Source organism: Caretta caretta, chromosome 8 (assembly GCF_965140235.1).
Source record: "Caretta caretta isolate rCarCar2 chromosome 8, rCarCar1.hap1, whole genome shotgun sequence".
Lineage (NCBI taxonomy): Eukaryota > Metazoa > Chordata > Testudines > Cheloniidae > Caretta > Caretta caretta.
Window position 1 is genome coordinate 20919748 of NC_134213.1, and position 251227 is coordinate 21170974.

At 45.2% G+C, this 251227-nt stretch overlaps 1 protein-coding gene and 1 long non-coding RNA gene across 7 annotated transcripts; both read left to right on the forward strand.

Moving 5' to 3' along the window:
- Nucleotides 1-22484: 22484 nt before the first annotated feature.
- NEURL1B (neuralized E3 ubiquitin protein ligase 1B) lies at nucleotides 22485-234635 on the forward strand. Of its 5 annotated transcripts, none has more exons than XM_048862625.2 (5): nucleotides 22485-22843; nucleotides 219486-220046; nucleotides 225456-226163; nucleotides 228443-228568; nucleotides 229526-234635. In XM_048862625.2, the coding sequence occupies exons 1-5, from the start codon at nucleotides 22768-22770 to the stop codon at nucleotides 229768-229770; spliced, it is 1716 nt and encodes a 571-aa protein (XP_048718582.1). In that variant the 5' UTR covers nucleotides 22485-22767; the 3' UTR covers nucleotides 229771-234635. The 5 variants fall into 5 exon arrangements, with proteins under 5 accessions (XP_048718582.1, XP_074987440.1, XP_048718583.1 ...); XM_075131339.1 differs by lacking the exon at nucleotides 22485-22843 and adding an exon at nucleotides 48548-48648; XM_048862626.2 differs by lacking the exon at nucleotides 22485-22843 and adding an exon at nucleotides 184677-184898.
- Nucleotides 37187-40335, forward strand: LOC142072963 (uncharacterized). Of its 2 annotated transcripts, XR_012669591.1 has the most exons (3): nucleotides 37187-37254; nucleotides 39048-39331; nucleotides 40018-40335. It is a non-coding gene; the product is annotated as an uncharacterized LOC142072963 (long non-coding RNA). The 2 variants fall into 2 exon arrangements; XR_012669590.1 differs by lacking the exon at nucleotides 37187-37254 and having other exon boundaries at nucleotides 38939-39331.
- Nucleotides 234636-251227: the final 16592 nt, after the last annotated feature.

Consider the following 251227-nt stretch of genomic DNA (forward strand, 5'->3'; position numbering starts at 1 on the left):
TGGTGGTTGCACTTTGCACTACCTATGCACGTGTAAAAATGCCTACAAAGGGGCAAGGCATGGGAGAATCAGGCCCACTGTATAAGTGCTTTACCTGTGTGCAGTTATTCTAGTCCTAGACCCTCCCCTTTTCCCCAGCTGCCAACGCACCCCAGTCCGTAGCATCCCCACTTATTCTAGTCCTGGACCATCACACACCTCTGCCAGTGTACCTCAGTCTGATCTGCACATCCCCCTATTATTCAAATCCTGTGCCTAGCTCTCATTTTTTGTCACTCCCCCGATCCTGGAGACCCCACTGGCTGATGAGTACTGCACAAGATCTCTTGCAAGCTGATCTAGATGCAGTGTTTCTCAAATGTGGCTGCCTTTGCTGCATGTGGCCACCAGGGCCTTTCCTTTCGGCCACAGCCCTCTGGGTTGTGATGGGAGGGTCAGGGCGGGGGGAGGGAGCAAAGCAGTGGCCCTTCTCCCAGGGCCACCAGCGGTGGCCTGCCCCCCTCCAGAGAGAAAAACTCTGGCAGTGCAGGCAGCTGGTGATTTCCCCACTTTCCCAGGGGTAGGAGTGGCAGGCTTCAGCCACAGGGCTTTGGGCTCTGTCCATGAAGTGGCAGGCTCAGGTTCCAGGCTCCGGCCCCAGGCTCACTGCCCCGGCATCGTCCCTGTGCCCCGCTGCCTGTCTGTCCACCTTCCCATTCAGGACTTAAACTTGTCCCAGGGCTTGCCGGAGCTGAGTAAGTCTGCTGTGAAAAGTGATATTAAGAAATATACAAATATCACTTTTCACAGAAGAAGACTTACCAGCTAGCAAGTCTTAGAAGAAGAAAAAGTGCAACCGAAAAAGCAAAATAAACAACAACAAAAAGACAAGAACATGCAAAGCGCCTTATTTGTGTTTCTATTCTGTTTAGGTCCAGTAAAGAATAGAGACAACTGTAAATTGTTTTTATTACTGAGTCTGAAAAAAAAACCCTACATAAATAAATTACAATGATTTGGACATGTATGTATGCATATTTATTTGTTTTTCCTAAACTTAGTTAAGTATTTTAGGAAAAATTGTCAGCGCAGCCACTGTCAAGAGTTGGTGGCCACATTCTGAGGCCACCAAAATTTTTGTTGTGAGAACCCCTGCTAGAGATACTTCCCTGATGACTCTTCTTGTAGGGATTTTCATGTGAAAAGCTTGGCTTTTTCTTTCAAGCCAGTAATGGGTGAAAAAACGTTTCCTGAGAGACAGTGGAGGGGATATGTAATGATTCTCCAGGAACAGTGACCTGGGATGGCTCAGTTTGATCTGCCTCCAGGGAGTGGCTATTGCCAACTCTACAGTCACTTGTCAGGAATGAAGGGGCCATGGTTGTGTTTATAGACACGCTCCACTGTTTGTCCAGTTGCCTGGTGGATGCTGTGGGTTGTTTATCCCCTTCCCAGGCCGTGTGAATTGCTGCTGCCTCTTGGTGTGGAGTTCAAATAGGGTCCAGGATACCGGAGGCCCGACAGTAATGTCCAGAGCTCATGCACTAAAAAAAGCTCTTGTCGCGCTACCCGCTCGATCTGCTGACCAGCCAGCAAAGGCCTTTCCTGCTGCATGAGGGAGTGGCCACAGGTTGGCGTGCCAACATGAGGAGCAGCAGCAATGGGGAAGTGACTCAGGCGGATGGGTGCCACCATGGAGGAGTGCTCAATGAATCTGCCTGCCCAGGTGTTTCTAACCTGCTTATTGCTGGGGTATCTGAGCAAGGGGTCTCACCCCCGTAGCACCATTTCATCTGCCCAGCGGAGCTGTCGGTGTGCGGTGACTTCTCGGCTACAGATACTTGCTTTTTGGGGCAGAGACTGTATCTTTTCACGTGTCTGTACAGGGCCCATCACAACAGGGGCCCAATCCCGACTGGGTGCTACTGTAATGTTTTACATAATGATGATAATATAGTGCCATTCACCAGGGCTCTGCCCTACATGGGCAAAATGGGGGCGCTCATTTGGGAAAATAAAGCATAGTGAGTAAAAGAGATATGGGAACAAATTGATGGGATGCAGCTATCAAATAGAGGAAGGGAAACTACTTCTCTAAGGCCTCGTTTGCATTTGAAAAGATTTGCAGTTATAGCTTATACCAGTAGATGTACACGGGAAACCCCCTAGCTCAGCTTATACCAGCAAGACGTTCTTTTACAAGGATAGCTTAAATCAGTTTTCTGAATGGAATAAATCTGAGTCACATCCTATGTGAAGTGGTACTGGAGCCTGTCCATGAGCACCCATGGTTCATTCATTTATGCTGGCTTTCCACCATGGGAAGTACTGGAGGCTTCTTCTTCAACCCCTGCTGCTTTCTTCTGCATAATTCCTTGCCAGCTCATGTGCAGTGGAGACATCTGGAGCCCTCCTTACTCTTCTGGGAATGCAACGCTCCTTCAGGTGACAGAGAGACTGATCTTTCAAGCCATGGATGTGTCTCTGCTTCTGGATGTTCAAGCCACAGGAGAAGATCCTTTGCTAACAACACCTGCTGGATTTACACCCCAATGCAATCACCACACATGGGAACCAACTGGTCCTTTCTGCCTCATGCACTGATGTAACACTGCAAGAGCTGTTTGGCTTGGGAGCTAATCGCTTTAGCCAGTAATCAGCCTATATTCGGTGACCCGCTGCCATTGTTCCATTCACTTTCCTCTCCTCCTGTTTCTGAAAGGAGGGATTGTTTACGTGAGGTCAAGAAAACAGGATCTAGCTTGAAGGAGGGTGGGAACCTGAAGGGCAGCTTGAGCCTTCCTGCCTGGGCTTCTTGCGGGGAGCTGATGACGTTAATATCTCAGGAAGGAACACAGTGTTCCCGAAGGGAGCCGGAGACATTCCATTCATAACTAAGCAAGGATCTGGCACGTCACCCCTCTCCACCTCGCCCCCCGTTCATCACATAAGCCAGTCTCCAGGAGAGTCCCACAGGGAGTTGAGGCTATTATTGAAACCCATTTCCATGGCAGATTTCCAGATTTATATTTCTTTTCAGATGAAACAGGGAAGCAAACGCCTCCCAAAAGTGTCCAGCTGGCAACCTTTGCACTTGCTGTACTTTTCCAGTGCATTCAGTGCCCATCAGCACAGGGTATGCTATGTCTATGGGGCAGAAGAGTGTTTTTCTGGTGTCAATGAGTGTGCCCTGTGGCCCCTCAAGTCTCAGGAAGCAGAAGCGGGGATCTCAGTGGGCTAGTGCTCACTGACATAAAATTCCCTTGGATTCCAGGCTCCCAACAGGCCAAAGGGAGAAGCACCAATCGCATTGTGCCCTCAAACCCCCTTATGTTTCATATTCTATCTTGAGGCCAAAAATGAGGCTAGGAATCAGGAGCTTGAGTTACTCAATCACCTTGGGCAAGTCTTTTTAACCTCTCAGTGCCTTGGTTTCCCCATGTCTAGAATGGAGAAAAAGATCCTTACCTACTTCACTGGGGCTGTATTAAATAGTGAGTGCTTGTGTGGCACTTGGGAAATATAACATGTTATATAGGATAGTTATCTGTCTGTTGCATTTTGCTCTGTCCCTCCTAGCAACAGCTGGCTCTGTAGCCTCAAGCCCTCTTAGGACACACCTCATGGAGATGCCAATAATTTTTTTGTTAATGGTATTTCTGCTATTATTTCAAAGCTTCAGCGAATGGTAACAGGCAGGTGAGTGCATACGCTCCTCTCCTCCTTCCAGACATGCTTTCTGATCCCTGACCTGTGACAGGTACAGAGCCAGCCTTGCCTAAACACTGCAGCCTAACAGTGTAGTGCAGTAAAGCACCAAAGAAGCTTAGATTGATCAATGTGTGTATGTGTAGATGATACTGCTTCAGATTGATGCATCTCTGAGCTGTCTGCAGGCTTCTGCCCAAGAAATGGATTCCAGGCCCTTGAGAAATACAGTGTTTGAGAGACAGAAACTGAAAGCTTGGAGCAAATTAGTCATCCCTGTACCCTAGTAACGCTGGCAAAAAACAGCCTCAAACACAACAGAGCTGAGTGTTTGTGCAATCCCAGCAAGGCTCTTGGGTAGTAGCCGCTGCAAACCCTGCACTTCTCCTTATAAAGAGGGAGCTAGCAAAAGGAGGAAGGGGAATAAAGCTCCTTATATATCAGCAGTGTGAAATGAGCCCTCAAAAAACCCTCCTGCCCCATTTCCCAGTGACATCACTCTCCGTCAAAATCCAAGGCTCATACATTTGGGGCTGGGATGGCAGATGGGCCTGCCAGGAGCTGGACAGTGCATGAGGATTTAATAATGATCCCTGGGCACCTTTCCCCCCACCAGATCAGGTCTTTCACTCCTGAGTGGGAGCCACATAGGTCAGAACAGCTGCAGTAGTCAGAGGACTATCAAGGACCACACACAAACTTGAGCGAGGTACTTGGCCTCTGACTCTGCTCCAGCCCAGCATTTCTAGGCCAAGGGAGAGCTCAGTTTCCAAGTTTTGTTCAGCCCTTGACCTTTCGGCTGAGACTTCCAACAAGGGATGTGGAAAATGGACTGAGAAGCCAAACTCCACTCACCAGGGCTAGTGAATGCTGTTGGATGTAGAGGACGCCCGTGGGCACAGTTCATGTGGTGACCCAAGGATGAAAGGTGCTGTATCCCCTGACACATCCAGCCTCCCTGGCATCAGATCTCTGAGACTAGTATTAAAATAGGGGTCAGTGCTCCTTGTTTATTACCAGCCTTTTTGGATGAAAGGCCAAATTCACTCAGAATGCTGCACACCTTCGATTTGAGGATCCCAAAGCACCATACATTCATTCTCAAAGCCACCTGTGACATAGGCCAGGATTACTATTGCCATTTTAGAGAGCGGTTTTAGGGAATTGTAGGTGACTTGCCCGCACCGTGATTCAGTCAGAGATGGGAATAGAACCATGAATAAGATATCCTGTGTTAGCTGCTAGAAAACACTTTTTCCTTTCAAGGGGCTTTTGTTATCCTGCTTTTCAGTTACAGCTGGGACCACATCAAAATTCAGGGTCCAAAGACTCAGACAACAGGAAAGGTCCACTGGGCCCCAATCGGTGGCCAGAACCTTCCCCACAAAATCAGAAACCTTTGCAGCCTGAATCCGTTGTTGTGCTTTCCTCTTTTGGTCTCCTCTCTGCCTTGCCAGCTGTAGGGGAGGGTGGGGGAATGCGAGAGTCTGGCTGGAGCACACACTCACTGGCCAAGAAGGAACTCGGCCGAGAAGCTCTCTGGAATGCCTGCAGCCCGATTTAACCAGTTCCAGATTTGCACAGTTTACGTCAGTGCCTGAAATGAGAAATGGGTCTCACTTAACCACAGCAAAACATAGCAACAGCAGGGCTGGTGGTGGCACAGGAACCTGTTTTTCAGGGCTGTTGTAAGTGAAGCAAGCGGCAAGGCTTCGGGGAACTGAAGGCTGGCTCAGGGTCATGCTACAGATGCTGTGGGGATGGTAACTCAGCATCCCAAAGGCTGCTGAACTGGTGCCATTCAGATATACAGGGAGCGCAGACCCCGATGCACAACAAAGCCCAGCTGCACAGTGGGGTTTGAAGTGAGAATGGCCAAGGATGGGGTCAGTGGATCCCCTGCTGCATGGATCCACTGGGCACTGCCCCATTGCAGAAATGTTGAGGCTATGCAGGGTCTCAAGAGCTGCTCCATGGTATGGAGACCCCCGTCTGCAGAATCTACCTACACTACACCACTCAGGCTCGGCTCAGGGACATAGTTTATGTCTCTGCATCCAGGACTCCTGGAGATTTGAGACATCTGCTGTGCCTTTTAGAATGTCAGAGGATTAGATGGGTTGGGAAGGGGCTAGTTCCCCCCACCCCCAGTGAAAGGTCCCACTTTGGCTGGAGGATTCTTAGATGATATTAACTGTTTCAGTGGGTCTGAAGCAAAGTCCTGGACCAAGCCCCTGTGAGTTATGGGGCCTCTCAAATCTAGATCCATACTTCACAGTTGGTCCCTAACTCCATAATAAGCCAAACCAACCCATGGATATGAACACTCTGAGTACAGAAAGTTCAGTTTTGGCTCATCCAGGCCCATTTCTCAAATTAATATGGACTGGGGTCCTTCCATCTCTGGGTGGCTTCTGCTCTCACCCTCTCAGACACTCCTGGGATAGCTATCCAGGGCCTGACTCCATGGGTCAGTACAAACTAGCCTGGGGATGCAGCTGCAGTTTGCTGAGTTCCTGTGCAGGAGAACCAGGGCTCAATCAGCCACACCATCAGGGGCTCGTTCATCTGCACATCTACCAATGTGATATATGCCATCATGTGCCAGCAACGCCCCTCTGCCATGTACCTTGGCCAAACCGGACAGTCTCTATGCAAAAGAATAAATGGACACAAATCTGACATCAGGAATCATAACATTCAAAAACCAGTAGGAGAACATCCAGACCTTGCTGAAGGAGATGTTCCAGAATGATCTCCAGCAGAAGTGGAACTAGCCCCCTGGGCAATGCAGACCTGTGAGGACATAGGCCCAGGTCCTCAAAGGTATTTAGGCTCCTCACTTCCATTGATTTCAGCATGTCAGGAAATCCAGGCCATTGTAACGGAACTGTTCAATTGCTTAGTCTGGCACTTTACCTCCACCAGAGATACTGATGGAAATCAACATTGTGCTCTGTCCTAGCTCACTGTGCAATGCTCTTCAGGGCAGGGAGAGGGGTTTAGGGATTCCTAACTCTACAGATGATCAGCTGATGCTCTGCAGTGAGAGTCAGATTATCACTATCATAGCTGCACAGCCACAACTGTTATTAATGGTTATAAAAAGAGTCATTCCTTTTAAAAATCCACAGTCACACCTTGGCTCTGTGGCCCCCTGTGGACATGATATCCCAGGTCGGTTACATGCTGCAGGATGCAGTGTTTCCATTTATTGCTTCTAAATTGACAGCCATTTATAACTTCCACAAGAATCATGTGATTCTTGTATTATGAAACAGCACAAAGAGTGGGATAGCTCAGCTTTCACTTTCTACCTCACCTCAAATACCTCAATCACACTCCACCTTTTTCCTCCCCTTTCCATGCTAAACAATCATAGTTTGTGTCATTTCTCATCATATGTAGCTTTTGGCCATACAGCTAACCAACCTGTGTGGCTTTTCTCTGGATGCAATTTCTAGAAGAGGTTTGTTTCAGTAGTGACCATTTTGTGTCACCAAAGACCCCCACCCTGCCAGCTGTTACATGTTCCTGTCCCTTGGATATCAGGAAATGGATAGTCAGACGATGCAGGGACTTATGATTCAGGAAAGTATTGGCTTTCAAACCAAAAACCTACAGGCAGGCACAGGGCCTGCGGAAATAGTTCCTGAGGACAGATCTGTTACTGCTCACCGTTGTGCAGTATGGACTTCTGTGCATGCCATTGCGTGGAATGGTAGAACAAAGATTTCCTACATCCTGATGGCCTGTGTTCATGGGAGACCGTGTGATCTAGTGGGCAGGGCACTGGACTGGGAGTCAGGAGATTTTAGTTCTTATCCTCACTTTGCATCCCACCCTTTGTCTGTCCTATCTATTTAGATTGTAAACACTTTGGGACAGGGACTCAGTGCTCTCACTATGAGTTTGGTTGGTGCCTGGCACAACAGACTCTGATCTCAGCCTCTGTGTGCTGCAATAATAATACTAATTAATAATAATAAATAATTAATAATTTAATTATAATCAATCATTAATAAAGCTGCTTTCCAGAAAGAAAGGAGATATCCAATATCTCCAGAAAACTTCAGCTGAAACTGAACCAAGTTCCCTTCTTTTGGTCTCCCAGGGAAGGGTGTGCTGTCCTGGTGGAAGATAAAAGATCCACAAAAAAAACCATTTTGAGTAGAGCCAGGGTAATTCAGGTGTCCTGGATAGTTAATATTATTATTTATATTATGCTAGCACCTGGGAGCCCAGTCTTGGACCATGGCCCCCTTGTGCACAGTACAAACACAAAATGTATTCTAATGTCCAAGGCTGCATGAGTGCTATGGCTGGTAGCTAAATTGCCACTCTTGTTTGCCTTCACACTCACTATGGTGCCCCTGGCTAACTCATGGCTTTGTAAAGCCCTCTGAGAGATCGGCAGTAGGTGCCATAATAACCCCAGGGATAAGAGAGATTCTAAATAGCAGAAAATTTTAATTGCTGGATCTTAACTGTGGTATAGGGGTGATGGAAGCAGGTGGGGGAGAGAAGTGAATCAATGGGTTTGTGGATAAAAGGCTTTGTTCCTGATATTCAGCTCCACTGATGGTGGTGGCCGTGGGAGCCCTACTGTAGACAAGGTGCAGACGGCTACTGATACTTTAATCATTTTGTCTTGTTGACCTGTTCTGCTTTATGTGGTGAAAATGCCAGCACCCTGCTGGAGCCTGTTAGTGAATAGAGAAAAAAACTAATGTCGATCCTGGCACTGCTCACCCACTAATCCTGCAAGCCAGAGACTGGGGCTTTTGTTTCAGCCACGTGAATGTTCTTTCTTCAAGGAGCCTATTCCTGACCCACTAACAATGCCTTGCTCTCTAGGGGGGAAGCTGACAGGCCGATGGACACATTTGATGCACTGGTATAATACCTAGCTGCTTTGTGAGGAGCTGGATAAATGCCATAGGAATTATAGCTAGTAACAATGATACCTAGCTCTGATATAGATAGCACTTTTCATCACATGTAGATCCCAATGTGCTTTACCAAGGACGTCAGGATCATCAACGCCATTTTACAGATGGGAGAAACTGAGGCACAGAGAGATTAAAGTGACTTGCCCAAAGTCATCAAGCAGGGCAGTGAAAGAGCCAACAATAGACCCCAGGTCTCAGTGCTCTAGATATTAACTGTCACTGCTTTTATCAGCTTCTAAGTGCTTTACAAACTTGCATTGTTCCCCACAACACCCGTGTGAGTTAGGTCAGCCTAATTATCTCCATTTTACAGGTGGGGAAACTGAGGCACAGATGTGAAGTGATTCATCCTAAACCACAGTGGGAGTTGGTGTCAGAGATGAGATGATACTTCAGGACCTCTTGGCTGCCAGTCCTGCATTCAGGCCACTAGATCTTATTTTCCCAGTGTTACGCTACATCCTGGATCAGGAGAGTGTGGACTACAGGGGTCCTTCTCAAACTGCGTGTTCAAGAAAATCAAATAAAATGGAATCTCAAGTGCGGAGGCAGAGAATGACCCCTGAAGAACTGAATTTTTGCCACACCCCTTGCTAATCAACAGACATTTCCTTATTCAATACCTCTGTCCGCAGAGAAGGGGTCCCCACACATTCTTGTTGGAGCCACTGTATGTTTCTCCCCTCCCTTTACACTTTGCAGCTGCCTCCATACTCCCCAACACTTATTCCTGTAGCAAGGCTCTGACACTGATTCAAGAACCAACCAGACAGAAGACTGCTTAGCTGATGAGATCTGACTGCATCACTGCCCAATCGGCTATGGCTAGAGGCTAAACTGCACTCTTCTCCTGGAAAGCGTGCCATCATTTTCATCTGCAGCTGTAACGTTGTTTTTGCAGCCTCTAGCTTATAGATATTGCAAAGGAAAACAGTTTCGTATCCTCCTCCACAAACAGCGGGAAAAGATCTTTCCTTTGGCTTAACTGGGTGTTTAGTAGAACCGGCTTAGCATCACAGACTGAACAGTTAATGAGAGTTAATGAGAGTATTGTACAAGTTTAGTGCATAGTTACAATGTTATTACAGCATTGTTAACACAGCCCATTTTCTTATCCTGTGGAATGAAGTGATGTTGAGGCCCAAGAACAAGTCTTAAAGGACAGATAATGTGAAAATGTAAAGCCCCCATATTCAATACAATAGAAGATATGATAGAATCCACACCACTGTGGTTTCACTTAGATGCAATATTCCTTTTTCTTGTCCTAGACAGTTGTGCACTGTTGCTGTGACGTGTTAAATGGCTGCTATGTTCCACCCCAGAAATGGCTGCATTTATGTAGAATGTGAGCCAAAGTATTCACAGAAAAAGATGCAATTCCTACCCCAAAGAGAGTACAATCTAAATAGTGTACAGCTTCATTAGTGGCTTTCTTAATGGTGTTCCTTTAGCTTGCTCCCTGCATGACAGCCTTTCAACTGGCTAACGCGAAACAGTAAAAATTGTAAAGTGCATAGGTATCTTTTGCAGTGAAGGGTGTTATTGAAATATAATACTGTAGTGCCCAACATGGTAGAGCCTGGCTCTTTGATTTTGCAGTACCCAATACAATACAGGTATCTGCTACCATAATACAACTACTGCTACTAATTAAATACATAAACTTCAGAAAATAGCTATATAATTGTCTCTTTCTACCACCTCCTGGGCATAATGGGAAACTGCAGGACCGTGCTGTTAGATACACTTTATTGCCCTCTGCAGACATCTCCTAGGAAAACAGCTCACTTATGGGTAAGGTTAAGATTTTGTCACAGTTATTTTTAGTAAAAGGAACCTGAAAAGTCACAAGCAATAAACAAAAATTAACAGAAGCCTGGGACCTGTCTGTTACTTTTACTAAAAATAATAGGGGTGGGCTGCTGACGGGGGGGCTAACTGAAGCCCAAGGGATGGGGGAAGAGAGCCCAAGCCCAGCTGTCGGGCTCCAGCACTCATCATCCCTGGGCTCTGGGACTCCCCGCTGCCCACAGTGGCTGAGAGCCCCGGGTCTCCTGCAGCCTGCGGTGGCTGAGGGCTCCAGGCCCCCTTCCTAGCTGTGGTGGCTGAGAGCTCAGGGCTCCTCTGCGTCCTGTGGCACCTCAGAGCTCCAGAGCCCCCCGCTGGCTGGCAGCTCTGGCCCCACTGGCCCAGGGCTGAAGCACAAAATATCACGAAGGTCTCTGAAAGTCATGGAACCTGTGAGTTCCGTGACCTCCGTGACATAATTTTATCCATGTCATTTATGAGTAACAAAGAGGTCTATTTTTGTTGGAGGCTGGAAGTTTTCCTATTGTTCGAGGTTCATTGACCCTCACTGTATGATTGAAAAAGGCTCTAGTGAAAATCAATTGCAAAGAGACACTCCTTGTAGGTAAAGAGATTACAGTTTCTGTTGTACCCAGGTCACATCCCAGATGATGGGGGAAGAAATCTCAGGATCTGTGGCTGCTTTCCACCTGGCCTAATACTGAAATCCTTCATTGTGTTTCTGGTCCCTATTAGCAGGGCATTGCAACAATGTGAGAGGGAGCCAGGTCCCTAGGATACCTGATCTGGAGTAGCTCATTGTAGGACATGCCCTTTTTTCTGCAGCTGCTGGCTGGCTTGTTAGTAGCTTTGGACTTCCAGTTTGCCGTTCTTCACTCAACAAAGGTGACCCCTGAAATAAGAATATGTGTGTGTGTCATAAATATAAAAGAAAGAGTAACATAAAATCCCTCTGTGGCAGCTGTACTGAATCGCTTTACCTGTAAGGGGTTAAGAAGCTCAAATAACCTGGTTGGCACCTGAACAGAAGGACCAATAAGGAAAGAAGATGCTTTCAGATCTGGGGCGGGGGAGATTTTGTTTGTGCTTTGTTTATTGGTTCCCTCTCCGGATAGAGAGAGAGACCAGACAGGTACAACATCTCCTAAAAACATACCTGAAATGATCCATCTAAGATTACAAAAATTGTAAGTAAGGCAAAGAAATGCGTTAGCTTATCTTTTGTTTTAGCTTGAGAATTTTCCCTATGCTAAGAGGTAGTTTTATTCATGTTTTTGTAACTGTGAAGCTGAGTCCAGAGAGGAGTCCTCTGTGTTTTAAACCTTTTTATTACCTTGTAAAGTTACCTTCCATCCTGATTTTTCAGGTGTGATTCTTTTACTTTTTTCTTTATAATAAAGAACCTAATTGATTTTAGTTCTTTTAAGAACCTAATTGATTTTAGTGTCCTAAAGATAAAGGGTTTGGTCTGTACTTACATTAAAGGCAATTGGTTGGTATATTATTCTCAAGCCTCCCCAGAAAAGGGGGTGAAAGGGCTTGGGGGATATTTTGTGGGAATAGGGATTCCAAGTGGCCCATCCTTGAATTTTTGTTTAAATCACTTAGTGGTGGCAGCAATGCTGTCCAAGGACAAGGAAAGGAGTTTGTGCCTTGGGGAAGTTTTTAACCTAAGCTGGTAGAATATAAGCTTAGGGGGTCTTTCATGCGGGTCCCCACATCTGTACCCCAGAGTTCGGAGTGGGGAGGGAACCCTGACAGCGTGTGTGCGGAGAAACAAAGTGGGTGAGGTAATATCTTTTATTGGACTAACTTCTGCTGATGAGAGACAAACTTTGAAGCTTACATAGAGGTAGGGTGACCATACATCCCGTTTTGGCCGGGACCGTCCCTTCTTTAAGCCCTCTCCTGGCCGTCCCAACTTTTTTGGCAAAAGTGGGCATTTGTCCTGTTTGCTCTTGCCAACTTGATCAGGAACATGTGTATGGGGCGAGCGGTGATGCCAGCCCCGTGTGGGGAGGGAGGATGACGACGGGGATAGGCAGGGCTCATGCCAGCAGCGACACCAGCCCCAGCCTTTGGGAAATATGGTCACCCTATTTAGTATCTGCATTGCTGCTTGCCCAAGCCCTGCCTAGCCCCTGTGACAGAAAAGCCTCATGTGGTGTGCTGTTTTTCCTTTGGAAATATCGTCCCCCTACATAGAGCTCTTCTTCAGGTTTGGGAAATGTGTCACAGCTAAATACAAGGTGCAACAGATTGTTTAGGGTAAGTAGTTAACACAAATTTCAAGGGACCATTCAAGGTGAAGTGGCCCAAATACACCTCTACAGTCATAGCGGGGAAAGGAGAAAAGAAAGCTGGGGGGTGGGGGCTAGTGGGTTAGAACATAAGAATGGCCATACTGTGTCAGACCAAAGGTCCATCTAGCCCAGTATCCTGTCTTCCAACAGTGGCCAATGCCAGGTACCCCAGAGAGAATGAACAGAACAGGTAATTGTCAAGTGATCCATCCCCTGTTGCCCATTCCCAGCTTCTGGCAAACAGAGGCTAGGGACACCATCCCTGCCCATCCTGATTAATAGCCATTGATGGACCTATCCTCCATGAATTTATATAGTTATTTTTTGAACCCTATTATAGTCTTGGCCTTCACAACAACCTCTGGCAATGAGTTCCACAGGTTGACTGTGTTGTGTGAAAAAATGTTTCCTTTTGTTTTAAATCTGCTGCTTATTAATTACATTTGGTGACCCCTAGTTCTTGTGTTATGAGAAGGAGTAAACAACACTTCCTTATCTACTTTCTCGACACTAGTCATGATTTTATAGACCTCTATCATACGACCCTTTAGCTGTCTCTTTTCCAAGCTGAAAAGTCCCAGTCTTATTAATCTCTCCTCATATGGCAGCCGTTCCATACCCCTAATAATTTTTGTTGCCCTTTTCTGAACCTTTTCCAAGTCCGATATATCTTTTTTGAGATGTGGTGACCACATCTGCATGCGTACCATGGATTTATATAGAGGCAATATGATATTTTCTGTCTTATTATCTATCCCTTTCTTAATGATTCCCAACATTCTGTTAACGTTTTTAACTGTTGCTGTACATTGAGTGGATGTTTTCAGAGAACTATCCACAACGACTCCAAATTCTCTTTTTTGAGTGGTAACAGCTAATTTAGACCCCATCATTTTATATGTCTAGTTGGGACTATGTTTCCCAGTGTGTATTACTTTGCATTGATCAACGTTGAATTTCATCTGCCATTTTGTTGCCCAGTCACGCAGTTTTGAGAGATCCTTTTGTAGCTCTTTGCAGTCTGCCTGGGATTTAATTATCGTGAGTAATTTTGTATCATGTGCAAATTTTTCCACCTCACTGTTTACGCCTTTTTCCAGATGATTTATGAATATGTTAAATAGGACTGGGCGCAGTACAGACCCCTGCGGGACACGACTATTTACTTCTCTCCATTTTGAAAACTCACCATTTATTCCTACCTTTTGTTTCCTATCTTTTAACCAGTTACCAATCCACGAGAGAACCTTCCCTCTTATTCCATGACTACTTACTTTGCTTAAGAGCCTTTGGTGAGGGACCTTGTCAAAGGCTTTCTGAAATTCTAAATACATTATATCCACTGGATCCCCCTTGTCCACAGGCTTGTTGAGTCCCTCAAAGAATTCTAGTAGATTGGTGAGGCATGATTTCCCTTTACAAAAACCATGTTGACTATTCCCCAACAAATTATGTTCATCTATGTGTCTGACAATTTTGTTTTTTACTATAGTTTCAATCAGTTTGCCCGGTACTGAAGTCAGGCTTACCGGCCTGTAATTACCGGGGTCTCCTCTGGAGCACTTTTAAAAAATTGGCATCACATTAGCTACCCTCCAGTCATTTGGTACAGAAGCTGATTTAAATGATAGGTTACAGATGACAGTTAGTAGTCCTATAATTTCATATTTGAGTTCCTTCAGAACTCTTGGGTGAATACCATCTGGTTTTGGTGACTTATTGCTATTTATTTTATCAATTTGTTCCAATCCTCCTCTAATGACACCTCAGTCTGGGACAGTTCCTCAGATTTGTCACCTAAAAAGAATGGCTCAGGTTTGGGAATCTCCCTCACATCCTCAACCATGAAGACCGATGCAAAGAATTCATTTAGTTTCTCCGCAATGGCCTTATCATCATTGAGTGCTCCTTTCGCATCTCAATCATCCAGTGGCCCCACTGATTGTTTAGCAGGCTTCCTGCTTCTGATGTACTTAATTTTTTTTTTGCTATTACTTTTTGAGTCTTTGGCTAGCTGTTCTTCAAATTCTTTTTTGGCCTTTCTGATTATATTTTTATATAATATTTTATATTATATTATTATTTTATATTATATATAATATTATGTATTATTTATAATATTTTATATTATATTAATCACTGAATAGTAATTAGAAAATATTGGTTTCTTAGCAAGACTGTAAGGGACTCAAGGCAAGGGCCATCTTTTCTTATGGGTTTGTACAGCACCAATCACAATGAGTTCAATATCTGATTGGGGTCTTTAGGTATACTACTGTAATACAGACAATCCATACTAATTTTTACACTTCATTTACCAGAGTTTATGCTCCTTTCTATTTTCCTCATTAGGATTTAACTTCCACTTTTTAAAGGATGCCTTTTTGCCTCTCATTGCTTCTTTTACTTTGTTGTTTAGCCACAGTGGCTCTTTTTTGGTTCTCTTACTATGTTTTTTAATTTGGGGTATACATTTAAGTTGAGCCTCTATTACGGTGTCTTTAAAAAGTTTCCATGCAGCCTGCAGGGATTTTACTTTAGGTGCTGTACCGTTTAATTTCTGTTTAACCAACCTCCTCATTTTTGTGTAGTTCCCGTTTCTGAAATTAAGTGCTACGGTGTTAATTTTAATTATATTATGGTCACTATCACCAAGCGGTCCAGCTATATTCACCTCTTGGACCTGATCCTGTGCTCACTTAGGACTAAATCAAGAATTGCCTTTCCTCTTGTGGGTTCCAGGACTAGCTGCTCCATGAAGCAGTCATTTAAGGTGTAAAGAAACTTTATCTCTGCATCCCTTCCTGAGGTGATATGTACCCAATCAATATGGGGATAGTTGAAATCCCCCATTATTACTGAGTTTTTTGTTTTAATAGCCTCTCTAATCTCCCTGAGCATTTCACAGTCACTATCACCATCCTGGTGAGAGGTGGTGTGTAATATATCTCTACTGCTAAAGTCTTATTATTCAAGCATGGAATTACTATCCAGAGAGATTCTATGGTACAGTTTGGTTCATTTAAGATTTTTACTTCATTTGATTCTATGCTTTCTTTTACATATAGTGCCACTCCCCCACCAGCACAACCTGTTCTGTCCTTCCGATATATTTTGTACCCTGATATTACTGTTCCATTGATTATCCTCATTCCACCAAGTTTCTGTGATGCCTATTATATCAATATCCTCATTTAATACAAGGCACTCTAGTTCACCTATCTTATTATTTAGGGTTATTCTGGGGATTACAGATTATTATAATAAATCATAAATCCAGTGTGTCTCTTTTCAGTCCAGGAATTTTAGTGTCTAACAAAGTTATGAATTTAAGTTAGTCCCAGGTTCATCTTTTAAAAGTGTGCAGGTTTCCTTTGAATCATAGAATCATAGAATATAAGGGTTGGAAGGGACCCCAGAAGGTCATCTAGTCCAACCCCCTGCTCGAAGCAGGACCAATTCCCAGTTAAATCATCCCAGCCAGGGCTTTGTCAAGCCTGACCTTAAAAACCTCTAAGGAAGGAGATTCTACCACCTCCCTAGGTAACGCAAGACAAGGACTGAGATGAACGAACTTCTGCAACAGCCTTCCAAGGGGAGCAGTGGAGGAAAAAAACCTAACTGGCTTCAAGACTGATCTTGATAAGTTTATGGAGGGGATGGGATGATGAGACTGCCTACACAATGGCATGTAGCTGATCTGTGACGGCTAGCAGCAAATATCTCCACTGGCTGGTGATGGGACACTAGATGGGGAGGGCTCTGAGTTACTACAGAGAATTATTTCTCAGGTGTCTATCTGGTGGGTCTTGCACACTTGCTCTAACTTATTGCCATATTTGGGGTTGGAATTTTCCTTGGGTCAGATTGGCAGAGAGACCTGGGGGTTATTCACTTTCCTCTGCAGCATGAGGCACAGGTCAGTTGCAGGTTTAAACTAATGGGAATGGTGGATTCTCTGTAACTTGAAGTCTTTATGATTTGAGGACTTCAGCAACTCAGGCAGAGGTTGGAGTCTGTTATAAGAACAGGGTTGAGGATCTGTGGCTCAGAATGTGCTGGAGGTCAGACTAGATGATCGTGGTGGTCCCTTCTGACCTTAAAGTCTGTGAGAAGTCAGATATGGCCTGATCACTTTGTGAAAAATGTTTGCCCCTGGGTTTTTGTCTTTTATCATTTTCCTGTGTGAGTTCATTCGAGAGCATAATGATTGTCTAGTTTCACCCATAGTTGTTTCTGAGGCATTTATTGCACTGGATGAGGTACACCACATATTGTGATAGGCATGTGTAGGACCCATGGATCTTGAAAAGGTGTGTGTGTGTGTGTGTGAGTAAGAATACACCTTAAACCCTTTCCTAAGAAACATAAACTACACCAAAAAAGGCCCTCTTATCCGAGAATAAGAATGTACACACAGGGGGTTGAACCTATATCTGTATCAGTTTAAATTCACTTAGTTTATCATGAAAAAAGCTTTCCTGTGTGGACAATGCCTAATATGCTAAAGCTAAATGATTTGTGAGGTAAAGCTTCCCCTCTAGTGGCTGTATGAATAACATTCTTACCATAGGTTTCAGAGTAACAGCCGTGTTAGTCTGTATTCGCAAAAAGAAAAGGAGTACTTGTGGCACCTTAGCGACTAACCAATTTATTTGAGCATGAGCTTACCGTCTTACCATACTTGCCAAATGGAATCACTGAATAGTAATTAGAAAATATTGGTTTCTTAGCAAGACTGTAAGGGACTCAAGGCAAGGGCCATCTTTTCATATGGGTTTGTACAGCACCAATCACAATGAGTTCAATATCTGATTGGGGTCTTTAGGTATACTACTGTAATACAGACAATCCATACTAATACAGGCTATTCAATTACAATAATTATTAGCACTTCCATAGCACTTTTCATTTTTAAATATATTTTTTTCTGAACATGCAATGATTAATTAATCCTCACTACACACTTGTGAGGTAGGTATGTAACAGGGCAATGGGATCAGAAAATGTGGAGCTTTTGCAGTGTTCTTTTGCTTGTGCGTGTGCACAGCTACTAGTGGCTGGAAATGCTTATGCAAGGGCAGGAGCTGAGCAGATCATGCAACAACACCCTCAGACACAGGCCCGGTCCCACTGACCTGCTAGTGTAAGATGCTATTGAGTGACATGATTCCTGCTGGCATGGAGTACATTACCCTGTTGGCTTCCAGAATTAGGGCTTAGGGCAAGTATAGAGGTGTGCAGCAGGCATGTTCCATCTAGGGTGAACAGATGTCCCGATTTTATATGGACAGTTCCAATTTTGGGGGCTTTTTCTTATATAGGCACCTATTACCCTCCACTCCCTGTCCCGATTTTTTACACTTGCTCTCTGGTCATCCTAGTTCCATCTCTCATTGAAGGCTGAAGGATCAACAGTGACCCACCTGGTTTTCCCCTGACCTGCACCCCCTTGCTTCATGATAAAGGTTGCCTGTTCTCAGACCGCTGCTCACTCTTTGAGACAGAGCCCATATCTTCTTCCTATGTGTGTTTGTGCAGCAGCTAGGACAACGGGATCCCAATCCTGATGAGCACTGCTGCAATAGAAACAATGATAAATAATAATCAAGCAGGGTCTGACTTCAAAGTTGTGCTGTCCCCACCTTCTAGCTGGCTCAGGTAGGAAAGTAGTGGGCTGCACAATACAGCCCTCATAGCCAGCTGCTTGAGTGCAGCAGATGTGGTGCCCCTTGAGCTGGGGTGTAATTGGTATGGGGATCGAGCAGCTTGTTATCTGAGGCTGCTGGTTCCTGTCCAATAAATATGTACTGAAGTTATTACTGTCTAACAGCTATTTGGGGTGTCACTAATAAACAGCACTTTGCATGTTAAAAAAATTAGCTAATGCATCCTCACAGTACCTGTGTGCAGTAGGTCAGCATTTTCTGCATATTACAGATGGAGAAACTGAGGCACAGAGGGGACAAAGGACCAGATCCTCAAAGGTACTGAGGCGTCTAACTTCCATTGATTTCAGTGGAAGTGAAGAGCCTCAATACCTTCAAGGACCTGGGCCAAAGTGACTTGATTAAGGTCACACAATGAATCACTGTCAAAACTGTAACTAGAACTTATGTCTCCGGAGACCTGGCCTCTGTTCTAATCACTGACCACACTGCACCTAAAATTATGCTGTCCCCAGAGAGACTAGCTGATGTTCAGCAAACATACTGACAGAGATCAGAGTGAGTGGAATGTGTTGCCTCCTGAGAAGCTCGTGCTGCTGGACAGATGATTGAATCACCCTTTCTGTCACATTGTCTTCATTTCTATCACCTGCCCCTCTGAGCAGACCTGTCATGCTCCTTTCACCAAAGCACAGTGACTACTGCTCCCAGTGTCAGCGAATAGCCTGCAGAAGGCACAGTGACACTGCTTGGCCTGGCTCTTGTTCTTTGTCCTCCTGGGGACAGGATGGCAGCTACTCAAGCAGAAACAAGAGAAGATTTAGACGGAGGGATGCTTCTCTTATCTGATTAGAGTTCCTTGGTTGTGCTCCAGAGGTCCTATCCCTGGCTCAGTCTCACACAATGAGAGGTTTAAGGAAAAGGAGGACTTGTGGCACCTTAGAGACTAACCAATTTATTTAAATAAGCTGTAGCTCACGAAAGCTTATGCTCAAATAAATTGGTTAGTCTCTAAGGTGCCACAAGTCCTCCTTTTCCTTTTGCAAATACAGACTAACACAGCTGTTACTCTGAAATGAGAGGTTTAAGTCATCACAAATACTGTGAATGCCAACCATGTGACTCTAGGGCCTATTTCCTTGGCTTTTGAGTTGATTTTTATAGCAATCAGGTTCTAACTTGCTGCCACTAAATACATGCAGTTATTCCACCTGCTTAGGTGGATCTGACTTGCCTGTTGTTAAAGGGAAGAGAAAACTTCTGTATTTATTACTCATCTGCCTCAAGACTGGCAAGAACATACTCCAAATATCTGCTGAGAACCAGCAGAGCATGCAAGCTCGCTCCTTTTAAGAAAGCTTGTGAAGTGGATGCCCTTTCAGAGAACAGCAACAGCCTGGTCTAGGCGGGCACTGAACACTCAGTTCAAATCCTGGCTCTAATAGTAACATGCTGCAGGGCCTTTTGTGAGTCACTCAATTTCCCTAGCTGTAAAATGGGACTAATGCTACTTACCTACCTTACGAGTGTTGTGAGGATTATTCAGTTAACGTTTGTATATTGCTTTGGAAATAAGTAGTATTGGTTAAAAAATACAAAAAATATTAAAAAAAAACCCGCTACAATAATGGCCCCAAATCCTGTGCTAAAATAAACTGCAGTGTCTGGGTCCAGTACGATCAAATAACTCAGGATGCTTTACAAGGCTGCTGGAGAAATGAGGCCTTGTAGTATTGCACTCACCTAAAGGAGGAGATAAAAAGTGCATTAGCAGATAGATAAAGAGTACCCAGCTGTCACAGTCACTCCTCCGCTCACACTCTCAGTTTAGCTGGACATCATCCTTCCTCAGTCGGGCTCTCTACATGATGATGTCCTTTGATACAAGGCACCGAGAGGGGGATGTGTGACTATCCCTGCAGTGGAACTTCTGTTACTGTCCCTGGGTACTTATTGATTTCCCTAGTTCTGAACAGCAACACTCTAGATCTGCACATTGTATAACTTTTGTTGTTGTTGTACACTCCATGGGGCAGGAAGTATGTTTTTCTCTGTATCTGTACAACCCCAGACTGACCCTTGGCACTCTATGAATAACACATATAATAATGCTAAAATAATAGAACAGAAGATCTGGTGTCAGCGTGCAGAGACTTTGAAGACAGCTCCCTAGCCGTTCTTCATTTATTCTCTCAGTTATGTACGGGTGGCTTAGACTGATGGGGTGTAGGTGGGTGCTGGTATGGTGGCATCTCTAGATTCTCAATACTAAATAGCCAGACCAGATCTTTGGCATAATTGACCTCCACAGAGCAGAAACTCACATAGTTGCTGTGCAAACCTTAGGGAGCTCAGATGAGTTCATAAGGGCTCACAGCAGCGTTTAGAGTTTATACACTCCCATGCTTCACAACATAAGGCAACAATAAATTGTGGGATTTGGAAGAAATTCCCCCCCAAGTTGTTCAATAATTTCCTGTTGCAAGTTTCTTGCACCTTCTTCTAAGCAGCTAGTTCTGGCCACTGTTCGAGACAGGATATCCCCTAGATGGCCTACTGGTCTGGACTAGTATGGCTGTTCCTAGGTTGAAGTCAATGGAATTACATACAGGAATGAATGACTTTACCAGAGGGTTTTTTAAAGCCAACAGACCTCTGAGAGGATCTCCCTGTTGCCCTCTATGCAGTGTTTGTTAATAGGTTCTCTAGGCCACAAACGGTGGCACTGCCCTGAGACTAAGCACATATGCTACTAATTGGAGGAATATTAACAAGGCAAAAGAATGTTTTTTTTTAAAATGGGACTGTGCCTTTTTAAAGCTTTATGATAAAGATGGAAGGTCTGAAAGGCTATTTAAAATATTTTTTATTTGATATTTAGATTAGAGATATCAGTCATGTCCATGCTGGCCTCACCTGATGACCCTTTGGAGGTCTCAAAGCACGTGTATTGTGAACACTCACATTTTAATCAAAGGGAGGGGGTGTTAAATCTTTAATAAATACTTTTTTCTCTAAATGTTTATTGGTCATTGATATTAAATAGGTGTTAATAAAAAATAAAAGCCCTGATTCTGGGCCAGCCCTGGCTCCCTATCGCAGCTCAGCAGCTATAAAAGGGCTAAAGCTGGCCTTGGGGAATATCCTGGGTTTAGGAAGCTTCCCTCTGTGGCAGAACAGCCCTATACTGCTCCTCTCTAGGGCTGTACAGGGTGAGTGGCCAGGCCCAGGATGGGGTATCCTAGTTTAGACTTCTAGGGGGTTTCTAAATCCAGGTACTTGCCCTCAATCCCAGACTGTGCTTCCCAAGCTGTTCCCTTTGAGAGTCTGATTGCAAATCCAGCCTCCTTTCAATTGCTCCCCTTTCACTCTCTTGGCTGAAGTGTTCCCACCATTTCTCTAGATCTCTAGGCACTGTGGGATCTGTCAGAGCCGGGAGGACCTGAATTTATAGTTCATACAGAGCAAACGAAAAGCAGACCCCCAACCCCCTTCTTCTTTTAAACTTCCAGGCCTCTTAGTCCATCAGAAAAAATGAAACAAACAGGAAGGGCAGGAGGTGGATATTGTTTCTCTTTGCAGGTCACCTTCAGCCCAGGGCCCTGGGAGAGCAGGGTCCCTCCCCACCAAGATGCATAGAAGCAGATGGACTTTTTGAGGAGGACAGGGGGTAGGGGTGAAGGTGGGGGAGTAGATACATGGCTGGGAATCCGGGAGCGCCCTTTCTGCCCAGGGAAATGCAGCTGGTGTGGGTGAGCTCCAGCAGCCTGGCGGTGGGTAGTACAGTATTACTGCCTCCATGCTAGCCAGAGACCCTCGCAGGGACAGCTGGATCCTAGGGCAGGCTGCACCCCTCCCCCTCAGGGCCCTGGGACATTTCAAAATCTGCAGGAGCTGCAGCCCGGCCCCCTCCCGGGGTGTCACGCGCGGCCAGCCCGCAGAGCCCCCGGATTGGGGGCGGAGGAATGCTCCTGCCCCGCAAGCTCCTGAGCCAGCCACGCTGCTCCCACCCCCATCCGTACCCGCGCAGCCTCGGCGGCCGGGCGTCACGCGTGGGCGGGCTGTGCGCCAACGGGGCTCTCCCTGCAGACCGCCCGCTTGGCAGGTGCGTTGCCCAGCCCGGCCTCGCCGATTGGTTTGTCCCGGAGCCAGGTGGGAGGCCGATCCCACGTGTCGGGCTGGCTGCGGGGTTTGAACGCGCGATCCGGCGGGAGAGCCCCAGGCTGCCGAGTGCCAGAGCCCCCGGAGCTCCGCGCCCTGCTTCGTCCAGCGTCTGCAGCCCCTGCGACCCCCGAGCGACCCGCCCCACGGAGGAGCCTGACAGAGAGGAGGGGAGCCGGAGCCATGGGGAACGCCGAGTCCGTCCCTGCAGGGTCCGCAAGCCGCCTTAGCGTCAGCCAGAGCCCGGGCATCCGCTTCGGTGAGTGCAACCGCAGCGTGGAGCGCGGTTCTCCTCCCGAGTGCCCAGTGCTGGCTATGCGGCCACCCCAGCTCCCACTGCAGGCGAGCCGTGCCGGGGTGTGGTGCTGGGCCCCGGGTGACCGTGGGGTTCGTGCCCTGGCTAGTGAGTGGGGGTCGTGGGTTTTGCAATGTACTGTGTATTGGAGAACGTGTGCATCCCACCCACCCTGGGTATCAGGGTGTCGCTGCTTTTGCCCAGCCTCTTTTATCAGTGGAATGGAACAAATACCTGTTGCATTTGAACGTGGAAATCTGGGGCATATATTTTAAATAAGGGGAGCCCATAGAAAGATATTTGGCCTACCCTCAGACAGAATGAAACGAAAGATCAACAAATGCAGATTGCTCTTCCCATGTATATTTCTTTGACTTTTTTTTTTTTTAAATGTTGTAGTGTTTTCCAAAGGATGTTTGTTGGTTGACACTCAGAAATCCACCACTGACAGGTCAGTTAGTGAGACCTGACATCTGCCTCATTGTTTGAAAAACTCCAGACTTTCCTGTTAGGTTTAAGTGGAGGTTTTCAAGGTATTGTAGTAAATATGGAAAGGGTAGGAATGCTTCTTATTTTATTTGGATTAATGTTTTATTTTTAAAATTAAATAAGCTATATAGGGAGTTCAAAACGCTTTTTAAAAGTCCGGTGTCCTAAAGTAGCTAGACTCTAAGGTGTGGTACACCTGTTAAACTTTATTTGGGCAGGCAGTGGGGGGTCATGTGGCTTGAGTCCCTGATCTATCTTAATGGTAACAGTATCAAAGTTGTATCTCCCTCCCTCCCCCCACTGCACCTTCCCTCTCCTAGGAATTGTGTATACTCTGCTCTGCAGTTATTGCCCAGGATCCTAGAGTTTTGCCAGATCCACCCTCTGAGATTCAAACAGCAGTTCACATCAAAGCTCTCTGCCAATCCAAGCTCACTCAGACTGGTAAAGCATGATCTAAGAAGACAAATCAGTTAACAGTGTCCTTGTCATTGGGTGCTAGGTTATCTCTTAGTGCTTTTATTATCCTGCCTGCTTCCTTTTTGCATCCCTCTTGTTTCCATGGTTCTGCTAAGGCCAATAGAGAGACATCTGATTGGCTGGATTTAAAGGATGCTGGTATCTGAGCTCAGCCAACCACTATAAAATACTAGTGCATCATAACATGAAAAATCCTGTGTGGTAATACAACCCATTTTTAGGTAATGCAAATTAAGACTTCAATTATTATTATTGTGTTAAGTTTCAACAAGGCAGTACTTGTCTTTTATTAACCCGTCCTGGGCCTCAGGCCTTGTGTATGCTCCTAATGCATTTAGAATAACAGAGTTCTGTGCAGTGTTGCTGTAGCCATGTTGGTCCCAGGATATTAGAGACACAAGGTGGGTGAGGTAATATCTTTTATTGACCAACTTCTCGCCAACAAAAGTTGGCCCAATAAAAGATATTACCTCACCCACCTTGTCACTTACTCAAGCATTGGGCAGATGTATAACATCTAGTTTAGGTGAATTTTTAAATAATGCTCAGTTACCAATTCCCCTCTCCTGATATTTAATATTAAATAGTCAGTTTTTTATGTCCTTGATGTTGTTTACTGACTTCCTTAAATAGATTTAATGAACTTGTTTGTCTTCCCCCTCTTTCTCAGAAAAAATTATAACCGTTCTTTTGCTATCAGAAATATGACAGCAATGTGATGTAAATAAAATGCATGAGATTCTCCTATGAATGTGTAATGGCAGTTGCTGATCTTGAACTGTAAGACTCCGTGATCCGACCTTCCATGCAGGATAGTGTACGAGGGGGAGAGAAGGGCATTTGGATCTTGTAATGAGGAACGTGGTATAAATCACTCAAGAGAAGCTGTACTGTTCACTTCCCAGATAAAAGACAGAAATGTTGCGCTGGTCTGCACTCCCTCCCCACGTTAGGCAGCACGCTGCTGGTACTGAGTGCCATCTACTGTAACAGGAAAAAGGGGCTTGATCTCAGGAGAAGAGGCAGCCTGATCATTTCTGCCCCCTCCCTCAAGAAGTGTGCAGTACAGCAGGTGATTGTCTGGTCAGCCTGAAGCTGCAGTAAGTTTGGAAGATGAGCGTGTAACACTCCCCCCCCCCCACCTTAAAAAAAAAAAAAAAGTCGGGGGAGGGAAGGTACAAATTGTTTGTGGCTTGGATCCCTTTTTCAGACTAGTTATTGCTATCCCAAACTGTGCTGAGCAAGGTTGAGCATGAGAGTGTATTTTATATATATCAAAGGAGGGGACCCACACAGGGTGTTGCTGGCAGTTTGAGGATTAAATGCTAATCAAGTTGCTAACCAGCTGACACTCTGGACAAATGCTGGCTTTGGTTTTTTTTTGTTTGTTTGTTTGTTTTTCAGTGGGCTCGTGTTTTTTCGTATGGGCTGCTGGCAGTGTACTTGCTTTGGGCTGATTAGTTACTATTAGGAGCATATGTGTAATGTAATTACATTGCTGTGTAACTGAAGGTTATTTTACAATTAATACATAACTGTGCTTCATAATCTGTTTTCAGTTAAAAATCCAAGTGTCTAGCCCTTCTGGTTGTGAAAATATCCTTCAAAACATTAACTGATGCTATTGAGTCTTTAGACCACCTAAAAGAAAAGCTCAGAGAGGTGTGACCTGCCCTATTCATATTTCTGGAATATTAACTCTGATGCCAAACTATGATAATTTAGATGTCAATGTTAACTACTTCATTCCTTATCATTTTAGCAGAAATAGGTTAATGTGCACATTTGTCATTGTTGGATGTGGTAGCCGGTATTGATGTAGGGTACAGAGGGATAATTAATTGCTGTGAAAAGTTGGGGAACAAAGAATTCAAATCCCCTTCTCCTCTCAAATGTAAAATCACCTCCCCCTTACCCAGTAAGGGGAGTGGAAAGACCAAATGAATCCCTTCCCCAAAAAGCCTCAGCTGCATCCTGAGTTTCACTAACCCAAACCAGCCGCCACACCTTCCTGAGTGCCAAAAATCCCACTTGTCCCCTACTCCCGTGCTCAAACCACCAATTTTTCTTTTAACAACTTCTGTGGGGCAGTTTTGCCTTGTCAGTACAATAATCTGCAACCTGCTGAAAATTTCAAGTCGGGACAGCGTGAAATAAATGGCCTTAAATAGAAAATAAGGAGCATTGTATGGCTCGGACTAGACTTGAGTGGCAGTGACGGTTTGTGGGATCCCCACCACGTAATTCCTGAGATGCTGCTGCATAACTTAGGTCTAATGTGCTGAATAGGACATGGGGTCTTGTTTACCAAAGCATTCATGTCTGGGTAGCTGTTTAGCCTTCTCATGCTCGGAGAGGTTGCTATACTGTATTCCTTTGTAGTAGATTCTATTTTAGTCTTGTCACACATGACTAGCTCCACATCTTCCTTGCTGTGCTTGGCGTGTTTGCTGAACACATCTCTGGGATGATCCTGGGCTCTCGTTCTGAGTGTGCACAGTTTGGGGCATGTGCTTTCTCCCCAGGAGTGTGCATGCTCCCAGGAGTTCCTGGCTTCCAGTGCTGTGCTCTGGCCAATAGATCATGCCGGTCTCAGCTGAAGTTCCTTTTTATAGTCAGTGTGTGTAAATTCTAAGACTGATGCAGAGAGTTTGTGGATTGTCCATACTTGGAACCAGATCTTATAAACACTCACAGGGGGTCATAGTGCTTGACCCCTATTGTTCCATTGACTTCAATGAGACTGGAAAGTGTTTGCAGGAGTGGGTTCTAAACTAGCCTCTGTGTTTTCTCAGACATGCTTCTGTGATTGTTATGATCTCTCTGGTTTGTTAAGCACTAAATATTTTTGGCTGAACTTTACTGAAGTTGAAAATAAGATTTTTCCTGATTTTTATGCTAAACACAGATATTCTAAACAAATCCATTTATTGTCCTCTGACACTTGACTGGCTTTGAAGATGTTTATACTTTTTGATTTATAACAACTTTTATTTCAAGTGAAGTTACAGGTGGTTTTTGTCATATGGTTTCTTTCTACTGGCCTGGCCAGGCAGCCTATGGCATCGGCTTGGCCAACCAGTTGTCAGGGGGATAATATTAGCTGTTGTTTTTATCTCTTTCCATTTAGAAAGCCTTACCTGGTGAAATTGCCTGCTGAGGTTTTTCTTTGTTTTGAAATGAAAAATGTCAATGGTTTGAAGGCTGAGGGTATTGACTTTCTCAGCTCTTCTATGTATGGTAATCCTCACTGTAAGGGCTAATTTCCTTCCAGGATATGAGAGAAAATATTTAATTTCTTTTATAATAGCAAGTGTGTTGTTGTTACAGCTGCCAGTCACTCTGAGCTGTAAGCTTAAGTAATATGGTTTGGGTAAAATGAGAACTGATGGGAACTTGTGGCCAAAGCTCAAACTGATCTCAAGCCACTTATGAAACTCAAAATAAGTTTGGGTAGCTTTTGCTGGGCTATTTATTTAATGTGCTCCTCTGCATTTTCTGGTTTCAGACAGAACTGGATATAATGACATCGAGAGGGAGATGGAGGGAGGGGGCGGCGCTATTTCTGGGTTTCTAGTTTGGTAGAAAGCAGGACATACTGGGAATCAATCTCCTGGAGGATCTGAGAGTGTGACGTTATAAAATCAGTGAGGTGGTGGGCACGACGACTTTGCTACATAACCGAGTTGAATTGTCACTGTCAATATAGAATGATAAATGACAAAATGCAGACAACGCACACAAGTTACTGTCCCATAAATCTCTCTAATGTAAACACACCCAGGAGCTGGGACTGGAACCCTAGTTCTTCCTTCCAACAACACAGGCTTCTACCACTTACTTGATAGGGTAATACAAATGGAACCCTTACACTCTCCTTGGGCCCGGCCACTGGTGGGACACATCACACTCATTGTTATGCACTGCACCCAGCTGGTATGTTACATTAGGCTATGTTCAGAAGAATTCCAAGGAGGATATTTGTGTAAAATGGGGATGGTCCCAGATTCAACCTACAGATCCAAAAACTCTCCGTCTAGGGAAGTTAGATCTGGATCCAGTCTGTGGAGCTTGGGCTGCTCTCTAGTGTTGTGTTTATTCACAGGCCCCTGTGTCAGGGCAGGACTGTTCTCCCAGTCATAGAATCTTACCAGGTAGAGTTTGCAGAAAGGCCTTAGCTGAGCTTTTCTCCAAGTCCTGGCTAAGAGAGGATTAGACCTCCAACAGCTCCAGTCACTTCCAAATGGCTTCAGGAGCTGAGGCTCCCAACGCTTCCCGTGAGTGACTCTTCCACAGTCTCATATGGTTGCGTGGTAGGAAACTTTCCTGTTGTTCAGCCTAATTTCTCTCACCTTCATCTCCTCCCATTATTCAGCATTAAAGGCACAACAGCAAACTGCCTGGATGTGAAGGAAAGATAGAAAGAATAGTGACAGGACAATTCGGCTCCATCAGGAGCTCTTTAATGACATGAAAATCAAAAAGGAATACTACGAAAAGTGGAAATGTTGATGAATTGCCAAGGAGGTGTGCAAAAGAATAGGGACAAAATCAGAGAGACTAAGATACACAATGAGTTACACCTAGCAAGGGACATAAAAGGCAATAAGAAGAGGTTCTATAAATATATGAGAAGCAAGAGAAAGATGAAGGAATGTGTTGGCCTTGTACTTAGCGGGCAAGGAGAGCCTATAACTGATGACATCAAGAAGGCTGAGGTATCTAATGCCTATTTTTCTCCAGCCTTTATTAAAAAAATTAATGGTGACTTGATACTCAACATAATTAACATGAACAGCAAGGGGAACACAAGCCAAAATAGGGAAAGAATCAGTTAAAGAATATTTAGATGTATTCAAGTCTGCGAGGCCTCCTGAAATTCACCTCACAGGGCAGGGGTTCTCACAACAAGTATTTTGGTGGCCTCAGTGCAACCAACAACTCTTGCTGGTGGCCGTGCTGACAGTTTTTCCTAAAATACTTAATTACCTTTTGGAAAAGCAAATAAATATGCACACATACATGTCCAAAACATTGTAATTTATTTATGTAGGGTTTGGGTTTTTTTCAGACTCAGTAATAAAAATAATATACAGTTGTCTCTATTATTTACTGGACCTAAACGGAATAGAAACACAAATAAGGCGCTTTGCATGTTCTTGTCTTTTTGTTGTTGTTTCTTTTGCTTTTTTGGTTGTGCTTTTTTCTTCTTGTAAGACTTGCTAGCTGGTAAGTCTTCGGCTGTGAAAAGTGATATTTGTATGTTTGTTCATATCACTTTTCACAGCAGACTTACTCAGCCTTGGCAAGCCCTAGGACAAATTTAAGTCCTGAATGGGGAGGTGGGCAGGGAGCGGGGTCTAGGGATGATGGCGGGGGTGGTGAGCCTGGGGCTGGAGCCTGGAACCAGAGCTTGCCACTGGATGGACAGAGCCCGAAGCCCCGTGGCTGAAGCCTGCCACCGCTATTCCTGGGAAAGTGGGGAATCACCAGCTGTCTGCACCTCCAGAGTTTTTCTCTCTGGAGGGGGGCAAGGCCCAACCACTGCTGGTGGTTCTGGGAGAGGGGCCACTGCTTTGCGGGGGCCCCTCCCCCATCACAGCCCAGATGGCTGTGGCCGCAAGGAAAGGCTCTGGTGGCCACATGCAGCGACAGTGGCCGCATTTGAGAAACCCTGGGGGGTACTTAAGGAACTAGCTGAAGCAATCACAGAACCATTAGCAATTATCTTCAAGGTCCCAGAGGACTGGAGAAGGACAGACCTAGGACCTATCTTTGAAAAGGGGAACAAAGAGCACTTGGGGAATTATGGGCCGGTCTGCCTAACATCAATACCTGAAAAGATACTGTATCAAATTATTAAGCAATCAGTTTGTAAGCACCCAAAGGATAATATGATAAGAAATAGCTAGCATGGATTTGTCAAGAACAAATCATGCCAAAGCAACCTAATTTTCTTCTCTGACAGGGTTACTGGCCTAGTGGAAAGGGGAAACAGTAGACATGATATATCTTGATTTTTAGTAACCGCTTTTGACACAGTCCCATATGACAGTCTTATAAGCAAACTAGGGAAATGCCATCTAGATGAAATGACTATAAGGTGTGTGCACATCTGATTGAAAGACTGTAGTCAGAGAGTGATTATCAATGGTTTGCTGGCAGACTGGAAGGGTGTATTTAGTGGGGTCCAGCAGGGACCAGTCTTAGGTCTGGTGCTAGTCATTTAATGAAAATATTGACTTGGATAATGGAGTGGAGAGTATGGTTATAAAATGTGAGGATGACCCCAAACTGGGAGGGTTGCAAGCATTTTGGAGGACAGGATTGGAATTCAAAATCTTGACAAATTGCAGCATTGGTATGAAATCAACAAGATTAAATTTAATAAAGACAAGTGCAAAGTACTATGCTTAGGAAAGAAAAGTCAAATGCACAACTACAAAATGGGGAATCACTGGTAATACTGCAGAAAAGGGTCTGGGTGTTATAATGGATTAATTAATGCCTCAGCTGGTGTACTGTGTTCAATTCTGGGCATCACACTTTAGGAAAGATGTGGGAAAATTGGAGAGAGTCCAGAGGAGAGCAACGAAAATGATAAAAGGTTTAGAAAAGCTGATTTATAAGGAAAAGTTAAGAAACAAAACTGGGCATATTAGTCTTGAGTAAAGAAGACTGAGGAGGGACCTGATAACAGTCTTCAAATATGTTAAGGGCTGTTATGAAGAGGACGGTGATCAATTGATCTCCCTTTCCACTGAAGGCAGGACAAGAAGTAATAGGCTTGATTTTCAGCAAGGGAGATTCAGGTTAGATATTAGGAGAATCTTTTTAACGATAAGAGTAGCTAACCTCTGGAATAGGCTTCTCAGGGAGGTTGTGGAATCCCCATGACTGGAGGCTTTTAAGAATAGGTTGGACAAACATTGTCAAGGATGGTTTACTTGGTCCTACCTCAATGCAGAAGGCTGGACTTTATCATCTCTCAAGGTCCCTCACGGCCCTACATTTCTATGATTCTAACCTATTACTCCTTAACCATTCTACAGAATTTCTCTCTCTCTCTCTCACTGCCTACATCCTTCAGCTTCAATCCCATAACTGTGACTTTGCCCCAGAGCCATAGGGCAATCATCACACTTCTACCTTCCAGAGCTTTTTATTGGGAGTGAACATGGAGGCCTGACTTACAGTGTAGAGACTTTTTTTTTTCCTAGCCTGCAGGAGGGCACATTCCCCACTAGAGAGCAGCCTGCAGTTAGAAATTCAATTCTGCTCCCTCGTAACTGTAAAGATACAGAGAACAGTGAAGGCCCGGAAAAAGATGCTGTAAACCCAGTGCTTGAGGAAATGAGCATAATCAAACCTAAGGCAAATAACTACCAAGAAGAAAATCCTCTAATATCAAATTGTGCCTTGTATCTGAGTGGGATATAGTAAAAAGCAGCCACTGAGGATGGATCATGGTCTAGCAGTAAAGCTGGATTCTCATCCCTTGTCCATTCACTGTGTGTGTGGGTGGGCTGGATCTAGTGAAGGTGAGAGGGAAGTTTTTCTCTTTGGGGATCAGGGGTTAGGCTTCAAAAGTTGATGGCCCAAGACTGTTTAGCTGTGCAACTAATACAAACCAACCATTTGATTACCTGTTTCTGGACAGCTCAGGCTGATGTTTAATTGCTCCTTCTTAGCCTGTCTGCTGCTGAGGTGCCGACTTGTGCCATTGGGAGTAGGAGTGAAGTTCTGGTGCAGGATGCTGACTGACGGGACAAACTCACTTCTGTGGCTGAATGCAGACGTTCAGAGTGAGAGCTGGGTGCTTGTCTGTTGTCTGTGGTGCCACCTGACTCTGATGGGAGTCCCAATGTCTGCTTTACCTTCCTGAGTGGAACTTGCAGGAGGTCTCCAAATCTTGAAGGGTTAATCTCCACTTTGACAGGAGAAGTCCTCTGAGGGAGAGTACAGGGTCAGTGAGATCTCTGACCTTCTGTGTAACATTGAGGGGTTTATCCTTTTAGTTCCAAATCTTTCCTTCAAAGCAACTGAACTAATCCAGCATCTCACCTGCTTTCTGAGGAGCAGTGGACAAAAATCCTGCTGAATGTCAAGAACACTTTTGTGTCAGGACATTTCTGAATTACTTCATATTCTGAGTCAGATTCTGTTCGTCTTATGCAGTGGGAGTGTTGCGTGAATAAGAGGAGCTGGATTTGACCCTCTGTGTCAGTGTAAGAATTACCCCACAGTTGGGCTTGATCTATGACTTCTCTTCAGAGGTGCATGTCCCAGTGGTGTTCCAGGTCAGGATTGAGGTTCATTGGCAGGGCTATGTGGGGAACCCAGGGCTATAGTACAGGGGGAGGGGCTGAGAAATAATTCAGCTTCTAATTTGACCTGCATGATGTTTGCTGCAAATCTATGGAAAACAGAATTTGCATTCTTATCCCAGTCACACTATTGTGAAGTCCTCTGAAATGTAAGGCATGTATCATCTAAACCTTCCTAACCCATCCCATTGTCTCTTCTCTTCTTAGCGCTTGTGTACAGTTCTTCTAAATCAGGGGTTCTCAAATTGTGAGTCATGACCCCGTTTTAATGGGGTCAACAGGGCAGGCGTTAGATTTGCTGGGGGCTGGAGCCAAAGCTGAAGCCTGAGCCACACTGCCTGAGGCTGACCGAAGCCCCAAAGGCTTCAGCCCTGCACAGCAGGGCTCAGGTTACATGCTCCCTGCATGAGGCTGAAGCCCTTGGGATTTGGCTCCCCCCCCACCCCCCCAACCCAGGGCGGCAAGCTCAGGCTTCGGTTCCCACTCCTGGGGTCGTGTAGTAATTTTTTTGTCAGAAGGGGGTTGCGGTACAATTAAGTTGGAGAACTGCTCTTCTAGATGGATCTATCTGACAATGGCTTGTCCGGGTGTTTGAGGCATGTTCCTGCATTGAATCCCTTATGAGCTCTGGGCAGGAGGAGTGAGGCTGCTTCTGTTTCACACACATCCTTTAAATCAATTTCTCCTTTCTGAGAACCTATGGCTTCTGTAGCCCTCTTTGTCTAGCTCACTGTTGCATTTTGACTGAACTGTGCAGCCTCTTTCTGACGCTGTCCTCCAACCCCTAGGTGATCTTCTCCGCAAACCCTGATGTCTCCCCCCCGTTCTTCCCCAGTTCCCTACCCCAATTTTGTCTCTTCCCTCCTTCCCTTTACTAACCCTACAAACCCCTAATAAATCCTCTTTCCCCAGTGTGTGTGGGGTCCTTATGTTGTGTGTACCTGTCGTTGAGGTACACATGCTGTCAGTGAAGAGCTGCAGAGTTATCACCTTCTTAAACAGCATTTCCTGGCTTGTCCTGCCTCTGATGTGACTAGTTTCTGAGCACCCAGATCAGCCCCTGTTTGGAAGCCAGTCCCCTACCCTGTCATTGGGTGCTGAGCAACTTTGGATTAGCCAGGTGCCCGGCTTTGTGCCCAGCTCTCGCTTGGACCCGGTGGCTATTTGTGAATGTCCAAGCTACTGAAAATTCAGACGCAAGTAATTTAGTTACACAGCAAGTCGGGGCAGAGGCAGGGCTAGCTCTTGAGGAGTTCCTGGCTCTTAGTCCCATGCATGTTCCACTAAACCAGACGGCCGCTCAGTAGGTGTAAAAAATTATTTAAAAGGCACTCCACAGTGTTTGCTAAATGATGCTGAAGTGATCTTGCAGCCCTAAGAATACCAACTCCAAAGACACTGGGCTGAGCTATGGGGCCACAAAGGTACTGCAGAAGGCGACCTGCATGCTGACTCTGCTCTGACACTGACTGGCCTGCTTCCTGCAGTTTCATCTTGAGCCTCTGGATTGGAACATGAGCAGACTGGCAAGTGCATGTCTGTTAGATCTTAGGTCCAGCAGTGAAAGCTGTGTAACTTTGAATTGTCTCAAACTGAATTCCACTGGGTGTTCGCTTTTCTGAACAGTTTGGGACACTGTGCTTTTCCAAGCTAGCCTGCAGAAAAGTCATGGAAAGCATCATAACAGCAGCCTCTTCTTTCTATCCTTTGTAGACAGTGTGGTGTGCTTAGCTCCCACTGTGTCTACATGCTCTGGGAACAATGTCTTGGCCCAGCCCCGTTTATTCTGGGTAGCAAAGGCGTGGGACAAAAGATATTTCTGTATGATTCTTATTTTCCCCATTCCCCCCCTTGAGTAATATATTAACCTTCCATTCACTCACATTACTGCTTCTGCAAGGGCTCAGCTTGAGCCGGAATGTAATGCTGGTTGTTGGGTCATTTAAATCAAGTTACCGTACTTACTAGGCCGCTGAAAATTCTGGCTGGTAAAATCACTGGGGACTTTGGAATATTTGCTGTTGCTGGTGCTGTCTCCCTTTATAGGACAGGAAATGAGCAATGGAGCCAGACTTGGGAAGCCATCAAGCCTGCAGCCAGGGGGGACACCTGATAGATGGAGGGAGGGGCAATCCTGTACTGAGAGGCCTGTGTAAACTGTTGCTGCCTTTTTTCCACTGAATGCATCCGATGAAGTGAGCTGTAGCTCACGAAAGCTTATGCTCAAATAAATTTGTTAGTCTCTAAGATGCCACAAGTACTCCTTTTCTCAGTGCCCTACTAGCTCTTTCTGGGAAGAAAGTGAGGGGGGAGATAGGAGTAGGTATTGGAACCTAAAGTCACTTTGGCAGTGGATAGGAAACCTGCCAGCGGTAATTTTGGGGGCCGTTGCTGCATGCTGTGGTCGCTGGGAATGCTGCCACACACAAGTCAGATCCTGCTGCTCTGAAAGCACTGGTGGCTGGGGGTCTCTGTTAACTGAGTCCTGTCCCCATTGTCAAAGTGTCTAACCACTGTGGAGTCCTATAAGGCCATGGGTTCTAACCAGTGTTGAGCTTTGTTTTTCTTATTGCAATGAGAGTCACCGCCAAATTCCTCAAAAGCCATCTCTCGTCCTGCCCCCAGGAATGGTTGGCCTGCTATGCGCACAGGGGCAGGTCTCAGACCTGAGCCACCTTCCTGTCACTGTAACCCACTGACCACCCAGCCTGGGGGTGCTTATTGCCCTGTGGCTCCAAGCCTTGTGTTGGGGCCTCTCATGGTGTGGTTGTCACTTAAAACAACTATGAGCAAGAGGGTGACACATTCCTCTGCCTTGTTATTGGGTTGGTGCCACAATCTTACTCCTGAGAGCCTGGCTAACCCCTGCCCAACCAAGACTGACAGCTGCTTGGAGCTCATCTAGCTGTGCGGATGAGGATGTGTTGGACTGTCCTGCCATGGAAGTGTGTTGGGAGAATGCCGAGGAGCCTAGCACGGTGGGAAGTTAGAGATGAAGCCCCTCTAATGTTTCTGGAATCACATGGCTGGCAGGGTTGCCTTGGGCCCAGCTCTAGTTTGCAGAGTTGGAATTCCATCAAATGTTTCCTTCCAGGCAGAATCACTCCCTCCCCTCTAGCCAGTTCTTGGAAGAATAAATCCATGAATGAACTAGCAGTGATTTTAGAGTCTCCTTCAGGGCCCTGGTGCTGTGGAAACAGGAGGATCACGCTACCAAAAGGCGAATGTTCCACTTGACTCTGTCCTGTGCAGCCCAAATCAAAGGTGGAAATGGATTCTGGGGCTCGGTGGCACCGAACCCCAGCAAAACAGCTGGCTGGGTTTTGCGTTGAGAATCGGATTCTGTCTGTGAAGCGGAAGCTTGGCTGTTAGGCTGATTTTTACTGCCTTATTACTTTGAATGTCTTTGCTGCCCAGAGAGAGGGGACAACGGGCTCAAATTCTGTCCTGTCCTTACCTAGCTGATCTGTCCAGATGGTGGCTGGTGCAATAATAACTGGATATTTCATGGTATTTAAAAACAATTTTGGCTGGTAACCTGCAACTCCTGATACATTCAGCCAGAGATGTTGAGTGGGGTTATTCGCCCACGTTGTGTCCTTAATGCCATACGTCTTGTTCCAAGCCAGTCAACCCTGATGCCAAAACATTCTGTACAACAATCAGTTCCCCCACACAGTGCGTGTCATGCTTTGTTGGTCTTGTGTGGATTAACACCAGCTCAGTTTGGAGCTAACCTGCCCACATTAGGCTCCAGGGGACAATGTCAATAGAGCTAAAAATAGATCAGCTCTATTCATGTTAAGCATGAAGAACTCAACCATGCTTTGAGTCCAATCACTCATTTTATGGGGTGTATGTGTGTGTATATACTATTTGTTTCTTCCAAGGCTTCTTTATGAATGGAAGTACAATAGATCAGTCTATAAACTTCCATTCTACTTAAAATATTGGGGGGACTATATTTTAAATGGTAACACTGGGCACATTTTTAGAGATGATTGAGCAGCATGTTTGAAGAATATTGGGTGGAGGGGAATACTGCATGCATTTAATGACATTGCTCAAATAAATTTGTTAGTCTCTAAGGTGCCACAAGTCCTCCTTTTCTTTTTGCCTACATTTTGTATCCTTTCAAAAACCTGCTGTCCCACATCTATTTGAAGTGTGTATGGACTAAGTTTTCTGAACCCCTAGATGCTCCATCTCCATTGTTTCCATATGGAACTTGCTGCATGTGCTTTGGAATATCCCATGCTAAAGAGTTACTCACAGCTGCGTGGTCACTACCATTACTTTGTCATTCCCTGACAGTGAGCCTCGGGATACTCTTGGAACAAACACTGTCCACCCGGTGAGCTGACACACTTTGTAATGGCTCTGCTGACAGCTGGGAATTGGGCTTGTGAGACAAAACTCATAATATGCTAACATTTCCTACCATCACTAGTTCCAGCTTTCCCCCAGAGGCCTCCCCATTACCAATGTTTCTCATCCCTGGAGAGGCCACCTCTGTGGGTGTGAGAGCAGCTTGGTTTGATGCTGCCAGCATGGGGGCTTAGTGTGGTGGCTTCTTGGATGTGGACTTGGGGGCCTAGTCCAATTCCTAGTCACCAAGTTAACCCATTTTATGTAGGCAAGAAGACGACAAATTCCACTCGCTGTTGACGTGGTCTGGGTTTGAAGTGGTCATTTAAGAGTGAAAGGGTGTCTCCAGTTACTGACTCTGAGCCAGCTGGTCCCCAAATATTTCTAAACAAGAGATATTTTCAAACTCTTAAAAGCGTGTAGGGTGGTGGGGGAAAGGGGCGGTGCTTTACAGTGAAGCGATACTGAAATTCATCCCCCCCATTGTCTCTATTTCTGGGTCTCTGATCAAATTGAAACTTGATGCTAAATATGTACAACAGTTCAGCAAGGCAAAGCAAGACAAAGAGGCTATTTAAAGTTGCCGTCTTTTCCAGGGCTTGGCTCAGAGGCTCTGCTGCTGTTATGCCATTGTGACTCTGGAAAGCACATACGAGAAGCTAATGAAGTGTAATGTGCACTTAAAAGTACAAATTTAGGACCCATGCAAAGGTCAGATGGGAGTTTGGGTTTGTGTAAAACATGTATTTCTATAATGTAAGTAGGATTACTATAATTAGATAATAGGGGAATGTAATATGCAGTTATGCCTAGACAGCTGGTTCCAGGGCACTGTATGTGAATCTGAAAGTTGGGAGACCTAGGTTCTGTTCTTGACTCTGCCACTGACCTGCTGTGTGAACTTGGGTAAGTCCCTTATGGCCTCTGTGCCTCAGTTTTCCCCATCCATAAAACTTGGCTATTCATTCAATGGGGGACTCTGTCCTGGGAAGCAGTGACTCTGAAAAAGATTTGGGGGTCATGGTGGATGATCAGCTGAACATGAGCTCCCATGATGATACTGTAGCCAAAAGAGCTAATGCGGTTCTGGGATGTATGCACGTGGGAGTCTTGAGTACAACTAGAGAGGTTATTTTGTCTTTGTAGTTGGCATTGATGCAACCGCTGCTGGAATATTGTGTCCAGTTCAGGTGCCCACAATTCAAGAAGGATGTTGATAAATTGTAGAGGGTTCAGAGAGGAACCATGAGAATGATTAAAGGATTAGAAAACTTGCCTTATAGTGACAGACACAAGAACCTCAATCTATTTAACTTAACAAAGAAAAGATTAAAGGTGACTTGATTAGTCTACAAGTACTCACATGGGGAAACAAAAATTTCATAGTAGGCTCTTCAGTCTAGAAGAGAAAGGTATAACATGATCCAATGTCTGGAAGTTGAAGCTAGACAAATTCAGACTGGAAATAAGATGTACATTTTTAATGGCGAGAGTAACTAGCCATTGGAACAATTTACCAGGGGTTGGGGAGAGTGTTCCATCACAGACAATTTTAAAATCAAGATTGGATGCTTTTCTAAAAGGCACATGCTCTGGGAATTATTTGGGGGAAGTTAAATGGCCTATTATACAGGAGGTCAGACTAGATGATCACAATGGTCCCTTATGCTTAACTAGCTATGTAAAGTGCTTTGAGATTGCGTTTATAGAATGCTTTTATTCCTCACAGTGCATCTCTAGCTAATCTATCTCATTCAAACAAGCCAAAATATAGCAAAGACACATGTGACAGTTTAGGGAACAGGTCTAAGTACAGCGTATGAGTTCTGACAGATTTTATGAATTCTGTATATAACTTGAACTCTCAGTGTGCATTAAAATCAGCCATGTGCTGACAGGGTTTATGTCACACACAGGACTGGCTAGAAAACAAGAATTCTGTTCTGTGAAAATTTGAGATTTTGTCACTTGTTTTCATTCAGTGTGGAACGAAAACAAGCCCTTTCGAAAAATTTGTGAAAAAGAGGGGAGATAGAGACCCTCTCACTCCAGCCAGTAGCCTGGTGGCCAGGTTTCTCCCCTGGGATGTAGGAGACATCTGCCAGAGGTGAAGCAGGGACTTGAACCTTGTCTGTCACACCTCAGGTGAGAATCCTAAGCGTCCGTCCGTGTCTCTCTCTCCCCTCCCCACCCCCCCCCCCCAAAAAAAAAACAAACAAAACCAACTATCCTGGACCTTAAAAATCTTCCCCACAACATTTTAATAGAAAGTGATAGCTTTCTGTGAAAAGGTCCAGTTTTGACAAACTGACATTTTCCAACCAAGTGTCATGGAAAAATTCCTGACTAGCCCTAGTCATACACATTACGTTCCTGGTTTGGAAGAAGCTAGAGAACAATTAAAGTAGTTGTTAATGTGGAAGGTCTTTTGCCCTGGCAATACCATGGATATGCTAAAGAAATTGGCCAAGCTGAAGGAACTGGTTATTCTTTGTTGTCTTCAGGGAGGGTGGTTGGAGCAGTGGAAATTCAGCACCAGCAGAAAAGGAAAAGTCAGAGAGAGGTGTTAGAAGCAGCTGGTAAAAAGACACATACTCTCTGAGGTAAGGGGGAACTACTGGATTGCTGGACTTGAACAAGCAAGAGAGAGATTGTCTCTGTCTACCCCACAACAATCTGAAGGCTGTGCAGGAGAAGAGGAGTGTCCTGGGACCCTGAAAGGATTGACCAAAACCCAAAGGCTTCTTGGATCAGTGAGGACACCAGAGGGAGAGATTTTTGCATGCAGGTTTTGTTGGTTTTGCATAGATCTTTAAGTCTCTAGGAATTATGTGTGTGTGTTTAAGTTGTTACTTTGCAAAGCCTCAGAGTGCCTTGCTTTTAACTGTTGCATGTCCCTGAAGGACCAAAGAGTAAATTAGAGAGAGAATGCATGAGGGTGGAGGTCTGTGAAGGGATGTGCTTAAGCTATTGAGAGATTTGGAGGGTGGGGGTATTGTATTCAGTGCTGGTCTTGGGGACTAGGTCACCTAGACACTGGGGGCCCATTTCTATGAAGGATCATCAGCTAGGAATTGTGCACCCTTGGAGGCCAGAGTCAGACCCTGGATGCTGCTCACTCAAAAGGCTTAGAGTGCAGGATCCAGAGTTGGCTTGGCTTGGGATCCAAATACAGCAGTCTGGGGAGTGTCCAGGTCTGTGACAATACAATGCAATATTCCCCTCCTATCTCATTTTCAGCTTTATAGTAAAGGAATTTTCAGCATCTCCCCACAACTGCCCTCACACCTCCAAAAAATTTGCTAAGGAAGTGTGTGTATGTGTTTCGGGGGGGCGGAGGGAGGGCTTCATGTGCCCAACATACAAGTGTTGGGGCTGAGTGGTTTTATCTTCATAACATTCACTACACACTTCTACACAAATAACCAATCCGCACCTTATGTTTGTGTCTTCCTCCTGCCCTTGATGAAGTAGATGATGGCACATGATGCATCTCCTGCCCATGCTGGCATATCTCCTCTGATCAGAAGCAGTTGATACTGTATGGCTGCAGGGAGCTCCTCAGTGGCTTGTGCAGCCTTCAGCAGCGTGGCAAATCTTGACTTTGATCCTTCTGCACTGTGGAGCAATGCACCCTCGCTACACCCCTGGGAACTAGACTCCGTGCATGGGATCTCTGCTGATGTTCTTACTGCTGTGTAACTCTGTCCTTGCTGTACAACCCAAAGTATCCATTGTTGTATTAAAGGCTGCTCTCTCTAGGTATTCCTAAAGTAGGATGTACCAGCATGAGGTTGGTGTGAAGTCTTCATCATTTTTTATTTATATATATATAATATATAAAATAGAGAGAGAGAGATCTCAAAGCACTTTACAAAGGTGGGTTTATATTACCTCCATTCTACAATGGGGGCACTGTAGCAGGGGTGTGGGGGGGAGGGAGAGGGGCTGAAGTGCCTTACCCAAGGTAGAACATGGAATCTGTGACAGGGTAAGGTCCAGCTCTGTGTCATTCTCTGATTGGTAGCATTGGTCCCACCCAAAACTTGGAACAGAATACAGGAGTCCTGACCCAGGTCTCTCCTGAAACCTCTGATGTTTGGAGATTTAAAAGTATCAGATATATTGAAAGCTGTATTTGAAGTCAGCTGGGGACCTGGTGGATTTGGGCCCTTTGAGCGTCACCAATATTGCCAATCCCAAATGTTCAAAAATCATGAGACAGGCTCACCAAAAATCATGAGATTGAGATTCTGTAAAAATAATAGATTTAGTGTTCTTTTTATTTGCCTTCTGCTTTTTGAGCTTTAGGTGCACTGGGGTCACATTATGAAGCTTTCTTCATAGCCACGAAGGCTAGGAACTTACTTTTTCTTTAAGAACAAAGACTGAAATCATCACACATCCACTTGACTCCAAGATCTGTGGCTTTAAGGAAAACAATAAGTATCATGAGACTCATGACAAAATCATGAGTTGGCCACACTGCATCTCTTATGCAGGGATTTGTCTAGGGGAATTTTGTCATGTCTAAGAATTGGACATAACTCTTGCTAAGCCTGTCTGTCTGTTTGTCTGCACCCTGTGGGCATGTGAATTTGATTCCAAACAATCCGCATGTGTTTCTCTTCTCCTGTGCGAGTCATGCATGTGCAGTTGTAAACTGCCAAGCCCTCTGCCGAGAACACTTATCTTCCAACTCTCAACACTAAAATTCAGGGGTGGCTCTTGAGAGAACTGATCAATCTGAATGTAGCAGCTCCTAGGGAGATAATGGGGGTCTCAGGTAGCAAAAGCTCAGATATTTATTACAAACACAAAGTAATACAGGATCATGGAAGTGAGAGATGAGACCTGCCCTATTGTGTCCATTCTCCCTTTGATTTAGGGTAGGATAGAGGACTAGTAGGTAGTAATCTACTGCTATGCACCTCTCCCTCCTTCCAACCCCCCAGTCTATTCCATAATACCTTGCAAAGTGGAGCCAAAAGCCAAAGGAGGCTGCAGTTTCAAAAATATTTCCTACCTCAGGTCTTCAGATGGAGATATTATATCTGCCTCTTTCTAAGGCAGGGGTGGGCAAACTTTTTGGCTCAAGGGCCATGTCTGGATATGGAAATTGTATGGCGGACCATGAATGCTTATGAAATTGGGGTGTGTGGGTGGGGTGAGGGCTCCGACTCGGGGGTGGGAGTGGGCTCTGGGGTAGGGCCAGAAATGAGGAGTTCAGTCTGGGGTGTGTGTGTGAGGGCTCCGACTGGGGGTGCTGGCTCTTGGGTGGGGCTGGGTATGAGGGGTTGGGGATGCAGGAGGGTGCTCTGGGCTGGGACCGGGGTTCGGAGGGTGGGAAGGGGATCAGGGCTGAGGTTGGGGCATGGGAAGGGGTCAGAGGTGCAGGCTCCAGGCGGCACTTAGCTCAAGCAGCTCCCGGAAGCAGCGGCACGTCTCCTCTGCGGCTCCTATGCGGAGGTGTGACCAGGTGGCTCTGCATGCTGCCTCTTCCGCAGGAGCTGTCCCTGAAGCTCCCATTGGCCTCAGTTCCCAGCCAATGGGAGCTGCGGGGGTGGCATTTGGGGTAGGGGCAGTGTGCGGAACCCCCTGGCTGCACCTACGTGTAGGAGCCAGATGGTGGACATGGTGCTGTTTCTGGGAGCCTTAAAGAGCCATGGTACGTGCAGAGCAGGACAAGCCCCCGACCCCACCCCCTGGCTGGAGCACCGGAGCGGGGCAAGCACCAGACCCCACTCCCCAGCGGGAGCTCAAGGGCAGGATTAAAATGTCTGAAGGACCAGATGTGGCCCCCGGGCTGTAGTTTGCCCACCCCTGTTCTAAGGGAAAATGAACTGAGTAGTGTCAATTGGTGGAGCTGATTGCCTGGAATCTGCAAGCTGCCCCTTTATACACATCTTGGTAGTGTTTAGTAGACCAATAGCGTTTCATAGAAGTTTTATTTGTAAGACAAGAACAACAACCAAAGCATTTCCTGCCCTGGCATTTCCTGTTGTTCAGCCTCCTGGGAATGATTTTTGTTGTGTTGCAGATGCTACTGGCCTTGTCAATTCTCTGGATTCACTTATCTCTCTTTTGGTGGCATGTCGGATGTACCCCACCTTGGGTGACTAGATGTCCTGATTTTGTAGGGACAGTCCTGATTTTTGGGTCTTTTTCTTATATAGGCTCCTATTACACCCCGCGCCCCCCCCAACCTCTGTCCCGATTTTTCACATTTGCTGTCTGGTCACCCTGGACCAGATCCAGATGAAATGGACCTTTAATTCAGACACTGACTGTTTGTGCGTAGCATGTAGATCATCTTCTATGAAAAAACCTAGATGTTACAGATAGAACAGCAAAATGGTGCTTTTAAGATGCCGTATATAGGGCTTGATTCTTCTTACACTTCATTGGTATAACTAGGGAATTATTCCACTGAAATTGACATTCATACTGGTGTTAGGCTTGCCAACTTTCTAACCCCACAAAACTGAACACCCCTGCCCCGCCCGTCTCCCAAGGCCCCACCCTCCGCTTGCTCTCCCCACCTTCACTCACTTTCACTGGGCTGGGGCAGGGAGTTGGGGTGCGGGAGGCGGTTTGGGGTGCGGGCTCCAGGAGGGGGTTCTGACCTGGGGTTGGGGTGTGGGCTCCAGGCAGCGCTTATCTCAGGTAGCTCCCAGAAGTGGCCAGATGTTCAGCTCCTAGGTGGAGAGGCCCAGGGGCTCTGCGCACTGCCTACGCCTGCAGGCACTGGAATCATTGTCTGCGGTTCCTGGCCAGTGGGAGCTGCGGAGTCAACGCTTGGGGCGGAGGCAGCGCGTGGAGCCCCCAACCCTTCCACTTGGGAGCCAGACATGCTGGCTGCTTCCAAGAGCTGCACAGAGCCAGGGCAGGCAGGGAGCTAGCCTTAGCACCACCGACCGGACTTTTAGCGGCTGGTCAGCAGTGCTGACTGGAGCTGTCAAGGACCCTTTTTGACTGGGCATTCTGGTCGAAAACTGGATGCCTGGCAACCCTAACTGGTGTAAATACTGCACAAGAGAGAGAAGAATAGGGCCCTCAGACCCTAGTCAAGGGCTGGGCCCAAGGCTGCCGGCATTCCCTAAAGCCAGTGGCATCTGTGGAAGGAATGAGGGGTTGGGAGCAGCTCCTCTGATAGAGATGCCAGTTTGCATAGGTTTCTCTAGACGTCTCAGGTGGGCTAGGGTGTGAGAGCCTCTTTAAGGACTTTGAGTGGTGTGTGCTTGCAGATAGTGCGTGTTGAGTGGAAATCACTCCTGGGAAAAGAGGCTGGTAATAGTTCTCTGCTCCATCCTGCTCTTTGCGCTGCAGAGTTTTTCAGGACCCTGTTGCTCCCCTCTATTGTTGTCATGCTACAGATATCTTTCAATTGCAAAAGTGCCAGAGAGCTGGTAAGATGGAGAAGGCGCAGAGTGCATTTGGCAGGGGAGGAGAAAACAGGGCAGGAAGTTGGGAGGATCGAGGGGAGAGGCAATAGATGGGGGAAGCAGGGATATAATTCAGGAGACAAGGAGTAGTGGTCTTATAAAATGTGTCATTATTTTGATATGTCTGGGACTAACCTTTTCTTTTCATGATGGTAAAAACATTTAAATGGCCCAGATTTGGTCACTCTGTGTAAATCACTGGCCTGTGCATAGATACAGCGGTTAAAGATGGATTAGCTGCCTTTGCTAATACTCTGTGTCTCCCCTCCCCATTACGATTTTACTGCGTGTGTAAATATAGAATCAAGGTTGAGAAAGTCTGGGAGAAACTGGTTCCAAAAGCTCCCGCTCCCCACCTCTTCTCTCTGAGTGACCCCATAGCATTCCTTTTAGGTCGGAGCATCTCTGAGGGAGGGGGCTGCTCAGGCCCTGAGCCAACTTGTCGCTGCATGCCTGTGTCTTAATGGTCATCGAATCCAGCCATGGGAAAATCAAATCAACTCTGAAAAATCCCAGACTGAGCTATGAGCTGGCCAAGGATCTGAGGGGCAGAGGGGAAAAATCCCCTTGGGTTGCATCTTCAGGGAAAGTACGTTCTCAGGCCTAAAAATATGCAGCTAGACATGGTGGTGTTGGCTCTCTTCTGCCTGGGTCCCATGAGGAGGCTCGCAGCAGCAGCAGCAGCAGACATATTCAAATAACCAGTTACTGTCTCCCCCTCCTCCCCAATCTCTATGCAGAGTCTACAGGCTAAAATCCTGCATCTGCCTGAGATAAAGGGGCTCTCCCTGTTACCTCCCACAGGCCACTGCCATGGCTTCCGGGACATTTTTCAGATAAATGAACAAACGTTCCTTGTCCTGTGACGACTTTGATAAGGCTGAGGCTCCAGACACTGCACAATAACAGGCCTTTGTTTGTTCTATAAAATAACTCCTAATCTTTATTGGGCGGGGGGGGGGGGAATTCAGTTAAGGTGCCAGAGCTGTAACTGGTGCCAGCGGAGACGCGGAGTGACCTTTTCCTTCCTCTCCACCCCCAACTTTTTCACAAATCCCTTAGAGCTCTTAGGAGCATAGGAACTGCCAGACTGGATCAGAGCCATGGTCCATCTAATCCAGTGACACCACCAGATGCTTCAGTGGAAGGTGCAGGAAACCTGGTAGTGGACACACATGAGGTAATCTGCCATCGCCTCCTCCGAAGATCTCTGTCTAATCTCCAATACCCAGGGATTGTCTTAAATCCTGAATCATGATATTTTATATCCCTTGATACAATTTTGTTACCCAGTAATCATAGTTAATGCTATTCCTGTTATCCATATAAACGTCTAATCCATTCTCTTTGAATCTTGAAAAATTCTTGGTCTCAGTGACCTCATTGCCACAGGAATTCCACCATCCAATTATACATTCTGTTGAAAAAGTATTTCGTAGTATCACTTTTGAATTTGCCACCTTTCAATTTAATTGACTGTCTTGTGCTATGAGATAGGAAGCAACTGTTCTCCCTATTGACTTTTCTCTCTGCTGCGTTTTTATAGAGGGGGAGCTGGTTTTGCTGAGGTAAAAACAGTTGAAAATCGCTATTTCCTGTCTCTCACATACATTGCTCAGGAAAACTTTCGTAGCCTGCCAAGATAACTGAATATGAACATTTTAGCTCAGGGTTAGGCTCACACTATTGCCGCCACAAACACTGTACAGGGAAGGCCTGGAGCTGCCAGAGCAGCTGCAACAGTGGGTGGGGGTTTGGGAGCCAGCTGTGTTTCCCTGCTCACCTTCCAGACCTAGCCCATGGCTCTAGTGGCCTGTCCCCATCCTCTGGGGACATCACAAGGGTCAGAGATCCCTGATTCCTGAAACTGGGGAGGAGAGAGTACTCTGCCTCCTTCCCACCTCCACTACCAGTACCTGGCTTCTTCAGCTCATCCTCCCCCTCTGGGATAACAGCTTTCTCCTGCTACCAGCTAAAGTAGTTACTCCAGTAGGTCAAGCAGTAGAAGTCTGAAGGTTTAGGATTCGAACCCTGATAAAGATGATTGAGGGAGGAAGGAAGGTTGTGATAATTGCATATGATAGAATTAACTTTTTCCTGTTTAAAACAAAAAACAGACCAAAAAAAAACCCCTTTCTTTTCTTTTTGTGTTGAAAAAATACCCCCATGTTAAAAAAACATAATTAAAATTGTAGAGTGAAGCACTCAAAATTAGGAAGTAAGAATTAATGTTGCTTGTGAAACCTCACACAGAGGGGCTGAACTATGTGTTATGATAATCTTTATTTATGTGATCACATGCTATTTTTTTTTCCGCCGGACCTCTACCTCATTCAGAGCACAGGATGAGTGCCTCCAGGGGCCAAATTAAGGTTGTACAGGCAATTTAAACTCTGGCATTTCCTGGCTTTCAAGTGCTTGATGTTGCAACCTAAATGTTCTTTTAACCTGGTTTCTTTGGGGTTTTTTAATACAGTTATCATGTCCCTTCTGATTCATCTCCTTCTTAAGGTGAAGAATCCAAATCTTTTCAATCTTTCTTCATATGAGATTTTTTCTCCATGCCCCGAGTCATTCTCAACACCATTCTCTGAACCCCTTCTAATTCTGTAATATCCTTGTAGAGATGGGGTGACCAGTACTGCAAACAGTATTCCAGATGAGACCACATTACTAATTGTATATAGTGGCATAATAGTTTCCATTTTCTCCATCCCATTCCTTATGCATTTTTAACATCTTGTTGGCTTTTTGGACCACAGCTGCATATTGCGGAGAGGTCTGAATTGAGCTGTCAACAGTGACATCCAGATCCCTTTCCTGGTTTGATGCTGTTAATTTAGAATCTTGTAAAATATATGAGTAGGTCAATATTTTTCTCTGTGTGTGTATTACTTTGTATTTATCCACAGTGAACTTCATCTGTCCTCGTGTTTCCTGTTCACATACCTTGGTTAGATACCTCTTAAGTTCCTCACAGTCCTCTCTGTGTAATAACAATATCATCTACAAATTGTACCACCTCATTGCTCAACCCATTTTTCAAATTGTTAATAAATATATTGAACAACACAAGACCTAGTATGGAACCTGGAAGGCCACCCCACTGTCAACCTTTGCCCATGATGAAAGTTTTCCATTTATCCCTGTTTCCTTTCTCTTAGCTAGTCTTTTTTTAATCCATGACAATACTTTGCCTCTCAACACATGACTATTTAGTTACCTTAGCAGCCTTCTCTGAGGGTGTCTTGTGAAAGGCTGTTTGAAAGTCTGAATAAATAAGTGAACGTAGGAGAGTTGATCAACATGCTCTATTTACACATCAAAGAATTCTAATAGATTAGTGGGATACAATTTTCCTTTGCAGATTCTGTGCTGGTTAGAACTTTTCCTATCCTAATCCTTTTATTATTCTATTAATTATCACTGTGATGGGCTGGGTCACAAAAACCCCCTTAAGACTGTCACTAGATGTGCTGGGAAACTATTGAGAACAAACCCCCCTGCCAGAAGAGGCTTCCCTCTACTCCTGTCTTGCTGAGTTAGACACTACAGTCAGCTTCAGCACAGGGGTTGGGCCACACCTCTCTGCAGTTCACAGAAACTGAGATCCACTCAGCTTCGGGGCTTCTTAGTTAACAGGGACTTTCCCAGCACCCAGTAATCAGTCTTTCTGGGAGCCTAAACCCTGAATAAATCCGTATTACTCTGTATAAAGCTTATACAGGGTAAACTCATAAATTGTACGCCCTCTGTAACCCTGATAGAGAGAGATGCACAACTGTTTGCTCCCCCACGTATTACTTACTCTGGGTTAATTAATGAGCAAAAAGTGATTTTATTAAGTATAAAAAGTAGGATTTAAGTGGTTCCAAGTAATAACAGACAGAACAAAGTAAGTTACCAAGCAAAATGAAACAGAACACTCAAGTCTAAGCCTAATACGTTAAGACACTGATTGCAGATAAAAGCTCACCCCGAGAGATGTTCCAATAAGCTTCTTTCACAGACTGGACTCTTTCCTAGTCTGGGTCCAACAGTCACTCACATCCCTGTAGTTACTGTCCTTTGTTCCAGTTTCTTTCAGGCATCTCTTTGGGGTGGAGAGGCCATCTCCTGAGCCAGCTGAAGACAAAATGGAGGGGTTTCCAGGTCCTTTTATATTCTTGTGGGCGAAAACCCCTTTGTTCTCCTGTGCAAAATCACAGCAACAAGATGGAGTTTGTAGCCACCTGGGTAAGTCACATGTCCATGAACGATTCAGCTTTTTGCAGGCCGATGCCATTGTTTACATGTTAGTTTGAACATTCCCAGGAAAGGCTCAGACGTGGATTGGCATCTCTCAAGTCCATTGTCAGTTAAGTGCTTCTTGATTGGGCACGTCTGAGAACAGTCCTTTCTCAAGAAGCTGACCAAACGCTTCACTGAGGCTACTTAGAATCAAACACATTGAGATACAATATTCATAACCAAATACAAAAATGATACACACATACAGATGGCATAATCATAACCAGCAAACTACAACCTTTCCATAGACGCCCCACTGGACCTCCTCTGTACAAGACCTGATGGAACCATAGGACCCTGGATGCAACAATGATCTATACGGTCACAGTTCATGTCAATAACATCACAATCACTTCAACCAGTTTACCAGGTATGGACGTATGGCTTATGGATCTGGAATTCTCTGGATCACCCCTAGAGAATTTTTAAAATATAGTCACAACATTTGTCTCCCTCCAGTGCTCTGGCACTGAGAGAGTGCATATTTTCACCAGCAGCTCAGCCACTTCATACTTTAGCTCCTTCAGAACTCTTAGATGTCCTGTCTGGGCCTGGTGACATTGTTATTAAATGATAAATTTACTCTATCACCCCTTCTTCTGACACCTCAGTGTTTGATAGCACCTGATTTTTATTACCAGAAATGAGCTGGGCTGGGGTAAATATTTCCCCAACATCCTCTGCAGCCGATGCTGATGCAGATAAATCATTTAGCTTTTCAGCAATGGTCTTATCTTCCTTAATTGCTCATTCTGACCTCTAGTGATCCAGCAGACCCACAAAGACTTTAGTAGGCTTCCTGCTGCTTATATAATTAAAGAAATTCTTGTTAGTTATGCTTTCAGCTCTTTGAAATCCACCAGAGCTCTCCTAATTTCCCTCCTATGTATTGCCGACTGTAATTTATGGTCCTGTCTGTTGCCTTCACTAGGATCAAATTTCCCTATTCTTATAGCATTTCCCACTAGATTAAACTAAGGAAAATCAGAAAAGGGAGAAATGCCCGAGACTTCGTGAAGTCCTCTAGAGACATCACTATTACTATTGATTTTTACCTGAAAGATGCTGAGATACTATGGAGAAGGGCAGCAGCATAAAACCCTAAAATAGATAGGATGTACGTGTGTCACATTAGCTTTGTGGTATGGATGGAGTGACAAGTTACAGCAGCTGTAACAAGATCTAAAACTCCCCATGGTGAAGCACATCTCTTCGGGGTATTTTAGTTTTTGAATATGTGCTGAATTATCAGGTACATGGACTCAATGGGAAAGTAGCCCCAGAAGCCCTGGGGCAACTGCTCAGATCCAGCACCACCTTGTGTGATGCAGCACTATGTTCTCTCTCACCCTGAATTCCACGGAGTGCCTGCTTAGATCCATTACCCCATTCCCTATCCGACCAGTAACTTTGACAAAGAAATGAGATGGGCCGATGAGGGTTGTGTGTTGGCATCTGGATTAGGGTATAGGCTAGTTTTCAAGATCTGACTTCATGATCAGGATTCAGGGTTGTCTCTGAAATGAAATCTCTCAAATTGCGAGAAATCTCTCTGTTGTGAGAGTTCCTGAGAACTCGGGAGACTTCAGCCCCATTCAAATGGGGAAATATGCCCCTTCCAGATTTGGAACCAAAACTCATGAGGACAGATTTGGACCCAGAGAATCACAGCTGACGCTCTCCTCCCTTCAAAGTGGGTTGGATCTGAGCCTCTGACAGGTGCTAACTGTCTAGGTGATGATCATACAGTCAAGCAGCACAGATCAGCATGGCTGTTGCAGTTGAATCCTTTTAACAGTGGTTTGTATTAATCTGATGGAAGCAGGACTTGTGTGCTGCATGTTGGGAGCTGGAGAAAGAACTCCTTGGCTGTTTAGGAAATCAGCTGACATGGGGATGGATCACTTGATGATTACCTCTTCTGACAGGATACTGGGCTAGATGGACCTTGGTCTGACCCAGTATGGCTGTTCTTATTTTGGCTGCTGCCCAGTTCTTATAAATTACCCTGGTAAGATGCAGATCTTTATTTTAAACATAAGGGAGGTTATTCTGTATTTCAGTGGAGCCAGTTACTTCTGCCAACAAGGGGACACTCCAGAAAAACAGGATCCTGCCCCACCATGAAGCCAGTTTCCTGTGCAGAACTGCTTCCTTGGGATAGAAAGAAGGGGAAGAGTGTGTGCGTGGGGGGAGGAGTGGGTTTTTTTTCTGTAGTTTGAAGTGAGACTTTTTAATTTAATTTTTTATTGTGTTGCTTGTTTTTTTATTTTATTTTTTAAAATAACAGTAACCTTTTAACTGGGAACTTTGCACATCGAAAGCTGATAATAAATGAGGTCACTTCACTCGGTGTCAGCAGGGGCTGATATCTCTTACTCCCTGTTGGATGTTCTCTGCTGTCCCCTTCCCAGCTTTGGGCCTGGTACGGCTCCTATTGAAGTCCGTTACGGAGATCTCTTTAAATTAAGGCACAGTAGCTCAATATTGAAGGTGACTATAAGAGCATGAGTGTGGCTGATCAGCCTGCACTGAGAAAGTATCCACCTAGCTCTGGCTAAACTTGCAAAGTCCTGTCCCAACATGCACTGGGATCAGTGTAAAATTTGGCAGGTTTCTCTGGGGCAAATATTCTTGGTGGGTAGGGCAGGGGACTGAAATTATGGGTTTGAAGTTTTATTTACAGCTACATTGTTGACTTACTGTGAGATCTTGAGCATCTCTGTGCCTCAGTTATATTGTGACATTTCCCAAAGTACAATCTGGACTGTTGAACAACTGTGTCCCCTCAGTTTTCCAGCCTGGGGTGCCTTTTACACTGCTTCGCTATGAGAGAAACCACTGCTGGTCTGCTCACACACAGCCTCTAGCATGTAAATTACTCCCAGCTGTATTATGAGTGCTCTAGCCAGCCACTCCTGAATTGTATTAGAGTGACCAGCAAATTCCCACTACCAGACTTGTCCCCAGAAATGTGCATCTTGTACTGCCCAGCTCTCTCCTGGACTATATACAATCTCACAGAAAATCCATCATTTTATTAATAGAAAATGTTATACACAAATCTGATCTTAGTTAAGTTTCCCAAACACTTCAATCCAAACACACACTGGTTTAGATTAAAAAAATAAAAAGATAGATTTTAAGTGATCACAAGTAATGAGGTCTCAGGGTCAGAACTGGTTACAAAGAAATAAAAGTAAAACGCAATCTAATACTTCACTTAACAAGCTAAGTGAATTCAAAGTGAACGTCTCTTTCACCGTGTGTTCTAGCAGTCTTACGGGCTGAATCCTCCCGCCAGAATCTCTTCCCCCAGTCCCAAGCTGTTTCCTTTGTTCCTCCGGTGTTGTGGCTTCTGTGAGGAGAGATAAAGGGAGTGATGATTTGTGTCCTCTGGTCTCACTTCTTATAGTTATTTTCCTCTTTGAAAATCATCTTTAGCTGATGTTGAAGAGACAGAAAGTCTGTTTGCATGGGAATCTGCAGCTGTTTCATTGCCAAGATGTAAATTTCTTGCTTACACCCTTCTTCCTGACAAAGAATGGCTGCTTAACCAGGTGATAATTTATCAGTCTTGTAAAAAGGGTGAACATAAGTGTACAGACTATCCCATATACCATCTGTAAAATGGGGATAATAATACTGACTTCATTGGCATGTTCAGAGGCATAATCAATAGTTTGAAAAGAGTTTTTTGAGAGCCTCTTGAAAAAAAGCATATTCATAGATTTAAAAAAAATTTTTTTAAAAGCTAGAAGAGATCAGTTTGATCATCCAGCCTGACCTCCTGTATAAAACAAACTACAGAACCTTACTCAGTAATACCTGCATTAAATCCATATTATGAAACAGAAAGTTGTGTGTCAGTAAAAATGATCTTGGGGCCTGATTCTGCAAGGAGCAGATTTTTAAAGGCATTTAGGCGCCTAAAAAATTCAGATAGATGTTGAGAGGGGTTTTCAAAAGCACCTAGGCACCTAATTCCTGTCCCTGACTTCAGTGGAAGTTGGACACCTAAGTGCTTTGAAAATCCCAGTAGGCATCTTTCTGCACCTTTAGGTGCCTAAATGCCTTTAAAAATCTGGCCTTGAATGTCCTATATTCCTGTTCAAGTCAGCAGGACAATTGGGTTGCAGGATTGGGCTCACCCTGAATGAATTATCATTCCTGCTGCATGTTTTTTATAATCACCTTTGTTCATTCTCAGACATATTTGCATCTGCTTACTGCTCATCATCCACACTCCATGAGCCAGCAAGCAGTAATGATGAATTGTCGACCTCGTGCTCATTTCCCTGGGAATGCTCTATGGAGTCATAAATGCAAGGGGCAGATCCTTGGCTGGTGAAAATTGTCACAGCCCTATGGTAATCAATAGACCTATGACAGTTTATATATCAGCTGATGAGCTGCCCCAAGGGCTATGCCATCTCTGCTGCCTGAAACCAGCTACTTTCTCCTGTGAGGGGAATGGCCTCGTTCAAACACACATCTCTGCTTCAGACATGGGTTCTAACCACTGTGCTGGAGCTGTTAGTAATATCTGCCCTTTGTTGTGTTGTTCTCCAAAAACAAACTTTTGGGCAGCCCCTCATCATTCTTGTGTAGAAATCCATTTATAAACACTATTCTCCTAGTTGTCTGAGCATCAGTCAGTGACGAAAGTAAAAAAAAATGTCTTTAGCAGGAAATGATGCTGTAAAAGGGGTGGTGGGGGCAGGAAAGTTTACCAAATGGAAAAGGATGAGATTGAACAGGAAGAAGAATGCTCCTTTCCAGGTTCTCGGAAGGAATTGCAAACAATGGAGGAGAACTTGAAGTCCAAGATGGTAAATTCTCTTCCAATTAATTATCAGGCTGAGGCTCTAAACTCCCATATCATCCTGCCGGTTAGCAGCATACTCATCATTTCCCCTTTGTCCTGTGTGGCTGCGTGTTTGTGTGTTTCTTTCACTCAGGACAGGAGAAATGTTGCCAGCAGGCAAACACTAATCCATCCTGACAGCCCTGCCCATCTCCCTCCTTTATGTTGGCGTCTGCTGAACAGCTTGATTAGGGTCCCTTGGGCTTTATTCGTGCCACTTATTGCTTGCAAATTAATCTACAAGTTGGATGCATTTAACTCTTTGCTGGGGCTGGCTGGGGAATGTTCTGTTTGTTATGTTTCAGAGTAGCAGTCGTGTTAGTCTGTATTCGCAAAAAGAAAAGGAGGACTTGTGGCACCTTAGAGACTAACCAATTTATTGGAGCATACGCTTTTGTGAGCTACAGCTCACTTCATCGGATGCATTCTTTGGTGGATCTCCTTGTGTGTTAAATATCATGTCATGGAGTGGAGATGGTAACACCATCTCTGATCTGTTTCATGGGGAATGGTGTCCTCTGTGCGCCTGACTTTCAGACATGCTGAGCATCCACAGTGCCAGCGAAGTCAGTGGGATCTGTGGGTGCTCAGCCCTTGGCCCTGTCTCTAATGAAGTCTGTTATTGCTGACCACCCGCCCCCAACCCCAACCCAGCCACCTTTATTGGCAAAGGAGAATTGGATGGGACCTAAACTGCACCAATACTGCTCCTTAATTATCAATAGGCGGTCACTACTGAACAATTGGAGACATCAGGTATCCAAGGGATGTGTTCAGTAGAAATGGGCCTGTGTTGTGTGTGTATAGATATGATTCTGTTCAGTGTATGGTACTTTTAAATGGAGTCTGTGTATGTATGTGCCGAAGGGGAAGGGCTGTGAGGGAACGGAGAGTTGTACAGAGTGAGATGCACCTCGCTATTGTGTGTGCTCATGCTTTCTGACTCTGTATTCGTTCTTTCATTATTGTTTTGGCTTGATCTGAAATAAAAAGCCATCTGGGCTGAGAGTGCATATGCGTGAGTGATGGATGGGGTCAGTTGTAAAATCTCTTATTGGAGCACCCCTGACCTGTTGGGCATGTGAAGATAAAATGGTACCCATGCAACCAGGCCCATTGTTGATGCTGTGGTTCCATTTCAATGGCTGTGGCTGAGAATTCAGGGGAGGGAGCCAGTGAATATGCAGAAAGCATTGAAATGCCACAGAGGAGGTGGCCCAACTGTTGCCTTTCACATGCTCTTATTGTTTTAAATGTCACGTGAATTCTGGGCACTTGCATACATAAATGTTAACACTCTGGGCTTCTTATCTCCGTTTTCCATTTCAGTGCATGATCTGGCATCTCCCAGTTGATACAATGTACTGATCCGGCCATCAGCAATGTGTACGTTCATGTCCATTAGCGCTATGTGTCTCAGATAGGAAGCCCAGATACCAAACTGCTGCCCTGGCAGATAAAGCACAGTGGAGTTGTGTGCAAGGAATTCCACTTGATCTGATCTGGATTTCACTGTACAATGAACAATTGTGAGAACGGCTCAGGTCTTCAAAGCTTTTATTGATTTTTAGAAACAATTGCAGGTAAAATAAAAAAAGTGATGAAGTGAGCTGTAGCTCACGAAAGCTCATGCTCAAATAAATTGGTTAGTCTCTAAGGTGCCACAAGTACTCCTTTTCTTTTTGCGAATACAGACTAACACGGCTGTTCCTCTGAAACCAGGTAAAATAAAGTAATTCTCTCCTGTCTCTAGAGTGATTGAGAGCAGCCAGCAGAGGGAGCATTGGTCAGTCCTAATGTACAATGCATGTGCCCCAGAGCAGGATGTATGATACCTTCTGTATTTCTGTTCTTTGCTAGTCTCCAGTCGGAGAACAGCAGGCGTGGGGTGCGAACATTGCCAAGCCTCATGCCTTTAGCAGCTGTACCACATCTTAACAACACAGTCCAAACCAAAATCCAGAATTGTCAAGGTGGGAGAGGGAATGTCTTTTGTGGGACCAACTTCTGATGTGAGAGAGAGAAGATTTCGAGCTTACATGGAGCTCTTCTTCAGGTCTGGGAAAAATTAATCCCGGCCACAGCTGAACAGGTTGTAGGACCTGTTTTGGTTCAATAACAGTGATGGTCACTTCTGTTTCATCGCAGGGTTATAGTCTTACCTGGCATTAATTTAGCCACACTGCAGGCATGTGAGATCATTTCATTCTCTCCAATGTACATCCCCATCTCCCCCATTTGAGTCTGCAGGGCTGAGAGCTGCTCTATGCCATGTTCTCCTGAAACCCTCTTAGGGGCTCTGCGGCTGCTGCCAGAGAAATGAGCAGGTGGAGGAGGAGGCTGCCCTGGTCCAAGGACTGGGCTGTGCGGAATTACACAAGGCCAGTGTTAGTTGAAGTTCAGGGCCCTCCTTGGCTGCAGTGTGGGGGCTCTAGCAAATCTTGTGCATGTAGCAGGAGGTAAGGGCAGGGCTGAGGGAGGGTGGCACTGTCTGGGTTATGTGCAGGGAGCCCTTATGAGGGGCATTAGCAGAGTAGTATGCTAATCTCTCTAAGGTGTGTTTACACAGCAGCTGGGGTGTGTGATGCCCAGCTCAGGTAGACAGACACATGCTAGCTCTGCTTGAGCTAGTGCCTAAAAATAGTAGGGTAGCCATGATGGCATGGGCTTAGCCGCCTGAGTACAGCTCTGCCCTACCCCCTGGATACATACTTGGGCAGCCAGCCTGAGCTGCCACTTGTGCTGCCTAGCTATGCTGCTATTTTTAACATGCAAGCTCAAGCAGAGCTACCGTGTCTGTCTCCCCAAATTTGGAATCGCGCCCCTCTTCCCCCCCCCCCCATCCCCGCAGCCGCTGCATAGACATACCCATAGAGAAATGTAACCCACCTTTGTTCCGATGGGTCCTGAAGAACTTACAAGGATCACTTTGTCCGCCACTGAAATGAAGTCTCTTCTGGGGTGGGATGTGGCAACTTTCAACAGGGCAAATCAATCCTAAATGATGGTTTAAGACAGGAAGTTAAGATGAACACTGGAAATGCTGGGAGAAGCTTGGGGAAGCGAAATGGCTCAGTTGGATTTTTCAGAAAGTGCCACAGAATCCTTAATGCACGCAAGTAGGACCTGAATTTTATGTTTGATCTGAAAGACCTCACCCTTTCCAGCAGTACAGGGTCTGCCACCACCATACTGAGGCCCTCGGGGAGTACAGACTCAGAGGGAAGAGCACCATGATCTGCACCCCTTTCTATAGGGGTAGAGGTTATATTACGTGGTAACACCTAGTGAGGTGGCTGGGGGTCTCGCAGTGTGGAGAATGCCCATGAGGACGAGGTGCCTTGGAGAAGGGAGTGGCTGGGTGTCTCGTAGAGTGCACTGAAGGATGGCGTAGTTTTCCTGGAGGCTGTATGCATTGGGATGATTCACACAGGCACAAGCATTTTGGAGCAGTGTGTCTGGGGAGCAGAATGGGCAAATGAGCACACATGGCAAGCGGGGTGTGTGTGTGTCAGTCTCTCTCTGTCACAGGGAAAGGCTATTGGAATGCTGTTGCTATTGGAAGGGACCACAAGAGGGAATTGGGTCTTGGGGGCAAAGCAGCCCACCACAATCTGAGAGCTTCTTGGTGGAGAGATCAGGAGGAGCCGGGCATCAGCAGGGCAGAGCTGGTGGATCTTGCTTTGTGAAGAGGCCTAGCAGGGTTCATACAATCTCATCATTGCTGAGTTTGGTCAGAGACAAAGAAGCTGACCCAAACTCTTCTCCCCCCCCCCCCGCCCCCCCACGCTCCAGTCACTGGTTACTCTTTGCCTTTAAGACAGAGCTGAAATTTCAGCCATTTATGTTTTTAGCCCTCAAGTATCCACACAATTCAGCCTTCATCAAAGACCCACTCTTATCCCTCCTCTCCCTCCTTCCGAAGAGGAATAACAAGGAGTGTTACAGATCTTGGAGAACAGCAGTGGGATGGAGCGGAGGGCGGGAGGGATGCACACCCGTGGTTGAGTTAACCCAAGAACATCAAAGCCCACAGTGATACATTAAGTGAGTCTGAGATCTGTCACATTCATAGCCAGTCATGCTCTGGTAACCCTTGGCTCTCTCACAACAACATGACAGCCGCACTACAGCTGTAACGCATCGATCAGCCATGCCTGCTGCAGTGGCATTTGTTCTGGTTGCCAGGCAAAGAACAGCCAAATCTTTAGAAGAGACAGGGCTGATCAGGGAGGATGTGTAGATGGGATTCATTGGGATCCTAAGCGGTGCCCAGCACTGATGTTTTCCTGTGGTAGACTGGCTGAATTCGGGGATTCCTATGACACAAAGGAGATCGCGGCAGTGGCCCACAGCTTAAATTCCAAAGTGCAGCCCATGCAGATTATGGGTCCCTGCATGCAACACAGCCAGCCTGCTTGGATCACAGTGAAGCATTGCATGATGGGACCTGTCATCTCCCTGAGCTGCAACCTCCAAATTAATCTTTGAGGGATATTATTAATGCCATGCAATTTAGGGGCTGCTCTTGGTTTTCTGATAATATTGCCCTTGGGGCTGTCAGACTTGCCCTGCCCTGTTCAGGATCCCATCACCCAGCCAATGGCTTTGAGTAGCAATGAATGGCATGTCCCAAGTGACCTCCTTAAATCAAGATGCTGTGAGTCTCATACAATGAGAGTTGCTGATCACATCCATGCCACATGGACATTCACACAGCACAGACTAACTCCCAAAGTCCTGTCCTATCCTAGCATGCAGGGAGCTCAGGATAAAACCTGGGATGGATTCTCTTGAAGGGAGTCTCTTTAAAGCTGTTAAGAGGTCAATATGGACAATCAGTAGTTATGAATTTGTGAGGCTGGATTGGACCTAGTGACCTAAAAGTGAAAGGAATCCACTGAGCCAGATTGCTTTTGTAGAGGCCGGAGGTGGGGGAAGAGTACCAGGTGTGACCTCAAATAACTTCTCCAACTGTAGTTTTGAGTGTTTTTTTTTAATTTGAATTTCCTCTGAGCCTTCATAGACTTCATCACCCAATGTGGAGCCAAGATCCATGTGAGTGCATGTGTTAAGATTGTTTTTAAATTTTAGTTTAAATACAAATGTCTGGAATAATGGTGTTGTGTGGTGTGTCCCCCCCCCCCCCCCACATTTGCTGTAGGAGTGTAAAGGTTCCTAAGCAACCTTGTTTCATGCTGTTTGCATTAGGGAATGTAAAATAGGGTGCCTTTCTGAAAACTCTCTGCAGTATAGGAATAATTATAGGATTCCATTATTCAGCATTACATCGACAGTGAAGCCTGGTTTAATGGAATATTCTGCTTGGTGCTAAAGTTTTACCTGCATTTTACTGACTCTTAAGGACTTTTCAGACTCTTTAAGGACTTAATTAATGTCATTGTGGAATGCCACCCTCTTCCTCAGCCCTGTGCATTAAGGCATAATGATCTGTCCAAGCTTGTGAGTTTGCTTCCCATGGTTAACAGCATCATGTGGAGGGAACGTTTCAAAGTTAATCGCTGCTGGTGTCGTGAGATGAACATGGGGAAATAAAAACGGTTTGGAAGCCTCTCCCAGCAGCAATAAATATGTGCTGTGTTTGCTTGGCCTGATCTTAGATGTAATCCAAATAAGTTGTGATGGTATTTGTAGCTGGGAGGCCCCATGCACTCTTGTAAGGCTGAAAACTTGCTGAGCTAGACAAGATGGTTATTTGTATTATAGTATTGCTTATTATTTATATTGCGGTAGCAGTCAGAGGCCCCAAATAGGGGTTGGGCACCATTGTGCCATGCCCTGTACAAATGTGTAATGAGATTACAGTCCCTGCCCCCAAAAAGGTAAATATGCTAGGTGCCATATAGATGCATTGGAAAGTGCAGATTCTGCTCAGAAGGGTTCTGTCTTCCCAGCCATTTGTCATCTCTCTGATCTCCCACGGCTGTAGTATGAGAGTATGTACAACATACAAGCTACTTTTTGTTTTGTTGATTATGCATATAGCAGATTCCCAACTATCCTTCTCACCAGCCGTTAACATTTGGCTCATTACTTGTAGGTGTCACAGTGACAGTGGACCTTAATGAAGGATTTGAATGACAAACGGGTAGTAGCCTTGAAGACCAGTGAAAGACTGCGTACAGGCCATCATGGAATTAGGAGGCTGCAGGCTATATGGAGATATTGTTGGAAAGGGCAAAGGTCTGATGTGAACTGAAGTGTGCTTCCTCAGTTAGCCATGTACCGTGACAGACGGAGCTTTTGGCCACATTGGAAATGCAGCATGGCAGCAGGATACAACCGCAGACTGCACTGCTCAAAGGGTGTTTTACAAACCATTTTTCCCCTGGTGTGGTGGTGGTGGTGTTTTTTCAAATGAGACTAGGATTAATGGCTTTTGCACCTGAAATGAGAAGAGATGAGGAGAGTTGGGGCAGGGGGAGAGAATGAATGAATGTGACACTCTAATCCAGTGGTTGGAGCACTCACCTGGGAGGTGGGAGACTCCAGGCCCAGGCCCCTCCTCCAATCACTCTTTTATTACTAATCTACCACTGAACAGTCTCACTGGCAGAGACCAAGGGAGTCCCAGAGACTGAGGGAGTCAATATAGCCCATAGGTCTGTGGTTAGAGCGCTTTCCTGAAAAGTGGGAGACCCCTGCTCAGATCCTATGTCCTGCTCTGGGAGATGGGGGGAATTAAACCTGGGTGTCCCACATTCCAAGTAAGTGCTCTAACTGCTGGGCTAGCAGTTACAAGGTGGGAATCTTCTCCTCCTCCTCCATCCGTGCTGTGCGGAGCGAGGCAGGTATCTAACTCATTCTCTCAAGAGATGCCTAAGCTGTCTGACTCCAGGTGGCACGTGCCCATTGGTGGACTGCTAGTAGAGAGGCACCTCCCATTGCCCAGACTTCGGTGTCTGTCTCCAAGCAAGGGGCAGGGCTTGGCACACGCTCCTGGTCAGCATCTCCCATTGGCTAGCTTAGGTGGCTCCATGCCTAGCATGCTGGCTTTTGTGAGTCACATTCTCAGGCACAGCTCCGCCCAGCACCTCACTTGGTTTTTTGGATCATAGTGTTGTTGCTTTGATTTTCTAGGTGCCTAAAAGTTAGGTGCTGTGACACTCAGCATTGCAATGTCTACGTCCTTGTGTGAATCCCACCTTGAGCTTCTCTTTCTGTAGGGTTGTGTTACAGCTGCTAGTTAGCATGCCCCCTCTTGCACCCCAGAAGTGGCTGGACCTCAGCAGCGGCTAAGTTGGTACTTAGAGTGTGGAGAGGACAATGCATCCATCACATGCAAAAGTGATGGTTTGACTAGTTTGACTAAATAATCATGTCTTCTTTTCTGTGCCTTTGCGATGCTCCGCTTCAGCTGGAAGTTGAAGCATCGGTATAGTGATGAGGGAAGCTGATCTCGTGGGATTTCTGCCCCGGAAGTTGCTGGGACTCGCTCTGACTTGATCCAAAGCTCTGACCGCCCTGTTGCTCAGCAGCAGACAGCTGGGCTCCCAAAGGCCTGCACTGCTGTGTGCACCGTCCATCGTGAAACCACCAGCAAGAAGCAGGAAGCCACCATGGAGCCAACATTGGAGTCCTGAGCATCTCTTGTTCTCCTTCTCCACTTCTTCCATCCTTCAGCTGATGCGGGGGCTGCATGGGAGCTCTCTTTGGAGCTTGTCAGTGCTGTTCTTTAGCCAGGTGTCAATACAAGTAGAGACATCCAGGGATGGAGAAACCCTCTTCGGTCAGCTCGTCTGTTGCACGCCTGTTCTGCTAGGGCAGGATGGCTCTCTATACTACATTGTCCAGTCTTAATGTTAGAGGACTAAAGTACTGGAGCGCCTGTTGTTTTCCTAGGGAGCAACCAAGCTTCCTCCTCACCCCCTCCACTCTCTGCCATTAGGGGCTGGGTATGATGCCTCCACAGCCCTTACCTGCCCACGTAGCAAGACACTAGGAGAGGAAACCTATCCAGGTCTCCCACATGACAGCACAGGGATTTAGATGAGACAACAGAATCCAGAGTGTTCTTACCCGTGGAATGAGAACCTGTCTGGAACCCTGGCAATATGGCGTACTAGTATAGTCTTGGGCCACTAGGGTAAAAGCCTTGGGGAGCTTTTAAAATCCTTCCCCAGGGGAGGGCAACTTTCTGTGCTTCTCATTGAGGCGGCCAGAGGTTCTGGGCAACATATCTCTTTCTGTCTGCCGTTGTCCTGCTTCACAAACATTTGCTGCAAGTGACGTTGCATGGATTTTTATAGGATCACATCATCTGCCTTATACTCTGGGTAATTTAAACAAACCTCTGAAAGGGCCTGGGTTGAATCCATGTTTGTTCTTGAGGGAGCGATACAGCCTGCAGTCTTCATCCATCCAGCTTTCCATATGGAGATCAAGTTTTGGCTGAACACTGCTGAACGTGCTGTCATCTGTCATGGCTGAGGCAGGATTTTGTCAAGGGGGGGAAAAAAAAATCCAGCATCATCAGGCATACACCCTCGCCAACTCCCAGTGAAACTCATTGCTTTTAAAAATGAGTTCACTCTCTACTGAGTGATTATTTGGTTTTTTAAACTTGTTTCACTTAATCTTTACAATAATGATATGTAGCTCTTATATAGTGCTTTTCATCAGTAGATCTCAAAGAATTTTCAAAGGTGGTTGCTGGGGTTATCCCCATTTTACAGATGGGGAAACTAAGGCAGACTTGCCTAAGATTACACAGGAGACCAATGACTGAGACAGGAACAGTACCCAGGTCTCCTGAGCCCCAGCCCAGTGCTTTATCCACTGTGCCACATTGACTCTTATCCCTTTAGAATGAACTCTGGACATGTCCCCCTTCCCCACGATATGACACAGGGTTTATGGTGTGAGGATGATATTCTGAGTGCGGCCGATCCTGCTTCTTCTGGCAGGAATGGCAAAGCTTCCTTTGACTATGCCAGGAGCGGGCCCATGATCATCAGTTTCTAAAGCAAACATCTTCAAGTGCTAGTGAAAATTGCACCCACGACTGCGTGTGTATGTATGAACCTCTCTGCTGAATCATGGAGTGCATGATCAGACCTGCCCACTAGGTGGGTAGTTTTTCAAAAGAACTCCACATGCTGGGTGTTGAACTCTTTGGAGAATGCCGCAGAAAGTATTCCAGTGGGAGCTGCTGGGTGGGTGCTGAGCACTCCTGAAAATCTGGCACCAACTGTGAGTGCTGAGCAGTTGAAAATCTGGCCCAGTTTCCTGTCCAGGATGAGTAAGTGAAGCTGTTCTCTTCGCTCCCTGGGCAGAGCTCCAGAGTTTGGAGCCCCAGATTGTGAGTTCTATCCTTTCGGTTGCCTGGATGCATTGGGATGGTGACCATGTGACTGTGCATGTCTGATGATGATGAGATTATTGCAGCCTTTAATGAGAGCATCCCATTCAGATGAAAAGGGCACATGCAGTAGGGGGGCTGGTAGAGAGAGTGCTTCTCATGTAAGTAGCAAGGCAGGGATGCAGTACAGGCTCAGTGTGAAGCGAATCCAGATGCAGCTTGAACAAGGCATCACTGGCATCTTATATGGCAGGCCCTAGACTCCCTTGGACTGGCTTAGTCACATGCACTAAAGGGTTAAAGTGACAAGAAAAATAGTAGTGGCGTTTATTTGTGTCTAATCTAGCCTAATTGCTGTGAATCTGAGAGCTAGACTCCTACTCTTACGCCTTAACTACAAGGTGATCCTTCCTTCCTATCCAGAAGCTCTGTATGAGCAGCTGGAGGGAGAGCATTTGAGGCCCGCTGCACGGCTGGGAAACCTTTCTTTCAAATTTGTTCCTTTTCAGTCAGAGGGCTGCTTCCCTCTCCAATGCTGTTCCCAACTGTTGTGCTTTTCACTCTTCTTATGCCTGTCCTGTCGAATGAGGCTTCCAGGGAAGCCCTGTATTTTATGCAGAGAGCAGGCAGCCCACAAGACAACAGGAGGAGGAGGTAAATGAACAGAGAAATCCTCCTAAACGCTGATCTTGCGGGAGGCAGACTAGACCTACAAAGAGCAGGGCACATGGCTTAGATCTGTTCTGCTCTGTCAACAGCTGCACTGTGCAGAAGTAGTAATGTGACGCACTGAGCAGCGGCTTGGCGTAAAGGAGCCCCGTGGAGATGCCCATGCTCTAAGCCAAGGGCTGACAAAGCCCAGTGCACAGAGTTCTACAAAATATTTACCCTCCACTTTAGCATGGGCTAGTAGTCTATGGAGACTACACATCCCACCATGTAGTGGTTCATCTTGAGCTATGTAGCCTGGCCACATAGTGTGCTGGGACATGCAGTCTCCATGGGCTGTCCCTGTGAATTGAGGGAACCCGCAGACAGCTCAGGGCTTGACAAGAATTCTAAGTCCTGAAGTGAAAATATTAATGATGGGTGAGATGGAAGCAGTAATAGTACTGTTAGTACGTGTATAGGAACATCTCAACTGTAGACCCTGAAATGCTTTGGAAGAGTGAGCAGGAGCCGTATTCCCATTCTTCATAGAACAGACACCAAAATGTAGAGAAGTTCAGGGCTTGCTTAAAGTGACATAGTGAGTCAATGGTAGTCGAGAGTAGAACTCCAGGTCTCTTGATTTCCAGCCTCCTTCTAGACACGGAATTTACCCCCACCCCATGTGGCCCCATTGACCTGACTGGAGTTGCTCCCCCAAATATAGATGTCAGACGATGCCTGTGAATGTAGGTGAGGCTGCCATCTTCAGAACTCTAGCACTGGGAGCAGAATCCTCCTGTTGCAGCTTCGCTGTGTGATGATGGAGCCTTTTGAGATGATAAGGCAGCAGCCTCATAGGGGTCCTCACTCAATCTGGTATCCGAATTAAGGGTGTCCTCCTTCTCTGCGGTTTTCACTGCAGCTCTGACTGCTAGCCTTTGTCTTTAGGCATGTTCTGGACTTGTTCCACATACCTTCTGCCTTGTGATGTGGGTTTTTAAATCCTCCTAAACGTTGATCTTGCAGGAGGCAGACTAGACCTACAAAGAGCAGGGCACATGGCTTAGATCTGTTCTGCTCTGTCAACACCTGCACTGTGCAGGAGGAGGAGGCAGGTAGTTTTTCAGCCCTCACTTCTTTCAGAACACCTTCCCCTATAACATTGCTGCATAAATGAACATGAGGACTGCCTTGAGCTTTGCAACTACCACATAGCTGCTAATGGATCTTGACTCTGGAAAGCATGTGGGTGAGACTGGGGAAATTAAGCCCTTCTCTCACTTCCTTGTTCCCTGGCTGACACCTACATGCTAATGCAAAGGGAAACTTCTTTGGACAGTGTTTGCTGTGCTAATGGATTTCCCCAGGCTAGCAGGGACATGGAACAAATCCTATTAGCAAACTGATAACAGGATAATGGAGGGAAACAAAAACCACAGCGTCTTACAGAAGATGTTGTCCAGGTGAAAATTAAAACTGAAACTGAGCTGTTTCTTGCTCTTTTATGAGGTAGGTGTTGATGGGGTATTTGTGAGAGACCTAGATGCTGGCCTAAACCCTTGAACTGCCTCTTATGTTCTGACTGGTCAGTTTCAGGCAGTGGAATCATTACTGCTCTGTTGGTATTCCCAGGTCACCAGCGCTATAAACCAGCATCCTACTGCAATGATTCTGCAGTGGAGTTGCTTTCTCTTTCAAGATCAGGATGGTAATTTTTCTTTCATAGGACTCGTGTTGATAAGCCGGCTTTGGTGTTTTGACAGCTGTTGTTATAGCACCTTGCGGGCCCATGGAGCTAGATGCTGTACGTACACTGTCGTCCTCTTCCTGAAAAATTTCCAATCTAAATAGAAAAGACAGGGTGGGAGGGGAAGCAGACGCATGGAGGGGAAGCAGACGCATAGAGGAGGGACGTAACTTACCTAAAGTGGCAAAGTTGGTAATAGAACGCAGGTCACCTAAGTCCCATTCTGGTTCTGTACTCACTATGCCCGGCTGCTTCCCTTATAAAAGCTAGAATAGACTCAGTGGCAGGGATTACATACAAGCCTATTGCCCTATGCTAAAATTATGGGGAAACAAATAGAGGGGGGGCCCCCCATCCAGGGGGGCCAAATGCTTCCACCACAGGGGGCCACTTGTGCAATGCAGCCACCATGCTGCCACGGCTGAGCTGTGTCCATGGGAAGAGTCTGGGCTAGGAGGGGAAGTTGAGGGGGTGCTCTGCATGAGGAGCAGGAGACAGGGTGTCAGGGATAGGAGGGAGAGTGGGGTGGGTGCTTTGCCTGGAGCATGAGGGGAGCTACTGTGGCTCGGGTGGGAGGGGCAGATGACTCCAGGCTGGGAATGGGGGGTCCTGGTCGTTTGGGTCTCCCTGGCTGGGGATAACTGCTCCCCCAGCTCAATCTCACATTCCACAGTGGCCACTCTATAGAATCATAGAATATAAGGGTTGGAAGGGACCCCAGAAGGTCATCTAGTCCAACCCCCTGCTCGAAGCAGGACCAATTCCCAGTTAAATCATCCCAGCCAGGGCTTTGTCAAGCCTGACCTTAAAAACCTCTAAGGAAGGAGATTCTACCACCTCCCTAGGTAACGCATTCCAGTGTTTCACCACCCTCTTAGTGAAAAAGTTTTTCCTAATATCCAATCTAAACCTCCCCCACTGCAGCTTGAGACCATTACTCCTCGTTCTGTCATCTGCTACCATTGAGAACAGTCTAGAGCCATCCTCTTTGGAACCCCCTTTCAGGTAGTTGAAAGCAGCTATCAAATCCCCCCTCATTCTTCTCTTCTGCAGGCTAAACAATCCCAGCTCCCTCAGCCTCTCCTCATAACTCATGTGTTTCAGACCCCTAATCATTTTTGTTGCCCTTCGCTGGACTCTCTCCAATTTATCCACATCCTTCTTGAAGTGTGGGGCCCAAAACTGGACACAGTACTCCAGATGAGGCCTCACCAATGTCGAATAGAGGGGAACGATCACGTCCCTCGATCTGCTCGGTATGCCCCTACTTATACATCCCAAAATGCCATTGGCCTTCTTGGCAACAAGGGCACACTGCTGACTCATATCCAGCTTCTCGTCCACTGTCACCCCTAGGTCCTTTTCCGCAGAACTGCTGCCTAGCCATTCGGTCCCTAGTCTGTAGCTGTGCATTGGGTTCTTCCGTCCTAAGTGCAGGACCCTGCACTTATCCTTATCCAGCCCCTGTGGCTCCTGCTCTAATTTTGGTTGTTGAGTTTAATGTGTGGACGCTAGGTGGTAGTGGCCTGTGCTGTATGAGTGATCAGACTAGATGATCGGGTGGTCCCTTTAGCTCTGTGACAAGGCCTGCTGTACCATTTTGCTCAGGCGGGTTTTGGGGATGCTTCCCAGTCGGATAGTGGGGTCACTCAGGAGACCCTATCGAACAGGATGTGGTGACTTGAATGGAGGCTGTATCTTTACAAGGAAGAGCAATGAGCTCATTTGAGGGCTCTGAAAAATTCTTAACGAGGGTTGAGGATGTTTTGGTTTTCTTTCAATAGGAAAAAAAGCATCAAAAGGCCCCTGGAGGCAGCAGGCGGATGGAGTGCAAGTTTCCTGTGGGAAAGTGAAGACTTGTTCCATTTTTAACCCTTGCTAATTGAGTCCAGAATGCATAATGTGACCTGAGGTTACATGGTTCTAATGCTTTCCGTGGGCGTTGGGCTGGGGTGGAAGGGAGCACACACAGCCGAGGGGGAAGGAACAGTAGTTTGATGTTTTTGGCTGCGGTCCGAGGAGAAGCAAGTTTTTTAGCAACTATGGTTGGGGGAAATCAAGAGGCAGGAAATCGAGGTCACAATAACATACACCAGAGCTGTGAGCCCATGGATGGGTTCTGGAGCTGCTGGCTCACCAGAGGGGATTAAGGCAAAGGGGCACCTGGAGGGCAGGATTCCCAACACTGCTGTTCTTGTAAAGCAAGCGGCCGCTGTGCAGGAATGAGAGCATGCCTGCTATATGGGAGCCTTCGTCCTGGGAAATAGCTGACTGGGCCTCAGGAGACTCGGGGCAGGAAAGAAGACACCCCAAATAGGCAGTCAGTTTTGGCAGGGATCTCCCCTCTCGGTTCAAAATATGTACAATAATAATCTACTTTCCGCGCATGGATCTCCAAGCCCTTTGCAGATGTTAATGAGTGAAGCCTTCCAGTAACAACCTGGAGTAAGGGAAGCAGCATTAACTGCATGTTACCACTGGAGACAATGACACATAGATCATGGCAGAGGCTTGGTAAAGATCACATGAATGCAGTTGGCATCACTTAGGAGCCTCTAATTGGTCATCTCCCCTTCTGGACATCTCTACCCCAACGGTCCCTGCCCCAGACTGGCACCCCAGCTTGGCACCATTACTAGTTGTCATCACCAACACATGCACTCTTCCCTGCCTCGCCCCAGCCCCCCAAGTTTATCAAAGCATAGCCATGAAAAAGAAATCCGTTTTAAAGATGACCAGCAGGAAATGGGTTTATGCCTTTTTTATGATGAAAGCTTGAAGTTTATTATTATGTTAAGATATTTTTCTTTTGTTCTCATTGTGGGGGTTTCTTTGGTCTTTTTACTGTACAAATGTCAAAAATGCCAAGTCAGGCCCTTGCTGGTTGACTCGGATATGAACTAGGCGTTTTTTCTGCCCTTTGGATTGAATAAAAGACATTTTCTTCTAAATGACTGATGGGCATTCGAGTTAAACTGGTGTTTAAAAAAGCAGAGCGTTTTCAGTTGTCAGCCGTTGTTCTGGTTTCACTGCCTTGGTACCTAGGATATTGTGATTATTGTTGCTGCCCAGTACCCCAAGTTCCTCGGGTGCCAGGAGCCTGCCAGCTGTGCTGTGACGTGAAGACAAGCAGTGCAGGTGGTTCAGCAGCTAGGCGTTGTAGGCGATAGCGCTGGTGGATCCAAAGTAACCACACGGACTTGGCGACGGGAAGGGTTATCTTAGTAGTGCTGTCTGGAGAGGGGAAGGGTGCGGATACCCTAAGCACAGAGGGTTAAACAGTTCCGGTTCACACTGAGTGATAGTGGTTCTTATTTGGGCCCCTCGGGGCAGTACAATCGAGAGTCAGGACTCCAGACCTACAGTCCAGGCCAGTCTTTGTCTCCTCAAATGGGCATTTGCAGAGTTCCAGGCCAGGCTCAGTTAGTGTCTCCCATTGGGGCTCCTCTGCAATGGATCCCTGCACATTCACTGCTGCTCCCCCCATAAGTCCCACACAGACGAGCATCTGACTGTATTGCTGGCAGTTACAGTCTGTTCCACATGCAGCTCTGCCCACAGTTCCTGGGGCATCTCTCCAGCTCCCTGCTGCCATGCAGCTCCCACAGCCAGAGCCTGGCCACTTTCTGGTTTAGGACCTTCCCCTTTTCCCTGGCCAGGAGGAAGGGGCGTGCAGTGGGGAGGGGCTAATGGGAGTTGTAGTCTCCTGCTTTGGAGGTCCATCATGATAGCCTAGTTGTGCTAGTTTTCCAGATGTCCTCCAAATCTTCTGGGAGACCAGGGTACACAGGACCTGACTTTCTAATGTTAAAAGTCCTTCCAGACCTTTTCTGTACATTACAGAGGGGCAGGCTAGTTTCTTACTTGCCTCCAGACTCTGCTTCGCCTTTGTACATGTGGATTCCCAAGGAAACAGGCAAGTTGTGAGGTGCTTTTGTGGTTCCCCTTTGTGTGGTGATGGCTGCTTGTCCACTCATCACTGACGTCTCCCCAAAATTGCACTAGGAGCATGTTTCAGTTGCAGCAGCCTGCGGACGGGGTGAGCGTTAAAATGGTAGAGGGGCAGAGAATTCCTCTTTCCCACCAGTCTGATTTACCCCACATGGCGTGAGTGCCTAGCTCAGGGTGGGGAGAGGCTTGTGCCCTGGTGAGGGAATGTGCAGGCTCAGCTGCCTGCCCTGATATTTCCTGCGCAGCTGAATAGGATCCTATTATTTTTACCTCCCTTCAGAAAGGTACCATGGTTTGCAGAGCCGAGAACAGACAGGTTTAGGAGTTGGATTGACTTTCTCCTGGCAGCTCTTAATAGACTTCAGAATAGCACGGGCTGCGTGGGAGCATTGGCTGCCTCTCAAGCTGTCAGGGCTGCTCTGAGGCACAGTGGTGTCAAGCTTCTGATTATAATGGTGTGGGCTTTGTTTACCTGGAGTTAGACAGAGGGCTTGTGAAATGACCGGCAGTGTGTATGGAAGGGGAGAGAGTGCATTGCAGGGGGGCCAGTGGTGCATCATAGAGAGGACACAGGGCGTGACCGATCAGGGTATCTTGCCAGGGCATGTCACAAAGGGAGGCCAGAGGCGAGGACGTGCACTGAAAAGAGGGCACAGATGGTGCGTAGGGTAGGCTGTGTGGAGGGAAGCATTGCTCAGAGTGGGGAGAGAGATGGGGTCCCTTGTATCTGGGGGTGTGGTGCCTGGGCAATTTCATGGCACTAAATGGTGGTGCTGTTTGCACGAATAACACTATAGGGTGTGGCATGTCCCAAAAAGAGAGCAGTCCCTTGTGTTCTTCAGGACAAAGGACACATTTCTGGACACATTCCAGAATGTGCTGCCTTTGGGTTGGAACCAGAAGGGTTTTGTTAACCCTACCCTATCCCCTTCTTTGCTCCTAACAAAGCATTAAACAGGAGGCCATGAGCGACCTACTCCGTCTCCTCTTCCGCTTCTCGGAAATCCTGGGAAACAAACATTTGCTGTTAATCAAAACAATTAGAAATGCGGATAATGACTTCTTGCTGTATGTGCATTTTCCTCTCCCTGATTAATCTTGGATGCTTGTGCTAGTCATTAGCTTTGTGACTCAGGATTTGCCGCTGCATGCCACCAGGGATTCAACCTGTGCTCCTTGTAGCAACAAAAGCAGCTGAAACATCTGGAAAGAAAAAAAAAAAAAGGCCCACGGCTTCCTGCCAGGCTATGTGGGAAGAAGGGGTGGTGGCAAACAAGGCTGTGTGCAGAGTGGGGAAAAATGTAAGCTGGAGTCGCCATAACTAGGGCCCTGCAAATTCATGGCCATGAAAAACGCATCACAGACTGTGAAATCTGATCTTTTGTGTACTTTTACCCTATACTATAAAAATGCCCTATACTATAGGATAAAAGTATACAAAAGTGCACAGTGTTTCTCAAACTGGGGGTCCTGACCCAAAAGAGGGGGGTCTCAAGGCTATTGTGGCAATACTGTGGCCCCCCTACCCTTACTTCTGTGCAGCTACTGGCGGCAGTTCTGCTTTCAGAGCTAGGCACCTGGCCAGCAGCTGCTGCTCTCCAACCCCTAGCTCTGAAGGCAGCATAGAAGTAAGGGTGGCAATACCATGACCCTCCCCCCCCCCCACAATAGCCTTGCAACACCCCTTTTAGAGCAAGACCCCAGTTTGAGAAACACTGAGTCTTAAGGGCTTTACATATTTATATTTTGCCATTTTTAAATACAAATTCATGTTTTGTTACCACACTGTGAAATTTGAAATTTAAATATCTGAAATTCAAGATTTTTAAAATGCTAGGTCAGGAAGTTTACAAAAATGGACCATGAATTTGACAGGGCACTAACCAGTTCTCCTCATCCGTTCACCTAGAGGTTTCAAGGCTATAGTGAATGGGAGTTTTGCAGAAGCTGGCATGTCTCAGCCCTCTTCTGTAATGATGGTGATCCACAAGCTGTGTTCAGGGCAGAGGTGACTGGGAACATACTTTCCGACTTCTCCAGAGGAGCTTTTCGACATTGTCAAGGTTGGAGGAAAATTTTCTGTTGGAAACTGATTTTATTTTTTTAACCGGATATTGGGTGTTTGCCTGAAGTGATCACCATGGAAGATGTAGTCAGACAAGGGAGCTCAGCCTATTGAAGAGAATGTGAGCATGAGACACCTGGCCTCCAAGGAAGCACCAAGAGAGCATTTCCAAATTGATTCCCCTCCTCCCCCAACAAAAGTCAAAATTTTCTGCAGGAAAAAGCCTGTTTTCTGACCAGCTATTGCTCAAACACTGGAGAATAGCACAGGATGCCAGCCCTACATCATTGCAGCTGATGGGTCAAATACTGATCTGGGTTATGCTGCTGTCAATTTGGAAGAACTCCACTGACTTTCTAATGGAATTACTCTGTCCTGACAGCGTCTTAATGAGATCAGAATCTATCCTGATGTGTTTCAGAGGAACAGCCGTGTTAGTCTGTATTCGCAAAAAGAAAAGGAGTACTTGTGGCACCTTAGAGACTAACCAATTTATTTGAGCATGAGCTTTCGTGAGCTAGCTGTAGCTCACGAAAGCTCATGCTCAAATAAATTGGTTAGTCTCTAAGGTGCCACAAGTACTCCTTTTCTTTTTATCCTGATGTGGTCAGACATTGGAGCAGATTTGATGTGGTTGGGACAGTGTCCTCTGTTCAGTGATGTGGCTTGCAAGTCTAGCATGTAAATGCAGCCAATATTCAAACTGGAATGCTCATATTCATGCAGATGAGGGATGACATGGGCCTCTTAGCCAGCAGCTGTACCACGTGAGCTGAAAGGGGAGCTCCTCATATCCACTCCTCAAATAAGAGGCTGAAGTGATCTCACCCTGGAGAGTGGGACATGTTTAGGATAGAGCAGTGGTTCTCAAACTGTGGGTGGGGACCCCAAAGTGGGTCGTGACCCCTCTTCAATGGGGTTGCCAGAGCTGGCTTAGGCTTGCAGGGGCCCAAGCCTGAGCTCCACTGTCTGTGGCCGAAGCCTGAGGGCTTCAGCCTTGGGCAGTGGGGCTGAGATTATAGGCCCCCTGCCTGGGGCTGAAGCCCTTGGGCTTTGGCTTTGCCCTCCTCCTCCAGAGGCAGTGGGGATTGGGCTTTGGCCCCCTCACCTGGGGTGGCAGGGATCAAGAGGCTTCAAGTTCCCCTATCCTGTGGTTGTGTAGTAATTTTTGTTGTCAGAAGGGGGCCCTGGTGCAATGAACTTTGAGAGCCCCTGTAATAGAGGTCGGCAAATAAAAACACATTGGTGATATTACAGGGTTCTTCAATAGCCCAGGGAGCTAACTACAGATTAAACACTGCTGCAAAAGGAGAGTAAGCCCAGGTCTAGGCTGAAAAATTAATGACCTAGCTGTGTCGCGAAGAGGAGGTGAACTGTTTACACCGCTGAGTGCCATAGTAAAATCTAATCCCTGGTGTGGGTGCTGCTAAGTCGACTGAAGAATTCTTCCATTGACCTAGCTACTGCCTCTCAGAGGGGTGGATTAATGACAGCAATGGAAGTGCCCTTCTGTCGTCGTAGGAAGCATCTACAGTACGGCACTGCGGTGCAGTAGCTGTGCTGCTATAGAGTCTGTAGTTAGATAAGTCTTTACTCATGACAAAAACAAAAAACAAGGAAAAGTCTTCAGTCCTGAGTGACGGGGCCTCATCAGAATGCCATTAGCCTTCGCTGTACAAGGCGGCTGGGGTGGGAGCCCAGTGCAGAAATGTGGGGATATCTGTTGAGTCGCTCGCCAGGCTCTACTGCTAAAATCCTGCAGTGGGAAGCAGAGTAATTGCTGCTGAGCCAGGTGAGTCCAGTTAGCTCCGGTTGGGCTATAAAGGGGGTGGGAATCCCTTTCCTGGGCCAGAGAAGGGAAACCCTAGGAAGAGCCAGCCGCCCAGGAGTAGCTTAGGCTGGTATTATGTTGCTCTTTCTTAGATACAAAGACACCCAGGAACGGGGTGAGCTTGGATACTGATTCAGGGTGTGTGTCCTGGGCACAAGGTGGGGGTGTGCATTGCACGCTATATGATTTTATAAAAAATATGTTAGAGTGTGAATATAATGTAATTGGAATATGCTTCATGCAAAAGGTCTCTTGTAAGGTATCATTACAAATCTTATCTACTGAGTGTGGTCATCCTAATTGTATAAATGTATCACTCTAGTATCTGAAACTAGAAATATAAAATATAACTCTGAGGTCCCATTGTAGTTATGCAAAGGGTGAGCCGTTAATGGTGGTTTGGAATCATAATGGCTCCCATTAACCAGGACAATTACCTGTAGATGGCTCTGTTTTACTTGTAAGTCTTTTTGTAGACCTGTGGGTTAGCAAGTGGGTAATGAAGTCTTACAGTGACATGTGATCATGTCACCTGAACTGGAATCCATCTTTAACCTGGTGTTTTTCCATTGAGACGGAGGGGTGGGAACCCAGAGGGACAAAGGATTCCCGCCTTATGCAGAAGATATGTAAGTGGGTGGAACAGAACAAAAGGGGTGGTCATCATGAGAAATCCCCTAGCTACCACCTGAGCTGGAACAAGGGCTGTACTGGGGAAAGGATTGTGCCCAGACTAGGAAGGCGTCCAGTCTGTGAAAGAAATTTATTGAAACATCTTTGAGGGTGAGATTTTTATCTGTATTCAGTTTTATTACTGTACTAGATTTAGACTTGCATGTTTTATTTTATTTTGCTTGGTAATTCACTTTGTTCTGTCTGTTACTATTTGGAACCTCTTAAATCCTACTTTCTGAATTTAATAAAATCACTTTTTACTTATTAATTAACCCAGAGTATGTATTAATACCTGGGGGGGGGGGAGGGGCAGGCAAACAGATGTGTATATCTCTCTATCAGTGTTATAGAGGGTGAACAATTTGTAAGTTTACCCTGTATAAGCTTTATACAGGGTAAAACGGATTTATTTGGGGTTTGGACCCCATTGGGAGTTGAACATCGGAGTGTTAAGGCAGGAACACTTCCTAAGTTGCTTTCAGTTAAGTCTGCAGCTCTGGGGCACATGGTTCAGACTCTGGGTCTGTGCTGGAGCAGACTGGCGTGTCTGGCTCAGCAAGACAGGGTGCTGGAGTCCCAAACTGGTGGGGAAAGCAGGGGCAGAAGTAGTCTTGGCACATCAGGTGGCAGCCCCTAGGGGGTTTCTGTGATCCAACCCGTCACAGGGGGCTCTGCCTGTTAAAAGGAAGGCTCATGCTTGTTTTTGTGGTATACTCCCTGCATGAACAAATGCAGGACTTCAACCTCCAAGGATGTCTGCCTGGTGCCTTCTCAGCAGTGCTGAAAAATTACTTTACAAATATTTTAACTCGGGAGTATTCCAGCCTCGGTTGGTGCTTGAGCCCTGTAAGATCTCTGCTTGCAAATCAAGCTCTTTGACAGTAGCTGGGAAGTGTCGCGAGCTGGCTGATTCTCATTGCTCGTCCTCTGAAGGAGCTGCTTCTGTGCTACAGCAGTCCTGGAGGAGCCCTGTGGAAGATGGGTAAGAAGTTGGAGTAGCAGAGCCAGGGAGCAGGTGGTGTTTTTCCTGCCTGTCTTTTGGAACATGGAGTGAGTTGCCTGAGAGTGGAGAGGTGCCCAATGACCCCAAATTCAACACTTCTCACACATGATCTAACCCACGTCCACTCGAGCAGAAAAGCTACATAAAGGAGGTGCGTTATCCCAGAGAAAGTGGGCCAGTTCTCAAGTTAGGAAGGTTCCGTTTGAGTGAAACGTGTCTGTCTGTCTCTCTCTCTCTCTCTTCCCAATGCTGGTGGCAGTTGTGTTGGGGGAAGCATGAATGTTCATGTCATCGTATGTCTCAGAGGGGAAAATATTTGGTATTTGTGTTGCTGTACTGCCTAGGAGCCCTAATCATAGACCAGCCCCCGTTGTGCTAGCTGCTGTACAAACAGAACAAAAACAGCACTTTGTTGAAACTGCAAATACAGAGAAGGGGGTCCAAAATAACTGCAAAAACCTGCCCATTTAAAATAGTCTCTTTCAGATCTCTGGGTGGGCATATTCCATGTGACCAATGTTCTATAGGGAGAGGAACACGTAGAGGCCATGGGTGGACTTGGGCTTTTGCTCAGGCCCCATTGATATGTCTGTCAACTTCAGTGGGCTTTGGGGTCCGCTTATGTGTTTAAATGGGCTAGAAACAATTTTCCTAGCAAAACCCACTTTTCAGTCATTTCTCTTTTTAAGTGTGCTGGGGACAGTTTGTTTCTGCTTCACTTGAACGTTTTCCTTATCTCAGAGGAAGGATCAGTTACTGAAGAAGTCAATAACAGTCCAATTGATTAATTGGGTGCACAGGATAATTGATGCAGTGATGATGCAGCAGTTTGACTGGGAAAGCTTCTTTCTTGCCACCCTTGAGTCCGAGAGATCCCTGATGCCTCTATCTAGAGGGGACATCCTGTCTCTACTGCACATTCCCTTCCCAGAACAGCTCAACTCTTAAAATATTGCACTTGTCAGCAATTTTCCCTCCTCCTTCTGACATCTGAGACTGTGACTAGTAAATCCTCCTGAGTGAATGGCCCAGGAGTAGCATGCTGTCACATGAGCTTATCTAAAGATACCAAAAAGAAAAGGTTCCTATGCAGGTTTCTGCATCAGCTATTCAAAGCAGGTGTTACACCTTCCAACCTGGTTAGGTTGATGGGAATGCGGTTTACAAGAGCGGGAGGGGAGGAGAAGTGCTGCCTGTACCTTGAGGTTTATGCACCAGGTTAGCATTTTAGAGGCATGAGCTCCTGTCTCTTTATTAAAACTTCTGCAGTGTTGTGATGTGCTTTGAATAGATACTCTTTCTTTCACTTACAGAGCTGGAATGTGGGAGGGATTGAGGTCCATCAGTGCCTGCTTCCTGCATCTAGGGCACACTGGCTGCATGGGATACATCCCTGTGATCCTGTAATTGTATAGGGTCCAATCCTGCCCACCTTGCTTGTGCTGCATAGTTCCCCACTCTGAAATCAATGAGATCACTTTCAGATGAAATTCTGTTCATCATGAGCAGGGGTGGTAGAATCGAGCCCATATTTAATTTATTATCTGTAAATCTCAAAGGTAAGTAATCGTCCCTTTTTTTTTACTGAGGGGTAAACTGAGGCACGGAAGAGTTAAGTAACTTGCCAGCAGACTGAGAGCAAGTCAGTGGTGGATCCAGAAATAGAGCATGAGTTTCCTTCCTGGCATTTCCGTGCTCTGGTCACTGGATCTCACTGCCTCCTTAATGGATGAACTACTCAGTGCTCCAGAGGATGCTGGAGGAACGACACAGTTTCCTGCCCATGCATCCTGGTGAAAAATTCTTCTTGAATTCTTGCATACGTGGCAATCACTTAAGACACTGCTGTGTGTGTCAGACTCCCTAGGCTACACAGCTAATCGCACTGACTATGACCATCTCCTGGTAACTGATAAGAGTGTTATCTAGATTGAGCAAATTAACAGCAAATAGTCACAAGAAACATAATTGTTTGCTAATTACTTTTAATTTTTACTAATAATTATTACCTTCATTAGTTTGGCTGATCCACTGGAGTTCTCGTTTAATGAGGATACCACTTTACACCTATATATACTGCCTTTCCCCAGAGAATTTCAAAGCATTTCCAAATCATGTTCTATTATGAATTTATAATAAGCTAATATTTTATTTAAAGTCACTTATTTTGGGCTGTAAGTTTCCATGGTGCTCTGTAAACACAGAGTAAGATAAATTTCCTACCCTTTTTATTGACAATCTGTTAGACAAAGAAATGGAAGGCAAGACACAAGATGATCATCTGATGAAGGGGTAGGAGCTGAAGTTATTGCTGATGAGCAAAAAGTAGGTGGGTGAATGAATTAGAGCCCCATAACCCACTCTCTGGGGCAGGTAAGTATCATTACCCCATTTTACAGATGGGGAAACTGAGGCATAGACCGACATTAAGTGACTTGCCCAATGTCCCACAGTGCATCAGTTACATTGCTGGGAATATTACTTAAGAGTTCTGAGTGTGAACTTCCTGTTTTAATTTCTAGAGTTGCTGTCCCCCTCGTTAGAGCCATTTCTTACGACTCCTGCAATTTTGCACAAGAAAGCTTGCATGGATCTGGAGCAACTTAGGGTACGTCTACACTGGAATAAAAAGCCCACAGCACGGATGTGGCTGGCCCAATTCAGATGGCCAAGATCAGCTGACTCAGGGACTGACCTTTTGTGGGACTAAAAAACTTCCTGTATAGATGCTTGGGCTGGAGCCTGGGCTGTAGGACCCTCCCACCTCATGGCATCCCAGCGTTCAGGCTTCAACCTGAGCCCAAACGTCTTCACCACAGTTTTACCGCCCTGCAGCGTGAGTCCTGTAAGCCGGAGTCAGCTGACCCGGACCGGCCACGGGTGTTTAATTGCTCTGTAGATATACCCTTAGGGGCTGGATGTGGGAGGGAATCCTTCAGTTCAGGGCTTTTTATATTTCCTCTGTTTTTCACTAATGCCTGCATGAGGGAGATGGTAGAGATCCTGTTGCAACGTGGTGTGCGTAAATATCAACAGCAGAGTGCAATGAGAAATGGCTGCTGTGGAGTCCCAAGCCACTGGTGCAGCGCACAGCTGTGCAAGTGGGAGCTGTTTTCTGAGCAATTGAACTGTATTGTTCTGTAGTTGTAGGAGGTGCCCCTTGCAACAATCGTCACGGCTGATCAGACTTGTATGAGCACCGCTCACAGTTTAAAAATGGATTGCTGACGTCAGGCAATCTGTGTAATTTCAACATGTGTTCAGCCAGCCTATGTGCATGATTCACCATGTTTACCTGTGTTAACAAAACATTCTGCCCATATATAGAATGTTTATTGTGATGTGGCATTGTAATTTAGGTACATCTGTAGGATTTTTTTTTTAAATGTGCAATTTTCACATGTAAAATCAACAGCAAGCAGTCTGTGGTTTGAACATAGGACTGGGAGCCAGGATCTTTGCTCCTGGCTTTGCACTGGCTCCCAATGGGACCTTGGCCAGTAATTAACCTCTCTGCCTCAGTTTCCACTTCTTTTCAATGGGGATAACAATACTTAGCTTTTTCGCGCAGGTCTATGCCTGGGGCTCCTCGGCACTATGATAATATAAATAAAAAATGAGTCCCACGTGGGAGTTTAGCTTGTGTAGGGACTGCTTAAAAAGGCCCAGAGTTTTTTAAAGTGCCTTGAAGGTGTGAAATGGTTTATGGGTAATGATTGTTTTACGTATTTTCAGCAAAACAGTATAGCTGGGTGGGGTTAATAAATATATTAATACTAATAAGCACAACAATAGTAATAATATGTAGCAGTTACACAGTGCTTTTCATCAGTAGATCTCAAAACCCTTTTTTACAGATAGGAAAACTGAGGCAACTGAGTGATGTGAGTTGCCCAGAGTCACCAATGGGCCAGTAGCAGAACTGTGAATAGAACCCAGGTCTCCTGAGTTCAGTCCAGTGCTCTATCCACTAGGACACACTGCCTATAGTAAATAGAACAAATAAAGCAAATGTAAAGGTTGTTATTCTGTAGTCTCCAAACGACCCCCTGTCATCCTGAACTTTCCATCTTGCTGTGAGAGAAGAACAGCTTAAAGGGATGTCTCTGTAGAGCCCAATCTCACAAGTGATGACTATCCCTACTACCATGAGTGGTCCTTTCGGCCTCAGAAGTACTCTGGGTAATAAGCACAGCACTCAGTAGTAAATGTTTGAAGGGTTCAGCTTTCAGACAGTAAACTCTGTGAGGCAGATGACTTGTGTTTGTGTGCGTTGTAAAGTTGATACAAGTAATAATATTTGTATTGACAAAAATATGGCCTGGCATGTCTTTAATTGGACAGTAAGAAGAGTGTGTGTGTGTTCACTACTTTCTGCACTAGCATCTCTCTTGTTTTAAGAGTTGTATATGACTCTGGGGGGACTGCAAACTAAATGCATCAATTCTATGTCGTGTTTATCTTTTAAGTGCCTACAGTGTGCTTTTCCCTGTTCAAGAAATGGGCAAGGAGAGGAAGGATGGCTCAGCAGTTAGGGTGCTAGCCTAGGACTTTGGAGACCTGGATTCTAGTCCCTGCTCTGCCACCAGCTTCCTGTGTGACCCTGGGCAAGTCACTTAGCTTCTCTGTGTCTCAGTCCCCTGTTTGTATAATGGGGATAATAGTGCTGCCCTACCTCACAGGGGAGTTGGGAGGATTAATACATTAAGAACTGAGAGGTGCTCAGATACTACAGTGATGGATGCTGTAAAAGATAAATAGATAAAAGCAAGAGGTAGGTTAAAAAGCATTGTCTGCTCTATCTTACCCCAGGGCAGAACTAGTCCCTCCTAGAGCCCCAAATTGAACAGCCTAAATATGGTGTGGCTTGGCCAGATCAGAGAATCAAAGCCAAGCTGTTTGAATTGAGGGGGATTGTGGGGTAGAACTAAGTTTGGGTGAGTGTTGCGTAATTAGTAGGAACCAATTATATTTTGAAATGGGAAAGTCCTCCAGCATTCCAGCCCCATACCACACTATACTCCTGCCACCCCAGTCCATGTCCTGGTTATCCTGACTGGGACCATGGGCTATGGAGGGTTTGGTGTGTTGAGTTGGGAGTACAAGGTGCAAGACAGCAGCACTTGTAGACTCCAGTTGGGAGTTCTCCCAACACAAATGCTAATGTTTGTGTAGAAGAGGCCAAATGCTGGTTTGGGGTGCTCACTGAAGCCAGTGAGACTTTGCTCACAGGTCTGAGGGCAGAGTTTGGCCTTTACAGCGTAATGTGTGTGAGCAGGGTCAGATTCGGATCTCGCTGCTCTACAGTGAATCCAGAGCAATAAGGCCTCATCCTACACCAGTGCTTCACATATCACATTGAGCCCTAACCCTACAAAAGATGCTGGCAGCAATCTGGATTTCTGACTGATTACTCTGTCCCATGGTCCCTGTGGGCTTGCCTACATTAGGGTTGGTCTTCAAATGCAGCCGACATAATGCTGGCTGTTTACATGTAATATTTTTAGGAAGCTTAGCAAAACATCAGTTAAGGAAATGAAGACAAACTAATGAGATCTCTGTAAGTGGAAAATCAGAGCGAGGCAAGGTTATCACTCACAGCTGATTAAAGCTCTTGTCAGTTTTATTATAGATAGTGCCATCTCAGCGGGACAGCTGTGCTAAAACGGCTGGACAGAGAATCTGAGCTGGAATACAGCCCCATTCACCATATCTCTTTGCTACCACCCAACTTTCCAGTCAGCTCTCGCGTTGTCTGTGAAACTTGTGTTTTAAAAAGGAAGAAATTTTCAAGAAGGAGGTGGACTTGAGGGAGTTTTCCCTTTGTTTGTAACTAGCACTTTGGACAGATGCTGCTAATTAATTCTTGTGAGTCAACATTTCCTTGCTAAAGCATGGCTTATTTGAGGGTGTTATCCCATGCCAGGTGTTGTAGTTATTTGTTTTCTCTGCCTTGGGGCATGATCACTTCCAGTGCTGAGCACCTGTGGAAGGAGACCCTGAAGTCCTGTAAAATAAATGGGAGCTGAGGATGCTCAGGGTCAGTTTCTGAGATTGTAAAACTGACTTGAGGGGTATTGTGGGGTAGAGCTAAGTTTGGGTGGGGGTTAATAGGGACTAATTATATTTTTGAAGAGTGATCCAGTGGATATAGTGTACTTCAGCTTTCAGAAAGCTTTTGACAAGATCCCTCACAAAAGGCTCTTAACCAAAGTAAAGAGTCATGAGATAAGAGGGAAGGTCCTCTCATGGAAGAGTAACTGGTTAAAAGACAGGAAAGAAAGGATCGGAATAAATGGTCAGTTTTCACATTGGAGTGAGGTAGATGATGGGGTCCTCCACGGATCTATACTGGGACTAGAACTGTTCAGCACGTTCATAAATAATCTGAAAAAAGGGGTAAACAGTGTGGTGGCAGAGTTTGCAAATGATACAAAATTACTCAAGATAGTTATGTCCAAAGCTGACTGCGAAGAGTTACAAAGGGATCTCATGAAACTGGGTGATTGGGCAAGCAAATGGCAAATGAAATGCAGTATTGATAATTGCAAAGTAATGCACGTTGAAAAACGGTAATCCAAACTATACACACAAAATGATGGGGTCCAAATTAGCTGTTACCATTCAAGAAAGAGATCTTGGAGTCGTCATGTGTGGTTCTCTGGAAACACCTGTTCCGTGTTCAGCGGCTGTTGAAAAAGTTTATGTTGTTAGCTTCTGGCACTGGCCGTGTAAGAAGACAGGATACTGGGCTAGAGTGGACCATTGGTCTGACCCAGTCTGGCTGTTCTTAAGATCTTTGGGGCAGGGAATGAGTCTTCCTCCCTGTTTTTAGCATTGGCATAGCCCTTTATAGAAATAGCTTTTGTATAATCGCTATTTGTGCAGGGGGGGTTATGTTTTTTTTTTTGTTTTTACTAACAGTGCCAGTGAGAGATTTTTTTGATGCCATCTTCCCAAATGGAGTCCCATGGCCATCTGCTTTTGGGACCAGTGATGTAGATCAGTCCTGACTAAAGGCTTCTTTGACAGTAGAGTGTTGTCTTGTGTTTAGCATTGCCCCCTCCTAGACTCTCCCCGCTTGCCCTCTTTCCAAACAGGTTTGTATTTACAGCACTGTGCTCCTGCAGAAGCTGAGCAACCCTATAAAACCTGGTCTGTCAGATTCCATGGCACCCTGCCTGGGGCTGAAAACTGAGAGGGCAGGAGGAGGCCAAGTGTTGAACTGCGAGAATTTAGAATTTTAATGGCACCATTAAAAAACCCGAAAACATGACTTCAAGTAACATGGGCAACAGAACATGGGAGCTGTGAGGGACCGAGGCTTTGTGTGAGGAAACAAAGAAAGGAAAACAGCAACTGGGAAAGTATTGGTTCATTGCTGTTGTCCTCTGGCCCGGCTATGTGTTTCAGCTGGAGCAGAAGTCAAGATGACTGGCTCTGCTTTATTTGCTTCCTTACTTGTCTAACAGGCTCATTGAAGATGTCTATTCTGGGATTGGCGCCCCTTACTAGTCAGATGTATGCTTCTGTAGCATCGGGGCACAGAAGCACTTTGGTTCCTAAATTACCAGGGTGACTGCCTCGTGACCATTTTTGAAACTGGCATTTAAATATCGCCATAGCTAAAACCCATACAAAGCGAGTGCTGGCAACATGGCCAGTGGGAGATGGTCAGCAGGATGCTCATGTACAGTCAGCATATCCATCTTGCCTCAATATTAGCCGAGGCAAAAATATACACAGGTCTGGCTCCAGGTGTTCTTCTGTCCATTCCTCCTGCCCTCCCCATTACTGTGATGTCTAGGCAAACCACACAATGTTCATAAGCTTGAGGTCATCTCCTCAAACAGGGGCTGAAGATCCATCCTGCACAGAAGAACCAGCCCTGAAAGTATACAGAGAGATCTCACTGTCCCCTTGGGGAGTAAGGGGAACCATGTGATGGGCAAGCAGAAGTGGGGAGGGGCTTCAGAGCTTGGTCTCCCTCTGTTTTATTTTCTGTCCTGATCGTCTGTGTCGAAAGTTTATCCCTTATTCCCAAGCAGTACCCCGGAGTAGCCATGCAGATTGTAATGGGTTCCTTTAAAGCAGCAACTAGCTAGAAGGGAGGGTTTTTTAAAGTCACTTTGGGTATGTCTACACTGCAGTTAGACACTCATGGTTAGCCTGTGCCAGCTGACTTGGGCTTGGGGGAGCTGTTTAATTGTGGTGCAGACATTTGGGCTCAGGCTGCAGCCCAGACTCTGGGACCTTCCTACCTTGCAGGTTCCTAGAGCCCAGGCTCCAGCCTGAGCCTGAACGTCTACACCACAGTTAAACAGCCCCTCAGCCCGAGCCGCGTGAGCCAGAGTCAGCTGGCACAGGCCAGCTGTGGGTGTCTAACATACCCTTTGTGAAACATTAGCAGGCACAGCTAGCACTGTGTCCTTGTGAGCTGGAGAGGGGCAAGAAATGCGCTTCCTGCTGACCTGTCCTCTTTCTGCCTTCTTATTTTCTGTCCTAGCATCTCCTCTCACAGGCTCCCTCTTTTATTTTCGCCTTCGGCTGCCTTGATCTGTGCAAATCAAACACCATATTTCCCTCCTTGCAAGTCGGTGAGTCACAAGAACCATAATGGTTGTGTCTTAAAAATAAACTCTAAGCCCTGCTGTAGTTGCTCTGAAGGCTTGGCTGTATTCTCCATTCTCTGGGGTAAGTCAGAGGCAGACTGAGAAATAGACCCAGGGAGAGACATAGTCACTGTTCCAAATAGGCTTTGATAGCTTCTGATATCTGTTTTTTGTCCTCTTTGCAGCTCTGACTTCTGCACTGATGTGAGTTATAGAAAATGTGTTTTTCCTCTCAACACTACCCATTTCCTTTCCCTCCAGTCTTTGACTTGCGTCTCCCTCTCCCCTACGCTCCTGGGCTTAGAAAGTTCTCATCTGTTAAAAGAAATGTGACCATTCCAGTTATTCTGGCTTTTCCTAACCCTTGGTGTAAAATGTTTAAAGATCCAAATAACAGCAACCCATTTATCTTTTGGTGCAGATTCCCCCTTGATGAAACTTTATTGCCATTAACTGACATGCACCAGGTTTGAATTTGGCCTATTGATGTTGCGTATGCAACGTTCTAACTCAGTCTTTGGGGGAAATGGAGCCTTTCACTTCAAACTTTTTTGTGTCTTCTGGCCCACAGCAGGGAAAATATTCATGCTCTGCATTTGGGAGCTCTGAGTGAGATGGGCAGTATATGAAGTGGATGAAACTTTGGTCCCTATTGCTGCTACAGGACTACTGAAATTCAAGTAGGCACCAGAGTGTAATGGAATCTAGCAACTGCCTGGGTTCTGAGCCCATCTCTGTGGCTCTGGGTGAATCACTTACCCTCCCTGGATCTCAGGTTCCCTACTTGTACAATAGGAAATAGTGATACTGCTCTTTTGAGTGAATCACTCAATGTTTCCTTTTTCTGAACGCACCGAAAAATTGTTCAGAGGTCTCTTCTGTTCACATGGAGTACATTATCCGGAGTGACAGTTTCTCATCTATTGCAATAGGGCAGCTACGCTACATTTCTGTTCATCTTCAATCTACTGGGAAGGAGTGCAATATAGAGATTCAGGGCAGGGAGATAGCACTCATCCCAAAGTTAATGAGGTCTGGTGTTTAGTGGGGATCAAGGCTTCTGAGGTCAGCATCCCCATCACTGTTACTGACTTGGTGCATGACCCTGACCCATTCACTGAGGGCCTGTTGAAGTGAATGGGGGTTTTGGCATTGACTTGCGTGAGAGAGCATCAGACTGCTAAGCACTTTGTGCCTCATCTTTTCCACCTGTAAAATGGCTGCACTATGACTTCCCCCAACTCACAGGGGGTGGGTTTTATGCATAAAATTTAGAACTATTTAATGGTTTGAAGGCTTGCCAGGTGCTAAGAAGGGCAAAAGATGATTATTCTGGGCCAGCATCTGATAGGATGGCAGTGACCCCATTAGGGCCAGGGCTATTTGAGGCTAAGTGTGCATACCATCACCTGGTAATCTCTGGTTATCTCCAGGGAAGTGATGCTATTAAGCTTCTCTGCATTATCAGTTTAAGTTCATTTCTGTCTCTGTCTCACCAGAGAAGTGTGGCGTTGGGGTAACCCAGGGCTAGTTACTTGCCAACTGTATATTTACTTCACATTTACCAATGTCACAGTAACTGCTTCAACTGGAATGAGGCTAATTTAAAGAGCCACACATTGTACTGACTTTACTCCACAAGGGTTGCTGGACATTTCCAAGTGCAAGAATAGAAAATGAGATATCTGCCATCATTTTGGTATATCTGCCATCATTTTGGTATATAACTTTTAGTATATAAAAGGTTGGTGAAGTGATTCTGCATGCTCAGCATTTGATGATTGTTTCACCTGCCTTGAAGTAGGAGCTGCAGTCACTTCAGGAGTAGATGGAAAGACTGTCTGGTTTCATGTTAGCTTCTGTAAGAGGCTCTGTATCTTCCGCTGTACTTACTGCAGAGCTCTTTAGTGGCTCGCCACAAATCTCCTGCAACAACAGTACTGCTAGTGGGTTATTTTTCTTTCTCTGTTTAGTTTGTCACAACGCTGGGCTGCATCAGGGCACAGGACTTCTTTAAGTTGGGAGGTGGATAGCTACAGAAAGGTATTTGTAACTGAGAGAAGGAAGATTTTCAGATCCTTGGACCTGAATTTCCTCAAAATATAAGGAAATTTAGACCCATTTCCAGAATTCATGGCTTGGGTTTTTTACGTACACAGAGAACCACGGTACGCTTTCAGCCCCAAATGGGTTTTGTTTTAGGTTAGGAACAGAAGTAAAATCTCTGTGAAAGAACACTGTGTGTACGCGTGCGCCCATCTTCTTCCAAAGGCAGTAGTCATTCTGAGACTGGTCTGGAAGTAAGCATAGCATGGACAGATGCAACACAAGCTTTCTGCATGCAGCCCTGCCAGTGTTCCTTGATTCTGACCTCGGTATCTCTTGGTATATTCTGTTCCTGATTGCCACTTAGCTTTGCCCACGTATTTCTTCCTAAACCTGCTACTCCAGTTGTGGGTCCCCCACCTTCACCTCTTCCAGGGCATCTCAGCCCTGACCTGCAGTCTGTCTCTTACCCCAGGTCTGGGCCTCCACCCAACAGAAACTATAAATTGTTATTAAATTGTGCCAAACTATAAAAGCTGCTTTTAGGAAGGTTGAGGGTATCAAACTCACTTCACCTAAGACCTGAGCAGATGTAAACCAAAATATCCAGCTATGCAGCCAAACGGCCAACCTGCTCCACTCTGCACTTGCCTCAATATCTTTTTTTGAAGGTGGCGAGCTAAATTTTTCTCTTGCAATGACAGAAACAGAATAACTGTAGATAGTTGTGGCGTGAGTCACCAGTTGATGCTGTACAATGCAGTGGACTCCCTATTCTCGAGTGGAGCTTCTTATCGGCCCGCTCACTTCAGCCCAAGGAGCTGGCTGATACTGAGCTGGTGCCTGGAATGTGGGGTCGGAAGCTGCTAATTGTTTAATGCACAATATTATCACCACTCTAGTGATAACATTGGTGCAAAAAAAAAAAAAATTAAAAAAATAAAACACCCACTCTCTTTGCTATCGCTTTCCCAGGAACTCCTAACCCCACACTGTTCCTTAGGGCTGGATTCTCCTGCCACTTATTCTGCTTTTACACCAATTACTTCATAGATGTTACTCCTGATTACACCAACAGATGTGAGATCAGAATATGGCCCTTGCTAAACTGTGGCTTGTCAGAACAGGTTGTGAGGCTTACAACAAGGGCAAACTGCCTGTGCAAATCATGCCCTTGAAACTGATAAAGAAAATTAACCACCATTGAGAAATCGTTGTTGTGTCCTGTATGGTTCTTTCAGTGCATCTCCGTAACTCAATTTTCTGTTCTGCAGAGTTATAAGCCAGTCAGGCCTCAATCCATCACTGCTCCTCCAAATGAATCTTTCTAGAGAACTAGCAATTGGACATTTTTCTTGATTTCTTAGCTGATGGCATGTGTTAGCCAAATGGTGTCTCTTACAGTTAATTTCCCTGGATGGTCATCTCTACTGTCTTAGTATGGACCGGGGCTAGTTAACCGCATGGTTTTATTGGTAAGAGTGTGCAACAAACATACTGGAATTAAAAATATTTATTTCTGTTCTTCTGTCCATGGCAATCCTTTATGGGTTTTGTTCCCAGCTCTGCTATATATATGATATATATTTAGTGTGTGAGGTTGGGTGAGTCACTGAACCTCTGTGACTTTATCTCGTTATCTATAAAATACCCATGATTATAGTTATCACCTTTTGTAAACCGCTTTGACTGGCCTTGGCATAATTCCATAAACAATTTACCTACTGATGCGGTTAATGGCTACAGTTAAGAGCATCAACTTGGTTAATTATAATATGGGAATTAGGTGCTAAGCCAAAAGTGTGGAGACACAGAAGACTTTTCCAGGAAATATAGCTGTGGAGGTGCTCATTGAATTTACAGTTCCATATATTGTTGGACTGAATTTCTGTGCTGCTTTTGTTGTTGTTTGAAGAAGCTTATAAGATAAGATTTTTTCAAAAGTGCTTCCATGAGTTAGGAACCTAAATTCTATATTCAAAAGTGGTTTAGGCTTCTAAATTCATTTTGAAAATGAGATTTAGGCTCCTAAGTTGCTTAGATGCTTTTGAAAATTTTCCCCTTACTGTTTTAATTAAAGCATTATTTCAAGCAATTGCCTGGAAATACACTGTAATGTCTTCAGTGTGCTTGTTGATAGATCCGTTTGGAGCTGAAAGAGTCAAAGTCACACCCTTTGTTGCACCTCCACACTCTGTATGTGTTATGATCATGTCTTTGTTAGTAGCTTGCTGGCATCAAGGATCAGGCATCAAGACATCGAGGGCCTGCTCCTGAGGCAATGCTGCTTATTCTTCTAGCTTGCGTGTTTCTCTCTAGATCAAAGTTGACCTGACCCACATTTTCATTTGAATTTTAGAGATTGTAGAAGGGGAAAGAAAGAGAGAGACTTGAACAGGTTTAGCTGGTTTTAAATGAGTTTATAACTAACAGAATAATGCACAATTAAACTGGTTTTAAAAAAAAACCCACAAACCTGTGCAGGATGCCCAGAAACTGCATTGTGAAAAAGTTCATTTCTTTCTTGTCTACAGTGATTTGTGGAGGAACTTAATGCTCATGAACATGAGTGGCTTTGGCTTGACCCTGGCATAATACAGTCTGTTAGCTTCTCCCACGCAACCCTGCCCAAACACCTTAGTCCTGATCCACAGCACCACCTGCGTTGCCAGTCTCTGGCTCACCATGTAACTTGGTCAAATCTCCTCATCTGATTGATCACAGCTTTTCATGGGGCTGTACCAAGCTCCTTTGCCTCCTCAGGATCACACTGCTGATTGCAATTATCCTTAGCTTTTGCCTTGGCTCTACACCTGGGGGAGCTGAGGGGATTAGCCAGAGTTTTCAGAGATGCAAGAATATTTTCATTGTATATTTTTAGGCACACATTCCTTTTAATAGAACAAATGCTTTTAGGGTATTGTAAAACCTGTGACAGCTCCAAGAGTCTCATCACGGACTGAATAAGGTACAGTTTGAGCCTCCTGGAGAGAGGAATGGAAAAGGTTTCCCCTTCCTTATGTTTTTGCTCCAGCAGATACTTGACAGAGACGCCTGTGTGCCACATGGGAAGCTTAAAGCAGGGCAATCTCCCTGACCTCAAGGGACTACATCTAATGGGGAGAGAGTCGAGGCATGCTCAGTCTTTGGCTACTCTGATGAGACTATCATCAAGATAACAGTATAGCTGCTAATTATGGTGTTGACTTTTGTGATATGGACACCTGCCCACTTGGAATTTAACTGAGACCTACCAAATTTATTTCACGTAGAGCCCTCCCCCCGGCTCCCGTCCCAAACAGCTATCAGATGGAAACAACTTTTATTCACTACTGACCTCGACCAGATTTGCAGCAGTGATCTAGAAATGATGGAGTCTGTTATGTCCTGAGTCAGCCAGTTCTTCGCCTGTCCCAAGTTTCAAAAATAATCATTTGCCCGGTATGTTGAATAACTCCCTCTCCTTATATGCCTCTTACAGTTTTTTGGGAACTCCATGTCATAAGGAAAAGGTACATTAGCACAAGCATTTTATCTGCGATTAGTGTAAATAACCCTGGCCTCGAATGTTATTGAGATTTTCAGCTTGGTTTTGTTAAGACCCGTTGCTGAGGCCCAGCTATCTTGGCTCAGGTATAAACAGCTTATCTGGGATGTGGGGTACCTCATTTTGACAAAAGTTCATGAGGCCTCACTTGCATTGTAGCAATGGGCTTCAAATATGCTCCTTTGTTTGTTAAGGAACTGCCAGTCTGTAGGCCTGATCTTGACCCACTGAAGTCAACGGCAATATTCCCATTTGCTTCCTGAGTACAGGATTGAACCCTAAAAGAACAACAGCATGACTCTTCCTCTTGGAGTGGATCTTGGACATAAACCACAGACAGTTACTTTCTGTCTCTGGAATGTTGTAGCAATTTCTGGATAGGTTTTCTTGACATCTTGTATTATTTACCATATACCTTTTCCTCTTTCTTCCAAGTTCCTGAGACAGCATTGCTTTTCTGGCTTATGTACATAGCTATATGAATTAGAGAGATACTGGCTGTACTTTTAATTGAGTGAGAGTCTCAAGTAAGATTTCTTTTTTTTTTAATTATTGAAACAAACATTTTCAAAGAACACTGTATTATCTTATGGTGCAATTGTTACACCCTAGTAAATTTGCTCTTAATAGTTTAACTGGCATTTAGATAGTCTAGTGATGATACTAATATTTGGCACTTAAATAGTGCTTTTAATCCCCCAACATTTACTAACCTTGACTAATTAATCCTCCAACACTCTTAGGAGATATGAAGATCTTGCTGAGTCACAGAAATGTTAGATGAATTGTCCAAGGGCGCAGAGAATTAGTCAAGACCATGGATTAGAATTTAGAATCCTAGTCCTGTCTGGCTGTCTCCTTAACAGTTAAGGAATTTCTGTAAATATGTCAGGAAAGCTCATTTGTATCTAAGTAATGCACAATAATTGGAGCAATTAAAATTGTTTAGAGTTAAGATTAAGAAGTCACTTCATGAGTTGATTGGAGCCCTCCAGGGGATTCTGTTTACTATAATATAAATATTTCTAGTTCTTATGCCACATCCATCCTGGTAGTTTGAGTGTTTGTATTGGAAAACTGGACCAGAAGCGGAATATGCCGTGCCTCTAGATAGATCTAACTCATACATGGGCAGTAGTGACTGAATCTCCTCACCAACTGGTATTTGTTCACTGACCTGTATGAAATGAGCTGGTGGTCTCAGGGCTGTCCCCAGCAGATGGATGTCTGTCACAAAAGCAACCCAAACTTATCTAACGGACATCCTTGTTGGTAAGCATAACGGAGAGACCAAGGATCGAATGGAACCCAGAAAGGGAAATCGGGCTTGTCTCGTTTATGTGACAGTGGTTGTGGTAATTCTGTGTTGCAGCCTGTGCTGGAACTATTCTGTTGGGTAAATAGATGATTCCGGTCTTGAGGGTCATCTCAGACCTTTTGGCACTGAAGTCAGATTTCAGGAGGAAAAAATACATCATCTGGCCTTTATTAATTGAACACTAAACAGATAAGAATATGTATATGCCGAAATAAAAACTGTTCAATGAATGCAGTGTTGAGCTGGATTTGGCTCAGTTGCACCAGTGTAAATATAGTAAACTCCATAAACTTCAATAGAGCTGTTCCAATTTACACCTGCTGAGAACTTGGCTCTCTAGCTCTAATTACAAAGGTGTTCAGAGCTAGCCTTATCCACTGGCTAGGGCACTGTGGTGGAGAGTTAAGACTGGGGTTCTAATCTTGGCTCTGGCACTGATCTATTTTGTGAGCTTGGGCAAGTTGCAGAACTTCTGGGCCTCAGTTTCCCCATCTCTAAAATAGAGATGATAGGTCTCGTATAGCAATTTTCAGTTGTACATCTAAAAGCACATTACAAAGGAGTTAAAGGTTTTTGAAGGGGTAATAATACTTAGCCATCAGGAACCTCCTTCTTAAAAGTTAATGAAATGGAGAGTTACAGGTATTTGAGGCAGTTAGTGATACTAAACAATGCATGTTTGCAGTATTGATGATCACCCAGTGCAGTAATTTTTTCGCCATTGTTCTCTTTGTTGGAGGTGGGTAATGAATACACAGTCACCTGGTGCAATTGTAATTGATCCCTCTGTGCCCATATGGTAGACAAGTCCCATTTCTGTCCTTTGGGAATTTGAAACCACTCTTGTTCTCGGGTTGGGTTTCCCTGAGGAGAGCTCAGATACCCAGCACAGGAACCTCTCCAGGAAAACTGCCTCCTTAGCAACCAGGAAAGTGGCAGGCGTCCTTCTAGTGCTTGGAACTCAGACTATTCCAGGGCCAGCTGCTGCTGCTGTGTCCTTCTCCCCAGTTTAGGGCTTGAGCGACTGATCCTTCCCTGGCTGCCATGATGGAAAGAGGCTTTGTGGAGATAAGTGGCTCAGGAAAGCGTATGGGCACTTACGGCACAATGTCTCTGAGAAACGAAGCAAAGACTGGGAGGGGCAGCCATTTCCAAGGTAAGAAATGGATCCTCAAAGCATGCCTTTAATGCTCTGTACCTAAGACTGCAAGACTTGATTTACCAAACACAGGTTTGTGGGAGTCTGGTCATCTACTAGTCGTTGTTTCTGAAGCATTAATAATTCATCTAGAAGAAAATGCATGAACCCCAGGTCCTGATCGCAAGTGGGCATTAAAGATCCACAGCAACTTTGATATTGTTTAGCCCCAGTGTCCTGGACAAATTCTAATGCTTATGTTCTGCCTCTTAACAGAGGCTCAGTTGTACTGGGTTATGTGCTATTAAATGGCTGTTCCCTTCCACTGGAGGGATGACTCTGCATTTTTCTGTAAATCGGTATACCTCCATTGACTTAAGTGGAACCAAGCTGATTTACATCCGCTGAGAATCTAGCTCCCCATTTGGAGTGTATTTGGGCTATTTCTAGAATTTTCCTTTTAAAATAGCAAAATGTCTACCCATCTTCTATGGGGCAGAAACCTACCTTCCTACCCAGTTACTGGCAAAGGAAGAATGTGTGCTATAGAGTTCTGTGGAGCATGCTCAACAAGCACGAGAGCACTGAGCAATTCAGTTTGACCCCATCTGCTTTCTCCCATCTGCACTTATTACCTGGTGTGTGAGGGAGGTACCATTGTACCATTCAGGACTCTGTTCGTGCTGCAAAGCGAGGGGAGGTATAGCTTCGATCTGACTCTTCTGACCGGAGCCATCTGTAATGAGCTGAATTTGTTTCCTATCAAATTGCATGACATTTTGTTACACTGTGTTGTCTGGTGCCAGAGCTCATAGGAAAAGGTGGATCGTACGGAGAATTGCACATGCTTGGATTTTGCCTCTCTGGTATAGGCTAGGGAGATAACCTTCCCAGGCCTCAATTTCCCTTTGCAGTGTGTCAAGTACCCAGTGTTCTTTAGGACCCAGATGATGTTAACGTGCAAATGATTGGATCTGTTCTCCAGTCTCCCATAAGTTGATTTTAACAATACCTGTAAGCCCCTCTCACCCAAATGTCTGTTGGCTCACAGATATTGCCAGCCTAAAGAGAATAGAAGCGTAATTTTTTGTGCTATAGCTTATGGACTACATGGGCTCTTAATATTCATAGGCTAAAGTGAGTTTTCTGTGCTTTGAGACACATTCTGCTCTGCAGATGGCAGATGGACGCTGATCTTGTTGTACACAAGATGAAATGGTTTAACCAGGGGATTGATATGTGCAAGTCTGATCACCTCTGCCTCACTAGGCTGTTAAAATGTGGCCCAGGAGCTTGTTAAGAAACAGTCCTTCCAGTGCTCCCAGACTGAGGTAGAACACATTTGCCGTTGTGACATTGAAAGAATCCTTTTTGGTGCTATTTTGCAGGCTCCTATCTGTAGAGCTTAAGTAAAATAAATACACTATCAAATCCAGCAACACTGTGCTCTGCTAATGGAACTCCAGCTCCGATAAGGCGCACAGCTGTCCTCAGCCCTTCTTTAAGAATTTAAGAGCGGCCATACTGGTTCAGACCGAAGATCCATCCAGCCCAGTATCCTCTCTTCCAGCCATGGCCAGTGCCAGGTGCCCCAGAGGGAATGAACAGAACAGGTCATCATCAAGTGATTGATCCCCATTCCCAGCTTCTGGCAAACAGAGGCTAGGAACACAGTCCCTGCCCATCCTGGCTAATAGCCATTGATGGACCTATCCTCCATGATTTATCTAGTTCTTTTTTGAACCCTGTTATAGTCTTGGCCTTCATAATATCCTCTGGCAACGAGTTCCACAGGTTGACTGTACGTTGTATGAAGAAATACTTCCTTTTGTTTGTTTTTAAACCTGCTGCATGTTTATTTCATTTGGTGACCCCCTAGTTCTTGTGTTGTGAGAAGGAGTAAACAACACTTCCTTATTTACTTTCTCCACACCAGTCATGATTTTGTGGACCTCTATCATGTCCCCCCTTAGCTGTCTCTTTTCCAAGCTGAAAAGTCCCAATTTTATTAATCTCTCCTCATACGGAAGCTGTTCCATACCTCTAATCTTTTTTGTCACCCTTCTTTGAACTTTCTCCACTTCCAATATATATATTTTTCAGATGGGGCAACCACATTTGCGTGCAGTATTCAAGATGTGGACATACCATGGATTTATATAGGGGCAATATGATATTTTCTGTCTTATTATCTATCCCTTTCTTAATGATTCCCAACATTCTGTTAGCCTTTTTGAATGCCGCTGCACATGGAATGGATGTTTTCAGAGAACTATCCACAATGACTCCAAGATTTCTTTCTTGAGTAGTAACAGCTAATTTAGACCACATCATTTTATGTGTATAGTTGGGATGATGTTTTCCAGTGTGCATTACTTTGCATTTATCAACATTGAATTTCATCTGCCATTTTGTTGCCCAGTCACCCAGTTTTGTGAGATCCCTTTGTAACTCTTTGCAGTCTGCTTGGGGACTTAACTATCTTGAGTAGTTTTGTATTGTGTGCAAATGTTGCCACCTCTCTGTTTACCCCTTTTACCAGATGATTTATGAATATGTTAAATAGTACTGGTCCCAGTACAGACCCATGGGGGACACCACTGTTTACCTCTCTCCATTCTGAAAACTGACAATTTATTCCGACCCTTTGTTTCCTATCTTTTAACCAGTTATCATTTCATGAGAGGACTTTCCCTCTTATCCAATGGCAGCTTACTTTGCTTAAGAGCCTTTGGTGAGGGACCTGGTCAAAGGCTCTCTGAAAATCTAAGTACACTATATACACTCGATTCCCCTTGTTCACATGCTTGTTGACCCCCTCAGAGAAATCTAGTAGACTGGTGAGGCATGATTTCCATTTACAAAACCCATGTTGACTCTTTCCCAACATATTATCTTCATCTATGTGCCTGATATTCTGTTCTTTACTATAGTTTCTACCTGCAGCAGATCGATCTCCCCAAAATTGAGGTTAGCTAACCATCACACCAATCTCCTTGGATGCCACTGTGATTTTGAGGCTTCTTCTTTATGTTAACAAGACTTGTGTCCTCTTCTGTAAGCTCTTTTGTGTTGCTGACGAATGGAAAGCTTGTACCGGTGGTGGCTTTGACACACTGAGTGACCTTTTCTTTTTCAAAAAGGGCCTTCAGAAGTCATATTTTGGAATTTTGACCTTTTTTAATAGCACCCATCTGAGAACTCTAAATGCTTGCAAAGGTTGATTCTCACAGTACTTCCCTAAACCACATTGTCTCCATTTTACAGATAGGGAAACAGAGGCATGGACAAAACTTAAGCAAGTCATTAGAGGTCAAGCAGTGGGACGGTGGCTGAGCTGGGAATAGGACCCAGGAGTCCTGTCCCTGTTCACTTTCTTTACCACTAAACCAAACTCCCATCTGACAAAGGTTGAGGACATGAGGATCTGCAGGACAAGCACATAGGTTTGGGACTGAATGGTTTTGAGAGAGATCTATATTTTATAGAAGGAACTAGTAGCTGAACGCCCATGCTGTCACACGGGCATGGCAGTTGGGCCAGGTAATCCACCCTCTGTGTAGTCTGCCTCACAGAACCAATGAAATTGTAAGGGTGATGACTGGTTGAGTTACATCTGATATCACAGTGGTCTAGGACGCTTGGCATGGCATAGATGCACGGGCATAATTTGCAAAGTCAAAATGGCTGAAAACTTAAGAATTGGATGGAAACAGATCATGTATCTCAATGATTGAACCTAGTGACATTCTGAACAAAAAGAGCTCAGCCATGCTTATAGCTGTTTCCATCACTTCACTGACATTCTAGGCTTCAGTGTGACAATTCTGGAACCTTATATATTAATACCTGCCTTTTCTCAGAGAGGTTCAAGGCACTTGGCTTTCACTGTGTACCTCCCACAAGATGCCCATGGCTTGCAGGCATCTGCTCTAGCCATACACCCTCTTGTGGGTGTTTTGGTTAGGTGACAGTGCAGCTTCACTTCATACCAAGAAGAAAAGGGGAGCTGAATATAGGAGGTCGGGTGTGTATAACGTATTCATTCTGTCATCTTCCTGGGCTGTCTTCATTGCCTTTTTGTTTTCTTGAGACATTTTGGAGCAAATCGGTACCGGCACATTCTGTTCTGTGGCTCAGTGATTAGCCTGGTTGTAGGATACACAGAATAGCTGCACTTTAAGTTTAATCTCTCTTCATCAGATTAGTTATCAGGTTGCAGCCTGTGGAGGACGAGGTTAGCAAAATGTAATATGCCAGATATATGGGCTATGCTGTTTATCTAAAACCTGAAATCCTAAACCCGGCCACCCAGGCATCAACTATAGGATTGCAGCGAAAGAACTTGTTACGGATTGTTCTCTAAGGAATCATGTTAGCGAAGGGGCTGCTATCATTGGCAAAGAGCCTAAAACCGGCTCCAATTTAAAATAAAAAAAAATCACAGATGCCTGAAGTCTTTACTCTGTTTTTGCTTAGTCCTTCTGCAGGGAAAAAAATGGTATTGGCATCAGTCTCTGGGGTTGTCATTTGGGCACCTGTGCTCGCAGCATTGCATCCTGCTTAAAAAGGAGGAAGACAAGAGTCAGGAGCTTTGCAGAATACTATCCAATTTGGCCTCTGATCACACATTTACTTGCATCACTTCATATTTCCTTTGTCTGACCTTTCCCCTTGAATGCTAGGCAGTCCAAAGGACCTCTGTGTCCATATGAGATGCACGCTATGCACTTGGATTATTTCTTCACAAACCAGACTTACTGCTTATATGCACCCCAGCCCTGAACTGAAGGGAGCCTTTCTGTGAAAAAGCAGCAGGATTTGTCTCAACCTTTCACATTTGTCTCCTGGGAGTAGAAATGATTTTGCACAGGTCTGTGGGGGGCGGGGGAGCGGATGGGGTTTCCCCTAGCTAGAATCTGCTTTTCTTACCCTCAGCCTCTGACAGTTCTGAAAACAGTCCGTGTTAGCACTATGAAACCAACCAAAATAAAACAGCAAAAAAGGGGAGACGCTGTATACATAATAAAATCTCAAAGAAGCAGCAAGTGGTGGTGGTGGTGGGGGTTGTTTTTTTCATTTAAATTGCTAAATCCTGAAGTATAGGTGCTGGAACTAGGGGTGCGTGGGGTGCTGCAGCGCCCCCTGGATTGAAGTGGTTTCCATCATATACAGAGTTTACAATTTGGTTTAATGGCTCTCGGCACCCCCACTATACAAATTGTTCCAGCACCCCGTCCTGAAGCAATGAACAGGCAAACTTGATCTTCCCCATTGTCATTTCTTGATTAGAAACCTCTTGACCGAATGAGCCTGAGAATGTGGCTTTGTGGGTCTCTGTTTAATGATAAGATTCTGAGGGTGCAGGAGGTGCTGGGGTTAGAGGAGCAAGTTTCTTTGTGTTCCAGATGGTCAAAGCTGCACACAATGAATCTCGTATGTGGCAGAATTCCATCCCAAGGCCCTGATCCTGCAGATGCTTACAGCTGAGCGAATATAGTGTTTATTGCCATAGGTAGTCCCAAATGAATTTTTTGGGGTTACTCGTGGGAAGTAGTGCTGTTTTGTAGGGAGAATTTACAGACTTGGGTCCTAAGTATCTTTTGTAGCCTTAAGGGTCCAATCTCACAAGGTTCTGAGCATCCTCCGCTCACACTGATATCTGTGGAAAATAAGGGCAGTCAGGACCTACCTCTCAGGAGATGCTTACTACCTTACAGGTGGAGGAACATGTGCAGGAACCTGTTTCTAGCCTAGCTATTCCTGTGAAGGGCAGGCTAGAAATGTCTATAATCTATATATCTACGCAGGCTAGTCTCTGTCCAGTAGCCCACTCATCTCTCTGTTGAGTTTTACATTCCAGAAATTCGGCTGGATCACTTTCCACCCCCTCCCCACTCTTTGTTTTAAAAATGTGAAATCTCTGCTAACGCGCCAACCACAACAAACAATGGAGCATCCTGTCTCCTGCTAATCTTCCCCTGTCAGCTCTCCCTTGGGCAGGGTTTAACTTTGGGGATGGATCCTAGCCTGGGTTTTGGATATTTGTGCACTTACACTTCGGAGAACAGTGATAAACAAACAACCAATTCCTCTCCTCTTCTCCCTGCTTCCCCCATGGAGCAGTGCCTAATTCTTGCTGTGTATGGGCCTGGAGGCTGTTTATAGACCATACTGCATGTTTGTGCATGGAGTTCATCTCCCCTAGTGAAGACAGATTAAACAGCAGGGTGAATAGACCTCTTATGTGAACTGTGGGATTTCTAACATAGATATGTTGCCAAGACCAAGTCAGACAAATTGGTAGCACAGCAGTGTTTCTCATTAGATGTACATGGAAATTCCTGCCTCACTGATAATGCAGTTTCCTTTGCAATGGAAACCATTTGGGAGTAGCCATCAGGTCTGCATTCAACAGGCTGTGCTTTGTCCCTCTCCCTTTCTTTTGGACGTCACTCCTCATATACCCCTGAGAGCCTTTGAAATAAAGGTACAAGTCTTTTGTATTAGCATCCGAAAGCCACCTTGGGTATTAGCATGTTGATGTATTTTGCTCAGTGGAAACCAGATTACTTTGGCCTCTCTTCTCTGGCTCAATATGTTACAATTTTGAATGGCAGTGGAGTATATTTGCTGGGCCAATGGTTGTGGTTCCCATCTCCTGACCTGTGGCAAATTATTTCAAAGCATGCACATACAATTACCTGCCTTCCTGCACACAATGGCTTTCTCTGCTACAGGTATTGGCCATTAAGATATAGCTGTCCGTATCCCAGTTTAAATTGGTACCATTGGATGTGTCTCTGTGTTTCCTTGCTTGATTATTCCACAGATTATTCTCTTAATCCAGAGATCTCTCCTTTTGCCCTAACCTTGGGGTATGTCTGCACTGCCTCTGAGTGAGCCTCCTAGCCCGGGTCTGCAGTCCATGCTAGCGGGGTATGCACTCAAAGACTAAAAAGCCATGTGGACATAATTTTGGTGGTGTGACTCGGGCTGTAGCTTGGACTCTCAAGCCTTGGGAGGGAGGGGCCTAGAGAGACTGAGCTCCAGCCTGAATTGCAGTGTCTACACAGCTATTTTTAGGCCACTAGCATGAGCCCTGCTAGCACAAGTCTGTCAACCTAGGTTGGCTCCCTGATGAAGTATAGACACATCTGAAGTATCTGCCCTTTCCATATTTCTCAGTAGTACCAGAGCGGAAGGATGGACTTGTGACTTAAGGCACTGAACAGGGAATCATTTCCTGACTCTGCCACGGACTTTCTGAGAGACCTTGGCTAAGGCACGTAACTGCTCTGTGCCTCAGTTTCCCCTGCAAAATGAAAGTAACAAGTATGTATATAAAATGCCTGTCACAGTTGGGTCCCAATCTTGGTTGGGGTGCTACTGTAACATAAATAGTGTCCAGTATTAATTCTCGAGACAAGCACCATTCAATCTCATTGTTTGAGCCAGTGTCTATGTGGTAAATTTTCAAGGAAAATCCCAGCAATAAATTCAGCGAAGGGGTGCGGAGCAAACTGGGTGGGTCCTTTGGTTCCTGCCTGCAGAATGAAGCAGACATTTAGCATTCAGATCCATGTCTCCTTTCTCCTGCTGTCCATGACGCGCACATACAGCTCATACAAAGAGGTTAATGTTTGTTTAGTTACTAAAAATACTATTGCTGTATTTGGTGGGGGGCGGGGGGGAGTAACAATCTGATAAGCCACACAATCCCACTGCAGCAAAGGGACTTTGTGTGTGTGGCCGTCTAGACGGTGCGACTGGCTTCAATGGCATTTGCTCTTGGGACTTCTCGACTTTCTTTGTGTTAGGAGGAAGTCGCCAAGCAGCTAGTATTGTTCTGGATGGGGGGAAACCTTTTTTTCCCTCTTGTTTGGATGGGGAGCTTGTCAGGGATATCTTTATTCCATCATGCTGGACTTAACAGAAACTAAACAAATCTTTCCCCTGATCTGTACTGTGGCTATGAGTTATGGGTTAGATACGTTGGCATCACGTGAAAATGACCCTTCTTAGTTGACTGCAGATGGTTCTCTGAAACTTGCAATAGTGACGCAATGGCAGTTTGTGCTTTGGCAATATGAGAAGATCACTGTGTTTTGAGTGATCTTGCATCTTGTTACATCTCCCTCACGCCACTTTAGTTTCAGGGCTGGTTTATTGGGCGATTTGCCCGTAGAGCTGGCCTAGGTGAGCATCTCCCAATTTTCTTGTGGAAGCAAGAAATGCTAGCACTGTTCTCCTCCCCATTGACTCCTTCCCCTGTAGTGCAGCCTGTAGGGATGTTGCATTGTTCCAGCAGTTGAACCATATGGGCCAGCCACAAATCAGTCTGTGAACTCCTTCTAGTGAGGATCACATCTATAGATAACCTGGGCAGCAATGACTGGCTGTCAAGATGTGTGGGTTTTTTTCCCATGGCTCATAGATAGAGTCACCCTAAGATGAGGTCATATGAGACTGGGGAGGCCCTGGCAAGGTTAGTTTATGTGAATTTCCTGGCTGGTGCTCTAGAGCAGAGGTTCTCAAACGTGGTCCGCAGAAAACCGTGTTCTGTGAGCTCCATTCAGGTGGTCTGCGGATAGTTCCCTCTAAGGTGTGCGCATGAAGGGCCACCCACCTAATTAGTGGAGCTGCACAGGCATGGCTCCACTAATTAGGTGCCTGGACCCTGGAGAAGACACACATGTAAGGTGAGGTGGTGGCCTTGGGGGGAATAGGGGAGTAGGTGGGAGGGGGCAGCGGGGTGAGAAAAGAGGGTGGTGGTGGGGAATTTGAGATGTGCAGGGCTGCAGCAGCCAGAGAAAGAGGCGACTTTCCCCAGCTCCAGGGCTGTGGCTGCTGGGAAGTGACGGCCCTCCTTCCAAGCTTCAGCTCTGTGGCTGCTGTGGCGGGGGAGAGAGGGAGAGACCCCTCCCCCTTCCCAGCCCCGGCTCAGGGGGCTGCCGCGGCAGGGGACAGAGGGCACATCCATTGCATTAGAAAGGTAAGACTACTGATATTGAAATATGAGTTGTGTGCTTTTATTTGTAGAACAAAAGAGTTTATTATTACATTTTTTCTTATATATAGCGCTGTTATCCAAAGCGCTTTACAATAGTTGGAAAGATCATTAAGTGGTCTGCTGAGACCCTCAGCAATTTTCAAGTGGTCCGTGGGAAAAGAAAGTTTGAGAACCACTGCTCTAGAACGTATAATGAGAATGACTTGCCTCTTATGTAGCACCTCTCTGTTGCTACAGTAACATATTCATAGGAAAGCTGTCAGGATCAGGACATAGATATTTAAGCCAAAGTTTACTTCAGTCAGTGCAAGGTGTTATGGGATACTTAGCCAAACTGACCTATACCTTTACTATAATCTTGGTCACTTACGCTATTTGTGCTTAATGCGTATGAATATACATGGTGTGGAGAATACATATTATTCTGATATATATGCTAGCCAGCATGTATTGGTCAACAATCAGTGAATGGATACAGAGCCTCTCCTTACACATGCTCATACTCAAACAGCCTTTTGTCTTTATTCGTAGCCAGGGTGGGACCTAAAGGCTCTTAATGCCCACTGGCATTGGTACATTTTCTCTTATCAGATCCAACCAACTTACTAAACCCAATGCTCTGCTGTCATGGTATTTATCCAAAAGGTATTGTCTGGGGTTTCATAAGAAAGCTAAGAACATGTTGGTTATTAATATCATTGTACAATGCATGTGTTAATGTTATGTTTGAGATTATGAATTCCTTCTGTATGATTTGCTAGAACATGTTGAAGACTAGACAGGCTAGCTTAGGTAATGGTGATAAAACCAGTCTGTGCTAGACAAATGAATGTGAGTTTACCCCAGTTCAAGTTTTAGCAGTAAACAAAGCCATCAAGCTAAACCAGCGCATGGTTATCCTGATCCTGAAATCAAGAGACAGATGGTTCCTGCCTACGGTTGCCAATTCTGGTTGGACGTATTCCTGGGGGTTTCATCACATGACATAATATTTAATTCAATATTAATCTTTAATTCCTGGAGACTCCAGGAGAATCCTAGAGGGTTGGCAACCCTATTCCTGTCCCACTTAAGACACTGAATTCCTAGGAGGCCTTCGTGACTTGGAAGACCAAGACTATCCCATTTGGGGATGTAAGGAACAGAGAGACTCTAATTTTATTCTTAATCTTTGGAGACAAAGGAACCAAGTGATTGGATCTCTGTGATGGATTACTCTCTGGGCAGTAAAAGCTGGAAAGAAGACTATTGGTGAGAGAAACCATCTTGAACTAAGATGGTATCTTGCTAGATTAAGTCTGTCTTTTGGGGGGTGTGTGTGTGTTCACTTTTATTTGCTTGTAACCATTTCTACCTTTATCTCTTTTATTTGGTATCCCTTAATCCCTGTTCTTTTATTAATAAACATGTTTTGCTTTCATTATAAATCATCAGTGCTGTGTAAGTTCAGTGAAGTGTGTGCATCTGGAAAGCTGACAGGTTGGAGTGTTTTACTGTCTCTGTAGAGGCAGCGAACCCTAACTTTTTATCTGTGAGGGTCTAATGAGGGGGACTAGTCTCTGCAATAGGATGGCTTTAGGGCCAGCTCAGGGCTGGAAAGGTACTAAGGTCAGCCTACAAGGTGGGCAAAGCCAGGTTGGGCAAAGCCAGGATGAGGGTTGTGAGCTGCTGGCCGGCTGTGTGGGTCAGAATTCTGGACCAAACCTGCGCAGGATTACAAAGCAGATGGTGATCAAATCCCTTACTGGTCTGGGTGAACCTCAAAATGTCTCACAAGGTGGTCTCCTGCCTGCTATAATGTTTCTTTTCACTCTATGTGGATTTGATCATTTGCAATTGTCTTTGATGGTTTTCCATTGATTGTTCTGGGATGTGACAAGCGCAGACAATAGAACCTTGCCAGCTGACTAGGAAGGGGTTGCAACTCCCTCTTTCTTGAATTGGCCATCACTGAGACATGTTACCGCAGTGAGTAATTTTTATTCCAAGTCTATAAATTTTTACTCTAAGTCTGTATTTCAATATAAATACATTAGTCTTGAAATATTATCCATCCATACATCTCACAATGATTGAGAGTTTTGACAAGTTATGAGCTTTCTGTTGATACCTTACATGTTAGTCTCTATGGATAAATGTCCTGTAAGATGTGTTTGGTGTAGTGAGTTTGTCAGGTCTGAGGGGAGAGGAGTTTGCAAAGAACAGGAGACCCTTTGCCAAGGGGTGTCTGCGTCAGTCTTTTAATGACTACGTGGTGTTGAGAACTTGTTTTTACCTCTCATCTGATCCCTGGGGGCACCGTATTTACTTGTGGGGTGTTGGGAGCAGTAGCCAGTTCCTTTACACACACCAACCTAGGAAGAATGTCTTCTTGACCAATGGTATGTTTTTCCTATAAAGTGGCATTTGTTTTTATCTTGTGAAAATACAGATGTGTCTCTGTAAAGATAGCATTTCCCTAGTTAAACATCCTGTACTGTCTGCTGCAAGAAGCACTCACTTCGCTATATGGATTTATTTGCCAGATTTACATGACTATTAAAAGGAAAATGAAACTGAAAATGAGATTTTTATAGGCCTCACTTAAATCCACAGAAAGTTTGGTCAATTCAGCTTCTGCCTCCCTGACTCAACCATTGTTCTGTTGGGAGTTATGTAGCAGATTATGTAGCTGCATCAGGTTGCTCCTCGATGTGAATGCTTCTCATTGGACAAGATGAATTTAAAAGTACATGGAGGCAGTAGGAATGACTGAGGAGAAAGAGACGTCGTTGACCCTGAATTTCCTGGCTCTTGTTGGTTCATTTGACACAAAGTGTTATATTGCAAAACCTTTCTTTTGAAATTCATTGTCCCCACATAGTGGAGGAGGAACAGCATGGGCCAGAGATAGGGATGACTAGCGCATCATAAATTTACATAATTGCCCCTAAATGTTTAGGGAACATGGTCATGTTCTGGGGTGCAATCCAGACCAGTGAGGGGTTGTCATTACCTGCCTTGTAACCCTGGGTATCTTAAAGTGCTCTGCTGCCGGAGCTCCCTTGTCTGGATGCTCCCAGCCAACATACAAGCATCCACGGAGTGTCTGTGTGATTAGCAGCCCTGTACCAGCAGCTCTGACTCCAGCAGCCTGCCTGTTACACTATAGCCACACTCTGGCCTCCACCAGCCTTGGTCACACCTGGAAAGATGACCCCAATGCTCCCCCTTCCCCCCATCCCCCCACCTCCCCTGAATTTTCCCAAAACCCTGTGCTCTGCAATATGCAGCTCTTTCTGGGATCATTCAGAGGAATAAGAAGATTCGTTTGCTGATCTAAAGAGACAGACTGCACAGCTTATCACTTTAATGGGGTTAACTATCACTTTAATTCAAACACCCCCCTGGGTTGGTTTAGATTTAAATGTAAAACAAGCTTAACAAAAGGAGAGAGAATTGTATTTGCTCGTAACCATTTCTATTTCTGATACCTGAACTCACTTAAAATCCTAAGTGAAACATGTTTTCTAGAGATTAAGACTTAACAAAACCACAGTCTTGGTTCAAGATCACATTCTTACCATACTACTTTGCAGCAAGATGGCTGACCGCCCCTCTGGTCAGGAACTCCACCAAGTCCAAAGTGCTCGGTTCCTTTATCGTCTTAGATGACAGAAAACTTGGTGGGTTTTTCCCCTCTCTTTCATACTTCAGTGAACCTTTGAAATGGATTCTTCTGAAGGCTGCTCCCCAAAATAAAGTTCCTTTACCAGGAAACTCCATGTCACTTTTCTCCTAGCTGGAAGGAAGTTTCATGCTGATTTCTTCCCTTGCTGGTGTTTGCTAAAATGTAGATTGATCTGCTCTTGCCCTCTGGAACACAAATGAATTGCCACTTGCCATGTGATAGCCAATCGACTGATGACACCTGCCTGGAGGCATCTGCTTGTCCTTTGTCTGGAAGAAACCTGTTTAACCACTCACCAGACTTGTCTGGTAAACACACTTCAGTTCCACATTTCCTTCATATTTATATGGTTTCTTGGGCGTGCTACACAAGAGTTTTAATCATCAGTCTGTTATTGCCTTTCTAATGATCCCTTACACAACATCTGTTAGATACAGATTGTGACATAAGTGAACTGGGGTACACTGAGCTGGTCAGGTCAGCAGAAACTCAGTACCAAATCCCAGTGAGTTTCTTGCATTTGGATGCTGTTCGGGTCACATACAGGAGGGAAGGAAAGAGTTAGAAAAGCATAATATGAATTTTCAGAGTAACAGCCGTGTTAGTCTGTATTCGCAAAAAGAAAAGGAGTACTTGTGGCACCTTAGAGACTAACCAATTTTTTTGAGCATGAGCTTTCGTGAGCTACAGCTCACTTCATCGGACGCATACTGTTTTTCCACAGTATGCATTCGATGAAGTGAGCTGTAGCTCACGAAAGCTCATGCTCAAATAAATTGGCTAGTCTCTAAGGTGCCACAAGTACTCCTTTTCTTTTTGCATAATATGAATTGTTTGGCTAAATAACGACTAATGGAGGAGATGAAAATTGTCCACTCAATTATCAATGGCCAGGGCTAAGATTTGACGTCCGTTACACTGGTATAAATATGGAGTCATTGCATTGACTTTAGTGGGGTTATTTTGGATCTGTATTGGCATAACCCAGGGCAGAATCTAGCCCAAAGAGGAATTGTTTGGGGGGGCTCCAGGTGGAAAATAACTAGGGGAACTTAGATGAAATGGCTTAATAATAAGAGGAAAATATTTCTGCCCGTGAGAGCTCTAAGAATGTGTTTGTCTCTAAATAAAGTGGTGGCAGTCCCCGTGCTTTGAGCGTTTACAGCTAGGCTGGACAAAGTGCTAAACAAGTAAGAAGTAGGGAAGAATCCATCATTGGTTGGGAGATGAACTAATAGGCCTTTTCTGTTTCTAGTTTCTCTGGACCCACCACGATACAGACTATTGCTGTTATCACCTAACTGTTCTATTGTCCTCACCATGCAGTATCTCTTTGCACCCATTTATTATCCTTGCTCTGCAAAGTGCCATTGAAAACCTGAGGGGGTGGTTTATTTCAGTGGGGTTTTACTAGACGCGTGTGAGATGGAGTGAAGCAGCTATCCAAACGGCTGTCAGGGTGGTACTGTTTTATTGCACAAGACTGCTGTGAGGATTCTCTGAGTACACTCATCACTAAGAGTCTCTCTCGTTTTGAGTCCATTTATGTTTTTATACTCTGGTGTGTGGTTTTTTTCATGTCTCCTTTTCTGTCTGTGTTTTATGCTGCACAGATAATCTTGAAGCCGAGTGAGACTTTCTTGTTCTATTAGACCTTTTACCAGATCACAGGGGCTTGTGAAATATGTATTCTCTAGTGGTTATGAAGACAAATAAAAATCCCAAATATCCCTGAGGGGGAGAATTAAAGGCAGCAGCATGGATTTGTTAATGTTGGGCTGAAGCAGCCAAGATGCTGACATTGTCCAGATGGAAAGGCCCATTTCCTGGCTGTAAAGATAACTTGCTAAAGGAAATATTAGATGTGGCTTCACTGGAGATGCAAGTGTAATGCAAGCCAAAGAATCATCCTAAACCCAGAAGGAGTTTTTTTCTCTCTCCCCCTCGTCTTGAGGGTTCAAGTTTGCTTACTACAGAAATATGAATGGTATTTCCTGGAGAGGAAGGATGGTCTAGTGATAAGAGAGTAGCCTGGGACTTCAGAGACCAGGACCCAGTTCCCTGCTTCACCAAAAACTTTGTATGTGACCTTGGGCAAGTTAGTTAGTCTCTCTGTGCCTCGTTCACTCCCCATCTGGGGAACTGGTGGGTAAAACAGGGGTAATAGAACTACCTTGCAGCAGTGTTGTGAGCTTCTCAGATGCTATGTGGGGTCTGGATATCAAAACAGATAGATGGAGTGGTGGGACTGCTAATCCTGTGCCTCGCTCTGGAGTCTGTAGTTTGGTGGCAAACAACGGATCCAACATGGATAAGCCTAGATATCGGATCTAACCACTTCATCTCTTTGTTGCAAGTATTGAGTAAACTAATAAATCAGGCTGCTCTTAAAGGAAGGAAACTTGAGGCAGAAATGGAAAGGGTAGAAGGGGGCTATGCACTGTTAACCCCTTTTGTACCTGCTTGACTGTTGTTACCTGGGTCCATGGGCAAATGACTGCACTGGCATAATGGTAGTAGGCAGCATGCAGAGGATCTGATAAGATTGCATGTGTCTGGCAAATGCTTTCTATTCCCCAACATACCTGGTGGCTTATTAAACTCAATAATTAATTGAACATAAAGCCATGGTTCAAGCACTATTGGCTCTTAAATTAATACAAAGGTGAAATCAAAGTGTGCTGCTGTGTATGCTCCTCCTCCCAGTTACATACATGATACATTTATTCAATTATCAGAGCCATCAAAATGATGATGCTTAGTGAAGGGGGCCCGTTACCCTACACAGAAATTTTGTGTTTCAGTTTTGTCGCTTTTTTTCCTTGTTGCCATGTCCGTGGTTATAAAACTCTGCTGCTGTTTTCTTGGTCGTCTTAAATGCCGTGAAAAGCACATTTTAGTAAAGGCATGCAGTATGGCAGAGGGGAGACAAAATTAAGCCACTGATATAAGTTGCAGGATGAGACAGTGATGGATTTTAAGATCCAATAGCTTGTAAACCATTAGGATTTGAAACAGTTACTCTGTTCCATTGGAGAGACCTGGGAATCTCCCTTTGCCGTTGGGATATAGCACGTTTTTCGGACCCAATGTTAGAGTTTACAAGTGAGATATTCTGCATATGCAGGAACCATTTTAGGAGATTTTAGGCTTTTCTGAAATGTTAGTTTTTAATGTATTTGCCTCTCCATCTGAACTGGACTCGTGATTCTAGCTCCTCCTTGTTCAGGCAAAGCAATGTGAGAAAATAGGATTAATCAGATGTTTAGATTTTCTTAAATAGCTCTCTTGGGAGAACGGAGAGTTCAAATCAAACTCCGTGCTGGGGTGTGGATGGATAAATATTTAATTGGCATGCGCTTGGGACAGCTTTGCCTACTTCTGAGTATTACGGCCCTTCCAAAAATAATAGAGACCCGTGGCAGCATACCATTATGTAGCTACAGACTCCCATCCATCCTTCCATTGGAGAGGGGACTCTAGATGCCTTTCCCCTTAGGCACTGGAGGCAGATGCTTTCTGCTCTGGTCTGGCTTTTTCAACCTTAGCTGAGGCTTGTAATGGAATTAGAGCAGAGGAAACCAGGGCCTTGTTTTCTGAGGATCTCCGCTTCCCTTTGCTGTGGGTTCCTTCGGGCCAGGTCACTTTCATGCTCCTGTTGCATTCTAGCGAGCTAAATGTAGACCAGCAAATATGTGTGCTGGAAAATAGTTTTATTTGCATTCTCCTGTCAAAGCTGTTTAGAAGGGGATCCAATATGTCACCAGGTCATGGCTTCCTTATGCCCTCCCATAAAGGGGGTAATGTGTCATGCTGAGCAGAGTAGCAGTTCCATGATGCATCTTCCTAAGTGCTCTGTAACCCTTTGTGACATATAATGCAAATCCATCTGGGCTTGGCTCATTGAATACCCTTGAGAGTGACAGCTTTGCATTCTCATTTAGATCAGAACTGAGATGCAGTAGCAGTCTGTGGTATGGTCTGGGATGAAATAACGGAGTGCTTAAGGTAACCTAGGTTCATTTTCAGAGCCATGTAGGTTGTGGATTGGAATAGCTGGCAGTGTTGAGGGCAGGGTGGTGGTGCATTGGCAGAGCTGGGTGGTGGCCAAGGACTGGAATAATACTGAGTACTGCAGCTGGCTATGGGGCGTGTTCAGAACTGGGTAGGAAGCTTGCACAGCATCTGCCTGCACAAACCGTGCTATCAGCTTTTTGCATTCATGGGCCCAAAACTCTCCCAAAGGCGTAGTGAGCAGACAGCGCACTGCGAAGTACAAGCCAATGCTCAGCAACGATTAACAGCTAAAGACCCTGATTTCTAGCATGCTGCTGTACATAACTCACTTAACTCATTAGAATGGTAAAGCCCAGGAATCAACATGGGTCATAGCTCTAAGCTTCTCAATCATCTCACTCACAGCAGGTCTCCAGGCTTCCTTGTTTCATGGTCTCTAAAGATGATTCATTTTTATCCACTCACCTGTTTAACACCTGTGGGATTGCTCTTTTCTCCAGAGCTACTGATTTACTCTGATTGCTGGACGCAGAGTAGTAACTCTGTGGTGTTCGAGGCAATGAGATATCCACCTGGTAAGCTTAAGAAGGGCCATACTGAGTCAAATCAATGGTCCACCTAGCCCAGTATCTGGTCTTCCGACAATGGCTAGTGTCAGAGAACCATACAGTTGCTTCCAGTACCGTCATTCCTCCTCTGATCTGTGTGGCCAGTTAAATGAGACTGGACCATTAGAACATTTATAGTTAGGGCCCTACCAAATTCATGGTCCATTTTGGTCAATTTCACAGGTATAGGATTTAAAAGATCATAAATTTCATGATTTCAGCTATTTAAATCTGAAATTTCCGGGTGTTGTAATTGTAGGGGTCCTGACCCAAAAAGGAGTGGGGGGGGGGGGTGTCGCAAGGTTATTGTGTGGGGGGGGGGCAGGGGAGGTTGCAGTACAGCTACCCTTACTTCTGCACTGCTGATGGTGGCGGCTCTGCCTTCAGAGCTGGGCAGCTGGAGAGCAGCGGCTGCTGGCTGGGATCCCAGTGCTGAAGGCAGAGCCACCGCCAGCACCCGCACAGAAGTAAGGGTGGCATGGTATGGTGTTGTCACCCTTATTTCTGCACTTCTGCTGGCGAGGAGCTGCCTTTAGCGCTGGGTGCCTGGCCAACAGTCGCCATTCTCCAGCCACCCAGCTCTGAAGGCAGCTCAGAAGTAAGGGTGGCAATTCCGTGGCTTGGGGTGTCAGGGAACTGACCCTAGCAAGCACAAACAAGGCTCCCCAACACCAGGGGCAGGTGCTAGCAAGGAGCTTCACAACTCTAGGTACCCCTAGGGAACGTTCCACTCAGGTCACACAGGCAAGAACATCTCAGCCTGAACCATGCACAAACGGCTGGCTAAGCCAGGCAGTCACAGCTGTGATGGGATGACTCTTTGTACCTCTTGACTTAGCCGGCTAAGAATAAATGCTTTGGTGACTTGGTTCTAATCCTGCAAGACTTTGCAGAGATCAGAGAGGGGTCCCCGAGTTAGAGCCCAGACCCAAATGGTCCCCTAAAAGAACACAGGAGTGCAGTTCCTGGGTTGCAGAGATATGAGCAGATGAAAGCTAGAAGGTGGTTGTCCTGGGATTCCCTGGAGGGAGAGTGTCCAATGTTGTTAATTTACTGATTAAAGCAGGAATGGTAAAAGCTACCTAAAATCATGCTGTGCACGAAACCTGAGCTGCTCCTGGGGGACTTTCCAGGGAGCTGCAACCCTGGCGAGAGCTCTAACCTAAATAAGGCCTTCTTGGCATGGATTCTCCAGAGCTGCTCTCCCTTAGGAAAGAAGAAGGCAGAAGGATGCTGGCACAGGCAAGAACTATTGCTGTGACTTAGCTTTGCTCACTTGGGTCCAGCAGACATACATGTTGGTAAGGGGCAAGACTGGATCTGCTACACAGGCACGTTGCTGATGATGGCAAAATGTGTAATGACCTTCTAGCTCCTTTAATGCACTGTATTGCATAATGGACCTTCCACAGTATCTGTTGCATCTGTTGTTGCATAATTGCCCTTCCACAGCTAAGGCCTGGTCATTAAGCGTCCCAGTGAGGAGCCCAGCAAGAACATATGGGTGCATGTAGAGTGGCTTATGCCCAGCTGCAGCACAGAAGGCCCTGTGCACTAGTTTGCTCAGTATTAGATTCCATACTGGGCTAGCTCTGGACTTTTGGTGTCGGAAACGGTCCCTCCCTTTCCAGGGCAAAGCACTCTGGTGTTGCCACCTCAGTGACAGTGAACAGCCTGTGGCTGCTGGTATGTGTGGGAACCATGTCCAGAGCGTTGGGGAGTAGTGGGGGGGAGCTTCCAGATGTCAGAGCTCAAGTCTTACAGTAACTCACAAGTCCCACAAAGGAGGAAATGTTTGTGTTTAGGATGAGCCAACTGTGCATGTGTTGTGTTTGGCTGTTGTGCTGGGGGAAAGGAGCAGAGCTGTGGAAGGGCTGTGTGTGTGTACGTGTATGTACATTGTATGCAGATGTACTCCATGTGTGTTTATTCATTAGGCATTTTTATGGGCACGCTATCTGTAGGTGTGTGTGTGAGCACACAGCAGCACAAATGCCCAGGGAGGAAGGGAGAGGAGAATTCAGCCGGATGAAAAGGAAAGGGAAGACAGAGAGAGGGAAAGCATGGAAGTCAGCAAGTGGCTTTGGGGGAGTGAGGAGAGGGCTGTGGGCCCAGAGCCAGATTTTACAAACCTGTCTCCAAACTGACCCACTGACCTCCAGGGCAGGTTACCTGCTGTCCTTGTAGGCACCTTGACTGGCTGTAACCGTCTTTGCCACTTTCTCTCATCCTTAATCACAAGGTCTCCTCTGACTTCTTCCCTCCTGCTACATGTCGCACCCATATGCAGCTTCCCCTTTCTAACTGCCATAACATCTCCCACCTCCCCTTTGCATCCTGACTTCTTGAGTGAGTAGTTTACTCCATAGCCTCATTCCTAGTGGCGTCTGATGGGCGGGAAAGAATTTGAGAGACCTCTTTTGGCCTCTGCCCCTAATAGAATTAGATTAGGAGCAGGATCATTCTTGGATCTGAGTGAGGGAATAGTACTGACCAGAGAGGGTCTCAGTTATGAATGGGACAAGGGAATCCTTGGCAATTCAAACTTAATTTCCAAGTACTGCTTGACAGATACTGAGTTCCCCAACTAGAGGTCACTCCCCAAAGCAAGTGGATCATCTGTGTCATGGCACTGAAATTACCATCTGCCTTACCCTTTGTGCTGACTGACCCTTGCTGGGGTTTGGAGCTCAGGATGTTACAGTCCATACAAAGCCCAAATGTGGTGAGGTCCCTTGCCAAGCATGTTCTGCTGCGGCCAAGGGAGTTCCCCCCATTGCCTGGTGTTCATTGACAGAGCTGTGTTTGTGGCTTCCAGGCTCATGCCAGTTGGTATTTTTCAGCTCCAAGCTGTTATGATTTGCTCCAGTTGGTACGTGTGAGCTGCCATGCTGGCCTGCTGCTCTGCTCAGGATCTCATTCCTGACACTTACTATGCAGACATTCACAAAGTCCCCTGCCACACAGACGTTATCTGAATTTTGCCCTTAGAGGTGAGGTCTGGGTCCTTGGCCATGTCACCATTAATATAATGCCAGAAGCAAGCTGTGTCCTTCATAGACCATGGGAAGACAAGACTCCAGCCCCAAGGAGCTTACAACTAAAATAGGCAATGTACATCTGAAAGGATAGAGATGGGGGTGAGTGAAAAGCAAAGGGTCTGAAGGGTGGCATATTGTTAGTGCTGTTGTGGCTTTTGGGTAGCTGTTGTTCCTCTGTTTCATGAACACTTGGAGGGGGAGGACTAATATTTTGGAACCTCTGGGAGTGGAATGTTTTAAGGAGGGACTTGGAAGAGAAGTTGGAGGGCATGGTGGATGGTGTTCTGGGCTCAGTGGCCTGCATGAAAGAAGACGCAGGTGAGAGCTGCAGAAAGAAATGAAGCAGTGAAAACCCACCTGGAGGAAGCTGGTGGCTTCCCAGGTGAACTCTCTGCCTTTGTGATTTCCAGCTGCTGCGGTTCAGCAGGACAGCTTTCCGACTCTGCCAGTGTCTGTTAACTGCAACCAGGTCTGCTGTTTTTGATTTTGGGTCTCTAGTAGCGTGGATCATGTGGTGAAACAAGTGGCTTTTTCTCCTGGGATCACAGCATCAGCCAGAGGGAAAGTATGGTAGCCCTTCAAAGCAGGTCTAGGTAGGCAGGCAGCAAGGCTCCATCTTTTTCCCCATGGTGCCGTGCACCCTCCTTTCCCAGGGGCACAGGAAAGGAGACAGGTGGCGCACTGAGCGTGGTGTCGTTGTTGGAATAAGAGGAAACAACTCCAGGAGACACAGCTAGAGGTGTAGAAAAAGCAAATAAAATGTTATGGGTGCTGATAGCAGGAAAATTGTTACAATGCATCAAAAGTGCAAGGTGTAAACAATAGCATCGATGGAGTCCAAGCAGTGAGCCTTGCTATACGGGGCAAAAACTCTTGTAACAGACTCCAGGACCCAGAGCTTCTTAAAGCTCCTGTGCTTCTAATCCTGGGTCTTTTTTGTCTCTAAGGCATTCAAGGAGCATGGGGCTAAATTCAGACCTGGGGGTAACATGGTAAAAATGCATTGGTCTCAGAAGTGCTGCACATGCATAATGCAGGTCTGAATTTAGCTCACCTTGTTCATATTAGGCCTTCCAGCCTTCTCTCATCTCTGTCACCAGACCCCGGCTCATCCTTGCCTGTAGATTCCTTTTTCCTTCCCAGGCTGCTTCTCTACGCTCCCAAGACTGGATCTGACCTGACTACTGCTCAAGCAGTAGCCTGAACAGAGGGGATGTGCAGTGAGGACATGAACTATCCATGCCACAAGGAGAAGGGTAGGTGGGAGCCTTCTGTCTGAAAAAGCAGCCCAGGGATTGCACGCTTGCCACCACCACATCCTTAGCTCTGCTGAGAGCTCCACTATGTCCCTGTCAATGTGGAGCTCTTCGTGGTGAGACAGAAGTACCTGTCCTCCATTAAATGCATGCTGCTCTTGTCACAATGGAGGGAAGTCCATAAATACATGTGTTGCAAAGTGCTTTGGGATCCTCCTGGCTTAATGGGGCTCAAGAACATCTCATGGGAAATGAGTGATTTATCATGCTCCAGTACATCTGAGTTGGGATAGACTTTGTTTACTTCCCTACGAAACAGACAAACAGGAGAGGTGGGCAGTCATTTGCTATACAAGAAGCCAAGCCACAGTAAATGGTATCATAAGTGATGCTTAGATATCGGGGTGCTGCTCAGTCCCTTTTAGAAGTAGCCTAGATGAATACATGGCCTGAGACATCTTCAAGACTTCGGATCTCACATGATTACTTTTTGCCTTTCACTAATGTGACAGGGGAAACGGAGACATCAAGAGCATAGGAATGACCATGTTTAAAGGGGAGCTATGTGTATTATGCAGGCATTGAGCAGTTATCATGTCCTACACTAAAGAAATAACAGTGAAGGAAATAACACATCTACTCTCCCTGGAGAAACCTGCCCTTTCTAACTGGGCTCTGAAGCTTGTGGGTTGTAGCAGACTTTCCAGCAGGACCTCCTGTTGTGGCATGCTGTTCATGAGCTAGTGTAGGTCCCAGAGGAGAAGTCTTTTCAGGCTTTTGGCTGCTTTGTTGCACTTACACTGAACTTATCAGCTTATAAACAAAGTGAGTGAAAGTAGAGGTTGAAGACACACGCTCTATTTATGGCTTCAGTCAAGATCTTCCCATGCCTGAGAGGCAACGGGCTTGACTTAGCATCCCCAAAGATGCTGCCAAGCACAACAAAACACAGAAGAAGCACTTCCTGCCTGCCTAAACAGAAGGATGGCTGACAGAAAATACAGCCAGGTTAATCCTTTACTGAGCTCTTGGAGCCTTTCCTGAGGTTCTGGTTATGTTTGGCTTAGAAGCAACACTGCAGCTCCATGAATCAGTCCTGCTTTCTTTCCCCTGGCGCCTGAGAGGACGGAGGCTGAACCCCTCCATCCCACAATGTTAAAGGTGCCTTGGGAAGAGGAAAGACCTGAGCTTGTTCCCCTTTTCTATGATATGTAAGAAGGTCTGACAAATATTTTTAGAGCTTTTTTTTCTTTCCTGCTTGATTTTTATCAAAGAAGGATCAGACTTGTCTTCGCTAGTCGTTTCCCCTCCCACCCCCTCCCCGCCCCTCACCTTCAGAGGAATGAACCAGGATCTTTCCCAGTTCAACTAAAAAGGGTGTTGAATCTCTGGCAATGAAATATTTCCTCTCAGTTGTTTTGTCCTGACAGGTATCAACAACAACAACAAAATAACAATGGGCTTTAAAACAGTCATTTCCCCTCTATATTGCTCCACCTCCTGCCTCTTGTGATCTCTGCTGACTTCCCCCAGTCCTCCAAGGAATTCTCCTGCAGCAACTGGGTTGACAAGGCCTGATTTTCAATGTTGAAAAGGAAGAAAAAGTCCCGATTCTCCTCTCTATGGTGTATATCAGGAGTGACTCCAGTGTAATCAATGGAATTACACCTGTGTAAAAGTGGTGTGTAAGTGAGAGAAGAATCAGGTCCACAAACTTTCTTTCCTTTTGCAGCTCCTATTTTTTAAAGGACATGGAGTCGTAGTCTCGGAACACATTTGCTGCTGCCTGAGGTCACTGAGGGCAAATACTGTGGCTGGACTTTTAAAAGTGCTTGGGTCCATTTAGTAACCTCTGCAGCTACAGATAATGATTGTGGCTGATTAAGCCTGGTGTTACTGGGGTGTAGGCCGAGTGGGTTGGGAAGGGGTTATTCCCCATGTGCATTGTGAAAGGTACAGTCAAGGCTGTTGTGTTCTAATTGCTTTGTCAAAGGAATCTTTTCCTTCCTGTTTGGAGAATGAATTCTATTAGGCCAGGGGTAAGCAACCTATGGCAAGTGTGCCAAAGGTGGCACAGAAGCTGATTTTCAGTGGCACTCAAGCTGCCCGGATCCTGGCCACCGGTCCCGGGGGCTCTGCTGCTGACCTGGGGTTCTGTCCGCCAGCTCTGCTCAACCCACTGCCAGCCCCGGGTCCCAGGGGCTCCGCTGCTGGGCTGGGGTACTGGCTGTCAGCCCCCCGCCAGCCGGGGTTCCGTCCGCCGGCCCCACTCACCCAGCTTCCGGTCCTGGCCACCGGTCCTGACGGCTCTGCTGCCGGCCTAGGGTCCTGGCAGCTGGCCTGGGGCTCTGCAGCCACCCCCAGCTGTGGCCCACTTGCCCCAGCCTGGGGCAGTGAAGGGTGCAGACAGGAGCAAGAGGGGGCACAGCTCAGCACCCTCACCTTAAAAATTGTTCCAGTGCCACTGGACTGGGGTATTTTTAAGTCCTGATTTGCTGCTTACATCACTCTCACGCCACGTGGAACAGCGCCCGGCGTTTGACGCTGAGATTAGAATGTACGTGCAAGAACTGGAATCAGAATTTTCTGACAGATTTCAAGATTTCTAATGATTTGGCCCAGTGCTTTCTTTTCTAATTAAACCTGAACAGTTCAACGAAAGCGACTTGGATTTGTCTGTATTTCAGTGGATGGGTGTTGAAGATTTCGAAATGCAGCTCGTTCAGTTATAAACCTCAGAATTGTGGGCATCAAAGTTTGGAGATCTGCGGAGTGCACTTGAAGCTACCGAGAGAGGTCATGGGGCCTCTATTCTGACCTGCTGGATGTCCCTGCCAGCGAAATGTAACCGTTTGAAGAAAATTGCATTTGCAATGCTCTCAGCATTTGGATCCACGTACCTGTATGAACAAGTATTTTCACACATGAAATCTGTCCTCTGTCCCTCTCGGAGCTGGTTAACAACTGATCACTCAGAAGCCTGTGTGGAGCTTAAAGTATCCAAATACGTGCCAGACATTGGAAAACTCAGCAAGGAAAAGCAAGAGCAAGGATCACACTAAACTGATAAGATCTGCATTTTAATTTAATTTTAAATGACGTTTCTTAAACATTTAAAAAACCTTATTTACTTTACATACAACAATAGTTTAGTTTATATATTATAGACTTACAGAAAGATACCTTCTAAAAACGTTAAAATGTATTACTGGCACGCAAAACCTTAAATTAGAGTGAATAAATGAAGACTCGGCACACCACTTCTGAAAGGTTGCCGACCCCTGCATTAGATGCTGCATGTGTGAGAGGATGTGTGTTAGGCAACACTGGCTTGGTCAGAAGAAGTGTGATGAAATTGATTTGCTTTGCATACTAGATGCTGAGGTTGGGAAGTAATTGCTAACCCAGCCACCTATACACTAGAGCAGAAGCGGTCTATATAACCCTGTACATGCTTTTGCTTGTTTGCATTTGAACAGCTAGTGTATCAGCAGCCTTCTTTGGCAAATTGTCTGTTTGCTAGTTGGCTTTGGTGCGACACTGGTAGACCAGGTGCTAGCTCAGGCCAAAGGCCCAGGGCCTCACTGAACACTGAGCAGGAAACCAGTCTGGCTCATGTGTGGGTTCGTATAGTTAAAATAGATATGAGTGTTGTTAGAATGTGTTTAGACTTTATGGAATACTTATAGGATGCTGCATGTATTAATCCTACTTACAATGTCTGTATCCCATGGTAGAAAGTTATATTGTTTGCATTGTAATTGTGTAATTCACCACACGCAAAAAAATCATTAATTAAGGTCAAGTGCTCATCCTGCACGCAAGATGGCCCACTGAAGGCAAAGTGTAACGTCAAAGGACAGAGACCTTGTTGACTGCATTCCTAACTCCTTCCAGAAAGGGGAGACCAACACATGAACTCTTCCCATCAACTTGGATTCTGGGGTGAAGGGAATAAAAATCCCTGACAAGGAGAAACTGGGTGTCTCTGTGCTGTCTGGAATTGGAGGGATAAAGATTCCTAAACATAAGCAAGAGATTGCATGCTGCTTGGCATGGGTCAGCCAAAAAGAAAATACAGAGCTGCTTATTATAGAAGCTTGTATTACTTTTTATAATCTAAATGTAACTCCTTTTTGTATGTATTTCCTGTTTTTTAACGTTCTAAATAACTCTCATTTCTTTTCTTAGTTAAATCTTTAATACTTTTATTGCAGGATTAGCTACAGGAGTTGTCTTTGATTTGAGATCTGAGTACGGATGACCTGGTGCAAGTGACTGGTCCTTCGGGACTGGGATAACCTGAATATTGCTGTGATTTTTGATGTAAAGTGATCATCTGTCACATAGTCCAGCTTGCCTGGGTGGCAAGATAATCTGGAATGCCCAAGGGGACGGTCTGTGACTCCATGGTAAGACTGTTCTAGTGCTTTAGGAGTTTACACTTGTTACTGGGTTGGTGAAACCAAATTATAGCACATGCGACCAGTTTGGGGTTTTTGCCCTGCTTTCTGACTGTCCGCCCTGAGATTGGCACTCACTGTCGTGAGCCATTCAAGACAGCCACTTGGTCTCATGAATTTTTTTCTTAGATCTTTCCAGTACTCCTTATTGTTAAATCACCTCCATCTTCCTTAAATGATTCCCTACGCCTTTGCACCAGCACTTTAGATGTCTTCGGTATCTAGCTCTGTGATTCATAGGTGCAGTCAGGCCATGGACATTGAAGTGACTTACAATGCAGGCAGAAATAGTTTTTTTGGAGGGTGGAGAGGTGGGAAAATGTTCCTGTAAATGGAGTTCCACTTCAGCCTGGGCAGAAAACTTGCCCCCAAAAATCTGAAAGTGCCCTAAGACCCAGGGACTTGCTTTGGATGGACAGAATGGTTATTTCCTTGAAGTGCCCATCACTTCCGTCTGTTCTCCCATTGATGGGCTACAGAAGGTGCTTCATGTACATTCCATGGCCAGAAGAGTGTCCGTCCATATAGGATCTTTGAGGGAGGAGAGCTAAGGAGAATATTTTAGAAGTAAGCTCCCATCTAAAAGAGTTGTGGCCTTCACGCTGGAGCTGTAGAGACCGTTTGGTAAAGTAATAAAGTGTACAGCTTCCAGGCAGGTGGGAAAACTGCCTGAGGTGTGATCTCAGTGTGAGCATATCCATGACTCTCAGGTATACTGGGCAGCTCCAGAGGTGAGATGGCATGTTCCCCTGGTGACTCCCCAGTAGCTGGGTAAAAAAGCCAAGGGATGGGATTTTCAAAGAAATCAAACTTCAAAGGTCAGAAGAATGTTGTCATAGGGAGTACTGTGGAGTATGTGAGCCAGGCTCCAAACATCAGCCCCCCAAAGACGCAGCATGTACCAAAGCTGACCGTATACCCCAAAACCTGTAATTTGGCCCAATATGTACAGCATGCCCGAAAACATGCAGCAGATCCCAATTCACGTGGTGTGCCCCAAAGTATGTTGCACAAGTACACCCCAGGCACTAGGCAAACCCCAACATGCTGAAAACTTATGGTGCCCCTGAAGACATGCAGTAGTACTCCAAAATATGTAGCATGTCCCAAGTCATCCTGAGTACCACAGACTCATGGTGTGCCTGCTGTTGGATTTACAGAGAAGATCTAGTCCAAGTAAACTAGCAGGGCTTCACCTACCATCAGATTCCCAATGGCATCAGCAGGTTTCACTGGCTGATCGGGTCTTTTTTCCAAGCTGTTTTACTTTAGTCATTGAGGAATTATGCATCAGAATAGGTGCAGAATTCTGATGCACCAGGTAGCATCAGAATATTAACAAGGAGTTACTGTCAAACAGTCCTTCCTAAGCCACTGCTAGTGAATGGCAGATTAGTAGAAAACTTGGATTTCTCTCCTTGTCAATCACATTCAAGCAAACCTGCTGTCTTTTTGTTCAAGAACAGTTGTTTTGTAGCAATACACAGCAGAAGCCCATTAATATATCATGTGTATGACTGGCAGACGCATTGCAAGTGACTGAATTTTGCAAATTGGCAAGTAAGCGAATGTGCACTATTTTGAAAAGGAAGACTCGCTAAAAGGAGACTGCATCACTAAATGTGCTTGGTTAATGTATTTTTGGCAATTGAGTTTCAGTTGAAATCAATGAGTTGGAGTTCTGCTATTTCTAACATGTGCTAGTCATAACTGCATTATTCACCTATGCTGACCTATATTGGTTTTCTCTCTGAGCTGTCAGCTCTGATTTCCCCACCAAATATCCTCTATTAGTCCTCCACTGAATTCTCCCCTGACCATCTTTGGCCATGTAAAGTCCATGTTATGCCACGTCCATAGCACAAAGTGGGCTGAGCAGACCAGAGTAGCTGACCTTTGGTCTTTGTTACAGATCAGTCCAACCTGTGCGGTGCCCATGGCGCAGTAGCAGGAGTCTGATCCTGGGGAAGCTGGAAGAACATTGTATATGTCAAGTGGTGGCTAGACGCTTTTGTAACTAGGTGAGTCTGACCTCTCAGGCTGTGGCCAGATTTTCTCTGTGAGCATGTGCAGCTGAGATGTGGACCAAGACCCGCATAGTCTGTAGCCAGGCAGCAACTTTTACCAGGTGAGCCAAAAAGTAACTCCCTTTCCCCCCAGTCCAGGCTGACACAGTAGAGGGAGCCTTGCTCAGGAGAGTCTCAGTTGGAAGTTTCTCTTCAAAAGATGTTTTACTTTAATTACCAAACATTTGGAGGGTTAAAGGGGTCCTGTCAAGGTTGACAAGCACAAAATATAAGAAAATATAAATAATTTGTCATGTCACCTCCAACACTGAAAAATTACTTCACTAATAATAATACAAAAGAGATGCAAATCCCAGCTCCTTGGGTCCGAACCCCCAGCAGCAGACTTGTGGTGTTGGTGTGTTTGTAGTTGCAGATGCTGCAACTGGTCTCTCCATAGTCCCTGTTATACTGTTATGTCTACACTGCGTCTGGGAGAGTGCTTCCCAGCATGGGTAGGCACATGTACTAGCTCTGCTTGAGCTAGTGCACTAAAAATGGTAGTGTAGCTGAGAGCAGCACAAGTGGTGGGTGCCTCTATGAACCCGGTGGCTTGTATGTAGGCGGCTAGCCCAAGCTGTCATTCATGCTACCCCGGCTACACTGCTCTTTTTAGCATGCTAGCTTGAGCAGAGAGAGTGTGTGTCTTATCTACCCGCAGGCTCCCAGGTGGAGCGTCCACATACCCTTCGTGTGAGTCAGCAGGAAGGGGTTGGAAGTTAAGACTGTTGTATTAGTGCTCAGAGCACAGAACTCTCATCAGTTGCTACTATTCCTAACCCACTTTATGCTGGCTCCAGTTAATGGAGATATCAGAGGAGAGGGGAGAAGGGATAATAATGGAACATGGCCTTTCTCGAACACCACCTGGCCAGTGATCCCAAAGCGCTTCACAACTATTAAGGGATTAACCCCCTCAGCACCCTGGTGAGTGTGGAATCTGACAATGGGGGGCAGGATGATTGTGCAGGGTGGCATTCCCAGAAGGAAGAAGGGGGGATAGCTAATGCTGCTTAACAGCGACCCCTGCCTTTCAGATCAGGAGCAGCCTTAAAAGGCAGAACTTTCTATGTCCTGCTGGGATTTTCTTTACCATGTAAGTGTACGTAAGTCGTTGTGAGGCAGATACGAAATTGCATTCAGAAAATCAGATATCATTAGCCCAGCTAGGGAAAGAAGAAAAACAAACCCAGAGACAGCAGGTGTTAAGGATTCCATATGGTGACGGCAGCAGCTCTGCTGAATGCCACTCAATGAAGGGCATTGCAGGTCTTTCTGATTTTCATTGTAACAGAGTCTGAAAATAGCTCCTGAATAAATGCCTTTCCAAAGCAAGGCGATACACAGGGATGGGTACTGTGAGCTGGAGCGTCAGGCACAGCATCGAAGCCAGTGTGGGAGCAGACAAAACCGCCCCCCTGACTTCATTCCCAGAGGCTAATATTAGCTCACCTGTGGGTGTGACAGATCTCGTGGCAGTCAGCCATGGAGTCCTGCTTTTCTCCCAGCTTACTGTTCCTTCATGGCAGCAGAAGCCCAATTAGCGGAGCGTTTCCCTTCCCTGTCAATCGTGTTGACTTGACTCATGCTTAGGGTGACCATATTTCTCAAAGAGAAAATGGGACAGCCCCAGCCACTTGCCAGAGGGTCCCCCTCAGTGCTGTTGCCCATTGGTAGAACCCTCCCCTCTCTTCCCCCCTACCCCCCAAACCAGGCTGTTGCCCATCACTGGAACCTGCAGCCCCCCTTCCCGGCGAGACTGTTTCCTGGCCGCTGGAACCCTGCAGGGCCCCCCTCATGCTGGAATGCTGCTTTGCCCCACCAGCTCTGCTTCTCCCCTGTGGCAGGCTGGCATCTCCGCTTGCCCCCTCTGCACTGCACCCCAATTTTTTGACAAAAGTGGGCATTTGTTCTGTTTGTTCTTGCCAACTGATCATCACTGGTAAGAGCAAACAGGACAATTGCCTTCTTTTGGGGAAAAAAGTCAGGACAGCCGGGACAGGGCTTAAAAAGGGGGATGTCTGGTCACCCTATTCATGCTGAAGTGAAGGTGCAGTGTGTTTTAAGCAGATGGATGAAGGCTGAGGAGCAAATTATGTTAATCAGGCCCCATCCCCTTGTTTTGGACCTCCTGGGCATGAGAGAATGATGGGGTGTGGGATCTCGAGATCTGCTCTGCCACTAGGCTTTGCAGGTTTCCCTTTTCATGTGGCTTGGACATGGGCAATGAATAAGTTTTTGGAGCCTGTGAAAGGCACCAGCTCATTCAAAAGGTCACTTGTTCTCACCACCTCTTCCAAAATAAGTGGGATGGCCCTGTTTTGCACAGGTCTGTATCCTGCACAAGCCCAGTGTACAAAGCAATCAAAGGTCCTGCTTTTGATTCTATTCTGGGCAATGTGCTGCATTGTGGCAATGCAGTCTCCAGAAAAGGGGTGGGGGAGGTGATTCTGTGCCTTGATGTTGCACTGGTGTGTGGTGATAGCAGATTGGTTAGTCTCTAAGGTGCCACAAGTACTCCTTTTCTTTTTGCGAATACAGACTAACACGGCTGTTACTCTGAAAGCAGTGACTGTGTTATCGCTATATGGGAGCACAGGCTTCCCAAGTGGTAACCCAAGTGATGCGCTGCCGTAGGATTGCAGTGCAAGCATGTTGTTGTGCTGGCAAGTATGACGAGAGATGAGAACCCGAATTCTACTGAGTGTGAATTTGTACCTCCCGCAAATGGCCCACTCGCCTGCCTGAACAGGGTTCAGTGGTGGTTATGGTGTGGGTTAGAAACGGTTGGCAGTGGGCAGGAGTGGATCTGAGTGGATCAGAGGATCAACGATGAACAGAACAGGCTCTCCTTGTATCTGATGCTTACTACTCAGTATTTGACTAGATCCACACTCTCAGGAGAGTGTGCAGCTGGAAGCCAAAGGAGCAATGGTTCAGTGGTTGCTTCCAGAAAGGACACATTTTGCTGTTGAATAGCTGATTGGAAAACTCCAGGATTTGTCTTTGGCCATACTGCAGTCCAGCCCAGTGAGAGGAATTTGACTGTCCTGTTGAGGCCCCTTAACACTTTGGTTAAGGATTTGAGGTCTTCAAAATCCTGTACAGGCAGGAAGGTGCTATTAATGTTCTTCAGTTTGGCTGCAGCTAAGCATTCAGTCTACAGCCAATTCAATTCACCTGCTGTTCTAGTGAATGCAACAGGTATGACCAAGGAGACAATACTTGCTGTGTTGCTGAATGCCCCAAGCACATCCAGGTAGCCCTCACCTCTTCTGCTGTTGCTGGGGGCACCAGGTCCATGCAGAACTTGCCTGCCAAGTCTCTGACTATTCCATGCTCTGTTCCTGAATGGCCCAGACTTGTTCCCGTACGAAACACCTTCTCTGGTGCTGAGTGCAGCTAATACACCCAGGTAGAATGAATACAGCTGAGCATAATTTTCAAACTTGGGTGGCTAAAAACAGGCACCCATCTGAAATTAGGTGCCTAAATAAGTGGCCTGGTGTTCAGAGGTCCCATGTGTGTATCTGGCACTTCTGTTTGCTGCAGCGGAACCTTAGCAGTGCGAGAGGAGCAAGCACTGCAGAGTGCCAATGCTGAGGTGCTCAGATGATGCTGTGATGAGGGCGGTATAGAAACCTATATAGGAAAGGAAGGTAAGCCCACTGATATTAGAAAACCAATTCACCCCCTTTGGGGGTCTCTGCTATTGTTAGCCTCCCAGGGGAGCTTTAATCATGCCTGCAGGCTATAGGGTGATGAGTGGATGTTTGTAGCCCAAGGACTAACAGTCCTTTCAGCCAGGTGCATGAGTACTGTGCTGTTTACTGAGTGTGTGTTTTTTGGACAAGATCTGAGATCCTGGCTTACAGATCCCAGGTCACTTTTCATAGGATTGGGATTTCCCTTGGTCTCTGTGGCCATGTTCCCTCGCCCCTACTGTTAAGCAGTGTGCTCCACTCTCTTCACCCCAGAGCTGGCTGCATTTCAGGGGAGCTGTATACGTGTCATTTGTGAAGTACCTTTGGGTTTCTTTTGGATTAAAGGGGCTACATACAAGGGAAATATTTAATATTACAATGACTTTTATTTGTACTGATTGGGGTTGTTTTATGTGGACGTAGGAACTGGATGAGGCTGAGGTGTGTTGGGATGTTGACTTGTGTGTGGCTGGATAATATATGCTACAGTTTGTATCCCTGTTTTTAACTTGGCCCAGACTGCCTCAGCTCTGCTCTCTGTTTGTCACTCTCCTGTTTAAGTGTTAAGTAAGGAAATAATTTATATTGGGAACAATTCTGTTTTACCTTGTAATAAATAATAACGGAAGGTGGAATTTTTGAAACTGCCTAGGGAAATTGGGCACGTGTTGCTGGTAGGTGCTCTGATATTTGATTCTTTTGTGTAGGCCTCTGGCCTTTTGGCCCTCTATCCTTGCGACGTTAAATGTTCAGTGCCAAATTCTGCCTGCCCCTATGTGGGTGCACAAGGGGGAGGGGAAGTTCTTCCTCTGTGCACCTATCCAGAAGGCTACCACAGTGTGGCATGGCAGTGCTCATTTCAAAGGAGGCATGACTAGATTTCTTGGCCACATAGCCAGCTCCTCTCCCTTAGTCTTGATGCTCTAGCTAGGCTGGTGCTGGGAGAAGGCAGCGGTCTTGGCCCAGTGCTAGCATACCTCCTCCAGCCAGTGTTGCTCAGTCAGGCATTCAGTCTCTGCACAGCACATCTGTAGTGGCTAAAATTTAGCCCCTAATCTATTGCCGTGATTCAGGTTTGCACTGTGCATTGGGACTGAGGTACCATAGGCAGTTTCTTTTTTTCCTCTATATATTTTTAGAATCAATAAAGATCAAACAAAAAGCCAGAGAACTTCAAGGTGTTGCCGTCCCATGGCTTGTGTGTCCAGCCCCCTTTGGGGGCAGCCCATAGCCCTTTCCCCTTCTGTCTGGGACCACTGAGTTCCCAGCAGCTCATTGAGCATTGTTCCCGAGGAAAAGAAATGGCAACAAAGGAACCATCATGAGAAGAAGGGGAGGAGAAAAACAGCTCAATGTCTGAATCATTTTACCTTTGACTTTCATTGAAGATGCAGCTTGCACTCGCTCTCTTTCTCTCTCGCGCACACACTCACACACACGGTTTCTATATCATAAGAAAGAAAGGAAGAGGGAGAAAAATCAGTCCTCCATCCAAGATCTATGATGGGCTCGTTAACATTAAATATGGTGAATTCTAAAAATAATCCCCACGTTGCTATGGAAACTTCCCCTGTTGCTATGTGAGAGTCTGGAGAGGATTGTACCCTCTCTTCATACCTGCTATTCCAGACCTTTCAGCTGCATTCACCCCCAGGCAGAACTCCAACAGCAGGTGCATCAGACCTTGGCTGCTCCTTTAAATAGACTCTCTGAATTGCTCACTGTTGAGCTCATTGTGACAAACATAGGGAAGGGAGGTGGCCATATAGCCTGTCTCGTTCTGTCATTCATATGTCCAGTGCTTCTATCCTCCTGTAATGTACTTCCCCCATCCCTTACAGTCACGTCTGTCTCTTCTTAGCTATGTCCTCTTTGCAGACTCTCTTGCTACTTTTGGTGGTGTCTAAGGGATATTGGGGAGGGTGTTCAGTAGACAGAGTTTCACTGTAGGTGGCAGGAGACTGGGGTTCTCTTGTTGGCTCTGTCACTGACTCACTCGGCTACCTTAAATAAGTCAGATGGCTTATCTGTGCCTCAGTTCCCTCTGTGTGTAATGGGGATAATGACACTTGGAAACCTGGTGTGAAGTGCTTTGAGATCAAGTGATGACAAGTGCCTATATAAAGTGCTAAGAGTTACCCTGATTCTTTAGAGATCCCTAAAATCCCAAGTGCCCCTCTCTGTCGCCCTGTACACAGCCTAGGCAGCTGCGAGTGAGGCTGGCACCCTGAAGTTTGTTTTGAAAGTTATTTTCCCAGTGAAGAGAGCTGGAAACCGACATTCTCTTTGAAATGAAGGCGGAGATTAACCCTCACATTTAAAAGTTCACACACATGAAGCTAATCCTGGAAGACTCTGGCCTGCATGAATTACCTGCCGGGGTATAGTGAAGAATCCCTTGGGCAGTTTGAGCCTCCTGCTCTTCTTAGCTTCTGTTTGATGCCCTCTTGAACTTGAGCCTGCCACACTCTCAAGCTGTTTCAAGATGAGACCCTGCAGCGCCCGTTGACTTCAACAGAAGTTGTGGATGCTCAGTGCCTCTGAAAAATTGGGCAATGGGTTACTGCGCCTAGATTTGGAAAACGTGGCCAATGGGGTGTTTTCATGTAGGGCTGAGAAGTCAAAGAATGGGGAGTGGGGAGCAAATTCTCATCCAAAATACGTAACCAGAATTGTGCAAAAGTCTGACACCTTGATGATGATGATGTTTTTTTTCCACAAGAACCCTGAATCACAGCAAACTACTGGCCTGGGGTAAGTTTATGTATATTTGTGATTTGTTCCTGTCTGAGAATTTCATTGTCTCCCCTGCATCGCCCCTACCACAAAGAACCTGTTGTTGTTTAATGGGAAATTGTGAAATTTTGCCCCTCATCCCGATTTGCATGTTGTCCCAAACGTGTAAGGCAAAAATGGCGAGCAGTTCCTAGCAGTAACAAGAGAGTGAAATCTCTATTCCTAAAGGTGCCTTGCAACAGAGACCACTTGGAAAGGGACTGGCAGAGAAATTTTTGGATATGGTGATCCATTTTAACTTTTTGTTCTTTTGGGTGGCTGGGAATGAAATATATAGAGCCTTTCATCTCAAGTCACTGGTTCAGATCCCGTCTCGCATGGTGACAATTGGCAAGCTGTTACCATCTGAAGGCTCTTTGATGCCCTTTGTGAAATGAGCCAGTGGTGTCAGCCCTGTTCCCCATAGACAGGTGTCCATATCTTGTAAGACACCACCACAGTTTGAACTGAATGGGTTTCTTGTTGTGTGTTTTGTCTAAGGGACAAAATATTGAAGGGAGACATGGAGACTAAATTGCCCTCAGATCGCTACAGGTGGGCCCAGATGTTTGGCACATTGGTCAGGAACAAGGTCTGATAGAAGCCTGCATAGTCTCTACCTGCTCTGTGTATGAAAAGAGGCACTGTCAGTCTCCGGCCTGGTCACCAGCGCTGCATAACATCTGATAAAACACTGAAAACTTACAATGGACAAAACATCAATGAGCTGACCAGAAACAATCTGTCCCACCTATTGACAGGGCATCCTATACCAGGGCATCTGGGTGCCACATGGGCACTCAGCCACAGTAACCCAATTTAAAATAAGGACGCTTGTGCACTTACCCAGGTTCTTCTTGCCACAGCATTTTTCCCCATTAGCCGTTTAACTGATTTGAGTTAACATGCACTGTACTGCTTTGGAGAGGTGGTATTCAATCCACCATGATCTCCCATGTTTCACAGGTATCAGTGAGGGACAACACAGGGTGAATTAGAAAGCTCACTGTTTGCCCAATCTTGCAGTTTCCTGGCCTTTGTTTGGTTTCAGTGAGATCATCAATGTTGTGAGAACCGATTCTCTCCCCCCCGCTGGCCCCCCCCCCCCGTCTAATAATACTCTGTTTTATTTATTTTATTTACTTTGGCTCCCATAAATCCTATTAAAAGCTGCCTAGCTTTTATGAGGAGACCAATGCTTGGCACTTCGGCTCAATGGCATCCAGAAACACATTGTAAAAAGGAAATTATAATACATGAGGAAAAAGTAGGGCAGGAGAGGCTTAAAACTGGACTGCTGTAGAAAGGGGCTGTACCTCATGTGGACAGACATAGGTGATGACCCCACACGCTGCAGGATACAAATGTGCATACATACACATTACTATTATTTATCATTTGTATTATGGGAGTGTGTAGAAGTCCCATTCCTGGACAGGACCCCATTGTGATAGGCGCTGTACAAACACAAGACAAAAAGATTATCTCCTACAGGGTTTATACACTCAAGCAGATGGACAGACGTGCACATGCTCTCTCCACGCTGTCATTTCATACATACAGAGTGACATCTATGCAGCCAGAGACAGTCAAACACAAATGGCCTTCCAGATTATATCCCACTGTAAAATGGTAGCAAGTGTGACATGCAGGGCCACATTTTCAGAGGGACTTCAGCATGGCCTCTGCAAACATGGAACTGCTTGTGCGCATTATTGCTTGCACGCTCAAATGAGTATTTACATGTGCAGGACATATACCTCCGTTTGTGCTCTATTTGTACATGCAAAAGGGCTCTCGTGTGCTCATTGTATCACTGGGGCATGCAGTGTTGTGAAGGCACAGAACCCACATTTGAACATCTGTGTGGCTGATGGATTTTTGCATGCAAGCTGTACAGCCTCCCCGTACTTTGTAGCATATTGCAGACAGCATGCTCCAGCAGTTATAACACCAGATTGGAACAAAAAAGAACAAGATAAATTCATGGAGGATAGGTCCATCAATGGCTATTAGCCAGGATGGGCAGGGATGGTGTCCCTAGCCTCTGTTTGTTAGAAGCTGGGAATGGGTGACAGGGAATGGATCATTTGATGATTGCCTGTTCTGTTCATTGCCTCTGGGGCACCTGGCATTGGCCACTGTTGGAAGACAGGCTACTGGGCTAGATGGACCCTTGGTCTGACCCAATATGGCCATTCTTATATTCTTATGATGGCCCTGGGTTTTAGTACCATCTCCTGTCACTGGTTCACTAGGCTAGCTTGGGGTAAATCACTTCACTTCTTTACGTTTCGGTTTGCCCTATGATAATGTAGTTAATAACACAAGCCCACCTTTGCAAAGTGCTTTGAGATCTATGGATGAAAGTTGCTATGTAAGAACTAAGTAGTGGCATTATTAAGTGATAAGTATGTATGTGTTATTTATGTATGTGTCACCATATCTGATGACAGGTGAAATTAAATGCAAAGCAGCCTGTTAAGAGGTTCTAACGACCGTAACAGGCCTGGAAGAAAGTGGCATGGAGTCCGTAACCGACCCAGCTAAAGTAGAAATGCATCATTGGGTATGCAAGTCACTTCAGGTGCTAGCTGTGGAGTTTAGGATTTATTTAAGATTATTTGCAACAAAATGTGTTGGGATTGGGGGGGAGAGAAAAAAAAAGAAAGGTTTGACGTACCCATTGTTCTGTCATCTAATAAAAACACTTGCTGACAGGCACGCATTAGCACCAGACAATGAGGCCTCTAAATATAGAGGGAAAATGTGTCAACGTCATTTTTTGGCTGTGGACTGAGAGAACAAGACAATCTCATCCCTCCTCCCTGTTCCTGACGAGCCAGGTCAAATCTGGGCTTCTAGGATTCACAGATTCAAAAATAATCAGCAATCCAGCGCTAGTTTGCTGTAGTTGACACCTTCTCTCTCTGCCCCTCCCCTGGGGTATCATGCTTCCCTGTCATGGCTGTGGAGACAGGAGGATGGTTAGTGACTGGTTCCATGCTCTGTGTGCTGAAGGGAACCTCCCTTGTTTTTGCAGAGGGCAATGATGTCTCATAAGCTTTAAAATAAATGCCGTTTGGAAGGTGGGGCACAGAAATGTTTGTTTTTTCCCTAAGGAGGAGCTCGGAGGGGGTGGGAATGTTTGATTACTTGCTTGAAGGGGTCTCCTCGAAGCTTTGGTGTTTCTGGGATTGAGGCCGATGGAATGTCAACGGCTCACGGGAGGCAATAGGATCCATGTGTGTTTGGAGCATTCACATGGTTAACAATAACAAATACACAGGCAGAAATCCCCGCAGTTGGCTCAGATGTGGGTGAGCTGTGAGAGAAGGGGCCACCTGCCTGGGATGGGGTACATTGGGTCATGTACTGCAGGGGAGAAAGGCCTGGGGTACAAACTGTACATGGTTAAGTTTTGGACATAAGGTTGATTTGTCAGAGCCAGTGACTCAGGAAGTTACAGGCTTCCCCTTTCTACCGTTTGCTGGCAATAGTGCTTCAATAAGGCTGGCGAAAGACGCTGGAATCAGCAAAGACTGTGAGGTGTCAAATGAATCAAGTGGGTCACTAGCCCTGATTCAGATCCAGTGTCATTGCACCACTTCTACTGTCATGTTGGAGAAAGTGGGTCAGATTTATCCCCTCGCAACCCCAATGGAGTCAGCGGAGTTATATTAGGGGTGAACTTGGGCCATTCCATTGAAAAAACTACTTGAGGTGTTGTACTAACTCAGTACTATCCAATTGCTCTGGTCCCCTCTTGTCTCTTTGGACATTCCAGTCGTGAGCCACGGCTCACAGGAGAAGGGAAAGCTATAACAGCAGCAGATTCCCTGGCAGGATCCATATCCCGCTCAGCCAAGAGGGAATGTGGGTCAGGAGATATTCACACACAGAGAATGCATTTATTGGCTGAAGGGGGATCACACCGTGCTGAATTTATCTACATCCAAGGCCAGCAGGAAGATACAGGGTACATCCATTTGAAAGTGAAGGTGTGATTGCAGCAGAAGTAGGTATACCGGTGCTAGCTTTAATCTAGCTAGCACCGATGCCCATGCTGCTGTGCCTTCACTTTTGTTGTTGTTGGCCCAGGTGAACCGCCTGAGTACAAGCCCTCTGTTGATCTTGGGTATGTACTTGGGTTCATAGAATATAAGGGTTGGAAGGGACCCCAGAAGGTCATCTAGTCCAACCCCCTGCTCGAAGCAGGACCAATTCCCAGTTAAATCATCCCAGCCAGGGCTTTGTCAAGCCTGACCTTAAAAACCTCTAAGGAAGGAGATTCTACCACCTCCCTAGGTAACGCATTCCAGTGTTTCACCACCCTCTTAGTGAAAAAGTTTTTCCTAATATCCAATCTAAACCTCCCCCACTGCAGCTTGAGACCATTACTCCTCGTTCTGTCATCTGCTACCATTGAGAACAGTCTAGAGCCATCCTCTTTGGAACCCCCTTTCAGGTAGTTGAAAGCAGCTATCAAATCCCCCCTCATTCTTCTCTTCTGCAGGCTAAACAATCCCAGCTCCCTCAGCCTCTCCTCATAACTCATGTGTTCCAGACCCCTAATCATTTTTGTTGCCCTTCGCTGGACTCTCTCCAATTTATCCACATCCTTCTTGTAGTGTGGGGCCCAAAACTGGACACAGTACTCCAGATGAGGCCTCACCAATGTCGAATAGAGGGGAACGATCACGTCCCTCGATCTGCTCGCTATGCCCCTACTTATACATCCCAAAATGCTATTGGCCTTCTTGGCAACAAGGGCACACTGCTGACTCATATCCAGCTTCTCGTCCACTGTCACCCCTAGGTCCTTTTCCGCAGAACTGCTGCCTAGCCATTCGGTCCCTAGTCTGTAGCTGTGCATTGGGTTCTTCCCTCCTAAGTGCAGGACCCTGCACTTATCCTTATTGAACCTCATCAGATTTCTTTTGGCCCAATCCTCCAATTTGTCTAGGTCCTTCTGTATCCTATCCCTCCCCTCCAGCATATCTACCACTCCTCCCAGTTTAGTATCATCCGCAAATTTGCTGAGAGTGCAATTCACACCATCCTCCAGATCATTTATGAAGATATTGAACAAAACCGGCCCCAGGACTGACCCTTGGGGCACTCCACTTGATACCGGCTGCCAACTAGACATGGAGCCATTGATCACTACCCGTTGAGCCCGACAATCTAGCCAGCTTTCTACCCACCTTATAGTGCATTCTTCCAGCCCATACTTCCTTAACTTGCTGACAAGAATACTGTGGGAGACCGTGTCAAAAGCTTTGCTAAAGTCAAGAAACAATACATCCACTGCTTTCCCTTCATCCACAGAACCAGTAATCTCATCATAAAAGGCGATTAGATTAGTCAGGCATGACCTTCCCTTGGTGAATCCATGCTGGCTGTTCCTGATCACTTTCCTGTCATGCAAGTGCTTCAGGATTGATTCTTTGAGGACCTGCTCCATGATTTTTCCAGGGACTTAGGTGAGGCTGACTGGCCTGTAGTTCCCAGGATCCTCCTTCTTCCCTTTTTTAAAGATTGGCACTACATTAGCCTTTTTCCAGTCATCCAGGACTTCCCCCGTTCGCCACGAGTTTTCAAAGATAATGGCCAATGGCTCTGCAATCACAGCCGCCAATTCCTTCAGCACTCTCGGATGCAACTCGTCCGGCCCCATGGACTTGTGCACGTCCAGCTTTTCTAAATAGTCCCTAACCACCTCTATCTCCACAGAGGGCTGGCCATCTCTTCCCCATTTTGCGATGCCCAGCGCAGCAGTCTGGGAGCTGACCTTGTTAGTGAAAACAGAGGCAAAAAAAGCATTGAGTACATTAGCTTTTTCCACATTCTCTGTCACTAGGTTGCCTCCCTCATTCAGTAAGGGGCCCACACTTTCCTTGGCTTTCTTCTTGTTGCCAACATACCTGAAGAAACCCTTCTTGTTACTCTTGACATCTCTGGCTAGCTGCAGCTCTAGGTGCGATTTGGCCCTCCTGATATCATTCCTACATGCCCGAGCAATATTTTTATACTCTTCCCTGGTCATATGTCCAACCTTCCACTTCTTGTAAGCCTCTTTTTTATGTTTAAGATCCGCTAGGATTTCACCATTAAGCCAAGCTGGTCGCCTGCCATATTTACTATTCTTTCGACTCATCGGGATGGTTTGTCCCTGTAACCTCAACAGGGATTCCTTGAAATACAGCCAGCTCTCCTGGACTCCTTTCCCCTTCAAGTTAGTCCCCCAGGGGATCCTGGCCATCCGTTCCCTGAGGGAGTCGAAGTCTGCTTTCCTGAAGTCCAGGGTCCGTATCCTGCTGCTTACCTTTCTTCCCTGCGTCAGGATCCTGAACTCAGCCAACTCATGGTCACTGCCTCCCAGATTCCCATCCACTTTTGCTTCCCCCACTAATTCTACCCGGTTTGTGAGCAGCAGGTCAAGAAAAGCGCCCCCCCTAGTTGGCTCCTCTAGCACTTGCGCCAGGAAATTGTCCCCTACGCTTTCCAAAAACTTCCTGGATTGTCTATGCACCGCTGTATTGCTCTCCCAGCAGATATCAGGAAAATTAAAGTCACCCATGAGAATCAGGGCATGCGATCTAGTAGCTTCCGTGAGCTGCTGGAAGGAAGCCTCATCTACCTAATCCCACTGGTCCGGTGGTCTATAGCAGACTCCCACCACTACATCACTCTTGTTGCACACACTTCTAAACTTAATCCAGAGACACTCAGGGTTGCTAGTCCGTGCTGAAGCTGTGCCATCTACGCGCTACTATTGTAGGTTAAAGCTAGCACAGGTAGGCCTATCCCTGCTGCAATTGCAGCTTCACTTGCAGCATAGACCTACCCACAGAGACACTACAGCAGCTCTGATTTCTATCTGTGCAGCACCAAGAGCATGCTCAGTGCTCTGATACCTAGAAAAGAGACAGTTCTTCCCCCAGTAAACAGTGCAGTGTAGACCCATCACATGGCAGGTCATCAAGGTGCAGAAGGTGTGAGGTTTGGAATTGAGACAAGGTGGTAGGCTTGAGTATGGGGTGGGGGAGGGTGAATCTTGCTTCCCTGCCCCTTCCCTCTATAGACATGGGGCCCGGACATCTGTTGCTCCCCAGCCCATTGATGGGACAGCATTCCAGGGGCATTCACAGTAGGGGCAGACCTACTGGATCTTTCCTCCGGCCAGAAGTGAGCTCAGAGTGTTTCCTTCCACACCTGAAGACTCTCTTTCTCAGACCCCCACAGGCCTCCTCAGCTCACAGTCTGGCTGTGCACCTGAAATAGCATTTAGTCCAAGAAGAGGGGGAGAGCCCAAAGCATGGGAGTAGCATGGAAAAAGCTGTGAATAGCAGAGCAGGAGAAGAACATAAAGGGAGCAACTAGCCAGGAGTCTTGGTTGGAGTGAGGAGGAAGGCATGGGAGCTAAGGTGTAGGCAGGAGTTAGAGATGTACAGGACCAAAAAGATGCCATCTCTTGCGGGGGGTGGGTGGGAGGTGTACTTACAGCTTGGCACATATCTCCCCTCCTGTGTGGTGCTGGAAAAAGCTCATGAAAGAGTTCACGTGGAGTGCAGCTGAGGTGATTGTCACTATAAGGCCTGTGGCTGAGGAGAGAGCAAAGTAGTTGATCAGGTGCAAATATCAATAGGGAATAAAATCATTCAATAGCTGATTGTGTCCATAGCACTCATGAGGAGGCTTCTGGAGAGACCAATCTTGCTGAGGTTACTGTGTTATATTTAGGCTTTTATACAGTGCCATTGCTGAGTATCGGGGATAGATACCCCAGTGCTATGCACACATCTGTCTGCCCTGCAGCACGGATTCAAGATTCCAGGCCCCTCAAATTACCCCAGGGTGGTTTAGCACAGAATATAGATAATCTTTCCCATCTTGTGCATCAGGAAAACTCCCTGCAGTCTTTGGAGCACTGGACTGAGGGTTTGGTAATTCATGCTCTGAAAAGATGTAGGATTCTGGCTTGCCTGTTAGGCACTGGTTACGTAGAGGATGGTGCAGAATGCACTGTCACAGCATGAGATCTGGACAGCGGAATACCTCCCTGGCACAGGGGCACTAAATCCACTGTTCCAGCCTTCCATGGAATGCAGCATATTCCCCCTTCCTGTGTGCTGCTGATTCTGCTCACTGCCAGTGCAGAGGGGTGCGGCCTGGAGGGGGCATTGCAATTTTGTCTGACTCTTGCTCAGGGAAGGGAGTGCTTCTTTGCCTGATCACCTGCCATTCACTCCCTTATGGGTCTGTCCCAATTTGGCCCTTCGGTCTGCAGCTCAATCTTGAACTGCGAGCAGTTTTAGGCAGTGGCATGTGGAATAATTCAGCAAGGTGGGAAATGTGGTGCAGTTTGGTTTGACGATAAAGGAATCCCCAAAGTCTGCAGAAATGGGTTAGTCGTCTGTGCTGACTTGCCCACTGAGTCATGAATAGCTTAATGTAACTTTCCACTGGGATTGTGAACAGTGCAACGCGTGGCTAAATCCTAGGTATTTGCAATTTAAGGAGCTAGATTTTTTGCAGTGAGCAATAAAACAAAAGCGTATTTGGTCAAGTTACTAAATAGCCATAAGCAGGCCTGGGAATTTCAAAGAGGATGAGTCAGCTGCTGAATATTTTGATCCTTAAAATTTTTCTTTTGCAACAGTGTCAGGATGCAACCTCCCTCAGGCTTCTACTGAGCCAGCACTGCAATGTATTAATGACCAAAGACAGGAGAACCTCAAACTTTCCACGCTTAAGGCTGCATCAGCCAAATTGTTGGGAGTCCAAGGGCTTCTAAGAAAATGGACCAGATGGCAGCTGCCCTCACCTGTTAACAGGAAGGTACAGTTCACCTAGGCTACAGGTCCCATTTGCAGTGCTCCATCTTGAGCCAAAGGACTTTCTCAGCTGAAGATGGGTCCTGGTACTCTGACACCTGCAGTTTCTGTGGGCTGCACTTCCATGTTAAAGGTAATGGGGGAGGACTGCAGGTGGCCATATTTTCCGTGTAGGTTATACCTTGGGCACTCCCTTTTCAGACACAGGCTTGGTTTAACGTTTTGAAATGCAAGTACTTAATTCAAGCAATACTAGAGCCCTTAGTGCTGCAGATCTGCATGCATGATTGCATGAACTGGCTCCAAGCACAAGCCAGTCCTAGATACGCTTGAGCACATTGTGGATATCTTTTAAGTCTTATGGCAGCTCCTAGAAAGATACTGGACAGTTTCTGGCTAGGAGAATTGCTTTTCCTTTCAACCAGTTCTTTCTATTCAAGAGCAGATGATGCCTTCCGGGAAGCTTTAAAAACATTCTGTTCTTCAGAAACCAGCCTGCTCATATCTTCAGTATTTTTTCTGGGGGGATTTCTTTTTTTGTGGTGTTCTCTACTAAAGACAGTTGCATGAAAGTAAATCTTTGCTGCTGTGAAGTCCCATCTGCTCTTTCTGCTTATTCCTTCCCTCAGAAGTCAGTGCTCTGTAACCTTCTACGTATCTTGGTAACAAGTGGGGATGGCTGGAAAATAACAGTTCCATTTTAAGACAAACGTTGAGGTTTCTAAATTAATTTTTGTTCCTATATGCAATGCAAACAATAGAGAGAGACCCCAGAATTGCCACCTGGAATGTGAGATTGCAAGGACCTGGACCTTGCACTGCCATATTCAGACCAGGGACTCTAACATGGGTCTCCCCCATACCAGGTGAGTGCCCTGACCACTGGGCAGTTTGCTGTTCTGAGTTGAGGTCTCACTCACTCTCTGACCAGAAATTCCACCGGTGGACCTGAGAAACTGTTTTGACTGAAAAAAGTTAATTGAAAATTTTCCGGCCAGCTCTAATGACAAGCTCATGGGTCTTGGATTGAAATGAGCCCTAGAAACAAGATGTCTCATTCCTCCTCCCTCCAAATCTAGACAGTGTGCCAGACGCAAACACACCATACAAAATGCGCACACACCTGAGTATGTAATTGGATGTTAGCAAGACAGGCTTCCTTTGGCCACCTTCCTAGGGTGATTTTAGAGTCTAGTTTCTTCTCCCTGTCAGTTGGAGTGGGGCAGTTCTAGGACCAGGCGGGTCTTTGTTCCAGCTGCCTTACACTCTGGTTCAATGCTTACTGGAGCCAATGGAAAGGCTCCCATTGACTTCCATGGACGCTGGATCAGGCCCTTAGTCTGCAACTGGCTAGCTTTTATCCCACTGCCAAAATCTCAGCAGGCTTCCCACTGGTCAATATGAAAGCACCTCATTCTCCAAAGCCGCTTCTAGGCTAGCTTTCTTGTCTGCCCCAAGTGCTTTATGGCAGCCAAGAGTTTTTCTCTACAACCTTCCTGAGGCCTTCCTGCCCAGGTAAGTGTTAGAGCCTGTTAGCTGTGGGGAGAGGCTGGCAGCCACAGCAAGAGGCATAGTCCTGTTAGTCCCTTTCTCCATTCAGTGGTGGGGTGCATTGCCGTCTGTCTCCACAGCAACTGACTGTGAAGCCCTGGCAAGGGACTCCATGAGGTGAATTACAATATCGTGATGAACTGATGAGAAACTCCATTCCTGTTTACACGTGAGTGTCACTATTAGTATAAAGCAGAGTAAGAAAAATCCAGAAAATATGATACATCGGCATCTGGCCTCTGAATTTAGGCCCAGATTCTCAGAATTGTGTACAAAATTGTGCATGCAGTTGCCACAGTCGGGCATAGAAAGACTTGTTGGCTGTCTAATGGGCCGTATGTATGTGCAGTTTTGGTAACCTAATGTGGAAATAGGCACACGTCTGGCCGTAGTGATTTCTCAGAGTCACTTGTCAGTTACTTTTTTAGAGTGCATAGTTTTCTATCAGCATGTTTGTAAGTCAGGAATGATTTGAATCCCGTTTTCTGTGCCACTATTTGGTCACCAGTCCAAATCCAACTCTGGTCATTAGTTGAGTAGTGACCAAAAGTCTATGCCTTCTGGTGGCTGTTAGGTGGCCTGTGTGAATTGAGTGTGAGAGTCTCACTCCAGTTGCTGGTGTGAACGGATGTCTGCATCACTGCTGGCACTAGCTGGCCCCCTTGTGGCAATCATAGCAGAGGGACCAAGGACTGAATGGGCCATAGAGAGAACCCCCAGAGGTGGTCCCTCCAGCTCAGGGCTGAGGTATATTGATAAGCAGAAAGATTGCCCTGCTGCTGTCCAGGCTGCACCTGTTCTGTGTATAAATATAGGACTTCATTCTCCGGAGCTGAGCTCATTCTCCCCAGGCAGAACTTATGGAGAGGAGAGGGTTAACAAGGACTAGAACAGCAAGAGTGTAGCAGAATATACTGTGAATCATACTTGTTCTTTCATTCCCTCTCCCAAACAATACTGCGTATCAGTGAACACTACCCATGTGGTTATCAATTCAAAAATTCTCTGCTGTTACTTTAGATTGTAAACCCTCTGGAGTGGGACTCTCCTTTGTTCTGTGTTTTGTACAGTACTTAGCACAATAGGGTTCTGGTCTATAATTGGGATCCCGAGGCACTCCTGCATTACAGGTAATTAATCAAAATTATCCACACAGATTGTGTGCTCCAAGCACAGCCTGCTTCTCCTCTGCCCAGCCAACCCAGGAGCAATGTTGTGAGGCTCCAGAAGAAGCTGCATCCATCGCTGCTCAGCTGGAAGGACTGGTTGGGGCTCACAAGGGGCTTTTGAGGGTTGGTAATGGGACAGATGCTGGAAAATGCTCCCTCCTCTCCCCCAGAAAATCGAGATTGCTCTCTCCTCCAATCATTTTGGTCAAAGAGTCCTGCTGGGCATTTTCTTGGTCCCCTGCAGTAGTGTTACAATATTGAGGTTTCAGGCAGGGAGGAGAGCAGCGACAGAGAAAGGGGTACCCAGCATAGCTAAAGTATTGAAATGTATAGACCAAGACAAAGAGGATAAGGGATTTATCCAGAGTATCACAGCATCTGAATGGCTGAAATGGGAACAGAGCTCTGGTGTCTTGATGCCGAGATCCAACCTCTTGATATATTCCCTGGGTGCCATCATTTAAAATGTTTTAAAGTCTTGCATATGAGCACCTGGACCCACTAACCAACCACTTCTTCATAGGGAGAGTTACCTCCCACTTGGCTACACTCTGCAGGAAATAAAATATATCTCTAGAGGATCTTAGTTGGACTCAGCTGACACAGTGGGATTGGTACCCTCACTGGCAGACGTTACTGAGAACGGATAGCACTGCATCTGTCATCTCACTCTGGTGTTTGGTGTCTTTGGAGACATTGTAAGGATGGTGCACAGAGATATTTTTGTCCTAGATAATATATGCACTGTTAGGGGACCAGCCAATTGCTTTGGGTACCAAGGGGTTAGGTGTTGATTATCTGCTTTATCTTACTATATGGCTAGATGGATGTGTGCTTGTAGGGGTAAATACTGGAATGCCATTTCTTCTAGATGTGTGTTGTGTGGTATTACTTTGTATTTTATAACCCAGTTACAGTAGTGCAAACAAAGCCCCATGACTGCTCCCAAAACATTGTTTGAAACCTTGCACAATCCCTCCCATAAAGAACCATAAACCCAACCTCCTGTCATTTCAACAACCACCATCTGGGAGTAACTAAGACTGTTATAAGTAAATAAATTAAAAAAAAACGGTAAGAATTACCCATAAACATAAACAAACAGGGCTGCAAGGTTCCTTAGAGTTCTCACGCACACGGCTGAGTCAGGGCAATCACCAGCACTGGTGGACTCTCCTCCCCATGAAGAAATCTGGATAATCCAGAAACCTTCAGCTGTAGATCCTTGAGATTTTCCCTTGCCTAATCTCATTGTCTTGTAAATTCATTTATGGTTTATGTGCCATATCAGAGGTGGCTAAGGCAATGTCCTCCACCTATCCCACATGTTTGGAATCTGTGAGCAGAATGTTCCCTAGTGCAGGAAAAAGCCATTCTGTCTTCTGTCACAACAATTGTCAGGTCTCAGCACCTTAATGCTGACTGTATTGCTAGTCCCAGGAAGGATATAGTCATCCTGATCATGGCAGATCTCATACTCTCAAATGCAGCTGAGGAGTGGTCCAAATAAGTAGTCTGATCCCAGGGCTATGAATGCAGTATGAGAACCTAGATAGAGAGATGGATCCGTCAGACCACCCTTCTAACTTCCTGTATATGTCTTCCAGATTGTCTTCTATTTATGTTCTTTCTTTCTCTCTCTCTCTCTCATATCCAAGAGTGATCCCTGAACAGTCTTCAGGAGAAAAATGGTGGAAATTCATTGAGATAGGACCAGATTCTGCTCTTATTTGTACCGGTGTAAATTGAGGATAATTCTATTGATTACGGAAGCAAAATTCCCCACTTATGCTGATGGAACTAGGAGCAGAATCTGGTCAGATGGTGTTTCTCAGCTCTTATTACTGGACTATCTTAAGGAGCTGTGAGGCTTCAGAGGTCATGGAGAACATTTGCTACTGTCATTGCACTAAACACACTCCTAGACAACCCTCCCCCCAGTACTCCATTTTTGTCAGTAGGATTGCACAGGTGTAACTGAGAGCAGAGTTTGCCCTAGGAGTTAGGGATGTAAATACCATTTTAAAACTTAACTGTTTAAACAATTAAAAATATATAATTTAAATGGTTAACCATTTAAGCAGCTGGGCTCGCTCTGGCTGGTGCAGATGGGGTTGGGCCCGCTCCGGCCAGTGCAGGGGTTAACGGTTAAGGTAATTAACTGGTAAAACTTTAACCGGTTAACCTTTTATATTCTTACTAGGAATAGCCATCACAGTTACCCTAGCTAAAATTACGTTACATAGATTGATACTTCTTGGCGTCAGCTGTGGTCAGGCAGGTATTTGTGCAATACTATCAGATCAACCCCTGGAAGACAATTAGGTGCATAATGCAGGTGGGTGGGTTTGCACCTTCCTCTGAAGTGTCTGGTGAGGCCCATTGTGACTGATTCCCCCCAGGATGCCACCTAGAATTGGGATACCCCTGAGCCCTCTGGTCCACCAGTTTGGGCTCCTTCTCTCACTGTGCTGTTGTGACAAGCTGCAGATCCGCTTCTGGTCCTACACTTCCTCCAGCATTCACACAGGTAGGGACACACCCAGCTGTAGTTACTAGCAAGCTCTCTGACTAGCCACTGCACAAACCAACAATAGAAAGGCTAAAGCCAAGGTAACTCGCAGCTCCCCAGGCATGCCCCCCTCTGGAGCATATACCCAAGATTATACCATCTTGCGCTGCACATGGACTGTACAGCGTAAACTCATAGAGTTCGCCTCCCCCCTCAACGTGGAGAGGAATATGCACCAGTCTTTGCCCCTTGAGCTACGATTTCCCACACACTTCACTCCAACTCACTTGTTTAGATAAAGCAAAAACAAGTTTAACAACTACAAAAGAGATATTAAGTGATTATAAGTGATTACCTAGCAAATGAACAAAAACGCAAACTAAGCCTAAGATACTAGAAAGATAGGATATGAATTAGCAAATTCTCACCGTGAGAAATGGTACAAGCAGGCTTTCAGATTCTTAAGGGACAAACTGCACTTGCTTTACAGCTTGGAATCCCCAGGTCTTTCATACACAGGCTAGAAATCCCTTTAGCCTGGGTCCAGCACTTCCCCCAGTTCAGTCTTTTTGTTCCTCAGGTTTTCCGAGAGTCTTCTCATGTGGGGAGTGAACCACCAACTGACGATGTCACTCCCTGCCTTATATAGCTTTAGCATATGGCAGGTAGCCTTTGTTTCAAAACTTGGTTCTCAGACTAGTCTGTGGAAAAATACTGACATCCCAAGATGGAGTTCAGAGACATGTGGTCTGGTCACATGCCCTTTCAGTGTTATAGCAGCCATTGCTTACAGACTGGCCAAAATGCCCACAGGAAGGTTAAGCTATTCCACAGTCCGTTGTCTTTGCTGATTAGTGATCAACCCTGTCTGGCTTCTTCATTGTTGTACCTGAAAGGCTGGCTGTGGGTGTTTTGCAGAGTAAGCCCATTTGAAATACAAATCCCTATTCAATATTCATAACTTCAGACACAAAAATGCATAGAAATAGGATAATCCTATTCAGCAAATCATAACTTTTCCCATGTCTCCTCACCTGACCTGCCTTGTACCAAATGTATCATAATTATGTCATAATTATATCCTAATAATATCACTGTTAAGAATATGGGGTGCAATGTCACATCCCTTGTTGAAGACGAAGGGTAACTGTTAAATGGACCATTGGTCCATTGTAGTATGGCAGATCCCCTGTTCTCATGCATGGGATCAAGCATCATCTGCCATCTCTCAGGTTCACTGCAACAAACTCAAGATCCCTGGTGCTTCACCATTTCTTATGGACTTCTGGGTATTTAGCTGTTGGTGACCTCACCATGTGTGCATGAACTGCATTCTTTAGTCCTATTTTAGCGCAAAATCCAGTTCAAGCTCACTAAAATCAGGCATGATTATGGTCCGTTGAGAAGTGGAAGCATAGCATAAACATTTGCGATGAGTGCGAATGATGGAGGTACAAAAATTTGAATGTTTTTAATTAAAAAAAAAAAAGAGAGCTATTAAGGTGGAGCTAGTGGTTTCATGCAAATATCCACAAGATATTGAGGAGACATGACAACATGCAGAAGAGACATAGCAATTTAGAACATGGAGGGAACGCAACATGTAAAATCTGGCAATTGTGAGAAAAGTGGCCTTGAAAAGATGGCATTTTCTTATTCAACAGCTCCACTTCCTTCTGGTGTGTCAGCATGTCATGTTTGCTGTCAGAACTGACAGAACTGGTGAGCTGGATTTCATTCTGCCTCATGTATCCGCAATAATGATGTCAGCTAAATTCTGATGGCAGAGTCTTTATTGACAGGTTTCAGAGTAGCAGCCGTGTTAGTCTGTATCCGCAAAAAGAAAAGGAGGACTTGTGGCACCTTAGAGACTAACAAATTTATTTGAGCATAAGCTTTCGTGAGCTACAGTGAGCTGTAGCTCACAAAAGCTTATGCTCAAATAAATTTGTTAGTCTCTAAGGTGTCAAAATCTTTATTATAGGGGATGATGTAAGAGGCAGGAAGAGCACAGCTGGAGTTTAGACCTTTGCAGTGGATGCAATTAGAACCATTGTCATTTGGCTTGAAAACAGAGAAAATTTAATCAGGTGGCATTGAGAGAAAACAAACAAACCAACCCAGCTATAAGAAAAGGAGTATTTGTGGCACCTTAGAGACTAACCAGTTTATTTGAGCATGAGCTTTCGTGAGCTACAGTGAGCTGTAGCTCACGAAAGCTCATGCTCAAATAAATTGGTTAGTCTCTAAGGTGCCACAAGTACTCCTTTTCTTTTTGCGAATACAGACTAACACGGCTGTTACTCTCAACCCAGCTATGTGTCTTTGTGACCCTACAGTGTTTTTGCTCTGCATCTGTAGAGCCAGCTGGCCAGCAGAGGGTGCATAAGCTAATTAAGTAACGCTACTCCCAGAGCTGTGCTGGAATCTTCGATGAAATTTTTAATGATGCTTTTGAAAAAGAAGGAAAAAAATAAAACAAGGCCATTTTGTCTTGTGACCTGTCAGCCAGACAGGGGGTGGAAGAATCCAATGTTTTTCCAGTGGAAAAGGATGAAATCAAGAGAGAAAAGAATGGTAACTTCAAATTCCTAAGAAGATGTCGCAGACAAGAGAGAGTGAAGTCCATTTTCGCATGTTTATAATAAAATGGAGAGTGACTGTAGCTGTGTTTTTTGCACGTTCCTTGACCTGGAGGAGGTGCTCCATCCTGAAAATAGACTTATTTGAATGTTATTACTTGGAGTGTGAATCGTGGGATCAGATTACTGAAAGACTTTTGGTGGTATAAAGGCTCCTCTCCACCCCTCCCCCCAACACCTTTGTCCCAGTCTGATAATCTCCTGAAGCTGAGATCTAGCCTATTCTCACTGCTGTCTGGGTTTTGATGGTTTGCCTGGGAAAACTGATGGACCCTCACAGCAGTGCTTCTTTCAGATTTCCTTTCAGATTGCTGCAGATTTCAGCCACAACTGGACTTGTGTGCATTCAGCTTTTCTGCTGCAGAAATCTGCTGTGGCTGACCAAAATTCAGAATTGCTTGAATTTTTTAGAGAAGAAACAAAAAACAAAAAAAAACAAAACGGATTTTGCCTCCTGAAGCTGATCTGCCTGCTAGCTAGCACTTGCTTTCACAGTCTTTTGAAGATGGTAGATCATTAGCTGGCAGCATGTCAAAGGTGATTTCTGCCCCATTGGGGAGCTGGGGACATATATATGGACAAACTGAGATTAGAGATGGGTTTCAGAGTAGCAGCCGTGTTAGTCTGTATTTGCAAAAAGAAAAGGAGTACTTGTGGCACCTTTTCGTGAGCTGCAGCTCAGCTGTAGCTCACTAAAGCTTATGCTCAAATAAATTTGTTAGTCTCTAAGGTGCCACAAGTCCTCCTTTTCTTTTTCTTTCTTTTTTTTTTTTTTTTAAGATTAGAGAGGTGAGTAGCAAAGACCCTGATAGGTTATTTAAAATGTAATTTAAGACCAGACTTCATGGGCCTGATTGAGGGGGAAGGAGAGTGCCAAAAAGTGGATTTCAATCAGTCTGCAGCAATGATAGTTCCTTTCTACAGTGACAGACAATGCTCCTGAGCTGGTTACCCCAGCCTACAACCTTATTCTTTATTTTTTTTAATGGAGGCACAGACCTGTACATTGTGCTTTTAGAATCACACATGTCCTTACCCTGAGGAGCCGTTGGTCTAATTGTGCCTCTGTTTTATAGATTCATGTGCCCTATAATAAGCAAATTGCACTCTGTTTTCCTCATTCCGCTCACTCATTTAATAAATTACAATACAGAACATGAAACTAGGAGGACAATTGGTTACATTGTCAGGTTGGGTGTGATCCATTCTTCTCCATGGACCCTGCCCACAGGGAAAGTTTCCCTGGGCAGGGATGGTCATCTCTGGAGAAATATAGACAGGAAGCTCTGGTGGGAGAGTTTAACTCCTGCATCCTTCAAGTCTTTGCCATTACACACAAAAGAAGTTGCAGATTATAACTCTCAATCATTTATATAATGTCTTCAAGTACACAGTGCTTTGCAAACACTAGAACAAGTCATGATTTGTGCCTCCAAGTGATTGCAGTATCAGCTCAGTAAGACAGACAAATGCAAAATAAGATATGGGGCAGCAATTTATAATTTTAGCCAACAACAATTTGTCAGCGTGGGAGGGCGAGGAGAGGTTAGTGGAGAGGAAAATGAAGCAATAGGGTTATGACTGTACTTGGGAATGTGCACATGTATGGTGCACCTTTGTTATGCTGGCTGAGCCCTCCTGGGAGGGGAGAGGGATAAGGAAGAGTTTGGGGGAGAAAGCAGGGAGAGTGCTTGGCAGGGTGAAGGAGGGAGACTATTTCAAGCAGTGTGACAGAAGGCATTGAGCTGAGACTGCAAAAAGGGAAGAGAATGGTTTGCTTACACTCAGGACATTTCCCCACCACTGCCGATCTCTGTGTGAAGGAGGCTGTGCACTCCAGTTAGATGAATGGCTAGTTACCGCTGATGTTTTAAGCAGCATGTCATCAAGTCCTGCACAGAGCAGGGCTAATTGAAAGGGTGCCAGAACCCTGGCTACACTAGGGTTCCTCAGGTTCCTAACCCTGAAGGAGCTGGAAGGTTTGGGCCACTGTTCCCCCTGTTTAATAAGATTTAGTAATCCCAGCAAGGAATTCAAAGCTTTGTTTTTGAGTTGCAAGTACCAAATGTGTGCAGCTGCACATGGTATTGAACCCATTGCATTTGCAGCTCACACGTCTCCTATTTCCAAACCAAGGTGTGTGGGAGGTTGAGGGGGTTGTCTGAAGAAGCATGTGTGATCTTTTGCTGTGCTCACAAAACCCTGCAATTTGCATCAGTAGCTGGGTAAAAATGTGCCCACATCATGGCTAGTCAACCATCTTTCCCTGTCTTACGCATGCGAAAGAGTATATGCGCACATAAACGCAGGCTGTCACTGGCCCAGGTGGCCAGCCCTACATTTTTGCTGGTGCTCTCTGTTTAGATAAGTAGTTTTAAGTATTTAGGGTCATAAACATTTAGCTTAAAATAAAAGCAGTCCTAATGCATTCCATGTTGTGGTGCTGTGCCTGTCCTCAGAGCCATTTAAAGTTAGAGGTTAATGCTGATTCTGAGCTGCATCATAGAGACACAGCCCAGGCTAGGTATCAAAGTACCGTAAGGAGCCTTTATGCCTCCTGGACTTCAGGCCCAACTGCATATGGGCTGCTCTGCCAGCCCAGAATAGCGTAAGTGCTGTGTTCTCCAGCCAGGGTATCCGAGCCTGGCCTCTTGCACCAGAAACTGATACGCCAGAAACCACATCACGAGCTCTAAGCCACTTGGGAAACCCCATTTTGCAGGGGGCATTCTGCTATATTTATGGCTCCTTTTATGCTGTCAGAGTAGCAGAGGGGCTGCAGGAGAGGGAGAGAATCAGGGCAAGTTTTAATCTGTTAATCCGGTGGAGGATACTTCATATGGAAGAAAGATGGGTTTGTGATTACAGCACACAGCTAGGAATCGGGGATCTAGGTTCTAGTCTAGGCTCTACCATCAACTCTGCGTATGGCCTGGGGCAAATCATGTAACCCTTCAAAGTATGTCTACACAGCATTTTGGTGTAAACCTTCCAGCCCAGGTTGATAGCCTAGGGCTAGAGGGGCTTGTGCTAGTGCTCTAAAACAGCTGTGTAGCCTAGAGAGAGGGCAGGCTTCAGAGTCTGAGCTGAAACTTCAAAGCACAGTCAACATAGCTGTTTTAGGGGCGCTAACGGGAGCCCCGCAAACATGAGTCTGTTGATCTGTGTTGGGAGGCTCTCTCCCGCTCGCTCCAAAATGCTGTGTGGACGTACCCTCAGTGTTTTAGTGTGTCCCTCTGTAAAATGGAGATTGATAATGAGCCTCTCCTACTATAGAGAGAGAGGCTTAATATTTGTAAAGCGATTTCAGACCCTTGGATGGAAGGTGCTACAGAGAGGCAGCTTATTATTTAATTAATTTTTATTTATTGTTTTTATTTTATTTTATTACTTTTGTTTAGCATTATAATCTTAATATCTGAGTTAGGTAAGTAAGACTTGCATACCTGGGAATGGTTTCAACTAAAGATTCTGGTATAGTGAGGTCTGAGAAGTCTTGGGGATGTTAAAGGAAGTGAGCTACCAGATTCCATTCTGTTTTGTTTTTGTCCTGTTTTATGATGATTTAATATTGTTTATATTGCATATATCCTCTAATATTGCCGAATTATATAATGCTTGTATATATAACTATATGTATATGTGTGTATGTACATATAAAATAAAAAGAGCCTAATATTGTTTTAACAATAGAAAAAATATAGTAATAAACCAGGAATAGAGATGGGGGCATGGGGAGGAGGCAAATTATCCCATGTCTGCCTGTTGCAGGGTTCTTATGTCCTCTTCTGAAGTATCAGGCATTGATCACGGTCAGAGAGAGCATACTGGACTAGGTGCACCTTGGGTCTGATAAAGTCTGAAAATTCATATGTTCCTATAATAGCAAGTATTGCAGCTTTTCAGCAGTTTCCTCCTCTCCAGGTGAATCAAAAGTATGGATTTAATTTTTTTAAATACTGGGTTTTCCCAGTACAGTCTGTAACTGCCTAGAAGAACCCCCCTCCCCGCCCCCCATGTCCTATGACCTTCAAGAAGGTGGAGTAGAGCCAGAGGCGCGGCTCTCTTTGAGTGAGCAACACATTCTTGTAGTTGGTGCTTGATTTATTTTTCTATTCCTAGTAATCTAGCATTCATTCATTCTTTGCTGTCACAGCTAAAGACCAAGCTAAATCAGGCCAAGGCAGTTCCATAGCCATAGATCTTTGTGCCGCAAAGCCAGGAATCGTGACTTGAGCCTCTGTTTCCTAGGCCCATGGGCATGTCCCAGAGTTGACATGCTAGATCTCCATGCTTGATCTTCTGCAGCACCGTATCCCTCAGTTCACCGAGCAGGCTTTGGAGTTAGAGGTCAGAATGGTATATGCCCTATAAACTGAGTTGCATAGAAGCTAGATTTGACAAATCTGTGGAGAATGTACTGTAGGGACAGTCCTGCAGTGGGTGGAAGAATGGACCAGATGTGACACTTAACAAGCGTTTCCCATCTCCATACTTCACCCTTGTGAGTAATGGAAGGGACAGTAATGCAACCATGTAGTGAAGGAAGAGAGAGCTTGTGCATAAAGAAGGGACAAAGGACAATAGTCTCTAAAATGACCTGCTTGAATCTAAAGCTGCAATCTGAGCTCTCACATGCTTTTTTTTCATTCTCTGTTATATTTTGTCCCGCATGCCACTCCCAATATGAGCTCCTGAAGCTCTGCTCTTTGCGAGCCTTTGCTCCTTTATAAAACATTGTGTAAATGTTGCTAGGAAACTCCGTGCACCAGAGTTATAAAAAGGTCAGATCGTTAGGCTCAGTGGAGCGGCAGTCAGGGTGTAGGTGGCTTTCTGCCACCTTTCTTTTACCTCCCCAAATCTGATCTAGGGGGCTGTGGGAGCTGGTTTGGCCCCTGAAGCAAGATGTTGGTCCTCTTCCCTCCCCCATTATAAGTGCCTTTAGTGATAAGACAAGGGAATAGTGCACATTTTTCTAAGTCAAATAAATTTCTCAATCATGGGTATTAGACAAAGCCTTAAATTGAATGAGATTCCTTAAGCTACTTGTCTATCTCCGGCTTGGATGGAATGCTTGTTACTGTGTCACCAAAGCCTAACCATTGCCTGTAATAGCGTCTGTAAAGAACACAAGTCCAGGGTCTTTCTGTGAAAGAGGCAGGAGTTAGGAGGTTGTGCTGGACTGAAGATCAGTATTTGCCTATGAACAGCAATAAGGTGCAGAAGCTTCTGTCATTTGTCTCCCAGATTGATCTGTGATTCTGTCTTGATCACTGGAAATGTTTAATAGTGAACATGGCCTTGACTGTTGCTTAGCTGGTTAATACCTAACTGAGGGAAGGGAGTAGGTGAGAGTTTTCAGATTCATAGGGAAATCTGCTATTATTTAAAAAGGGTGTTTATTACTTAAGCTTTACTGAAACGTCTCAAGATCTGAAGTCAAACAGCAGCCGTCTGGCTGCACTGGGATAAAACTGTACTCCCCTTTCCATCTCTGGTGAGTGCAGCTTGTATCCAATCTTCTGGATACACCTTCTGCAGGTTTTGTATCCCATCTTCTGTGGAACGTGTTATAGGATCAAAGTAGCAATTAGAGATAGAAAAGACCTACTGAACTAGGTCATTGAATCTGTCCTCCTACCAGTCCCTGGAAGGTGACATCTCAGATACTAAATGGCTTCAACACTTGCTTTTAGCCAAAAAGGATCTGCTCATTTTCATAATATAATCTCTTGCAACTATAGCCCTGGGAGTCTTATTGTTTTTTCTTATGTTGAAACTGACTTAAAAAAAAGTGTATGTGAAATCCCTTGCCCCTTTGGATTATGTTATAAATGTTTTTCATCTTAGATCACAGCAAACAATCAGCTCACAAGATGTCATGTACCAGCTACTGAATATAGACCTGTAAAAAGTAGAAAAAGAAACACTGCTTCTTTAATTAGTTCATGCATCTGCCTTGCTCGCTGATCAGAAGTCCAGGAGCATAAGGTAGCCAGCCCAAGAGCCACACAAAGAGATAATCAACAATAATTCTTTCCTCCTTAACTTCCACTCTTGTAGTCCTCCCAGGTCCCAGAATAGATTTCTTGTTGAAAACCTAACTAGTTGCACTATTTCAGTATCACACAGCCACTCCTTGCCATTACGTGATTAGAGTTGTTAACCTTGCTGGAGCTCATATCCAAGCACTTGTGGCTTCCAGCAGACTCTGCTATGACTAGGGTCTACCTATCTCTGCAAACTTGCAAGCAGCTTCTAATAACTGCAGAAATGTCCTTACTATGCTCCTAAGTCTTGTGCTAATGGATTTCCCAAAGGATACAGGTGGTCCAGTCATTCATAAAATAGCTTGATTACACATGGAGAGTTGTAATTAACATAAAGAAAGAATATAATGGAAGACATGGGTATTGGCTCTTATTACGCCTCTGAACAGCTGATGTATTAGATTTTGTTAACAAGCAAGGAGAAAAGGGCAAATTGTTGCAGGTGTGAACTAGTGAGACAGTACTATGCCAAGACTGTTGTTGTCTAGAGTTTACTGTAGCAGCTTGGATGCTTTTCAAGTAATCAGGTGGGAAGACTAAAATGAGAATTTTACTCCATTGCCAGCACCCATGGTTTTTGGAAGGGCCAGAGAAAAAGCATCGTGGGGGTGGAGCTCACACTCCTGCAAGATATGGGATACATCACAAAGCTAATTTGTTTCACACATTTGTAGCTGATCCATCTGTTTATGGATAGTTGATTGACTGCCCTGGTATAGCACCTTTAGCAAGACTGAAAAGCACCTTGCAAAATTACAGACTATCTCTAGAGGGTCTGCTTCAGTTTACTGTTGCTGGATATGCTGTTGCCAGTGTAGCTGCCTTCAGTTAGCGGCTGTAGACAGCATCAGTCACTCCAAAGCACAAGCAGACCTGCTGGCATGAGGAATGGGTTGTACCCTTAATTATCAACATGAATGTTTGGTTAGTTGCTGACCCAGCTTAGTGGGTTTGTATCCAATCTGGGCTTGACTTCCCACATCAATACTGAAATGGTTTGAACAATTTCAGGAGGTGGTCATTTGAGTTCTGTTGGGGATTAGATGCTACCAAGACTTTTGGAGGCCCGTTGGTCCAGTAAATGCATCATTCTTCCTTCACTGTGAACCTACATGGTAATCTAAAGAACACCTAGCACACCGGTGATGGGGACCTTGTCTGTGGTGTAACTCACATCCATCATCCTGGTAACCGCAAATCTGCCTACCTGAACAAACATGGTCCAGAGAGCTAACCTCACTTTGTTTTTCTACATATATTGAGGTTGAATAATGATGAATTCTGCCTTCTGGACTGTTAGGAATCTTTGTTGAGTCATCAAAGCACTCGTGATATTTTCTCGGTCCTTAGACAAGATCTGGAAGGGAAAAGCTTTCAAAGATTGTACTTCACAAAACACACAGAAAAGAATGCTGTGCGCTTGTAAGCAGAGTCCAGACTAGTCTAAGCGCTCAGCTGTATGCCCAGCCAGCGGAGAGGTGGGAGCTGGAAACATGGCCTGGATGATGAGCGCGCTGAATGTTACAGCCTCCCTTCAGTCTCTGTGTAACAATCTTGTCAATGTCCAGAGACAGGCAAATATATCGGAATGATTCAGTTTCTGTAGCCAGGATGGTCACAGGTAACTTGTGAACTGGAACCCAGTGTGCGGCCACAGACGCATGCATTATAACCAGCAATTCTTCATATGTATGTTTGTACTTTTGCTTTTGTGTGTGTGTGAGTACTGCATGCGTGGTATGCAAAGTTGGAAGGAGAACTGCTCATGGGGCTGGGGGGTGTTTGAACCATCTCCAACTCTTCCTGATTCTGGGAGGGGACAAGTAGATTTTAGGTTCCCACCTCATAATTAGTGGCATCAAGGAATGTGTTCATGTAACTTGGTCATTGCTAATTAGCAGTTGCACAGTTTAGGTGTCATCTAATTTTTTTTTCTCCTGGGTAGGAGGAACAAGCTCAGTGAACGGCAGAAAGTTCTGCACTGGTGGGGAGGGAATTGGGCAGTCTGCAGCCTTTCCATTCTTAGTGATGTCTTTACCTGAATAGTGAATCTTAACCGAGTCAGTCTAGGCTCTCTTTGCTCTGAGTTGCAACACAGGAACTGAACAAACAGTAAGATGTTAAACCTTCTGCCCTTCCCTGGTTGTATGCAAAGCCTGTGTGCATTCTTTTGTACCTTTTGTTTATAAGTTTAAATATTCTTCCTCTTTGCGGTCCAGTTTCTCCCTCGCTCTCTTTCTTCCTCAGTTAGATTTCATCTGATGGTCTTCGGAGAACAAGTGGATTATTCTTGGATGCCATCCTCATCTTAGAAATCATAAACCTGGCAGCTTCCCTAGCCTTCCTCTCTTGGACTTGACCCTATCTGAAATGTTCAGGGGACATCAAAGCAGGCAGCACGTGCTCCAGGGGTCTGCTGTCTATAAAGGGCACAAGTGTCCTGTCCTCACACTTTGAGCTACATGCTTCTGCTGCTTTCTGCAGAACTGCATTTGCTTTTTACTACAAACGCAACCTTTCTCTGACCAAGCATTTGCCAAAAACCTCGTGCCTTTAAAAGGGAATATTGGAGAAAAAAGTCAGTCCGTAATAAATCACGGAACAACACCACAAAAAAAAAACACAAAAAGACCACAGAGCTAATAGACCAGAGCTGCTAATTCTGTGGGTGACATTTCAAAACCTCTTGCAATTCGAAGCTCCAACTACATAAAAAAGGAGAGCTTTTTTTCTTCTCCCTGTTAAAGAATAATGTTTCTGCTTTATCCTTATTAACATTTCCTTAATAGGGATCTTTTCTCATAGCCGGTCCTTTTTAAAGTTTAAGAATGAGTTGACATCTAGGTGGGTGACACATTTCATGCTTTATCCCATCTCTGCAGAATATCCCCTACTGCCAGGTTTTAACCTAAGGGGAGAGTACCTGCCAGAGAAGCTTCAGAGAAGCAACAACCATAGACATTTTCAAAGAACCAGCTAAGAATACAGGAATTCTGCCTTTCTTCCTGGGTGCTCCAGGCAGTGGGAAATTGCCTCCCAACAGAATCGGAGCAGCCTGTGATCAAATTGGAGCAGCCTTGTCGTCATGCTGGATCTTTCCACTAAAAACATTAGGCCCGAGTTTTAGGAACTGACCATTTAGACACATGCATGCAAGATCCAAAGCGTGGGTATCTGCCCCTCATCCTGTGCCTGTAAGGATGTTTGAAAGAAACTAAGTTGAGTGTGAGGAGAGCATGAGGGATAGTCTTAGTACGAGTAGCAAGGATGGCCCATTGGTTAGGTTACTGGCTTAGAATGTGGGAGACCTGGTTCAATTCCCTGCTTTCTCATGGACTTCCTTTCTGACCTTGGGCAAATCACTTAGCCTCTCTGAGCCTCAGTTTTCCATCTGTAAAACAGGGATAATAATGCTTCACTACCTCACAGAGGTATTTAGAAGATAATTACATTAAAGACTGTAAAGCTCTTTGAGAGGTGTGTGTGTGTGTGTGTGTGTAAAAAAAAATAGGCATTTTTTATTATTAATTTATTTGCTGCAGATACTGTGCCAATACCATGTATGGAAGGAAATCTCTCTCCTGCTACCAGGACTGGACCAAAACTGACTAAAAACTGTTAAGGCTGCATGGACTCGAAAATGGATCAGCTTAAGGGAGCCCTTCATGAACATTGGCTCCTCGTTAGTATAATTAACTCTGTTCTGAGTGAATTAAAATTAGGGCTGGTTGAAAATTTTCTGTGGAGAGTTTCAACAGCAAACTGGGTTTTTGACCTATTGCTTTCTATGGAGAATTTCTCAAGCTTTTGTCAAAAGTGAAAACTTTTTGGCCAAAATCTGAAAACTTCAAGTTTTCAGACAAAAACTTTTTGCAGGTCAAATCCCAAGGACTTTATTCAGTTTTTACTTAATTTTTAGTCAGCCAAAACTCCCCATTGACGTCAGTGCACGGACACCTCCAAGAGGTCTGTCTGAGTAAGGAATCAGACGGTGTATAAATTGAGGGCTTGATTTTACAGCCCTTATTCTATTGAGTAGCACTGACTCATGCAAGCAGCCTCATTAATATCCATGGAACTATTCATGTAAATGGGAATCAAGGTTGCAGAATCTTTAAACCCTTGAGTTGGGCCATCAGGATTTAGTCCTAAATGGTTTAGAAACCCCTTGGATGTCTTTCAGGCTGCTAATTATTGAAAGTTGTGGAGCTTGGTTTTGCTACCCTGTGAGCCATAAATAACAGAAAGGATTTTGTTCTTGTGAATGAGAGATTGCTCCTGCAAATCTCATTCAGACAGTGCAGAGTTGGAAGCCCCAAAAGCACCACCCATATATTCCAGGGGGTTCAGATGATGTGTTAGGATAACAACTCCGGAAGAAAAGCAAGCCCCTTTTCTTGTGAATTCCTGCCTGCTGCAGACAATTTGTAAACTGGTGTATCTTCTGTACTGCTAGAAGCAACCTTTGGTCTGCAAAGTTTAGGCTTTGGAATTACTCACATAAGTTTGAGTTAATGAAGTGCACACATCTCAGCATGCATTGCAATGCAAGCCAAGTTTGGTACCGTCAAGGGTGTTACCGAGACAAGGTGGGTGGGGTAATATCTTTTATTGGATCAGCTTCTGTTGGAGAGAGAGAGACAAGCTTCAGAACTTACACAGAGCTCTTCCTCAGGTTGTTATCATCTGACAGCTGTTTGGTGACTTGTATGCAATCAGTTCGGTTGGTATCACTCCATTCACCAGTGGACGGCTGTCCACATCACAAAACCCAACCCTACAATTGACCTTGATTGGTGCAGTAACTTTGTTAATAGTCTTGGCAGGGTGCCAATGATGGAATAGACCGTGAAGGTTGAACTATCCTCTTGCCCTTAGAGTTGGTCCTTCCAAGTCAGGTGTGGGGCAGTGCTGGGAAAACCAATGCTGTCCCTGTTCTGGGGATAATGATATAGAGGACATCAGTCTCCAGAGATGTCAGTTTGGCATTTTTCACCAGCATGAAACGCACGCACGCACTAAATAAAAATTGTGTAAAAAAACCCCAAAAAACAACTCTGCACACATTGGAGAGCCAGGTCCTGAACAACAGGGCACATTTTATACCAGAGGGTGTTTGACAAGCTTAAGCGTGGCAGAGGCCACAGTGTAATAAGATAAGATGTTAGTGAGTCATTTTTAAAAACAGAGTGCTAACAAAATGCATCTTCAGCCCTCAACACTGCTGCAGATATTGTCATTATGACTCATCGGCTATACGTATGTTATCTAGCTGCTAAAGGGGAACAAGTGCATGTTTATGTGAAAGTAAACTTTAGTGCAATTGTATTCCTCCTTTTGGGAAACCTGTGGCTCAGTTTTTGAATGTGGGGCAGACTGAAAGTCGGGGGAGCTTTTTGGATCCTGTCTGAGCCACTGAGCCATTCTGGGAATTTAGGGAAGTCATCTGGGCTGTAGTCTCCCTGGATGGAAACTTAAGTAAAAAGTAGGGATTTCTATGCGGTGATGGGGGAAGAGGAGTGGGGGCAAGAGGTTGAAGTGTTGGGGTTTGTCCTGATGACCTTCACCAGGCTGCCCTACCTGTAAGAACTCTTCTGAGTGTGTCTATGCAGTGCCGAAGCCGTCTGAGTGGTTTAAAATCTGGCTCGTGTAAGTGTCTCAGAGATTTACGAATAGCCCGTTTTTCAGGTTGGTGCACATTCTTAGTCACAGCAACTTAATCTTTTATAGCACCCTGACTTGTTGCATTCTCCCAAGGCATTTTCCCAGTAAGGGTCAAATGAAAAATGAGTCCCTCATGCAGAGCTACTGACCAGTTAAGATAGGTTAAAAGATGGTAAAGAGAAATGAGTCTTTCGTTTCGACTTTAACGAGAGAAAGGCAGGGCCATACCTGACTTGGTTTGATGGCAAGGAGGAGTTTACATGGAAATTCACAGGTTTGCTGAGCCAGCACAATAGTCACTCCGCCTAGAGTGACCCATTGTATCACTGGAGGTGCCTGGAAACCTGCATCTATTGACCAGGGCTGCTGGGTAATGAAGCAGTCGTCGTTGTCGTCGTCTTCAACACTTAACCAGATAATCGGCTGTAGTGATCATTCATCATTTGGTCTGTTCCTGCCCAACCGCAAAGGCTTAATGGCCTGAGAGTCCAACATCAGAACAGACTTGACGTACCCATGTGATAGGGAGTCTGTCTCAGTGAAAAGGAGATGTTGCATCTGAGATAGTTTCCTAAGTAAATTTATATACAGACACATATGAGGAGTCCTAGTGACTCTCTGTGGGGGAAGGACATAGGAGGGAAGAGGGTTTGGGGCAGAGTGGGACAGGTCTCTTCCATGTTCCCATGAAAGCTTCCTCCATGAAAGGGAGGCACTGGAAGACATAAAAATTACAGAAGCCTGGCCAATGACATGGCTTGTGTCCATCCATCTTCTAGGGTTAATAATAAACCTCTTAGTTCTTGACCTTATTAATTTTCCTCTGGGCTGGAGTGTGGGATTTTACTACTCATGCTTTGTGTGAAGTTCTCTTATTAAAACAGTAGATCCTTAGGGCACAACTAATCTCCATGAACACTTGTTTGGATGAGCAGTATGTCCTGACCACTTGTGGTCAGTCAAGATTCTCTGGTGCTTTTTGTAAGAGAAGGAGTGTTAGTCCTGGTTCCCCACCAAACCCCAATTCAAATTACATTCTGCCTGCCTAAAATTTCCTTGCATGTTGAATTGCATATGCTATTTTCTTCCCCTTCCTGTCGTAGCTTGCATAGATTTCACATCCAGTCTTGTCACCATGTAGTGTTAAACAGCTGCCATGTGCCACACCAGAGATGGCTGTATTTCAGTACTTTATAATGTGCCATGGGATGAAAAGTTGTTCCTGAAATGTAAGTCTGATTTCAAGAGAGCTGTTTTACTATAGAATGCCATGCACTCTCCTTTGGGTTTCTGGTACCAAAGGCCCAGCGCGAGGGATGTACATCAGGCAGCCTTTGGACCTCTGGGAGTCTGGCCTGATCTGGAGGCTGCTTTAACTTAAGATAGGTTCCCACAGCTGTTGATGCATCCAAGAAAAGCCAGAGTGGATAGCATTCTGGCCATTCCCCTAGCATACATCTGTGCTGGGGAATGATATATGGGGGCATTCCCTAGAAGCCGGTTAAGCTGACCTTGTGGCTCCTTTACTTAGGCTCCTAAAGGCTCCTTTACTTGTGGCTCCTTTACTGTAACCTTTTTGGGACAAGGACTGTTTGTGTTTGTACAGTTCCTAGCACTATGGCGTCCTGTCCATGCTGGACTCCTAGGCGCTACTGCAATACAAATAATAAGGTACAGTGACTGAGCTGCCGTAAGGGAGTTGCAGCAGTATCCTGGAATCAGGTTCTGTTTTAAGCCTGTTCGCTAGAGAGGTGGGAGGGGTAGAAAGGTTTAATTTCTTTGATGCCAGCTTCTATTGTTTGAGGGAACGTTTGCTAGGAAGCCAAGATGCAGGGAAAAGGAAATGTGAAGGCAGAGCAGCCAAGCCCTTTGCAGGAATCCACTCACTCCTTGAAGGTTACGGCTTGTCATCTTTGTGATTTACTTGAAATGATTGGTGTTTCTTTTGTTCTCCTTTTGTGGTGGCTGCTCTGATAAGCCCTGTAGGATGCTTCCCTTGCACAGATCTGGAACGGTTACAGCTAAAGAAATAAGGAAGGTAAACAAATGTCCTTTTTTCCATGTTCCATTTTCATTAATCAGCTATTCGCCTTGTTACAGACAGCGATTCAGGACTCTGCCACTGTAAGTGATGGGCTCTTTAAATGGCTACAAATGCATAGTTACCGTTTGTTATTGAACTGAATAATAAGGGAGTTAGTACACTGGCCTGTTGCCTCTGGAGACTTGGCTTCCAATTCTGATGTGGACCACAAGTGAGAATGAGTTGGCTGGTCTCATCCAAAGCTCCACTTGACACTTAGCCACAACTCAGAGGCACCCCAGTATTCTGTACAATCCTGAGTCTTTCCCAGGCCTGGAATAGCAGTGGGAGCTGCAGTTCAGGGGTGTGGTGCATTGCCAGAGCTGTGCATAGCCTGAAATAGGAGGGTGCTGTAGGATGAGGTTTTGTACAATGCAGAGAAGATTGCCATGTTCCACGGACATTACATTTACCCACTAGCTTTCTAAATGATCTTCAGCTTAGAAACAGGAGTAGATTTAAGCTCACTAGGGAACTTCTGGTGTGCGAACAGGGTCCACAGGAACACTTAGATTTGTCTACACTGCAAAGAAAAACCCATGGCACCGAGACTCAGACCCGGGTCAGTTGAATCAGGCTTGTGGGGCTTGCGCTGCGGGGCTAAAAATAGCAGCGTAGATGTTCGGGCTCAGGCTGGAGTGCGAGCTCACAGACCTTCCTCCCTTGTTGGGTGTCAGAGTCAGGCTCCAACTGTCGCCTGAACATCTGGTATTTTTTGGCTCACAGCCCAAGCCCCGCAAGCCAGAGGCAGCTCACCTGGGCTCTGAGACTTGGTGTAGTGGGTTTTTCTTTGCAGTGTAGACATACCCTTAGTGCATGGCAGGCTAGGGCAGGGTAGTTACATCCTTGTTTGCCGCACACTTAGGCTATGTCTACACTAGCACTTTTGTGGGTAAAACTTTTGTCGGTCAGGGGTGTGAGAAAACACCCTTTCCCCGAGCAACATAAGTTCCCCTGACAAAAGTGCCGCGTGGACATTACCGCCACTCATTGGGGGGTGGTTTAATTATGCGCACGGGAATGCGCTCTCCTTTTGGCATAGAACGGCTATATGGGAGACCTTACAGCTGTGCTGCTGTAAGGTCTGTAGTGTAGACGTGGCCTAAGTGTTTCTAGGAAAGTACGTTCTGTTTTAGGTGTGTGTCTGCTAACATGTTTTAACTAGCATGTCTTAACTCTGTTTTATATGGGGTTAATACCTTTCAAAAATGTGTTAGCTGGTCCTGAATGAGCATGGGTGTCCCTGATAAGTGCCAGTTTTCGTTTACAAATTAAGAGTAATAGTCATTGAGGGAATGAAAGTTAGGATCTTCTAAAGTACTGGAGGATGCCTTAGGCCTGGTCGACACCTAAACATTAGATGGACCTAGCTACATAGCTCAGGGCTGTGAAAAATTTTACATCCTGTGCAACCTAACTCCCGCTTTAGACACAGCTAGGCTGATGGAAGAATTCTTCTGTCGCTCTAGCTTCCGCCTCCTGGAAAGGTCGATTAAGTACAGTAACAGAAAATCCCCTTCTGTTCCTCCAGTAAATGTCTACACTACAGCGCAATAGCCGCTGTAGCACTTATAGGTACCCTTAGAAACAAAAACATTCTGATCTGTGTGGGTGCGGTTCCCCAGATCCATTTAGTTTTTAATAACCTGCCTCTATGAACAGCCGAAGTGGAGTAATTATTCTGAAATAAAAGTGACTGTTGTTCTGAATTAGAGTGTCCACACAGGGAGTTATTCTAATAACTTATTCTGGAATAGCTATGCAGTCTATTTCCCAGTGTATAGAAAGGCCTTAGGTCCTGCCCCAAACCCCATAGAAGTCAATGGAAGACTTTTTTTTTTTTTTTTCACTGAGTTAAGGGCTTGATTCAAAACCCACTAAACTTTTTTGTGCTTCAGTTTCTTCATCTGTAAAACAGCAGTTATAATACTCACCTACCTCCCAGTGATGTGGTGAGGCTTAGTCCATGTTTATAAAGTGCTTTGAGATCCTTGGATGAAAAATAGTATAGAAATTAAGGATTTACTCTCTAAAATGCACAGCTTCGAGAGCTTTCTCTCGCGGTCCTACTGGAATGTAGAGGTTTTAGAGAAGTACATATTTTGCAGTAATTAAAAAAAAAATCAGCTGGCTGTAGACAAATACAGCGTTAAGCATCAATAATGCAAGAGTTGCGGTATTACTTGTTGTGCTCAGTTTTTTGCTTGGGTTGTTTTCATAATCACGGAGTCAGAGACATCTGTATTTGCTGTCCTCAGACTTTGTGGCCTTGGTTGGGATGCAGGGGAGACCATACATAGATAATACTTCGATCTGCCATGAGTGCAGGGGACTGGACTAGATGACCTCGCAGTCTCTTCCAATCCTATGATTATGATTATCCATTAAAAAGACACTATAGGTAAAAAGCTTGGACCCTCTGAGTGTGAGAGTTCATGCCAGAGCCAAATTGCTGGTGTGATCAACTCCCTCTTCTCTGGCTACCCTGTGACATCTCCAAGTGCCAAGCTAGCAGTGTGATGGCTGTGCGCACACTGGCTATTCTGTTACCCCAGAATCCTTCCCAGACTCTCCCAAAGCAGACGTGCATGGCACCCAATGGAAGGCTAACACAGTGGGTGCAGTGAGGAGGAGCTATCTAGCTGCATTGTTAATAAAAGGCCGGATGAAAGACTGAAAGACCTGCCAGTCGCCAGGAGGAATTTTCCCCAGGACATTAGAATTTATACACTGCAGTGCGCGTGGGTGCCCGTATGTGTAATTTCCTTTATCAGTGTCAGTTAAAATGGCAGGTGACGGATGGAGCAGAAGGAGGCAGGAGTGCTGTGAAAGCAGCAGGCTCGGCCCTTGCCAGGTGGTGGTAGTGGGCAGATGCCTCATATATAAATAGTCTTCTTTAGCATGTGGACACCTCAGGAGTGGTGTGCCTCCTGCTATCCAGGCGGTGGGGGCTGTGACTGTGGGCAGCACAGATGTGCTTGGAGAGGACTGGGAGCACTTTGATCCCTCTTCTCTTTAGCCTGCCAGATAAGAGGCCACGTCTTCATTCAGATGGGAATTCTGAAAGAAATCCTAGCAGACCCCCTTCTACCAGCGTGCTCTAGGAGGGTTCCCACTAGGGATGAGTCTCCATGACTCATTCAGTCCTTATTCTCTCTGCTGAGGTGTATGACCACTGTAAATTGTAACAGGGGCACCTAGTCATTAGGACCTGGATCAAAAGCACCTACTAACATCCTATAGGTCACGCTGAGCAGCGTGTCAAGGATGTTTAAGTCACTGCTAGCTCAGGGTAGATTTTCATGGGTGTTCTGGATGTGAAAGACTCTAATCCTTTAGCAATCCCCTGACCCAGCCAATCTAGCAGATTTGACCTTCTTAATATGCTGCAGCTAAACCTCAGTGTGTCTCTGAATATAGCGTACAGCAATTGTAATACTTGACCTGAGCTGTGGTATTTACATATAGCACGTCTCTAATCATGCTAAGTGTTCCCACTGCATCTACTTTAAATACTCCCCATGAAATGCAACTGAAACCACCTAATTCTGCATGTCTCCTCTGCCTACAAAGCCAGTGCAATCACATTCACCTCTATACTGCTTAGCTGTATAAGTTACCGTGAGCTCCTGCTAGCTCACATTATTAAAGCTGCCACACACTTCTTGAGGGGAGGGGAGGGGAGAGGAGGAGGAGATCTATTGCAGTGAATTTGGCATACAGTAGAGGAAGGGCAACACTGTCATAGTAGATTGACTTTCATTTTTGACTGCTTGTCATTTGACTGCTTGTCATGCCTCCTTGTCCCCTGTATCTACATCCCATGGGGCTGCCAAGGGACAATCGGAAATTGGCAGACCAGTTTCACCTGGGCAAATATTACCCAGTAAACAGAATCCCTCATCTGTCCAGTATTGTTGGGACACTACAAAGAACAACAGCCTGCGCTGGATTCACCTCTGTAGGGAAGGTGCATCCCCTGTGCTCAGAGCGAGCAGGTGTATCACAGTGGGGATTCAGTGGAGAGGGAGTCACCATCTAGTTCCAAGAGTTCCTTGGAGAGTGTCTGGCTAATCGAGACTGCATGAGAGAGGCTCTCGATCAGTGTCCCCAGTGGGTTGCAGGTATCTTGCCCTGCCCTGAATTCCCCAACCTGGGTTATGTTCACTCAGTTTAGGGACTGAATTGAGCCTTATCAATGAAATTCTGACCTTACTGAAGTCAGTGGCAAAGATCCCATGTACTTCAGTAGGGCCAAGATTTCCCCTTATATGCTTTAAAACCATTCCTGTTACAGATATTCCTCAGACTATTAAAATTGGAAAATTTGTCAAAATCAGGCCAAGGTTTTCAAAAGTAACTAGGGATCCTGGGTGCTTTAAGTTTTAGGAGGTCAACTTGAGACGGCTTTAAAGGGGCCTGAGCTTCAGAAAGTGCTGAGCATCCTCTGAAAATCAGCCTCTTAAGTGCATGTCAAGTGTCAAAAAAAGAGGCATCCAGAATCACAAGTCATGGGAAAATCTTGGCCTCTAACTTAGTTCTTACCATTTATGTTGTTTGTTTACAATCTGCGCTTCACAGGGCTTGGACTGTGTAACGAAACTGCTCAGTTTCTGGTCCATTTCACATCTCGTTCTCCTGCACTAGAACAATGATCCTGTGGTTGGGTTCACAGCACTGCAAGTGAAGGGTTAAATTCCAAACCAAAAGGCTGTACTCATTGAAATTACAAAATAAAGAACAAAATGTCCCATTACGTTTTGTAACAGCCCCTCCTTTTTAAAAATTCTTCAAAGCCAGACCTAATTTGGGGGTGTATATTTGACATGCTTTGTTTATCACCCAGTTCTCATTTCTGGAATACTTTTGCAGTTGGTGTTTTCTGCATATGAGCCAGTTTTCTAAACATCTCGACAACCTAATAGTACGTGGCACCTGTATCAGTGCTTTTCAGCTGTACAAATTGCTTCTCCTGGCAGGATATGGATCACTGTCCCCATTTTACAGAAGAAGCGAGATAAGAATAGATTCTTACCTTAGCTATTGTCTACACTAGGAAAATTTTCCAGAGTGAGCGTTGATTGATCTCCCTGTACTGGTGCAAGTGACCCCTGCAATGAACTGGCACCTTAGAGACTAACCAATTTATTTGAGCATAAGCTTTCGTGAGCTACAGCTCACTTCATCGGATGCATTCCGTGGAAAATACAGTGAGGAGATTTCTGTACGCACAAAACATGAAAAGATGGCTGTTATCATACACACTGTAAGGAGAGTGATCACTTAAGATGAGCTATTACCAGCAGGAGAGCGGGGGTGCGGGGGGAGAAAACCTTTTGTAGTGATAATCAAGGTGGGCCATTTCCAGCAGTTAACAGGAACGTCCGAGGAGCAGTTGGGGGTGGGGGAAATAAACATGGGGAAATAGTTTTACTTTGCGTAATGACCCATCCACTCCCAGTCTCTATTCAAGCCCAAGTTAATTGTATCCAGTTTGCAAATTAATTCCAATTCAGCAGTCTCTCGTTGGAGTCTATTTTTGAAGTCTTTTTGTTCTAATATTGCGACCTTTAGGTCTGAAATCGAGTGACCAGAGAGATTGAAGTGTTCTCCGACTGGTTTATGAATGTTATAATTCTTGACATCTGATTTGTGTCCATTTATTCTTTTAGAATCATAGAATATCAGGGTTGGAAGGGACCTCAGGAGGTCATCTAGTCCAACCCCCTGCTCAAAGCAGGACCAATCCCCAATTAAATCATCCCAGTCAGGGCTTTGTCAAGCCTGACCTTAAAAACTTCTAAGGAAGGAGATTCTACCACCTCCCTAGGTAACGCATTCCAGTGTTTCACCACCCTCCTAGTGAAAAAGTTTTTCCTAATATCCAACCTAAACCTCCCCCACTGCAACCTGAGACCATTACTCCTTGTCCTGTCCTCTTCTACCACTGAGAATAGTCTAGAACCATCCTCTCTGGAACCACCTCTCAGGTAGTTGAAAGCAGCTATCAAATCCCCCCTCATTCTTCTCTTCTGCAGACTAAACAATCCCAGTTCCCTCAGCCTCTCCTCATAAGTCATGTGTTCCAGACCCCTAATCATTTTTGTTGCCCTTCGCTGGACTCTCTCCAATTATCCACATCCTTCTTGTAGTGTGGGGCCCAAAACTGGACACAGTACTCCAGATGAGGCCTCACCAATGTCGAATAGAGGGGGATGATCACGTCCCTCGATCTGCTCGCTATGCCCCTACTTATACATCCCAAAATGTCATTGGCCTTCTTGGCAACAAGGGCACACTGCTGACTCATATCCAGCTTCTCGTCCACTGTCACCCCTAGGTCCTTTTCCGCAGAACTGCTGCCTAGCTATTCGGTCCCTAGTCTGTAGCTGTGCATTGGGTTCTTCTGTCCTAAGTGCAGGACCCTGCACTTATCCTTGTTGAACCTCATCAGATTTCTTTTGGCCCAATCCTCCAATTTGTCTAGGTCCCTTTCTATCCTATCCCTGCCCTCCAGCATATCTACCACTCCTCCTAGTTTAGTATCATCCGCAAATTTGCTGAGAGTGCAATCCACACCATCCTCCAGATCATTTATGAAGATATTGAACAAAACCAGCCTCGGGACCGACCCTTGGGGCACTCCACTTGACACCGGCTGCCAACTAGACATGGAGCCATCGATCACTACCCGTTGAGCCCGACAATCTAGCCAACTTTCTACCCACCTTATAGTGCATTCATCCAGCCCATACTTCTTTAACTTGCTGACAAGAATACTGTGGGAGACCGTGTCAAAAGCTTTGCTAAAGTCAAGAAACAATACATCCACTGCTTTCCCTTCATCCACAGAACCAGTAATCTCATCATAGAAGGTGATTAGATTAGTCAGGCATGACTTTCCCTTGGTGAATCCATGCTGACTGTTCCTGATCACTTTCCTCTCGTGTAAGTGCTTCAGGATTGATTCCTTGAGGACCTGCTCCATGATTTTTCCGGGGACTGAGGTGAGGCTGACTGGCCTGCAGTTCCCAGGATCCTCCTCCTTCCCTTTTTTAAAGATGGGCACTACATTCGCCTTTTTCCAGTCATCCGGGACTTCCGGGACGTCCAGTCGTCCGGGACTTTGAGTTTTCAAAGATAATGGCCAATGGCTCTGCAATCACAGCCATCAACTCCTTTAGCACTCTCAGATGCAATGCATCCGGCCCCATGGACTTTTGCACGTCCAGCTTTTCTAAATAGTCCCTAACCACTTCTTTCTCCACAGAGGGCTGGCCACCTACTCCCCATGCTGTGTTGCCCAGCGCAGCAGTCTGGGAGCTGACCTTGTTCGTGAAGACAGAGGCAAAAAAAGCATTGAGTACATTAGCTTTTTCCACATCCTCTGTCACTAGGTTGCCTCCCTCATTCAGTAAGGGGCCCACACTTTCCTTGGCTTTCTTCTCCTTGTTCTTCTTGTTGCCAGCCTACCTGAAGAAACCCTTCTTGTTACTCTTAACATCTCTTGCTAGCTGCAGCTCCAGGTGCGATTTGGCCCTCCTGAGTTCATTCCTACATGCCCAAGCAACATTTTTATACTCTTCCCTGGTCATTTGTCCAATCTTCCACTTCTTGTAAGCTTCTTTTTTATGTTTGTTTAAGATCAGCAAGGATTTCACTGTTAAGCCAAGCTGGTCGCCTGCCATATTTACTATTCTTTCGACACATCGGGATGGTTTGTCCCTGTAACCTCAATAGGGATTCTTTGAAATACAGCCAGCTCTCCTGGACTCCTTTCCCCCTCATGTTATTCCCCCAGGGGATCCTAGCCATCAGTTCCCTGGGGGAGTCGAAGTCTGCTTTCCTGAAGTCCAGGGTCCGTATTCTGCTGCTTACCTTTCTTCCCTGTGTCAGGATCCTGAACTCAACCAACTCATGGTCACTGCCTCCCAGATTCCCATCCACTTTTGCTTCCCCTACTAATTCTTCCCAGTTTGTGAGCGGCAGGTCAAGAAAAGCTCCCCCCCCAGTTGGCTCCTCCAGCACTTGCACCAGGAAATTGTCCCCTACATTTTCCAAAAACTTCCTGGATTGTCTGTGCACCGCTGTAGTGCTCTCTCAGCAGATATCAGGATGATTAAAGTCGCCAATGAGAACCAGGGCATGTGATCTAGTAGCTTCCGCGAGCTGCCGGAAGAAAGCCTCATCCACCTCATCCCCCTGGTCCGGTGGTCTATAGCAGACTCCCACCACGACATCACTCTTGTTGCTCACACTTCTAAACTTAATCCAGAGACACTCAGGTTTTTCTGCAGTTTCATACTGGAGCTCTGAGCAGTCATACTGCTCCCTTACATACAGTGCTACTCCCCCACCTTTTCTGCCCTTCTGCCTTTACGTAGAGACTGTCCAGTTTGACCAATGTACATGGCAGAGGGGCATTGCTGGCACATGTTTATTTCCCCCACCCCCCACTGCTCCTCGGACGTTCCTGTTAACTGCTGGAAGTGGCCCACCTTGATTATCGCTACAAAAGGTTTTCTCCCCCCTCCCCCACCCCCGTCCCGGCTCTCCTGCTGGTAATAGCTCATCTTAAGTGATCACTCTCCTTACAGTGTGTATGATAACACCCATTTTTTCATGTTCTCTGTGTATATAAAATCTCCTCACTGTATTTTCCACGGAATGCATCCGATGAAGTGAGCTGTAGCTCACGGAAGCTTACGCTCAAATAAATTGGTTAGTCTCTAAGGTGCCACAAGTACTCCTTTTCTTTTTGTGAATACAGACTAACACGGCTGCTACTCTGAAACCTGCAATGAACTGATTGTTAACTGGGCAACAATGAATGGAAATGACCCTTATACCGTATAGGTGTAGGACCCCAGCTGGTACAAGCTTAAATGACTGAGTGTCCATGTGGATATAACCCACTCTAGGCAGAATGCAGTCTGTTCAAATAGTCCTCTCAGTGCTATCCTACAATGCACCGACCACTGTATAAATGGCCTGGCTGATTACCATTCTTCTCTGCCTGGATTTAGACTGGTGTAAATGAGACCAGAATCTGGCCCAAAGGGACTTGCCCGTGGTCAAAGAGTGAGTCAGTGGCAGAATCAGAAGGCATCTCCAGAACTGCCTGTTAAAAGTCAAAAGGTAGGTAAATAATGATGAGGAAGGCCACTGGGTTCAGTAAATATAATTACCAGCATTCCCTCCCCACCCATTCATCACCCATCTACCCTTCCTTATTATTCTGACTTTCATGTTTCTATGCAGACTCAGTGCTTGTGAGGTGGGAAGTACTGACTATTACAGGAGCCCAGGGGAGGTATCTAGTTTTCCCAGGTTTCTGGAGCTGGTTTTGTTTTGCAATTATAAAGAAGAACCTCCTACATATTGTACCTGGCCCTTGTTGCTGCCAACAGCACGTGGCAGAAGGGTTACCTGTGATAGCAGAGTGGCAGGAATTTACCACTCAGTTGATTTAGGAGCCCTTATTGACTCAAGCAGAACAAAGGGTTGTGTCACCAAGGGACATTGGCAAAGGGCTGTATCATGCCATGGATTTTTAACTAGAGTACCCCACTGATTCCAGTGAAGAATATGACCCAGAGTATGTTTACGTGGTAGCTGGAAGCATACCTCCCAGCCTGGGTAGTCAGACGCATTAGCTGTGATTGAGCTACTGCATGAAAAATAGCAGTGTGGCCAGCCATAGTGGCACGGGCAGCGGCTCAGTGCACCCCCAGGAGGTCGGGCTGCTATCCTGTGCCACCACCATGGCTGCTATTTTTAGTGCATTAGCTCAGTGAGAGCTAGCATGAGTCTGTCTGCCTGAGCTGGAAGGGATGTGCCCAGCTGCAGTGTAGACATACCCACAGTACAGCTCTCTGTGGGTAAGAGTGCTGCATTGTGGACTGAAAGGAAATTTTGACCAACATAAGTAATTTTCAGAAACTTCAGAAGCCTAAGCTATTGGAGAGGGGCTCTTTAAGACCGTCTTCCACAGATGCAAGGCTGTTATCTCCATCCTTAAATTGCTGAGTCTTGGAGGAGTGGGGGTGTTTTTTGTTTTTTTACATATCCTGCTTTTAACAGCTGAGATAGCAGGTTAGGCCCATGTCTCCCTGGGGAAGATTTTAATATTAGCTGCTAAAAACAAACCCGACACAATAGGTTTTTAAATAATTGCTGATGCTTTATGGAAAACGGACACTATTAATGTAGAGATAATTCCACCAGTGCTGCAGATTTTAATTGTTTTATCACCCCCTCCCCCTTTGTTCTGTTAATAAGATCACTTGCAAGAAAACAGGATCTTTTTTTCATTAGGAATGTTTTCTTCTTACTCCCTACCTGCTGCTTTCTTACCTAAAGTCATAACCCTCTGCCTCTGACGCAGAAAAGTCTCCATAGCAACTACTTGTGCTACCCCAAAGAGAGAATTAGGACTTAGAATTAGGTGAAGCCTACAGGCCAAATAGTTACACTAGTGTAACCTCATTAACTTCAGTTAAGCACTCCTGATTTTCACTGGTGTAACTGTGAGAGCAGAATCAGGGTATGGGGTTCTCCCATCGGCGCTGGTAATCCACCTCCCCAAGAGGCAGTAACGAGGTCAATGGAAGAATTTCTTCTGATGACCTAGCACTGTCTAAACCGGGGGTTAGGCTGCATAGCTAGATCTCTTGGGTCATGTCTACATTACGAAAGTACTCTGATTTTACAGAAGTCGATTTTTGGGAACAGATTGTATAAAGTCGAGTGCATGTGTCCACACTAAGCACATTAATTCGGCGGTGTGCGTCCATGGTACCGTGGCAAGCGTCGACATTCTGAGCGGTGCACTGTGGGTAGCTATCCCACAGTCCCCGCTGCCCTTTGGAATTCTGGGCTGAGCTCCCAATGCCTGATGGGGCCAAAAATTTGTCGCAGGTAGTTATGGGTAAATGTTGTCAGTCAACCGTCCCTCCCTCCGTGAAAGCAACAGCAGACAATCATTTCGCACCCTTCTCCCTGGATTGCCCGAGCAGATGCCATAGCACAGCAAGCATGGAGGCCGTTCAGCTCACCACAGCAGTTATGACCATTGTAAACACCTCACGCATTATCGTGCAGTTTATGCAGAACCAGCACACGAAAAACCAGACGAGGAGGCGATGGAAGCACCGTGATGAGGACATGAACACAGATTTCTCTAAAACCATGGTCCCCAGCAATTTGGAGATCATGGTGTTACTGGGGCAGGCTCATGCTGTGGAATGCTGATTCTGGGCCCGGGAAACAAGCATAGAGTGGTGGGACCAGATAGTGTTGCAGGTTTGGGATGATTCCCAGTCGCTCCGAAACTTTCGCATGCGTAAGGGTACTTTCATGGAACTTTGTGACTTGCTTGCCCCTGCCCTGAAGCGCAAGAATACCGAGATGAGAGCAGCCCTCACAGTTCACAAGTGAGTGGCGATAACCCTATGGAAGCTTGCAACGCCAGACAGCTACTGGTCAGTCGGTAATCAATTTGGAGTAGGCAAATCTACTGTGGGGGTTGCTGTGATGCAAGTAGCCAATGCAATCATTGAGCTGCTGCTATCAAAATGACTCTGGGAAATGTGCAGGTCATACTAGATGGCTTTGCTGCAATAGGATTCCCTAACTGTGGTGGGGCTATAGACGGAACACATATCCCTATCTTGGGACCGGACCACTTGGGCAGCCAGTACATAAACCGCAAGGGGTACTTTTCAATGGTGCTGTAAGCACTGGTGGATCACAAGGGACGTTTCACCAACATCAACGGGGGATGGCCGGGAAAGATTCATGACACTCGTGTCTTCAGGAACTCTGGTCTGTCTAAACGGCTGCAGGAAGAGATTTACTTCCCAGACCAGAAAATAACTGTTCGGGATGTTGAAATGCCTATAATTATCCTTGGGGATCCAGCCTACCCCTTAATGCCGTGGCTCATGAAGCCGTACACAGGCACCCTGGACAGTAGTAAGGAGCTGTTCAACTATAGGCAGAGCAAGTGCAGAATGGTGGTAGAGTGTGTATTTGGACGTTTAAAGGGTCGCTGGCGCAGTTTACTAACTTGCTCAGACCTCAGCGAAACCAATATTCCCATTGTTATTGCTGCTTGCTGTGTGCTTCACAGTCTCTGTGAGAGTAAGGGGAAGACGTTTATGGTGGGGTGGGAGGTTGATGCAAATTGTCTGGCCACTGAATATGCGCAGCCAGACACCAGGGCGGTTAGAAGAGCACAGCAGGAAGTGCTGCGCATCAGAGAAGCTTTGAAAACCCAGTTTCATGACTGGCCAGGGTACTGTGTGACACTTCTGTTTTTTTGTCCTTGATGAAAACCCGCCCCCTGGGTTGCCTCTAAATTCCCTGGAAGCCACCCGCCCCCTCCCCCCCTTCGATCACAGCTTGCTTGCAAAGGAAAGAAAGTCACTATCATTTAAAAACCATGTATTCTTTATTAATTGATTTATAAAAATAGGGAGATAACTCACAAGGTATCCTGGGTGGGGTGTGGGAGGAGAGTAGGAAGGAAGGAAGAGGCCACCTCCAAACTTCTTGAATAACAGCCTTCTGTTGCTTGGACGGTCCACTGGGGTGGAGTGGTTGGGTGCCCGGAGCCTCCCCTCCCCCGCCACGTTCTTGGGCATCTGGGTGAGGAGGCTATGGAACTTAGGGAGGAGGGAGGGTAGTTAAACAGGGGGCTGCAGCGGCAGTCTGTGATCCTGCTGCCATTCCTGAACCTCCACCAGATGCTGGAGCATGTCCGTTTGATCCCACAGTAACCCTAGCATTGCCTTATGCCTCCTCTGATCTTTCTGCTGCCACCTCTCCTCACGTTCATCGGCCGCTTTCCTGTATTCTGCTATTGTGTCCCTCCACACATTCTGCTGAGCTCTGTCAGTGCCAGATGACTGCATGAGCTCAGAGAACATTTCATTGTGCGTGCTTTTTTTTCACCACCTTATCTGCGATAGCCTTTGGGACGGAGGAGGGAGGCTTGAAACATTTGCAGCTGCTGGAAGAAAAAAAGGGAGTGAAGTATTTTAAAAGATACATTTTACAGAACAATGGCTATACTCTTTCACAGTGAACAACACTGTTCACATTACATAGCACATGTGATTTTGGTACAAGGTCGCATTTTGCATCTTATATTGAGTGCCTGCGGCTTTGGTGTTAGAGATCACACACACAGTGCTGGGCAACAGAATTTGGCTTGCAGGCGGCCATGGTAAGCCATAGTCTTTCATCTTCTGCAACCTTCATAACAATAGTGCCCTTCTCTCCCATACCAAGCAAAGCACATTGAGTTGGCCATTTAGTGCTGCAGTTTTCCTGTTAATGTGCAGCAGCAGAAACCAAACTAACCCCCCTCCCCTGCATCCAGTTCTCTGGGATGATCGCTTTACCTCTCCCCCCACTGCGTGGTGGGTATCAGGGAAGATCCCTGCTAGCCAAATGTGAACAGCTCAGCGCCAATGCGCTCCCCCCGCCCACCGCGTGGCTAACTGCGGGGAGGATTTCTTTTCAGGCACAGGCAAACAGCACAGTAGGAATGGCCGCCTCTGAATGTCCCCTTAATTAAATTCCCCTATTTCAACCAGGTTTCAGAGTAGCAGCCATGTTAGTCTGTATCCCCAAAAAGAACAGGAGTACTTGTGGCACCTTAGAGACTAACAGGCCTCCAAGGTGCCACAAGTACTCCTTTTCTATTTCATCCAGGTTACCATGAACGATATCTCTCTCCTGACGATAACACAGAGAGATAAAGAACGGATGTTGCTTGAATGCTAGCAAACACCGGGACCATACGCTGCCAGGCTTTGTCATGCAATGATACCAGATTACTTGCTACTAGCATGGCATGGTAAAGTGTCCTATCATGGAGGATGGAATAAGGCTGCTCTCCCCAGAAACCTTCTGCAAAGGCTTTTAGAGTACCTCTAGGAGAGCTTCATGGAGATGTCCCTGGAGGATTTCCGCTCCATCCCCAGACACGTTAACAGACTTTTCCAGTAGCTGTACTGGCCACAAATGCATCCCAAGTCCTCAGGGCTACTTAATCATTAAAAAACGCTTGCTTTTATAATGTGTATTATATTTTAAAAGGTACACTCACCAGAGGTCCCTTCTCCGGCTTGGTTGGGGTGGGACGGTATTTCAGTCAGGGTGAGAAAAAGATCCTGGCTGTTGGGGAGAATGGTGTGCTGTGTGCTCGCCTCAAGCTCGTCCTCCTCCTCCTCCTCCTCATCTTCCGCAACCGCAAAATCCTCAGCCATGGTGGAGAGTACCCCATCATCAGAGTCCACGGGCAGGGGTGGGGTAGTGGTGGCGGTCCCCCTCTAGAATTGCATGCAGCTCAGTGTAGAAGCGGCATGTCTGGGGCTCCATCCCAGAGTGTCCGTTTGATTCTTTGGTTTTCTGGTTCGCCTGTCTGAGCTCCGTAAGTTTCATATGGCACTGTGTTGCGCCCCTGTTGTAGCATCTGTCCCTCATGGCCTCGGAGATATTTTGAAATGTTTTGGCATTTCGTCTTTTGGAACGTAGTTCTGATAGCATGGATTCTTCTCCCCATACAGCGATCATATCCAGTACCTCCCGTTCAGTCCATGCTGGAGCTCTTTTTCGATTCTGGGCCTGCATGGTCACCTGTGCTGATGAGCTCGCCTGGCCAAACAGGAAATGAGATTCAAAAGTTCCCTGGGCTTTTCCTATACACCTGGCCGGTGCATCAGAGTTCAGAGTGCTGTCCAGAGTGGTCACGATAGTGCACTGTGGGATAGCTCCCGGAGGCCAATACCTTCGAACTGCGTCCACACTAACCCTAATTCAAAATGGCAATGTCGATTTCAGCGCAACCCTTGTTGGGGAGGCGTACAGGGATCGGTTTTAAGAGCCCTTTATGTTGAAAAAAATGACTTTGTTGTTTGGACGGATGCAGGGTTAATTCGATTTAACACTGCTAAATCCGACATAAACTCATAGTGTAGACCAGGCCTTTCACACTCCTGAGAGACGTAGCTACGCTGATGTAAATTCGCAGTGTAGGCCAGCCCTGAGAGCCAGATTTGTTCCTGTGCTATTACAGGTGCCAGCAAAAGGACAAAGGGGAGACATCATTCAAAAGCTGCCAGGGGCCGGTTTGACCCCCTGGTACATGCTAGGGCAGCCCAGCTTGCTCCTCTGTTGCAGTGGCCCTTATTGGCCACTGGAAGGGTGCCAAATCACCAGGGTGTAAAATTAGCCTGGCTCCACCTTCGCCTGGAACACCCCCCCTTTGAGGTGCGGGGGAGGAGCTGCTTCTGCACCTGGCAGGGGATCCAGCTGTACTGGGAGCCATTCCTGGGGCCGGGCAGGCTTGGATCTGCCCTCTGGCCCCTTTGGCCCACACTAGCAAGCACAAAGGTCATGAAAGGCAACACTGAACGGGGCCCTGAGAGTTGTGCAAGCGTTTGTAAGGAGTGGAGACCCTGTCCTGATATTGTTCTCACTCACTCACTCCCATGTAAATCCAGGATCGCTCCAAATCTGCAGCCAACCCCTTTTAAAAACAGCATGAAGATGAACCAGGTCCACCACTTGCACAATGTCTTTAAATAGAATGGGCCATGTTCATCTCTAGAATAGCAATACTAAAGCCAGCTAGATTAACTTGGTCCACTAATAGCCATGTTTTGCAGAAGGCTATTATTACTATTATTTATCTGTATTGGGATAGCGCCTAGGAGCCCTAGTCCCTGTCCAGGACCCCATTGTGCCAGGCACTGTATAAGCGCAGAACAAAAAGACAGCCCCTGCCCCAAAGAGCTCAGATAAGCCATTCTTTAAAGCAGAAAATGTGTTTATTTCTCTTTCAGCACACATTTTGGATAAATGCCTGTGAATTTCTGTGCAAACCGTTCTGGAAAAGGCTGAAGCGTGCAGCCTCTTGCAGAAATATTTGAATTAAAAACAGCTACCGTTCTTCTTTAACTGCAAGGAAAGCTGAAACTACGTAGGCTACAGGCTTAAAAAGAAAAAGCATCCACCATATGCAACAGAGCTATTTCTCTTTCTCTCTTGCTCCCTCTAAAAAATATTGAGCTGTGAGATAGAATTCGTCCCACCAAACGCCCACTGAGCACATTTTTAAAATCTGGTTTCTCAGCCTTCCAGTAAAGTACAAGCAAAATCTAACGATGTTCTGCTTGTTTTCTGGAACTGGGCCCTGTTTCATGAAATTAAAAGGGGAAGGGAAAAGAAATCCAAGGCAAAGATGCTATTCTCAACAAAGGGAACAGTATTTGCGACCGCTTCTACAGCATTCCAGCAACATGATGTCTTTCCTTGAAGGCTCTCAGCTAAGGATTGATTGTCTGAGCAGAGAATTGCACAATTCAGAAAAGTTTAAGCCACGCTTTCCTGGACTGTTTGCTAAGAGGATGAATAAATGGTCATGTGTGTATATATATATAAATCTATAAATCATGTCTTATGCTATGTGCCCTGAGAAGAACAGCGCAGACTGGATCCTTTATCACTTGAATTTGTCTGTGGTAAGGGTGATAGCATGCCACACATAAAGTTAGGGCTGGGTCTTGAAACGCTGGAAGGACCATCTCTGGAGGAAATAATTTAATATTTATACCTAGTGCTATGACTGTACATAGTACTTTACAAAGGGAATAGACACAATCCATGTCCTGAGGAGTTGACAGCCTAAAGACCTGATCCTGGAAATCCTTACTCCCCTAAGTCCCCCTGAAGCCTATTGGACTCTTTAGGTAAGGGCTACTCACATGAGTAAGGGCTGGAAGGATCAGGCCCTAGGCTAGCTATGATGTGACACAGAGTCAGATGCCATTAGCTCAGATCAGGGGAGGGAAGTTTGAATTAGGGTGATCAGGTGATCGACGCCCGGTTGAAAAGGGACCCTGGCAGCTCCGGTCAGCACCGTTAACTGGGCTGTTAAAAGTCTGGTTGGTGGTGTTGCGGATCTAAGGCAGGCTAGTCCCTACCTGTTTTGGCACCGCGCTGTGCCCCAAAAGCGGCCAGCAGGTCCGGCTTCTAGGCAGGGGGGGCCACAGAGCTCCGCGTGCTGCCCCAACCCCGAGCACTGGCTCCGCACTCCTGTTGGCCACGAACAGGCCAATGGGAGCTGGGGAGGCGGTGCCTGTGGTCGAGAGTGGCACATAGAGCCTCCTGGCCTGCCCCCGCCTGGGAGCCGGACCCACTGGCCACTTCTGGGGCACAGTGCAGTGCCAGGACAGGTAAGGACTAGCCTGCCTTAGCCCTGCTAACTGGGAGCCGCCTGAGCTAAGCCTGTGCCCCAAATCGGAGCCCCAATCCCCTGTCCCAGCCCTGAGCCCCCTCCAAAACCCAAAGCCCCCTGCTGCACCTTAAAGCCTTCATCCCTGTCCCCAACCCAGAGCCCATACCCCCTCCTGCACCCCTACCCCAGCCCTGAGCTCCCCTTAAACCTGGAGCCCTCTCCTGCACCCTAACCTCCTGCCCCAGCCCACAGCCCCTTCCCACACCCTCATCCCCAGCCCCACCCCAGAGCCCTCACCCCCTCCTGCACCCCAACCCCCTGCCTCAACCCGCAACCCCCTCCCACACTCAGAATCCCTCGGCCCCAGCCATCAGCCTGGAGCCCTCTCCTGCACCCCAAATCCCTCATCCCTGGCCCCAGCACAAAGCCAGCACCCTCCAGCCCAGAGCCCTCACCCCCTGCCTCAACCTGCAGCCCCCGCCATGCTCTGAATATCTCACCCCCCCCCCTTAGCCTGGAGCCTTCTCCTGCATTCCGAATCCCCAGAGCCTGCACCCCCAGCTGGAGCCCTCATCCCCTCCTGCATCCCAACTCCCTGCCCCAGCCTGGAGCTCCCTCCCACACCCTGAACCCCTCATTGCTGACCCCACCCCAGAGCTAGCACCCCCAGTTAGCCCTCACCCCCTTCTGCACCCCAACCCCCTCCCCCAGCCCAATGAAAGTGACTGAGGGTCAGGGAGAGCGAGCCACTGAGGGAGGAGGAAGGGGTGGGGCTAGGGTGTTCGGTTTTGTGCAACTAGAAAGTTGGTAACCCTAGTTTGCATACAATTAAGGGTTGCTAGTTTGGGCAGGATGTGTATTGTGTTGACTCCATTTTGGAGCTGGCTGGTTCACAGGATGCCAATGTAATGTTTACAGTTTTGACTACCTGAATTTTTCACATCTCAAGTATTGCATCCAGTTTTGGGTCCTCCACTAGAGAAAGGATGTGGACAAACGGGAGAGAGTCCAGTGGAGGGCAATGAAAATGATTAGGGGGCTGGGGCACATGATTTACCAGGAGAGGCTGAGGGAACTGGGTTTATTTGGTCTGCAGAAGAGAAGAATGAGGGGGGATTTGATAGCCTTCAACTACCTGAAGGGGGGTTCCAAAGAGGATGGAGCTAGGCTGTTCTCAGTGGTGGCAGATGACAGAACAAGGAGTAATGGTCTCAAGTTGCAGTGGGAGACGTTTAGGTTGGATGTTAAGAAACACTATTTCACTAGGAGGGTGGTGAAGCACTGGAATGGGTTACCTAGAGAGATGGTGGAATCTCCATCCTTAGAGGGCTTGACAAAGTTCTGGCTGGGATAATTTAGTTGGGGTTGGTCCTGCTTTGAGCCGGGGGTCAGACTAGATGACCTCCTGAGGTCTCTTCCAACCCTGATCTTCTATGAGTCTGTGAATATACTACCACCCATTTGTCCCTTCCCTAATCTTCAGAAGGTAATTGCTCCTAGCAGTGCAAAGCAGTGTGTTCAGCCCAGTCTAATGACACAAGTGAGGTGTCTGTGCACAGAAAGACTCCCCTGTCCATACTTGCTATCCTTCCCAGTGATCAAAAAAACCACAGTCTGGATTGCCCTCTCCTAGGTTCAAATCAGAGGAAGGGGGTGAAAACCTGAGAATTCCCCTGAGCGGGGAGTCTCTCTGACTCTCCCCTATGGAAGGTCCACCGCAAATGAGTTAATGCAGCCCGAGGGGGCACTCTCCCTGGCATCAGTGGGAGATAACTTAGATCCCAGCCCCCAGAAGGTCCTCTCCAGTGGACAAAGAAGGCTGCTGTAGAAAACACTGACGCTGCCACCGTCTTCCACGCAGGAGAGAGAAATCCCTGCGTGGAATTATGTCTGTGTGCAGATATTGGGGGTGGGGCCTTGTATTTGGGGTGCCCTGCAACTTGGTTGGTCTATCTCACTTCAGTCCAAGATTATACCTGGTATGGTAAATAAAGCTCAAAACCTGCCCCTGTCCTTGCACAGATTCTTATTCTTTTCAAAATCCCTGTGGGTTGCTCTGAGAATCCACAACAAGCATCACGATTAATCCATTCTCCACTGACAGCTGACGGTGAAGTAGAGACCTAGGCCTTGAGCTCTCAGTTCCTTTCCTAATCAGTTGCATGCGGGGACAGAGGGGGCGAATATTTCGTAGGTACAATAGAAATGCACGTGTCTGAGGTGCCCTATGAAATCATGGTAACCACGAGAACTGCAGTGAAATGGTTTGAGATATTTATCCAGAGCCCTTGAGATGCGTGGTGCAGCTTTGAGTCATCGCTCTCCCAGTTTATGTTTGATGCATTTAATGGAGAACACAAGGTTGTAAGAACAAAGAATTTGGTTTTTAAATTAAGCTTGCATATAAGTGCTGGCAGCCCCTGCATGGATTTTTCCTCCATGAATTTAGTGCTTACGAACATTTTGCATTCACTGATTGCCAGTCTTCTGTGGAGCTACACAACAGGCCCAGCCACAATCGAGCGTGTAAGCTTTCAATGCTCCTGACCTAGACAGACCACTTCTAGGGACTAGCTCTTGGCCCCTCCAGTCCATGGTTCTCTGCTTAGACTACCAGCAAGAATGACAATTCGTGCCAAGTGTGAGGTGGACATGTCCACTGGGGACTGAACTCACTGCATGTAAATCATCTGAGAGCCATCAGATGGGAACCACCACTGACCATAGTTGACCATGGATGGATATGAACTTGTGATGTAGAGTTTTAAGGCTCTGTATCCCCATACCTATTCCATCCCATTCAGCCTCCCCACTACCTATTTTAATATTTAGTGGACTGAGCACACAGGCGTATTGCCATTCCCATGTGATGCACACATTGGCTCTACCCTGGAAAGCCCTTGAGGCAGGGACCATGCCTTTCTGTATCATATGGACAAGCCAAGCTTCCCATCAGCTCCTCGGGTCCATCTACACAGCAAAAAAAAAAAAAAAAAAAAAAAGACCAGTGGCAGGAAGTCTCAGAGCCTAGGTCAACTGACTCTGGCTTGCGGGGCCTAGCTAAAAACAGCCATGTGAATGTTCGGGCCTGAGCTCTGAAACTCGGCAAGGTGGGAGGATCTCAGAGCCCAGGTTACACTCCAGTGTCTACACTGCTATCTTTAGCACTGGAGCACAAGCACGAGTCACTGGACCCAGGCTCTGAGAATCGCTGCCATGGTTTTTTTGTCTTTTGGTTTTTTGGGTTTTGTGTTTTTTTGCTGCGTACTCAGTCCCTAAGATGTAAAGTATTTTTAGTTAGTGTGTTTTAAATGCCCCTTGTAAACACTGCTCTGGACACAGAAACAAATAACAGTTGAGAGATCTCAAAGCATAGGAAGTCTTGTAATTTTTTAATATCTTTCTGGTTCCCTTTTCCCCCCCAAGGGCTCTCTGAGGCCACTTCTGACAGCCTCTTTAACTATATTCTACAGGAGTAGCCTCCCTCTCCTGGCTGGTGTTTGGGAAAAAGCCCATGTGTAGTCAGTTCCAGGGTTGACCAATTATCCATCCCAGCTGTGTTCCAATTACAGCAGATTTCTCTTGGCAGGCAGTCATTGCTTTTCAAGGGGTTAGAAGAAACCCACGTGCCAGCAAATATAGATCCTGGTTTTTAATGTCCTCTGCTGCCCATTTCAACCTCTATGGGGATTTCTTATGCTACCATAATTCCTCCCTGGGAGTTTGCATCCCATGAACCCATCTTCCTTGTATGCACAGACAGAGGCTGCCATATTCTAACACTGGCATGTTGATTGCTTTTAGACACACAGAGCAAAGCTTCATAGATTCAGTAAGAATGCAGCTAACCAAAGGACAGGTGGTAGCTTTTGAAATGGGTGTCAGGTCTTATCACCGGCTGAGGGCCCTTTACCAAATATGGGTCTGTTCATATTTAACAAAACCAAAGGGAGTTAGGTGGTTTAGGGGATTGGCAATGGGATTTACAGGTGTTCAACTATGGGTTGCTGCTTTGAATCCACCCCAAACAATTGTGATAAAAAACTGTTCCCATCTGATGGCTGTTCAGTTGTCCTATGGAAACTGAATCTGGCACTTTTAGTCCCCCTTGTGTCAATATTAATCAGAAATTACCCATAAGGATCATACTTTGAAGCTCTTCTGCCCTCCCCTCTCATTGCCTGCTTCTCCCAATATTTCTGACCATTATCCATTACTTTGAATTAACCTGTGTCTGGTGTGTGACCCATGCAAGATCTGTGTTCTGGGAATTTTCATTAGCCTATTGCATGGAAGATGACTGAGATCAGTCAGATGAAGGAACAGTGTGTCTGTCTTTCTTTCACTTTTTAAAATAATAATTTTCACTTATGTAACATCTTTCATTCAAGAATATCAAAGTCATTTTACAAACATTAACTAAAGATGTCTTACAACCCCAATCCTCCTGTGAGATGTATTATCGCTATTTTGCAGAGGAGGAAAATGAGTCAGAGAGCGGTTAAGTGACTTTCCAAGGTTACATAACAAGGTAGTGGCTGAGAACCCAGAAGACCTGACTTTTTAGCTCCCTGCTTCAGCCATTGGACCAGAGTACCAAAAGTCTGGATGTACAGGATATAATTTATAATCCATACATGCGTGCAAAGAATTATCCAAATCACACTGTATTGTCACAGAAAATGACTCATTTGATAACACAGCCTACAACCGATTCCTTTGTGTTAGAATTATATGGGCAACATTTGGTTTAAAAAGAAAAGGGAGGGCATGCATCTACTGAATGCTGAGCTACATTTGCTTTCTTTTAAATGCTTTCTTGGGCTAATGCTAAAGAGTGCAGATTTAGGTGTTGATAGTGGTGCTGAGGGCAAATAGATAATGTTGACATCCCATTAACAATAATGGGACTTGCCTATGTCTGTTTCCAAAAGGTGTTGAAAATCCCCCACCCACCCCCTGCCAGGACAAGGTATTTGATTGTAATTTATAAATAAAAATCTTAGGATAATGATGGATCAACCTGTTGCCTTTGGAAATGTGGGTTCAAATCCTGTTAGGTCATTGTGAGCACCTCTCTCTTTTGCATCTAAATTGTCTAGGTAGGAGGGGAGAGAATAACACAAGGCAATGCGAGGTTTCAGAGTAGCAGCCGTGTTAGTCTGTATTCGCAAAAAGAAAAGGAGGACTTGTGGCACCTTAGAGACTAACCAATTTATTTGAGCATAAGCTTTCGTGAGCTACAGCTCACTCCACTGAGTGCATCTGATGAAGTGAGCTGTAGCTTACGAAAGCTGATGCTCAAATAAATTGATTAGTCTCTAAGGTGCCACAAGTACTCCTTTTCTTTTTACAAGGCAATGCATTTCCATTGGCTCTCAGTGAGGCAGGTACTGATCCTTCTAAAGAGGTTCAAATGTATTACAAACCCAAACTTGAAATCAAATACAGCTGGGCCTTCCCTTAAAATGATGCTTCATTGTCTGTCTCCCCGACTGCCTTTACTCAGCTAGCTCCATCCTCTGCTCTGCATTTCCACACAGCCTCACCACTGTGGGTGCAAGCACCTTCTCCTCTGCACCTAATCTCTCCCTCTGCATTTATTTACCCTTTATCTCTGTAAATATATTATTTCACCCTGCAAGTCCTTTTGGGATAGGGCTGGTATGAGCGACACCATACTCAGTTAAATGTATTGTTTTGCTATCTCCTTGTCCCCTTTCACGTGAACCCCTTCATCTATAAGGCCCAAACTTTGCCCAGCTGACGGTTTTGCAGGCAACTTGCCAAGAGTCCTAGAGTCTCCCCTATATTGTATCAAATAGAGCATGTTTCAGCTGCCCTCGTTTGAAATATAGGGGTGTAGCCTGTGCAAATGGGCATTGCTCCTTCATCAAAAGAGAATCACTCTGCTCAAATCAGAGCATTGCTGGCAGGCATCTCTCATCACGGTGGGCTGCAGTTCCATGTTCAGATGAGGGTGGCTTAGGGCTGCATGTCAAAGATTTGTGGCCACTCCTGCATCCTGCCCTGACCACCCAGAAGACAGAGGTGCACTCTCAGGGACATGATAAACAAAAAAAGCCCCACCATTGCCAAATCTCCTGGAGGCCATAGGGATTCCAGGCAGGAAACAGCTTCAATTGCTCAGCAGTCAAGGCCAGTTCAAGAAGTTCTTTGGTTGGTGTAAGTTTTCCTACTGTTGCATTGGAAGCTCCTGCTTCCCTTGATTTTTTTTTTTTTTAAAGTTTCTTTGCATGACCTGTAAGTGTCCTGTGATAGCACTTAGGAGCAGGGAAGGAAGGTAACTGTTTTCAGCATTTGGAATGTGTGGGTAGCACAATAGCTCTGTGCAGCGACTGAGGCCATGATTTACACGAATCCTTCCTAAACAAATACCTCTTAATTGTGTACTAAGGGAAGTGGAGAAAAAGCTTTTACAGTTTGCTCTGCCGTGACCAGCAGCTGCTATTCTCCATGTTCTCAGCCCGTCAGCTCTCGGAGGCAGCGAGATTAGAAAGTTGCAAGATGAGTGAAGATGCTTTTGCTTTATCTTTCCTTTGATACTTAAATCAAATGGTTGAATCCCTTCTCTAATGACCCTCCCTCTGCCAAGACAGAATCAGTCCATTTACCCAGTTTATGGGGAAGAAAGCACTGGGGTGCCAGTAAGAGCATAATCTATATTTGTAAACATATCTATCATCAACCAGACTGCTGCAGAAGAAAGTCTTTCTCTGTGTGTTTACAGTATAAGTGGAATGAGTTCTATTATACTGTAATAGTGTATTCTGACTTCAGTATATTTGTTCCCGGAGATGAAGTATGTCCCTACTGCCTCGTATCTCAGAGAATATTATTCCGCCATTTCTATGCCTTTTCAGGTAGTATGGCGCCCAAGTTAGCATCTCCATTCCTGAATGCCTGGTAGAGCTGTGGAAGTCTACACGAGATTGATTTATGTTTATAGAGCATCTTTCATGCACAGCATCTGAAGATGCTTCTCAGATTGCCACTCCTAAACTATCGGCAGGAAAGGAAGCTTTAAAGAGAGAGAAGTGGCTTGGCAGGACAGAGTTCCAATCAGAGGGATTGACACTTTTACCTGCAACTCAAATGTAGAGTGATGGGATAGGAGACCAAGGCTGGAGTGAGTAGAACGGGGGGAAAGCAAGGTTAGAGAGGAGTGGGTTGGAAAGACTTCATGGACAGTTTGAAAGCCAACAGGGCAAATATTTAATCTGATTTCAAGATGGGTAGGAAGCTCATGAGGCCAGGAGTGTGATACACCCCTAAATCCCAGAGTGAGAGGTGTCTGGTGACAGCAATCTGGACTCCCTGAAATTTTGATGACAAGTGTTTAGGAGGCCAGAAAAGAGGGTGGAGCAAGAAGATGTGACTCAGGTGTGAGAAGGGAGTTCAGCAGAGTAAAAGGGAATTAATTCTGACCATATGCAGCAGCACAAGAATAAACAGGAGGCTTGCCCCACAGCAGCCAGAAAATCCATCTAGCTGCACAGTTGTTCGGTTTTATGGAAAGGGAAGGTTTGATGGCTAATGTACATGATGATCCAAAACAGGAAGAAATGATTCCTCTCAAGCACTGCAGGTTCTGTCCCCAAAACAGAAATGGTCTGCAAATTGTCAGCACTTCATTTGGCTGTTTATCAAAAGAGATTAGCATGTAATTATTTACTGCCACCTGTTAGAAGCGTAAGAATGCCAAGTGATAACAATAATCCTTTACATTTACATAGCACCTTTCATCCCACCCTCCCCCACCCGCCCCGTCCCAAGGGGATTAACAGACAGCATGTGGGTCATTTGATACAATATATCCAGTTTGGTGTCAATCAATGGAGATTTAGTTGTTCCTAATAAATTATTCCCATCTCTTGAGAGATTACTTTTATATGTTTGTCACCCTGTGGTTTAAAAGCCGATTATAGCCCAGGGTATCTAATAAAAATTCTTTGTGTGCACACACTGATAATAAGACACTTTGAGTTGCATCCCTGCCTGTGCATGATGGCCCAGCTGTTTCTTTGCACCACTCAGACTTTTTGACATTGGTCTGCAGCTTGAGCAGTGTCCACACAGCAAAATGACAGGGCTTGGCGCTGACCGGGCCTAGGACCCAGGTCCTGAGTGCTTTCTGACCTAACTCAGACTGATTTGTGTGTGGATGGAAGCAGGGCTTGGGCTCAACCTGAGTCAGAGCCTGGGCTTAGTGTGCAGTAAATCCATAACTGTCCCGCTGTCAGGGTATGCGTTTGTATGGAAAAGCTGTAGGAGAGTTCTCTGTCAAGATAATCATCCAGTTAACAAAAAATATTCTTAAATGTGTTATCAATAACTCCTCCAATTGCTGAAGCGGGAAGATTTTTCAAAGTTCTTTTGAGCTCTTAATAGTTTTTCACGACTCCAGACAGTTGGTTTCCTTTTTGCATTTCTCCAAGCTTGGAAAGTAAGCCTGGACTACTCAATTTCACTTTCTGTTTCCAAATTAATCTGTGTCAGTTTCTGGTTCTCTTGCACTTGCTCACTGTGGTTGCTTTTGGGTACTTCAGGAGAGGGGGAGAAATCACATTCCTTGAGTATTTCTCATGATAGTTATATCATATTGGGTAAAGCTGTTATTTTAACAAAATATTAAATTTAGGAAACTTGATTGCGTTCCCTGAGCTGCCTCAGTGTCACCAGGATGTAGATTTCCATTTTACTTTATTCTATTTGTATCTGGTTTTGGGTGGTTTGGAACACTCTGTGGGAAGGATTGCCCTTGTCCCAGTGTAGGTGTGTAGGGGTGGGGAAGGAGGGACAAGGAGCCATCTCCCCACCTGGTGCCCTTAGGGGGAGAGTGCACAGTAGACAGACGAGGTGTCGCTACAGCCTACATGCAGTGTAAGAAACCCAGTTGCAGAATAGCCCCTCTACAGCTCTCCTTGCAATCTGAGGCTGTTAAGTCCTAAAATAATAACTGCCTCTTCTTGCTGGGGGAGTTGTTTGCATTAGCTGAAGCCTCACCTTCGGTGCTCTCTAGTGATATGAGGACTTTCTCTCAGTGTAGATAACATGACTGCACTTTTCCTCCTCCTTCCCCCTGAAGGGGAACACTGCTTCATTGAGTGCACTCATGTCCTTTGACTATTTCTACGTATGTCTTTGCAGCTTAGGGCAACCAAGCCAGTGGTACAACATATGCTAACCTAAGAAGACAGCAGATAGATGCAGGCTCTTTTGAGAACAGCTGCTGGTGTCTCATTTGCTAAGACCTTTTGTAACAAATCTGTATCATGGCATAATACTGAGAATTAGATCTTTTTTGTCCCCTTTGCTATTCTCAGCCTTACTTGACCAAGTTCTACATGCCTTAGCATTTAGACTGTCATTTCAGCTTTTACACAATGGACAAGACTCGGCTGTCAGGTGGGCCAGTGCAAATCCAGAATCATTTCATTGCAATTGTTCTAGATTTTTACCTGTGTAAATGAGATAAAAATCTGACCCAATAGGTTTATCTTGCTTGGTGGTATTGATCTAAGTTGTGCTGTCATAAACGCCACTCTTGTCTCACAAATTAGATACCTCTGGCTGTAGATTGTATAGATGTTCAAAATATGATTGTGTATTTTCTTTAGAACTAGAGGTGCTGAGGGGTGCGGCAGCACCCCCTGTCTTGAAGTGGTTTCCATCATATACAGGGTTTACAGTTTGGTTCAGTGGCTCTCAGCACCCCCACTATACAAATTGTTCCAGCATCCCTGAGCTTGGCTCCCCCTCAGTGAGGTATCAATATACTCAGTGTTCTTTGGGCTTGCCTCCTTGATAGAGGGGACAAGAATAAGTGGTGATATCTCCCAACTGCAACTATCTTGTGGCACCAATATGAGACATCACTCATAGTAGATTGTGCAGATCTGTGATTGTCTCTCTTCCTCCTTACATGAGGAATGAAATGGTTAACAATTATGATATCTAAATTATCATCACTGGTGATATGAATTAACACCTCAAAGCTACTGTTCCAGACTTTCTGTCAGTTTAGACATCTCTTTAGACATCCAACCTCAGTTCACATTTTTGAGGTTTTCTGCAGAACCGTAACACCTATAGACAACTTGTCTCATGGCTGCTCTAAATTTGCCATTATATTTCTGACAAAAAATGTAAAAATCATAATGATAATATTGTGAATGCTGCACTTCCAGCTGACTACTTCTATGGCCTTCATTATTGTAATAGCTGAGTGCCCCACAACTGTTACTGAATTTATCAAAGCAAAGCCTTCGTGCAGCAGGCGAGTGTTATTGTCCTTAGTTCTCAAGTGGGAAAACTGAGTCACGGATTTCAGAGTGGTAGCCGTGTTAGTCTGTATCACGGAGTCCTTGTGGCACCCTAGAGACTAATACATTTATGTGGGCATAAGTTTTTGAGGGCTAAAACCCACTTCCTCAGATGCATGGTGATGAAGTGGGTTTTAGCCCACGAAACCTTATGCCCACATATATTTGTTAGTCTCTAAGGTGCCACAAGGACTCCTTGTTTTTGCCGAGTCTCAAAGCTAGCATACAGCAAATAAGTGGGAACAGAGCTTGTCTCTCCTTTAGCCACTGGCCCATGTTCCTCAAATGAAACTTTTTAAAGAAAGTTTTTAGTGGTAACTATCTGTTCTGAGAACAAAGCTTAACTTACTAGCATGATCTGAGCCTGGTAAACATGGTAGTGATTTATTTTTCTAAAGCAGAAAGTGGTCTCCTTCTTCAGCCTGTAAGCTAAGCCCTCTGGGTGCAAGGGAAGAATTTTGTAGGTTGTGGAGGGTTTTTTGTTGCATTTCTAGCAGTCCTGGAGGATCTTGCATACACCTTCTAGGCTTTCCAACGCACGGGGCCCCCTTATAACACAACGGAGGGGTCCTCGTTTAGGATAAGTAGCCGTCCTTACCCTGTTGGACAGGATCACCCCCCATGCACGCTCAAAAGGGCAGGTCGCTGTCTGCATGGCCGGGCTCGCAGGCCCAGTGTGTATGATAGGGGGCAGTCCGGTCCCGCTTCCCAGCCTCCCGGCTCATTAGCTGGTTCAGACGCGGAATCCGCCCGCAGCCTCCGCCCTCTGTCACCCTGCAGCGCCCTGGTGCTTCCCCTATTGTCTTGCCCTGCAGCCCCCGCTGCGTGCCAGGGCCGGGTTCCCGCAGCTGCCGGCTCCGCCCCGGCAGGGCGGGCTCTGAGCCCGCGCCCAGCCCCCGGGAGGCGGCCCGGCCGCGGGGAGCTCGGGGAGCTGCTGGCTGCCGGGGCTGGTCAGTGCGGCTCGGGCTGCGGTGTGGCGAGCCTCGCTGAGCGGAGCCCGGGCACTGCAGGAGACGCTCCCAGCCCCCGGCAAATGGCCCTTCGGAGCGCAGCGCAGCCCCGGGCCCGCAGACCGTCCGCCCCCCGCAGCGCGTGATGGGCAACACGGCGCACAAGAGTCTGCCAGGTAAGGGGCCGGGGCCCGGCAGCCCCTGCTCCCCAGGGAGCGCGCTGTCCCCGGGGCTTCCAGGGGAGGGACGTGCTGGACGGAGCTGCCCCCGCCCCTTCTCTCATCTGGAGAGAACTAACCCCCCATCCGTGCCAGGGCTGGAGAGAGCCGGACACCCCGCAGTATCCCCGGGCTGGAGATACCTTTCCCCGCCCTTCCCCTCTCCTGTGAGATACTAGGGCTGGAGGGAGCTGCTCCACCTCCTAGGAAGCGGCTGTTTTTGTCTGAGCAAGTGGCCCGCTTTATGCTGTACGATCTGGAGTTTCCATGCTACTCTCGTGGTGTCCTGGAGTCAATAGGAAACGCAGAGCTGCTGCACATGCTGCTTTCTGTCACATGCCGCTGTTCCTGAGATCAGGGAGCCCGGGTTTTGCCCCCGGGTCCCTGGGTTTGTGTTCTGGATCTGGAGTGCCAACACGTGGGTGTAAGTGGGGGAAGAACAGTTCCCCTTCTCTCTCACTGCCACAAATTTAAAAATAGGTGGAAGGAAAGGGGATGAATGGTGTATGTACAGTCTAAAAGAGAAAAGGGGAAATTTATTTTTAAAAGAGGGAGGGAGTTTTTAAGTCCTCTTTGCAGTCTTTGGCAGTGAAGGAAGCAGCATTGTCTAACAACAAGACATTTAAAATCCTAATCCTTTTTGTGTATCTTTAAATCTCACTTGTTTCAGTAGCTCAGACTACTTATCCTTGCCTCTTTTTACTTTCCAACTGGTGCTCAGTTTTATGTGTATGTGCGTGTGGTAAAGGGGGCTAGGTTTTTGTTGTCCTTGAGAGGTACCGGCTGAAGCTGTGTATTGAGGAGGTGAGGGAGAGTGTTCCTTTCCAGTGGACACATGGGGCAGGATTAGATGTGTGAAGGGACAGATGCTGAAACTAATGGTTTTTGTTCAGTTGCCAAGCATTGCGCTGACAGAAGAGATGATCACTTTAGGGACAGTTTAGGATTTGTATATTTTCTCTTCCTTTTAACCCCAGTTCCTGTGTCGTAATCAGAATAAGCTTTTGAAGCTTGAGGGTCCTTCAGAGACCCCAGAAGCAATGGGAATAAAGACAATGAATCTTTAGCAGCTGGGATAGATTCTGAACCCTGTGAGGGCAACAAAAGAGGGTGAACTGGTACTGTTTTTGCAGCTGAAATGGAGAGACCCTGGGTTTCAATTGAAATAATTTTTGTTGTTATTTTTTAAAAAGGACTTTGTGTGTAATTGTGCACAACATCTTCAGCTGTTCAGCGACACAAGAGGGAAACTATCTGAAAGCAGATCTGAAATGTTTGGTGGACTGCCTTGGTTTTAAAATGCCTTTTCAGTGAATGCTGCTCTTACATAAGAGAAGCAGATATTCTTTTTCTTACAAGCTCATAATTGCGAGTTTTTCCCCTCAAAGAATCAGTGGATAATAAAAGCTATGGGTCTTTATAGAATCAACAGTACTGAATTACTGAACCCTTGTGAATCACTATCTTCAGCTGTTCTTTTCTTTTCTTTGCAGCCATCCTTCATTTCACCCTTTGTACTTTGGGCACCCCATAAATAAAAAGGGTATTATTGAGCTTTTTGAAAGAAACAGAAGGACCTACTGAATGCACACATGTCTCCCAGCAATCAGCCCAAGGTTTGAATACAGAAGATTTGCACATGGATTCGCCCTTATATTTTCTGTGAAAAGAAAGGGTGACTCACAAAACAGCTTTTAGGGTTGTTGTTTGTGATTAGCTATGTACCCAGCAGGAGATTTTTTCGATGAAAGCTTATATATCTTATTTCCATCTGCACTCACATCTCTCTCCTTCAGATATTATGCCTATATAGGAAATGACCTTTTCTCACCCTAAAAGACATCACAGCTGATTTATGTAATACCTGATGAATCAACGAATAAAAGAGTCAAAAGGAGTTGTTGAGATTGGAGAAAATCCATCTAATCAGTAGGCTCTACAGATAGAGGCAACATCAGGGCTACCATCCCAAACATCAGGGAGAGCCACAGGGGAGGGATACATTGTTGAAGTTCTGTCTTTATGAGGGGTTTCAGAGTAGCAGCCGTGTTAGTCTGTATTCGCGAAAAGAAAAGGAGGACTTGTGGCACCTTAGAGACTAACCAATTTATTTGAGCATAAGCTTTCGTGAGCTACAGCTCACTTCATCGGATGCATACATGAGAGAAAAGCTTTACCTGCTGGGATGTGGGACGTAACTAGAAGCGCTTTTATACCCTATATAAGGTGAAGGGGTTATAAAAGTTACTTCTGCCTGTTGCTAGAACAGTCTTTACTGAGCATCCTCCATGTACATAACATAACAGCTAGGAGTTAAATCCTTGGTGAAGTCTGTTGTGTTTTGTGATTGAGCAATTACTGGTGGCGGTAGAATTTTTTGTTTTTGTTCGTGTGTTTTTGTTTTTTTTTAAAAAGCCTTTTCTTCAGATTATAAAATTCCTCACTTTGTCTTTGTTCTTATTAACCTTCATTTTCATGTTGTACTCCTGGATTGAGGTTTTCTGCAAAATCCCAATTGGTTGGGAATATTCTGTTTTTGTGCAAGGCAAAAACATTTAAGATGCTCAAATGTTGTTTGAAATTGTGCTGTAAGATTCTAAAAATGTGACATTTCTGAAATTCTGCTGCTTTTTTTAAATAGTAAAAGTTAAAAGAAGCAGGTAGCATAATGCTGCATAAAGCATTTAAGATGAAGGAAGAACAGGTTTTTTTCCCTTTAAAATATATATTTTTTTCTAGTTTAGAACCGAATTCTACAAATCTTTAATTATTTGCTTCTGGGGAACTGAGGCCCTGAACCTTAAAGGTTATTTAAGCTCCTAACTTCTACTGATTGGTTAAGAGGGAGTGTTTGCCCTATTGGGTTCATAGTTTGTAGTGTAGCAACCCTTTGTCATCAAACCGTCATTCTAGATAGAAGCAGGTGTTGAATTTTTTTTTTTTTCCAGAGTAGTTGTTTGAAAATTGAAAAGTTCTGTCTGCAGACTGAATTCTTGGGTGAATTCCTATTTACAAAGGCCATGACTATTTAGAATTACTTTAATCTAACCTAATATCTTTAAGCCTTTCATCTCCTTCTTTCCTGCATATGTCTGAAAAACTCCTTTGCACCCTGACAGAAATGAACAACACACACTCTCATTTTAGCTCGCAGAGGAATTTCTCTACCCTGTAACAGAAGCTGTGGAAGGTATTTGAAGGAAGAAAAAAGCCCACTAATACTAGCCCAACACTTCAGTTAAACTTTTTGCTAAATAGAAGGTTACAATACGGCTTTTTTTTTTTTAAAATCAACATAAAAAACAGTTGGAAATGGAAAACTGATTTCCATTCTGATTAGATGTGGAGAAAATCTAGAGCGATCTTTTGCATTTGCCTCATGGAAAAGCCAGACAATCAAACTGTTTTTGGATTTACATATAAATTTGTCCAATTTTTATCTCAAATGCTGAAAGGCAATCTGAAACCCCACTCCCCTTCATTTGTATTTATAAGTTCACTTGATTGAACTTCAGCTGCTTATTACCACTTGAAACGTTAATCCATCTTATCTCTTTTTATCAGGCATCTTCATTTAATGATAGAAGCAAGCATCCTACTGATGCTGAAGAAATTGTATCAGGAGCTTGGTTAACTTCTGCTGGCCAAGCATTTTGATGGTTAACACAGTAGATTAAGGCAACTGTCAAATTAACAGCAAGATTCCTAAATGGAATGGTACTGAAATGAATAATAGAGCAGGGCTAATGAAAGCCAGTTTCTATATTTGAGCTGGTTAAGGAGGCAATGGATGAAAAGAGCTGAGATGTGTCAAATACATTTAAACAAAGACTCTGGGGTTGTGGAAATTGATCTTATCTAGCTGACAGCTTGATGATACATGAAGCACTCTGTCAGCAAAATTAGCTTTCCCTTTTGTTATTGGTCTCAGCCCCCAATGGGTCAACAGAACTCCTTAGCAATCTGTTCATATTGATTCACTTTCATGTATGATGCGTAAGATATGTTCACTGCACAACAACTCTGGGAATTTAAATCCTCATGTTGCACTTCCTTTCCCTGATGTGTGGGCCGAGACCTACCATGCCTACTCAGACTTCCATGGGAGCATTGCCTGAATGGAGGAATGAAGTATTGGACCCTATGTTTGGATATGCACCCTTTGCCTCTACCCTTCTGCTGCATGTTGTTTAAAATAATTCGTGGCTGAGTGGTTAAGCAAGAGTGAAGACTTCATTCAAGCCATCACTTTTCTTTCTTCTGTAGACGATAAACTAGTTTGCAATGTTGCAGTCAATAGGTAGAACATTTTCTGACTTGCAAAACTGGCTGAGTGGTCAAGTGGAAGTTGTTGGAAGATTATGTCACATATCAAGGACTAATTTTATGACATTGAGGTGAGGTTGTAGGTAATGTTACCCTGGTGTTTTTGAAGCTAAATTTGTTCTTGTCTGTTTTTGCTGATTGCCTAGCTTTCGCCACTAGTTGCTTTCATCTCCCTAGTCTCTGCTGTTGCTCCGGTTGACTTTGACTTCACCTCTCCTCGGCCTGATTATTTCCTCTCATCCTCCCTCCCCTTCCACTGTCTCTGTTGCACCTTCTTTGTTACTTTACCCCCACTCCTCCCTTTTAGCCCCACCTTTTCACTCACTGTTACTCTTGCTCCCATTCACCAACACAAATCCAATAATCTATCTCATATTTTTCCTGTGTCACATTCTCCTCCTTTATGGTGACACTCACTCCAGCCCTTCCTCCATCCCCAGGATGCACTAGAGCTCCTCTCCCCCAATACCAATGCCCTTTCCCTCTCCTTCCCTGTTACCAACAATAAGGTTTCTAACTGTTCCCTATTTCTAACCTCTCCACTTGCGCCCTCAGCCCTAGCCCCATCCTGGCTACTAACTTCTCTCATCTCTTTCTCAGCCTGTCACACTGTTCTGACCATTTCTCCTCAAAATACATGTGTGTGCTGAGCTTTCACATGCTCATAATATGGCTAGTAGGGAGCTGAGGTATGGTAGGGAGCAATGAGTGTGTAGGTGCCTGAGGAAAGTGGAGAGGTCATCAGACAGGCTTGGAGAGGCTAAGAGAGGCAGTGCTGAAGAGAACTCATGACTTGGAGAAGTCCCTACATTGAATCAGGGTGTAGGAGAAGGCTGCAATGACTAGAATGCAGAGAGAAGTCCAGCTGAGAGAAGAAGGGGAAGTCTTAGCCAGCTGCCTGCTGTGGTCGGAGAGAAGCACCGACAGCTGCTCCAGCAGGAGGGCAGGAACGCAGTAGGCAGAATCAGAGCAAGTGACCCACGTACAAGCCAAGAATGTACCAGTTGGGTTCCCAGTTGGTGACCCTGGCCCAAATAGGGCCATTGGTATTTAACAAAGCAACCAGACTCCCTTTTAAGAATCCGGCTTGGGTCTGATTGCCATGCTGCTCTCCCAGCCTTAATCACAACTGCAAAGAATATCAGGTATGGCTGGCATGTGTCTTTGGTAAACATGAGGGGTAATGGTGCTTGTTCTAAAAGAAATGATCATCTCAGCTTCAAGACCTCTTCCGTGTGTATAATATCTATATATATGCCCCTCAGCTACTCCCTTCATGTCCGACTCCCACAGCTAATCTTCACACCTTCATTGTGTCTGGAACTCGCTTCCGATTCATACCATACCTTCGCTCACTCCCCTTCAAGCCCCTCCTTAACGCATCACCTCTGTGAATTCTATTGACCAACGTACACTCCTGGAATGGCTGCTTGTATTTCAACCCAAAATCCCCACTCTGCTCTACACCTTTCCTTGTGTGTACTGTACTGTTTTATCTAGTTACGGCGCAATCCCCGGAGCTGCTGAGCACTGCACTTTCCTCGGAGGTGAGAGTACTTAGACCTTACGTTGGGAATCGCTTGAGAACACCTGCTCCCCCTTGGTTCTTTGCTGGCACATTCAGAGTTGGGGTGTTTTGTGGGGAGAAAATATCCTTGCCGTAATGGAAACAAGGAGGGAAACTAACCCTTTTGCCACAGTCAAAAATCCCCTTCACCCAAGTGATGCTTCCCACCATGAGCTTCTTTCAAGATACTGGCAAGGAAGGATCCTAACGGGTAAAGGTGGGAGGAACAAACACACTTGTCTGTTTTATGTTGCTCCCCATCAGCTTCCATGTAAAATCGATAGCACTGTTGAAGCCCTTAGGGGATTTCCCGGAGCCTCTGGTCTTCCTCCCTTTCCAAGGTGAAAACTCAGCTTGCAGCATGATTTTTGATGTTGATTGTTTAAATTTAATTCATTTCTTCTTTTTTTTGTTTTATCTGGTTGGTAGGAATTTATTGGGTAGAAGGAGTTGTCAGTGTCATATCATTCTTATGCTGCCAACAACAACCTTATTTATGTCTCTTTTCCTTTTTTATTGGTAAAGCAGGGTTTGGGAGTCAGGGTTCCTGGGTTCTCTTGTTGGCTCTGCTACTGACTTGCTGTGGACTTTGAGCAAGTCACTTTACATGCTTTGTCTCATTTTTGGATATAAGTATTGTTTTGTTGCCCAGGGGGGTTGTAAGAGCTAATTAACTTCTACAGACCATGAAATCCTCCAACAAAAGAAGACACAGAAATGCAAAATAAGATTCTTATTGTGTGTTTTGTAGCATTTTGCATTTGTATTCCTCCGAAGGAAATCTGACACTCTGAAGACTGTCCTGTGATTCAAAGCTCCAGCACAGTATGTATGATTCATATGCTGAGAACTATATATAAACAGCCTAGCACAGTACAAATCCAGAAAATCATTGCATCCACTGGTTTGGTAAATTCAAATGCTACTGTCAAAATCTGGATTGTTCAGACTATAAAACCAACTATATACACATCTAAGAAGACAGCACCTATCAAAATTACAGCTGTGTTGAGCCACCATGCTGGTCCCAGTCCCCTCTCTCTGTTCAGACAACCACACAGTACTTTTCCAAGGGTATTACTGAAGTCAGAGCACTTTTCGGTTACTCTCTGCTGCTAAATTATATGCTGCATTCTTGCACATACAATTCAGTTACCTTCCATTCTGTTTTACTGTTTGCATTCTAGAGGGGGTACAGTATTGTTTTACTAACTGGTAAAATGCTGTCTTTACTAAACAGCACACTTTTGAATTGCGTGACAGTCGGAAAATTGCTGGAATTCAGAGGGTTTTTCATTCAGAAGGCAGGTGTACCCAAATATAACCAAATATTGTTTGTTTAGGCCCAACTTTTCAAACATAGGTGCTTAAAGTCACACACCTAAATGTGTGCATTTAAACACTTTGGTAAAGTGGCCTGACTTTCAAAGATGTTGAACACACAGAGCTCCCTTTGAAAGGCAAAAGAAATGGTAGGTGTCCAATTCCTCTGAAAATTAGGCCATTTATATGGGAGCATAAATATGGATTTAGGTGCCTAACTTTAAGCACTCAAGTTTGAAAATATGAACATTAATGTTTATTTGACTTGATAAGGATAATTCACTTTGAAGCTTATGTAACAGTTCTGGTCTCATTCTATCAAGGATCCTCCTGTGTATAATTTTCATTGGCTTTAATCAAGGATGGAGATAAACATATTGCTCTTTGCCAGCACCAGTGGATTTAGCATTAAGCCAGTTCTGTTTTCCAGGTACGCTTTTGGTTAGGCAATGCCTGCTGCACAGCTTGCCTTGAAAGGAAACCTCGTGTTCCTCTTCTCTATCAAATTGTCATAGTGCTTGTCTGGGCAGGTTTGTAACTAAAATAAGCTTTCACAAGGTGGGGGTATGTGCATGTCTCAGTGATGGATGTTGCTGGGTTCAAAAGACAGGAATGGAAGGAAGGAGGTTACAGTGAAGCTATTGAAACGGGTAAGGATGGAGAAGGAGAGAATGTGAAAACACACAAGTGAGTGCTCACTTGCTGAGATGACTTAGAAATCTGGTACATGTGGTGGTGGTGTGGTCATGTTGATCCCAGGATACTAGAGACAAAGTGGGCGAGGTGATCTCTTTTGTTGGACCAACTTCTATTGGTGAGAGAGACAAGTTTTCAAGCTTTCACAGAGCTCTTCTTCGGGCAGAAGTTGGTCCAATAAAAGATATTATCTCACCCACCTTGTTTCTCTTAGAAAGCAGATAGAAAGTGAAAGAGAGAGGAGTCTAGCCAAGTGTTGCATCCAGCAGAGAGGTGAGCGTGTTTATAAAGTTAGTCCTCAGAATTTGGAATCTGACTGCTTTGTATTTTTATGTTGCTGAGCTGCATGCTGCCGGGGCTCCTACTTCTCCTGCCCATCTTTCTTTGGGTGATTACAGCCAGCTATTTTTCTCCGGGGCTTCCCATTACCTGCCTCTCTCTCTTTCTGCGGTGTTTGAATATGAGTGGGCAGCCTCTTACTTGTGTCTTCCTTATTCTCCCCTTGTGAGATCTGTTGCAAGCTTGTGTGTCAAATCTCATCTAAGGTTCTCCATTTAAAGGACTCTCTCTCTGTTTAATAGTTGTGTTTCTCCCCAGCGTGTGCGCCTTTTATTTTTTGTCTCCCATGTTTTTGGCCGCTGCTTATCTCCATCTGTTAATGCTACCTGTTACGGCAGCCAGACAACATCTTTCACTAATTACTCACACCTTCCTGTTTCCTATGAGCTCTCTGATTTGTGACACTCGTCGGGGGCATCTTGAACTCAGGTGAACTCACCATTTTCCAGTCCTGCTCAGTGCCATGCCAGATGGCAGAAGTAAGTTTACCTATAAGCAGATGGAGATGGGGGTGGGATGGAAGCTGCCCTTTAAAGGGGAGCTGGCTCAATGACCCTACTGGGTGTTTTTTCCCCACCTGTAGGGAGGTAGTTAGCCTAATCAACCACCAGAGCTTTTGGGGGGCTTTTGTTTCTTTTCATTTAGCAAGTTCCTATGCCCTCCCCACCACTCTGTCAGGAGTAGGCAGTTTTGTTTTGTCTTGCTGGAGTCCTCTAAACTAGGAAGTTGTCTCTACTGCTGTCGTGTTGCCTGCTTTGGATGTCCAGGATTATCCTGCCAGAAAGCAGCCTTCTGGTTGCAGAGTGGCACCTCTGCTTACGGTGACCTGAACCTCCCTGCCCCTGAATTTGTTGAAACAAAACGGACCAAGTTTATGTGGTCCCATTGACTTCTCCAGTTCTGGACACCCATTGTCTGCCTGAGAGGAAAAGGCACTTTGAGCCAAGCAGAGATGATCCTGCTCTAAGCCCAGTGGCTACTGGGGTAAGATACTGATCTGAGAGAGATCTTGTTTGGTCACAAATAGGCACAATTTTCCTAACGTTGCTCCCCGTGCTGCTGGTTGAAGCTTTTATTGGAAGAAGAGCGTGAACCTCTGCACTGTGTAGGGGTGTGGAGGTGTTTGAAAGGATTTGTAGCTTTGCTACAGGCTCTTTTTGTCTTCCTGCAGACCGGGGTTCCCTGCTGTCTCCATTGCAGAGTGTTGCTGCTGCAATTTCCTGCTGTCCGAATTGGTGCAGAGGGACTTTGGAGGAGAAGCGAGTTGTTGCTTGTTAATTTGTTTTTCTCTCTTCGGCAGCCCAGACTTCTCATTCTGCTTTGTTTTGTTGACAGAGCTTTTTTTCCCCTGAAATTTTTTCTTACACATTTCTTTAGGGCCAATAGGATGTGTGTAGTTCAGAAAGTCTCCAAACTGAGCAAGAGATACCAGGTTCCCTTTCATGTTAGAGCAGGAGCAATGTGATGAAAGAGCTTTGCTTTTCTCCTTTCCCCACTGTCAGGGCTGGCACTGAGAAACCAAATCATCAGGCTAGGAATGATTTCCCCTTTGCTATTGGGATTCCCTCTGAAGCGCCTTCACAGACCAAGCCATTTAACCACATTTCAAAGTTTTTTTTAATATAGAGGGAAAAATCACCCATCTATGAAATGTCTAAGAGCCGCTGACTCTTCCAGGGAAAAAAATGGGGGAAAGGTCTGTTTATAGACTCTTCTGCCAGCTCATTGTATATGACACTAATTCCCTGTTCTCTTATTTTACTACCGATATTTGCATTAAAACAAGACCTTTTGTACCTCAGGAGTTCATCTGTTTATTTCCTGTGCTTCAGTGTCACAATTGTCTATGACATTACAGTTGTTTCTGTGACTATGCTTGTGATGTTGTATTGGACTATGGCTGCAAGTGATGAATAAATCGCCAGAACAGATGAAGAAAGATCTCACTTTCATTTCTAGTGAAGGAACTTGGAAAATACAATCTCTTGGGGAAATTTTCTCTGGACAAAAAGGTTTTTTTCATTGGGTCTCTAAACTGCAGAAAGAAAAGTTGCTCGAGTTTTCTCTTCTTAATAGCACTGGAATGTTAAAGCAGCTAACTCTGCCTGACAAGCCTGAGATTAATGATGAAATGTCTTGTTTTGGGGCAAAAGGAGATAATTCCATATTGGCTTATCTTTTTTGTTCTCAGAAATTAACGGAATTCTGACAGCTGCTTTTCTTAGCTTGTGATCTATTTTGATTTCATAAGGAGGTCTATGACTCTCATGTTAATGGACCTATAACCCACAGAGTAGTTACAAAGCTATCTCTTCTCTGTCGATGCTAAGTTTAAGATCATATTTCTTAATGAGGGGAAATTACCATTTCTTGGGGTCTTCGATTTGACAATGTTGAGTTTAAGTTTAAAAAAAAAAAAAAAAAAAAGTTCAAGTAATGAAAAGTACAGCACCATTACTATGGGTTTCCCAGCCCTGGGATCACATAGGAATGGATGGGTGTGAGTTCCTGCTATGCTACCACCGAGCTGTTAAGGTGGGGAAGAAGGGACTAACTGGAATCCAGGAGGGCTGAAAGTTGAGCCCAGGAAGAACAGGGCCAAAGATTGTTGTGTGCCTAGTGTCAAAACCTGGCCCAGTTCCATCTGGATGGACATCAGTTGGTTGTGAGTGGACCCAGCTGATGTGCATTTAAGCCACCTGCTTCTGGGCAGAACCTGGTCCCCGTCCCTAGCTCTAGGTCTGTAAGACACATCCCCAGGTTCAGCTCCTTTGTCTGAACTCTCCCTTGGGGCTGTGGGACTCCACTATCTGGCTGCTTCAGTATTTTCAGACCTCTTGAGTCAACCTAGTTGCTTACACATGCTTCCTCAGAGTTCCAGTAGGCTGTGGTCATTTTGGGTTCTTTGTGGACAACATGGCAGGAAGACAAGGAACGCTGGCTTAGCATAGGAATTTCCTAATCGCAGTCACTTTACTCTTAAAAAGCTGTGGAGAGTTACAGATCTTGCAAAATAACAAAAGTCCTGGATGTAGCCCTTCTGGTCTGATCTCACCCTTTCTGTGAGCCGAGGTCTTATCAGTGTTTCAGGTCAGGCAGATTCCCTTCTGCCTTCTCTCTCCAGCCAGTAGTTCTTGCATGTAGGGGTAGATGCCCCCTGCTTCACAAAGAAACAACCCTCCTTAAACGCAGTCTGTTCCCTTTTGCCATGTGCTTAGGCTGAGGGAAACTCCTACCCCTTTCTCTTGTCAGGCTTATGTGTAGAGAGTTAATTGTTCCATAGGATTGGGCCAGCAGTTGAGAGACAACCAAAGTTGATATCCCTAGACTGCTGTGTGCTGGATACACAATAGTCTTTTGCCCTTTTCTTCCCAGTCTCAACTTCCAGCTGCCTTGGTCTTCAATTAGCCCCTTCATCTCCTTAACAGCAGGGGTCACTGTACCCTCTGCAAGGGTGACGGGGCTTTTTCAAACCCTATGTATCTTTAAGCCTATTTGCCTTTGCATATTGCATGCATAAGTTCGCTGTGGTTCCATGGAAGAAATCCTACAAACATATTAATAAGTTATGCATTACAGTTGACTTATTTCCCAAAGAGAGTGTCTTATTAAGATTCTAGTTGAGTTGGGACAGATCTTCATACAAGCATCTAATTTGTAAGCTTTAAATACCAATTACTCTATAATTCACCTACAGCGTAACAGGGTTCTGTTTGTACTGTCTCCCTGATCAAAGGAATAGCGTGAGCAAGACAGATGTTTTTACAAGTAAGAATTTCAAACAAATACATATTGGTTGAAGTTTATAAAAACTTAACCAAGGGATCCGCATGTGTGTGTATAAATACCACAGCCCTGAACAGTGATCTTCATACTGAGTCATGCCTTGGTATTTAGTGTTAATGCAGGATGTGATACGGCTTGGGGAAAATATACCCCAAACCCCCCTCAAATACAGACAAAATGTCTCCAGAACAGTCTTATTCCCTTGGCCACCTGAGGTAATATGCTGATTCTGGGTGATGGTTTCAAAAGGGCCAAAGTGACTTAGAGATGTAGGAGTATAAATCCCATAGACTTTCAATGAGACTTGAGTTCCAAAATCACGTAGGCACATTTTTAAAATGCTATCCTTGGAGCTTAGCTGTCCAAGGAGAGCAACCTATTCTCCATATTTGAAAAGCTTCAAAGATTCTTGAATTTGCACTTGCCCTCTCCCTTGCTTAGGAAAACTTCAGCATCAACCAGCATGCACCCCAAGAGAACTCCCACTTCCTTGGTGGGAGAGAGATGGAGTCCTAGGATTTTCGTGTGATCCTTGTTTCTGAGACATTCACACAGCACTCATGTAAATGTTACATTTGGCCTATGAGACTGTATCTGAGAGAGAGCCTGACCCTGTGTGTGTGTGTGTATTTGGGGGAGGCTTTCTGAAGGGGCATAGCATGTTCACGTTAAATCCTGTTTCTCAGGGATTTAATACTCAAGCCCTACATGTAACAATAGTAGTGATTCATGCCCCCAAGAATGGACCTAAAACCCAGCAGTTTTCCTGTCCTTCCGCCACCTCAGAGAACTGTGGCAGAGCCTACCTCTGTGATTGTTCCCTACCTCTGTGATTGTATATTTTTCGTTTCATATGCATTGCCTATCCGCCGTGAATCCTAGATCAGTGAGGCCTGGCTTCCTTGAGAATACTACCAACATTCGAAGACTGACATAAGCAGCTCTGTTATTGGAGAGTTCCTTACTACCTTAGGCTACAGCTACGCTGCAGAGCTTACAGCAGCACAGCTGCACCAATGCAGCTGTCGCGCTGCTAGTTCAGGTCTCCAAGCTGATGGGCAAGAGCTCTCCTGTCGACTTAATTACTCCAGTCCCCGTGAGCGGCTGAAGCTATGTCGGCGGGAGAAGCTCTCCCACGGACATAGCGCTGTCCACACCGGCGCTTAGGTCAACGTAACTTGCATCACTCGGGGCGGCTGGTTCGCACCCTTGAGCAACATAACTGACTAAACTGCACTGTGTACATATCTTAGTCTCTTCTAGTCTGTTCTCACTGCCTCTGTTGTGGAGCCTGCCAGATTCTCTCACTTCTCTTGTCTTTATAAATGCTGATCAGAGCTGTTGATCTTTGAGGATGTTTTGAGCAGGTTCCCCTGCAGCGATTAAAAACTCAATGTTTTCAGAACTAGGTGCCTGAATTTAGGCCATAAAATTCATATTTAGGCAGCTACATAAGTACTTTGACCTTTAGAGCTGTAAGTGCTCAGTACCTCTGAAAAGCAGGCCATTTATTTAGATGCCTAAATCCATATGTATTCCCCTAACGTCAGGCACCCAGGTTTCAAATCTTCAGCCTCTGAGTGGAAATGCCCTTTGGAGGCAGTGTGGTGGAGTGGATACGTCACTGGGCTGAGCTTCAGGAGATCTGAGTTCGTTTCTGACTCTATTGCTGACAATGCTGTGACCCCTGAGCAAGTCACTTCTCTCATCTCTGTTTCTGTTTTCCATCCCCACCTTTGTCTGTCTTGTCTATTTAGATGGGAAAATCTTCAGGGCAGAGACTCTTTTCATGTGGGTTGTACAGTGCTAAGCACAAAGGGGCTTTAAGTTTTGCTAGGTTCTCCCGCCGCTGGTTTTCTTGGTACTCGTATGCAGTGTGTGTCCAGTTCTGTTTGGACTGTGAACTCCATCAAGCAAGGACTGTCTCTACTGATTTATTTGTAAATCACCAAGCATGATGTTGGTATCAAATATCTATTGATGGTATTGGGAGGGCATGGACAGTCGAGAGACAATAGACTTTACTTAGCTTCAAATTGGGAACTTTGTACCTCAGTGTTGTTAAATCAGTAATAACTCCTGTCCTGGCCACCCAGTGCCTGCTTTGGAAACTGCCTCCAAGTGCAAAACCTGCCTTCTCTATCATACTTATATGGTTCACTTTGCCATTGTGTCTGAGTGCCTTATCATCCTTAATGTGTTTAGCCTTATAACATCCCTAGGAGACAGGGAACCACGATTACATCCACTTTACAGATGGGGAACTGAGGCACAGAGTGACTTGCCCTGGATCGCACAGGGGTTTGCAGCAGAGTAGGGAATGGAACCCTTATTTCCCACTGCCTAGGCCCAGTATTCTATCCAGTGGCCCGTCCTTCCTCTAACTTTGGCCCACTTCATGCATTGAGAACTACGTAGATGGACTTTTGCGGCCATATAGTTTTCAGTGCAGAATCAGCACCTTTGTTTCTTAGTCAGCCATGAGCTCTGTTAGTTTTGCTTTTCCATTGTAATTAAAATAATATTTAATGTTAAAGTGCTAGAAGAGATGCCATTGGGAAGCCTGTTGTGTAAGTAAGGTCGAGAGAAATCCATAATTTGGTGAGATTTGCATGTGTTCCGTTATCACTGTTTGCTGGAGAATGGTTCTGAGTGACTTATTCTAGTAACGAACTGGCTTGCTTTTCCGATAGTAATCTTTATTCTGTATTATGGTTTAACTTGAGTAGCCAAGCCTGGAAGGGAAGACTTCAGTGAATGTAAAGAAGCTTCTAATCGTGGCAACTAATTAGAAAGAAGAACAAATAATTCTTGTGTGTGGGTGGGAGAAGGCTTGTGTTTTTGTTTAATTGTTGCTTTACTATTTAAGACAATCGGACAGAGAGCCACTATTTTGGCAGTTTGATTATATGGAGTAGGTTAGCACTGGAAGTTAGAGTAGTTGTGAAGTAAAATAATCATACTTTTTATATTCATAACTGATAAACCGGGTTTTAAGTTTAACCCTTCTTTTCCCTGCAAAGAGAGAAATTGAATGAGTTCTAGTGCTTTCTAGTAGGGAAGCAAATTCTCTCAGATAATAGTTGTGTGATTTAAAACACGCAGCTGGCAGCCTGAGAAGTACTGCGTTCGGTTCCTGCCTCTGCCAGAGACTTCTCATGTGACCTTGGGCAAGTCATTTCCCCTCTGTGCCTCAGGTTCCCCATTTGTTTACTGGATAATTCATTCCTACTTCACAAGCATGTTGTGAGACTTAATTAGTTAAAGTTTGTAGATTGCTTTGAGACCCTTGAATGACAAGCAGGATAGAAACACAGATATTATTATTATTTTTATTGTTATCCTGTCATTGAGATGTAGGCCATGGGTAGAACTGCTGAAAGTGTCATTAATAGAGCTGCTCAAAATGTTTCATTTGAAGTTTTGTTGGTTGGTTTTATTTTTGCTTTTATTCTTTGATCTTTTTAATGAAAAATGGTCTCTTTTTCAAAATGAAAATTGTCACGGAATTTATTTGTTTTTAATTTTCCATGGTTTTAAAAACAAAAAACAATACATATTTTAAAAATTGTTCATTTCAGATGTTTTCAGGGACAATGATCATTGTTTTCCCACTATCTCCAATCTCTCAGTTGGCAGCTCCTAACATGGAGCAGTAGAAGAACCCCAAATAGCTCTTATTTACAACAAGCTATGGATTCAAACTTTCTTTTACAATATATTCCTATTTAGAAAAATACGTATTTAACTATTGACAGTCACGCTCTGACACACCTTGTAATCCATAGGAGCATCGCCATTGACTTGAACGGGAGACACTAAGGCATTTTTGCTGATCACTGAGATTTTCCTCAGGAAAGTTGAGCTTTAAAGCTGCATGTGACAGCCACCGAAAAGGTTATCAGAAATATGGGCAAAATGTCTGAGATGGTTTGTTAACATGCATCTTTATCCGGACCAGATCTCTCCCAGCTGACCTGTTCATTGATCCTCCTTTCCTCTTCTTGAACCCAGTACTGTCATAAAGAATTCACTGCCCGTATCTTTAAAATACAGGAACAGTGGTGGGCAGAGATTTTGAGCAGTTCAACACTAAAGAAATTTCCCATATATTTCTGTGTGTATATTTCTCTTTTGGGCCCAGAACATCCTTTCTATCACTGAGTTGTTGTGTCAGGGTGTCTCTGTTTATGGATATCACTGCAGTCATTAGTAACGGCTGAGCTGCCACCTCAGGCAGTTGAGACACTTTTGATTGCCCCTCTCTAGTTTCATTCTTCCATTTGTTCCAAGGCCAATTACAGCACTAGTTGTTCATGTTGTGACTTCTCCCTTTCTGAATAAACAGAAGAGTAGCTAGAGGGAGTGACACTGCCCTGACAGTGCAGTAGCTATTGCTTTTGTGTACCTGGGAGGAGGCTTGGGTTTGCAAATTCTCCTGAAACGTACTGTCCGTTTCACATGAGACAGAGCATCATAGGGATAGATGTTCTGACACTACACTGTTGAGGGCTAGATAACTATGTGGGTGGGGTGGCTAGATGGCCATTAGGGTGAGCATTGTGCATGCTGTCCATGCTGATTGTTTTATCAGCCTCGAGCTGTAAGGAGGGGTTCGGGAAGCTTCAAGGTAGATGGCCCCATTCTGTCGTCGGAGATTGCGCCACTCGTGGCATATATGCTGTGAGAGGGTTTGTGTGAGATGGGAAGCTGGGCGTAACAGAGTTCACCAAGGAAGAAATGTTGGCCCAGGGCTGGGTATGTGAAAGCCATCTCCCATCCTAGCCTCTCCAGCTGACCCTCCTCAATATGGTGGGCCCGTCAAATTGACACATTTGGGATTCACAGAGAGAGATTGTGTTTTGGATGCCTCTGCCATGGGAAATAGAAAGTTGAAATGTGGGAGAGGAGAGAGAGAAAGGAATTCCACATACGACAGAAATGTACCAATAGGTCCTTGGGCATAGACAGATGGTCTATGCAGCAAAACAAGAGATGCTGTTCACAGAACATGTGAGATGCATGCAGACTTTAGGAAATACATGTGGGGAGGCTCTCTGATGTTGTGTATGTGGTTTAAACTAGTCGACATTAAGGCTACGTCTACATGCAAAAAGGTTTGCTAGTATAACCATATCGGTGTAACTATACCAGGAAACCTGCCTAGCATGGACATTGCTTATCCCAGCAAAAAAAGTGCTTTTTCTGGTAGAGTTAATACTGCTATCCTGAGCAAAATGAGAATGTCTGTGCTGGTGTAGCTTATGCCACTAGAACTGCATCTACACTAGGGTTTTTGCTGGAGAGAAATGTTGTTGTTCTTTGAAAAAAGACCCTCTTAATCAACATTACTATTCCAGCAAAAGTTTCTAATGTAGACCTGCCCTAACTAGTATTTCCTAAAAAACGTGCTGAGCGCGTACGGATGACATGTTGGACCTCTTAACTCTTTGTGCTTGTCTTGTGTAGAAAGATGAATTGGAATCAGTCCACCTAGATTGCTCATTTTAACGTTAACAGCTGGTTGTTGAGGTGTCTTGCCAAAGAATGGTTTCTGTTTCCTGGCTGTGGTTAATCTTCAAAAGGATAGGCATTAGTAATTAATGGGTGTCTTTGTCACTAGAAACCAGCTAGTAAAGTAAACTCAGGAATCCTAAATAGAAACCAGAGACAACCAAGGTAAATCCAAAATGAAAGCCTTGGGAAAGGACGGGATAGAAGCGCTAGCAAGTCTTCCCAGTTTTAAGCTTTTCAGAGAGTGGTATAGATCTTCACATGCACATTACAGTTCAAATATTGGGCTTTCTCCATCAGTTTTCTCTGAAGATGTGAATTATTAAATATGTTATCGAAAGGTCAGCTAATTTTCCAGGATACAGCCCTTAACCAACTCCATAGTGATAACCAGCTCCACGTGCAGGTAACTATTAACTATTCATACATTGCCCTTCTATGGTACGCTGTTTGGAGGCAGGAAGAATTTTGGAAAATCTTTTTGAGGTCCAGCTTTTCTCATCTAAAGGGATGAATGAAAGCTAAGGTATGGACTGGTTGAGAATTTGAAAGTGGAAGGCAGCTTGGGTGAGTGTGATCATGAAGTGATGAGTTCATGATTCTAAGGAATGCTAGGAGGGAGAACAGCAAAATAAAGACAACGAATTTCAAGAAGGTGGACTTTAGCAAAATCAAGGAGTTGGTAGATAAGATCCCATGGGAAGCAAGTCTAAGGGGAAAAAGACAGTTGACAGTTTTTCAAAGAAACATTAAGGGCACAAGAGCAAACTATCCCACTGCATAGGAAAGACAGGAAGTAAGGCAAGAAACCACCCTGGCTTAACCAGGAGATCTTCAATGATCGAAAAAATAAAAAAAAGAGTCCTACAAAAAGTGGAAACTAGGTGAAATTAAGAAGGATGAATATAAACAAATAACACAAGTATGTAGGGACAAAATTAGAAAGTCCAAGGCACAAAATGAAATCAAACTAGCTAGAGACATAAAGGGTAACTAGAAAACATTCTACAAATATATTAGAAGGGAAGACCAAGGAGAGAGTAGGACTGTTACTCAATGAAGGGGGAAAAACGATAACAGAAAATGTGGAAATGGCAGAGGTGCTTAATGACTTCTTTGTTTCAGTTTTCACCAAGAAGGTTGGTGATGATTGGATGTCTAACATAGTGAATACCAGTGAAAATGAGGTAGGATCAGAAGAGGCTAAAATAGGGAAAGAACAAGTTAAAAATCACTTAGAAAAATCAGATGTCTTCAAGTCACCAGTGCCTGATGAAATGCATCCTAGAATACTCAAGGAGCTGAGTGAGGAGATAACTGAGCCATTGGCGATTATTTTTGAAAAGTCACAGAAGACAGGAGAGATTCCAGATGACTGGAAAAAGCCAAATACAGTGCCAGCCTATAAAAAAGGGAAATAAGGACAACCTGGGGAATTACAGACCAGTCTGCTTAATTATTTGCTCCATTATCTTTCCGGGTACAGAAGTTAAGCTATCAGTTTGCAAACATCTAGAAGATAAGGTGATAAGTAACAGTCAGCATAGATTTGTCAAGAACAAATCATGTCAAACCAACCTGATACCCTTCTTTGACAGGTTAACAAGCCTTTTGGATGGGGGAAAGCGGTAGACGTGGTATATCTTGACTTTAGTAAAGCTTTTGATACTGTCTCGCATGACCTTCTCATAAACAAACTAGGGAAATGCAACCTAGGGAGCTACTATAAGGTGGGTGCATAACTGGTTGGAAAACTGTTCCCAGAGCGTAGTTATCAGTGGTTCACAGTCACGCTGGAAGGACATAACAAGTGGGGCTCCGCAGGGATCAATTTTGGGTCTGGTTCTGTTCAATAGCTTCTTCAGTGATTTAGATAATGGCATAGAGAGTACATGTATAAAGTTTGCGGACGATATCAAGTTGGGATGGGATTGCAAGTACTATGGAGGAGAGGATTAAAATTCAAAATGATCTGGACAAACTGGATAAATGGTCTGAAGTAAATAGGATGAAATTCAATATGGACAAATGCAAAGTACTCCATTTAGGAAGGACCAATCAGTTGCACACATACAAAATGGGAAATGACTGCCTAGGAAGGAGTGCTGCGGAAAGGGATCTGGGGGTCATAGTGGACCACAAGCTAAATATGAGTCAACAGTGTAATACTGTTGCAAAAAAAAGCAAACATCATTCTGGGATGTATTAGCAGGAGTGTTGTAAGCAAGACATGAGAAGTAATACTTCCGCTCTACTCCTAGCTGATTAGGCCTCAGCTGGAGTATTGTGTCCAATTCTAGGTGCCACAGATCAGGAAAGATGTGGATAGATTGGAGAGAGTCCAGAGAAGAGCAACAAAAATGATTAAAGGTTTAGAAAACGTGACCTATCAGGGAAGATTGAAAAAAAAATGGCTTTGTTTAGTCTGGAAAAGAGAAGACTGAGAGGGGACATAGTATGAAAAGGTCGTTACAAGGAGGAGGGAGAAAAAATGTTTTTCTTAACCTCTGAGGATAGGAGAAGAAGCAATGGGCTTAAATTGCAGCAAGGGCGGTTTAAGTTGGACATTATGAAAAACTTCCTGTCAGGGTGGTTAAGCACTGGAATAAATTGCCTAGGGAGGTTGTGGAGTCTCCATCTTTGGAGGTTTTTAATAGCAAGTTAGACAAACACCTGTCACGAATGGTCTAGACCAGGGGTGGGGAAACTACAGCCTGTGGGCCGATCTGGCCCCTCAGGGCTTTTGATCCGGCCAGTGGGATTGCCACCCCCATGGCACCGCGCTGCTCCTGGAAGCAGCCAGCACCACGTCCCTACGGCCCCTGTGGGGAACCACGGCCAATGGGAGGGCCCCCCCTCAGTGGCCGCAGGGATGTGGTGCCGGCCGCTTCCGGGAGCAGAGCGACGCCAGGGCAGGCAGGGCGCCCGCCTTAGTGGTGCAGCGCTGCTGCCAGCCCGGATTAAGCAGTGCCGGGCTGGAGCCCACACCCCAAACCCCTCCTGCACCCCAGCCCCCTGCCACACCCCACATCCTTCCTGAACCTCGATCCCCTGCCCTGAGCCCCCTGCCGCACCCCAACCCACTGCCCTGATCTCCCTCCTGCACCCCAAGCCCCCTGCCACCCCACACCCCTCCCTGCACCCCAACCCCCTGCCCTGAGTCCCCTCGTACACACTGCACCCCTCTTCTGCCCCAATCCCTTGCCTTGAGCCCCTTCCTGCACACTGCACCCCCTCCCACACCCTAACCCCCTGCCCCAGTCCTACATTCATAGCTCTGCATACAATTTCCCCACCCAGATGTGGCCCTGGGGCCAGAAAGTTTGCCCACCCCTGGTCTAGACAATACTTAGTCCTGCCATGAGTGCAGGGGACTGGACTATATGACCTCTCAAAGTCCCTTCTAGTCCTATGATTCTGTGACTTACTACATGTCTCTCCGCTGCCATTAGTTCCTTTTAGTATCTGTAACTAGCTTCTGTTAAGTGTATTAGTGCACAGGGGTTTCTGTGAAATTTGCTGGTTAATTTGTAGTGCATTGCTATCAACTCATTCAAATGAGTTCCCATTTACAGACTTGTTTCTAATGGTAAGTGCACTGAATTAGATTTTAGACTGTAAGCTCTTTAGGCAGGGACCTGGTGCTCTTGCCTGTCATTAAAATGCCTTGGACACATCTGGCTTTTATATAAAGAACACAGTGTGGTGCTTATAATTTAATGGTGTGAACTCTCTGTGGAGTATGAACTGCCAGGTGATTTAAAAAAGTAATTGGCCAATCATGGCAAATAAATCCCTTTCCTGCTAAAAAGGGATGTTTGAGTGTGGATGTTGGCTAATGCAATGCAGATTTTAAAAAGTTATTAGATACATTCAATGTAATTCTCTTCAACTGCCACCAGGGAAATAGTAAATGGGCTTAATGTAGAAGAAGAAATGCGGGGACAGGAAAGAGATGCATGCCTGCTACTGAGAAACGCCTGTCTGTGCCTAACACACTGGAGAAGGTCAGGGAAAGTCAATCTCTCCACCTTAATTCTATCAAAAGCAGGAGACTGCTAGAAATGATCAACTGAGCAGAGCTTTGTCACTGCTGCTAAATTGCCCATCTGTTTCACACAACCCTTAAATTAAAAATAATAATTTGAAAGAGTATGTGGAGGAAGAAACCTCATCACAGGCTCTTTTTGTTCAGATCAGTTCTTCTATATGTTCTGCATCTCCTTGTCAGCATATGCTGCTTCCTGTCTATCCTTCTGCTCCCACATGCATGCTTCTCTGGTGGAGAATGCCAATATCACAAAATTGGAATGAAAGACATTTGGTGCCACTTGTTTCGAACAGGCAGAAACACACAGGGTGTTCATCCCTTGGTCTATATTTTATTGTAGCTGCAATCCCAAGAGACTCTAAGCTGTGAACATATAATTAAAAATCTTGTCTGGTAATAAAATCCTGCTCAGTGCAAAAAACCCAACCCCTCCCCCCCCCGTCCTATTTTCTACATGTGATTTGTAGGTTTATTTTCCCAATAAAACCTAAACAAGGCAAATAATTGACTTTGAATTAAAGTTTGAGCCCATCTATTAGTGTGGAAGCTGGGGTTTTCAGACATCTGTTTGTATTACTTCATTGGAGGTTTATATGGTCTCTGATCGCATAAATACAAAGAAGTGGGCTGTCTTACATTAAAACAGGAATTTAATAAGAAAGAAGGATCTGTACTTTGAGAGATAACAGCTTGTGCCTTTCTGGTAAGACATTTTGAAGCTGTTAACTTAAAACATACACTGTTCAAACCAGGTACGGCACTCCATTCTCTAGCTGGTATATCCCTCCACCTATTCTTACTGCAGACAGCTTTCTTGAAGGAATGCACTATTTGCGCCTGAAATTTTATCCATACTTGTGTTCTGCTGACAACAAAGAGTCTGATTTTAAGTTTAAATGGTGGTTTTCCCTCACCTCACCTAGCTATAAAGTATTTATTACTATTCATACAAACATAAAGGAGCCAACTAATACGCTTTAGAGAGCGATACACACAAAAAATGTAAACCAGTAGCTAAACCGCTTACAGCTCCCCAAAATCTCCCCCTTGCCCACAAAACTTGACCCCTGTTAAGCTGCTCCTTCCACAGCAGTAAATAAATAGACCTTTCGGTTTGCCTAGAGGCTCAAGAGACATGGGTTATTTTGGACCAAAGTGAAGGAGCAGGAGTTAGATTGGTTCTGGTGCTGGCCTGTTTAAATTGATGGGGTCCCAGTTTGTGCAATCCCACAGATCGTGACTGTTTGGGATAAATTTTTGCAAACTGTGTGTGGATTTAGCCACGTGGCTTCCGCTGCTGTCCAAGGCAGACTCAACCATTGTCTGCCCTGTTGACAGCATAGTACATTTCAAATGAAGGTGTGCTGCTGATGTAGTTCACATGCCTAGCCTCTCTCTGCCTCAGCCGCATGCTTGTATACCTACACAACACACACTGTAGTAGTCTTGATTGATTGATCGATCTTCTCTTTCCCTTCCCACACATAGAGGCTGTCAGTTCCGAATCAGTTGCACTGCAGCTGTTTGATTCAGTCCCACCTCCAAAATCCCTTCATCCTTAAATCTTTTACAGGAAAAGAACTCTTTGTAAATCACGAGGTAACCCGGCAAGTGGGAAAGATGTATTTTTTCCCATTAATTTAACTATTAACAGTTATTCATGTCTCTTCACCACTGCCTCCCGGATTCCTTACATATTGTTTCTGAAAAATTCAGTGGGATTTTAGCCTTTGTATACATAAAGAATAAGATGATTGAAGACCTGGTCACAGCTTTATTTAGCTTCCTCCACTGTGTGTTCCTCCCAAAGCATTTTCCCCTGTCTTTGCCAGAACACTGTTTAGACTGTGTGTAAATATGAAATAACTAAGTTTTAAAATCCTGTGCCATGTTGGGAGCCAGGCCTCTGGAAGGAACATCTTCCTAGAGGCCTCATTTCCCCTTCTACTGTGGGTTTTGTGGCTCTCTAAAGACCTATCAAAAGCCTTGCATTGTGAAGTAGGATGCTTATCTGGTTATCCATCCCAGTTGTTTGGACTGAAATAGTACTATGGCTTTAAAAAAAGAATAGGCTGGATTCTTTCATGGGCTCTGACTACACAGCAGTTGTAATTAGTAGAAAGCAGCTGGAACCACTGTGAAGAGTGAAGCTTCTGCAGCAAATTTAACAATGGCAAAGACAAATAGCAGGGTCCTTCCATTCAGTGTAGCACTTTCTTGGAAGAGTTTAAAGCCCAAATGGACGGGAGTGCACTCTGTTCAGCTCCTGTAGTGTTACTTTGGACTCAGATGCTGTTCTTGCCATTCATTTGTGACTTTTTTCTACCTTCACAAGTCAGTCTCGATCTCTCAGCAGTTTAGCAGCTAATATTGAAAGTTCTGTTGCTTTTTACTGCGTGCACAGAATACAAAGAAGATAGGGCTGTTCTTGTCTCAAGGATCTTACAACCAAGCTTAGACAAACACAGTACAGTTCCACCATAAAATCATATAGTGCATACACACAAATCCATGCAGGGATCTGACAGTGCGGCTCCTGGGTGTGTCTCATGAATTGGGCTCTGTCCAAATATGCTTTTTGGGCGTGGAAAAGAAATTAAGAGAAATTGTATAACAATATGAATTCATCATGGGCACTGAGTTTTATAGAGTTTCTATAGAACAATAGAAACGCAAGCCATGCTAAATTACAACTCTTATTTTTTAAGTCTTGTCTTTGTTTTAGTGGCTGTTCTCCTGGTGCAGTGTAGTGACGGTTTGTGTCTGTAGGGGATGGGCTGGATTTCCTGTGTCCAATGGACAACAAAATTCTTTCCCTGTTCCTATTCCTGTCTGTGCTGGAAGCTATGTACCGGTAGACTCATTGGAATGGTGTGCAAGCTACAGCACTCTTTCCATGGGCCCCTGCATCTCAATGATGGAGCAAAATTAAAACTGCTGCTATGAGGATATTAATAGGGAATGCATTTCATTCTCCAATTGCATTAAAACCCGTTCACATTGGAATGACATGATCACTAGTTATAAGTCCCCTGTGCACATAACTTACTACAGTTGGTCAGAATAAAGGTGCTTTGCTAGAATACAAGACTCTACTAGGGAGTAATGGGAGTTACTCTGAGGCAAAAGGGCAAGAGAACAGACTATTTAAATGTTAATGAGTTCACCAGAATTCTGTGTTCCTACCTTTATTCTAACTCTTTGCAAAATCCGTGTAACTATTTGCTCTTTCAGACCAAATACTTCAGTGCAATCTTTATTTTTTAAAATAAATCAAAACATAAAGCATCGGTTTGAGAAATAATCAGTTGATAGTATTGGTACCAACAACCCTACAATATTAGCTTAGCTTATTTGCTCTAGAAGGAAAGGAAAGTTTATAAGCCAGAGCTAAGGGATGGCTACAAATGGCAAGGAGGAAAGTAATTTTTAAATCTGTGAAAAATAGTGCAACTATGACAATTTTTAATATCGTCAAGTGACTGACTGAGAACCTGAGCATTAATAGTTAGAATTTATTCAGTGTCCTGAATGTTTATCCCTGACTGTTAACTTTCTATCCCAGCAGCCATTGGGACTGGTACATGGAACTGATGAAAGAAACAATAGCGATTTATTCCTGTTTTGCACAGTTCAAACCTTTGATCACTACTAAAAACTGCCTCTTTGACTTCAAGTTTAGGAAGAGAGAATACAACAGAAAAAAACCCAACCCTCTCCCTAAATTAGTATGAACTTAAACCAATTACAACAGTTTAGTAAAAACATACATGATGATGACTTTTCTATATCACATCAACTAAGAAACTTACTGATGCATAGGTTTGCTATGCTGGCCTTGTATGAAAACTAATATGCCTTGTATATACAGCATATTAATGAGCACATAGTCCAAAATTGCTGACCAGATTTATTTATAGTAAGGTTAGCTGGTTGACTATTGTTAAGACGTTTTTCTTTAGCCAGTAGCCAAAGGTTTCACTTTCTTCCATTTTTGCATCCCTTATTTCATTACTTTCAAAACCCAGCAGACAGGCCATCTTTCAAAGCATTCTAGTTCATGAGCTCGTGAGCACGGCCTTCTGAAACAACACAAGCCAACGGACATGGGTGTCAACAAAACATGATAGATGATGACAAACTGAGCACTTTCCAAGGCTTCCATCTATCATGCAGCTGCTTTCATCACTTGAACACAAAGAGACTCAAGAAGGCGTTATCGCGTGGACTCTCTCTTTTCTCCATCTTGCTCTCTGCCTCATTGATTCCAAGAATTGCCCATTAAAACAAACTCATTGACCATACTGAGTGGGTGAGTTTTTTCCATGTGTTTCCACTGAGTTCAATTTGTGCGTATTTATATTACAGTAGCACCTTGAGGCCCCATTGTACGAGGCACTGTGCAAACACATAGGGAGAGGTAGTGTCTGCCCCAAAGAGCTTTCAGTCGGAACAGACTGGACAGACAAAAGGTGGGAGGGGAAATAGGAGGCAAGAGTAGGTGAAGTCATGGAAGCAGGAGTAGAACTCACTCCTTCTGGTTCTCAGTTCTGTGCCATGTTCCGAAACTGTTCTGCCTCCCCCCGTGGTCTGTCCCTTATTTTGGAAATCCAGCCTTCCCACCTCAAAATTCTATGCTGGCTCACATTTTTTCCTTAACAACTGAACACGTGTTTTTTTTTGTTGTTACCTCAGCTATGCAAAGCAATAACAAAAGTTTGTCGAGTGAAGAATTTTCTCATCAGCTTCAGGACCAGGAAATACCAATCAGCTGCTTTGAGTTTAAATGATATTTCACTTTCAGGTGGAAAAAAATGAAGTTGTTGCATTAAAAAAGTTATCTTGAAGAGTAGCTGGGGTTAGGAGCAAAACATTTTGAGCTCAGAGTTGATTTTGGGGACTGGGGCAGAAGCAGAGGAAAACTATCCAGTGTATTCTGCTGGTTATGCATGAAGACAAAGGGGTGTTGAGATCCAAGAGAGCAACAGAAAAACATAGGCTCTGAAGAATAAAGAAATGATGATAGACCTGTCAACATTATCCCAAATTATACAAGGCTCTGATTATTTTTGGAACGGTTTGAAGGTGTTTTTGCAGGTTTTCAAACTGGGAGGATGAAAATAACCCTAAAAATATGCAGCCATGCATTGACATCAAGACAAGAGGTTGGTCCAGTGTGCATGTTAATGCAGAGTTCATCTATAGGTGTGTTAATTCATTTCTGAATAATCTCTCATGCAAGGGAACTGCATAATGCCAGCTCTGTATTCATTTTCTGTCTTTCAGCTGCTGATGCTCTTGTGATCAAGGAATGTTCAGTTAACCATGATAACTTGGGCCTGGGGTTATTTTCCTTTCAAGGCAGCCATTCTTTTGTGTATTGTTTTTTAATGATGTAGCTAAACTGTGCATTTGTATGAGCGCCTCACTGCAGAAAAATTGTTTTAATTTTAGAGGAACAGCCATATACAAGTTTGTTACTTGCGGACACATCTGGAGGTAGGAGATTTGACTGGTGTTGAAAAATAGCAAGTTACAAGAGAAACTGCTAAAATATGCTTAATTGGTGGTATTCCCCAGAAGTAGTTTTGCAACCATTGCCATTAGCAAATAGTCTTATTTGCAAGGAGGAGAAACTTTTGGAAGACCAAGAAAAAATTGTTGTTGGCCTTTGACTTGAAGTAAGGTCATGTCTACAGTCGCGAGCCTACAGCGGCACAGTTGTACCAATGCAGCTGTGCCGCTGTAAGATCTCTTGTGTAGCCGCTCTGTGCCAGTGGGAGAGAGCTCTCCCATCCGCATAATAAAACCACCTCAACGAGCAGCGTTAGCTATGTCCGTGGAGAAGCTCTCCCGCCGACAGCGCTGTGCACACTACCACTTATGCCGGCAAAACTTATGTTGCTCAGGGGTGTGAAAAAACCCACATCCCTGAGCAACATAAGTTTTGCCGACGTAAGTGGTAGTGTAGATGTGGCCTTATGTGTTTTCTGCAAAAAAAAAGAAAAAAAAAGGGTACGTTTGTACCGTGAGAGAGAGAACTCGAATTAACGATCTCAATGCACAGGCAGTTTTTGCCTTGATATTGCTTGTTGTGGTCAACCCTGTATTCCCCACCTGGGATTTACCTGGCCTTGTTACATTAAGGTAAAAACTATAGTTCATTGTCTCCTCTAGGATAGCTATCTTGTTGTAAAAATACACCTTTTTTGCAGTGAAGACAAAGCCAGTAAGGGTGCATGTGTGAGAGTGAAATAAGGATTTCAACACAATTGTACTAATTTTCATTAACCTTTGTGCTATGGTAGATGACTTCATCCCCCATTTCTTAAAATTTCATAAAGAAGTTCAGTCCCACAGCAAAAATTTCACATCTTTTGGGTTCCATTATGAACACAGAAGCAGCCCTTAAAGAGGTCACTTTGTCTCCTCGCATATATATTTATTTGCAAGAGCTGCACAGATTGTTTCCGAAACCACTCAACAGTCCCTCGATCGTTTGTGTTGTAGTTTTTGTTACTAATGGGAAACTCGTCCTAGGTCAGTAGAATGGCGAGCAGACCCGTCAAGCAAATCATGTCTTCGTTTTTTAGAAGAAATCATGTGAACTTCAGGTGATGCAAACCCACATGAATCGAAGATGAAGAAAACATTCACATGACCCTTTGCTCTCCAATGATCAAGTTATATACAGTTCTAGCTCTTACACTTTCAAAATGACTTACAAATTCAAAACTTCAATTATAATGATATTGCTGTGAGGAGTCCACACTGGCATATGTCAGTTTGCATCTAACCATGACCTTGTAGCTTTTTTATTTTTTCCCTATTCTTTTATTTCTTTTAGTATTCTATGGCCAACATTACCAATGCAAAATCACTGTGTAGACCAATTTTACCCAATTAAAAGTGGCCTGATTTTTTTCCCAAAGATGATGAACACCCTCAATGGTAGTTGATATCATTAAGGAGCTGCACATCCTTAGCACCTCTAGAAATAAAGTCACACTTATTTAGGTCCCAAAACATAGATTAGGGACCTAACTTTGGGAACTGAAGTTGCAAAAAAAAATTGACTTAACCATGTGTTAAATATGTGAAATTAACACTTCCTCAGAGATTGATGTCATGTTCCCTCTATTTTAAACATCGAAATAGTGCACTAAAAAAAAATGATTGCAGATTGTATCCCTTCGTCTCAAAAGATTATATAATCAAGATTTAATAAATATTTAAATGAAGTTCTACCGCTTTTTATTAGAATGTTTATTTCATTTCCGCTTAGAACAACAATAGACAGCTTCTCTTCCACCCTAACGTAAGTTACAAGATGCATGTACGTACAGCAGCATCACATGTTCTTCGTTGGTGAAAATTCTGTGGTAGCTAGCATTGCAGGGTTGCTATGTTTTCATTGGACCGCAAAAATAAATCCTGGCAGGATTTAACCATATGGGCGCAGGGAGAGTTTCTGTAATCTAGTTAACTTTTAAGGGGTGCACTAAACATTATTGTATTGTCACAACCTTCCCGTCTGTTGGGGTTTGTGAGGGATCCTGATAGGAGGCCACCTGGCCACCGTAACATATTGTGCCATGCTCTTTGGAAACCTCCTTTATTACTGTGAAAGGAAAATGTTCTGACTTTTCTGATAAACCCATTTGATAAAGCTGTGCCCGTAAAGATAAGGTGGTGACGATAGGCATGTTCCTTGTGTAGTAAGTATTAACAGACACATTTCATCCTGAGCATTCGTTCTCTGAGCACAATGGGAAGGCCAAACTTCACTGTCACAATGAGCTGTTAGCCCCTTTAGCACCATTTACCAGGCTGGGCCTTGTTAATAATCCAACCATTCCCTTTCTCCTGTGGTGTGTGTTGTGCTCGTTTCTGTGGGTATGCTGCCAGCAATAAGAACCTGCTTTTGATCCATATTCTGCTTGTCTTGCAGTCACACAGTCAAGGGTGCATGCGTTGGACTTCTCCCAGCTAAGCTCCCTGGGGCAGGGACCAGCTTTGTGTTCTGTGTTTGTACAGCGCCTAGCATAAGGGGGTCCTGGTCCATGACTGCAGCTCCGGTAATACAAATAATAATAACAATATCGCAGTAGTGCCTTACACAGCACCTCTGATTTCATTCCACCTCAGCATTAAAGCATGACCTTGGTTACTCTCAATCACTGGCACCCAGCAAGTCTAAGGTTAACTTTGATTTACAGGACCTGCTTCTCCTCTTGCTCACTTTAGTGATTTCAGTGGAATTACTCCAGATGTCCTATATCTGTGTAAGTGAAGGAAGAATCAGGCGTCAGGGCTTCAGGATAGCAGCAAATCATCAGGCCAGCCCTCGTCATTGGTTTGTGTAATGGACAGCAGCAGCTTTTCATAGAACAATACAACCATATGAGTGGTGGTTGTGGTGTGCTAGAATCCCCAGTGTTCTGCATAAATGGGCTAGAAGGGTTTTATTTTTCAGATTAAAACTATGAGAAATACATGGAAATTGCCCAGTGTCTGTCCACACTATGTGTTTGAAATACAAAATGTGTCTTGATTATAATACCTCTCTAAAGGTCAACGTAACTTAAGAAATAAATTTACTCGACTTCTGAAAATAGGCTGAGGTTTTAGATGTGGTATGAGTACATATTGACTTGCTGTAGAGTACATTGGTATCTGTTAGAGAAGTTCAGTTTTGCTTTAGCCCAGTTTATATAGCTCTGCAGAATAGGTTCATGGAAATACTGAATTAAAGTCAAATACTGTATCTTGCTGTGTATTTTCAGTGAGAAGTGTCTACCTACAAATTATTTTTTCTTAATTTCAATTTGCTTTGATTTGCCTAGTTTAGTTCCATGTTCCCTGAAGCCCTTTGTACTACTGCAAAAACCTTCAGAGTGTTCAAGAGACTAATGTTGTAAGTGTCATGATGTTGATTAGTGCAACTGAGAAGAAAGAATGGTAAGCTTTATAATGCGAAGAGGGTGCAGATTGGGTTTTGTGGGCCTTTGGCATACCTTTTTGCATACCTTAATCTATTTTAAGAACGTATGTGTATATTTAAGAATGTACCATTACCATGGTACCTGTGTGCCTCAGTCTTTATTCATTCTCACAACAGGTAGGATGATGCTATTATCCCCACTTTGCAGATGGGGAACGGAGGCACAGAGACTAAAAAGTGACTTGCTCCAGGTCACACGGGAGGTCTCTGGTGGTGCAGGAAACTGAACCTCATTCTTCCAGGTGCTAGGCTAGTGCTCTGAGCACTGGACCAAGCCTTGTTATTTACTCTAAGGCTGTTATTCTAGAATGAAAATGTGAAAGCTGCAATGAGATGCTGCATAGGACTATAACGTAGTTGCAAATGCTGATAGTTTTCCACCAACTCGATGATGTTTCTTGATGTCAGGTATAGAAAGAGGAGGCAAGGGTGGTGTATGTTTTAGAAAAGTAATACAAGGAATGAACTGAGAAAAAACAACAAAAAATGAGCAATACTGGGTGAGCAATGCCTCTTCTGCCTCTCGGGGTAAATGGTGTTTTATTCAAAATGGAACTGACAGGTGTTCATGTTCTGAGAGAATGGCATTTTAAATAAATTATCCATTCATTTCCTCTTGAGAGTTTCCTATTGTGTGGTCACAATGTGCTTTCCTGTTTTTAAAAAACAACTTAAAACAAAAAATAAAACCCTAGCCTACGGCAGGATGGAATGAGAGAAGTGTTTGAAGTGGGTGGATTGCTTTTCCATCCTTTGCACTGACATAACTGACACTCCCCTTTCATTCTGTTGCTGCTTTTGAAAGTTGTGTGATACAAGTACATGTGGAGAAAATACTGTAAGATAACTCACTTACAAAGATGCTGTTCCAGTTCTCAGTTTCTATGAGTGTTTCCTTTGTTCACCAACTCTGTGCACTAGGAAAGCTGATGGTGAAGTTTTTGGAAAAACCTGTGGATTTTTGTGGTGCTAGAAAGGAGTAGGTGAACAAAAGTTCTCCTTACCAAAGTAAACCTAAATTGAGGGCAATATACTGTTTTCCCCCTGGATTTTATTTTCAGTCATTTGGAAAATACAGATCAGAGGATTATAGACTATATTTAACATTAGTTTTGAAAATGTTTTTGCCAACCTCAAGGTGGGGTGGTACCTGTTGAGGCTGATTGCATTGTTGCTCCAAGACACGTTTTGAAGTTGGTAAATGTCCAACTCCAGCTTCGTAGTAAGAATGTTAAAGTTATCTGACCGCTGTTGGTAGCTGCATTTGTACACGCTAGCTGCTGGTCTGTGCGTGTTTGTATCAGTGTCCCTCACTTTGCTGAAGAAACCAAAATCACATTCTCGCTGCAGCAAAATAGTTTGTTTAGAACATTTGGCACTGCAGGCATGGAGCACCACCCAGGTTACAACAGTTGGATCAGTGCCAGAAGCAGCTGTCTTCTGTATCTGGGCTTTTAAGGAGGAATGAAACAAAAGTTTTCATTGGTGAGTGCAACTTAAAATTCTCAAGGGACTGAGCTGCTGTCCTTGCACAAAATTCCCCTTGGAGCATTGTCTGAGTAAGTATTACAGCATTTGACTTCATAGGAGATTAAAGAATTTGGTACGTCCTATATGCAAGCCAAGAACTCAGCCCGTTTTAAGCGTGGCACTGTGAAAGGTTTATGCTCTGTACACCAATGGGCATAACTGATCATAGATTGCAGCCAGGTGGGCAAGGTGCACACGCACATCGAATGGATTTAAAATAGTATGTGTTGCATTTTTTACTTTTGATCTCATTGAGCGCCTCATCCTTGTCTCACGGATGCTAATGGCAAAACTCCTATTGACTTTAATTGGAAACATCTTCCCTGGAACACCTGTGTGTGTGTGTCCAGTCCAGTAAATTCACAGGTTTGTAGTAATTGGAGCACAGGGGATCTAGCAAGCACTGTTTATAGTGCAGCAGTTGCAACATGCAGTACTACTGAAGAAAGCACAATAACCAGAGACCATTCTGTTTATCTGTTAGTTCTGGGCCTCTGATCTTTAATATTTAGGACTCTCTTCATGAAAATGGCAGGAGCTGAATTGCTCCTGCTGCAGAGTCCTCACGAGCTGTAATCCTGTTTTCTGATGTTCGCTCTTGTCCTTTTTCTTCCATCCAAGCCTTTTGCTTCCCTGGACTATCAAGTTGGTATTGTATAGAGCCTGGGTTCATTCAAAAAGAGAATGAAAGTACGGGGCTGTCATGGCAGTGCCCATTATATTTTCACTTGCAAAAAGGTGTCATGATTGCAGATCTCCTGCCAGCTCTTCCAAATTGAGTTTTTATATCATCTGATGTTCTCTTGAAAACAAAGGAATCCATTACCGATTGCTTCCCATGACACTCTTCCTGACACCAGGAGAAGACATAGCTTACGCCCAGGGAGGAAACAGCTTGAGGGAAAGTCCAATTTAAAAAAAAAAAAGGCACATATGGCAAAATATTTCAAAATCAATGTGTTTGTAGCTTTTATATTTAATATAGCTGGTACTGAACATTCAAACATTTTCCCTTCAATTTCCTTTGTATGTCTGATTTTGTATCTGTAAAAAGGTGTATGAAATATTGGTTACATTTACAACCAGAAGCAAAAGGAGCGGGAGATGGGAAGAATGGATGATCCTGTAGTTCTTCTTTCTTACTATTGTGGTAACACCTGGGAGCCCCAGTCATAGAATCATAGAATATGAGAGTTGGAAGGGACCTCAGGAGGTAGTCCAACCCCCTGCTCAAAGCAGGACCAATCCCCAATTTTTGCCCCAGATCCCTAAATGGCCCCCTCAAGGATTGAACTCACAACCCTGGGTTTAGCAGGCCAATGCTCAAACCACTGAGCTATCCCTCCCTCCCCCCCCCCCCCAGTCATGGACAAGGATCCCACAGTGCTAGGTGCTGTACAAATGCAGAACAAAAAGACAGTCCCTGCCCCAAAAATCTTGCAGTTGAGGCTCAAGACTGGAAGCAAAATTTATGTTCTATTCCCATCTCTGTCCCCGACTCACTGTATAATATGCACTTAAGAGTTGAACAGGCTCTCATTGAAATCAGTGTAACAATTCCTCGGGACTTAAATGGTGCAGGATCAAGCCCACAAACTTTGGGCCTCCATCCACCTATCTGTAAAATGTGGGTGATTATACTTCCTTACCACGTGGGGGTTCTGTGAGGCTAACAAGAAAAATTATTGCTCGTAAAGCACTTAGAGGTTTTCAAATGGGGGAGATGAGGCATAAATACAATGTCTCATGATTGTTTTGTTATTCTGTGAAAGACACATTGGCTCCTTTTATGTGCCAGTCGCATCTGATGTCTGAATCTATATATGGTTTCAAGCAGAGCTTTTAACATTTTGGAAAACCGCTAGGCTGATGTGATACTTCAGATTCTAAATACATTGGTTTATTTTTCAAAAGGTACAACTCCACTGCCAAGAAATTGTGTGTGTGAGTATCCCATGGAAATCAATACTTTGTGCACCCTCTCCAGGAGCTCTGAGCCTAATAAAGATTATTCCCTAAGGCAGCTGAGGGGCTGGCTATGTGTTAATTGGCGCTCGGTTAGACACTCAGCCAAAGGTACTGCTGTTTCCTAAATAGAATAGGACAAATATAGTAGGAATACGAGAACGTTATTTTTTAAGCTCCCTAAGATGTAAACCAAATTTGCAGGTTGTCAGGAGTCAGATATGCATTAAATTTGCATAAAGTTGGACACCTAACTAACAGAAAGTAGAGCCAGGTACAGCTGGCAGTGCAGCATTTTAAGCCCAGAAACTACAGGTCCCCTCAACGTGCAATGCTCCATTTTAGTGTGAGCATAAAGCCACTCACCTAGTTTCACAAACTGAACCAATGCGGGTTGCTCAGGATAAATTTGCCTAACAGTGCTGTTATTGTTTCCTTTTGCAGACACAAGTCACCAGGCTCGCTCTGTGTCCAGCAGACCTTACTACACGTTGCCCAACAGCAGCCATGAAAGGCGCTCTGTCCTCACCATCACGGAGCCCCCGCGTTTCCACTCCCAAGCCAAGGGCAAGAACGTCCGTCTGGATGCCCACTCCCGCAAGGCTACCCGGAGAAATAGCTTCTGCAATGGGGTCACTTTCACCAACCGGCCCATCCACCTCTATGAGAAGGTGCGGCTCAAGCTGGTGGCCGTGCACCATGGATGGAGCGGGGCACTTCGCTTTGGCTTCACCATCCATGACCCATCACAAATGAGCTCTGATGACATACCAAAGTATGCCTGCCCCGACTTGGTGACTCGACCTGGATTCTGGGCGAAAGCTTTGCCAGAGAGGTTTGCACTGAGGGACAATATCCTGGGATTCTGGGTCGACCGCCATGGGAGAGTCTTCTATAGTATTAACGATGAGGAGCCAATATTGTTTCACTGTGGTATTAAAGTCTCTGGGCCTCTCTGGGGGCTGATAGATGTCTATGGAATTACCCATGAAGTACAAATACTAGGTGAGTGTACTTTCTCTGCATGGGCTTATGCCTATGGATCGTGCTTTCTGTAAAGCCCGCTGCATCTTCATGGAGGAAGCAAACATGGCACATCTGACCTGATGCTCCTAAAAACAGGCTTACGCATGAACAATATGTGACTGGCACTGTGAACATTTCAGTATTGCCAGTAGCAGAGTTCCAGGGAGCTCCTTGATTCTTGGAAGATAGTGATGGGAAAGCTCTCATGAATCCTATACAGTCCATCCCCTTGCCAGTGTAATGTAGCTCCCTAAAGTATATTTTCCAGTACTCTGTCCACTCTGGTTCTAAACCTCTTGAGTAATGGCGTGTCCAACGTTTCTCTTGAGAAGCTCTTCCACAATCTAATAGATGTCCCTGCTTATGCTATAACATCTAACCCACCCCCCCACCACCCCCCAGTACCCAGCCTCAATTTCCATTGTGGTAGTTTAATCCCACCATCCGTAGATTTCACAGATTTTAAGGCCAGAAGTGACCATTATGACCACATAATCTGACCTTCTGCATAACACAGGGCAAAGAACCCTACCCTATAATTTCTGCAGCAAGCCCATAGCTTCTGTTTGAGCTATAGCTTCTCTTTTAGAAAGACATCCAGTCTCTAGTTAAAGACTTGAGATAATTCACTGCATCTCTAGGTAAATTGTTCCTATGGTTAATTAACCTGATAGTTAAGATGCACTGTTTTATTTTTAGTCTAGCTGCAGCTTCCAACCACTGAATCTTCTTGTTCCTTCTTCTGTTAGATTAGCATTCTCTACAATCAAAAATCTCTTCCTCATCTAGAAAAGGAGTACTTGTGGCACCTTAGAGACTAACCAATTTATTTGAGCATAAGCTTTCGTGAGCTACAGCTCACTTCATCGGATTGGTTAGTCTCTAAGGTGCCACAAGTACTCCTTTTCTTTTTGCGAATACAGACTAACACGGCTGTTACTCTGAAACCTTCCTCATCTGGGTACTCGTAGAATGTAATCAAGTCACCTCTACACCGTCACTCGGATAAACTAAATATATTAAGCTTCTTTAGTCTCTTGCGATAAGGCATGTTTTTCAGACCTCGAATCATTCTTGTAGCTCTTTTCTGAAACATTTTCTAATTTTTAAATACTTTTTTTGAAGTATGAACATCAGAAATGGACACAGTATTCCCACAGATGCAATGTACTGGGAGCTCATGTTCAGTTGGTTATCTGCCATGACCCCTAAGTCCTTTTCAGATTCTCTGCTTTCTGGAATACAGCCCCCATCTTATCAGGGTTACCCACATTCTTTGTTCCTACGTGTCTCACCTTGCATCTGGCTGTGTTGTATTCATTCTTTGTGCCACACCAAACAATTGTATTTCCTCTGTGGAGTATAGACCTTTACAAATATATATTGATGGTGATCATGTTCCTTAGTAAACAGTCAACCTCTAGTCCGGTAAAACACACACAGTTTTATTCATCTTTCCTTCAACTCCTTTAAACTTTCATTTACTGTCTGTGTGTGTTCAGATAGGCCTTAAAGAGGGGCTTTTTATAATGAGAAGAATTGAGGAGAAAAACACTTAAACCCAAAGCAAATCCCTCTGTCCAGTCCCTCTCTGCTCCCTTTCCCAATGTGCAGAGACCAAATGAGCAGAAGGGACAGATTATTTCAGACAACTTGGCAGTGAAGTCACAATACTGTGCTTAGGCCGTCATCAGTTTTTGCCATATTAATAAATGGTCATGAATTATAAACTCCATGCTGCATTCTACAGCACCTTTAGTGTGAGGATCTCAAAACATTGCATGTAACCTCCAAGCCCGTGAGAGGTAGTAATTCCTATTTTACAAAGGAGGAAACGGAGGCACAGAAATGAAGGGCCTGAATTTCAGAGGTGCTGATCAGCCCCTGCTACAAGTGAAACTTGGTTTTCCCACCATCATCGAGTGAGTCAGGGCCAGAACTGAGACCGTTGCTTAGTGGCCTGCCTTTCTAAGATCCTGAATGTCTAGAGCCCCCATCGACTTCAAGAAGATTTGGGGGGCACTAGGCACTTTTGAAGATCAGGCAAAGGAGTCCTGATTCCCGGTCCTTTGTTCTGTCCACTACACCACTGCAGGATGGAACTGGTGAACAAAAATACTATGATAAGAGTAAAGGGTTTTGTTTTTCTAACTAGAACTACCCCTGACAATTTAAAAAGCAACAAGGACAATGAGGAAAAAAAACCAGTCAGTGGTTAAATAGATTTGTTGTCCAATACAATATTAGAGTGCTACAGTGGATAGTAGCTACAACTAAGGGATAAGTGAAGAATAATACTTAACAAGTTTCAGGCAATGAGAGCACGCAGTAGCACTGTAAAGTGCTGTTTATAGTTTAGCGTTATTTGCTGTAATATAGTAAGTACCATAGCAAAAAGGATCTCTGTCATCGCTGATTATCTGATGGACTAATCACTTCGGCCAAATCTAAAATATTTTATGATCTTGATATGTCAGAGGCACCTTCTTAGAAAAATAAAAGCTGTGGATATTCAGATTAAATCAACTGATCAGTAGGGAAGCGGTATGTGGTGGGGAAGGAGGTTATATGTAGATTTTAATTGGGCTTCAATTCTGGTGCATGCTAGGTTGAAATACGACCCCAAAATTCACTTGAATCTTGAATGCCTTTTTTCAAAAAACCCACAAACGTTACATGCATCGCTTCTATGGAGCTTCATTTAATATTCTGCTTAAAACAAGCAAATCCTCTTTTGCAGTCGCATCCGCTGAGTGACAAAACTCAAAAGCCAAAATCTTAAAACCCCAATCGGAAGTCACAGGTGAACACAGTGACTTGGTTAGGGTCAGCTTTTTGGTACCACGTGTCAGGGTGGGATATTTTGCGCTATTGCAGATAGTCAAGCAGCACGTGGGAAACATGCACTTTTTATGTTAATGTTCTTAGAACACTTAGCTGGCAGATTACATCACATGCAATACCAACATGCCCAGTGCTTTGTAAACGTATGGTAACGGTCTTGTTTACACGGGCAAAGATAAGTCCGCTCTGGTTTGCAAACACAGCCTGTGAGCTGTAAGTCTTGGTAGGCTGACTGAGCCAAAAGTTAGATCACCTGTAATACAGGAGGACAGAAGGCTATGTCAAGAGAAACACGACCTTAAATCTCTTGTCTCAATGGAAGAGTTTAGTGGGGGGAGGGAGGAGGAAAGGAAGGGACCCAAAGCTTAGAAAAGGTTTCCAAACTCTTAGAAAGAAAATGACAACACTGCTGTCCCCTGGCTGATAAGCGTGGAAGCTGGCCTCTCTTGTGTTTAGGTGCTGTGCTGTCTAAAAAACCCCTTGATAGCACTGGAATGTAACGTGAGAGGCTCTAAGTGGCCCTCATAGGAGATAAAATATATAAACTGCAGCCTCAGACACAGGGGCTGGGGAAGGGGAATAGGACACGCTTGGAGGATGAGTCATAGCATTTCACTGGACCACTACAATTGGGTGTCTGAAACAGGAACAGAGGAAGCCTGATTCAATTGACTTTGTCTCTTCAGTCACCGATGTACCCTGTTCCAAAGCAGCATCCTATTTCACTCCAGTGCAACATAACCGAGCACACACAAAATAAATATTTTTGTTTTCCTGGCCTAGTGTAATAAAGCGAAACCCACTAGTGAGATGTGCTGCAAGACACAATGAGCAAATAAACGGAAGGGATAATAAAAATTTTACTGGGACCCTGTATGGATGAACATTGAGTACAAACCAGTCATGGACTGGCTAAGAACCAGAATTGGGACTGTAAAGAGAAGTTAAAAATCAAATTTCTAAAGGAAATGCAAGCTTGGAACTAAATGTTTCAGATGCCAAAGGGACAATTGTAAGAAGTTTTTTTTTATTCCAGTCTTACTTGTCAGCTTGGTTTGCATACTACAGTGTTTCTTTGGTTTGGCTCTTTTGATCTGTTCACTAGGCATGCCAGTCTCACTGGAGTTCCATTCTAAAACTCCAGGAATGGGGAAAGCTGGGAATGTAGCCCAAATATAGCAGCACTGTAGCTCCTGCACAGAATGAATCCTTCAGTGTTGGTATCATGAAGCTCTGAAGTGTCCTTCATCCTGTATCTGAGCTCTACTTATCGCCAGATTCCCTGTCCTTTCTGGAAGTAGCTGGTCCAGCCATTAAGATTACGCTTGGGGCTTTGCTGCTTGGCCACTCGAAGAAATCATGCATCTAAGCCGAGGCATCCTGTCCTTTCCAACCACTGAACTGGCTCGTGTGTTTTGCCTTCTTTGGTAAAAACCCAATAGATCTTCTCCCATAAGTAGCAGATAGCACGGATGATGCTGGTGCTTTTCCATCTTTGAGAATGAATTGAATCATGGTTTGCTCACTCTGTCTTGATGTCTTATGCATTGTATTTAGTCTGGGTTTTAATATAATTGCCTAAGAAGTAAATATATACACAGGCAGCAGGGAGTTGCATGTGGCTGAAGTGCACATTCAGTTTCTGAGACTAGAGCTTCCATGATTTCACCCTGCTTTGTAAGAGGACTTTTTAAAAATCAAAATAATTTCCTCCCTTTTAAAGTATATATATTAGTTATAGCTTTCATGACCAGCTCTTGACAGGAATCAATGCACAATATCAACTTTGAACATGATCTTGGTCTTAATGTTTCTGGGTCATAAACATCTGTTATAGTTAGTCTCTTGATAAGACTGTAGCAAATGGGAAGTGGTCCTCTGACAGAGCCTGTGATTTGCTCATGTGTTTCAAAGCACAGTGACCTCTTTGTTAAAGCAAACACATTTCTTTTTTAAAAAAAAAATACTTTTTGGGGGGTAATTTGTCTGCGTTCACATGTATTTTTCATAGTTATGAAATGGACTGTAAAATTAATGTATTATGCTTGCATTACCTTTCCCATCACCCTTATGTGAATACGGGGTGGGGAGGAGGGAAGTTTGGGATGCAGGAGGCGCGGGGGGATTGGGACATTTCTCATTAAAGCAGACAGAACTGGAGAATTATATTTTATGGAGTAGTTTCAAGCCTTTATACCCCCCCTTATCGCAGCTGCCTGTCTTTTCACTGTGTCACCCTGTTTTTACCAGTGTAAGCACTTTCCACTTCAATTAATAAGGTTTATAGCACTTGCTACTCTTGAGATAACCCAGGGATGCAGCCATGCAGCTGACATCTGATTTCCATCATTGGTGGTGGTTGCAGATAAGTTTCTCTAACGTACTCCATCAAAAATCAGTGGCTGAACACCATTCACTTTCTCATTGATGGTCAGTGAGCAGAGGCCTGCAGGAGAGCTAAATATAGCTGACCTGTAGGGGAGGGTGAGTGTGGGGGGGAAATACTTGAATCTAATGCAGCTTGTTCTCATAATTGTCTCACAGATAGCATGTTTGCAGAGACCATGACCTCCGCCCACCTCAGTAGTGCACGATTGAGCACTTGCCTTCCTCAGAGCAGTCACGATTCCGCCAACTTCAATAACAACGAACTGGAGAACAACCAAGTGGTGGCCAAAATTGCTAACCTAAATTTGAGTCGGGTGCCGGGGCTTTCAGTGGATAACCACATAATCCCCTGTTGCCCAAACAGGCGGCAGCGTGCCCAGGGTGTGCCTGCCTTTCTGGATACAGATCTGCGTTTCCACCCCACCCGCGGGCCTGATGTTACCTTTTCTCAGGACCGCATGGTGGCGTGCACCAATTGGCAAGAAAGCAATAGGACTTTGGTGTTTTCTGACCGGCCTTTGCACATTGGTGAAAGCCTCTTTGTGGAAATAGGACTCCTAGGGTTGCCATATCATGGGGCCCTTTCGTTTGGCATCACTTCTTGTGATCCAGGTACTTTACGGACAACTGAGCTCCCAGCGGATCCGGACTTTCTCTTGGACCGCAAGGAGTACTGGGTGGTTTACCGAGCATTCCCAGTCTTCAGCAGTGGCGACATCCTCAGCTTCATGGTCTTGCCAAATGGAGAAGTGCACCATGGGATGAATGGAGTCAGCCGAGGGATGCTTATGTGCGTGGACACCTCACAATCTCTCTGGGTGTTTTTCACAATCCATGGTGTAATCAACCAGCTCAAAATATTAGGTAAGTGCAGCCTAAAAGTAATGTGAAGGGACGTGTGTCTTGTGAAATTTCACCAGATTGTGAGCCTTTCACAATCACTGGTGACATTGGCTTCGATAGCAATGCTCCTGTGAGGAGGAGAGCACCACTGAATAAGCAGCTCACAATCTGGTCCCTAGTTAGGGTGGTCAGCGCTATCAAGCATGTAATAAGATGGGTTCTTGTGTTTATAAATAGAAAGAAATAACACAGGTATATCCTTCACATGTAAGGCCATTGGATGAGACTTATGGTATTGCATGGGCTAATGCTAAGCTCTTTTGTATTTTAATACTTTTCACAAGAGAATCTTTATGAACCTACTAGTCCTGCCAATGGGTATTGAACTCTGAACTCACTGGCACAGATTATTTTTATAAATCAACAGTGGTTTTAATGTACATCACACTGTTAGATGGTATCTCCCCAAACACTGCAGTAACTCATTGTCAGACGTCACACTTTAGACCATTGCTATAGAATACATCTGTGCTCTTTAAAAAGGAAAGAGTGCTTTGGAGGTCACATCTTTCTGCTCCATCTAGAAGCAATTCGCTCAGTTAAATTGAGGCTCTCTGTCAGCACTGCAAACTTGCTCTTTCCTCTGCACATTTAACTCTGCTATTTCTTCTATGTGCCCTGGGCAATCAACAGCAATTCTTTGGCTGGAACTTTAAGTGGCAGTTTCAGTTTGGATGCATGAGGCAGAAAAAAATGACTGCAGCTTATTATTCTCTAGCTAGAGCAGGTGCCTCTAAGGGTATGTCTACACTGTACTCTTAGCCTGTGCTCCCACGTGTGTTTTTGCCCACCCCCACCATCCAGACATAAAATCTTGAAGCATGTGTTTGTTTATGTTTTGAACCCTGCTTGCTTGCAAGGCTGTGGGGTGGGTTAAAGCCCAAGCTGTACTTTAGTTTGGGCTGGAACCCACCCACTTTGCAGTAAAGATTCAGGCAAGATCACTTGAGTGCTGATAGTCCTCCAAGAGACCCTTCCCACTGTTCCCTTTGTGAGACAGACAGGTTCTCCTGTAATTGACAGAGTTAACTAGGAAAGAATCCTAGAGCATCTCAGCACAAGCACCCTGAGATATGCCCCTAAACAGACTCGAGCCAGTGAAGACATAGTTTGGACACAGTAACGGGGTAAGGCTTTGAGTGAGGATGCTCAAATTATGGCTAGGCGAACCTGAGTGTAAGCCACACAGAACTAGGTGTCAATCACTCAGGCTAGCAGGGCAGTGTAGACATACCCTAAAACGTCACCATGACTTCATTTGTTATTTCTGATTTACACCAGCTTGTATGTAAAGAGAATCAAGCCTTGTCTCTAAGTAAATATTACGGTTGTAAAAAATGTTATATGCATTTTTAGTAACCCAAGTGCTCAGTTTCACCCTCAGATATATATGTGCACGCAACTTTTGGTAGCTTCACTGGGAATGATCTGTGAGCACAGAATTTGGCCTGTAAATACTCCGCTTAGAAGCACAGAATAGTCAGTTGCACAGGACCTCAAGTGAGTCATTATCAGGACATGGTTAATTTCAGTTCTCTACAGTATCTGATGGAGAATTCTCAAACTTTTCTTCCATTGACATGATGCAAAATGTTCCTAGCTGAACAGCAATATCCCTTGTTGCCCTAAGCAGACTAATTATTTTAAAATTAAGTGGAAATAACATATCCCAGTGGCTCCATGTATTGGACGGCACTTTGATTATTATCCTAAAGCACCTTCCATTTAAAGGTCTCATAGCTATAGCTCTTTAAACTTTTGCTTAGTCTGTGTTGGATGTAGCTTTAAATATTTTCCTCTCAACTCCTAAGTTGATGAGGCTGGCTGCCTTTGCAAAAATAGGTTGATTTCTGGCAACCAACCACTGGCTGCTTAGTTGTCTTTGCTTGAAAAGATGTTCAACTTAAAGTAAATAGGGAGATAATCGCAGCCTCCTGTCTCAGACAGGTGTTCCTAGTCAGATCAGGAGGGTAGCAGACAGGCTGAATGAACTGGGAACAAGCACTGTCCTCAGCAGCATGTCCAGCACACTCTAGTCCAAGACAGAGGTTCATCTTTTAAATAAATAAAATTAGAATTGCTAAGTAATAACCCTGAACTCGGAAACTGAGTTTATTTCTTTACAAAGCATGATCTACCGCATAGCGAAGCAGAGATGCTGCTGGTCGAGTTATTTAGCACTGATGATGCTTGGGAGGTCCATTCCACCTGTAACTGACTGAATTCGGTTGTACTTGCAGGCACTGTCCAGTCCAGTCCTGGGACTACCTCTCCCTCAGGATCCCCTGGAGGCTCACAGTATGACAGTGACTCAGATATGGCCTTCAGCGTGAATAGGTCCTCATCTGCTTCAGAGTCATCACTAGGTAAGGGAGGCCTTTGTGGTGCGCCCCTGCAGCTTGGAAGACGCATAGTCATTGTCCTGGTCAGGAAACAAACAAGAAAAACCCAGCAGGTTGTCTTGTCTACCTTAGTTAGAATTGTTGCTCGCTGGTGTAATACTCATTAGTGCTAATGTGTGACAGCCTAGAGGGTAATAAAGGGATAAGGGCAAGATTCTGAGACCATGTACAAAATAGCAGGAACATGTATTTTCAGGACAGTGCAGTTCAGTGGAACTGGGAGCCAGGAAGTTCTGATCCCAGATCTCCAGTATGTTTTCTGTGGCCCCAAAAACCATTTAAATTCTTCTGGTTTTCTCTACTATGTACAGAAATACTTCTTGTCCACCTCCCAGGGTGAGGATCAGTCACTGTGTGGCTAGCACTTTCCACCTTGAAAACACTGCGCAAAGTGCTATTGTCTTAAGCTCAGGCAGATTCCCAAGAACTTCTCACCCTGTAATACAACTAGCAAATACTTGTAGCTCGAAGTACAGTGCTGCATTCCCAGCCAGAAATGCCACCATGACAATACGTCTCATCGCTTCATGAGAGTTGACTCTTAGCCACATTCCTTTGAGAGAGTAGGGCCTTCTGAAAGACTCAGGGTGCTGTACACCAACCCAGATATACAATTCTGTAAAGGTGATGCTTCACTCTTAAGGGCAAGGTAAACATGCAGCTGTTTAAAATTCATGGCAGGCTGTGAATGGACACGCACCATGTGCTTGTAACCAGATGTGTAAACCAGAATCTCTTATTTGAACACGTAATACAGGGCTCATACAATAGGATTTAAGGATGGAGGTTGAGGGAAATACCTAGGAAAAATGATTAAAGTGGGTGTGTGGCTAATAATACAGTATAACTATCAAACCCTCTGATTTGATCCATTCTTGCTGTTGAGTAACATTTCCCTTTCTCCCGCCCTCTCCTTTGCAGTGACTGCTCCAAGTTCCCCTCTGAGTCCCCCCGTCTCTCCCGTCTTTCCCCCTCCAGAGGCCTCAAGCAGCAAGAACGGGGAGTGCACTGTCTGCTTCGACTGTGAAGTGGACACTGTGATCTACACCTGCGGACACATGTGCCTGTGCAACACCTGTGGTCTTAAGCTGAAGAAGCAACTCAATGCCTGCTGCCCAATCTGCCGACGGGTCATCAAAGATGTTATTAAAATATACCGCCCTTGACCTCGCCCTCCCTCAGGGCGTGGGAGGAAAGAACTCTGCTAGCAGTAACCATGCCTTTCGATCCCTGCTTATGGGTTATCATGCTGGTCGGTCGTTACCCAGTGGCTCACTGTCTGTATTTCCATATTTGACTGGTAGAACAAATCAGGGATATAACTGAGCTGAGGAGCTCTCTGGTCTGAATGGGGCCTGAAGCTAAGGCTTCCAAGTAGGCAAGGCTTCAAAAAGATGCTGCTCTATGAAGCCAGCCAGCAAATTGCTGGTGTGGACCCATGCCAACTGCAAAAGAGAAATTTCTTGTGCAATGGCTTTTGTTTTTGTTTTTTTGGAAGGGTGCTGGTGTGGGGAGGGAGTTTATTAATCTTTGTGGTGTCTCCTGGGTCAGGAGCTCCTGCTTTCACACCCAGGGAGTGAAAACTTAAACTGCCACTGTACTTGCTGGGGATAGTGCTTGTCCAGACAGCACCATGTGATGGAACAGAGTCAGAATCAGCCCTAGGATAGTAGCTAAAGGTGGAACTGAATGCTTTTTTATATCATAAAAAGAATAAAAATATTAAATCCCAAATCAGGGACTGAATATAGGTGTAGGCTACGAATTACACTTCAGAACGAAGTAGTTGAGAAATCAGGTCCCCGTTTACTTACCCCAAGACCTGAACTCTGTAGTGTCAACAGCTGTACCAGGATAATGAATGCCCAAAGCAGTCTGAGGTGTCTGTATTGTCACTAGCTCTTGCCGTGGGAACGCAAAACCCTGAGCTTGTGTATATGTAAAGCACCTTTTGCATTCACCTTCTTAAAGGAATTGGGAGGGGAATGCAGGAAGGAGGACTAAGTGCATATTAGGAGCAAAGCATCCAACTTTCTAAGACTCAATATAGCAGTAGACTGGCTGAGGCCAGACCTTGGTACTAGCAAGGGGAGAAAGTAATACAATCTATTTTAGATCCTTATACAGTCAAAGCAACTGTAGTAATTTAGTTAATAGGCCTTTAAATGTATTTACTGGAGTTATTTTCACAATAGTCTGTTACCACCTGGCCTTCGATCACGAGAGAGAGAGAGACACACCAAGCTACATTATCTAAGCCTAAAGGAAAGGAAATGAGCAGGTAGCTAGTGTATGCAGCTAACGCAGTTTGCACAAGAGGGAGAGAAAGCTATAATATTCCTGTAATTGTAAAATGTTTTATATAAAATAGATTGCATTGCTCTTCCCTATAAAACAGTATCTTCATGGGTCATCTAACAGCTGCTAAGCATGCAAAGTCATTTGTGACTTTAAGTCCCTTTTAACCCCTTCTTTGCAGCCTACACCTTAGCATGATACTTACATCTTTCCTCACTGGTAGCAAAATGTCTTACAGAAACCTCGTGGAGCTGAAGTCACTAAATGCAGTGGAGGCTGTAAGCTATTGTACCTAGGCATCTGTGAGCAGTAACAGCAAGGCTGTACTCTCACCAGAGAGGCTGACAGTGCAACATTCAGTATTTCGAAGTTCCAGAAAGTTTCCCTTTTGTCCTTAAAAAGTGTTGTGTAAAAGTACAATTTAATTCGCATTGTTCTCTGCTCAAGGTTTTATCCACAAAGCGTGCAACGGGCTAGGCTGTCTCTGCCCTGGCAGGAAATCCTGTTATTTTAGTGAGCAATTCAGGGCATCTAATTGAGATTAACAAGCATCTCACTTGGCATTACCTCCTGAAAACCAGATTGAAGGCTATTATTACATGCTGAGATTTAAAAGGTAAATGGATTTCAGTTTTCATTTTAGACAGCTACAAACTACGGAAGTCTGCCTGGGATGTAAAACCTGCTACGACAACGAAGTGAGGTGAGGTAGGTGTAGCTCTACTTACTTCGTGTTGGCTCTGTCTTTTGTACCCCAGAATGGACACATCTGTATGCCCACCTCTGCTTTCTCTTAGTCAGATCATAGAAAAAGCCTGGGGGTGACTTTTTTACTCAGCTCTGTGCTAACAGCAGCCAAGCTCATGTTCACACGGAAGTGATGAGGACGCGGTCATGATGGCCGAGATGGAAATGAGGCATGTCTGATCCCAGCATAGCGATCCTTGACAGCCCTGTTGTGTAACAGCTGCTTTCTCAGGAGAGGTGCATTTATCAGTCTAGAAATGAAAACAGAACAGTCATATGCACCACAGGGCTAGAGTTGCTGAACCATGAGAAGCCATTTGAGGTTGTTTATTTCTTTGGGTCGCCGCCTCTGGCGCTGGGCCCTCTGGCCTGGTTTCATTCCGCCTTCACTTTGTTGTGCTCAGTCTTTGGCTGTTCTTGCCCGGGATGCTTTAATTGTAGCGCTTCACAGTTGAGTGGCATCAGGAAACTTGCTTTGATCTGCCCAGCTCATGCTTTGGAAGCTGGTGGTGGAATAAAAGAGCTCAAATGGAGATTGATCCCTTTGAAGCATTTCTCATTATGTAACAGGTAACCCTAATCTAAGTGTCCTCCTTCCCCTTTGGGGTTTTCCCTGATGTGCAGCTCTTGAAGTACCTAAACAGGAGGAAAACTCTTTTCTTGAAGAATATTAGAGTAGCAGTTGCAGCCTTAGCTCAGATCTCATGCACTGCATTTCTAAATAGCACCCTGGCTGACCTGACTTGAGATTTCTAAAGGGGATTCATTAGGTGGATGCTGGCTACTTGGGGTCTCACCATGCTGCACAATAAACATAACAAACCAACGGCACCCCATAAACTATCAACCAACTGCAAAACTTCAGCCTAAAGACAGGAGCAGATCTAGACCTGGTGTGAACCATCACAGCTTTGGAGGGACTGAGCTAATGACAATCTAACAACAGCTGAAGTCCTGCCGCTCCCTTGGCACATCACATTAAACTTTGCATCAGAGGACAGCAACTGCATTGCCTCTTGTAGCGGCTTCCAAGTTCTTGTATCAGCAGTTGAGCATGGATTTTCTGTGTTTTGCAGCACAAATGAATCCTTGAACCCCACAGTAGGGGGGAAAAAAAAAAGGTTTGGCTTTGGATTTAGTATTCTACTCTCTCGGTATGCTAATGAGCACTAGTTCAGCAGATGTGAGATAGAAAAGTTTCTGGCCAAAGATAGGCCAAATGCATTAGACTCCACCTTAGGAGCACTGAATACCAGTAGTTGGGGTGGATTCTGAAGTCTCTGGATTTGGAAGATCTTAATGGGAGATTGCAAGTCACTATTTTGATGTCTTAAGCCCAGTGGTAGAATACCCCCTTCACAGTCCAACAGTTAGGGCCAGGATATTGTCCCTGGGAGCTGCTCTCTCTGATTGTGGGTTAGTGGTAGGGAAGAGGATACTTACCAGACCTTGGCATGTCTGGTTCAACTGGTCTCCAGTTGCAGAATCCCAGATTCCAAGCCCCGTCACTGCTGCTCTTGAGAAAAGAGGGAAATAGCATGCTGCTTATGCGCACAGAACACAGGATGGCTGTAAATCAAACTCAATGGAATTCCTTGGGAATCTGCCCTTTCAGCAACTAGATCAGGGAGGGCCTGATCCCTGTTTAAAAATCACAGCCTCAACAAAGACAGGACGAGGGAGAGACGGAGACTTGCATGGATTTGGGCCAGATCTTTAGTTGGTGTAAACTGTCATGGCTCCATTAAGTCAATGGCACTATGACAGTTTACACCAGCTGAAGATCTGGCCCCACTGACTTTAAAAACTGCGTGTATTATGTTTGTCATAGTGCTTTGGCTCAGTATGATAGAACCAAGATGTAGCCTAGGGCTGCTAACCCAGCCACCTCCGTTGCGTGTTATAATTTGGCAAAATGGTGCAAAACACAACTGAGCATTCCCTGCTTTGCTGTTTCCCAAGTGGCTCTCCCAAACCTATTCCTTAATTCACTCATCCCAGTGTCCATCCTACTGCCTTGGCCCCTGCCACCAGCAGTGTTTTTGGCATACATCTTTTTCAGATGATAGGTCAATGCAGGGGACAGAGCTGGGAAGAGAAAATGTTGCACAGGTTTAAATTCCCAGAATAGCAGCTGCAAACCGATTTCCAAAAGGGCAGCATCCAGCAAAGACATAGAGGCTCGTTCATTCAGGGTAATTAAGCTAGTTTAATGTCCAGAGTGTGGCTGTGCCGTGGATTGTGAAATGAGCATTAGTGGACGTGTATTCCTACCGATTCCAGTTGGTTGAGGATTTTCCAAAGGAGATCCCAAGAGGCCTCTAAGATTCCCAGGAAAAAGGTGGCCTCATAGGAATTTAATTGTTTGTACTTGTATTGCTATATATATTTTTTAGTCTGATATGATTTGTACAGAAGATCTGTTTGTGCCTTATAAGGGTGTCTGTGCACTTTTTATCCTTTTTAAAGCAACTTTAAAAAATTTGAAAAAAATTAACATGGATCAATGGTAATTTTATAGAATTTTGTGTTCACTGAAAATCCTGCTTTTTTGATATTGGAGTGAAAATTGTTTCTATGGATTCCCCCCTCCCACCTTGGTTAAAAAAAAGCAGCATTTTTATTTTCCCAATTTCTAAAACAGTTAATCTTGTATCGTTACTTTTAAAGCAGATTGTTGGGGGCGGGGGGAAAGGGGCACGGGGAGGGGTTTGCACTTCTCCATGTCTATATTCTATAGCATAGTGTTCTGTGCTGTGTGTTTTATTTTTGTCTGTTTACCTGTTTTACATTAATATAATTTTACCTGATTATGAAACAAATAAAACACTGTCTTGTACAAGTTCTCCCCGGCTTTTAAGAATGTTTAACTCACCATTTTTTTTTTTTAAACTGCTGTTTTGGTCAAGAGGCAGGGCTACCTCTCCAGCTTATATAAAGTGGCGCTGCTCCATTGAAGTAAAAAAACCCGTACTTATTTACACCAGCTGAGGCTCTTGTCTTCTCTATTGTGTATATACACACACAGGAGACGTATGGGACCATGGTCTTGTTTCAGCTGCAGCCACATGGTTCCCATTAAGAGTGAGACCCCGACATATGCATGCAGAGGTCTAATTTGGTCATAAGACTGTGACCCAAGAGTGGGTTCAACAACATTTAAAAATGAAAAGCTAATAATAAATGGCAGGGAGGTGCTTCAACGGCAGAGTATCTACAACTAGGCAGTGCATGCAGCAGAACCAGCCTGCATGGGCCAGACTAAGCGAGCAAATAGTTCTCCCACCTCTGACTTCCATGGAAGGGTGAAGAGCTTCTTGGCACACCACAGTTACTAAGTGTGGTAGTAACAGCCAGCTACCTACCTTCAAGGTGTACACCAGGCTTGGAGGACAGTTCTGTGTTCTAAAGCGGATCCAGCGTACGTTACATAAGGGGAGGCTTCAAGTGTTCACCATGCAGCCCAGCTCAGAAGGGCTGTAGCTCCACTCTTGCTTCCAAATACGTTGGGGAATTTGCAGCACTGGGAAGGAATCGGGCTCTGCACTGGAACACACGGGGGAGAGCAGACTGAGTAAAGGAGCTTGTGGTCCATTCCACCCACCACCCCCAACAAGGGTTGAACTTTAAGATACACATTTACCTAGGGATTTCCTTGGGCAGGTCTATTCTTCACCTAAAAAAGGACTAAGACCTGAGCTCACTCATTGAAGTCAATGGGAGTTTGGCCATTTCAGCATGAACAAGGGGAGGCCGGGCTGGAAAGGGGATGCAAGGGAATACTCCCAACGCAGGGGCCTTCCCTACTGAGAGCAGAGCTGATTATGTGGGCTCTGCTTCTCCTGCAGTTGTCCCCAGCAGACAGGGTGTGCTGAGGTCGGTAGAGGCATGGCTGGGATAGTTCTGGTGCTCCAGCTTGAAATCCCCAGCTGCCACCAGGCTACAGCAGGTCAGTTACTGGAGCCAGGGCAGCTCCAAGATGGGCAGGAAGGAGGATGACACAATCCTTGGAGGCACGGGCATTAACTTAGAGCAGACAAGTCCCAAGACAGTAAAACAGAGAGCCATGGCGCCTCTTCCCCCTTCCCCTCCCACCAAGCTTCCTGGTCTACTTCCTGCCTCCTTTGCACTGAACCCCTCACCCTCTCATGCAGTCATTGCACCTCACTCTCGTCCAGCATGACTGGAACATGTCTTTAGCCACACCCCAGACCTGCTACTGCCCTTTTATCATCAGCCCTCCTTTAGGAGGGCAGAGCCTGGGCATGAGCGAGATGGAGCCTACTGTTCACATCTGCCTCAAGCCATTCTGGATTGGTGTGTGCGACAGAGCCTAGCCAAGCTCCTAGTACTAGATCCACAAAGGGATTTAGGTGTCACTGTCAACCTCAAAACCAGGTCTCGGCGGCCGCCTAGCCCTGCAGGTGCCTATGTTTCCACCATTAGGCGGGGCAAAGCCACCTAAGTGCTGGCATCCCCTCAGCTCAGAGCAGTCATTGAAGCCAAAACCCCAGTGGCCTGTCCCACCCCTGCAAAGCAAGTGTCTATGAGGTAGGCAGGGACCGTGTAGTTTAAGATGAGCATGTCTACAGAAGCGGGCCTTGCATGAAAGAGCTGGGGCCCAGCAGGTTACAAAGTGAGAGGCTCGTGGTGAGGGGGTCTCACCTGTAATGTCTAATTAATTAAACAAAGGGGGACCTCATCAGCATGAGAGCCAGACCAATTCCCAGCAGCCTTCACTGCATAGTGCACTCTCCTGGCAGGTGGAGACCTGGGTTCAAGAGCTTGCTCCAAATCAGACAGAGCAGGGATTAAAACCTAGGGCTCTCCCATATCCCAGCAGAGGGGTTTGACCTCAGGGCTATGAGGTAGACTGGAATGGGTGTATGCACACCACCTACCCTGACCCAACCATTCCTGAGCTGCTCACCCCAGCTGTCTTCTAGGCATCCTCAGCGCATGCCTCCTGCATCAAGCCCTGCTGGCAAGATTTGGGGCGGGGGGGACAACCCCATCTGAGAGGCTCAGGCAGAAGCCAGGGCACTGAGCGACTTGTGCAAAGCCAGCTGACGCCACCATGTGCCCTGGCAGAAATCTAGGGGACTTGACCAGCAGAAACTTGGTACTTTTGGAGCTGCCGCGGTTATGGCACCTAAAGCCCTTAGATGCTAGCGCTTAGCGCACAGGAACAAATGTGCTTGTATCACTTGCTAGGTCACCCATGAAAACCCTATGAGCATTTTATGCACCAAACCAGCTTGTTCCTGTAGGAGCTGCTGAGCACCTGGGGTTAGCGTGGCTAGCACCAAATCAGTTAGCCATTTGACTGCCCCGCCTGCTCTATCTGGCACCAGAACACTGGCCGACCCACTGTGGGTGGGAGGTGAGGGGTGGGTGAAACCGAGTCACCGAAAGGCAGACCAAAACCCCTATGCTCTAGTTGTCTCCGCTATACTATGTCCCCAAGCCTTAGCTAACAACTTCTCCCAGCCCCATAGCCTTGCAAGGCTGCTGCTCGCTCACAAGCACATGACAATTCGGCCGCGGAAGGCGCAACATCCACCTTTGCTGGGCCCGATGCCTCATCACCAAGCCGCCGTGAGCCTCCTTGTGTGCGTTCACCAAGTGTTGCCTTCAGCCCCATGGCACAGCTCCTTGAGCAATCCTGAATCACCCCTGGCTTCATCCCCACACAGCCTCCACTGCGTCCCAAACCCGCCTCGTGCTCTGGTGTCATGCCCCTCCCCCAAGCGCTGAGGCGACACAGACAGGCTCCTTATCGCAAATTTTCCTGCTTTTAATTTAACACAGCAGGCTGATTTGTAAACTGTTTATGTTTTAATCTGTGGTCTGTTGGGTCCCACGAGCAGTCGAGTAACCTTAGGGGGTGGTTAAGCCAAGTGTAGAGGAATTCATTCATAACTCCGGTGAGACATACAGCTTGGGTGTACTGGTCTACGTCTAGCCTGAGGTAGCAGGGGCATTGAGCTAAAGCTACCCATGCCAAAGCAGGGCCATACTCTGAGCTGTCTAGCATCTTCCCAAGGCCTGACGTGTACTCTAATGGGCTAGCTCTGGGGCCAGCCCAGCTGCGTGAGATTGTCTGCGCCCTTTGTATAACGACTCCAAAAACCGCTAGTGTTGCATTGTCCCATCCCCCCTGTCCCCCCCGCCCCCGCTTTCTGGATTGGTAGTATGACTGCAAGCTGATGTGCAAAAGCAATTGTGTCCTGGACTCCAATTCATAGGCTAGTGGGTGTGTTGTGCCAGCCCCTTTGCCTGTGCCCTTCTGTACATGTGGGCATAGGTCCCCTCCAGCCTTATCTTTGAAACACTGTGCCCAGCAAGCCCTACTCCCAGCCCCCTATGAGAGTTTGAAGGAAGGCTAAAAATCTCAGAGGAAGGATAACTAGACTAAAAATGCTGGGGTTGGTGGGGGCATATCAAGGTACCTATATTTTAATTTAATAAGGCATCAATTTTTAATGGTGAGCACTGGAACAGCAACATAAATATAAAGGGAAGCGTAAACAAAGTGCTGGTGGTGTGGAAGAGGTGAACCTCTCCATGACCCTTAGGCATATGCAGAGACAGCAGATCAAGGAGCTGTGCACTAGCTACGCACCAACGTTCTCAGCCACTCCAGGACTGACTGAACGGGCATACCACTCCATTGCCACAGGTAATGCTCACCCAATTAGAGTCCAACCTTACCGGGTGTCTCCTCAAGCTAAAACTGATATAGAACTGGAGATCCAGGATATGTTACAGATGAGTGTAATCCGCCCCTCTGGAAGTGCATGGGCATCTTCAGTGGTTCTAGTTCCCAAACCAGATGGGGAAATACGTTTTTGCGTGGACTACCGTAAGCTAAATGCTGTAACTCGCCCAGACAACTATCCAATGCCACGCACAGATGAACTATTAGAGAAACTGGGACGGGCCCAGTTCATCTCTACCTTGGACTTTACTGGCAGGTACCGTTAGATGAATCTGCCAAGGAAAGGTCAGCCTTCACCATATATGTCGGGCTGTATGAATTTAATGTACTCCCTTTCGGGCTGCAGAATGCACCTGCCACCTTCCAAAGACTTGTAGATGGTTTCCTAGGGGGATTAGGAGAATATGCAGTTACCTACCTTGACGATATGGCCATATTTTTGGATTTCTGGGCAGAACAGCTGGAACAGCTACAAAAAGGTCTTCAAGCGCATAAGGGATGCAGGACTAACTGTTAAGGCTAGGAAGTGTCAAATAGGCCTAAACAGAGTGACTTACCTTAGACACCAGGTGGGTCAAGGAACTATCAACCCCCTACAGGCCAAAGTGGATGCTGTCCCAAAGTCAAAGAAACAGCTTCAATCCTTCTTAGGCTTGGCTGGTTATTACAGACGATTTGTACCGCAATACAGCCAAATTGCCGCTGTATGGTCCCACTGACAGACCTAACCAAAAAGAAACAGCCAAATGCGTTCAGTGGACTGAAGAGTGTCAGAAGGCCTTTAATCAGCTTAAAGCGACACTCATGTCTGACCCTGTACTAAGGGCCCCAGACTTTGACAAACCATTCCTAGTAACCACAGATGCGTCCGAGTGTGGTGTGGGAGCAGTTTTAATGCAGGAACGACCGGATCAAGAATTCCACCCTGTAGTGTTTCTCAGCAAAAAACTGTCTGACAGGGAAAGCAACTGCCCGGTCAGTGAAAAAGAATGTTACACCATTGTCTATGCTCTGGAAAAGCTACGCCCATATGTTTGGGGATGGTGTTTTCACCTGCAAACCGACCATGCTGCGCTACGGTGGCTTCATACTGCCACGGGAAATAACAAAAAACTTCTTCGGTGGAGTTTAGCTCTCCAAGATTTTGATTTCGACATCCAACACATCTCAGGAGCTTCTAACAAAGTGGCTGATGCACTCTCCCGTGAAAGTTTCCCAGAATCAACTGGTTAAAATCGTCCCTGAGATGTGGAAAATATTGTTAGTCTTTATATACTTGGTAGTATATTTAGAGGTGTATGTGTCTTATTAACTCTGTTTTTTCCTAGAGCTCCAGGAAGAAATCCCAGCCAGCGTTTCACCCTATCTGTGATTTGGGGGGCATGTCATAAATATAAAGGGAAGGGTAAACACCTTTAAATCCCTCCTCCAGAGGAAAAACCCTTTCACCTGTAAAGGGATAAGAAGCTAGGATAACCTCTCTGGCACCCGACCAAAATGACCAATGAGGAGACAAGATACTTTCAAAAGCTGGGGGGAGGGAGAAACAAAGCTCTCTCTCTCTCTGTCTGTCTGTCTGATGCCTTTGCCGGGGACAGAACAGGAATGGAGTCTTAGAACTTAGTAAGTAATCTAGCGAGATATGCTTTAGATTCTGATTTCTTTTAGTGGCTGAGAAAATAGCTGTGCTGAATGGAATGGATATTCCTGTTTTTGTGTCTTTTTGTAACTTAAGGTTTTGCCTAGAGGGATTCTCTATGTTTTGAATCTAATTACCCTGTAAGGTATTTACCATCCTGATTTTACAGAGGTGATTCTTTTTACTTTTTCTTCTATTAAAATTCTTTTTTTAAGAAACTGAATGCTTTTTCATTATTCTTAAGATCCAAGGGTTTGGGTCTGTGGTCACCTGTGCAAATTGGTGAGGATTTTTATCAAACCTTCCCCATGAAAGGGGGTGTAAGATTTGGGAGGATTTTGGGGGGAAAGACGTTTCCAAACGGACTCGTTCCCAGTAACTGGTGTTAGACGTTTGGTGGTGGCAGCGAAAGTCCAAGGGCAAAAGGTAAAATAGTTTGTATCTTGGGGAAGTTTTAACCTAAGCTTGTAAAAGTAAGCTTAGGAGGTTTTCATGCAGGTCCCCACATCTGTACCCTAGAGTTCAGAGTGGGGAAGGAACCCTGACAAGCAGTTTACCAAAGGTTATGATGAATTTTCACCACTGGCAAGTTTTAACTCAAGATTGGATGTTTTGCTAAAAGATCCATTCCAGGCAGTGTTGTGATAACATTCTCTGGCCTGTGTTACGCAGGAGGCCAGACTAGATGATCACAATGGGCCCTTCTGCCCTGGAATCTATTAACTTCATCTCCTGGAACGTGTTTTCTTTTCTTTAAATTGAATATAAAGTCCCTCACTAAACCACCCCTGTGTCATTTGGCTGCAAAGACTCAGCCATGCTGAGTTCATCCTTTGCAGAAACGACCAAGGGGAATTCTTTCCCCTCCGCCCTTTCCTGATTTTTTTTTTTTTTTAAATCCAACACACAAGTTCAGAGTGCTGCGAGCCTCCTGGCCTTTTCCCTGGGGAACGGGGGGTGGGCAGTGCGTTGGTCCACGTGGCTTGCCATTGGCCAGGAAAGCAAAGAATTGCTTGGCCAGGATTGTTACCAACAGCAGCTTGGTCCTGAGGGACTGACAAAGCAGCAGAAGCCAGTGGAACATGGTGACCCCATCTGCTATTTATGCCAGAGGGCTCCTGCTGGAAACTGAGTGGGGCTGCTGCTTCCTTGGCATGTGCTGTGATCTCTGCCAACCACCAGCATTGATTAAGATCAACAATAGGCACCGTGCAACAAACAGACTGGAGAGAGCGAGCCCTGTGACACTCCACCCAGCCCCATTTAGCTGGGGAGAGAGCAGTGTTGTTTTGACAGGCACCGCAGCAAGCAATAGTATTTTTTCCATTAAAAAAGAAAAGGAGGACTTGGGGCACCTTAGAGACCAACAAATTTATTTGAGCATAAGCTTTCGTGAGCTACAGCTCACTTCATCGGATGCATTCAGTGGAAATGCATCCGATGAAGTGAGCTGTAGCTCACGAAAGCTTATGTTCAAATAAATTTGTTAGAAAAGGAGGACTTGTGGCACCTTAGAGACTTTTTGTGAGAGGCTAATTAGTTAAGATGAGCTAGTATCAGCAGGAGAAAAAAACTTTTGTCGTGATAATCAAGATGGCCCATTTAGACAGTTGACAAGAAGGTGTGAGGATACTTAACTTAAGAAAATAGATTCAATATGTGTAATGACCTAGCCACTCCCAGTCTCTATTCAAACCCAAGTTAATGGCATGAAGTTTGCATATTAATTCAAGCTCAGCAGTTTCTCGTTGCAGTCTGTTTTTGAAGCTTTTCTGTTGCAAAATTGCCACCCTTAAATCTTTTACTGAGTGGCCAGAGAGGTTGAAGTATTCTCCTACCAGTTTTTGAATGTTAACATGTTACAACCAGTAGGAGAACACTTCAACCTCTCTGGCCACTCAGTAAAAGATTTAAGGGTGGCAATTTTGCAACAGAAAAGCTTCAAAAACAGACTGCAACGAGAAACTGCTGAGCTTGAATTAATATGCAAACTAGATACCATTAACTTGGGTTTGAATAGAGACTGGGAGTGGCTGGGTCATTACACATATTGAATCTATTTCCCTAAGTTAAATATCCTCACACCTTCTTGTCAACTGTCTAAATGGGCCATCTTGATTATCACGACAAAAGTTTTTTTCTCCTGCTGATACTAGCTCATCTTAACTAATTAGCCTCTCACAGTTTGTATGGAAACTTCCAACTTCTCTGTATGCATATATATATCTTCTTACTATATGTTCCATTCTATGCATCTGAGGAAGTGGGCTGTAGTCCACGAAAGCTTATGCTCTAATAAATTGGTTAGTCTCTGAGGTGCCACAAGGCCTCCTGTTCTTTTTGCGGATACAGACTCACAGGGCTGCTCCTCTGAAACCTGCCTTTATTTCCATGGTTTCTCTCATTCTACAAGTACAAGGCAGGCAAGGAGAACGTTGTGCCTGGGCTATTAAACATTAGGACAATTGAGGAACCCCAGGTGTGCATCAGGACCCCATTGTGCTAAGCCCTTTACAAATGTAGAACACAAAGATGGGCCCTGCCCCAAAGAGCTAAATCATACCGCCAAAGAACATGGGCCAGGCAGCCGGGACGGTAAGAGAGGGAAGCTAAGGTGCAGCAATGACACAATGGCTCAGAGATCCTGGGGACTGGCCACAGGACTGCAAAACAAGATCCCAGCCCCACTGACCTGCCCCCTGAGGCCTCTGCCTTGAAGATAGAAGCCCCTCCTCTAACCTCTTGGCCACGTGGAGTGATGGAGTTTAGCAGCTGCAGTTCCCTGCCACGATCCTTATAAAGCACATGGACATTTACCTCCCAGCCCCACAGCTCTCTCCGATCTGCTGCTTGCATAAGACACAGCTCCTCCCAGATAGGACTTTGTCTCATTTTCCTGTTACTCTGGCTACCGAATGCTCAGACCCCAGCCCTGGCCCACAGTCCAAAGACAGCTGCCAAGGCTCCATCCCAGTGAAATGCTGCTGTCCATCCTCCTCCAGCTGATCCAACGAAGGAAAAGGCTGAAGCATTTTCTGCCCATGCCAACATGATGTGATAATAGCACCACACAGTGGCTATTTGAAGTACAGAACAGGGAAAGGGCAGCTAACGCTCAGACCATGGCCATACTGTATCACTGAAACCTTATAAAAAGAAAATGACTTACACTGATGATCTATTCTATCACCTCCTACTTATCTCAACTGTCACTATGCGGAGCCCCTGCTATGGATGGTCACTCATGCCTTGCCATTATCTCTCAGTTTAGTCCTAAATTCACCTCTGCTCCTTAGGGAAAAAACCTTATCTATTCACTATAAAAACAGTGGAGATGGGCCAAAACTTGTGGTTTTGCAAGCCCATCAAGTTCTGGTTCTGGGAAGTTGACACGAGGGCTGGGTGAAGAGCCAGGCCTCATTTTCTCAATATCCCCTTTCTCCAAACCCTAGAGTGGGGCCAGGTTTGGAGAAATGGGTTTGGCTATAGCCTCTAACATATGTAGATCACAAGTACAAAATCCTGAATCGGAGGCTATAGACAGTGGGGTTTCTATTATAAAAATGGATTGCAGCTCTACAGTGCCAGGTTTGTCCTGCTTTCGCCAACTGGAACAAAATGACAACATATGGGTTGGGGAAGTTATTCTCGGTAATTATATACCAGTCTCTACCCTGCCCTTTTTGATAAAAAACTGGGAGAAGGGGCCAGTAACAAAGCTGTAAGAGCATCTCGACAGTGACAGGCTGCAAGATAAGAGTCCAGTCTGAATTCTTATCAGACTCCAATACCCTGCTCAGTTGGATGTAGTGAGAAAGAGGCCTGACCTCAGTGCTCTGAATCCATCTGTTCTTGCTTCTGTGGATCCTTATCTCTTGCTGAAGCACCTAGAGAATGTCTGATATTGCTGAGAACATACCCAAGTGGTTCCGGTCTGACCTGGCCAGTGTAAAGGAAAGAACTTATATTCACTCAAATAACATTCGCATGATGAGATGAGATGAGAACCTGATTGAGATCAAAACAAAAAAGGCAAATGGATTTAGCTGAACAGCCCTTGAGCAGGAAGGTGCCTGGTTACCCACAGAACAGCTGTGCTCCAGTATAACTCTGGTAGAAATCTTGTGACCAGGCTGTCTTCCTCCACTGCAAATTTGTTCCCTCCTCTTTCAGTTCCATCATCTTCCTTGATAAACAACTCCACTTCTCCAACTTATCTGAATCCACACCCACAATCTCAGCCTACCCCCCTTCCCCAGTCTCCACACAGGATTTCACCAATATCTTTCAAGAGAAAACTGACAAAATACAAGGTGACCTTCTACCTCCCCTTGGTTGGCATTCCCTTCTTTCTACAACTCTCACCTCCTTCTCCTGTCACAGATGCAGAAGTTTCTCATTTGCTCTCCTTCTCTATTCCCTCTCCTTGTCCAAGTGACCCCCACCCCATCTCCTGATCTCCCTCGCACCCAATCACATCCTCTCCACTACTCTTCTCCTTAACCTCATTCTCCTCTGGCTTTTCCCCTCACAATATGAGCATGCTCTAGTCTCTGCCATCTAAAAATCCCACCCTTGACCCCCACCTGCCTCACTACCATCCCGTTTCCCTTGTCCATTTCATCTCGAAGCTCATTGACTGCGCCGTCTACAACGATGGTCTAGAATTCCTTTCCTCCAATTCTATCCTAGACACTCTCCAATCAGGTTTCCACTCCTCGCCCTCCACTGAAACCACTCTTGGCAAAGTCCCTAATGACCTCTTCCTATCCAAAGCTCAGAACTAGTACTCCATCCGCATTCTCTTTGTCAACCCTTTCAACACCAGTGACCAACCACGTCTTAAAATCTTGTCCTTCCATGATTTCCATGACTCTGTCCTCTCCTGGCTCTCTTCCTACCTCTCTAATCGCTCCTTCACAGGATCCTCCTCATGACAGGTCATGATGAATAATCAGCTGAACATGAGATTCCAGTGCAACGTTACGGCCAAAGGAGCTAATGTGATCCTGGGATGCATAAACAGTACTCCAGTATGAGTAGAGAGGTTATTTTACCTTTGTATATGACACTGGTGTGACAGCTTCTGGAATACTGTGCCCAGTTCCGGTGCCCACAATTCAAGCAGGATGTTGATAATCTGCAGAATGTTCAGAGAAAAGCCACAAGAACGATTAAAGGATGAGAAAACCTGCCTTATAAAGGATAGACCCAAGGAGATCAATCTATTGAGATTAACAAAGAGAAGGTTATGGGCTAACTTGAATACAGTCTACAAGTTTCAACATGGTGAACAAATATTTTAAAATGGGCTCTTCAGTCTAGCAGAGAAAGGTATAACATGATCCAATAGCTGGAAATTGAAACTAGACTGGAAAGAAGGCGTACATTTTAACTAATTAACCATTGGTAAAATTTATGAAGGATTCGCTGTTATTTGCAAATTTTAAATAAAAATTGGATATTTTTCTAAAAGATCTTTTCTAGGAATTACTTTGGGGGGAGTTCTGTAGCCTGTGTTATACAGTAGGTCAGACTAGGTGATCACAATGGCCCCTTGTGGCCCCTCCCCCTTCCAGCTTTCTGTGGTGGCTTCCAGAGGGCTTGGACCTTGGTCCCCAGCTCTTCTCCTTCTACAGCTTATCTCTGGGGAATCTCATCCGCAAACACAAACTCTATGATCTCTATGCTGACATCTCACAACTCTGCCTCTGTACTTCAGACCTGTCTCCTTCTGTCCGGACGAAAATCTCTGGCTGTCTCACTGACATTCCACATGGCTGTCGAGCTGTCACCTCAAACTCAACATGGCTAACACAGAGCTCCTAATTGCCTCCCCCAGTCCCCCGCTCGAAAGTCCTGCCTGCTATCTCCTTTCTCAATCTCTGGAGACACCACCACCATCCTGCCCATCACTCAGGCCCGTAACCTGGGTGTCATCTTTGACTTGGTCTCTAAGGTCATGACATCCAGGTTATGTCTAAATCTTGATGATTCTTTTAGAATCATAGAAACGTAGGGCTAGGAGGGATCTTGAAAAGTCATCAAGGCCACCCACCTGTGTTGAGGCAGGACCAAGAAAACCTAGACCATCCCTGACAGGTGTTTGTCTAACTTGATTTTAAAAACCTCCGATGATGGAGATTCCACAACCTCCTTTGATACCTTACTCCACTGCTTAACAATCCTTATGGTTGGAAAGTTTTTTCTAACATCTAATCTGTCTCCCTTGCTGCAGATAAAGCAGATTACTTCTTGTCCTACCTTCAGTGGACATGGAGAATAATTGAACACTGTCCTCTTTATAACAATTCTTAACATATCTGAAGATTTATCAGGGCCCCCCTCAGTCTTCTTTTCTCAAGATTAAACATACCCAATTTTTTAAACCTTTTCTCAGAGGTCAAGTTATCAAGGCTTTTTTTCATCATTCTTGCTGCTCTGTTCTGGATTCTCTCCAATTTATCCACATCTTTCTTAAAGTGTGGCACCCAAAACGAGACAGAGTATTACATTTGAGACCTTGCCAGTGTCGAGCAGAACAACTATCTTGCATGTCTTACATCTGACACTCCTGTTAATGCACCCCAGAATGACATTAGCCTTTTTTGCAACTGCATCATATTGTTGCTTCATATTCAATTTGTGATCCATTATAATCCCCAGATCCTTTTCTGCAGTACTACTGCCTTGCCCGTTGCTCCCCATTTTGTAGTTGTCCATTTTATTTTTCATTCCTAAGTGTAGCAATTTGCATTTGTTTCTCTTGAATTTACTTATTGAATTCACACAAATTCTCCAACTTATCAAGGTCATTTTGAATTCTAATCCTGCCTTCCAAAGTGCTTGTGAACCCTCCTGACTTGGTGTCATTCACAAATTTTATAAGCCTACTTTCCACTCCACTATCCAAGTCACTAATGAAAATATTGAACAGTACCAGACCCGGGACAGCCCTCTGTGGAACCCCAGTAGATACATCCTCCCAGTTTGACAGTGAACTATTGATAAATACACTTTGAGTTAGTTTCTTCAATGAGTTGTGCAATGAGTTATAGTAGTTTAATCTAGAACACATTTCTCTAGTTTGCTTATGAGAATGTCACGTGGGGCATTGGAAAAAGCTTTACTAAAATCAAGATATATCAGGTCCATTGCTTCTCCTGTATCAGTTGGGCCAGTAACCTTGTCAAAGAAGGAAATTAAATTTGTTTGACATTATTTATTCTTGACAAATCCATGCTGACATTAATTTATAACCCAATTATTCTCTGGGTGCTTACAAACTGATTGTTTAATGATTTGTCAGTAGCTTTACAGGTATCAAAGTGAGGCTGATTGGCTTATAACTCCCTGGGTCCTCTTTGTTCCCCTTTTTAAATATAAGTGCTACATTTGCCCTTTGCCAGTCCTCTGCGACTTCACCCATCCGATATGAGTTCTTGAAGACGATTGCTAATGGTTCCAAAGCTGCTTCAGCTAGTTCACCCTAAGGTGAATTTTGTCAGGCCCTACTAACTTGAATATATCTCACATCTAACTATTTAACCTGTTCTTTCCCTGTTTTGGTTTGTGTTCTTTCCTTCTTTTTGTTAATACTATGTTAAGCATCTGGTCATAATTAACTTTTTTAGTGAAGACTGAAGCAAAATAGGCATTAAGCGCCTCAGACTTCTAGGAGTCATCTGTTATTAGCTCTCCTTCCCGCTCAGGACCTATACTTTCCTTCATCTTTCTCTTGCTCCTAATGGATTTATAGACCCTCTTCTTATTGCCTTTTATGTCCCTTGCAAGGTGTAACTCATCTTCTGACTTAGCCTTTCTGATTTTGTCCCTACATGCTTGTGCTATTCTTTTGTACTCCTTAACAATTTGTCCATGTTTCCACTTTTTGTGGGATTCCCTTTTGACTTTTTGGGTCATTAAAGAGCTCATGATGCAGCCGTCTTGATCTCTTAATATTCTTCCTATCTTTTCTCTGCATGTGGAGAGTTTGCTGTTGTGCCTTCAGTATTGTCTCTTTGAGAAACTGCCAGCTCTCCTGAACATCTTTTCCCCTTAGATTTTCTTTCCACGGGACCTCACCTACCAGTTCTCTGAGTTTGTGAACGTCTGCTTTTTTAAGTATATTGTCCTTGTTCTGCTGTTCTCACTCGTTCCTTTCCTTAAAATCACGAAGCCTATCGGTTCCAGATAGCTTTCACCCAAGCTGCCTTCCCCCCTCAGATCTGCAACCAATTCCTCCTTGCAGGCCATAATCAAGACTAATATCTCCATTCCTGCAGCACTCTTTTCTCTGGCCTTGACAAATGCAGTCTTGCCCTCCTCACATCCATTCAGAATGCTGCTGCTGAGATCAGTCTCCTATCGGATGCAATCGCTTCGCATCCCTCCCCACTGGCTTGTCTATTGCATCAAACATAAGCTGTTTCTCTTCACTTCCAAGGCCCTTCACAGTCAATCCCCACCCTACCCATCATCTCTCATTCACTATGGAGCTGTCAATACTCACTTCCAATCAGGCCATGATGCCAGCCTCCATCGCCCACTTCTTACATTTTCAAACACCTTTGTGCTTTCTCCCAGGCTGCCCCATTTGCTTTGGAAGAGGTCCCCACAAACATATGTAAAGCAACATCATTATCCACCTTCAAATACCTTTTCCAAACTCTCTTTTGCCATGATACGTATAAAAAACTTTACAGCAGCGAGGCTGCTGCTGCACTGAGACCACTGCCTATTGTGCTAACCAATACTGTCTCATTGTTTCCTTGTATTCTTCTGTCTGTCTCTACCACCCTGTTCTCTCTTATCTACTTAGATTGTAAGCTCCCGGGGGTAGGCAACATCTTCTTGTTCTTGTTTGTACAGGGCCTAGCATAATGGGGGCCTGGTCCATGACTGGTGCTACAGTAATGCAAACAATAAATAATAATAAAACAGTGCACGCTTCCCCTGAGTAGGCGTGTCTGCCTGGTGAGTCTTTGACCTCCCTCTGCAAACAGCTGATAAAGCAGCAATTCGGTGCCACTGGCAATGGCGGTTCTGTGATGTGGACGCTTGTTTGCACCCAAGCTGTGTTGCCAGATTCCCAAGCCCAGCAAGATGAGTGTAGCTTTCCTTTAAATGCAGCTGCAAGGCAGCCTTTTCTTTTTGCTTATCTGGCCACGACATTGTTGTGTGCTCCTCTCACTGCACTCAGAAGAGGGAGAGACATTAAAGCAGGTCATTGTGACCTCTCTCTTGCAATCGCTTCAGGCACTGAGCATGGCACAGCAATTGCGGTTTTAAGCTGAGCAGCCTCCCCTGAAGAGTTTACAGTCCAAACATACGGGCCCAAGCATGAGAGGGGAAGCAGAGGCCCCTAGAGCTGACCCAGCAGAAATAGACCCCTGATCTCCTGATTCTCAATCCAGAGTCCTACCTACTAGACTGCCTCCCCAGAGATGGTTAGAAGCACATGGGGGAAGGGTCTGGGGGAAGCTGGTGTGTATGCCCTGAAGATAAAGGATGTTCTCCAGCACTAAAACTTTACTTGAAAACTGTATGCTTAATAGTCTCACCTTGTATGATGGAGGCAGCAGCAACTTCCCAGGGATACTTCCAGGAGAACTTTTTCCAATGCTCCATTACAAGCTGTCTTGGTCCAAAACACACCAACATTCCAACAACAACAGATATTGTGGGGACTTTTTGGCTCCAGATCCAAATGTTGCAGCTCTATCACAATGCAATTCGTGGGCCAGCGTAACAAAACACGGCTGAATATGAACATGGTGCTCCTCTTCATCTCCCACAGCGCATGCGGCCTTGTATAAACACTTGATGGACAGATTAGAATGATAACACACGGGCTCGCATTTGGGACGGGGGATTGATTTCTTTCAGGCACAAACAGCCTGGGCAAGACCCATTTTCTCGGCTGGACATTATTTACGGTATACACATCCAACCCTCACCAACTTTCCCAGCTGCGTGTGGAGGTTCAGCAGCTGGGCCAATAAAATGGGGAACAATGAGCAGCAAAGCACCACAGGATTATTGTTTGGAACAGGGAGGAGAAATGACAGCTCTGTGCTAATGAACCTGGGCCTCCATGTGGATCTTTGGATTCAAGGCACCTATTTCTTACAGGGCTAAAATGAACAGAAAAGAGCTCAGGGCATCTAAAAGCAGATCACACTGCCCCATGAAGCTCTCTCCCTGAATAAAAACACTCAGCCTTTGTCTGAACCTTTTAATAAAGTGCCCCTGTGTAATTTCAATTATAAATACTGAAAGCTGGCTCTGAGAGCCACGCTCCCTTAGGTGAACTTGTTATGGGACAAACATGCATACACCATCTCACCCAATACTATGCTATCTATACAGCATCATATTAAGCTTTATATGAAGCAATAAGAAATTCAGACTTACTGCTCCTCCCTGGTATTTGTTGCTCCTTCTCTTTCTTTACCTTTCCATATCTGTGTATCTTTTCCTCTGTTGCTACTAACTGCAGTAGAGGCCTCAATGGACAGAGAGCTGCTCCTTCCTACCCTGTCACAATCCTTCAGTGCTTACTGTACACAATGAGCTCTGATCACCAGGAGACAGGCCAATTGGGCATTTCATCCATCCCTGCTGGAGGCTAACCCAGAACAGGGCCAAGAATTTGCCTGTCTGTTGTATGCACCTGTTGTCTCTTGTCTGATAGTTTGATGGTACGCTCTTTGAGGCAGGTGCTGCGTTTTTGTTTTCTTTGTACAGCAAACAGCACAATGGGTTCTTGGTCCATGACTATAATGGACTAATGCATCGTTTTCTAGCTTACATCTCACTCTTTCCATACTGCTCCCCCAGTAAACCAACTAATTTAAAAAGTTTCACTTTGCATCTAAACTCCTTTCCATTCTCATTCTCTGTCCCAGGATGTTGACTGCTGGACTTATCATGGAGGATAGATCCACCACTGGCTATTAGCAGATGGCCAGGGATGCTGCCCCATGCTCCAGGTGTCCCTAAACCTCTGACTGCCAGAAACTGGGACTGTACAACAGGGGATGGATCACGCAATAATTGCCTTGTTCTGTTCATTCCCTCTGAAACATCTGGCATTGGCCACTGCTGGAAGACAGCATACTGGGTAGATGGACCATTGGTCTGACCCAGCATGGCCATTCTTACAGTCTGTTCAGCAGAGATGATCAGTGGCTCTTTGGATGGGCTTGACAGTCAT

What these genes read in the sequence shown, in the direction of transcription:
- NEURL1B (XM_075131338.1), top strand. Translation starts at nt 185,277, where the DNA reads ATGCCGCTGTTCCTGAGATCAGGGAGCCCGGGTTTTGCCCCCGGGTCC. An exon ending in TGGAGTGCCAACACGTGGGT is followed by an intron (nt 185,365 to 219,485) that starts GTAAGTGGGGGA and finishes TTCCTTTTGCAG; the next exon opens with ACACAAGTCACCAGGCTCGC. An exon ending in CCATGAAGTACAAATACTAG is followed by an intron (nt 220,047 to 225,455) that starts GTGAGTGTACTT and finishes ATTGTCTCACAG; the next exon opens with ATAGCATGTTTGCAGAGACC.